Below are 212,003 nucleotides of genomic sequence, written 5' to 3'. Positions count from 1 at the left end.
TGACCCCATCCCTGCTGCCTCGTCCCATCATCTCAGCTGGGTGGATTAAATCGCCCCTCGACAGCCACCCAAAGGCCCTTTGAGCCTGTTGAACACCCATTCCAGATTTAATCTACCCCCGAGATCCATCTTTATCACTTTTTACTGTGGTATTATTTCTCTAGTCAAGCCTTCGCAAAGACAATCACTTTGATTTGTTCCTTTCAGGACAGGTCCTTGAGTTGGATTTCAAAGAAGGATTCTCTCCTTTATTCCTTGTGTTTTTTGTTCTTTTGACTCCCAGTCCTCTGACTCCGTCCATGTCACTTTCTCTCGGCCCACCATCACATGCTCACATAGCTCATGGCTCGTCCGCAGAGGGTGCCTGATATTAGCAACAGATGATCTTTATCATGATAAAACTTTTAGGGTGTTGACACACAGGGCAATTTTCGAGGGCAACATAGATGTGAAACAGTCACGTAACAATAATCTGTTCAAAGGAATTCAGTTCAGTTGCCCAAAAAGTTGCTCTTTGTATCACGGCCTCTTTGACGCCTCTCTGCTGACACAGAGTCTGGGAATGTAGCAATGTTCCACCTGATATGCTTTAGCAACCTAATTAAAAGTCAAGATGCCGCACACATGAAACTCCTGCCACTAATCCCCTCCTCCCCTAATGAAGAGACTCTTCATTTCTTCTAAAACTCATCATTAACACCAGTCCTGTGTCCAGGTCCACATTCAAACAAGCACAGTGATAGATGAGTAATTCTGAATTTGGAGTGAGGCCCATTACAAGCGAGTCATTTTAAATGATAGCTTTTGCACGATGCATGTAAGATTTACAGCAATTTATTTAAAAAACACCATACTTGCAAGAATTTGGCAAGCTTAAAAGATTTGTTTAAAGCAAAATTTCACCCAAAAATGAAAATTTGGTACATGCACCCCCATGTATATAGAGTAAGTCGGTTGAAGTTTTGTTGTCCACAAATCATTTCTGAAGCTTCACAGCAAAACAGTGTTGCAGCATTCTCCTAAACAACTGAATTAGATGGGGACTTGTTTGATAATGTAAAAAATAAAACTGAAAAAATAATAAAATGGCTCCTTACAGCTTGTCCGGTGTAATCCAAGTCTCTGGAAGCCAGAGATCCCAAGTTGATTTGAAAAGGCTTTATTTACACTTCAGACGCTAACGCCTTTAGCCTAGCTACAGTGAAGATAAAGTCTTTTCAAATCAATTTGGGATCTTGGGGCTTGAGTTGTACGGTCTCCAGAAGCCTCAAGATCCCAGATTGATTTGAAAAGAGATTTTTTACACCCCTTTTTTAAAAAACTATATTTTCATTGTAGCTAAGCTAAAGGCATTAGCATGCACCCTATCTGAAGTGGGTGCACGAGCACAACTGTGCATCAAGGGTGTAGATAAAGCCTTTTCAAATGAATTCTCTGGGCTTCAAAAGACTTGGATTATGCCGGATGAACTGTATAGAGCCATTTTATGTTTTATTTCTGTTTTACTTTTTAAAACAAGTCCCCATATAATTTAGTTGTTTAAGAGAATGCTGCAACAGCGTTTTGCTGTGAAGCTCCAGAAATGTTTTGTGGACTTCAAAACTTCAACCGGCCTTCAATCTACATCGGAGTGAGTAGATAGTAACCAAGTTATGGGTGAACTTTTCCTTTAAACACATCTTTACTGAACTGATCAGTTCTTTCTCGGACTGAATTTCCAAATCCTGCTAACAAACAAACAAACAAACATATGGGAACATTCACAACATAATCTCTTTGGTGGAGGTAATAAATAATAAGTATTTGCATAAATACCCATAATCACCTCATTGCTTGTTTCTGTAATTTATCAGCAAGGGTACTTTTAAACACACATCCCCAATTAAAGCTGGACTGTCACCCAAAAAAAACAGACTATTGTAGTCCTGGGCATCCATCTCCTTCCTAACTAATCTGCTAAAGCGATATCGTTTACGAACCAACTTTTGGTTTTATGGTTTTCTCAGTAAGCAGCTCTCACCATTAGCAGTATGGCTGCTCCCTCGCATACTGCTGCATTCAACACTTCCTGAGCAAAATGGCCATCACTTACTAAAACAAATCTTTGTTTTCTATGCTGTTTTTTTTTTTGTCTGAACCTAAACATGTACTATAATTGAGTGGCGTTGGAGATCAATGCCACAGAGTTGTGTTTCTGGGGCAAAAAGGCCCACGAAGCTGTGTGTTTGGGGAACAGCAGAGAAGCAGGCGAAGCCAGTCCGATGTTGACCTCCGTGACCCACACTTAACCCCACACGACCCCTGACACCTACAACCCCCACCATCATAACGACCCAACTCGAGATGGGCTTGCCTCTTTCTCTTCTGGTTTTACCTTGACTTACCTCCACTTCCTGTTCTGAGCCCTCATGGGATCAAGTTTAGTTTGACTGTAGGTGAATGTCTTTGAGGTAAAGCAGCTAATCAAACCAGACTGGAGGAAACATGCAGCTTTGCAACAGAAACAAACCAATGTAGCTCAAAAAACTGTTGATGATGTTGAACAGGTGTGTGGAGTAAATCAAATGGGTTGTTTGCCCCTGGATCATTGAGGATTAAGATGACACTAATCCATCTTTAAAAAGTGGTAATGAAGAAACAAACAGTTGCCAAAAACTGGCAAAAAGTTTGCTTTACTCCAGTCTAACACCTTTCAAGTTTTACAATGTCTGAAATGTGTCTTCAGCTGTCACAGTAGTTCATCCCTGGGTTACTTATCAGGGTTACTAGGTTTCACATTTTCATTCACATTTATGGTAGGTGATAACGTAAACTCTGTTTTGGGATTTCATCACATGTAGAGAAGATCTGTGTTTGCCTTTTTTGCTTAATTTTTTGCTTTTTCTAGCAGTATTTTTCAGCTTTCCTCATACCCTTTAATTAATGTCCCACACTGTCATGTGTACATCTTTTTTAACAACACCTGATTGGCTGAGTTATGTAGACAGGTCTGATGACGCAGGATTTCTGCTAAAAGCACCCACCGCTTTAAGCGTACAGATTCATGACAGTTGTGAGGTGCCATCGCTGATCTGTGTGTTTCTATATTATTCAGCTGCATGTGATTTAACACAGCTTTATGAGTTTGTATCAGGCTGTATGTTTGTAGAGTGAAGGATTTAAAGAGTAATGGTCAGAGGTAGAAGAAGTTTTAGACACAATTATAATTTTAGACGAAAAGGAATAAAATTAAAAGTTTTCACATGTGATGTTTTTCAGCCTGTCCAGTAAATCCTGCACAAGTCATACTCGTAGGAGGATTTTCCTACTTTGACATCAGAAGAAAGAGTACATGTTTTTCTACAGGCTGACAAAATTAAAAAACAATGTCTCAAACTCACTAAAGTAATGCAGTTTAAGAAAATTTTAAAATATTGATATTTTAGAGATTTTTACCATGAGAAACTTTTATATGAGCAAGTTGGGACTGCAGCCGTAAGATAAATATAGTAAAAGTCCAAAGTATCCTTCTAAAAGTAAGTGCATGATAGAAAAACATTCAGATTGGAAATTGGGGGTGCCATCTCCATTTTTAGCAAAAAGACCAAACTGCATCCCCCTTGTTAACCTAGTCTTCCTGACTCATTGATCCTTTATCTGACAAAGGTTTTTGCAAGTTTTTGCGAGTCTATGGCCTCCAACATGGCTCTGAAATAATCGTAGCCTCACTCTGTCTATAGTACTAACAAACAGATTTGTAATTGTCTCTTTCTGTCTCTCAGTATTGCCCTTCTGTTAGTTTCGTCTTGGATCCATAGTATTCTCGAAACCAGTGGTTCCCAAACTTTATCTGCAGGGCCGTCCTTTTGTAGATAACAATGTTTTCAAAAAACTAAATAAGGAAAAAAAATACCTTTATAGTGGAGCATTAAACATTTGCAAAAGTTCATACTGAAGCTAAGACTTTGAGACACACAGCACACTGTGGTCTCTCTTCTTTACCCACCGTTGTACTGGTGAAGTCGAGGGCGAGCTATGGCCCGTCATATTTTCTTGTCTTTGTTTTGATAGTTGTCATGTTTGGTGTAGAGTCATTGTCAGCTTTACCTGGATGTCCTGTCATAAACTTGTCAATGCTTTCCTAGCAGTGCAGAACCATGCCTTTTTCATTTGGCCTCACTGCAACCCCCGTTATAACTCCGGGGCACTCCTAGGTGGCGCGCCACCCACTTTTGGAGTTCTATACAACATTGTAGCTCTATAGTGTAGTGTTACCTTCATGATCATAGAGACACACTGCTGCCTGTAATATTCTTAGAATATTCCTAAAATATTTCAGTGATCATTCATTTAGAAAATACAACCTTAGATGAAGCCGTCTCTGTCACAAAATATTTTAGGGGAAACATTCTTACAGATATAGTTTTTACTATTGGGTTAGGGTAAGTATTATGTTGAGTTAGGGCTGAGCAAATACTCAGTTACCTGACACCTTTAGAATACGTTTTTCAAACTCTTTGACACATGATCCATTTGAACCTGCTGGCTAATTGATTATGATTTCAACACTTTGGGTTGCTTGGTGTTTCTAGCTTTACTTTCATCATTATGTGAGTTAGCCCTCATCTACAGTAGGCATTCATAGCAAGAGCTGAAAACACATTTTTCACCTGTTTCTCTCCAAACGTGCAGATCTAACACTGTGTATGTGTGTGTTTGTGTGTGTGTGTTTTATTCATGTGCGTGTCTCCAGGATCGACCAACATCTTCACCCCCACCACCCTGCTGGAGCAGCTCAAGGCCATGAACAAACCAGACGAGGAAGTGACAAGCTAAAATCCTCCAATCACGTCTCTCTCCTCTTTACCTTAACCCCTGCCTCCATCCGTCTTTCCTGCCCTCCCTACCTCCATATCCTCCCCCCACAAATCCTACATTAATTGTGTATGCATCTTGCTTGAGAAGAAAAAAAAGACATCTTAGATGATAAAAAAAAATATATGTTGTATCAAAGAATAAAGTTGTTGCAAGTATTCTCATGTTTTACAATGGATGCAACTAAATGAGCTTATTTAAAAAGGTTTAAATATCAGAACAGAAGGCCATTTAAAACTGAAAGTACCAAAATGTAATATTGTATGCTATGAAACCTGCTAGAATGTGTAAAAGGTAGACATTTTCTCTCGTTTGATCCTTTGGGTTTCCTCCTTGGTGTGAGTTTTATTGGATGCGGGGGGAGGAGGGATGTGCAGTGTGAGAGGTTGATGTTGTAAAATATATCATATCAGTCAACATGCAATATATATAAATAAATCTATTCATCAGAGAGGAGTCCCCCCTGCCCATTTGAGATGTTCGTATTCAGTAGCATGCTTGGACTGTTAATGTGTTTGTATAACCAGTGTGGATGTTCTGGGAGCAGCAGAGTTAGCATTTCGCTTTTTCTGAACATGTTGAGCTTGAATACTCCACTGAAAACATTTGTTTTGAGTGTCAAATAGTACTGTGAAACTCCTCAAAGGTTCATCTGTAAACTCAGTGGCCAGTTTATTAGGTACACCTTGCATAAACTATCACAAGTGACAATGACCATTAAGTACTTGATACTCAAAACATAAATTTTCAGTGAGGTATTGGTTTAAAAACGCCTGGTTTAGTGGACGTTCGAAAGAGAAAGAGCTCTGTAAAAAAGTCAGAACCATCCCTCCTCCGGCTGCCGAGACTGTAAAGTATTTACTTGCCACAAACTTTTCCTTTCTCCGGAGAAACTTCACGTTTTAATGTCAAAAAGGCCGTTGCTTGCTGATATTTAATGAATAATCTTAAAAAGGGCCAGTTGTATTTCAGTATTGTATCCTGTCAGAATAAGTCTTATCTTTGGTTAGTAATGATGTTTAATTGGGCCATGCACTGAGTAGTGTTGTGTATCTGCCATATGTTGCTGTTTTAGCGTCTCACTGTTGACTGGTGAATATTTCTGACTGTGAAGTAGTGATACTTTTCCTTTCTAAATGCCAATGTGAAGCCGCCGTGTTCGTGATGTTTAGCTGTAGCTGTTAGTCGTCAACCGGGAAAAAGAACCAATATATATTTTCTTTGTCTGTTTCCTCCTCTGGTGCAATGTAAAACCCTTCAATGGTGAATGGCTTTGCAACAAAATCCCTTAACCTCCCCTTTTCACTTTTATTTCGTCCCTCCCTTCCCTCTTTCCTGGCCAAACAAGTTGTATATTGCACTATAATGCGTTTTCTGTGATGCAAACGCTTGACTTTGTGTTTATTTTTTTTCTATTATAATTTGCTGTTGTATAGGGTTTACTCTGTCAAATGAATTGATTTATATCAAAATTATTTATCAGAGAAAAAATAATGATGATACATTAGTCTGTCCTCAAACTGTTTAACTTATTGGGATTGTATGTTTGCGAGTGTTGAAGCACAAACAATACTTCCATGTGTACCTAATATGTACTAAGGCTGTCTAATAAATTGGCTTCCATTATGTTAAAGGCTCAACTCTTCTGTTTTGAATAATATCTTTTTCTTTTTGTAGTTTCATTAAAAAAAAAAAACTAGAAAATTCATCAATTGTTAATTTCCATCTTTATTTGGATTCTTAGGGACAACTGAAAAGATTCCCTGCAAAATATTTAAGACCTACAGTTTGACAAACAGTGGTACAAAAGTAAAAAATGATTAGAGGTTAACAAAAACAGAATTCACGTAAAAACATCCACAGGTCTATGGTCTAGGGGATTTCTACTAAACATGATGCATAATTCCATCTGTAAAAATAGTCTTATTCCTCTGTATGTGTTGGCTGTTCTGTCTTTATATATATGTAGATACAGACCTACTGAAGGCCTTTGGTGTATGAATATTGGCTCCACATAAAGCTGCTCAGTTACAGTAGACTTAGTTGTCCAGCTCATACGGTTACACTTACAAGCTTATGATAAAATACTGTACAAAACTTCATTAAAAAACTCCACAGTTAAAAATGCGTAGTGTATACATACAAAGTAGACAACACAGAAGCGGACTAATCTTGAGGGTATCCAGCATCTCAGATCCTTGATGAGCACACATCATTATATTTTAGAGATAAATTATGATGTTGACCATTTATAAAATAGATCCATGGTGGTCTCTTAAATGACCATCCAAAACGTACTCAGTCACAGCAGGTGCAATGAGTGAGTGCATTTGATTTACAGTGCAGCATGCAACTGTAACAACAGGAAAAAATAGTTCATACTAATGAAACTAAAATAACACTGAAATCCTGAACGTACCTTGAGACTTACACACTAGAAAAGATTTAGAGAAAAAATCTGCATGATCACTAACCACAGTCACATGATCAATAAATAGCTCACGATAACGCAATATAGCTGCCGTATTACGACAGCTGTAACTTCATATGTCCAGTGAAGAAGAAACTAATTTCTATACTCCATGGGTTTGAAAATCAATATGATCAACATTCTTATCAAACGGATCTACAGTACTACAACATTTTAGAAAGTATGTCATTTCAACGTATGCCAGCACGTCTTTTGAAACAATATTATGCCTGTTAAAGAAACAAAATCATGTTTGGCCACCTGAGACGTAAGTATTGCCACGAAATTATGAAAAAGGCAGCAGAAGAAGATTCAGCGACAGTTTTTTCTGAAGTTGAAAAGAAGAGATTTAGATTTTGTATTCACTCGGTCTGGCACTCACTCCTTTCGGCTCCTGATGACGTCTACAGCCTCATTCTGCTGGCGTTCAAGTTAATAATGAAGCCTGTGGAGTGAGTTCAGGCTAGTAGCTGCAGGACTGAGTGAGCAGCTCCTGGTAGTGCAGTCCAGCCGCCAGAGAGCGAGCCATGTGCCCAGAGGTGTGCTTCATGTGCCGAGCTGCTCTGATGGCTCTGTTCAGAGAGGTGTCCGTGGAGTGCTGCTTGTCCACGGACAGGGAGCGTCTTGTCCTCCCCCTCGCCTCCTCGCGACCTCTGACACCTGACGATGTGCCAGTGTTGTTGCTAGGAGATATGTAGAGGGGCGTTGAGTACAACCTGAAGAGAGGGTAAAGTTAATGACAAAAAATGTACTGTGAAAGTTCAGGTGAGACTATGACTGAGAAACAGAACGTACAACTTATCACAATGTTTGTCAACATTAACTTCCAGGTAAAAAAAAACCTGCATCACGTAGCTGACATACAATTATATTTCCTTTTTTCAAGATGTTATTTCAAAGTGTATTCTCCTCATTCATATGAAATGGATTTTTGAGGAAATGGGACACTAAACAACACTGAGTGAGAAATAACATTAGGTTTAGAGACCACTGGAGGAAATCAACCACAGGAGGCGAGATGGCACGTTACTTACAGGAGTGGTGGTGAACACGCTGGCATGTACTGCAGCAGTGTAGCTGGAGCTGGAGCTGCAGCTGCAAAGTGTCTGCTCCTCGCCGCTCCGTCAGGGGACGTGGCTGGTTGGCGGCTGGTGTGTGGGGGGGAGTCTGAGACTCTGCGACAGTCTGTGAATCAGAGAGCAGGTCAGGAGCTCCATTAACACTTCTGATAATTAAACTCATTTCATTTACTGCAGACTGAACTGAGTCATGTGCTGAGCACAGTGACTCTGCAGAACTTTGTGCTGCTGATGCTGGGCAGCAAACTCATAGATTACATCATCAACATCACAAAGAGCAAAGGCCTGGAGTATAAAGAGATAACTGCCCACACTTCTTTACTGTATTAGTAAGCATTCATGCTCTGTAGTGTGTCTGTCTTTCTAACCTGGCTCAATGATTGTGTACGGTTCAGGGCGTCCACAGACAGGACAATGAAGACAGCAAGAGGAGTGAGTTGGCTCTTTGTTGCCACCAAGTGGCCCTGATAGCAAAAAACAAATACAAGTAGGCTTTAAGAAGGCTGAACAACAACTTAAGCTGGACAAAACTGCAACACTGGTTTCTAATCAATTAAAACAAGTGGATTTGAGCATCTCTGCCTGAGCACAAAGAAAGTCAAGTAAGAAGAAACACAAAGAAGGAAAGAATACATTTTGTGCTCAGGATGTAAGGAGCCTCGTTACCTCCAGCTCGGCCCCGTTGACGTGACAAACACTGAGGACAAAGAGGAGCTTGTTGACTTCTGCTGTCAGGTTCATCTGCTGTCTCGCACACTTGTATAGACACACCAGGCTGCTGCCCTGCAACACAAACACAAATACACTCTCCAGCGTTGTGGACACAATCTGTTCTGGAAGATTTCACCATGCATATAGCCACGTCATTCCAAGCAATTACAGAAGGACAAAATACTACATTACAATGAAATAAAGTGAGTCAGATAACTGCTTGCTTTTCCTGTAGTTCATTTATTGCTCAATCACACATATTGGGGGTCTTCCTGGGACGGATGATCTTACTGGGGTGTGTTCTGCGGCGGACACTATGTGTGTGTGAACAGGAGCTGTCTGGTGCTGCAGCGGATGTTTGAGTACATCTGGACACCAGAGGCAGAGGCTGAGGTGGAGAGGGCTCTGCAGCTGTCACTGAAAACAAAAACATTACATGTATCAAATGATATGCTATTGTTAAAAACAAATGCTTTCTTAGCATCTGATACTTGATTATTCACGTTGTCCTTCAATAGAGGAAATAATCTAAACATATGCTTGTGGTATGGACTGGGTTTCGGATTACACAAGATCTTTCAAGCAAAGTTCTGAGTTAAGGGTCAAGAGTAACTCAGATGAACTCACAAATTTCAGGCTTTGGTCTGTAAACAGAAGATGGTCTCTTACTGGCTGTTCTTCTTAGTGTAGACTCATCAACCTCATCAACCGTTTGTCTGACTCTTCTTCCCCTGCTGACGTCACCACGTCTATCCCCAGACCTAAGCAATGGTAGAAAGACCAAATAAAGTACAAGCTAAAGTAAAAAAGCAGATCACTAGTCAGCTCTATCCTGTAGCTTCACACCCTGAAGATAAAAACCAACCTGACACGAGGTGTAGAGGTGTTCTGCAGCACTGAAGGAGCTGCTCTCACAGTGCTCGGAGGCTTCATATTACTTCGACAGCTTTCTAGTCTCTCTCTCAGTATGGTCATCTCGGCCTGCAGTGTCTGGATTGCCTCACTACAAAACACACAAACACAAAAGCGTTTAAATAGGCACAAAACAATCCAGTTGGAAGTCACGTTTGCATGTTGTACATATATTTTGTTTTTTCACCACCACGCACACACCAAGGTCAAACAATTGTATAATCCTGTAAATGTGACCATTAAAATGCTGCACTGTGAAAATAATCAGGTGACCAAATTGCCATGAGTGCAGGTGTCAGTCCAAACAACCATACACACACTCTTTGCAAGGGTCATGCAACACCACACCATGCAGGAAACAATACCTCCTAATATGCAACCACATTCAATAGCAGCCGACTCTGTAATAAAATACACGATGACAAACATTAAGGATGGTTCAGCATCTCATGAGATGTTTGACTTGATGCTGTGAGATAAATTAACAGGAGTTAATCATTTAAAAAATATTTATATTTCCATCCGGGAGTCTCTGCAGGAGACATAAAGCTGGCCCTGTTTGCACAGCTATCAGCACTGCAGCTGCTGCTACACACTCACTTGCGATTGGCCACCTGACTGGAGCTCAGTGCATGGAGAGAATCGCCATGGTGACGCCGCTCATCGGGGGAGGAGCGTTGGCTGGAGCTGTGGAGGGGACTGATAGAGTCTATGTATCGGTCATTCTGTCCGTCTTCAGACAGAGAGTGACCTGCACGGACAGAAAGGTTTAATGAATTAGAATGTTTTAAGAGTTACTTAAAAACTGTCTCAATTGATGGACAGAACTTGGAGACTCACTGCTGTCACTCTCCAGCCCAAACTGACTGGTCTCACTGTCGGCCCTGCTACGTTCTGTTTGACTGACCCAGCGCTGTGGAGAGCAGGAGAAGGTGCGTACCCTCCGCCCCTGTCTGCTTCTCCTTAGCTGCTCAGGGGCCTTAGCTGTGCGACTGTGTGTCGGTGAAGAGGCACGAGATGGTGCTGAGACAAGGCCTGTCTGAGGCCTCCCAGGTTTCCCATCCTGACACACCGCAACACTGTCACAAGATGGAAGAAAATTCAGACGTACAATGGCAGATTAGGAATGGTCTGTGTGTGTGTGTGTGTGTGTTTGTAACATCGGTGGGGGATGGCACACAGGGTAAAATTTATGGTGCAGTAAATCTGTGTGGAGGCACAGAAGCAGAGTTGGACTTGCTCACCTCTCTGACGCCCTCTGGTGGAGAGGACTGTGAGCTGCTGCAGGAGTCAGACGGCTGCTCTCTGAACCAACAAACCCACTGTCCGTCTCCGGGGAGATGATCCCATCCTGGTCGACACAACACAGAACAAACTTTATGCAACATTTACCTTTACACTCTATGTAGATACAGCGTTGTTTTTAATACTAGACAGCTTTTGTGGAATTAATAAATCACGTCTTTAAATGCAAAAAGTAGCTGTAGATTTTGAGTCTTACAAAAGCATTCAGTAAAACCTTCTGAGGCCTAGATTCTACACACCACAGACCCTGTTGTTAAGCTAATGCTAATGCTAATCATGCCACACTCGTGAATTAAATTAATTTAAAATTAATGACAGACTGTTATTTTACAAAAACAAGCTGACCTGAGAAAGCACTCTGCTGCTCCCAGTTAGGAGTTTGGAGTTTCTCCTCTGCGATGCGTTGATGTCTCCCAGACTGCTCAGGCTGCTGCTGTGGGACTTTCCCACCTCTAACCTTCTGCTGCTGGTAGGATCAATGGGGAATGTGGTGGACTGGCTGGAGGCCCTGCGTGAAGGAGGACTGGTCCTGCTGGTTTGCTGTTTGCTTGTGCAAGGAGGAGAGTCCACATGGTCTGATTTCCTGTCAACAGAGAAGTACTGTACTGAGACTGTATGACAGAGGAAGAAGATATAAGCGTCCTCTCAAAAAATTACAGTGTAATTATTTATTTCTTATTTCATCAAGAAGATGGCTGAGGTAGCAGCATTATTTTACCTTTCAGAATTAAAATAATTATACTTAGACATTAAAGTAAATATAATATAATATTATATCATTAATATAATTAACACTGACGCTGTAGAGCTACAACAAAAAACAAAGCATTACATTTAACTAAAGCTTATCTTGTTTGCTTCTCTGAGGACTAACCTCTGCGGAAGACTCTTCTGCACATCCATGCTTCCAATTCCTTGACTCTGTCTCTCCTTCTCCTTATGCAAGGGCTGAATGTTGGTTCTTACAGCAGCAGGAAGGGGAGCTCCTTCTCTCTGGCTGTGGTCTATACGTTTGGGAAGTTCCTTGAAGCTTTGGTTGCTAAAGAGAAGGAGGAAAAACATTCAGGATGAAATAATTAAAGTCTTGACTGCACGATGAGGATGTTCTGTGACAGTGAGCGAAAGTATCAAAGCATTTTGGGCAATATCTCCTGACATTAATAAAACTCCCTACACAGCAAAAATACTGATAGACGTTCATTCTTCACGTTTTTCGTTCAAAATGAATAATTTAAAACACAAAAATCTCCACTTACTGATCTGCAAAGTCTTGTTCCATCCACCTGTGTTCATTCAGAGGACTGAGGTCTAGAGAATTCAGAGTTTCTTCATCACTCTCTTCACTGACTGAGCTCACCTCCACCGCTGCTGCCTGTCCTGGATCAACCATCGAAGGCTCAGGTGGGTACTAGGAAGTAGAAGTTAGATCATTGTATCAGATCTGATGTGGCAGCATTTGCATCCTGTCATTTCATATCAGGAGTACCAATTGGATGATAGCTGTACAGTTATGTTTGTAAATGTTACTGAATGTAATTAGCCTGTTTTAAGACTTGGTAATATGTTGGAATCACCACGCAATGGAAAAAATGGAGAGCATAACACTATTATCTTTATCTTTACTGATCAGACAACAACAACAACAAAAGATGATTACTGGCCTACACTTCCATATGAATAAAGATAGAAAGAAGAAAGAAAGATAGCATTTTAACTCATTAAAGCATACAAAAATTTAGTAATTACTGTTGATTTAGCATCTCATTATTTGGTTCACAAATTATTATAAAATAGTTAAATACACCCCTACGATTTCCAAGGTAATGTCAAATGATTCAAATTTCCCACTAACAAAAACAAAAACCCCAAGATATTCAATTTACAATGATACAAAACAGAGAAAAGCAGATAATCCTCTCATTTAACAAGCCGGAACCAGCACATGTTTGGCATTTTTACTTTATGGATGATTAAATCATTAATTTTATAACAAAAAGAGGGAAAAGAGGTAATTTGCTATACATAAATAAAACAGTTTTAGTTTTAATTTTCAATTCAAGGCAATTTTATAACAGAGAATAATGAATTACTAGAGAACAGACTTCCCCTTCACGATTGCTAAAAGGGTAAGTAATGGTGAGGTAATAATGAGGTAATGAGGGACCACATAATAACTACTTAGTACATTCTATCACTTTATTTGAGGAGCACAAAAAGGGTAACTAATGATTAGGTAATTAGTAATGAATGAGTTTTTACTAGTTTGTGCAACTCAGCTGGTTAAGAGTTAATCACGAACAACTCATGAAGAAAGTAGTTGTTGTTTTGATTCACAGAGACTCAGTGTATTGTAAAGTATGACCCAAAAAGCAGTACATAGTATTGTTTTCCAAAGGTTGGTCTCTGTGGGTGTATACAACATTTACAAATATAATGTATATCTCCTGTTATATTTCTGTTCAAACAGTCTACAGAGTTTCACAATAAATTCACACATACAAATGTTAAATTTATTTTATGTATTAGTTTAGTTTAGTTTATTAAGATCCCCATCAGCTTTTGCAGCAGCTATGTACAGTTCAAGAACAGAGTGCATTAATAGACGGAGCTGTTGCTGGTACCTGTGGTTGTCTCAGGATTTCTCCCCCATCAGAGGGGACAGATGGAGAGATGGGGAGAGGAGTTGAAGGGGAAGGAGTTTTACAGGTGGGCTGCTCCTGTTGCATCTGTTCCACCTGCTCCTTCAGCTCTTCCATACGCAGCCCACACTGGAAGATCAGCCCCTCCAGCTCCCTGATACAAACACAAACATACAGACAGAAACAATAAAAAGAGCAGAAACAAATGAGTGCCCAAAAGCACTTACTAAAAAATGCAAATTATACCATATTTGGACAGCATTCTCACCGTTCAGGGTCAAAGTGGCTGATTTCTGCTCCTTGTTGCTGCAGGATTTTGTGCTCATCCCTCGCTAACAGGTAGCCCCTTTCTAAAGAGTCGAGCCCCTCAGCGAGCTGTGAGACACCCTGAAGAGGAGTGATGGTTCAATGGAGGTAATTCTTCTGAGGAATTACAATTTTAAACCGTGAGTTGGTGTTCTTACCTTCACCTCTTCTAAAGGTTTGAGTTTCTTGCACTTCAGAAGATCCTCAAAAGTCTGCAGCTGAATGAAGAAAGCAGAAACCTTTATCTCTGAAATTTATATCAGTCACATCATCCAGTAGATCTGTGAGGATTTTCATCCCTGTTAATAGTTTTAATAGCTGCTGCTTTACCTGCTGGAGGAACTTGTCAGCCTGAATGTAGAGAATCATGGCCAGCTGCTGCCCCACCTGAGGTACTGGGCTTCTTGCTGAAGCACCGGCTGATGAAGTTCCTGTTCATTAGACAGACAGGCGCAGAAGAAGAATCAGTTATTTGATGCAAATTGTACAGAATGATGCAACCTTAGTGATTTGTTTGGATGGGCATGTCAATACAAATTTTCAGAGACAATATCAAATCATCAATCATTAAATCATAAATCAGGAGAGCAGTGTGACTCAGACAGTTAAGGGAAAGCTGATTCATTGATTAGATGATGTATGAAACATTGACTTTGACAACAAAGAGGTAAATATTGAATAGGAAGAATGTACTCTGAGGAGTGCTGTGTCCATTTGGATGAAGACAGGCAGAGTTGGTCTCTGCTCTCTGAGCCTGAGGAAAATCCAGCATCATGATCCTTGAGGCCCTCTGGTTCAGTCCTGACTGCACAGAGTGGCCGGGCTTCGGAGGGTCAGAGTACAGCTTCACCTGGTGGAGAGATTAAGGATAAGCACACACACGAACATGTCATGATCCATCCATTAGGGCAGCACAATTAATCAAGTGCAATATCCAAATTGCAGAAGCTGCAATTTAGTGATGAAGGTTAAATGTATCACACAACAGCATTATAATGAAGTACTGTGGTGCTGCAGAGATGCCCTGGCCTACAAATCTTTTTCTCCAGATGTAAGAAACATGTTTGTTAGGTACAGACTCTAACAAATGTCACATCTTCATGATTGTAATAGTTTTTTCAGTGAAAAAATGGTGATGCAATAATGATTATGCCTGATAATCATGAATTATATCACTTTCATAATCTGTCACAATACTCAGAATCTGATTTTTTCAGCTCTAACATCATCCATTATTATTGACTCACCTGCTTGCATTAGAACTTATACATTTATAAGTCTGTTGATATATTAGCACAACTTTTTTCCCATCCACAAGAATTCGTTTTTTGGTTGGCTCTTTATTGTTTATAAAACAACACATTGTGATGCCACAACATCAGGTAGGTTGTATCAATGCAGTAAAGACTAAGTGAAGTTGAACTGGACTGTGTGATAAAGGCGTTAAACACATACTGGCTGTTTGCCCTTCCCTTCTCTGTCAACATACACAGAGAATTAATGAAAATGAGAACGAATGGACGCCCCTCTTTAATAAGCCCTCTGAGCAGTAAATCATATCGACCTTAAACTGACCTCAACAGCCCCTTTAAAATTACACACGCACACACACAAGCACACGCGCGCGCACACACACACACACACACACACACACACACGAGGGAACAGCTCAGGGCTTTTTTTCACCTAATGAGACACTGACTGTAGGGTACTTTATTTTTATGTCTACTATTACTTTGAGGTTGATTCACATTTATTGTACAGTTAAGAGTCAAAATACTAAAAGGTGGGACAGAAAGATGAAAGGAACAAAACTAAGATCATGAATCAGACTAGAACCCATCACGTCACTGATTAAAATAATGTACGTTGAGCCTGTTATGTAAAAATGATGGCATTCCTTGATTCAACCGTCCAAAGATAAGAAATAATATGACATTACATTTCAGTGTAAAGCCACTCCTCCCACCCCGCCTGTGTGATGTAACATGTGCAGAGGGACGGGGAGACAGATGGTGCCTCAGTATTGTGGTGGAGGAGATGGAGGAGAGGCGGAGAGCTCTGTAAGCTGATTTTAATTGGTGCTGATTGTGGAGCACTGTTGCTCCAACAGAAGTGGGCCAATAATTCTTACAAGGAGCTACTTCACGACACTCCTGTCTCTCCTCCTCCTTTCCTCTCCCGCTTTCCTGAGATTGCTTATCATTTGTTCTGATGTACTGTAGCGCTCTGCCTGTACTGTGCTGACAATGTCTGGGCTGGTGGATCACAAACAGGAAATAAATATTTGAATATAAATCTGAAATGAAGTAATTATCATCTGTAGCTTTTTTTTTTTTACAAATGTCCCTTTTCAAACAAGCTTTCATTAGATCCTTCTTTGAAATGTAATCATGTAATAATTCTATTGTTGTGTATTTGATCTCTTTTTGGCTTCTATTGCACAGCTTGATATATTTATAAACAGACATATCACTATCATTATTAATTTATTAATATATTACATTATTTTATTTATATCTTGATACTAGAATCCCTTTAATAAGACATATCTTGGTCAAGGTATCTTGACACTACACATAGTGCGGCAGGAATGAGTCGTAAAACCTGGAAATAAGTCAGCAGTTCGCACTTCCGGTTCTCTCATCTTAAAGTCCAAGGGTTTGTTCAATGCCTTTTTGTTTAGATGAATGAAATGAGGTCTTCGTTTAACAAAAGCTCAAGAGATTTTCACATTTTGTTCTACATAAAATACTATGGTAAATACTCCACAAGTGTGTTTAGTATGGTGTGGTGCGACAATTAGTGGTGGTGACGTTGAAGTCATGAGACCCTGATGTAGTTCATTTATAGCCTAGCATTAGCTTTTTACTTCTGCAGATTTCATTTACACTTATCACAAAAGTGGTGTAAGTATCGTAAACTTGTGTTTGCTACAGAGCTTCCTTCTGCAATAATCCAAAATCCAATTCAAAAATCTGATTGTTTTTTTGTCGAGGGAACCGGGGCAATGCTAACTTCCAGGTTAGCCTAGAAAAATACAGCATCCCTGCAGTACTCCACAGTCTGTCTGTTCAATCAGTGGTTCATGTTTGAGCTACAAACTTAGAGCAGCATAACAGATGATTGTGACTGAATGCTAAAAGTATTACCCATCACATGCAGAAAAACACACACAAAAGGGACAACTGAGATCAGCTGGAAGAGTTTGGTCACAAGAGGATCTTCTTTATGGTTGACTGTTTGTGGCCTGAGGCCTTGGTGGATTTTATATACAGGACTCTCTGTGCCACCCTGGATTTTATTCTGGTCCCGATTCTGTGTATTGTATAGTACAGGGTGTGCAGAGATGCTCTGAGTGCCTTTGACTAAAAGGTTATAAAAGAGCTCCAAATAGCATCTCTAACTTTATGTGCAGCCTGTGTTTGCACACACAACAGTAGCTGTGTATGATGCCTCTCACAGAGATCAAATGGCTGATCAGCCTCACATTTCAAACACTTTTGGTTGACATGACTCATGAAATAATAGTGTGTTCACTGCTGTTCCTTCTTTAATAAAAGCCACATCTTTGCAGAAGTGCGTCTGGTATTTCTGCTTAACATTCATATTGTCTGTCTCATGAAATTAACAAAATAATGTATTGACAATGTTTGAGAGAATAAACTGTCCATCATTTTGAAGCTTTCTCTTAACATGGAGGTGTTATAGTCCCTTAAAACTGAGCCAATAATAAATCTGTATGCCACCAATGTGTACTATTTTTTAGAACCCTGGACTATTGCCGACCATTAGATAGAGACAAATTATAGCTGGATTTCTAGATTTATTACCTTGGCTTCCAGACGCAGACGATCAATGGTGTTCTCTGCTTCAGCGTACTTAGTCAGCAGTGTCTTGTAGTCCTCCTGCAGCGAGAGGAGAGCGAGAGGAAATAAGAAGTAAGATGAAGGACAGAGAGTAAAAAGAGTGCAAAATGAGAGCATGAGGTAAGAAAAGAAGGGAGGAATGAAAAAAGGGACGAGAGCAAAGTCGGACAGAAAAAAGAATAAGAGGGCTGTGAGAATGGAGAGGGAGTCAGGAATTATTCCATCTAATTCATAAATCTGTCACAAATAAACACAATAGATCAAAAATATCTGCACACCCCGGGGCTGTTTATTGTTTGGGCCCCTAGTTCCAATTCAGTCAAATCTTAATGCCACAGCAAATAAAGAAATTTCAGACAATCGTGTGCTCAGTTACACAGTTTGTGTAAGTAAGTCTGCACTGAGCCAAAGACACAATTTACTAGTATACTATGATTACTTTATTACTACTTGACTATGATTACTTAATCATCAAATTCAAGGACTTTGCCGGCCAAATTCCCTCAAAATCAAAGACCCAAAACGATATTGTTTGAGACACGGATCAAGGTTAATTATTGTTACAAAACTGAGAAAGGGGCTTGGATATGCTGTGTTACAGTGATGGCAGAAACAGCGTGAGACACACATGCAGACAGAGGAACATAGCCTATTTACTAATGATAAGTACAAAAAAATATCAAAAGAACTGCTACTTTTATTGTTGCACAAAACATATACATTTTAGTACTATCAAAGGCCAATGTCTATTTATGTTTATTTTCAAATACTTTCAAGGCCTTGATTTTTTCCCCTCAAAAACACCAACAAAGATTTCAAGGACCTTTACCCTAGAAAATAAAGAAAAAGGTTGGGAACATGTGAAAAAGCCGTTCAAAGTTCTACACAGCATCATTCAAGTCTTGCAGGTTGTATCACTATCATGTTTGCTTCATGGCATCCTGCAAGACATTTTCAACTTTTCAATGCCAAAAAAGCCTAAGCCTACTAGACCAATCCATTGCTTTTCAGAGTACATCTGAATTAAGCTGTTTTTTTCAGCACTCTGGGTTGAGCTGCAAAAGAAGTTGGTGTCGTAAAACCTTGTGCATCTGACGGAAAAAAGCATTTTAAACCTCATTTGGGGGCAAAGTCACAAAACTTTTGAGGCTGTTTTTTATCAGATTGGACTGGTGATTCCACACATGCAGTTATTTATGACAACTGAAAGTGAAGTTTTGGCGCTCTCTACATTCATTTAGAAAGGGGCCTGGTGTTGTAGACCTGAAATAACTGCCCAGGGGTGTTGCCAATGTGGTTGCTAAGTGGTGAGGACTTTGTCTCAGTCTCTACTTGTACCTGCAGTTGTTCGAGCAGTGTGGTGGCGTGCCGGGGGGATCTGAACTCCTGAGGCACCGTGAAGTCGGGGGCACTGGCTGGTAGTGTGTAAGCGTCTTGTGGGGCAGGAGAGCCATCAGGGATGTTGAGTAGGACTTCTTTCACAATGTCAGCAGGGGATTTAAATACTAAGGGGGGCTCAAGTGACAGGGAGTCCCTTTTGAAAGAGCGTCTGCTCTTGGGGGGCTTGTAACCACCTTTGGGAAAACGGACCTTGGGCTCCACGTTGGAGAAGTCTGGTGTGCGGTAACTCAAAGGTCCTTTACTGGAAATACAATACAATTCAAAGTTAGTGTTGTTTATAAAACTGATGTATATATCTTTTTAAATCAAGGAATGTATTAGAGGGCGACAACATAATTGGCTCACCCGGGTTCATCCGCTTCAGCAGCATTACTCCTGGCTCTGGGTGTCCTCAGCTCTCTGTCAGGACTTGAGGTCTGATGTTTGCATTTTAAGGAGCCTGCCCTGACTGTGCTGAGGGAATCAGATGAATATGCAGCTTTGGGGGACTGCTGCCTCATCTTCCTTGGTGATGGAGTGGGCCGTTTGTCATGCTTATCTGACTTAAATGATCCCGTTGAAGGCCCATTATTTATCCCACTGTAATGATGTGATGTGACTTCAACAGAAATTGTGGATGCTGGCCGATTAGAGGCCCTGAGTTTTATTTCGGGACGAGGACTGGGGTTGAGGCTTATGTTGCTCCTGTGTGAATCTGGAAGACTTTCTGTGAAGCTGATCTCTGGAAAAGTTTCAGCTTCAATCCCCAGGCAAGCAGCCATCTCCTCAGCAGTGAAGTGGAGGTGGTGTAAAGTGGGGGCTGTACCAGGTGAGGCAGGATGGGATGTTTGGCAGTGATGATTGGAGACTCCAGCAGGTTCCATGGCTCGCAGGTGAGCACTATAAGATGGTGAAGAGCTTTCGGCCAAGCCGTTCGTAGTTCTAAGCTTTCTTAAAGTGCTACTGTGTTCATTTTTCTTTCTCTTCCGGTCATTCCTCTTCCCTGCTTCCTCTCCATCTTTTTCCATCGCTGTCATGTCCAAGTATTTGTCCCTCTCAAGAAGGCACCCGATACCCTGCTCGTCCTCATCCACTGCCTGTGCTGTTAAGCTGCCAATCAAGTCACCATCTGCCAAAAACATGTAGAGATCGGGAAATTTGAAGAAAGGGGACACAGAATAATATATGTGAGGACACAGAGTAGTACTACAGGACAGAGTAGGAAACATCTTGCATTTAGCATTAAATTGAAATGAATAAGGGAGAAGAATAATTTAAAGATTTTTTTTTGTCAAATAGAAGCCACAAATCAGTACTCTAAGCAGACTATTTGTATGTCTTAGCCATGTGTGGAGGACGTCTCAAAGGGGAAATAAATTATAGTATGTATAGTACTTTACAGATAGACAATTTGAGATTTTTCCATGTATTTCCCTACTACTATTACCCCTAATATTTTTTGAGCAAAGACAACAAAATGACACATATTCTGCTCTTCCAGCTTCTCAATTGTCAGGATTGCTATAGCTGTTTTTCTTTGTCTGATGTGATAATAAATTATATATCTTTAGATTGTGGAGCAGTAGTCAGACAATATAAGCAATTTGTTGTGTGCAGTAACCCTAACCCTAACCCTAGAACTGATGTGGGCTGGACCTGTAGAAAAAAACTAAAGGTAACTGAACTAATATGACATAATTTAATGGTTTGTAAAATGGCTGTGATGTAGAGTATGAGAAAGTTGTAGTTCATGAGCACATATATGCAAAACAAGGGGTATGATACATTAACAGCATTAGTACAGCAACTAGACCATTATTGCTAAGAAATACTTGAGTCAAGGTTAAATACATAATACATAATCAAAGACTCACATGGTGACAGTATTTGTACATCCTCTCCTGGTGATTTAGAGTGGGACAGATGTTCACTCAGGTTGTAACTAAGCTCCTCAGGTGGTGTATCCACCTCATGCCTATAAAGATCAGGCTCCTCTGAGTTGAGCCGTCTGGGGTAAAAGTTTGGATCACATTCTGCATCTTCCTCCAACTCCACACGCTCCAGTGCTTCCGACAGTCCAATGATGCCATTCTCGTCCATTTGGCTGACAAAGTCAGCAATCTTACCTGCCTGTTCATCATCGTCATCCTCCCACAAATCCTCAGATATTACAGAGCTGCTGGCTGAGGTGCGGGCCGGCGCAGGGGTCCAGAAAAGAACCCCTGCTGTGGTGCTTTTTCTTGTCTCCATTCACCCTTTCAGCCAATTGTTGTCTCCTCAGTTACTGTCTCAGCCAGGCACATGAACCTCCTGCATCTTTTCTTGTTGATTGGGCTCTGCAGTGAGGTGCACTTTCAAAGACATGGCTATAGACGTTTACAGATCGCAGATCATGTCAGTAAGCTGCTAACAGCCAAGAGGTGCAGCTAAGGAGGACTCGTCGGTCGGTCTTCAGTTGAGGAAGAGGAGATCTCTTTGGATGAAGTTCCTGAAACAGGAAAAATCAGCAGCTGTTTAGTATTTAATCACAAAAAAGAAAAATATTAATGTTTCCAGGTTTTTAAATGTGAATTACTTTGCTTTTTTGTCTTGTAGGAGAGTAAATTGAATGTCTTTGGGTTTTGGACTGGTGGTCAGACAAAAAAATTTGAAGAATGAGCTCTAGAAAACTGTGATGCACAGTTTTCACTACAAATAATTCATCAGAATTGACGCAGCAACTTTTTAAGTCAGAAATGACAGCAGTGCAGTAGTTCAGACCTTGCTGTTCATAAACTAATGGAATGATTTAAGGGTCGAGGAAGTCATTGCCCTGTCCTTTTGACTCACATACAGCTGTTCTTCTCTGATCTCCACTCAGTTCTTAACTATGTGTCCCACTGCACACACTACATTTCCCATAAATACTGTGTGTATCATTCTGCAACAGGAAGAACTGCTGCTGAGTCCTAAGGGGGCAATAAATGGATTAAATGCTCATCATAAGAAAAGACAATCATTTCAAACAAAAAGTCGATGCCATGCACGGTAATCAAAGAACAAAATATCAACTTAGTCATTTCGTAGTCATAAAAACCAAAATAAATCACAGATAAACACGTTAGTGCTTGAATTTATGAAGACGGGTTGAAGCCTGGCTTATTAAACACACAGCTGATTTTCATTCAGTCAGCCTTACCCTTCAACTTTTTGGCTTCCATCCCATTTAGATGCATCTCAGCATTTCTAGGTGAATTTGGTGGTCATATCCTGATACAGATACTGTAAATTCAGCACAAACCACCCTCAAACTGCTTAAACTTGACACGGTATACTGGGAATGGTTTTACATGTGCAGTTAAATGATTTATTATAGATGACAGACTGCTGTTACAAAACACAAACCAGCTACCAGCTAAAGGTTGATATTCAAAAAACAATTAGGTTACTGATTCATTAGAAGCTTTAAGTTGTGTAATGTTTTATATTTCTTTCACTGCAGTAATGTGCAGTTGTTTTCAGCAGTGTCTTTTTGGTAGTGTCTGGTAGGGTCAAAATAAATGTAGTTTAGATGATTAGTGTTGGTTTTTGATTTATGTTTGCAAGTTTTGTTAATAATAATGTAGTACTGTAATTCTGATTATATTAGTCAATAAATGTATAAGTCAGTTGCAAATATGTCAACCTGGGCTCTGTGAAATTGTGAAAATCAGTCTTTTAAACAATTATCTGAAATTTTATAAATAAAGATTAGTTTAAAAAAGTAATAAACAATTAAATTGATGAATGCATATGCTTTAGTTAAAGCCCTAAAATTACAACAAACTGTAACATACGTACGTACATCATACCTCTAAAAAATATGTTCTACAAAAGCCAACTAATGTATTTTAATGCCTCTTCCTATGTTACTTAATGTGGGCTATTTGAGTCATCATGCACTTGAATGTGGTAATTGTGTTGATGTTACATTTTGTGTGAGGTGCAGCACTTAACAACTTGTTTCCAAGGTGACACAAACTCTGTGTTAATCTACACAACAGATAAGCATTCATTTTATCGCCCCCTGCTCAAATCCTGGGCTATCAGGTTGCACCACTCAGCAATTATATTCTTTATCATATCATACATGTAACAGAGCTCGGATGAGACTGCTAGTTCAAGTCCCCCACGTATCTGCCTTGAGCTGCAACGCTCACTATGGCAACTCCACAACACGAACAAGAGCTGTGCTTTTTAGCGTCTGCAATAAAACATCTCTGACAAGTCTTTACACTCTGTGTCACAGCTACACTGCCAGTGCCTCAGCCCTGTTACAACATAATTCATGAATTTATACATAACCTTTTAAAAACAACAAATTCTCAAATGTATTAAAAGACATCAAGTCTATCGCGATAAACTTTTTAGCAGGCTTCTGCAATAATGTCCCATAACGTGATTATCATTTTGAAGTTTTTAATCACAGTGGAATTTTCCTGAATGCAGGTACACTTTTCTGATGCAACATCACTGTGATGGTGGTTGACAAAGCGTGTGTCTCAGGGATCACACATGAATAAGCTATTTGGTAAGGTTTGCATTTACACTCTGCATTACACTGTTCTGGTTTTTGAAGCAGTATATGCAGCCGGCAGTTTAAAAAAAAGACCTTAATAAGTAGGGATGCAACAATATTCAATATTTTATCGAACCGTTCAATACGCCCTGTTAGGTTCAATACACAAAGGCAAACGATACAATACAATACAGTACAATACAATACTACAATAATGTTTGCTGTTTAACTTGATTGGATACTGCATATGTTTTTTATGGAAGGCAATTAAGATAAGTGTTACATTTTTATAATAAGGTTTGTGGTTTGACTATATCTGCTTTTAATTATTTTTACATGCAATATTGCCTTTGCTAGTGTGAGTAGTTTTATATTAAGATATCGAAACCGTACCATTACCGTGGCCCAAAAACTGTGATGCATACTGAACTGTGGGAAAACTCTGCCGTTGCATCCCTATTAATAAGTGTCTTCAACAGAGAAACTTGCTTTTAACTTAATGCAGTTAAATTAGCATTTAAAATAAGCAGAAAGTTGAGTGCATTCTGTACAGTAGCACTCAGACTCTCATTAAGAAAAGTGGTCACTGTGCGTGTTCGCTTCTTTCATCAACATCCCAGATTGCTGCAAGAAGATTATCAGTCCGCTGCTTTAACAGTGGCTCTCTTCCAACACACAAACCTCTAACACACACATCAGGACAGTATGTTTTTTGCTCACAAATCCACACACACGTCTGTGCCTTCACAGACACTTGTTTTGACTATTAGAAACAAACATGGGGCTCATTGTGTAGGACTAACAGACTCACATCATGCTCTCTCTACAACCCTTTCATACACAAATGAGCAGTGAGTCTGTGCGCTGGCCGACATGGTAATCTCATCATGCATTTAAAGTAGACCACAAGGACTGAGCACACAGCTCCGTGAATAAACAACAGAAGACGTACGGTACGTTGAGAAAAACAATACCTTCAGAATAGAAGGAGTTAGAGCTCATGGTATAATTATGACATTATTTATTCATTTCCCGTTTCCTCCTCTAACACACAGGAATCTCCAGGGACTCAAGACGAGGAGTAAACTGCGTTTGATTAAAACTTTTATCCAGTGGTGAAAAGTAACTAGATACATTAGCATTCAATACTTCAGTACAATTTTACTTTACTTGAACGTCTCGATTTCACGCAACTATACATGTACTCCCTTACATTTTAGTATTTTAGGAAGTATTTTGCTTTGTTTTTTGCAATAGTTACCTGTTAACTATAGTTGCAGGTTATGGTATTCAACTTCTATTTAAAGGGGCTCTGTGGAACTTCTGTGCTGTGCTTGAAGCCCATCATTAGCTTATGTTAGTGGACTCCTGTTAGCATCCACAGGTATTACCGTTGGTGTTGCTGTCACGAAGACAACCGGATCGGACTGGTGATCCAGTCAGCCTTCATTTTCCTGGGAAATTTTGTGCCTGGTGGCAGACAAGGTTGTATCGTGATACTGAGGTTTATAGGGAATCAATCTAAATGCCTACAGTGTCATTATTCTATCTACAGCCATTACATTGTACAGTCAACATTTCCTTCATAATGAATAGTTAAAACAAAAAACCTGTTTGTTGCCAGTTTAAGTAAAGGTTCCGAATGCTTCTTCTATTTCTGCATATAACCAGAAGTACCAGCTCTGCCAACTTTTACAAAACTATGTCAGTTTTGGGTGGTGCTGTGTTTCTCTCGCACACACAGAGACATGTTGGGCATTTACAGTGTGTGGACAGCAGTCACTAGATTTAGAACAAATGCAGAAGAGAAGCATAAAGCAACAACAACAACAACAAACTTCCAGTGAAATCTAAGCCATTTCCAAATTTAGAAACTCTCAATGTTTTCCATATTTGTTGAGCTTCTCTTTGGTGAGAATAACGCAAAGAAACAACTCACCTGTCGCTCGGCTCATGCTCCCTGTTCAGTCCCGGGGGAACTGAGGATTTATCTCAGCTGCCAGATGGGGGGAATTAAGCTGATCTAAAGCCCTTACAGGGGGCTTCACACCGATTGTAAACAGACAATGATCATCAGCATACATCCAGGACAGGAGACTAGCTCAGCTCCTCACAGACAGAGAGACAGACAGACAGCAGCAGGGCTGTAATCACCTGACTGTCAGGTGAGCTAAGGCTGCATCCACGATGGACAGGTGGGGTGAAGGTGTAGCAGTAAGAGACAGAGACAGACAAAAGAGATGGAGGGAGAATCTCTGCCAGGCTCTACTGTCATTCTCAGTACCGCCAAACCTGTCAGACCCGCCAACAGGGACACTACATGGTGACACTGGCTGAATATTGAGCACAATGAACAGAAGTGTAGATGGAGCCCGAGCTACAGTGAGCTGTTCAGGACAGCCTAGTGACTAAGATATGACAGCTAATCTGCTTAGGAGGTAGAGACAGAGCTGAGGACACAGCAGACACTGTGCAGAGGGGGACTGGTGACTGAATATAGCTGTGCAATTGTTTAAAATACTCTTTAAATGGTTAGGTACATGATTGATTACTCGATAAAGAAAATGAATCAACAATGCTGACAATCAATTAATTAAGTCATTTAACAAGCAAAACTGTCTCTGCTTCCAGCTTCTCAAATGTGAGGATTTGTTGTTTTGTTCTGTTCTGTATCACTGTAAATTCAAAATCTGTGGGCTTTGGACTGTTGGTTGAACAAAATATGCAGCTTGAAATGGTGACCTTGGTCCTGGGATGTTGTGATGTGGACTTGCAATAATTTCTAACGTTTTATAGATTAAACAATGTATATTTTGTTGCAAAAAAACCCCAAACAAATCAACACATTAACCAATGATGATAAAGGCGTTAGTTGTGGCCTGGATTTTAAGAACGTTGACCTGCATTTTGTGTATGAAAGGCACTACATTATAAATAAAGTTTATTAGTAATTACAAGATTTCTCAACTCTTTTTCTAAATGTTTCAGGATTAAAATTTCCACTTCATAGCTACTGGAAAGTCCTTTTTTTGTCAACATCATACAGGTCAAACATAATTTTCTCACAGTTATAAAGCCTTGCTAAATATCTGTCAGGAAATAACTGCTATAAGTGCAGCAATAACAGAATCATTTTAGAAAACATTGATATGTGTCCTTAGTCCAGAGAATTAAAATAATCAGATCTTGTTCATTTACTCTTTGACCAGATATGTCCTGATTTAAAAAAACAATTTGGCAATTTTAGGCTGTGTCTTGTGCGACTATTTTGTGTTCAGACAAAATTAAACAGTGTGTTTGAGATGTCGGCATAATTTGTTAGATGGAAAGAGGGGGTTTGTAAGAAAAGAAAAGATTCTTATAGTCATCCTCAAATTGAGGTGATTGAAAAAAATATGATTTATGTTTACACTAAATCAGCTGTTTTGAAAAAAATGTTATTGAGACCCTTCTTGACTGATGCATAAGTAAAATATACATAAAACAGGCAAAATAGCACTGAATTAAGATGTTAGGGAAACACATGGAAGGGAATTCCAGCCACAGCAAGTTTACATACAGTGTATCCATCACAGGTCACATTGTCTGTACAGACTGGTGCAGCCAGTTGGTTTTTCTGAGCTGCTACATCCAGTTTCCTGCACAGACCATGTGAAAACATCGTCTCTTTCTGATCCACAGTTTCAAGCAAGTGAGCATTAGAGGAGAAGTATAGGGCCCATATAGGCTGTACACAGGCTGTTTGAACACATGCCAGAAGCTCCAGTAAATTCAACTCAAGATAACCTCAACACAGACTTGCTCAACAACATCCAAAAAAACATCTGTAAACCAAGTCCAACCAGTCAGGCTGGTGGGCTGAGGAACACAGGCAGAGCAAAAGCATTTCTGTTGCACACATACATTTGACTGATGTGATGGGAAGGTAACTTTGATAACACTTGCATAAACAACACTGCATTGCAAACTTACCTGCTATAATAGATACATTTACTTCGTCGTCTCAGCAGACAGAGTTTTCAACAGACTAACGCATATAGGCTAGATTCCTCTGAGGGGTCGGTTGCCATGAAAACCGCAAAACTTGCCAGAGAAGACCCACCCCTGTGTCACCATGGCACACACCACAACAAACCACCGACTGTGAACAGGGTATCACACTGAGGTTTCCTCAGACACTTTAAAGACTACACAGTCCTTCAGCAACGACATTCAGCAACTTATTCGTCTTTTATGAAGTGCGGAGTGTGTTAACGTTTGACAAACGGCTGTAACTGTAACGTTAAGCTAGCTAACGTTACTAAGTCAGTGCCAGTCTCTGGAGCTGCTCATCGTTACCTTCACTTTGACCCACTTTGGACATCTAAACACACACAAACAGCCCACATTGAGGTTAATTTCAGCTACGGAGTGTTGGTACCTTAATTCCGAACGAGTTACATGAGTTATTTCCCCAAAGGAAGCCGAAGTTTCTGATATTTATGAGGCTAATTATCAGTCTCGTGGAGTGTGGCACTGATTTTGGCTGGCAGAGTAACTATCTACCCGAAGCAAAACATAATGGGAAATTCTGAGACCTGAGTTTGATATTTCAGGCATTTGTTACCTTCTAACAGACCGGCTGCAACTCTTTCCTTTTCTCAAACAGTGGCCCTGACCCTAACGGTAACCTTTACTAATCTTAAGGCAAATATAATCATTTGATTTGTGGAGTATGGTATGGTGGTGTTACCTGACAGACGAAGCACAGGACAAAAAAGTACCCATATACTCCTTGAAGCAAAAATATGGAGTGGTGATTGGTCATTAGGCCGCTCAGGGGCGGGACTAAGCGATTGATATTTTTGGGAATACAACAGGGGGCGGTAGCGGTTCAATGAAAGACCACAAGAGGGCGCCATTTCCCAATGTATCCCTCTCGTCCCACTGGAAGACAGCTCATCTTTTTCTCCCTGTATATTGGTCTAAGGGAGCAAAATTCCATTTTATCTTTATTAATGTTCGATATACATACACATGTACAGTAAAAGAGATACAAATGGTACAAAAAAGTTTTAGATGAAGTTTAGAAAAAGTAGAGATAAACAAATTAATTAATTGAACAACAAAATTGTTAAGAGATTGTGCAAAGGAAATAAAAATAGTACATTTTTTGAAATGTTCAAATAGTTTTCAAACTTTTTAATTCTTTATCAAAAGTTTTAAATATATTGTGAAAAAAAAATCATAATTGAAACAACTGAATAACTTTTATAAACTCAGCTTCCTTTCCCTCTGGGCAGCACCTTTAAATTATGCAACAGCAAAAAACAAAATTTGTTCTTTCCTTTTTGAACATGACAGTGCCAACAATGCGGTGTTAAAGAACTTTGAAGAAAACGGTAGGCTGTTAAACTGTAGAAGCAGATTAATGCCAGTGGTTTACGAATTACAGGTTCAGCAATTACACACGACTGTAATGTTTAGATGCCGGTAAAGATGTTCTAATTAGGCTACACTGTAGTGATGCACATTACACAGAACATCATTCTCTGTATTTAAATGTTATTTAAATGTACTGCAAAACTTCAATCTTTTGGTTTCAGAACATATAATGCACTATTAGGTACAGTTAGGCCTTTAATAATAATAGTAAAAAAGGTCATCCTGAATAGTAAAGCCTATCCGTCCTGGCAGACTACTTCATACATTATTGCTCTATTACAGTACAAATGAGAACAAAGTAATTTATGTCACCTAGAGGTCAATGATATGCAGATATTGTTACCCCTCCACAACACCCCATGTCAAGCTTTGTAATGGCTCAGTGCTCAAAGTAATTAAGAACAAAGCAACAAGCTTACATGTGGATGAAATAATAAGGGGTGCACATATCACAATAACACAGGATGTGTTCTAGAGATTTCATCATCATTTTTCATAGTTTCATGATCAGTTTTTAGCAATTACTTTCATTAGCATATTTTTTTATATTACACTTAATGTAGTCTTTATCCTGGTTTGGTAAAATACATTTAAATCACATGTCAAATTGTAGAGGAAGTGGTTGAAACTGAACAAATAGAAACAGAGAGGGAGGTGACATCAATCAGCCCTTTCTTATCTCAGAACATTCCTGCAATGATCTCAAACTCTACCTTCACAAAGGGAAAACAGCAGATTGCTATTTGGCAGAGTATTATATGATCACTGGCACTGACCCAGAACCTGGTCTGCATGTCTCAGAGATCACTGCCTGAGGGGCTGAATCAGCCAGTCGTAGGCAGATCTGGTTGGCAGAGGCCTGTGTGTTCACATCTAACAGTTTTATACACAAACAGAGCCAAAGATGCTGCTACACCAGGAAAAATACATGTCAAAGCTGTTTTCTGATGACTAACAAAATGATATTTACCAAACAAATTCAACAATAAGTTAGCACTCTACAGAATAATCATCTCAGCGCAGTGCAGCCATCAGAAAAACAAGTTGGTGACGTGCAAATTTTTTTAATCATGAAATGTTTTAGAAGCAGCCTAGAGGCCCAGTTGGAAGCCATACAGGTTAAGTCGATTTTAAATTAAGGCTGCAACCAATTAATGTTTTCATTATCTATGAATCTGTGGAACCTGTACGGCCATTTTAATTTCCCAGAGCCCAAATGAACATCTTCACATTGCTGTCTAAAACCCAAATATATTAAAATTACAAGGATCTAAAAAAAGAGAATCGTCACATTTGAGAAGCTGGAATCATAAGATGTTTGGCAAATTTGCTCAATAAATGAATAAAGTCGAGTCAGTTTTATTTGTACAGCCCCAAATCATAAATAACAATTAGCCTCAAAGGGCTTTGCCATGCTCTAAACACAGAGTAAACACAACGCAATCACAAAGATTGAAAAAGTAACACCAAATCATTCACTGTTGCCACTGTTGTTGTCAGTTGCCTGAAAACTCATAAGTCCCATCACATGCCTCTGGATGGGATGCTGTCCTGTCCAACACCCCCTGCTTCTCACACACTGTTCACCACAGCTCCAGTGCGACCCTGAACAAGATAAGCGGTTTAGAAAATGGAACAATTCAGTTCAGTATTTTCCACTTACAATATGAAAGCTATGCTTTTGTTGAAGTCTCGGTGAGTGCATTTTGCTGATGCTGCTGTATCTTTACTTTGCAAAAGAAACAGCGATAACAAATCATGCTGAACTTAAATTAATCTATATGGAAAGGACAGGAGAAAATTGAATAGAAATGGAATAATGTGTAAGCAAAAGCGCAGGGTCGTCTCTGCCACATATAGCAGGAAACTGTTTGATTATGTTGTGCCTTAAATTTTGGCAAAAGGTATGCGGACATTTGAACATTACACCAGTGTTATGATGATGTCATAACAGCCTCCGCTCCACTGGGAAGACTTTCCACATCATTTTGGAACCTGGCTGCAGAGATTTGCTCCCATAAAGTCACAAAAGCATTAGTGAGTCCATGACTGATGTTGGGTGATGAGGTCACAGTCGACGTTCTCTTTCATCATACAGATGTTGGATGGGGTTGAGGTCAGGGATATGTTCAGGTCAGTGAAGTTCTTCCACATCACTCTGAGTAACTGTCATCATAAAGTTAGAGGCACACTGTCATCATAAAATGCAGCTTTAGAGATTCCCTCCACACATTTATTAAGGCACACACAAAAAAAACCTCTAATGTGTCTGTTAGGTTTTTACAGAAAAAAGTATTACTACGTGGAAAAAAAAAAAAAAGGCCCCTATTCATTCTCCCTCATTAAACATTCCAGAATATATGCAAATAAGTTTAATTTCATACAAGTTTAAGTGCTGGACACAAGATGTCTCCTACTTCACTAGCTGCGTTTACATGAACCCCTATATTTCACAAATAATCAGAATAATAGCCCAAAGAGAATAAAAATATAATCTGAAAAAGAGAGTAGAGAGTATACAGATTCATCCTGATCTGAATGAATTTTCAATCAGATCGAGAGGAGCGGTGTAAACCTTTGATAACCTGTTCAATAGGAAAATATTCATGCATGTTAACACCCAATCTGGTTGTTTCTCTCTGGTTGGGATGGATAGATCCTTTGTGCACATGTTTGCCTCACGTGAGGGTAACATCAGGTGACGTTGCTTCTTAGAGGGACAGAAACATGGCAGTGGCAACACAGAACTAATACAACTGTTTTGTTGGAGATCTTGAAAGATTTAAGGATTGCTGAACGCATCGGTGGTTGAAAGGCTCAAAACAACAAGATATTCAAAGTGTTTGAAAAGATGAAGAAAGCTGGAATCCACTGAACTGGAAACACAAATATTGTTCTCAAGACACAATGAGGGTCCAGATTCAAAACTGCATTAACGGGTGGAGCGAATGAATGAATGAATGAAGTGACTTTTCTCAATAAAGTCGAAAAAGAAAAACTTGTGTTATATTTCTGGCAGATTAGACCCTTCACAGCGGGCGTAGCCACGTTGTACATGTCAAAAAAGTTATATTCTGATTTGGGGCATGTAAACACATCTTATCTAGCATCCTCTAGCAAGTCCATTCATGTGTGTACTGGAGGCTTCAAGTTTCCACATCACACTTGCTGAATATTGGACCAGGATTGGCTTCCAAACAAGTTGCGATGTCACAAATCATGCTCATAGGCCCCGCCTCTTAAAGTTTTTGGACTTTCTTTGACCCACAGAGAAATTTACACTCTGAGCAACTTAATGTGAAAACAGTCTTCTTGTGTCTAAATCTGCACATACATCATTCTACACAGTGAAGCTCGAACATTCAACTGTAGGAACAAGAAGATAATAAGACATTTTTGACTGGAGGGGGGCTTTGATTTGGAACATGACATTGGAACAAAAGGGCTGAACACCATGAGAAACATCCTCACACCAACATGATGTGACCACCCCTCTACAATGCCATGTTTCCCACTTAAAAAAAAAAAGCAGACAGCTTTCTAGTTTTTGTGCAGTTATCTTTATTGAAAAATTAAACACACTTTCTGTATAAATAGCATGTCATTGTACAACACTCCTTGTTAAAATGTGCAGGAAGCAGGCAAAAAGACAGATGGACTGACTGACTGAAAAGAAAGCAAAAGGAGGCAGCTGAAGAGCATTGCAGGGTGGGAAAATGGACAACTAAATTGACTTGTGCAGCTAATAAAGCAGGAGGCACACTCAGTGAAACAAATAAACATTACCAATAGAGTCAACAGGTGGTGGTGGGTGCTTTATGAGGCTGACCTTTGTGGGTAAGCAGTGGTTTGGGGGTGCGGGTGAGTGTGGGGGGCAAACTGTTGCACCTTGCTACAGTGCGAGCAACAAGTCAATGTCTTAGCTGTCGTGTCTCATGTCAGAGCCAAGGCCAGCACCTCTCTGTCTCTGCGTCTGATTAATGAGACTGTCAGCAGCTTCCATCGCTGCCCTCCATCATCCCTCCCTCCCGGATGGCCCTTTAATATCAGGTCAAAGAGAAGGCTGAGCCGCTATCGACATGTGTCCACAAGACGGGGTTGTTATAAAGTGAACTCACGAAAAGTTGATGTGATGAGGAGGGACGACTCCACATGTATAATAAGGTTTATAAACGTGTCAATAAATAAATGAAGGGTTGATACAATAATGGCTGTTTCTTTTCCTGTAGAGCTTTGTTCATAAGCGTTCACATTTGACTGTCTCTGAGACATGTTTGCATTTATCTACATTTCACCTGAGCACGGTACAGCCAGCAGCAGGGTGGGGTTCAGTGTCTTGCTCAAGGGAACTTTGGCATTAATGGACAGATGCAGCTGTTGCAGTGATTGAAGGTGTGACTCTCAGGTGAGTGGAAAATGTTTACCTCAGTTGAACTTCAATAAAATGATTTGAAAAAAAAAAAAAAAAAGTAAAATTGCAGTTGTAGCTTGTCCTTGATTCTTGCGACATTTTGTTGCAGTTCTGTGAAAACCATGTATCTCCAAAATCTTAATTTCTCATACACTGGAAACAGGCTTTATTTGAAGATATAGAAGGGCTCCGTATAGAGGCTTAATACTTTACTTGTACTAATATGAAGGGATAAAACTAGTCAGAATAACTCTCCAGTTATTCTTTGATGAGACACTTTGGAAAATAATTCAGAATTCTTCAACTTCAGACTTTATTTTTAGGCAAAGTTCTTGTGTAGCTGCTTACGTTTAACATTTGTAATGTTTGTCTTCTTTTGTCAAAGATTAAGGCTATATTTTTATAATCAATAAGTCCCATGGAAAGACAAAAACCAACAATAAACTGATTTTACTAACAAGAATGGTCTATGTATTCAAAGCCTGATCTTATTCCTCTGTGCCCCAAAGCTCCATTGTTGTCTAACTATCAAAAACACACCAGTGAGCCGCACTGTTGCACTGGGTAACATGTTCCTTCATTAATTGAACACACACTGTAGTTTAGTTTTGACTCAATTACACATACACTGTACTGAAGCTGGAATACTCACTAGAGCACAATGTGTGTATATATATATATATATATATATATATATATATATATATATATATATATATACATATAGAGAGAGAGAGAGATATATATGTATATATAGGTACCAGGTACCAATGTGGTGCTTGGGGCTGAGACCAAAGAAAGGGTAGAGAAGTAGCACTGAAAGACTGAATCACCAACACGTTCTCACTCCCATCTCGTCAAATACAGCAACGGCCTTACCCTTTGTCCACATGGGCTGCTTGTTTAGTGTATGGCGGCTGCATCGCTGAGCTGCTATGAATCACTGGCGTGTGTGTCCTGTTAATAAATGATGACATGATTTTCCTTTACCCCCATTGAAAAAGTAAGAATGCAGGAGGGGGAAAGACAAAGAGGGAGAAAAAGAAAAGAGAGTGCACTCCCCTTCACCTGCTGTGCATATTCTCTTCATGTCTGTGACATATTCTACAGATACAGACATTAAAACTGTAGTGAAGTACTGGCATGATGTTGATATGACTGTCTACAGGCCGTTCTATAGGTCTATTTTTGCAGAGAAACTGCTGTGTTGCCTCACATTTCCTGTGTCTCCGCCAGAAAAGACGCAAAATCTGCAAACATACAAACCACAGGGCCATAGACACTCACTGACAACCCAGACACTGGCTGACGGGCCCTTATACTACTACCCAAGAGGGAAGCTGGAGGAACTACAACACTGGAGGGTTAACAACAGCATTTAACTTAGAAGCGTAGGGCAACTGAGCAGGCTGCTGTATTTGACACGTTGGGAGTAAGAAAGGCCTGGAATAACACATTGTTGGTCTTTTCAAGGGATTTGTTGACAATAAGGAAAATATATTTGTCTTATCTCTTAAATGAAAAAAGGCTTTTGTAAAAAACATCCTCTATATTTCTCATACTGTAACTATTCTTTTGGTATCGCAAAATCTGTTATACAGTTTGCATTTTTGAGTTGATCCAAAGGGCTTTAAAAGGGTTTTAATAGCCTTCGAAGTGGGAGAGCTCCCTGAACACATGAAATAAAAAAAGTTTTCGTTAAGATTATTTGAATGACCTGAAAGTGAATCTAAATCAAATGTAAAGATATTCTATGCACTTCTCACTGGAAAGATTAAACCTTTTATATAATTTTGCATCAAAAGGTTGGCCACCTCATCTCCTCTCTCCTCCCAGAAGAGAGGTGTCATGCGAGACTTGAATTCTCATCTCAGAAAAGAAAATTCTTCCTCTATGTGGCGACGATTGCTTCCAGATTAGATTGTTTAACGGAGAGTTATTCCACAGAGAGGACGCACACCAGCTCTCATCTGTCTGGATGTCTCTCTCTCTCTGTATTCTTATCTACCTCCTTATGTCTTTCACACATACACACTCATGTACACACACACGCACGCTGATGCATCCTGAATTTTAAGTCTGTCGGTGGCTGTAGCCAATACGTTATTTTCCGGATATTGTTTGATCATGCCCTGAATATGCAACCATTTAACATGTCTCCAAATCAAATTAACGGATGCACTCAAAAGCCTCACTTATCTTAGAGACAGATAATTTTTGTATAAATGAGAGCATCTCCACTTTCCCTCAGATACAGACTGGCTCAAGAGTTTAATACAGCAGCTTTTAATCAATTCTCTTGACTTATAAATTGACAGAATCACCTATAAAATGTCATATAGATCCTGCAACAGGACCAGAGTTACTGTTAAAGCCTTAACTGCTGAAATTTTACAGGATTTACAGGAGCAGGCTGTCTTTTAATAATCTGCAAAACACCAGTCACACAGAGGATTTATCTCCTCTTCATTCACTTCTTCAGTTGTATCATGTCACTGCTTTTATGTTGACTGTCTTTTAACTTCTTGTTCTGTGAGCCAGAGGGGACTTTAAACATTCATGAAACTCTAGTTTTGAAGGCAGCCACAAAAATATGCTTTTGTCCAGTGTTGTGGTCCTTTAAAATACAGACACTATATGCATTTGTCTCCTGACTCTGTGTCCAAAACACTTTTGAAATTTACGGTCCCTGAAAAGGGGAGAATGTCAGATGGAAAAGTTAACATAAAAAGGGTTTTTTGATAGATAAGATATCTTAGATGCAGGCAGGAATTCTGTCTGTTGTTAGAAAAAGGTTTTTAGTTTGTTCTAGTTTGTTTTTTGTTCGGGATGCACTAAACCTCTCTTTAAAACTGCATGAATGAATGTTTTTAATCTTAACAAAGAATAAAATGACTCTGTGTAATGTGACACAGGAACACAGAGAAATATCGCCAACTCTGCAGCTCTACTGAGTTGTTTTAGCCTGTTTTTGCTTATTGTTTTGGTTTAAAAGCACATTTATCGTATTGTCCACTGTGTGTTCAGACAGAAAGCCAAGCAAATTTTTCAGGCAAGTTTGACTGCTTGACCTCCAAACAGCCAATGTACCCATGTATGTTAGCAAGCAACCTGGTACAATGGTACACACCATGGGTACCTGTGCATTTGTGTTTAGCTCAGCCTCTGACTCCACTCAGAACTCACCAGAAACTCTGGTTCTTTCTGTTATTTCCATCCAGTCTCTCTCCTTTGTCCTTTCATCTTTGTATGTTTACAAAGCAGATTCATAATTATACGCATGTATTCAAACATTTTCAACTGCACAGATATGTCTTTGCATCAGTTCACACCACCCAGGCAAATTTGCATGTACGTAACTGTATCTTTCCATTTACATCTTACGCAATTGTATTGCCTCTATATTTCACTTTTCTTTCTGTCTGTACACTAAATCGGGTAGCAGTATTCAGTAAACAAGGTCTGATTAAACAACTGTATGCTACCTTCCCAGCACCAAACAACAGATGGAAAAAAATTGCAATTCACTGGTAAAAAAGTTATCGCAGCGTAACCAGATATTTTTCGCACAAGCTGGTGGGGACCAAACCAGAGCTAAAAGAAGGGTGAATAATGAACCATCAGGTTGGCAGAAACAACTCAAAATGAAACAAGAATGAATGAACAACTTAATCAGATAAAAATATGTGAAAACTGTGTACATACCAGCTTCTTGTGGAGTTTTGTTTAACTGTCTAGTGACCAAAATCCATTTAGGCAGCAAAATCAGCAACACAACTGGGAAAGAAAAATTCTTTGGACGTGAAGCAGTGTATGAGTATGCGTTGTCATGGCTGGGGCCTCAGGGACCTTTACACTTGGCATACTTTGTTTGAGGAGGCTCAGGCTGTCTGGTAGAGAAACTGAAGACATTAGAAATGCTTCACCTTCATTATATACATTGTTGACAATGTGTCAACACCTCCCTTATGGCGTGATTTCTTCAAGGCTTCGTTTTCATCTGTGATAGATCCTTTCGAAAAATATATAATCTTAGGATCATTTTTGGGCATTACGGGTGAAAACATACTTGAAATGGGCATGACCTTTAAAAACCCTACGAGTGCATCCCTAACATTTGTTTTTTCATTCATTAAAAGGTTGACATTTTGAAGATAGAAGGCTGGGATATGATGTAAAAACAAAGCATGTTCTCTCAGTTGTCACCAGAATGATTAAGGAGTGTTTGATAGCAATTTCTCACACAGCTGCTCATTCTTCAAAAAGCCCAGTCCACTTCCTCGTGTGTCTCGTACAGCAGCTCCCTTCATGAAATTTACATTTGTCTTTATTTGCCGTCTCCTTGTTTTGAGCATATTTTTTTCTCTTTTCATCCATTAACTGCAGACAGCCACACACTTCTCACATTAAACACACACATAACGTGCATCCACGCACACAACACTCAGATTAATTACTCCAATTACTTCCTATTTCTACCTGCAGCCTAATGTGCTTCTCTGGAGTGACACATGGAGGATGTTTGCTGTACATCCTCCCCATGCTCGCACTCTTCCTGAGAGGAAGCAAATCATTCCCACAACAACAATCACGTCTCGCTCGTTATTTTAGTCACTCTCTCATTCTCATTCTTCCTCTCTCTCGTTCCATCTCTCACTCTACCTGATTGCTTATCTCCTAATTGCTTTTCTATAAATGGATAAAACAAGCGCGTGCATGCGCACACACGTTCCATGTGTGAGCGTATGTGGAGGAGTGTTTCTAAAGTCTTTGGCTGTGTCGTCCTCTAAATGTCTCATTACTCCCCTCTTGGGCGTAATTGCTGCACTGAGCAAGGATTTCAGAAAGACCCCCAGGGTGAAAATAATTAAAACTATGAAATTACAAAATAAAATCATCAACTGTTATTCAGGGGGGGGAGTAGGAGCAGGACAAAGCTGAGCTGAGTGGGAAAAACTGAGGGACTTTATCCCCTCTGAGAGTACCTCCACTAAACTGGCAAAATCTGAAAACATATCTGCGATCCAGCTTTTTTTTTAACACATTAAAACTGAGCTTTTCAAATCTGCTCTCTTGAGTGAATGAAACTGAAGACAACAGCCTTGTGTTTTAGTGTGTAGTAGAAATCTTGCCTCCAAAGTGTCTTAATATTTTAATCCTTGAGACTTTCATAGAATCAAACATGTTTTTTTAATTATTTATGGCTGCCATTTTTAATCCGTAACCCTAAATTTTCACTGTATAGTAAGTAAATACTAATATGAATGGTGCTCACACCCCTGGCTTGTTCAATGACCAAGTTGATTCATGTATTTGAAACACAAGAACATCTTTTACTTTAAACTGTTGTTTACTATTTATTTTCCTGTAATTACCTTCTTGTAGATTAGTGTTAATCATTAGTGGTGGGGTCCGCCTTTCCCGCACTGGATTCAGATTGCCTCTACGCGCATGAGGGAATAAGAGGAAACGATGCAGCATGGTGTTTTCACACGTAAAGAGCATTTTCAAATGTAGCTTGCTAAGTGTGGACATAGACTCAAACAATATACACATGGAGACGTGAAAAAGGAAACAGGAAATGATGCACATTTGTGTAGTAGCCATATGAAGATTTTCTTCTTTCACATGTACTTGTGTCTTTTTTGATGTCTGAAACAAAGAAGAGCATGTAATGTAAATTTTTGCAATTCTGACATGTTTTGATCCAGTTCTTTTTTGTGAAAGGGTGTTAATACACAGACAGGCCGGTAGCATCGCTGTAAAATCTGTAGAATCCTGTATCGCCAGGATGGCCTGAATTTTCATCATCTTTGAAATATATATATATATACTATATGTTGATGATGCAACAGAGGTTACGGGTTTTATAATTCATATAGGAATATCTTAATGTATACAGTATATATGCATCTGTATCTACATTTGTTCATTTTTACATATACAAATCCAAGCTTGTAAAGTCGAGCATGAATCAGTCTCAGATGTGCAGTTGTCTCTCAGACAGAAGCAACAAATACATAAAATAAACTGACCGTGGGACGTGGGAGTGCTACGAGACGTTCCAGTGGGTTTTTAACACTGAGAGAACAAACAAAACATATAGGTTTCACTACTTTCCGTTTTAGTGCATAAGGTCTCACAGTGGGGAGGTAACACGTTGAGGAGAATCCTGAAGGAAGTCCACAGCAGAAGTAATACCTTGTAAATTTGAGCATCACGTGTCCAGACTCAAAGTTGGGGTTAATGGGAAAGGAGAAGGGCTCAGAGATCAGTTGGTAGTTCGTTAATGTCTATCTAAAAGAGTTGTGCCATTTGAATAAATAGACCCTTGAATTCCGTCCCCTCACGTTGTCCTCGGACTCTTCTTCTCTTGGTGCTGCCCTCGTCATCATACTCTCTCCTCCTCCACTCAGCTATAGCGCCACATTGAACTCGGTCACCAGGAAGTCCACGTGGTCCCTCTCTTTGGTCTTGAAGGCCTCAGCGATGAGGCGTGCGGCATCCCTGTGCTCACGGCCCCTCAGAGAAACTCCATTCACCTCCAGGATCACCTGACCCACCTTCAGCTGGCCACAGTTATGAGCTGATCCACCCCTCTGAGAGAGAGAGACACACAAATACAGAGAAAATGTGAAATTAAGAGAACTTAAAGCAGACATATTATGCTCATTGTCAGGTTCATGATTTTATTTTGGATTACTACTGGAATATGTTTAGATGCTTTGATGCTCAAAAACACATCAGTTTTCTCATTCTGTCCAGTGCTGCAGCACTGTGTCCCCCCTCTGCCTGAAATGCAATGTCTTAGCTCCTGTCTCTTTAAGAACCCCCTCCCACATACCCACGCCTGAGCCAGTGCCGCTAACAACAACAGAGCAGCTGTGCTAAATTTACTCTTATGTGCCAAACTACCCGCTAGGCATTAAATTACGCGAATGTGTGACATGGTGATGTAGTGTGATGTCACAAAGTCACAGAATTAAAGGCAGTTTCAGACAGTTCAGGAGCATTGTTTTGTGTGGGAGAGAAGAGTTTCTGTAGGTGTGGACAAGATCTGTTACACGCATAAGAACCTGAATAAAACATTGAAGGAAAGGGAAAAAAGGAAAAAGGATGATAGGTCTTTGTTTTAAATTCGGAGTAAGAATCGGTAAGTTCAGGTCAAACAGATTGGTTAGGTAGCTGCAGATACCACTGATTTATGTGTTGGATTCAGCAACTTTCTCAAATTTAGAAACTTCACTTGGGCACAAACAAGATTCACAGCTGCTTCAGCCCTGAACAAATAATATAGAGTTAGTCTGCCTGTCTCCAAAGTGTGAAAGGAATCAGAATGCCTTAATCTGAATACATTTGGGTACATTTTGAGTTCATGAGCACTCTCACACCTGGAGTTTGGTTCATCTGGTCCAGACCAAGGGAAGAAAAGTTACACTGATGCTTTCTTTTTAGTTCACGTCTGGTTTGTGTCCACACTGACTTATTACAAACAAACCCAGAGCTGAAAACATGAGGTCTTATGGACTGACAGGTGGCAATGTCATTCTACATCACCAGTTACATTTTTAATGTGTTTATTTATCTTCTCTGGTGTCCCAAAGAGCTTGTAAAGAAAGACTGCAAATGGAACTCATGTATCAAAAATAGTGATGAACAACCATAAGCTGGACAAAAAGACTTATTTTATGCTGTTATAATGTGATAAAGTTACTGAGTTTCCCTCTTTTTCATACACTTGTACTGCCCAAATACATAAAGCATAACATAAGCTCAACACACCTCTGTATTTGGTCTGTTTAATTTCACATCACAAACGAACCGCACCAGCATCCACTATGAAGTGTTTCATCTTTCTTTTCAGGCACTCTCAATCTAGTTGTTTTGTCTGCACCACAGTTCGATTTAACCATATCACGCTGGTTAGATGTGAAACCACCATAAATTTGACATATTTGCGTTTGCTGATTTTTAACAGCAGGACTTCTACAGTGCAAAGTTCCTGTTTCTTTTACTCTTGGGTGATATTTTTTTGTTAATGTGACTTACCCACAAAGAAAGCAGAACAGGCAGCCTTATAAAGCATGTGGGGGCGTATATATTAATGATCACATCTCCCAAATGTGAATCTACAGTACTCATGAACAGGTGGTCTTTCATCAAATTAGCCATTTGCTAAATCTGACTTGGTAAAAGAAAGACTGACGGAGTACAAGTTTAGGATGAGAATAAAAATGACCCACGAGATCTTCTGTAACTACTATTGATTCAAAGCCAAATGTCATGCTCAATATGAAAATGCCCCACACTCCTTTCTCATAAAATACGTGATGAACAACAAAAACACACACATCTTCTTTCCTTGTACAACAATGAGGGAAATACAAACACAATTGGAAGGAAAAACTAAAGTCTAATTCATAAAGTTCTATATCAGAACTGAGCAGGGACATGTCATTTCTGGTTGCTATCTTTGCAGCAGACACATTTTTCAAGTCTTTGATTGGTCAGAAATTGTATTTAGAAAAGCAAAAGAAAAGTTTGGTTTGCAATTATCTCTGAAAAAAGGTCATCTTTGTCAGTGATTGTCAGTGAAGCATCATGGCAAAAATCTCAAAAGTAGAAATGAAGTTTGTATCAAAACTGCAGTCCAGGTCCAAGGCTGTCCTGCCAAACAGACTGCTGTTACTTTTGGTCTATCAAACCCAAATAAACAAGGTTTCTTTCAGTGCCCAAGTTCAAATTTAAATATCCTCTATAGATGTGACAGGTACTTCATTAGAATACAGAAAGAGTCACCCTGTCAAAGAGAAACACAGTCACAGCCACACGGACACATAAATAGACCCACATACACCCCTGCAGTCTGGCCCCTCAGAGCACACAGTGAAGGCTCAGCAGTAAATGTATGCAGCCACATGTCTCTCCAAAGATGTGTGGTCAACAAAAATTAAGGCTTTCCCGGCAACCTTATGCAGCTATATCCTCACACATTTCATATGTGATTAAAAAACTGCCGTCTGTTACTGACACCCTGAGGATACAGGACTCATGATCTCTCATTTCTTGGGTAAGTTTCTGCTCGCTGGCAGCGAAATCAGAAGACTGGGAAAGAACCAGCAGATCCCGGCCCAACAAGTCCCACCAGTATCAGTAAAACTTTGGAAGGCCGTCAGTTTCAGTATCCTTGCCCACGGTCTGAACTGCTGAACAGAGGCGGTTAGCTTCTGTTTGAAGTAAGCATCTAAGACCTCCCTCTGCTCTAGAGATCTCACTCAATGAAGCAGATCTCCACAATACTTGATGCCAGTATGTCTGGAACAAAACTGAACAAAAAGTCACATTTGTTCATCTTATCTGCTTCTCCTCTAAGGTTACATAACCAAAGGACAGAAACAGGTGATGAAGTCATGGCTGCTGTTCTCTCCCTCTCTCCAGTCTGAAGTGGAAATCATCAGCAGCCTCCACATTTTTAATCACATGCTCAGAACAGCTTTTGTCTAAATTACTTTCATAATACATTCAATTTGGACAACTCTGCTCTGGATGATTGACATCCATTACCAGCATTAAGTGGTTGTGCAAGAAATAGTGAGTTCTTCATGTTGAGAGACAAAATGTAATGGCCTTTGTATGCATTCTACGACGCACTCTTGCACCACTGTACCGCAAACATCTGGAAATATGTCAGTGCAGCTTGGGCATCTGGGTTTCAAAATTTGAAACATCACAGTTTGCTGGTGACACAACTGAGTGCGGCTTGCCTACTTCCAAAATACATCCTCCATATTTGCAAGATAAAACAATTAGGAAGGTTCAGCTGTTTCCCTGTCGACTAACTGGTGTGCCTCAACCCAACCTGGTACTGCAGCTGAGAAATCTGGTGTGCACTAGCTGCTACAGTCGACCCCTAGTCAACTAAATTTTTTAAAGTTTTCATTACTCCATCAGTCGCAGAAAAAAACTCAATGTTAGTAGGAAAGTATGAGGAGGAAGGTTGAAACACAGCCCTTTACTCTTGTAACATGAAGGTCGTTGGAACTGATTGGTCAGTGGACAGCTAACAAATATGTATAATAAATCACAGTCCCCATGCTGTTTTGTCCCTTTTCTCCGCCTGTCCTCTCTTGCTCTGCCATGGTTAACTACAACTTAATTGCTTAATGAGGTGCACCTGGCGTGGAAGAGGTGCTTAGAAGCTCCTGTGACAGCATCAGAGAGGGAGAGGCTTCCAGAGTGGGGACTGCTGAGCTTAAAGCTTCTCAGCCTAGGATTTTGTGATTTTTGTTTGAGTTAGTGTCTTTTTGTTCATCTTAATTTAGCGTCTTGGTTGTTCTTATTTTGTGGTTGATTTGGGTCAATTAATGTGAATTTATCTTTGTGGATTTATTTCAAAAGGTCTCCTGAAAGACACCGCAGTTCAAGGCTGGATTACGAAGCTTCTGACAGGGATATGATCGCATCAGAGCCCATACTGGAACAGCACGTTGGTTAGCTTCTGAGAATAAAAACGGTATGTCTCTCTCAAGCAGCGCTGCAGAGATATTTACCTGTCTGCCTGCCTGTCTGTCCAGTATGTTTCTGATAAATCCTGTTCTATGTTTGGTAGGGACACAGACTCAAACGCTTATTTTTCACTTGCCCTGGAAAATACTTCATTGTAGTATTGTAGTATTTGTTCTTGTGAAGTTGAAAGTTTTTTAGACCCAGGATTTGAACGAGACTTGTGTGTTGCTATGCTATGTTGAAATACATTAACAAAATTTATTAGCATTGTGTAAGTGGCTCATCAAAAATATATATTTTCTTAATTAAATTAATGTCATACATTTGCAACAGCTAGTGGACTAATGGTTTGAACTAAGGACTTCTAGTTGACTCAAAAAATCTTTTGTCAGGGGCAGCCCAACCAAACAGCAGACAGACCACAGATAAAAGGACAATTAATATTGGACCTCATCAGGTGAACACAAACTCACTCCACATAAATAATAATGCTGTTTAGTGTCTATTGGATGTTTTTATTGCTAGCATGTTAGCAATAGCAACTTTATAAGGTAGGGATGATCGGATTGTGAAACGTTAATGTAAATTAACAATGTGGCCGACAGTCGATAGAGATGTTTTTGTGGTTGATTTTTAGTCTCTGTTGTTGGTTATTCACCCGTATGTGACAGAGAATCAAAGAAATCCTCATTATAGAAAATAAAAACTGTTTTACAGTCATTCAGCCCTTCATTACACTATCTTTGAAAGAGCACAAATTCAATCATACAAGTTTATGAACCAATCAAGACTGCTACAAAACTACCTACTCAATGAGGAGAATTTTTCAGTAGCCTTACAAACTGATGGCAGGAACATCACGAGCCAGTAGCCAATGAGTTCGCTCGCATAAAATTAGTGTGACACACCAGATAAACATCAGCCACCACCATTGGTAAATTACATCTTATTTTCTGATAGGCTGATAGCAGTCCACAAGGTGAACATACAGATACAACTAGAGCAGTTTGTCTCTCAGTTTGTTGTGGACTTCTTCTGCCACCAAGTAGCCATGAAAACACACTAATGCTGCTTTAAACTTCATTTAAACCTCAAATCATCAAGTAAGACTCAGAGCCATGTTTTCCTTTGTATCAGTTCCATGTTTTACCTCCATGTTCTGACAGCTGACCTCATTACGTGCAACTTGGATGGCTTAAAACACCAGCAGCACCGTCCAGACAGGATGGCATCATCACATCTCTTATTTACTGAGCCTACAGCAATTACCTTGAGCTAGTGGAGTGTCCTGATGGGAAGATGGCAGATATAAGGGGCCGTCGCTTCAGGAGAGGCGATACCGACAGATAACGACCACTCATCTGTATTTCATCCTCAGCAGGCATGATTGAGGCGACCTGAGGTGAGAGCCCTTGTGCCCAGAGAGATAGGTAATACAGAAGCCAGAGGGTTCTGCTGTGTTACTTCCACCACTGCAGAGAGACGGTATATTGTACAGGGCACTGGCTTTGATGTGATGCCATCATGTCCTCCGGATAGAACTGATGCCCATCAGAAAGCCAGAAACAAAGTTAAAGAATTTTTTTCAAAGCAGATTTATCATCCTGATGCCTGCTCCTGACTCGGGGAAGTGCTGAGGTTGTGTGCCTTGCTCAAGGGCCTAATAACATTGAGTTAGCTTTCCCCGCTGACGGAGCAAAGTTTTTACTGCTCACTTTTTCACCTTGAAACTTGAACGTGCAGATAGTCTCCCTCCATATCTGTAACAAGTGACCTCGAGGCTGCCATGTTATTAATGTCTCTTAATAACCGTGAAACTACACAGTGTTATTGTTCAGGGATGTAGCAGCGGTGTCGTGTAACTCGTGGCTTTGTCTCGCTTGCATCCCATAGAGTTTGAAGTTGATGGATGACATTTATGCATTCTGTTGAGAGCAAGCAACAGTTTTAATCTAATCAACTGTTTTGAATTAACTTTAACTCTGTTAAACTGAGCTCATGAAATTAATTTTAACTTTGTTTCAGACCTCTTCACGTCTTTGTCCCTAAAAGCTAATGCCACAGGGAAAAAGCAACAATTTCCTCTGCAATTATCCATTACAATCAGCTTCCTTTACATTTTTATTATACCATTTTTGCACCAAAACTAGCATGAATATGTTTTTTTTTTTTAAAAACGCAGATAAACCCACTTGAAATAACCAATTGTTTTTTTTTTCTCATTGCAAGTAAACGAGTTTCACCTTCTATTTGTTCCCTGGCATCATATTCAACATTACAAATGTGCCGGAAAACAGGAAACAGTAGAAAGCAGCAGATCATATACCTCATCAGACTACACCCAGATGACATTAAACTTATTTGAAAAATAATTTACATTTTTTTCCAGAGATCAAGTAGCTAAGGAGTGAGACATCTTGCTTCTTTCTCATCTCTGTTCAGAGATCCACATGTGCAGTACTGATCAGACAGCTGGCAAGGAATGGTTATTGACACAGACAACACGGAGGCAAACAACAATGTTACTGGTCACTTTTTAAAAAAAATCAAAACTGACTCAGCAGTCAGCAACACTGACTGACCGATGTCGGAGTGCTGCTTTAACGGAGACGAGTGGAAAGTATTCACTTGCCAGCATTGTGCTGGAAAAGGGAAGAAAAATTAGTGTGTCCATCCAGGTGTTTTTCTCACAGTCAATCAGAGCTGGAACATATAATTACATGTGACTACTGCAGAGTCATTCGACCTGGAAATGAATGCTGATTGTACGTTTTCCTAATGAAGACAAAAGCCAGAAGTTAGAAGTTAGAAGTGGGCGTTAATGGATTTTTTGTTCAGCGTGAAAGGGGTAATAGTCTCTCAGTCAAATGTCTGTGAGCTGGAGAGGTATTGATGGGGATCGAGCCGACTCAGTGGCTTCATTTCTTAGGTGTAACTTTCTTGTTTTGTGTGCTTACATCCTGACTTACATAACAGTGTGGCAATTGCATGAATGTATACAAAGCTGCAGTGCTGGCCTTCCTTCTTCTTAATTTGAAAGCTGATGCTTTTTTGATCTCTGAGTGAATGGAGCAAAGGAACAGTTATGGAACATACAATCATTTAACGAAGAAGCAGCTCAGAAATAAAATTAGGCAAGCTGTCTTCTTTCTTCAGGAGACAAAATCAGAAACGCATGCATCAGATAAAATAGTTTCACAGGGGGAAAACCTGACATCCCATCTTCCTATCTTTGTTTGGGAATTTGTATCACAAGCGCAAATGGGAGCAACTGAGTTTGGGAATAAAAACACATTTGTTTACTTGGGCCTAATGCATCCTTCCAACAATGACCTTCCAACCAAACAGCCAAATACGGCATACAACCACTTCCTCATCTGTACAAATCCTCTTCCCCTTATTCACACCGCTCTCCCTTCTTTTGCATCCTTCACTCACACTTTCTTCCAGTGCACTCTTTGATTTTGAATGTGCTGATTTCTGATCCTTTTATCCCTCCCCTCGCAATCAGCAACCCTTTTTTATTTCAATCACCACCTCTGTGGAGTGGGAGGTTAAGAGAGGGCTTTGGACGGGGTGTGGACTGAAGTCTGTGGCTGCTCACTGCTCTGATCTTTAGATTGTAACTCCCTGCTTCTCCATGGTTAAGTCATGATTAGTGCAAAAGATAGTGCTGAGCTAATACAAGGCTTTGTTGACTTGCAAAATTACCATGGCAGACAGATATATGCACACCCAGTCACAGTAAAAGCTTTCTTCAGGTGACTAACCTGTCATTTCTAGCTAAGCTGTCAATATTTGGATTTCACTGTGCATGGCCAAGAGATCTGAATATTCAGTGCTTTGGCCGGACTGCACCAAAGCACGGCCAGGTCTGTTAACACTAACGTCTGTCCCCGACTTACTGAATGAGTGAGTGATGTAGTTACACCACTGGTCGGTGCTCTTTCAAAATTAATAGACACAAACAGTCCTCAATTACATCCTCAGGGAGGCTTTACAGCTGTTCCACTCATTGATTGCTGCTCATTTCAGATCTATTGCTGGCTGGTTTTGGATACTACTGTCTGAAGACTGAAGGCTTCTGCTTCATTAAAGTCTCTTTCAAACAAAAACATCTAAGATATGAGTGGAGTACTTGCGTTTAATACATTTCATTTTTGACATATTTGACTCAAATGTGGCTTAACCATGTCATCTGATGTGCCACTTCAGTACACTTTAGTGAGACCACTGCAGAAAATTCCAGATAGTTTTGGGTCAGTGGATGATCAACGACAGCCATGGACGACTGAACCTCTACCATCATTGTGATTTCACAGTGATTTAAGAGCCACCTACCAAGCGCCAAATGCGGATAGATTTTCTGTTTTGTGAGTAAAATGTATTTCTGTAGTGTGGTAGGTAGGTAGTGTGTCCCCTCAGGGTTGCAATACGGCAGAAGTTGTAGGCAAAGTTCTGTTTTTAACATGTGAAAATAAAATAAAAGAAAGAAAATAAAAAGCGCGGTTGACGCTGGTCATTGCACGAAAGTTACATATCCAAGTCCTATATTATTGGTGCTTATCATGCTTTCTAGCAGCAACCTCTGTGAGACCAGACAGTCCAGACAATATATTGGTGTTATGCCACTCTTCATAAGCACACACATACAATGATCATCTAGTCTCTAGTCTCAAGGGTTTGCTACCACCAAATCATCCATGGAGAATACAGCTGTCATGAAGGCACAAATCAGCCTCGACCTATTTGGAGAAGATGAGCACACTGAGTGTGTGTGTGTGTGTGTGTGTGTGTGTGCGTGCGTGCGTGCGTGTGTGTATGAGTGGGAGAAAGAGAGAATGTCAGTATCTTCCTTAAGAGTTCAAATATTTGCCTTAAATAATAGCCTATTACTCGAATATTGTAGATCTTTTTTCATTATTTTGCAGCTGAAAATAGGAAAGTGGCTGGTAGATTTTGGAATGTACCAGCCACAGTGGCAGGTGGACGAAAAGGTTTGTTTCCAACACTAGTAATTAAACTTTACAGATGTCTAGTTGAGATCGAAATGAAAGCAAAGTTTGAAGATGGATGAAGAGAACTATTTTTTTTAAAATGTATTTGTTTAGTTGACAGGGACAACAAATAGCTTCTTAGCTGTATCAGACTTAGTAATACGCTAATTTACATTTACAATTTACTGTAGTCCCTGGGCAAGAGACAGAGGCAACAGCTCTGTAGTTCAGAAAGACACAGACACTTTTATCGCCATCACGTTGATGTATGTATGTCAGAAGCTAGCCCGGCAGGTATGTGAGAGTTGATTTTCCTGCAAAGTTCTCTCGGCTAGGTGAGACACCTTGAGGTTGCTATCATATTGACAGCATCCTCTAACCTCGGTGAGCTGGTGATGATTCACCCTATTCACTTGAGCAAGGTTGAGCAGTTTCCTGCTATGGAACATCCTTCCTGATATAGTAAAAAATATAACACAATAACTAGTACCTAACAACAACAATGAGGAGTTGGATACAGAACGACATAATAAACACAGGACAATCTGTTACTACTGTACATTATTGTTGTGAATGAGCTAGAAATCATGCCCCTCCAAAAAAATATCATCTTCCATCGTGATGTTCCATGCCAATTCAGTAGACATCGCTCAACCCTTATGGCAGATGAACACTTAATATCCAAGAATTCACACTATAGATACTACCACTATCTTTGTAGCAGTCTGGCCTGTATAGCACACTGAACATACCCTGTCCAGCCATATACTAGGTTTCAATGTAGTCTTGCTAAATGCAGACATGCTGCCACTGCTGACGTGACTCTGTTCAGCCTCATCATTTAATTCAACATTAACATACCTGACCAGAGCCAAATTTGAGCATTTATATAAAATGTGCTATATAGTGTAATCTCCCATGTATATTGCTGCTGATCCTGCCTTAAGTCCTTAACATCAACATTAAACAGACTCCCTCATACTTAGAAAGTGTTGCTGTTAATATCCACGGCAGTCAACCCTTTTCATGAAGGCCACTAATGTTGCAATCGTCTTTGTGAGAGTCCCAAATTAGCAGGAAATCTCAGTGTGAATCCATATAAAATTTTAAAGGATGTCAAATCCCACCTGGAAGGTAGGCCTGTGGTGCCATCACAGAGAATCAACAAGGCACCCAGGATATGATAAACACAGCTGAGAATATGAGGAGAATACTCAGCAAAATGGAGCTGACTGCATGTTAAAAAGGAGAAGGGGTAAAGTAGAGGTGAGTCTAGTGGAGGTACTATTTTAAACATTATCCTGACTCACCTGTATTGTGACAATCCGTGGCAGTGGCTGCCGAGTGTTGGCTCCACCTTCGATGGCAATACCCAGGGTGCTGGCACTCTTTGCCACCCTCACTAGCGTAGACGTGGGCTCCAACAGCCCCGGCTACAGTGATGGGGGAGAAGAGCACAAGTTATAACATAACAACATTATCTATGCATACTTATAAACCTGAGTATATTCCTAACATTACACATTCTCCCTGTGTCTGCTTCCCCTCTGTGCCTACATATATATTTTTTTCTGTCTTTGTTTATCCAAGAAGAGCTTTTTCTCTGTGCAGACACACTCAAGAGTCTCCCCAGTGGATCAACACATTGATAAAGGCCACCACTCCATATTAACATGTACATATTGAATCTTTGAGCAATTATTTAGAACAGCCTCACAAGTCAGAGGTCAAAATAAATAACCATTTGAAGAACTCCTTTACTCACTTTTAACAAGGAATATGCTGATTTGCTGATTATTTTGTTAGTATTTAGTATAAATGACATGCTACTAAAGCCTCATGTAAACAACATTTACGGATGCACAATATTGGATTTTTACGAATAAAGAAATGCTGATATTTTCCAACTCATTCTGGCTGATTGTGATACCAATATACAGTATGTACACATCTTTTCCACCTAATTGCAGGAAACTTCAAGTCTCTCCTGTTCTAAAATTAGAATATTATAATCTGCCCACTGGCAGATGCAGACATACAGTGATTTTCAAAAACTACACATTTTACTAATAAGTCCAATAGCAGGCACCAATTAATCTTAGAATATGGACAAGAAACCCCATAAGACTTGTTTAAGCTTCTCAAATAAGGCGAAAAAATCAAACCCCTCCATAAGAAATGTAAGCTAATGGAACAGAGGAACATAGTTGGTCGCTCACACTCAAGTTTTCTCTTAAACATAGTGTGTGGCTTGCAAAGTTTTCTTCAGTAACTTGTCCACAACTGCCCACAATCCTGCACCAGTTAGCCTGTTGTGAGATTTGACTGACATGAGAAAACTGACATTGAGAAAACTATTTCAAGGCCCTTGAAGAAATGTCTTAAAGCAACATTATGCCACTTTTTTCACCTTAAAATATCAGCTTCAAATTCATTTTGATGGCCCCCCATCACTTGTTTTTGCATTATGTAACTTCAGTGAGAGGGTAGGATCACAGTGTTAGATACATGTTTACTTCAACATACAAGTTTTCAACACATAACATTGTTGTGACGTAGTAAGTTTTGTTTGTAGTTAGCACCTACATTACATCTGACAAACTGTTACAGACCTGGGATTTGTATTTACAACAGTGGTGTTGCACTATGAAACTGTGGGAGGCGTCAAATCTCACAAAATGCCAAGTTCTACATAATGTTGCTTTAAGTTTATTTAGGTAAGTTTTTATGAGTACATTTTTTCTTCTCTTCTCAGCATACACTTGCTTGAAACAAAACAGGTCAAATGCATTATTCCTTCACATTAAAATGCAAATTGATTCAGCCTCTGCATTTCCAGCCTAATAATTTCAATCTAAAACAGGCATTGAATGTAGCGGCCCTCTCATCATAAACAATCAGACCTCTCCCATCCTTACTTGTTATTCCTCCCATCAATCAATAAGAACCAGAGAGCGATTTCAGAGTATCATTACGCTACACTGCAGTGACTGATGAAACAAATGATGGAGCATGTGAGCGAATGAATGACATGAGTGACAAATAAACAAATGAGTGAAACAAAGGAAACAGTCTGTGTGAGCAAACAGAGGGAGGAGAGAAGAGATCATGTTAGGATTGAGAACAGATTCTGGAGGAGAATTAGCAATAAAGAACATTGATTTATCAACTGGTTAGAGTTTTTCAGCTGACGTGAGCACACACGTATGCACATCTATACTTGTGAGGACCCACAGTGATATAATAATGCATTCTCCACCTCCAAACTAGCATTAACTTGAAACTTATTCTAACCTTAACCCTTTAACTGGGTATTAACCTAAGTATCTACTTTTTTTCAGAAAATGTACTTACTGTAATGTACTACTTTCTCACTTTCCAGATATTTCTTTACTTTCAAAAAGGTTGTCCAACAATGTCTTAATTTTTCAAAATATGTCCTCACTTTCAAAATGTGTCCTGGATTCCGAAAATCTCACTCAAATAGGTCCTCACAAAGATAGAAATACAGACACCTACATAACTGAATTCGTTTGTCATTCCTCTGAGTTTAACTATAAATCCACTCATCCCTCCATGTTTGGCTCACAGTTGTTCTGAATCACCCCCTCACCGGTTTGGAGGGGTTGTCCCCCCCGCCCCCCTGCGTGTCTCGGGGGTGGCGTGTGCGTGAGGGATGGGAGCTGCTGTCTTTGCTGATGTGTCCTGACTCAGCTATGTCCACCCCGCTGTCCTCGCTGAGGGTCTGGCCACTGTCTGACAGCTGAGACAGGGCGCCTCCTGAGAGCAAACAGGCACACACGACATGGTGATGAGAATCTCAATCTTATTGTACAAAAGCTATCCATTTTTATTGGTTGTGAGTCTTAAGTTTAGCAAAAATTAATAAAAAAACAGAAAAACCTCACTGCGAAAATAAAAAATAATGAAATAATTAAAATGATGATCTGATTTTAAGATTTAATACAAGATTAACAGCTTATTATGATTAGTGAAGCATGCAGTGGCAATTATACACAGTGTTTGGGTAATTGCTCATTTAAGCACATTAAGCCCAAGTAAATGCATATTTGGAAAGATTACACATGATATTCATACACATCTTCTTTATAAGTAAAGCTGCATATTTTCACATTTTTATTGCAGACAGTGAAAATTTGCAAAACCTCAGAATTTGGACACTATCAGTAAATGATGAATCCCAACTGCAGTATCTGACCTGAATGTTTCATAATCACGACAAATACTTAAATGAAAAGTTTGTTGAGAAATACTTTTTTAAAGCGTCTATGTGTATACATACGGTCACATTTAACATATATGCAGCTCCAATGCAGTAATAACAAATTAGTTTGCCTTTTTTTTATCTGGTCTGTTTGGCTATCAGCAGCCCTTTTTCATACAAAGACTCCACGTTATCGCCGCAGCGGAGATTCGCCAATTCTCCGCCTTTGTTTGTTCACACAGAACCAAGCAGCTCCGGCGTAAAGCCAGTAAGTATGTCAATTCATACAGCAAGCCAGCGTTGCAGATCCAAAAGAGGTGTGACGGTACACGTCATGATGATGACATCTGTGTGTTTTTTTAAACGTGTTTCCCCTGGTGCCCTCCTGCTAATCTGTACCTGCTGACTGTTTATAATCATATGGATGCTGTTATAATGTGCTGTTGTGATTGAGATCCTGACCCACCATGCATCCTGGAAAGTGACAAAGTTAAATTTTTCATTCTAAATTACATAATTACATAATTGGTATCAGTAAACAGTCTGTCTGACTCTCACTCGCGGGGAGGGGTGCTGTTTTCTGGGGGAAAGTTCACTGAAGTCTCGGTCGGGAGGGCTGACCGTCACGGTGATTTTTTTCAAGACAGTAACTACAACAACACAATAGTGGAAGGAGACAAACACTCTGTGAGTTAAAGTTTTTTGCCGGGGACAGACGCTGTTTTTCGGGCAGAAATGTGACGAAGAGTCGGTAGGACAGACAGGATGACAGACACTTCTCCACGTATAACTGCGGTATTTTTTTCCTCATGTAAGTTGCCAAAGACACTACTAGTTACTATGTTACTGTTGTTTGGTCATGTAACGTTGCTTTGTGGGTCATTTCTCTTTTATTTGATGAGTGAAGGATCTGTTTAGCTGTCAGACTGTGAACACCATCAGATCGACATGCCCCTGCTCCGCGCCTCTGGCTTTTCCATTCACACAGGTACAGTTCGCCTCTTATGCGCCTCTGATATTACCTCCGGAGGCGTATCAGAGCCGCAGGGAAATCTCACCCCTCGCCGCATCTGAAACTTTCACACAGAGGAGGATGCAGGATCCCCGCACTCAAAGGGCAATGTGAATTACTTGAAATTTAAATCAATTAAAATACTGTTACAATACACTTATTTGGTAAGCGACGGTAATCTTGCATTACAGTATAAATACAGGTATCAGGTGTAAAATTATATAGTATATGATAAATTATAGAGTATATTATAAAATGCACAGTATGTAATTTCTGCGGCTAGAGGTCCGTCAAAACAAAAAGAAAAGATGTGAATAGAGTGGGATCATGGGAATTGTTGTCTTCATTGTTAAACAACCACCAAAGATGGCACCATTTGGACTTTTCAAAGCAGGAAAAGCCTGGGTGGAATTTATAACATTAATCCTGGCTGCATTCTATTTATGTGAGCTAGTTCCATAGCTCTGCTATTATGCATGGTCACTCACTGACATGGCTGGGCTTGGGACACTTAATAGAATAGAGTCATTGTTAAAGTTGTTGGTCACACTTGTGCTTTACCTGCTTTGATGAGTCAAAATGTCTGCAGTGAAAAGTGTCTATTTGCTGACGAAAATCTATCTGACGTGGCTCAGGTGGAAATTTTTATGGATGAGGTAATGTTTACTAAACATTACGTTTAGTGTCATTCATCACCTCCCTCCCTCACTCCCTGACTCTTCCCTGTCTTATAGAGACAAGTGACCAAATGAAACACAGCATCACCAGCGTTGATTTCTCTGGTTTCAAACAATGTTTGAAAAATTTAGGATAATGCAAGTACACATCTCAACAAAATATTTAACTAAAATATCTACTCATTTCCATTACTGCATTTGTTACATATTATATCTTTAATTTTAAGGAATATGATAATGACTGAAACGTGACCCTTTATGAATGTCAGAGCTCTACATTCCTCACCTCGAGCTTGGGGCAGCGGGCGCACCTCGTTGACGTCGGGCTCTGCGTTAGGCCTGTGAACCTCCACTGTAACAAACTGCTGTTTAGAGCCAGGAGAGGAGGCGGCCGATGCTTTGGACATGGACACTGGCTTAAGGGGCAGCGAAGGGGGTGGAGGAGGAGCTGGGAGTGGAGGTGGAGGTGGAGGTGAAGGGGATGGGGCGGCAGGTTTGGTGCCTCTGCTGGGGGACTGGACCCTGGGGAAAGGGCCGATGTTGTGTTGTGTGACCATAGACAACTGAGCAGCTGTTATTTGTTCTTTCTTGGAAGGTACCAAGGGGTCTCTCTTCCTGACAGCTGCGTAGTCCCGAGACGGGTCCCTGGGATGTTTGTGGTGCAGTGAGGGCGAGGCGGTGGTGTGTCCTGGCTCCCTGCTGTGGTTGTGTGAGGTGGGGGCTGTGAAGTACAGGCCTGAATGGGATGATTCAGATGAGGGGCATTTGTTGAGCTGTTCCCGTCTACTTGGGTGCCTCTGCACCCCTGGTGGGGGCGGAGGCTTGAAGGTGGGGGGAGATTCGGCTGGGTTGGACTGTACATCATCCTGGGGTGAGAGGATATATTCATCAATGATTAGGGGTGTAAAAATGTGATATATACAGCGATGTACTGTGTGCATTACGGAGCCCTGTTGTGAAAAGTTTAATTAACAGAAACACAACATGATGTTAGGCTGCAATGGCCAATCACATAAGCTGTTGATCAGAGCAGCTGGTCGATATTGTTTCCACTAAATTTAGAAAATCACACCATGTAGCCTATAACTATAATACATATAATAGAAGATTTGTATGTTTTCTTATAAGGGTGAAATAGATACTGTCATATAGGCCAAAATTAGACATTCAGAGGTTTGTTGAATTGCTTCGAGTTTCTATTATTGCCCTGTGCCTCAAAGTACATCACACTGCCATGACACTGCACCAGCAGGTGAGGACAAATACTACAAATACTCACTGATCCAAAGATGACACTCCTGCCACACCTCCATATAACCTTGCGCTGATTGCCTCGACGCCTTAAACTGAATAATCCACATAATAATCCACACTGTAAAGAGTTTTCACTCTAATTTCTACAGAAGAGAAACAGTGAAAACTGTTGACAGAGAGGTTTGTGGTTTTCCCAGAAAAACAGTGACGCTTATTTTGGAAACATTTGATAATATTAATTTTTTTTAAATGTAATGTATCAAAGTTGTGAGCTCCACAAACAGAATACTATTAGAGGTAAATGACAAAATATGTTTTTTGGTAATAGACGAGGTAATAGACGAGGGTGAGACGACCCTTGAAAGGTGCAAAATGTAAGAATTTTGGTTTAAAACATAAATTTTTACTAAAATTATCAACAGAATGTGAAGAAATAACCGTTTTGAAATTACGTCAAAGACATCTGTGTGTTTTGTTGCAGAGATATTTACTGCAAAAGTTAAGTTAGCATGCTAACCAGCTAGCCCAAGCCTGTCCTGTTTTGTAATACCACCTCAGGTCCCAGTCTGGACCACTAACTGAGCTAACTATCTAACAGCAGCTACAGTTAGCAGTTACTCTGATGATATGCTGCCCCCTATTCGTTTGGAGTGACTTTGCGTTGACAGGTGGCTGATTCTTAGATACTGCACCTTTAAGAAATAGTAAAAAAAAATTGTAGATTTTATATCTAAAGGGAAATAAATAGGGAGATAGTACAGTCCCAGTTTTTGTTCAACTGCCAACTTTGAACCATTTATCGTGTATCATACTGAAAAAAGAGCTGACTGTATGATTAAACCCAGGAGGCAGTTTGTTTATTTTTAACAGGGGGGGTGGACCCTGTTCGTTTTATTCACACCAACTCTTTTGGCTCTTTAGTTGTCAGAACCATGGTCGGGGCCATAGATTCTAGCTGGCACAAACCTGAGTCAGATAAATGATTGTTAGTCAGACAGATTCAACCCCTCTGTCCCTGAACTCTTTCTGCTATGAGGGGATAAACAGGGGGGATGGCAGGTTAACAAGAGGGATGGCATCCCCCTCATATCACCTACTTCACACCCCAACTTTGTCACATGCAGAGGATATACATTTAAAAGCTAAGTTTAAACCCACTGTTTTATTCTTTCCTCACAATTCTCACCCATCTTCACTTACACAACTGTATTTAACAGCTGTTTAACCACTCCACAGGTTTTAGCGACAAAAACAGCAGACTTGTAGACGTTTAATGCATCCAAACCAGGCTGAACACGTCGTTGCTCGTTGGTTTCATTCCGCCAGTCTCCTGTGTTTCAAGGTAAGAGTGCTCAAACACAAACTGAACAGTGAAATGAACAACACTGATACATGAGTGGCTCACTGGTGTATGGAAAGAAACGTAAAATGAGCAGAAAAGACACATAACAAAAGAAAAGTAAGGTATGATTTGAGTTGCAGGCAGCCGTGGATGACGACAGACTAAAAGCTTTCTCTGTGACCTTCTGCTCCTATCCTGCTGTTAAGAGTAAACATACGAGACCTCCTGATATCTCTTTTTGCTTTGGAAACTTGAACATTTCTTTTAACTCAAAGGTGCAGAGATGGAGAGGCGGGAGGAGAATTGGACATGCCAGGTCTCACAGTGATCAACAACGAAAAGATAAAGAAAGGCTAGACTGGCACTTACTTTCCCAAAGCTCTCCTCTTTCTTTCTCATTTAGTGGAAACACTTGTGTCACTCCACCTCGGTCTAGAATGCAAAGCCTGCGGGTCAGCCACATCTTTGTCTCTACCTCTTCTCCTCTCCTCTCTGCATTTTTCTCTCTCTTTTTTTCCCATTTTCTTCCCACCCTCCTCTCTTCCCCTGTGTCACATCCATCTTTATCAGGCAAAAGCAGGGTTTGCACCGGCCTGCCTGCCTGCCAGGCTCACCAGAGAGATGTCGGTCAGCAGCGTATTCAGACTCTCCGGAGGAACATCCTGGTTACTCTCCACCACGCTGTCGTTCTGAGAGGTAAGAGGGAAATGAGGTGGGTGGAGGGGAGGGTGACGAAAGAGAGGCAGAGAAACAGAGAGGGAGGAGGAAGAAGAGAGTGATTAAAACAGAGAGAAAGCTTGTGAGCAGATGTTAAACACAGATGTGTGTTTGTCCCAAAACAAATGCCAAATTAGATTTGGTGGATGATCCACGTCTCCTAGAAAAAAAGAAAAGACGTCAATATGTGCTTGCATTTGCTCACCAGTCTCAAAGATTAAAAGGAAGGTGAGCAAATAAAGCACGCACACATAGACACACTCACACACAGCTATCATCTCTTCCACAGGCTAAACACACATGCTGTGAAATCGATAAAGAACCATCAGCTCAGTTCAAAGCAGGATTTGGCAGCTCAATCTCACCGCCATGGTGAAGGGGGGTTATTTGCGACAGATCTGCGATGTGATTTCAGAGCAGAGGAGCAGAGTTCAGAGAGACGTTGCCCTTCATTTAAGTCTGCCACTAAACCAAAACAAAAGCCTCATCAATTCAGCTTAATTACCCCTCGCTGCTGCACGCGGAGCACTTACAGACAATTTATTTATCACAAGAGTCAATCGACTTTCTACATGCCGAGATGCTGCTCTGCACTGTAAGCACTCAGAGCATGCTGTGTCTGCATGTGTGTGTGATTGTGTTCATCACCAGTTACCATCCACACAGTGTGTGTGTGTGTGTGTGTGTGTGTGTGTGTGTGTGTGTGTGTGTGTGTGTGTGTATCTCAGTCTACCCAGAAATCATATTAGGCAATTCTGCAGAACATGATTTACATCCAGTGACAGCGTTCAATGCAGGAAGTAGTGTGATGTGTTGTGTTGTGAAAGCAGAATGGAGGTGGCTGTGATATGTTTGACTGCAGGGATCAGATAAAACAATTTCAGCTCAATAATTCCCAGATTTGATGGATGTGGTGCAACTCGTAAATGAAAATCTGCCCTGTGTAGGTTTGTTATTGTGGAAAACAACCAATTCTGCGTCTGTGATGCCTCAGGATGAAAAGACAAGCATGTAACAATTCCCGCACCTTCTCTTACAATGTTTGACAACGTCTATGACATGCTCTGTGACATTTGTGATGCCACGGTCGTTGACACTGGTCGTTGTCCCCGTCTGCCCCTGTCATCCCTGCTGTCATCCCTGCTGTCACGCTGCAAGCTATACCTGGTTCTACATGTAGTCTGACATGTCTTTCAGCTAAGTCACAGCAAGAATTTAAGGTGCCATAATCACCTAAACTGACATGGTGACCAACTTTAAAGACAAATGTTGTGAAATCTAGACCAAACACTCCTAGCTTGTCTGCACTTGCAGCTCTGATTCACTTTCTGTGATGACTGCAGGGGAGCCTGACAGGATCACAGACGTTAGACTGCAGGAACAGTGAAAGCAATTGTGAGTACAAAGACTATTGATCTGCCCACAGATGGTTGATTGTGGAAGGTGTTTTGTGGCACCTGGTGGCCTTGCAGTGTTTGGTCTGGGCAAGGATGTATTTAGCCGTGAAACTGTGTAAAAAAAAAACAAAAAAACAAAAACGCATTGTGCTGCACGTGTTAGTATTTAGCTGCAGGTGTCTGCACAGAGGTTTGTTAACGATGAGACAGAAATATTCTGAAATAACTGTTAAATCCTCTTATTCTAGGAAACCCAGGTGTTAGAAATACTTTTATCCAGATTTTACTAACATTTTTCTTGTAAATATTTTTCTGTGACAGAAATGATATCTGTCCTTACCAGTGGATGTTATGGGTCAAAGGATGTATTCTGCCTATTTGGTTCCCCCCATTTTTGCATGTTTTATTTAAAAGTATGAAATAATTTACACTTGAATGGTTGACAAACATTTATTTATTTATTTTTTACCTTTCTGGTGTTCTGACAGTAAAAGAATTAAAGAAGACCTATTGTGTTTTTTTGGGTTTTTTTTCCCTTTCCTTCAGTGTTTTAAATTTACAGATCATTGTGCATGTGAAAAGTCTTGAAAGTCAAAAAGGTCAAAGTCCACACCTACAGGAGCTCCTCTCTCCCACAGAAAACACTGCTCATGAAGGGTCTGAAACGCCTCATCATGGTCCCGCTTTTAATATGTGACTTTGTGACATCACATTAAGTCACCATGTCAAACATTTGCATGATGTATGCCTAGCGGCTAGTTTGGCACGTAAGAATTGACTTAGCACAGCTGCTCTGTTGTTGTTAGCGTTGTCTTAGGCATGTGTGAGCTGACCAATCAGAGGAGACTGGGTATTTGGGAGGCGGAGCCTTAAAGAGACAGGAGCTAAAACAGAGTGTTTCAGACAGAGGAAGAATACAGTACTGCAGCAGTGGACATCATAAGGGAAACGGACATGTTTTTTGAGCAATAAAGCATGAAAACCTGTTCTAGTAGTTACCCAAAATAAAATTATGAACCTGATAATGAGTGTAATATGTCTCCTTTAACAGTTATTCCCGAATCACTTTTTATACCCTTGACATATAGTGTCGACTGTGGTGGAAATTTACATAATTCCTTCAACATATATTGAAAAAAATGTTGGCTGTGTGTATGTGTGTCAATCTCCATGATATGTGCATGCTGTGTGTGTTTGTTTACAATTTGTGCATGTGTACATGCATTGGTATGCAGTTGACTACATACCTGGTTGTGAGTGTGGTTCAGAAATCCAGTGTTGTTATCCTCCCAAAAGCCACCCAGCTCTCTAATCTGCTTAACACAGCAGTGGTAGCAGTCACCCATGGGTCCAAAACAGCACAAATAGACACACATACACGCAAGAAGAATACAGACCGAAACACACACACGCAAATGTTGCCTCTCTGAGGGGGGAGCAGAAAGGCAGAGAAAACCCTTCTGAATATGAACGACTGTTTGGTGCAAAAATCTGCAGACAGTCAACAGCTTATCTCCGCTGTCAGCTTAGACACTATGTGTGTGTGTGTGTGTGTGTGTGTGTGTGCATGTGCGTGCATGTGCGCGTGTGTGTGTGTGCGTGGACATCTGTGTAATCAGCTGTCTTCATCCACAACCAAACATTCTCCTGCTGACACATTTACTACATACGAAGACATTTGGTTTTGAATTGTTGGCACCTGTGTAAACTGAACCGAACAAAAGGCTGCTCAGTAAACAACCGATATGATTAGACACAAACAGAGCAGATGGGGAGGTGGGGCTGGGGCGGTTATCTCCCAATTTGAAATAAATGTAATAATGACTTGAATGAAAATGTTTTCTCTCAAGGTGAAAGTGCTCTGCTGTGGTACCAGAGGCTTTGGAGTGCATGACTGGAGCAATAATTTCACTATGAAGAGTGCCTACAGTATGTTAAGACATTACTGTAGGCTCATTGGGTAAGTCTGACAAATGTGTATGTTAAAGGGGCTCTAGTAAACAATTAACATGTATTAATCACTTTTTTTAGTGGCCATATGTGAGCAGATTGTATCGTGACATGAAAAATGAGACCTTCCTCTCCTCTCTTGGTTGCCTTTACAAGCCTGTGGACGATTTGTTTAAGTTGTTTAATGCTGCTGGACTGTGGATTTCTTTGTGAAGGACTTGGGTCGGATTTTCTGTTACAGTCCAAAGGATGTGACTTTATTCACATTCTCTCCGCTCTGTAACAGTAGCCAATGTTACTTTAGAAATAGAGTTCAAAAACATCTGCCAATGACCGGCTTCCATTCCAGCATTGAAGTTCCACTAAAACTAAAACTCCAAGATGCTAAACGAGATCGGGAAAAGCGACAGCATAAAACAAGAATAAACATTGGTTTTGCATTTCCAAGATGGAAATCTCTGATGAAAGAGAAATGTTTGTAGACTGATGCGATGTGTCCTGCTTTCTGCTGGACAGGTAAGAATAACATTAAAGATTACAACCGACCCTAATATATACACCCCCCCCCCAATGCTCCATCATTTCTTTGTATGATCCTAATTATTATTCTTTTTTAGTTATAACCTATAGTTTTATAGACTAAATACCCAAATACCTCTTCACCTCATCACTTGAATTAATAGAAATGCTCAACGCTGTTGTGGACGAATCCATATTTAGAAAATATATTCTTGTCGGTGACGGTCACCGTAGCTTCTGGTGCTTCTCCAAAGTCTTTGGAAAGGGAGTGGTGAGCGAGGGAGTGTTGCAATCTAGAACCTCATCACTAGATGTTGCTAAATACTCCACATATTACACACTGATACCTTTAAAGGAAACCAAACTGCCCTGACGTATCACAGTAACCATGCTCAATTATTTGGCTGCCATCTAGTAACATATTATATTTCAATAACAGGAAATTGATTCCTGTTTTGTTTTCTGTTTTTGTTTTTTTAGGGGGTGGGGGTCCACACTTTGTGTAACATTTTAACAAATATAATATAAAATAATAATCTTTATGGTTTTATGATTTTCACATAAAAAATATGCTGATATTTTTGAAGTAACAATTTCAGGATTTTAGCTTTTCAATTAAATTTCCCCTTCTTTGTATGCCTCCCACACAACAAATGTTTTCTTCTACAATTAGAAACTGATTCCAGAAGTGGAAAACAAACAGCCTCCTCTTGTGAATGTTTTCAGTAATAAAATTGTGGAGAGGGTTTAATTGTTTTCTGGGCAAAATATACTAAATGCCTGGTGTTATTTACTAACCAGGCATGCACATTCATTTTCTGACAAAAGATTTTTGTTAAACACATTCAACATAAACATTTATGCTGAATGAAACTCTTTCGGATGAAACACCAGCTGTTCTTTTTGTGATCTTTGCTCCCCCTCATAAAAAGAGCGAGATAATTCCTGTACAGTCACACTGTTATCGCTGTTTATCATCAGGACTGTGGAGAGAAACAAATCACTTTCCTTAAAAGCACTACGGATCAAAATAGAGAAAGAAAAATCAAACAAGAAGCAAACACTGCAAACGAATTCACTGCAAAACCACAAACCAAGGTGAGAGTCTGAGTGTATGTTCATGTGTCTGGTACACATCTGCCCACAGGGCACAACCCCTTGTTTGGTGTGTAACCTGAATGTGTGGGTTTGTGTTGGAAAGCATACATCACTCACAGCAGTGATCCCTACCTCCATCATATCTATCAGCCACAGCAGCCTCTCCTACAGGGGGTGGGGGGTTGGGTCATCGAGGTGGAAGAAAAACACAACCTATCAAATATCGTCCGAAAGACTTTTCAATCTCTACAGGAAGCCACTGAAACGTGTTATTGCTCAGCCTGACAGAGTCCACACCAGGGCAGGATCTTTCTACAGCAGAATCTGTTAAAATCCATGGAAATATATCACAATTTGCTCTCTGCCTGTTTCTCCAACTATCTTTCTCTCTCGCTCACACACACACAACCAGAAGAAAGTAAGAGTGGGCAGATAGTCAAACAGAGAGGGAACCAATTGCAATCCAAACAGACAGTGGGGCAGACTACAAAAATAGCCAAACTCAGGTGCTTCCATCAAAATGTGTTGTACTAGAATGCAATCTCAAAAAAACGCTGCGCATGAAATATTAATTTTAAACAGAGAGAGCTAAAGAGAGCAACCATCCCAAAATATCCACATATGGACACTTGTCTTGTTTCCACACAGCCCATAATTCTGAAATAAAAAGAAAAAAGAAAAACTGCTCTCCCCATCTAACCCAGGAATAAACATTTTAGGACAAGCTCTTTCTAAATTCTCTCAATTAAGAATAGTCAGATAATGTCGGAACTACTGAACCCAGCCTACCCGTGCAGAGCTGAGTGTGGTGTTGGTCATGAAGCTGGCCGAGGACGAGGTCAGGGTATCTGGGTATGACACCATGGACAGGGAGTCTTGTTGGAGTGCCGTGGCTCCAGCAGTCCCCTGTCGCGCCTTTAGAGCCTGAATTTCACGACGCAGCACCAACCCGTCAAAATGCTCCAGGTCCTGTGGGGTGACCAGGCCTCGCACCTCTGACAGCAGAGAGAACTGAGGGGAGGAAGGTACAGAGGGGGAGAAACAAGAGGGGAGGCAAAGGTATGATGTGACAGACATGGGTGGGCTGCACCAACTACAATAAACCTAATTTTAGACTGAACAGGTTTTTTAAGGGATAGTTCACCCGGAAATCAAAAATACATATTTTTCTACTCTTACCTGTAGTGCTATTTATCCCTCTACCTTGTTTTGGTGTGCGTTGCAGAGTTTGGGAGATATCTGTCAAGGAGATGTCTGCTGTCTCTTGAATATAATGGAACAAGATGGCACACTTGTGGTGCTTAAAGCGCATAAAAAATACACTTGAAAGATTCAACAGAGTTTCCAGAAATCATGAGCCTGACAGACCTTGTTGTGAGCAGTTTCATGTAGGAGCTATTTTCTTTCTACTGAACAACACTCAACAGCCGCACAATAGCGCAAAAGGACACTGCGTCTACTTATGGATGAGACGCTTGTGGTGTGACAGCATCGGATGTAAACATTAATGTCCTTAGTTGAGCTGTAATGTTAGCTAGCTTAGTTAATTAGCCTCTTGTAGAGGTAAGAAAAAAAAAAAAATAGCTCCGACATGAAACTGCTTTCAACAAGGTCTGTGGATTATTTTGAGGGTCACAATTTCTGGAGATGGAGACATGTCATTTAGTTTTTATTTTTATTTTTGTACCATCAAGTTTCAATATATTGGAGAGAAGGCAGACATCTCTATAGCCGATATCGCCCAAACTCTTTTTTTTTTTTTGTTTTAGTTATATGAATGTTTTAGTCCTTCAAATGATTAATTTTGACTTTATTTTGCTCTTATTTTAGATGAATTCCTTTTGTAATTTTGTACAAAAACAATCAATTCAGTAAGAAAGTTGTGCAGTAGCTCTAAATACTCTACAAGGTTGCTGGGAAAGGTTTTTACTGGTGTATGATACAGCAGTGTACTTGAGAAATTGGAAATAAAATGCCTTTGATTTATTGTGTTCTTCTACAAGGTGAACTACTGCAGACTGTGAGAAAATCAAGAGTCTTTTAAGAGCTGGGAGGAAGGAAAAACAAAACAGAACTGTGGGCATCGGCAAAAAGCCTGGGCATAAATCTGAGAGGGGCTCAGAAAACTTAAATTCAAAGCTCACAGCAATCACAAACGCAGACTGAACAGGAGAACACAGTCCTGCATCAGGAAAGTGATTCTTTGATCTGTTTCTTTCCTTTCTCAAACATGCCTCATCAGCCTTCACCTTTGCATGTGTGTTGAGCAGCTCAAACAGCGCCACAACTAGCTGCTCCACCCCGATGTGTCCGTCCCGGTACTCCTCCACGTAGTAGCCCATGGTCTGCCGCTCCGCTTCCGTCAGCAAGTGGCGTGCCTGCTCCTCCAGCATGGCCCTCGACTGGTTCACCAAGCTGGATAGGGTCACCTGAGAGCCAGCCACACCTTTGTAGAACCCAGGCTGGTGTAGGTGGAGGGAAGGAAAAGAAAAAGACAAGAGATGGAGAGGACAATTTAATTTTTTTTTTCATTTATTTATTGTAAGCTTATAATAACTGATTTTTAATTTCATTTCATGGGTGATAGAGTGAGAGGAAAAAATGATGAGGAAGAATATCGAAGAGGCGAGGAGTAGGTTAGCAGCTGTGATATAAGTTTTATAGGAAAATGAAGAGATGGGGAGGATGAAAGAGTAGAAAAGGATGAGGGTGGAGAGGAGGGGTGAAAAATGAGAAAAGAGTGAGGACAACAAGGGAGGAAGAGGACATGCACATGTTTAGCTTGGCAGGAGGGGAGAACTGTAAGGACGAAGATGGCTGAGGAAGGCGGAGGAGAACACAGGACGTGTAGGAGAAGGAGGTGATAGATTGGAAGGAAAGAGGGGGAGATAACCACGAAGACCCAGAGGTGACGGGGGAGCAGGAGGAGGGTTAGAGAGAAGACGATGTCAGGAACCCGATCAGGGCGGACAGAAAAAAATAAGAACATAAATTACACCCACATACAATGAACCACCCATCAGTCTTCTCATCCCAAAAGTATAAATTATCATGCTACTTCCTTCTTCCTGCTGTCCCTCCGTCATCCATTATCATAATGCTATGTGGCAGACTGTGCTGTTCACACATGTGGGTGGCAGCTTTCAGATCTGTGCTGTGTGTCAGCTGGCTTCTCTGCCAATCAGGAGAAACGACACTCTGGCACTTCACCGAGCTGTCAATATCACTTCCCCGCTCCATATCTGCTCCTTTTTCTCCCTTTTCTTTTCTCAGTTATCTGCTTGGTAGCATGCAGCCTTTTTTTTTAATTAACTCCTTATTAAAGACAGCACTTCAAAGTCACAGCTTCGGGGTCTGTGTGTGTCTGCGTTTGTACGAGACGGAAACAGGAGAAAGACACAGGCCCGGGTGGCGCCGCCTTCCCCTCCTCCTCCTCCTCCTCCTCCTCCTCCTCCTCCTCCTCCTCCTCCTCCTCCTCCTCCTCCTCCTCCTCCTCCTTCGCTCTCTGCCTCCATCTAATCTTCAACTCTCGATCGCACTCGTCCATCTGTATCATCGACAGTAGCTGTCCCAGAGTCCCGGCCTCAGCAGAGCCAACTACTGTTTAATGCCCAAGGTGAACTCTGCCGCTACCCTGCCTGAATCTTAATCACCTCGATGCTTACCACAAAAAATTTCTTTAGAGCGTCCGTGTCCCGGTTACTTAGCTCAAGGGCGCCATGGAGTGAACCGACGGGGACCACACGAGGCCTGTGAGCAGTCAGTCTGTCTCTGGCAGTCGTATTAGAGGGCAGATTGGCACTTGAGGGAGCTAATGAAATCGGTCGTCACTCAACTGGAGTGGAACACCTGCAGTCTCCTGCTAATGAGGTCTGCACGAGAAGGCAATGGATGAGGACAAAAAGAGGCCGTTTTGACTGTAAAAGCACGATTTTACAGTTAATGGACGTCCGGTAAAGCTGGTGCATGTGCTGGAACCGTTCCATCTCTGAGGTCATGTTTTGGCTGGGTTTGTTAAATGCCATGATAAGCTGATTGGCACTTTTATCGCTGTGACCAACAGCAACAACGACCACCATCGACATCCAGTTGATAAAGAGGAAATCAGATGAAGCCGGATCAAAAGCTGGCGGAGTTAAGACTCGGAAATGTCACACGACTTATCTCTGCTATAGCGGGACTCCTTTTTAACAATACAAAGAGTAGAACAAAGTTGAGATGAAGTACAAAAAGGTATTTTTCCAACAGATATGAGACTATTCTCCCCTGTGTTTTGTTGAATCACAACTCCATTAGTCTAAACATTAATGTCTGGGACACAAAAACCACTCTCCCTGCACTCTGCTGCTGTCAGGGTCATGCTGTACAGCAAACTGCACTTCACTGCACCTTACTTATCTGTAAACATAGCTCAGACTATCTCATCCAGTGACTTTTATGCAAAAGCTTCCAGAAAAACGAGTAAATGGCTGGCTGAGCTGCTGGACTGAAGAGGCTCACATGGTCGTCAGAAACCTCTTTGTACCAACAACCAGAAAACAAATGGGATGACTAACGCTGTTGGATTCAAGCTGGTTTCTAAAAATTACATGAAGCACAAGAGTGACTCTGCTGGGTAAAAAAGAGCTGCTCTGCCGTTTTAGAAAAAGATCTGTGGCATTTCAGAGAAACAAACGAGCAAGTGACTGTGAGATCTGCAAACAGCCTGAGCAGTATAATTCTGTATTGTGACTGTTTTCTATACAGGCCTAGAAAGTATAGTTATCTATGTATACTGATTTTCACAATTAGGTTGTGCTGACAACCACAATTACTGCCTGGATCATACTTACATCTTTTAGGTGGTAGGGTTGGTTCACACACAATGTTTTCTTATTATGTTGAGAAAAAGTGGAATCTGAGCGGCACTACTGTCAAAATGTATTTGTTGTAGATTAGTTGTGTATAAATGTAATTTCTGTGTTGCTTCAACTTTGTAAAGACAGATTAATTAAAAGTTTTTCTGCTATTGCCACTGAGAATTCTGATTCTGATTGGCTGGAAGGTGTGGATTAACACCTATGACGCAGGTTTTTGATTAAAGTTCTGAATCAGTGCAGGAATTTCAAATTGTAGGTGAAGACAACAGCACTGAGGCTTATCTGAGTGTTAATTACCACCAACAAAAACTGTGTCGTACTGACATTCATGCACATTTAATTTCAAGCGTGTTTGACATTTATGTGAATCTTGACACCCAAATCAACCAACTGCAGGAGGAGGAAAGAGGACTTTACTGATGTTAAAATAAGATACAGTTAGGTAGGTTAGCCTGCAGCGCTCAGGTACATCTTCAGGGGGAAGGACAGAGGACAGGAGAGGTCACAGAAATAAAACTGCATAGAAATAAAGAGTTGAAAAGTGGTTGGTAGGAGAGGGAGGGAAAGAGTGACATTTCTCCCCACAGAAAGTCAGCCTGCATATGTGAGAGAGATCCAAATGTAATATTATCTCAGCTGGAGAGCATAACATTGTTGAGCAGAATGCAGCAATATGCTCTATTCTTCAGATCAGTAAAATGTTTCTATCTGCTTCGATTTAAAAACTTCATCGTCAGGATTTTAGAGCTCCGAGCTCAGCCTTGTGAAGCTCTTCGTGTTGAGATAAATGTAGCATGTGTGTCATCTAGCAACTCAAACGGCAGACAGGAACTCCGTTGATCATGATGTTGATCTGGCTACCGCAATTGGATAGCACCTATTTAATTTCAGAGGAGAGCAGATAATATGATAATCGACTTAGACAGTCAGACTTAATTCAACAAATAAATGAATAAATAAGCAGTTAAGCAGATTCACATCTGACACTAGGGACCATATTTGAACTAAGACAGGGGTTATAATCTCTCATTCCACTCAGACACTGCACAACTACCCGTTGTTATGTGACCAACAGCCCAAACTCAGGTCAAGTGAAGCAAACTTAGCCCACTGCACGTCAGTGAAAGATGGTTCGAAGCTCATGTAAAACCTTGTGTAAGAGTATTTGGTTAAAAGAAAGCAGTTATATGTCCAAATATAATTTGATTTACCAAAAACCACGACTGGCATTAACATGAGCACCACCCTCAGTCATGGAAATGTTTTAGTCACAGAAAACAACAATGAAGAAAACAACAATGAACTGTTAAAGCGGCAGACAGCGATTAACTTCAGTTTCTTGATCACACTGCAGCAACATATAAGAAAGGTCAGAGCAGACTCCATCTGCTGAGGAAGCTCAGGTCCTTTGGAGTGCAGAGGGCACTCCTGACAACCATCTATGACTCTGTGGTGGCATCAGCCATTTTCTATGGTGCAGTCTGCTGGAGCAGCAGCATCTCGGCAGCAGGTAGGAGGAGACTTGATAAAGTTATCAAGAAGGCCAGCTCCATCCTGGGATGCCCTCTTGACATAGTGCAGGTGGTGGGAGAGAGCAGGATGATGGATAAGCTGTCATCGCTGCTGGTGAGGGGGTCCCACCCCCTGCAGGTCACTATCACCGCACTGGTCAGCTCCTTCAACGATAGACTGATACACCCCAAGTGTGTGAAGGAGAGGTATCGCAGGTCCTTCCTTCCTGCTGCTGTTAGACTGTACAACCAGCACTGCTCCCAGTAGACCTCACATGTACACTATGCCATAAAAACTCTACACATATCCCATATACATTTTGGTTTGCACTAACTGGACAATTTTTAATACCAATATTTATTATTTGTAAATAAAAATACACTGCCCACACTGTTTATAATTACACTGTTCATATTGTAAATATTACTACAGTGTTCATATTGTAAATATTATGTATATACGAGTCAATTGTATTTCTTATCTTCTTAATATATTGCTTATTTTTTTAATTTTTATTATGGTTTATTGTAATTACTGTCCTTTGGCTGCTTTGACAAAGAAATTTCCCCATTTGCAGGACAAATAAAGGAATTCTGATTCTGATTAACTTTTAATCACAGAGTTGTTTTACTCTGTGAATCGGCCAAGAGAAACCAAGACAATACACTGTCAATTAAGAGTTGTGTATGTGTTTTTCAGCTCCTTTGCCATAAATACAGTCAAAAAACTAAGTACTTACTCTTACAAAAGATTTTCTTGGTTTCTCACATCCCTGTGTTTGTTAACAAAATTAAGACATTATTCTCTCGCAGGGAGTGTAAGCCCTTTTCTCCGAGAAAAAAAACAGGACGGGGAAAATATCTGGAAAGAAAGAAGAGAAAAGATTGCCATGCCAACACTATAAAAATCGATTGAACATGATGGTGGCACAGATTGTGTCTGACCTGTTGGGGCAGATCCTGGTATTTAAACCTGAGGTCTATATATAACCTTTATTTAACTAGGAAGTCGCACTGAGATTAAAATCTCTTTTACGAGTGAGACCTAGCCAGGACAGGGTCACAATAACAGCGGCAAGGACACGACAAGACTCCATTAAATCAAATCAAATCAAATTAAATAACAAAAACGGCTGCAAGTACAAAAATACATTAATACAGTACGTACACAAGCTGATATTTAGACGATGAAGCACCTGCAACTGGCACTGAATACTGCCGTTTTTCTGCATTTAAATATATTTAAGAATACGTGGGCTGAAGTTTAAACTTGGCCTGCAGATCATTCCAGGACCAAGGACCGCAGTAGAAAAGGCTTGATTTGAGGCCTTTGATATGACAGAGGGCTCTTTGAACTGAAGCAGAAGACAGAAGAAATTTGGTTAAATTAATATTGTAGATGTATCAGTGCTGTAGCCTGTGCTAAGAGAGGGATGACCAGCTCAACATGCTGTAAGGTACAGTGACGATGTTAGTCACATACCTCGGGTTTGAGTGATATAGGGTTAAGTTGAGTTTGGACAAGGTGGACGGTGAGACAAATTCTAAAAAGCATCACCAAAATCAATTTGAGGCAGAAAAAGACCGGCAACTAAGAGTTTTCTTGATGCCAAGTGTGAATTTTAATTTCTTTGCGAGGTGGTCTATATGATATTGGAAATTTAAACTCTTGTCCAACCAAACTCCCAGGCATTTACAGTCATCAATGGACTGAATAGTAACACCCTCCAAAGTGTTGATGGAAAGGGTTGGAACCTTAGTTTCTGATTAGTCATATCAGATTAATCACCAGCTTTAAGTAGAGGTGTATCAAAAGCTTCCAAGCAACTACAGACAGAACAAGTGTACTGTACCTCTGCCATGTTGTAACATTACTGTCTTAGACAGACCCAATAAATTTAATTTCTCAATTCCACCAGCGACCCCCAGCTGACAGAACCTTAAGGTCTATATGAAAACTTTACGAGGGTCTCTACACAGCCAGGAAGTGATGATAACAGACATATTTATTACATCTCTGGACCACTCCACAATGAAGCTGACATATACCTATATTCCCTCAGGGTGACTGTGTTCTGATTTAATCACATTATGAGCTGTAATGTTCCTCCATCAGATGGAGAAGTAAGTGTCCATCATTGATAACAGTAACTATAAAAGAAATGTGTTCAAGTCATGGAGTCAGAGCTAGTCTGCTGCTCGATGCCCAGGCTCGAAGCAGCCTTTATCTCTTCACATCGCCAAGAAGTGAAATCAGACCTGCTTTTATCACAATAGGACAATCACTATCAACTTTATCAAGGGGAGAAATAGTGCTCGCTTATCACTGCAACAGTTTCTCCCAACCAACCTCCGTGCTTTAACTGTGTGTGTGTGTGTGTGTGTGTGTGTGTGTGTGTGTGTGTGTGTGTGTGTGTGTGTGTGTGTGTGTGTGTTATTTTGCTCAGAGAGAGGCCACATCTGCAAAATTCTTTCATGCATCAGGAATTATTATTAGAAACAGAATCAATACCTGTGACCAGTTCAGAATTTAATGTTTAAGGCAATTACCTGCTGCTCTTAGAGGACTGGCTGATTTACAGTGTGCAGCCAGAAAACATGAACTTACGGTTACAGGACTGCATGTTAAAGCACAATGTATCTCTTTATGGTAATGGTCGGTGATATTTATTACACATTTGACTCATAAACACTGACACAAACAGATAATTTGGCATCATTATCGACAGATTATTGTTTCATTTTTATGTCATTTACAGTCAAGTGGTTTTATGCTATTTATTTTTAATTAGTCAAATTACTTAAATTGTCTTTTTTTACGATAGTGTTGCACTCAGAAACTGTGGGGGGCGCCAATCGCACAAAATGCACATTTTTACATAATGTTGCTCTATAAATAATACATAATACAGCTGCAGATATCAGATTTTCATACACTGTGTGGGAGACAGTCCTGATAGCTTCATAGGAAAGCTCAGGGAGGCAACAGTGCAAGCTTTAAACAGAGGTGGGGCAGCTAACCAGAATTTGATTCTTGTCAATTTTTCTAGCATAGCATCTTCACCGCATTGTTGTCTGTTGCTGTAATTAGCTGTAAGAGGATCATTGCTACCCCGTGAGGCCAGGAAACACCCACTGGTGCTTGACAGTTGCTGAATACTGCTTTGTTACTGGGTTTTTTTCTTTGTACCCCAAAGGCCATAAGGCAAAACAATTAGCCCATTCCACAACAATGGTGGGATTTATACCGTATTGAAAGTGTTTTTTTCCATCTCCAGAGCCACACTGCTGGCATTGTTAGAAACTATTAACTGAACTGCATTAATAACATGACTTGATACCATTCAAGGACATGTACGAGACCGTGTGTAATGAATGTTGTGATCTCACACAGGTGGCAGAGCACACAACATTTACATTTAGGGCATTTAACAGACGCTTTTGTCCAAAGTAATTCATACATACATTCATACTCTAATGACAACTTTAAGATACGAACTTCAGATTCAGACAGCTCAATTGAAAAAATACGAGAAGCTTGTCTTGTTATAGTCACAAACCTGCTGCTTGGGGACGTTAAGAGATGGCGCCCCTTAGAACAAATGTCTCTTAGGAAAGACTTATTACAGCTGAACCTGCCCTGTTCCTCGCCTTCACAAAATCAAAACCTGAAAGGTTCAGAGTGAACAAGCCCTATGATCTGACCAGTTATCTCAAATAATCACCCATTAATAGTAAATTAAATTACAAATGTAAGCATCTATATGCTCATAGGCTTGTCAGCTAGCCAATCAGGAATAATCAAAAGAGAAACCTAACTGTGTGGGAAATGGAGCAGGTCGTTATGGAGGTCGATCCCAGATGGGCCCCCCTGTCTGGTTTGATTATCTCAATTTGCAAGTGATCAGTAAGCAAAAATGAGTTAAGTGACAGAATGTAACAAGAGCAAGAACGCTGCCACATTAGAGACACTGCTTGTGTAAAGAGAATGCAGTTACACACCTCATAGGCAGCTTTTTAGATAGCAAAAAATCACAACAAAACTAGAGAAAATAAACAATGTCAGGGCCTTAGTGAGAACTATAATTATTACAAGCATAACCCAGAACCACCTCTGACTTAGCTGCCTAATCTTATCTTGACTCACACATCTGGATACTGTTTGCACTGTTCATTTTTGTTGTCCAAACTTAAATTTAAATTATTTGCAGCCCTGAGGTACAGTAAATACTAATACTAAATTTTGTGAGCTGGATTTGAATTTCTGTGGCACAATTTTGACCCAGTCCGGGAGTGTTTATCATTTCACTCAGGCCAGTGGATTTCATTCAGCCATTATTCACAGATTGTCTATTTCCGTTCATTTCAGTCTCAACCTTGCTTTTCTTTTTATGTGTAGAGAACTCCATTTCTGTTGCATGTGAAATACAATGAATCCATCAGGACTTGTGTATTTGGATTGTCCAAAAGTACCTTGCTACTGCAAAACAGAGGCAGTCTTAGAATTACATTTGTCCTTAGCGTTGGAGGGATCAGTTTTCGAAGACGGATTTATTGTTGACAAAAGCAGAACATCTTAAAGGGGAATACTGGTGTTTTTAAATCTGGGCTTATATTTATACATTTACTACTACTACCTACTTGGAAAAAAGTTTTGGAATTGGTCCAGTAGATCGCCTCAGCTGGCAGGCTGCTGCAATGTCGGCCACATAATCCTTTGGGGCAACTCCAACTGTCAGGATTACATCTATAAAAGTGCTTGTTTTTTCTCGCTCTGTGCTTTTTGGTTTCTTATTATTTAACAAAATGTTAAACTACAAAATAACAAACTTTAGACATAACTTTGACTGTCGTAGTTGCCCCAAGAGATTGCATTGCAGCCATGTCACGGCTGCCAGCTGAGGCGATCTGCTGGAGTCCATACATTTTGGCAAGTATGAATCATTTACACACCCAAACATGTAAATATAGGGCCAAGGTTTAAAAATACCCATTTTAGGTTCAGCTCTGCAACTTTTAGATTTGAGTAACAGCAGTGTTAATCTTTGAGTACCTTCAGGTTGCAGCAAGAACTTTGCAAGCTTTTATTTATGTCTGGTCACTGTATGTGCACTCCTGCTTATGTCAGTACATCTATGATCAGTTTACTGACCGTTGTGCAACCTCAACCTCAAATCCCAGTGTACCTTTAACTTCAAGCAATCACAGTCAATCAACAAGCAAATTAGGTTTGACTGACAAAAGCAATATTTACCCTTGTTATTTGCTGCAATACATTTTGTTGTCTCTCAAACAACATTAATTCGCTCTAGACCAGCGCCCAAATGGGGTCAGAGCAGAATTAATGATTGAGAATTGCTTTGTGACCTATCCTTAATTAATTAGCTTATCGGTCTGGCTTGGCCTTTGGGCTGCAATTACACGATGGAGGGGGAGAGGGGGGAGAGAGCAGAGGGTATTTGGAAAGACAGAGGATGTGACCACTGGGATGAGCTGAATCTACAGGCATTATTCGAGGGAGAGACAATGAGAAGATGAAGAACATTATAAGAACAAAAATCACTTGGTTTGTTTAAGCAGCATAATCACCAGCAGATCATTTAAAGAGATTAATATCCATGCTGAGGACGTGCTGTCATAGTGTGAGGTTAACAATGGGGGTCGACTGTAACAGAGGCTCTCTGACTCACACAGAGGAGCAGCAGGGCTGTGAGTTATCACCTCCTTTCTTGGTGCTGAGCCCTTAAGCCCTGCTGCTACATATCTTTCCCTTTTAATGCCCTTTCTTTGCCTCTGTGTGTGTGTGTGTGTTTGTGTGTGTGTGTGTGTGTGTGTGTGTTTCTTTCTCAAACACACACACACACACTATCATACAAGCACATTTGACACAAGTACAGAGCAGCAGCCAGTCCACCTACGTGCACTTTAGTTGTCTTGGCTTATTCTGAGCTTTTACACTTTGACTCTCATAATAAAACTGTGGTTTTCATCATTATTTTCCTGCACTTTTATGCCTTCAGAGAGCACTTGCTGTTCTTACAAGATTCTTAGAGATTTCTAGAGCTTCCGGTAGAGCTGTGTACTTTTTCATCAAGGCACCTGAAAAACACTGTCAAAAGTGTGAGGACACCTGAACATCACACCTTTGGGTGATTGCTGTGAACATCTGAAATAAACATGGGCAGTGTTTGCAATCACCTTTGGTGTTTCAGGTCATTACAAAGGTGTTAGATGGTATAGGTCATGGCCCTGTGCACCCAATCAAGTTCTACACCAAACTGTGAGAACCATTTTTTTATGGACGTGGCTTTGCGTAAGGGGGGCATTGCCAGGTTGAAACAGGAAAGGGTCAAACACAAACAGTTGCCACAAAGTTAAAACCACTGAATTCTCTGCTCTAGGTAGGTTGCACATACGAGGTGAAAATTTAGCTCACTAGCTAACATGAGCTGTGTTAATTTTTAATGTGTAACGTCAATCTTTAATGTTATGATAATGACGTTAACCTCCTGTAGCAGTGGTTGGGCTTTTAAATTGATGTGCTTTTGAAAGTAGTTAACCTAATATAATACCATGCCATAAACGTAACTCTCATAATGCAAATAATTAAACATTTCAGATATCGGATACTGAGCATAGATTTTTAGTACTCTACCGACCACTGACAAAAACTTAGCTACTGTGCTTCAGGACTATGTGGTTGTGGTTTGATCAGATTTGGTTGACAGCAGCATCTTCCTGGCAACTGATCAAATAGTCCAACAACCAACATCAGGTTCTGATATTTTGTTAAATTCTCATGTGAAAAAACCAATATGTTTTTAGGTTTGTCAGATAATAGTATATTCATGTTGTATCTAATTGCTCGGTCAGAAGCTGATTAGGGAAATAGAAGCTATAAAATACAACTGCAACATGTGAAGACAAAGCAAAAAGGCATCAATAAGAAACCTACAACAACCCAGCAATAGACACATTCACTTACACACACATACATAAAAAACACGTACGCATAGCCACTAACTCACAGGCACATGGAAATGCATGCAAATATACACTATACATTTATGCATTAAGATGTACACACACATAAACGCACACGCACGCACACGCACAGGCACGCACACGCACGCACACACACACACACACACACACACACTCATGCCCCTTCCCACCGCTTACGATTGTTTCATCTGGGAGATATACAGACCCCATCAGCCAACATGTATTTCATGAAGGTCAGTCTATAGGACGGGGTTTGAAATGGAAACACAGCATGGTTCAAACAGCATGATACAAGACCAACAATTTCACCCTGTTGACACCTTGTAATAACAGTCATAGCAAAATCACTTCAATGACCATGAGGCGTTTGTGTACTGCAGAGAGATTGTAGAGGACAGAGGCGAAGGTAAAACTGCTGCTTTAAAGATATTGACACTGCTAGACAAGGAGAGAAGAGGACCTGCCACTACTGTGCTGACAGTGTTACTTCTAGTGGATATAGTAATTAACATGGTGGCAGAGGAGGAAGTTTGGTGAGGTGGAATAAAGAGCAACAAAGCCCGCATGGGGAGGTGGATGGTCGAGTTAAACAAGCACATGACTTCCATTCAGGAAGTCAGTTTAATAATTCAATAATTAGTTTAATATTATCTCTTGTGGTTGTATGAGTCACAGAAAAAACAAGACAGTGATCTTTTGTTTTTAGGATTGTGTCTTCAGTTTTTTGACAGCACAGCACTGTGAAAACTTCGACTTTCCACCAAAATTGTGTGATTGGTTAACATCTACAGACTACAGCAAGCTAGATAAAGTTACTAAGCCACAACCAGCTACTAGTTAAATGCTGAGGTGCAGTGTAAGTGTAAGTGTAAGAAGTACTTCAATCCCACTGCTGCATCAGACACAGGTCAAAGCAATGAAATATTTCACTGCAGCAATAAACCAGTATGGGGGATTACATATGGCAGACAAAGCTGTCCTCAAACCGATACTTTAAAGACTTGCCTCAGGGCATGATAACCTTTCTGGCCTGACTATAAATATCTCTTGAAGGGAAAAAGTTGAATTAGTGCTATTTGTGAAGCCCAGGGTCACAGCATATATTGTTACCATGAATTGTCAGGCTGAACATGTCCATTTTATTAACGGTGCCAACTGCCCTGATCTGCTGTACATAAAGAAAATAAGGGCTAAACTGTCGAATAAATTTAATTAGGTAACCAATATTATTGTCATTGCTACAGTGGAAAAGAGAAGAGAGAATCAAAGAAACATGAAGCTTGAAAGCAATGATAATGATTTCCTTTGAATCTCAGGGTGAGCTTGGTCTCTGCTCTCCCCTCATTCAGGCATGTCTAAGTGAACTGTCAGTGTAATGTCTCACATTTGATGAGACTTTTATATGACGGGTGCTTTAAAACCTGAGTGGATTGCACACCGTCTTATAAAGGTTGCTGATCCCCAACATCACCTTAGCTGGGAAATCAGGATGGGCTAAAAACACATCAGCATGCATGTGTTGTCATTTTACATTAGAATAATGGAAGGATGGGTGAGGTTATTTTGCATTATCATGAATCAGAAATGTTATGATATGTCTGCAACTATAGTCGTGGTCAAAAGTTCACATACATTTGTAAAGAACATGCATATTATGGCAGTCTTGAGCTCATATGAGTTCTACAACTCAACTTTCTGTGATGGAATGAGTGGAACACATAGTACTAGACAAAAATATACGACCAGCAACTTGAAAGATCAATACTGGTGATCATAGAAGGCTGTGTCAATCAAATTTTCTTTGTAGCATGGCCTCTTAACTTCTTCTGAGTAATTATCATTGATTTTCTGGGCCGATTTTAATAGGGCCTGTTTGATATAGCCATTAGACTCAGCCACAAACACTACAAAGGGAAAGTCTAAGGCGCTCAGCATTGATCTGAAAGAGTGCATTATTGATTTGAACAAGTCAGGAAAGTCACTTGGATCCATTACAAAGCAGTTACAGAAGAAACACGGCTTCCACAAATTTAACCGAGTGTCTTGGGTTGCCTAACTGAGCTGGTTTTATAAGAAAATAATAAATGGGACATGTAGACTTTATGTTAGTACACTGAGCAGCAACATACTTCTTTTCATTTCCTCTCCCCACATATCACAATCATGCTGTTACGATGGTCAGGGATTAGTAGTTGATGGCTGAAAGCACCAGGCTAGAATTGAGGTTTTGGAATGGTCTTCCCTAAAGTCCTGACTTGAACCTCATTGAGAACATGTGGACTGTGCTGAAGAAACAAGTCTGTGCCAGGAAGCCAACAAATTTAGTTGAACTCACCGGTTCTGTCAAGAGGAGTGGTTAAAAATTCAGCTAGAGGCCTGCCAGAAACTTGTGGATGGGTATCAAAAGCACCTAATTGAGGTGAAAATGGCCGAGAGACATTTAACCAAATATTAGAATTCTAAATTAATTTGGTCATATTATCAGAAGACTATTGAACCAAAATTCATGAATGTTTCTTGTGACAAAGTAGTGCATGTTCCACTCATTCCATCACAGAAAAATGAGAGTTGTAGAAATCATTGGAACTCAAGACTGCCATGATATACTTAAGGGAATGTAGAGAAATATCAGGACTGTGAGAGGGCGAGGGTAAAACTTCTGAAACAAGACACCAGTCAGACAGTACAGTACAACTGCAACATCAGAGGCTCGAACTGAACTTGGGACCTTTGTTACCTTGATTTCACTTTGAACTGTGAAATAAAGAAGAAATGCTCTAAGATTAAAGTAATCTTAAAAGTATAAAAGGGCAAGGAACATACAGTAAACTAGTATTTCTGACCCTCTCGTCATCTAGCCCAGGTTACAGTCCCACCTTAATAGTTGCAGTGTGGCTCCTCTCACAGCTGGGGCAGTTTTTCATCAGAAGAGTTATTTCTCTGCAACACACTGGATAAGAGACTGGATAGGAAGGCAAGTGTCCTGTAAATTCTTGAAGAGGATGAAAGCAACCAAGTGGTCATGAATTTTCCTGGCTGACTAGAGGAGGCTGTTGAAGAGCTTTCTCACACCAGACCATCACAGAGTGTAATGCTGCTGGTATTCCAGGCATGAAATCCTCACATCAGATTATTCACATGCCATTGTAGCTGCAGGGCTTTGACTGACACCGATAACATGCTGTCATAGTATGAGTATAATCTAAATGTTAACAGAGACATTGGTGCAGAAAAAATACAGCATTGGTTACTAGTTCAAATGCTTTTAAATAACCTGTACGTTTTCCTTTAGCAGTGCAATAAATGACTGTCCTTTCTCATTCACCAAACTGAAGAAGCACAAGGCTGTTACATGACCACAACATTTTTCAGTTCAGTGCTGGCATGGTTTAATGCAAAGTAGTGTATATTTTGTTTACGTAAATTAAATATTAGATAAATATGTTCGTCAACAACAACCAAGACAAGACGGCACCAACATCATCAGGATACAATGTATCATAAAAATAAAGTTTAAAATATAAAAACTTAACCAAAAAATATTTTCTTTGACAAAAAGAGAAGATGAAATATTATAGGCTGTGTTTTTCTTTTCCTTTTCTAAATAGAGCAGTTCCAAATCTGCAGCAGGGCAAGTATGTTCTGCATGGGAGACGTTCAGCCTCAGCAGAAGCAGTAGGAGCTTTAGTTCAAAACAAGTAGCGAGCTAAAAAAAATAAATAAATAAACTTGCAACCATAAACACTAGCCTAGTATGCATCTAACACCTGAGCAGCTAAATGATTAACTGGTTATTTTTGGTATGTCTCTGGTGAGATAAAAATGGTGTGTTTATTTGTCCTTCACATTACCATGAAAAATAAATTGGATATGATTTGGCACAAAAATGACTTGCTTTCTGTCCGACTAAGACTCAATTCTAAAAATGGCTGAAAATCAACTCTTACATCAAGTCAATGGAAGGACACAAGTGGAGTGATTTTTTGTGGATGCAGCCTGAGTTGAAGTGAAGCTAAGGTAAATGGCAATGTTCACAATGATCTCTAATTGCTTATTAGTTTTAGAACTGAACCATAGAGTTTGTAGGGGTGGTCTATTTAGTTGGTTGGGCGTATGAAGGTTTGTTGGTTTGGTGAGTAGATGTATTTTGCAGCCTGCATATAGTGGAAATACTACAGCATCAACTGAATATCCAACAGATTGTTTAAACTCTCACATCACAGAGCTCCTGGTCAGTTAGCCGTGCACCTTGTACTATCCATCTTAGTTTCTTTGTCAAAGGGCACTTTTGACAAAATGGGCCGGTAATCACAGCTACTGCTGTGCACAACAGTGGTGCGTTGTAAGGCAACAGGTCAAAACAAAGTCTATAAATGACTTTTAAACCTTCTTTGGACACAAGTATGGAGGATATGTGTTCCTCTTCCTCTCAGAATACCTCCAACATCCATCCTCTCTCTCTCTCTCTCTCTCTCTCTCTCTCCGTATATCGCTTCCACCCTCCGTCAGGAGTGGACTGTCCATCTGAGCTTCCGTAATGAAAAGCGAGCTCTCCCACTCACCTTCCTCCCCTTCCTCTCACCCTCTTTCTTTCTGTGCTGTCAGCTGCTGTCTCTTCCAACTTTCCTCTCTTTCCTCTCCTCTTATTTCTCTATTGCAACACACACTCTCTTACTTTACAAAGTCACAGAGAAGTCAACAGTAAAAACAGAAGAAGTGCACTGTATGGTGAGTGAATTAAGGACAGCATGGTATCGAGTTATAATAAAATTTGGTCAGCTTTAATGTACTTGATTTTAGATTTTTTTTCTCTGTAGCCAAGACTTTATACTACTTTTGTCACATATGCAATAGTACTCCTCAAGCCCTGTAAACACACTTTAATGTGTAAAATTGGTGGAGTTACCCTTAAATAAAAGGAGGGAAAAATGCTCATGTTTTAGAAAAAAATAAAATAAAATCGATGAACTTTTCTCAGCTGAGACGTTGTGATCCAACATAAAAGGTGAGACTTGACAGGTACAGCACATTCATTCCCAATCAATGACAGCAGACTGACAGAAGAGTGATCTGTGACACCACTGACCCCTCGTCACTCTTCAATAACATTTTCCAGGCCAGTGGTGGAGTTAACAGACGGTCTGACAGATAGACAGATAGATGATCATGTCCCAAGAGAAACGCTGAACACACACACACACAGATAATCCTGTATTTAGTGTGCACACATACAATGACTTGTTGTTAATCTCACCTTTCCTGCTGCAGAGGCTCCTTTGTCCACCGAGAAGCTGCAGAGAAACAAATTAGGAAGACAAATTAATCAATGAGGCACAGTTTAGTCCTTGTTGGTACGTAAACACACACACACGCACAAATTCCCCTGTAATACACTGCGCGCACACATTTGAAATCACATGGATTATATTCATTGACTGCTCATAAATTCAGACTTTGTAAATAAAAAATTCCAAATAACACAAAATGCCATTTTCTACATAATGTTGCTTTAATAATATGGCAAGTGTGTGGACTACAATGTTAAAATGAATACTCACTCTCTTTCTCTCTCTCTCTCTCTCTCTCTCTCACACACACACACACACACACACACACACACACACACAATGTTAAAACCTAACATGCACACAAGAGATGAGCTTTAACTGCATTCATGGAGCAGTCAACTGTGATAGTGATTTAACAGTTAATAGTGAACAGCTTATTTCACCGGTTTTCTCACTGAAACTGTCTCACTGTCCTCTCTCTCTCTCTCTCTAACACACACACACACACGCACACACACAAACAGACACACACACATACGCTTTGGAGGCAGGAATTGAAAAGAGGATTTGAACTATCTTGACTGACAGCTTTTTATCTTTTTGAATATATTCATCACAGGCTGATGAATGCACAGCACCACAGATTTTTAAATCTTCTACATGGCTTTCATGTTCTTGTGCGATGTGGTTGAATCTGCAGCACATAAGGCATTCTTTACAGGAAACATGAAGTGGGCATGTCTTCCAGTCAGGCTCCTCAATAAACTTAAAGCGCACACATCAAAATGCATGTCACAAACACACACCAACACTCTCTCATCTGCAAACATAAAAGCAAGTGTTTTGAAACGTTTGTCATTTTTTCCAGATCCATATTCCTGCTCAAGAGAAGTGATTCAAGTCGATGTCTTTACATCCTCAAGTGCCCACCAAGTAATAGGCTTTAAATTCACAAGTAAACGCGACAACTCACAGTGCTGCCTTCAGGGCCAGAAATAATGAAAAAATATATAATTCAGAGAAATACTGCAGTCCAGCCTGCAATGGCACATTAAGCTCAGTGTGGAGACCTGTTTCAGGATTCAAATTCAATTAGTCCTGTTGACTTTTGAGACCAACTCAGCCGTTTATTCTCTCTTCATTGTGATTTCTGAAATGTCTTCTCCCTGGCTGCTCCCTTTGTACTGTCAGATAATTGGCAGTCTTCAAGGAAGAGATACTAAATTAAATGCTGCGTGCAGCACTATAATCTCACTGATTAAAAAATATGCAATGTGGTAATGACATAGGCAGAAAACTTTTTTTCCCCCCCCCCGAGATAGAACATTACTCCAAATTTCAGTTACTGGTGTATTTTTTTCATTTATTTAAATGTAATGGGGATCTATTAATGGTATTCATTTAAATTTATGTATGAAACATGCTAAAGACACAAGTTGGTTCATGAAACATTATTATAACAATTCAACTCTTAACATTTTAACTTTTTCCCCTGCATTTGAGATTAAAATGCAATATTGTGTGTAAAACATTTAAATGTATTCATGACATTTATGATTGATAAATTTATTTGAGTCCTAAAATTAAACAATACCAGAGCGACACAAATGTATACATACAGAGAACAACTATCTGTCTCTACTGTTCAGCTGTGTTATCAGAACATACCAGCTGAGGTACAGAGATTCATTGTGGATGTAAATGTTAAATAGCTCCATTGTTTTGAAGAGTCAGGGAGGAATTAGAGGTTCTGAGTTGTCGGGCTGATGGGTGGTGCCTTATTGTGTTGATGAGAACATTAGTCTGGCATTTACATCAGACTTTAATTTGGTTGTTGGGGATCACAGTTATTCCAGGTCATGAGCTGCATGTGACTTGCTCAGGTGTGGCATTTTGAGAAGAGCTCTGGCATTTTTCCAACAGAGCTGCATATTGCATTTTTTTGTTTTGTTTTGCAAAAATGGAGAGTGTGAGTTCTGCCATCTGAGAGACGGACGTCTGATCACATTAGGCGGTTTAGTGTAAGAAGGAAAGGATGTTTTTTTTCTTGGTGCTCTCTTTATTATCTCTGGCAAGTCTTCTTTCTGCTGCACTGCTCCCAAGACTCTTTCTTATGCCAGTTTCATTTACTTTAAATCTAGTCAAAAAGGTGCAAATTAAAGAGTGAAGGATACAATCTTCTGTGATTTCATCAACGTGCTCAGTGATTGTTGTGGTTAAACAAGTCAGATTAAATTACTGTAGCCCACAGGCAATGTAAAAATAACATGTGAAACTCATTCTATTGTGTAAATAAGTTAATAATAATAGTCATTCACTTGTTGGTGATGCGTGCATTTGAATGTCTGTAACCTGCAACAATGTAATCTAGGTGCATATCAGATTTGAAATTAGACTTGATGAAAATTATCAATGCTGAAAAACCCAACTAACAGTCGCGTTAATAGTATTTAGTTGAATAACAACGTAGTAAACTCTTCACACACCTTATATTCAATCAGGAAACTTTACAAAGGCTAACAATATCACAAATGTATCCCTCCTGTACTCTTAACGTAGGCCTTCTTCTCTTCTTAAGCAATGATTCACAGCCCAAACTAAACTGTGCCTGACTAGACTTGACTTAAAGAAATAATTCAACAGAGAAATAAGTTTAATTTTCTTTGAGAATTAAAGATCAATACCTCTCTCTCATGTCTGTAAGTGTATTTGTCATCACAGAATCACAGCAGGTCGTGACATAGTGATAAAAATCTAACTTACAGGAGAATGGATATTCAGGTACATGTACACAATCCTAACAATTACATTTCATCAGTATTTCACAAACTGATTTTTGCCAATATATAACCAAAATGACAAATTCAGTCCTACAGCTTATTTTTTGTGACTGTTTCACAAACTAAAATGATCTTTTCCCGTCCTTAACCAAAGTGCTTTAGCTGCTTAAACCTGACCAGACTGGATGCCAATCCTGGATTCTGCTGTGATGGAGACAATGTTTAATTAATGTTAATGCTATGATTTCTCAAAATTATACTTTGTCGTGGATATCTTGGTGATTGTGAACTGTTTAATAACTTATTACACAGAAATAATGTTAGCACTGGCAAGTCGAAGTAGCCTTTATGATCTGGCTTGGACCAAATAATCAAAACTCACCCTGCCACGCTGCTGTTGGCAGAGCTCTCAGCGATCTGCGAGCTGGCGATCCACTTGGTCTCGCCCACCACTGTCCTGGCGTGCGGCAGGCGGCCCACGTCTTTAACTGTCATCATCAGGTGCCGCGATGACTTCAGGACCCTGACGGCTTCGTCGTGCGGGATACCCAGAAAGCTGCGGCCGTTCACCTCCAAGATCTGGTCGCCGACCTGCGGGGAAGGGAGGGCACACAGAGGCGTGGCGGAGGGGACTGAGCAAGGCGGCAAGGATGGAACAGTCTGAGACTGTAACATGCATGGTAGGTCAAAGGTCAGAAAGAGGCAACGTAACAGACGGAGGTGGTGGAGGTGTGTGAAATGTTTAATGGATCAGAGCGGGATAATTAGGTTGTAGGTTTCTTGTTAAGAGCTGTGACTTTCTCAGGTTGGGCAGCGAACAAAAATAATTACACAAAGATTAAAGTGTTCTCTGCTTAGTGACAGGTTCAGGACCAGAACTGTTAAATATGTAACTGAAAAGGCTTTCACATGAAATTTCACATTCTATCAAACGGCTGGGCCTGGAGGCAGCAGCAGGAGGAGTATAATGGTGTCCATACTAAACACCAACTTGGACTGTACCTCCTGTCTCCTATAATGAGATCGTGGATTGTGGCTTTAACATTGAGGTCAGCCCTCTGAGCTGCATCAGGGACCACCATCTGTGTATGAAGCTAAAACACCTGAAACACCTTTCAACCTCAAACAGCGCTTTTCCTACATACTGGATCCTTACGTTGTTGATGTTGGCTATCCCTGGTATTGGTCGTGGCATACAAAGCGCTACTGTTCTGCACGTCTGCACATATTAGGGCTGAAAGATGAAAACAATCATATTGTGTTAGTTTTGCCAATGTGATTTGTGTATTGATTTTGTTGGGAATGGTAATTTTTGCAATTAATTTTCACTGACAAAAATACAATAATCATTACGATATTTTTACTGGGGTCTGTAGTGAATGTCTTGTTCCCTCATGGAGAATATAACTGAATATTATTTGTAGGTCAAATGCTTCATTTATAATGGTATGTTGTTTAACCTTTATCCAAAAATTGCAGCCAGGGCTGGACTGGTAATCCGTCACACCTGGCATTCTCCCAGTGGGCTAAAGCACCTTGGGGCTGATATCATTTTAATCTAAAACTTTGGAACAGCAGTCAGTTAGGTGGTGTCCTCTTCAAGTTTAATGTCAGCAAATAACAGTAACGTTAAGTTCATGTGCCAGCTTGCACTTGGATGAATGATGTGCGCAGTGGTTAGAAGTAATGGTACAGTACGCATATTTAAGTGGGAATTAAGGACGTATCAGTGAGTGGTGTTTGACTGATTGTGGGGGGCAGTTCTGAGCCAAAAATGCCAGGGCGGATTTTTTATACCTGTCCAGCCCTGACTGCAGGCTCTGTGATCTGGATATTGCACCTGGTGATTCGGGATCTGCATTGGAAAAGCCTCTGTTACCGCTTAAAATGCTGAAATTGGTATTGGTTAGTACACAAGTCTATGCATCGATCCCATACCACATTATTTATTAATTTCAACCCTGGGACCATAATCAGCAAGCAACTTGTTTAACATCATGCACATCGATAACAAAACATCCATGGTAGTCTGATGTTTGGAGTATATAATATTTCTGAACAATCAGCCATCATATTTCATTACTACTGACCAACTTAATAAACCGTCAGTACACTGCAACAGAGGTGCACCTAAGTCTTTAATGTTAACCTCTTATAGTACAAGTGATCAATAGTGTGGATGCTGTGGTAACAAATAGTTATTTGTCCTGCTCTGCATCTAAAGTAAATAACATCAGGTAGTTTGGTCATCTAACTGCCTCACACTGACTCCATTAACTTTATCTGTCACTATAACTGTGTCATAAATTAGTCACAAAGGACAGGCTCACCACTCCCCTTTACATACAAGCACAGAGCCACTGGTCTTGTAAATTACTTTGCTTGGCATTTAGACTTAATGTAGTGTTTAGCATTTTAAAAAAAAGTCACTTTCTGTCTCTTTGTTTTATTCCCATCTTACTCTGGTCAGCCAAGCAAACCTCACAATAATTTCAATGTTCTCTCAGAGCAGCGGCCAACGCATGCTCGGGATTAAAGACATTTAGAATCTCATACGTCTCAGTTCACTTGGGTGTTTTCCAACAACCCGAGGTGACCCAGCACCACATCTGTCACTGCTAATGCACTGCAGCACCTACGCTGTACAGCACATCTGAGGCAGCTGAGGACATTCTCCACATAAACCTCTACCTTTATCAGCTTCTGCAATGGCACAATTTGTAATCATACATTGTAAGGCCATTTGATTGCAAATGCGAAGAGACACATAATCAAATTGTATTAACAAATGTGATCAATCAGTCAGCGCTAACAAGGACCACTGCAGTGAGAACACACAGTGCTGCCAAAGCAAACACTTCTTATGAACACTTATTCGAGCCATCAGGCTGAGCAGAGGCCTAAGGGATGAGAGACAGATTTTAAGACCGACTACAAGCTGTTTGTTCCAGCTGTTTGCATTACAAAAAGGCAAAAAAGAGTAAATAATCTGCTTCTTATGAAGTTTTTACAGTGTTTGACAACCCTGGAGCTCAGTTTATTATGAGCTCAGCTCAGTTTTTCTCTCTTGGATATGGCACAGCTTGAGTATGGCAACGAAACATGCACAAGAGAAGTAGACACATGAACACACCATTATTTTCCTTCTGTTAGTTTGATGAGAAGTACTATTTTGATGTCAGAGTCATTAAAAACATCGTGTTATCATGTAATATATTTTTTTACTTTTTTAAATACAGATTAGAGACAAACAACCATTCACAAAACCACTGAAACCTATGGGCAATTAAGAGTCAGTTAATCTTATCTGCATGTCTTTGGACTGGTTGGAGGGAACCCACTCAAACATCCAACCTCCACAGAGTAAGGCCCTTCCCCAGCCAGTAATGATATATTTATATAAAATTTAGTAATAAGCAAAATGTCATTTTTAAAAATGAGTCTCCAGAGCTTGATAGGTCTCGTTGAGTTGTCACAGCAGTAAAAGCGCAGGTGTTACTAACAACATTAACGACAGCTCTGTACAATTAAAGCATCCCAGTCCCCCATGATGGTTTGAAAGTGAGCCAGCATCCACAATGCCAGGGTACGGTCTGAAATCACTCACCATTTACTATGTAGTGAATAATATTTACCCCCAGCCATTTTATTTCAGTGTCCCAATTCCAGACTAAGAACTGACTTTAGCCATAAAAAAGTATTTTTTCCTCTGTCTCTTATTCTCATACTGTTCTAAATATAACACTTTTTGAACGTCAGCTTAATGAGTGTGACTTAATATAATGACTGTATAGCGTAATCCACTGAGTGTCTTTTATATAAGGAGTAGTGAATGAATGAACAAGGGAGTGGACAGACTAGGACCCTGAAACTGAAGCAGCAAACTGTGCAAAACGGCCTCTGGTGAGTTGGGCGACCAAGAACTACGTGACCACTGTAGCAGAGATTCAGAGGTCACTTTACTGCAGGGCAGCCTTTAAAATGAGAAAAAAAAACAACACTTAGGCCACATCATGATATAACCATATAACAAAGAAAACAAATAAGAAAATTTAACAATAGGCAATATAGTCTCATAACACGATAACTATAACATATAAAAATCCACAAATACCCGCTAGTTTTCATGTAAAATGTCAATATCCTCAAAAGGCCCTATCAAAGTCTGGACTTGAAGCTGCCAGAGGAGCAGTACTGACTGAAGCCTCTTTATACTGACGCAAATTTCAGTTTTTGATTAATACCCTCATATATCAGGGTAATTCCTTGCTGATGACAGAGGACGTGTTGACATGTCACATTAGGAACAAAGCACAGGTGTAAATAATGAAATTTATGATTTGGTTTCAGGGTCCTGGTATTGTTTATGCTGCCTCACTGTCATGATTTAAAGGGACAGAGCCATCGTGAATGTTATTAGTTACAGCTGTGCCTTTCCTACTATGTCAAGTCAAAAATGCCTGCCGTGAAAAAGACCTATTAGTTGCTATGGTGACAGGGAGTGTGGGGTGATGCGCAACAAAATCTGTGTTGAGAATCAAACCAGGGACGTTGCAGTTAAATAAAACTGGTACACTCACTGTTTTTAGTCTTTATTTTTGGGCTTTCAGGTAGAGTTAAGGGGCGATTTGTACCTGTTGTGTTTGCCAAATGAATGGAACTTGTTTCTGACTCTAATTACACACAGCTGATTAGGTTTTATGACCCAGTGAGGATCATTCAATACCACAATGTTTATTACAAAGGAACCAATTAGAGAATATCCATATACTGTGTTAATCTTAGTAAGAATTTCTTTATTATCTTAATGGTTCTGGACAGATTAATCAATATTTAGATATTTGTGGTGTTCTTTTTGATCATTTTAGGGACCAGCTAGACACAAAACACTTACAACCCCACTGTGTATGTATGCCCATCAGATATCTGCACGCACACATGCAGCCTTATAAAGTCACCCGACTGTGCTGCTGCATCTCCTGGGATCATCAAGTTGCCACTAGCATCTTTCCCCCTCTCTCTCTCCTCTCATTACTCTGCTCCTCCATGCTCTCCTCCTCTCTCTCATTATACTTCTATTTGAGAGTAGATGGGCCCTGTCCTGAGTCACAAGCACTTCATTTTTTGTGATCAGTTTCTGCATCACACCAGTGGCGCCGCCGGAGCGCTGCATTCTGGGCAATTAAACAACAACCAGCGGCAATGATGTTTACGATTAAATGCTGTAATCAATGCTGCTGTTTAATGAGAATGCATTCTTGATACAGGCAGGGACAACTCAGGCGGCTGAGTGAAATTCAATTGACCACAGGTGCCACACACACTGAGAACACAAGTGAAAGTCCCAATTATAGAACCCCTACCTGTCCAGAATGATTCTCCCTGCAGCTGTGAACACACACCTGCATGTGACTGAGGATTCACAAGGACCAGGAGGGATGAGGGAGAAGTGTGCAGAGAAAAGTTTCTGAGGTTTCACTATGACTTTATGGACTTTTCCATGGGAGCAAGAGGGAGTAAACCAACTCGCATTACTGAGGTGGCATTTCATTTGTCATATATGAAGGGTTTGAAAGCTTTCATACAGCTTTTGCCTGAAATATGACCAGTAGAGACTGATACATGATGAAATATGGCCGTGGAAATGCTACTTAAAGGACAGGGATGGGGGTAATCTGTACTTTTTCTCATTTGTTAGCAAACCAGAAAAAAAGAGCTCCATTCATAAAAACACATGAATGGGGCACACATTCCTTCATTAACATCAACACATACTGTAGTTTATTTTCTCTCAATCACACCTACTCCATATTGTTGCTGTAAATACCCACACCAAACATGTTTTACTCAACAGCTGAACATAGTGCCACACAAATGTATACTTACAGGAATAAATATACATTTCTTGGGCACTTGTTGGCTTAAGTGGAAACAGACAACCCCCCACCCGCTAGCGACGCCATGTGGTATTATTGTTGGTGGCAACAGAGTACCAACTACAAACAGCCAACAAGACTAAATGTGAGTTTATTGATTCATTTAGTCTATAATAGAGATGTGAAAGCAGACAGAAATGCTGCTAGGCTGCCAGTCTGACTGGATCACTGGTCAGCTTTATTTCCCAGGAGATTTTGTGCCCGGTGGCAGACAGAATAGCAGTGAAAGTGAGGTTTGAAGGGAACCAATCTAAATGCCGATGGAATGCTGATGGTGTCGTTGTTCTATAACCATTGCATTGTGAATTGTGCAACATTTACTTCATAATGACACTTTAAAGCCATAAACTACCAGTTTAAGAAATGTGAGCTGAAAATGACGGTGCCCAGCTATTCTAGTAAATTAAGGAGGCTTTTCAAGTAAGGAAACATTATTAGTGTCACATCTTTAGGATGTTCTTCTACAGTGGGAGCAGTTTCCATGTGCAGCACCACTGTCGTAAATACAAATCCAGAGTCTAACAATTTGTCAGACGTAATGTAGGTGCTAACTACCAACACTCATTACATCACAACAATGTTATGTCTTGAAAACGTGTACCTTGAAGTACACACACCTATGTAACACTGTGATCCGACCCTCTCACATAGAGCAGAAACGAGTAATAGGGTGACAAAGTGGATGATTTTGAAGCTGTTATTTTAAGGTAATGATGTTCTAATTGTCATGAAGTTCTTTTCATGTATCTCAATAAAAATGCTTTGACTGACTGGAGACAAATGCATTTAAATACCTTTAAAACTTTTAATTCAGGATTTTCTTTAATTAAATAGCAAGAAATCATTGACTGCAAGTTTGTTGATTATCATATGGCTGCAATATACAGCACTTTCACATCCATTCTGTTAATGTTGGCCAAAGAGTGGTAACAAAGTTTCTCAAGGCTACTTTCATTCATCAGAGGTGACAATTACTGAGCAAGATCAATTCAGCCATCTACTTTGTAAAGTCGGTAAATATCTCTGACTATTTCCCTGCAGTATTAACAGCATCACTAGAGTGCAACACATTAATCAAATGGCAGATTAGTCTAAAGGCTCTGCAACATTATCTCCAATAATAACTCTGATAAACATGTAAACTCTGCAGTATAGGTTATAGGTTACAGAGTGAATAACAAACAGGCATCCACAAGACTAAGCCAAAAACAATACAGAAGCACTTCCAATCATTCTCTCTCTCCACTATGCTGCCTCACAAATAATGCTTAAAAGAAGAAGATTATCTCCATTTGTAGACAGATTTAAATGCAAATTTAAGTGCATCGCTTGGCAAGTGGTGGGCTAAGTGATGAATTACATCCCCTGTCTTCTTCTGCTCACACTAATTGCTCCCCGAGAATCTTTTCTGGCTCCTTCCTCAGCTCTCTTTTCTTTCTGCTTTTTTACAAGATGACTTTGTGATCAAACGTATCAAACCCCTTACATGTTGTATGGTTGATAATTTAACCACTGCTCTACATAAGTGCATAAAGTGTATTTAACTAGTCACAGCAAGCATACAGTAGCAATGCTGATGATTCAAAGTATGTTTAATTAACTCCCAAGGGCAGATCTACTCTAACCAAGCAATAATTAGACTACAAACAAGCTTATATTAAACAAGTCTGACAAGACCATCATTAGATGCTTCAAATAAAACATACGGCAGCAAGTTTCTGCAGGTAAAAATAAACAACAAACTTCCACACATACGTCTACCTGCATGGAAACATGTTGAATATGTTTCAGTAGTTGGAGCACCTCAATCAGCCAGCAAAATAGATTTTTGTGAATTAATTATACAACGTACTAATCGCTCTAAGAAAGTGGATTAGCATCCTGTCACCATGGAAAACGCCAGTTCAGGTTAAGTGACAGGACGTGCTGGAAGTCAAGTCAGTTTTATACGTATAGTGCCACAAAAGTAATCTGATTGTCATGGTTTGGGTTCTTGGTTTTGAGATTTCCTGATTCATTTTGGTCTATCTATCCTCATGTGTCATGTTTTACTTTCCACTTTCTGTCTGTGTGTTTCTTCCTGCCTTTTATGATTGCCCTTTTAGTTTCACCTGTGTCTTATTAGTCTTCCCTCCCTCATCTGTTTAAGTCTGTCTTTCCTTGTTTCCCCATGTCCGTTCTTCGTCTCTGTGTTCTCTGTTCTCCGGTCCAGTTTTGCACCTTGTGTTCCCAGCGCTTCATTGGTTTGTATTTTGTTTCGTTTTTTTCATTTTTTGTACTTATTTGATTCTCACATTTGCCCCTGCCTGCCTCTTCTGTTTATGTTGCATTTTGTTGCCAGCTTTTTTGTTGACTGCCTTTTGTAACCTGCTGTTTGGATTTTGCATTTAGCTATCAGCTTTGTTAATAAAGCTCACCATTTGTTCTTTGCCTGCCTCTGACTGTCTTGCGCTTGGGCCCCTTTTTGACAAACTTTTAACGCTCCTGACACTTTTTAATTAGAGCACGTCTAGACCATAGTCTTTAAGTAAGGTTTAAAAATTCAAACATACTCTGAAACGAGCCAATTCCAGCACATTGGTTTTGTTTTTACCAGAAAAAAACAAAGGTGGCCCAAAAGGCTGACCAACACTTCTATCTATTTCTAAATAATGGAGTATGGAAAGTGACTCACGCTGACAAATAAGCAGATGAAATACTCTAGAAAGATCCTTTGTGTTTAAGCATCTGCGTCAGTGTTGGATGAATCCCATTGTGAGTTGGACAGAAGAAATGTGGAGCCTGACCTCTGTTTGAAACACTGCTGCAGAACAGTGATGGAAGACAGACTATTACCCTCCCTTTGAATTGCCCTACTCAAGCCTTTTGATCAGGACCATTGTCAAAGATTCTTGTGACATTATCAGAGCTCAGTGATGAACAGTCTGGGTCAGACAGCTCAGGGCTGAATGGTTGTGGACACACGGAGGACAGATAGAGGGATAAAGTGGCAGCTCCGGACCACTGATCTCTAAAGCTACACTAAGAAGAGTGAAGCTGTTTTATCTGCTGCTTCTTTCACTTAAATGCTTCCTTTTCTCCAACTCTCTGTCAGCTGTGTATGTGTGGGCGGGTGTGTGTGTCCTGTTGGTCAGACTTATCCTGCTGTATCCAGATATATCCTGATTCCATCTGGCTGAGAGACAACTGCAGCTCATACTCAGATTATGTCTCATATTAATCTTGACTGACTGCAAGTAAAGAGATTTGGCTTTTTCACTTTCTTAACAATTATCTGTTGAACCAGTGTGTAAAGTTGGGTCAGTTTAACACTTTCTTACTACAGTATCCTAAACAAATCTCCTGATAGTTTAATCCTTAAAGTCTGATTTGCCTAAAAAGGTGCAATCTGTAAGAAATGGCCATAAAATTCATATCCCAACAAACTGGGGGCAGCATATCACCAGAGTAACTGCTAACTGCTGCTAATTTTATTCTGTTTCTACATCCATGACTAGCTTTTGTTAGCTTGTTAGCTTTGTTAGGTTCTCAGGCCCGGGGCTAGCTGGATAGCATGCAAAATTCAGTAGATTTTTCTGTTTCATAGCTGTTTTTGACTTTGTATTAGAGTTCATGTTGTCCTGCCAACGTGAAACAATCTGTTTATTTCTGATTAACGTTGCATTTCTCCAACTTTTGTTTTTTGTTTTCTGTTCCCTCAAGCTGCAAGCTATGTCACTCTCTCTCTGTCCTCTCTCTATAGCTTCCTCCTCCTCTCTCTTCATTCAGGCTCCTTTCTGTTGGACCACGGGCCCTGAGGAACAGCTCTCCTGGCTCCTGCTGCCTCACATATTGACGGATCTGGATCGTCATACCCTGGGGGTCGATGGATCATTGCTCTCTATTGTTTCTCCTTATATCTGTAAAATCTGATGCCTCTTCATTTTGATGTTTTCTTTTTTATTGCTAATTATCTTTTGTGGCCTGGCCTCTTCCAGGTCACCACGGTGGAGAGGAGGCAATGTGACTCATGCACCACTTAGCAATGCCTCGGCCTGCTCAGGCATCCTCCTGGATGCACACACTTCACATATATGATGTCATTACTTGTATCAGATATTCTATCAATGCAATTTGTAAACTGTGATTTTGTTATTCTTTTCTGTACAGGCGGCATCTATTGCATGTCTGGCCGTCCTGGGAGAGGGATCCCTCCTCTGTGGCTCTTCCTGAGGTTTCTTCCATCTTTTTTTCCCTGTTAAAAGGTTTTTTTTCCCTCAACATGGCAAGTTTTTACTCACTCGAATCGAGGGTCTAAGGACAGAGGGTGTCGTTAACTGTACAGATTGTAAAGCCCACTGAGGCAATGTTAATTAAAATAAAATTGATTTGCTAACTTCACAATTGTCCATCACATTCTGTTGATAATGTTTTAGATTTAAAATTCTTACATATTGTCTCTTTAAAGAAAGGTGCAGTTTTCAATGTATTATCAACAAATATATATACATATATATATATATATACACACATATATATATATATACATATATATACATACATATATATGTACATATATATATGTACATATATATATATACATACACACACACACACACATATATATATATATATATATACATGCATATATATATATATATTCACATACATATATATATACATACACATATACACATACATATATATATACATACACATATACACATACATATATATATGCGCACACATGATATCTGACATGCAACGTCTGTCTGGAGTTTTCTTTGCTGAGTAAAACCCAGACTGATGTTGACTGATGTAATAAGACCTTTTCTGGGTTTTACTCAGCAAAGGTTTTTAAAAAGCAGAGTTAATCTGCTTTCTGTCCAACTTCTGAAGTGCTTGTTAGATTGAAGCCAGAGTCTACTATGAGATACCTGTCCCGGGAATGAAAACTTAGACCATTGATAAAGAGAAAGGCTATTTACATAAAGGATATTACTCAACATGAGGAAACAGAGAGAGAGAGAGACTTTCCAGTACATATTGATGATGATTTACAGGTCAAAAGATGTCTAGGTTAACACTGGGCTCAATTTAGTTGAAAACTGAACATTATATAGTCGTCTAGGTTACAACACAACTGTTAGCTTGACGTGAATAAAGTCCCTTCATTTAAAAGCTATTTAACGTCAATTATGTGTAACCTATACGACAAAAAATCGAGATGTATAGGTGTCTTTTGACCTGCAAACCATACATCAGTGCTTGCTGGATGGCTTAAAGAACAGGCTGTGTTTGGGAGCTTATTAGAAAGGTGACTAAAAGCTTCATCACAGTCAGAGACGTTCACAAAATACCAAATATGGGGTGACTTGTGTCACTAACCAGCTCTTAATGTGGCTCGAGTGATTATATCTAATCACACCTGCATTTAGAGCTGCTCAATCATCCAAGACACCTTTTTTTCTAGAAAAAGTGAGAAACGCTGCGTGGGCGGCCTGTCTCTAATACTGCAGCTCTCCTGATATTTTTGTCATAGCTTCTTTCTCTTGGCAGAAGAACAGTGGAGAGATTAGATATCGACTGCAGAAGACTGCTTATTCCTTTGTCTTCTTAAATGTGCAGCACTTGTAATAGAGTGAAGTTTGAAGTTGAGCCGTAGCTTCTTCCAAAATGAAAATGTGACTGACACATGGAGTGTGCCAAACTGCAAACATCACATTCATCCTCAGTTTGAGACTTTCACTCGAAATGATTAAACTTTAATTAGAGCCCTCGAGTCCCTTACCTGTCTTTATATCGCTCATTTCAGCTTTTAACAAGCCTTCCGGTTTCTTTTATTATTTCAGCAGTCCTCCTTTCATTATGAATAATTTTCTCTGCTTTCTGTTTAATTTCTCTCTTCTAACCTCTTACCTCCTCTTCTGTCCCTTATGCCATCCCTCGTCTTCCCCTGCTCTTCACCTGCGATATCTTTCCCACACTCTTTCCTTTTCACCAACCTTTGTTCTCTCTAATTAGATTTCTACTTTGTCTGTTCCCTCCCAAATTCAAAACTCCACTGCAGTCACCCACCATCAGGGATTCCCCTCAGCTATTTCCAACTTCAGGAACATTTCTCCTGCAACTCCTGAACACTGATCATGTTGCATTTTGTGAAACATCCGAGTGAAACAGTTATGAAAGAGAGTGAAAAAGTTCACAAGTCGCACAGGTAAAGTCCATCCTCATACAGCAGAGTGTCTGGACTGATATTGATTGGTTTACTTTGCGGACTGATTCACAGCCACGATCTTCAGGCTAGCATGCCTTATCAAAAAGGTCACCACATTTTTCAAACTGACAAACACTCCAAGGAGCAGATAATTGCAACCAAGTGTAGTCCTCTGTCATCACTGCTAACAATAAAATCTGATTCTTACTCACCGTTCATGATCCACAGGAAAATATAAATCGATTTCATTTTAAAGGTTAAGCCATTATACTAGGTAGAAACAGAGCTGTTAACTCTGGTGCTCTTGTGTCATACAATGGAGTTACAATATAGCACATTAAATTTCATATCCTATTGTAGTTTAGGGATAATTTTAATTATTGTTTGATCAAGAACAAAGAACTGGAACAATGCCCAACATTCAAAATGCAAAATCTTATCAGAGCTGAATTTGTTCTGAACATTTTCTGAAAACCAATCATAAGTGGACAAGTCTTTAAAAAGGGCTGTTGATAAATGAATTCGGTGAACTACATGTGCAGATTATGTTTCCCTACATGGAGTCCCTTAAGTCCCATAAACTATCATGTAAATAGTTATTCTTGCTGGTTTTACATCTGCTCTACTGGTTTTGCACATGTACACAAAAAATATGGATGTTTCAATGTTTTATGCTCCCCATCTCCTTTCATGTGTGCAGAAGAAAAATAATTTGAATTGTTATTCATGGCCATCGTTTAAAAGATGTAATAATATAGTACACAGTATTAGTATAAGCTCATATTGAAAATCATTCATAACCTGGCATTATGGGACATGCCAGGTTGAATAAGGCAAAAAATGAAAAGGTTACACAATCTTTAAAAGGTGCCATATCTAAAATATGGCCACCTGTTGAAGGTAGGTCGAAAAATATAGGGGGCAGCATAACCGCTAATTGTTGCTCACTATACTCTTTGCTGTTGCTTTCGTTGGCTGCAACAACTAGCTGCCCATGGCAATTAGCTCAGTTAGCCATGGAGCTCAGTGGCCCTATTGGCTGACTGGGGTCTGCCTCGACCGCAACCTCAGTCAACACAGGCAACGAGGCTAAGCTTAACCGGGCTCAGCATCCTACTAGTGAACACAGCTGGACACCACACTGGGACCAGACACAGCCTCAGAGACAGAGGCGATCAGTTTGAAGATAGTGATAGAGTATTGAGGTGATTAACAGTGGAACGGACCAGGACCACAATTCCGGCTCAAAAAGGAAAGAGGTGTATCGGCATTATCCTTTTTCTTTCAAGGTAGAAGATTATGGAGATTTGTTTCATAAACTACAACCACTACTTGGTTGTATTGTGGTCCTATTCACCTGTGTATTATATTTGGACACACTGGGAAATTAGATCTCCACACTACATGTTTATATCGAGTGAAACTTTGCAATGCTGCTCCTCTTTGGAAACAACTTGATCTGGAGCAGGAGGAACATCTTAATGATGCAACTGTGACAGCAGTGAAGCACAGCGCAGCGCAGCGAGACACGTTGAGTGAAATCGGAGCGTATAAGCCCAACTGTCTGATCCTGCCTGAGCATACTAATGACCCAACACACACTCAGACTGCATCGAATAATCCCTCCACCACACAGTGATGTGTTAGTGGCCCAAAGCTCAGATCAGTGTGAAGAGAGTCAGACCATGTGTATCAGACCAGCAGGGACTCTTACTGCTGCTTGCCATCCAGTTTAAACAATGAATTCATGCTGGCATGGAGACGGATCAAAACAAGTCCATTATAAGAGGCAGGGTCTTGGACAGCATAATGGATACTCAGAGATGTTTGGATAACATCTGCTCATAAACAGTGCAGCACTAGTGAGCCACTGATATCGCTGAAAGGTGTGCTGCAACTGACAGTTATTCCATCATGGATCAGGTGATGATCAATTTCTTATTTAGTCCAAAGGTATTCAATTTCTAATGATTTTACACAGAAGCACAGAAAACCCTCACATTTCAGAAACTGGAAAACATTTTTGCTTGATGAATGACTCAAATGATTAATTGGCGTTTTTTCATTACCGGTTATGTCTTTTATGTTTTACCTAGTGAATTAACCTTCAATGTTGAATGGTTTTGTTTCCCAGAAATGCACTCATTCACCAGCAGTCAGGACACATTATGAGGCACAGAATCTCCATGTGAGGTGCTCTAGATTCTTGCCCCTGGTGATACATATACTTAATGATGTTTCCACTGTCAGAACTGTTCCTAGTGACCAAATATGCTCAGCTTTATACAGGTTTTCTTATTGGTGTGGGTTCACTATGTGTCTGGACACTCAAGGGAAGGCAAGTGTTCTGATATGCACTGCTGTACTTTTGGCTATGCTAGCGGCATGGCTCTAGGGATGGTACTGTCTGTCTGTGTATCAGTTCAACACTTTAGTCCAGACTGAAATGTCTCAACAACTACAGGATGAATTGCCTACAGCGACCATGACGTTTTTTTCATAACTGCCCTGGAACCGTCCCCAAAACTAATTTTAACCATCCTGAAGTGAATTTAAACCTTAGAATCCAAATGTTGTTTCCTTATGTTATCATCTCAAGTTAATAGAAAGTACTGGCATTCAGTGTACTTTTACCTCTAAACTTTACTCAACTGAAGTACTTTAGGACATTTATTTAGTGTTCTTGTGTTGGCACATTAAACTGCAGTTTACTGAGATGACTATAGTAACAGTATGAGAGGAAGAGCTCTGTTGTAGTCGTCAGTATTTGTTAAGTGACAGCTTCACAAACTCGCACATATATAAATCCCTTTCGTCCTTGGGAAGAGCTCTGTCCCAAACATTTACTATCGTCGCTGGGACAAAAGGACACCATTAGTCTCAAGCCTTGACGACAACCATTTGACTGATTGCCAACAGTTTGTTCATGCCCAAGTACCCAGAAAACTATTAGTATTCCTGCTAAAAATCAGCATGCACTTTGTCAAGTGCCAAGCCCCCAGGAAGAGTTCCAGGCTTTGAAGCTAACTTTCGTAGTGGTCAAATCATGAAATTACAACGTCACACCAAGCTTACATTGTGAAGGAAGCTGCTGTAAAACAGTGGAAAAAAATGTATGAGCATCACAACCTCCATGAAATGACACATTTCACCATCAGAATTTGAGCCATTCAGTCCGACAACATTTGGAAAGTTTAGAAGAGCAGCACAATTAAATCATTTTATTCCCATTGAAGTTAGCTGGCAGAAGTCTCTAGTGTGCATGCTCTAGGGGCTGCACAATGTAATGTGGAAGATCATATACCTGGGAATATCCATAACTTATTATTAGATCCATGCTTAGGACCACCTCACAGAGGTTCTAGCGTGGCTGTAGACTTTTAATCTTGTTATAATAAACCCATATCTATTATAGGCTTTGATTTCTAACCATTTGACTGTCTACAACTGATCTTTTGTGCAAAACTCTACCCATGGAACAATATTTTGTTTAAATCAAAATAGTTGACAAATTACTTTCTGTGGATCAGCTAGTTGCTAACCAGCTGACCACCACAGAACCATCATTTCAGCAACAGATAGCTTTTCTTGTCAAAATATCTAAACTTTTGGTTTAGTTTAAATTAGAGTGTCTGGAAAGTAATGCCAATGTTGTCATCAAAAGAATATAGCAACTGTAAGCAACTGCCAATGCTGACATATTTTAAGATAGTGTGCATGATTTTGAAGGTCTCACAGTAAGGTCAGTCCTTTACCACCACTAAACTTGCTTAATCCGCATTTAAGACATAATGTTAGGCTGCAATACTCAAGACCAAATAAGATTTTTTAAATCAGAAAACACTGATTCTGATATATTTTATAAAACATGCAGACACACAGCGATATAGAGCCTGTATGTAGTTCATGAATCTTTCCTCTTTACATTGTTCTTGGAGACCTGTCAGGCTGCTCTCCCAAAAGTTTCCTGAAATGAGCACGATCCCTTAGAGGAATACACCTTCTCATCACAAAGGAGTACAGAGAGGAGACAGGCCTGGAGAGAGTGGTTTGGCATTAATATAGAGCAGTGAGTGAGGAGGTCGCAGCCTCAGTTCTGACAACTCAGGTTCAACTCCCGACTTGTTCCTACAAGTTCATGACTGTGAATAAAGTCTGATTTTTAGGCTAAGACCTTACAAAGCCTTCAACCAAATTCTTAATGAGAGTTTTAGCAGTTAAGACCTCACCTCATAACATCACAGACGAGTATGCTGATCACCTACTTTGACTTGTAATCCTGTTAAACGTTTCAGGGGATTCATTGTTTGGATCATTTAAAGCTGTGGTGAAGAAAGTCATAAAAAATTTAATTTCTGTGTGTTGTTTTCCTGTCACTGGCTACTGAAACTGGAAAGCTTTAGAAAAAAAACAAACCTTCCCAAGATCAAAAAGAATAAAAGCAGCCGATGGAACATTTTCCCCAAATATAATTTCAGGGTATCTGGTGAAAAAGCAACAAAATACACACAACAGAACATTAAGGAAACAGCACCAATGTGACATTATTTAGGGACAGAAAAGGTAATGGTAAAGATTTTATACAGAATAAGTTAAACATGCAGTTAAACCCAGCAGCAAACTTACATCATTTGTTCACAATCAACCCTACACTGTTCTATATAGTGGTTTTAACAAAAGTCCTGTGTGTGTCACAAAGGTCCTTTACAATCTGTTGAGCTCAGTGCTGCTGAAAGCTCAGTTCAGTCACACCCGCTGCTCCATCTGACAAACGATTGAACTGAGAACATTTCAAGGTTTATCTCTGTGAGAGAGAGTCACAACACAGTGGAGCGATAGAAACTCGTGCTATAAATGTGGGTCAATTATACCCAGTTTAAATATATATATATAATCAGTTTAATCTCATTCAGTGAGAAATATGAGCTTTCTGGAGACATCTGTTGAGGTTAATTTAGGCCCTGAAAATCAATTTTCTTAAGCAGCTCCTCAGGATGAGTGATGGAGTTCCACATGAATGCACTGCTTTCTGTCAAAGGTCTGGTTATTCTGAGATTTCGGTGTTCTTTGTCCGTGCTCTTCTGACTGGATTGAAATGAGCATGGGCTTTGTCAGGTATATTCATAAACCAATCAGAATGTAACAATATCACAATCAGCAGCAGAATCAGATGACAGGTTGTAAGGATTTTTGCTTGTGTTATCAGGGAGATGCCACAGTCAATCGAATCTAAATCTGCACAGTCATGATGAAGCAGATAAGCATCATCATGAGGTTTTAAGGGTTGAACCCTTCTCAATTTATAACTATGAGGGATTTTCTTTTCCTTTTGGTTTATTAAGTTAGAAATAGTTGATGTGCTTTATAAAAATACAGAAATAAAATAAGGCAAGCACCACTGCACCAATAACAAACTACTGAAACCAAGCTGGCAGCATTTTATTGAGGAAAGTACTAGCACTGGTTTAATTCTCATGAATCCTGATTTATGCTGTCTTTATTTTAAAACTATTATCTATTTGTCGTGTTGCCTAGCTTGGCATTGCAAGACTAATTTTCAAATGCCCATTAGTCTGGACCCTATCGGTTCATTCTGATTTCGAAGGGGTGTTATTAACGAGTGCAGACTCTTAAAGCAACTGGAGTGTTTCCCACACGTAGACTTTACTTGGGCGGGCCACCCAGGTATATTAACAGGCACTCAAGTATATTTGGCGACCAGTTATAGCACGTTTTACAAGTTAGGAAGGTGTTTGGTCCATTTTCAGGCAGGAAAAAATGGCAACAAATGTTGTCAAATTACAGTTAAATGATAGACTAAAATGTGTTTCCAAAAACATTTGAGACAATCCAGTAACAGAATCATAATTTATATCTGATCAGGACAGTTTGATCACAGTTTCAAACTGGACTGGACGTAGCTGGATTGACCTACAGCCAATCAGAGCAGCGGAACATGTGATGTGTGACTATTCAAAGTGACGCTCCTGTCAGTCATCGCATCAAACCTGCCCCAAATTAAAACAGTTGTGGATGGAGGAAATTCTTTTGAATGAGACAGCAGTCAGATGTATCTGCCAGACCAAAGGAAACATGAGCTGGGAGATTCATCTGGTTACCTGCAGAAGTGTCCTATATGTGTATGGAACGTGGGATTTACAGGTGAACTTCATCTCCCATCCTGTTACTAGAATGGCACTCACAGTCCCATTTAATTCAATCGAGCTTAGTCCAATATCAAATAAAAACATATTTAAATCCACTAGATCAGGATTTTTATTTGGATCCCCATCAAGCTTTCTTGAATCATCAAATACTTGTACTGGACCATCCTGTTCACAACCATCTTTTGTCCAGATTTGAATTTTTGGCCTCCTCAAACCTTAGCATTGTGGCATGAGTGTGGCGATCTCGCTGTAATGTATTAGTTTGTTTTAAGAAAAATATGCATACAAACAAAATCACTTAATTGGATCAAAAAAATATGCACATTGCGTTAGATGCATTGAATATCCAAAAATACCCAAAACTGCCACAAAGGAGAGATCAAGTAAGCGCTTTTTCCATCTGTGTTTTTGGATATTGCCGTGTGAGATGTTTGTGTACTGTGTATTGCTGCTCTGTTGGCTGACTATCAGAGCACAGTTACTGACAGTCACTTGCACAGAAAATGTGCAGTTTGTATTTATAAAATGCACCTCCTCAAAATCCACTGAGCGTTTTCCATTTGTCCCTTTTGCCATTTGTAAGACCGAGCAGTCGCTGTGACTTTGTAGTCTGTGCCAACAGATGCAACACAATTACCAGTATTTGGCTCAGTGGGGCAACTGATAATGTGGAGAGGGCTCTGCAGGAGCCACATCACAGGGAAACAGATGGGCAATATTCCTGCTCACTCCTTTAGCCTGCCTCCAAATGCGACAGAACATCTGAGTGTGTATTCATGTGTGTGTGTGTGTGTGTGTGTGTGTGTGTGTGTGTCTGTGTGTCTGTGTGTGTGTCTGTGCATGTGTGGTTGAGAGGATATAAAGAAACAAAGTGTTTTGTCAAAAACTCCCAGATTATGTATTTTTTATCAACATAATAAGTAAAATAACATTGTTGATGTCAGATTACGTATTGTCTGACGAAAACAGCCATTCTTTTTATTGCACTTTACTTCAAAATATTTTTCTTTTAGTTTTTGTTTCTTTTAAAGTTTAAAAAAATATGCAGTACATTTTGTTAAATCATCTTTAAAAGAGGCTGTCTCGCTGATTGGAATGTACTTCTCAAAAATGTTGCTGAATGCAGTCAAGAACGAAACAAAAAAATAATAAAAAAAACCTTAAACAGTAACTGAGAGAAGAAGGGTGAAATAGCAGAGTGGGCAAACTGGCATGGTTTTTATGTGAAGAGCAACAGTTGTTACTTACTCCTCAATGGTCCCTGGTGATTCCTGAAAATGAGGAAGTCCAGGTGCCTGTCAACAAGCCAGACTTTGATCAATGAGCCTCTGGGTAGCAATCACACTTTTCTGTTGTCTGTGTGGTCCACAGTTGGTGCATTCAAATTTGAATCTCATGTTTATTAAAGCCGGAAACAGGCAACTGCCTTCTCCTTTCTTCCAGCACGGTGGGTTTTTTCTACCGGCGTGGGCACACAGTCATAGATCTATAATAAGTTCAAATAAATGGCTTGCTTTCCAGCTGCGCAGCCAGAAATAGTCTAATGTGGAGCCCATTTCCACTTCACGCAGCAGACACATGGCAGCAGAGTTTGTATTGTATGCATACCTGCAGCCTTGATACGGGCCATTGATATTTATTATATGTACCATGGGCGTCAGCATTTTATGGTGTGAATCAGTTTTTGAGTTGTTTATTTTTCAAGGACAGACGCAAACACAAGGACAAATTCCTGTTTTAAACATCATTAGCTAATCATAGCTCGATGCTAATGAACATACACTTGCCTGCATGATTATCTGACTTTCACAATATGTCGTACTATTATAATGTTATTGTACAAAATGTTCTTTGAATTGTATTTGCATATACTTTCATGTATGTTTCTTGTCTTCCTCTGTATAGTATGTGTCCTGGATCTGCATGCACCTACATGGTGTCCGCTTGGCTGAACACTACAAAGTAAAGCTCACACTTGAATTATTTGGGTTTCCAAAGTTTCTCACATCAGAAATCAAAATCAAATTTTATTTCATTTATTTATTTTTATTTTTGTGCTGCAGAAGATTTTACATTTACTATCTTAATATATTAAGTTTGTCTGTTGTTTTAGTCGTTTCTTTTCTAAGCCTGATTTTATGGACATTCTTCATGGCATGTAAGCGTAACTCTCCGGGTAATACTTCAACGGTGAATGTTTACGCTGTCTGTCTGTTGTACACTGATGCTGCTGTTTGTTCTTCTGGATCTTTAATATTTCAGTGTTTTTGTTAAATCCTCTTTTTGATGTTTCCTTCAACAGCAGCAGCACCTGGTGAAGAAAAGTTCCCCTCAAGGGACAATAAATCTCTTTTCTTCTTCTACTTTAGCACTCTTACATTAGTCTAAATTGTCCCTATCAGCAGCATTTGATGTGTAATTTGAAACAAATCCTGTTATATTTTTTTTTCTTTCAGCACTTTCTTTCTTTCTTTCTTCTTCTGCTTCTTTACTGTAAAAACACATTAGAGAATCACATAGAGAATTTCCAACTGCAACAAATTGTGAATCTGCGAGGGTCACTGCTCCAGGGACTGATGTATTTTAGACCAATGATTAATAACTAGTTAAAGTAACTATCTGACATGTGGTGAACTAACACTCAGTGTGGTTGTATGCAACTGTTGTCAGAATTACAGTACACACTGGGATGGAGACGGAGCTGAACAAAATGTCACAAATATTTATGTTACAGAGCACAAACAGAACTATGTGTACCTCTGAGAAACTGCCTCCTTTTTTGTGCTGGAGGAGATGACCCCCTTTGGTACAAAGCCTACAGTCAGCTGTTAGCACAGTCTTTGCCACAGTTTCTACATCAGTTTTAACCTCCTATAATCAAATAATCCACTGCACACACACAAAACAAGGAGCTGCTGAGGTAAATGTGGTGAGATGGTGGCCTGTTGGCCCATATGGCAAAACAGAAACGCAGCACAGGTTATGTAATTTTAATTGCAGACTTCCATACAACCTAAATTTTATAATATACACTACATATAATTTAGTAGGGCTCATCTTCAGTAGTTCATGAGTTTTGCATGTTTGTGGCACTATCCCAACTTAAAGGTGCAAATTGTAAGAAAGCTGATTCCAACTCGTTACGTATTGACACTATGGGATTGAAGGTCAGGGCGACCACCATCCTAAATTGTCAGTATTTAATGAGTTGGGAATGAGACTAAAAAAATTAACTTTCTTACTATTTGACCTTTGAGGATCTGAGAAGTCACTCTGAAGTCACAAGGTCAGAGAAAAACAGTCATTTGAAAACTTAAACCTCCAGTCGTCTGACTTTACAAGTGATCGAACCATGTCTTTCGGTTTCCTTTTATTCTGTCAAACAATAAACACACACACACCCTACACACTAACCCTTGATATGTGAACAAGCTGAATCTGCAGCTCCCCTCGGATTTACAGAGCTTTATAGTTTCAGCTCATTGTTTAGCTGTCTGGCCAACTTTACTGTTTTGGTTCACTGCTCTCAGAGTATATTTGGGCCACAGAAAGAATGTCTTTTTTTGCTGAAAAACCTATAAAAACCCACAATACACTACATGCTCAGCCCCAAACAGCAGACAGACACAATTAGGGACTAGCTTGGGAACATTGTGGAACATGTAGCAGCTAAAGAGTCTGACATTACCATCAGAGGTTGGTAGGGACCAAAAAAAGAGCTAAAAGAGAAAGAATGCTGAACATTCAACAGATTAAAGACACACAACCTGCTCTGTATCTGCTGCATGCTTAAATAAGCAACTGTTTTGCAACAAGCTGGCCATCAACTTTATGTCAATAGTGGGTTCATATCTAGTGTTCAATGCCCAGAAGTGGTCACATGATTAGTTATTGCAGGTGTAAGGATTAGAGGCCTCAAACACATTTTTTCAATCTGTTAGTAATGAAAACAGTGTCAGGATGAGAGGAGCACAAAGTCTTAAAAACTTCCAGACAACTCATATAAAAAAGAAAATTGCTAAATATTGAATACAGTTATACATGGGAGAGGATGGTGGGAAAATACCCATACTAGAGTTGCTCCCTGGTAGTTACTTTTCCATTTAATCTGTAATGTAATTTTTTAGATTGGAGTACCAACCACCTTTGGTGGAGCTCAGAGAATTCAGCTCTGGTATATCTCCTTACTGAAAAGAGTGTGTAGATGCCTCAGTCATGCCCCACGAGAAAAGATCTGTGGAGGCGTCATGTCCCAGACACTCAATGCCATTCATGAAGAAATGCTCTTTTAAAGATTACTTTTATGGCATTTCTGCTTTATTAGACTGCTTACACTGAATAGAGGTGGAGAAGATGGACGAGAGGAAATGTAACAAAGCAACAAAAGGGTCCAGGTGAATCTCAAACCTGTAATGGCAGAGCCACCGGGACATTCAAGAGGCTCAATTTTAGATTCTATTTTATACCCTTTTATCTTTTCAGTGAACTGGAAGTAAAGTGAGTCAAACTGAATTTTCTCCTGACCCTTTCAGTGGCTTAACACACTGGCTGAGTTTGGGTATGCTTTTAGACTTGAAGGGGAAAAAAGTGAACATGTCTCTTTAACATCAAAGGCTGGTCAGCATCAAACATGATGAAATATACTGTACATCTTCAGTCTCTGACATCTTTTTATGGACTGAAAGAGTCCAAAGTTTGTTTTGAATCAACAAGTACTATTTTTTTCAAACATCAAACACATAATATAATCAAACATTTCTCAACAATGGCTTGGTTGCATTTTGGGGGGTCGGTATATTGTGTCAGTGAAGTAGTGGAGACAAATGTATGCATAATAAGGCCAAAAGAATAATAAATAGATAAAAAGATGGGACCTAAAATCACATCCTGAGGAACTCCAAGCATTATGTCTTCTCAGTGTGAGTATTAAATTTGAATGGAGTTTTGTTTTATTTTTAAAAAGTAGATGGCAAGATGATTCAGTTACATCTCAATATCCTGACTACTGTGCCAAAATTCAGACAATCAGTGGAATCAAAAGCCACACAAAGAATGAACTGTTACACAGTCAGCAAACATTGTTAAATTCATTAGGTTGCAATAAAGCTTCTTCCTTGTGTAGACAGCCAGAACAAAATTGTTTCAGCTATGTATTCTGGCTACAGAGAAAAAAACACACACACACAGACACGCACACACAAACACACACCTGTACCGTGTTGCCCGCCAAGTACTGATTTGTTTTGTGCTCTTTCAGCAGGATTGCTCTATCATCAGAGAGGATGGAAAATCACCTCTGTGCAAATTGAAAATATTTGGCCTTAATCCATCTACGTGTTTGGCTCTCTCTATTCAGTTAGACATGGCCCGTGTGTATACACAGTTTATATGTGAGTGTTTGAATTGAATAAAAGATAAAAATGGAAAGAGTGAGGCTGAATGAATTTATTGAAAAGGTGCAGACTTCAGCGAAATCTCACTATTATTAGTTTGCTGAACGCTTGACGAACCGAAAAGAAAGTAAAAAGAAATTGTTAAATACATCCAAGAGAATTTGAGGAGTGTCCAATGTCCTCTCTGGCTACCTTCATGTGTTGACATCACAGTAGGCATGACCTTTTTCCCTTGGCTTTAATTAAATTAAACCAAATCAGGCAGATGTCAACAGAAGGGCACTGGGCTGGGCTGACCTTTCTCCTCCTTCAGATTGCAGTGACTGTGGCTCAGATGCAATACGGAGTTTAGTGACTACACAAGTCATCCAAACATGCACATATATATTTAAGTGTATTTACACACACAGTTACATGTGAACCTTACTTTTGTCAGATTTTGCAATTGTCTCTTCTCACTGCAAAGCCACATTAATGCTACACACACACACACACACACACACACACACACACACATACAGTGCATACACACAAGAATTTAACAACAAAGGTTTTTACAAGACTTCCCATCAATCCAGGAGGTGGCAGGAGAGCAAAACGATGTGGTAACATTTACACAGCCGCTCTTTCATTTTCTCTAAGACTGAAAGGCGAGGGAGTGACATCTTGGTGCTGTGATGATTATAGAACCCTGGAAGCGTTTTAAGCCATCCATCATAGTCATACGAGCCAGATGAAACCTGCGTATACACACAAACAGTGAAGACAGCCTGCTGCAGGGTAAGGAGCTGGGCTTTAGCATCGCCGTTATGGACGGTGATGAGGAACAATCTTCTTTCTCCTGCTGAGTGCTGAATGAAAGCTTTATGTCTTATATTTTTAGTTTATATGTGTCTGTGCCCTGAGGATGTTGGGCACTTTTTAGGATGCAGAAAGGATCCCTCTGAGTTATCACTTAAGAAACGGGCTCTTAAATTCAGAGTCAGGCTGTTTTTGTGATCAGAAAAAAAAAGAAGTAATAATAATATTAAAGCTGTGGGTCACCTTGATCCTGATGAGTTACTCAACCATCTTTTTATATGAAAATAAAGCCTTATTCCAGTTTTTATTTTAATTTTTTATTATTTAATGGCTTGTTGTTATCTACAAGCCTTTATACCCAGTTATAAATGGTGCCAAAAGTTGATTAGCTGAGTCTCAAACATGACAAAGGTTGGGCCATAAAGAAAAATAACAGGATAAGAAGAAACATCCAAAACATGATGACAAAAATGAAGCAGGCAGAAACACTACAACAGACCTACTGCCAAGACTTTCCCATTCCTTGAATAAAAATAGTCACAGTATAAAAATTAAATCATGAAAACCAGAAACACCAGCTCACAGTATATCTGGACATTATCTTAATGTAAATCCTGTTTATATTACTTAAAAATCCTATTATATCTCTGTCTGAATTTTAAAAATATATGGTTCAGTTTATGTACTTACTATGAGCTGTTTGCAGTCAAAAACCAACCACACTAGTCTTACTTTTTTCACTTTTGCAAATACAGAGAGACACACAGAAAAATATATTTCTTCCTTGCCTAGCTGTCAGTTTCTGCAAGATGTCTGGTTCAACTCAAAGAAAATAAATTATTCAGTAAACTCCAAACAACAAACTAAACACAAGTTTTCTAGTTTTAGATGTCCACCCTTCTCTCTAACCTGCCAATCACTCTGAAAACATTTGAAGAACACATGACAAGGTTTTCAAAAATGAAAAGCTTCTCTGCCTGCTGTGCACCAGATTTTTTTTCTTCCATTTTTGCAGCAGCATAGAACCCTGTAGACTGTAACATAGTGGGAACGACTATCCCTAAAGGAAAAAAAATCCTGCCGGCAGGCTAACTCATTAACAGGACTCAGATCTACGTCAGATATATTCTGCATCCTCTATAACTTACTCATGATATCAAACTACATTAATTATCACATGTAGCTGTTTTTCAAAAAAAAGTTAAAACAAATTAATTTTTAAAAGACTACAAACCACTAACACAGAAAGGGTAAATGAAGGTCAAGGGGCCCCTTCAACCAGGCGCCAGACTGACAACACAATAGGAACTTCACAATGCCATCTGCAGATGTATAGCTGTGTAACTGCATGACATGAAAACAATTTTTTTAAGTATTTTCAGCCTTACAGAATACAAATGCAGGCCAACCGGTTTTGCAAAAAAAATAAAAAATACTGTAAAATTACATTTCTGGTAGTAACAAACTGAAAATAAGGGGTGATCTTATTTGCAAAATGATATAAAAACAATTATAAAAGACACAAATCCTCACATTTGAGAAGCTGAAGTCAGTTTCCCCCATGTTTGGAATTATTGCTTGATAAATGTTGAATGAATGATTAATTGATCAGTACTGTTGCCGATTCATTTTTAATTTGTTTTCTGCACCTCACTCGAAAAGTAATTACTCACTTTGCCAGAATTAAGAATTACGGTCTAATTTGGATGAGGAGGACTTTTTTCGTTTGGAAAGTAAAGTATGTACTCTCTTATTCAACACCCAGGACAAGACAACTGTCTGGTTAGAGTGCAGGCTCCACCACGCTCTGGTGCTGCAGCATTAAGTTGACACTGAGGAAGTTGTTAGAAATCTTTAAAAAGGCATGAACCTTCTGTGCACCAGTGGTACAGTTTAAGATGATCAAACACTGGATCTCCCCATTACACACGAACTGAAGTCCTTTTAGGGGAGGATGTGTCTAATCTGAGAGCAGTGCAGCTCTCCTCCCTGCTGTGAGATGAACTCTGGTCTCTGGAGACAGCAGGAGGCTCCGCATCCAAATGTTAAGAGCGTTGCCATTTGACAGCACAAATATAGAAACACTGACAACACGGCATGAATAAATCAACATTAACATCAATTTAATGTTTTTATACATTTTCTTAAGAGTTTTTATATTATAATACAGCTGAGTAAACGGATGTTTCCACTCTCCAGATTCCTCATTAACTATTTCAGTTACAAACAGCTTAATTTCAAGACTGAATCTTCATTGCATTTAGCTCAAGTCTTTTTTTGAGTCTAAACAACCTAGTAGCACAAAGAGTACATCACATCAGTGTCCCTTGATATAAATGATATAGAAGTGAACTGTTTTATCAGTGTTTTTTGTTTTTATTCAACCCTCAAAGATGCTGAAAAAATAAGTGACATTTTTATGGTTTTTTTTAATTTTCAGCGTTCATGTTTTGATTAAATGAGGGTCTTTTCATACAAAATCCAAAATGTGCACACCATATTAAAGCGGAAATAGACCACTTTTCAACTTTCCCCCTTTCCCTGTGGTGTTACTGTCAGAGCCACTGTCGCAAACACAGCGTTAGCAACATGGCTACCACTAGTAGCCTGACCAATGTCCAACAAACAACAGTGAGAATCCCAATTTGACCTAGAAACCCTGCATTCAGTGCTATGAAAAGGCAGAGCAAAACACCCAGTTATATCAATAAGTGGGCAGCTTTTTTTACTGACTGGTCCAGTAGAAAGAATGGTGGTTTTGAAATGTCTCAAGTCCCAGTGGTTAGGGTGAACAAATATCAGCAGGGGAACAGACTTTGACACAACATTGGCGCTCTCCATTGAGTGACTGCCCGTCTGTTCACTCTTATTTTACTTTGGTTTTTATCACTCTCCATCTTCACCTTTTTTGCCTCCTACATCAGCGGGGTTCATTTTCTTTTGCAGTGAAGAGATCCACAGTTATTTCAGTTGTTCCACTGTTACCTGGGGATAGCGACCAGGGAAAACAATGCCTCTTCCTGTTTTGGTTGCCCAATGACAGAAGCAATTCCTTTGTGCCATAATGCGACCTTAATTTTTGTGGAAAAATCCAGCCCGGTGGCAGGCTGAATAGATTAGTGGAAGAATTTACATAACTGCTGTCACGTCACGAATCCATAACAAACAAGGTTGCCAGGCAGCAATGGACTTGTCGTCCTAACAAATCATATATTTAGGCTTGATTAAATCTTGGATACTTAGTTTCACACCCACTGAATACCAATTCTTGTATATTTTCGAAATATTATGAGGAACACTTTTTACAGTGCACATATTTTAATAACCTTGCCTTTGGCGCTAACAATCCCAGAAATACAATGACTGTGATTCTAATGTCAACGGTGATGGTTATATAGAATAATTATCTCCTTGGAGATATGATATGCTCTACAGGTAGGTCCCTGAGCAGGTTTAATGACCGGCTCAGAATTTTAAACACTATGACCTGATATCTGTATGTCTCACCTACAATATTTCCTGCCCACCTGAGTGAGCAAGTGCACACACAATGCAAGCAGTGTCTGTGCCTGACTGTGGGAGGTTGTCTATGGCTGTGCGCTCTGTCCTTCTTCCTTTCTTGCTCCACTTCCCCCTCACTATGTCGAGTCGGCACCTGGCCCTGCAGGTAAAGCCAGGTGTCTGCTGTAGCATGACTCCAAATCAACAAAAGGTGAAACACATTGTGCCAGACAGGTTAATGTGTTCTTTTTAGATCTTCGTTTCTCACACTGGACCCTGGACTCGAGTATGAATGTGCTCGCTTAAATAGGAAGCTCGGCTGCCTAGTGTGCATTTCAGTATTTCAAAATCCAAGGACTAAGCTGACAGGCACCAAAAACACAGAAAAGGGAGGGAAATGGGGCAAAAATATACAATCTTAGCTCTGAAAACTAAGGATTGATAGTTTCCAAAACACATTCTTCAAAATGCACATCACAGCACAGCTCCTGAAGCAGTGTTAAGTAGTTAATACATATGAAATAAATAAATGAGCTTGAGGGGGAAAAAGCAGGAACATAAAAAAGCAAGCGGAGCACACGTCATATCACAGGATATTAAAGCCTTTTCTACCTCCCGTCTTTTCTTCCCACTCTTTAATAAGAAGCCTTTCTACTTGCGAACAACACTTCACATCAAGATGCTTTGCTGAGTGTGTGCGCCTGTGTGGGCCCTCTAATAGGTGTCTGTGTAATTGGCTGTTTGACAGGCTGATCACTAACAGCCATGAGATGAAGGGCTCAGGGGAGGAGACGTCCATCCTCGCTCTCCTTCTGTTGCCATGTCACCGTGACAAACAGGCATCTGTAAGCAAACCAACTAAACCTGCGCACTTGAAGGCTGACTACTCTCCTACCTGAGAATGAAAAGATCACTGTGTTCGCAGTTTATATCTGTATGGCACACCTGTCCTGCATTTTGAAACAAGCAACTATACATCAGATATGTTCATGGATGCTGGAAGAAGGGCTGTAGCACCCCACAAAGAAACAGAAAAATACTTTCCACATCTATTTCATGAGCCAGGTGTGTAAGAGGGGGAAGAGTTGCAAGCAAACTCCTGCACACTAACTTCAAAAAATACATTCAGTAGCAAAGTTTTAGTACTAGACCTTTATCAATCAAAATGAGGATGAAGAACCTTTTTGCCTGGTGAGAGTTTGTACAGAAACTTGGCAAATAAATGTATTTTAGCAAGTTAGCCAGTGTGTGGCTTTTAGCGTCTTCACTATAGTCCTTCATCATTCCTTCATTCATTCGTTCATTCATTCATTACTTCCCCAAGTGCCTTCCCTAACAGAGGAGAAGAGCAGTATTCAGAGATGTTTAATTGGTAAAAAATACATTTTAAGTTTCAGCTGTTTTCATATAAAATCCAGACAATGTCCTGAAAATCAGTTTGAGACATTGTTGCCCTTTCACACAGGCACACAACCAGGGGAATGTCCAAGTTCAATTTATGGCAAGGGGTGAAGCCTGGGTAGAGCATACAGGAGGCAGGAGGTGTTGCAAAAAGTAAGGTGTGGTAATCACAGTGTTTTATTTACAGCACACTAGGATGGGCAATATGACCTAAAATTTTATCACATTCATAATTTTTTGGGTTTTTTTGTATTTTGCAGTGATGGTATCATATCACAATATTACAAAAATAAACTCCAACGTGATTCTTCCTCTTTTCACTCTATTGGCAATGTTAGGGGACATGCCTTAAGAGAGAGAAAGGCAAAGGCAAACATGTTTATTCCCAGTGAGCAAAAAGTGGTCTAGATCACGTCTTTTAGACGTCATTTATGGACATCCAAGACATCTAAAAAATGTCCTCTGGGGAGCCAGAATGAAAGTTTTTTATACATCTTTTCTGGACGTTGTATAGACGTTTATATGTCGTTTGTTGACTAATTCTGGTTGTCTGTGGACATCCAGATCATAGCCAGTATGAACGTCTATTCTCAACTAATTCTGGATGTCAGTGGATGTCTAGATTATGGCCTGACTGGACGTCTTTTCTCAATGTCATTTATCGACTAATTCTGGCTGTCAATGGACGTCCAGATCATGGCCTGGCCCGACGGACATGATATCAACCTGTTTTGGACGTCCACAGACGTTGCCTGCTCAGTGGGTTGGCTTCAAGTAGAAATAAGAAAGATTGTTTTGGGAGAAGCAGCCTGCTCTGATAATGTAGTTTATTAGTAAACATAATGTGATTCATTCTCAGAGTTAGACAAGGGGTAGGATTAGGAATCTCAAAAGCATTTATTTGTACTATTTGAACTATTTATGGAAGTACAATAGTCAGTGTACCACAAGGCTTGTTTATCAAGTACATTTACATAAAGCAGCCACACTACCTAGTGAGGATCACAGAGCACAGAGAGCTTTGGTGTAACATTAACAACAGAGCCACCTGAGCTGCGTTGCAGTATTAAGTTCCACAATGAGCAGTGTGAAAATGTGTCCCACATCTAACCTACTACTGTAGGTAATTAAAAAAATTGACTTCAAACAAGGCTTAAAGTTCACACAGTTTCCCTTGGCTGTCCCTGTATATGAAATACTCCAATTTTGTTCCAGCCTGCTACAATAGATGGGAAATGACAAAAAGGTTCCGTGGTGAAGTTAGTTTTAAGTTGGATGCACTGCTGTATACTGGTGAATGGCTAAACATTAATGGATGAAGCTACCAACTCATTCAAAAAGATAACAGGTTTTGCTTTGAACCGGTAACATTAATTAGACATATTTGTAGTGTCGGTAAAAGAGTGGAGAGCCATATACAGACAAGATGATTGTATCCTTCTAGTTTTGTGCCAGTCACATTGTAAACATCATCAACATGCTCATTCGTTCGCTGTGAATACTCCTGACAGTAACCTGCTCTATTCACACACGGGCTCAACATCATCTGGACGACATTTGTACGAGGGTGCTGGTGTAAGGTCAGTTTAGTGTCCACACCAACTGACTCAGACATTTGCGCTCTCACAAACAGCTCCTCAAGGTAATGTCTTGATAAATTCAGGGTTGCATGGTGTGTGTGAAAGACGCTTTAGTTATTTCACTGCAATATTGTTTACTTTTCAGGACTTGATGCCCAGTTTAATGGGAGTCAAAGCACAATTTATCTAACAAATACCATATGTTATTGTACTTTCTAATGTGTTCAAACACCTTAAAGCATGCATTTTGATAGCCCATATGGTGAAGAAGATTAAAAGGAAATATGGTAGCAGTTCCTGTTTTGTTTTGTCACTGTGACAGAATCACTGAAGAAAACATTTTCAAAATCAACACTGGTCAGAGATGCCTGCATACTAGACAGAGTGAGTGTTAGATGTGAAGAGCGAATCTCATCCAACCAAGAATCCGGGCCGTCCCACCAGTTAGAGAGATTTCATCATGGACTAGACCAGTGCTGATATGTTCTGATCCCTAAAGGCTGTTCTGCACTTTTAACGTACCACTACATTCAATCCCACCAGCTGCTCTGTACCTGTTCTCTGACCTGCTTGTAAATTCCCTCTCAGGAATCAATGCTTTATGGACATTTTCTAAGCAATATATTATTTTTAAAGAACAGACTATAGCTTCTGTTCGCGTTCCAAAAATGAATATTTGCTGTTTTTTATAGTCCTCTGCTAAATTTCTTGAAATTGTGGTCAGCCAAAACAATACATTTGAAGACATCACCTTGGACATCTTTAAGTATTTTTCTGACATTCTTAGACCAAAGGTTTAATGGATTAATCTAAAAATAATGTGCAGATTAATCAATAATGAAAATACTTGTTTTTTTGCCGGCATATAACTGAGTTGCTAGGATGTTGCTATGTGGTTGCTGTGGTCATACCAGTTGATTTCTAGAGCATTAATGAGTGGTAGTCAAGGATCTTGTGATGGCTGCTATGTTGAAGTTTTTCGAAACTGGATTTCATAGGCGGATGCTCAGTGGTTTCTTGGATGTTTCAGGTGGTTGCTAAGTGGTTGCCACAGGAAAAAATTCCAGCACAAACAGTGTCTCTGGACTTGACTGTATGTATCCTGGACTGCACAAAGTTTCCATGTTACCTTAAAGGCAAAATAATATAAGACATTTTTTAAGATAACAATAATACACCATTTTTTCTCATGCAGTGCCTCACTTGTGAGCAAACAAAAGAGTGGCTGAACCAAGCAGGAGATGCTCCAAATGCTGGTCCTGCATGTTTATTCTATGCAGGCCACAGCAGGTCAATGGGGTATTAGTACAAAGTGATATAGTGTATATAGTGTCTAAAGTGTGTATAGTGTATAAAGTTTTTGAATAAAGTGGTTGACATTTTTTGTGTCTGTAGGTTAAGCAAAAGTGATTACTGTAGATGGCATGCAACCTAAGGACTTATATTTTGACATACCAACATGCGTATGAGTCAAACCAAAACTGCAGTAGTGTGCTGAAAAGCTCTTAGGAAATGGAAGAACAACAGGCTTAGCATGGTTAAGAGCTATTGTGAGCAACATCACCAACTAAGTGCAAAGCATGCAAACAACTAAATTCTTAAAGTATCACAGATTTAATTTGTTTGATTCATTGAGACAGTGTGTGTGAGGTGAAAGATAGACTGAAGTGATACCTTGAGTCCTCCACACTCGGCTGCTGATCCCTGGTCCACTCCTGTGATGTAAATACCCAAAGCATATTCTGCTCCCCCTCGTATCATTAGACCCAGAGACCGGCCATCATCCAAAACCAAGTTGACCTATTTAAGACAGACAGAGATATAAATAAGGAAGGCAGAAGCAGGGGTTAAATATCCAAAACACTGTGTGAACCAGACACTTCTTAAATATCAACATTTTAAATGACATTCTGCCATCCGCATTGTGTTGCTTGACAGGCTGCCAGATTTGTCCGTGGTGTCGGGCTGTTCAGGCTGAAATGAATATGTGAAACACAATGCGCGGCAGAAATGACAGACCTGCTCTGAGCCAGGATTTGCCAGCAGAAAATAAAGAGCTTCAGGAGCTACTTAGACTTGGTGACTCAGAGCCATTAGTGAGGCGGCTGAATCAGTTCTGATTGGAGGAATGCCTGTTTAAATTGGTCAATCAGTTTGTTTACCAGACTCATCCGTGTCACGCCCCCTGGTAAGCAGAGCGAACAATATATGACACGGTTTGAATTCAAATAATCCATCAACCGGAAATATTGGACGACTACAGAATATCTCTGCTATAGCATCCAATTAAACATCCCGCTGCAGGGAGTTAATGAGTTAATTTACCAAAACATTCCTGTTCCTACATTCGTAAAAAGATTTATTTAACAAGGTAATAAATCTTGTACTATATTTTGTCGGTCACATCAGAGACCCTGCATAAAAGAGTGAATTTTTATTATAATAAATGATGTGGATACAGGTAGACAACTAATTACACCAAGTTGTCTGAATCAGCTAAAAAGTCAACTTAAGTTTTTGCATCTGAAAAGTTAAATCTCTTATTTATTGTAAATGTTTGTGTTACAGCTGAAACCATCACAGCAACTTGATTAACTAAATCAATTTCTCAAGATCCTCTGGCTAATGAAGCAACTTATATTCCGAACGAAAGCTGGAGGACCAGAGTACAAACTAAAATATTTAACTGGTTCAACATAAGTTATAATAGAATCCATCCAGCAGGGTCCCCTATACATTTACATCCAAAATGTTTGCCATCTCTAGAAGACACACAGCTTTGGACTGAATATACAAAGGCTGCACTTCTGAAGATGGTGAGAGACCCTTTCATACACAATTTATAAAACGTGCACCTGAAAAAGAAGTCACTGATCAGGAAAAAGCAATTAGCTGATAATCCATCTATTAGATTTAGACCCATACAGATTGATGTCCACTCCAACTTTTCTGCGCGCTGCACAAATCAGTAATATCTTTTCAAAGTAAAATGAGATGCATTTCACAGTGGAGTGGACATCTCATTTAGAGTGAGTCTGACTAGAAGAAGACCTGGACTAAGACTTGATTAAAACTTACTTTAATTATAATCCACAATCAATTTATAGCACCAGCTGTATCTATAGCTGCACTAAGTACAGTACAGATACATATAAACGCATCTCTGAAACCACTGGCTATTGTCTGATGATGATTTAGCATCGGCATTAGTAATGGCCAATGTTTCGGGGCTTCCAGTGAAGCAAGGAGATATCCTGATAATGGATTTGTGGACTAAGACTTGGTCTTCCGTGCAGTCATTGTTTACAGTTCAATAAGCAACTTGAGATGTGAGAACATATGCCAAACAACATGTTGCCTAAAGTCTATGTACATATATCTGCATGTTACTGCAGACTGATTCCAGAAAAGCTAATAAAAAGCTACTGTAACTGATTAGACAATACCCGATGGGCTCAGAGACTGCATTTCAGCCAATGTGTCTCACCTCTTTTGCTGTTCACATCGACTGTTTACCTGCATGCAACCAAAATCTGCTCAAATGTGATTGATCAAAACTACCGCAAATGGACTACAAATGGATACCACATGATCTGCTCCTTTTTGTTTGGTACCTTTGGGTCATTTCACCAAGGGTGTCCCTTCATACTGCAGCTATTTGCTGTGGTGCTTTGGCCTTACATTCACTTAATTACATATTCTTCTGAAGTCCAAGCCAACATTACATTACATGCTTTTTGGCTTCCTCTTTCACTTTTGATTGGATGATTTCAATCCAGCATTTTCAAAATATGTACATTTGGAAAGCAAAGAGACCACATTTAAGTCTACACAGTCCACTGGGAGAGGCTCAGCAGTGACTGTGCCAAACTTTAAAATACACATTCTTCTTCATCATAATCCTCTTCATCACAATGAGGCCCTTGATTACTTGGTTTGATTCTGATGCAGCCGTTGGCCAGGATTATAAAGGGAAATCAGCTGCACGCTGGTGACTACAAGATGACACATATGCAAATATCTCTATTAAACAATGTCAGTTTCATCCCTTTTATTTCCTCTGTTGGTGTGGGTTTAGCATCTGGCAAAGACCTCTAACTTTCATTCTGTGCATATGGTGCTGCATCTCCTCTTTTTTAATAACACTGTCTGCTTATTGGAGGTGAGCCAGCAACCTTTGCTCAGTGGGAATATAGAGGTATTCATGTTCCCTGTGACATTTATGCAGGACATGGAGAATAGTTTTAATTACCAGACTCATCCTTCTTTTATTGGCAGCACATCGCAGGTCTTAGGGCTCATACTGTTCTCTGGCATCAGATGTTATCCTGGAATCACTTCAATATGCTCCTCTCTAAAAAGAGTCCCAGTGGTCTGGTGTTTCTGTTTTGTAAATAATGGAACCTGAGGCGGCGTTCATCGAGCTGTTGTTTGGGATGGACACGTGCATTTGATCACAACAGGGATTCATGAATTACATTAAGCACACTTTATTATAATCAGTGAAATTTGCACTGTGTGTAGGAAGAGTGAGAATGCTTCAATCTCTCTTGCGTCACAAAAGCCAATCGCAACACTGTAACCATAGTGACAGGGTTTCTAGTAATCACACCAAAGGCATTCAAGACTGTTACTAATTGACACAACAGGAATACTTTTGTTGGTGAAATACTTTTTAATGTGACTCATCCACAAATGTGTAATTCAAAAACCAGTTTGTTTTGGGCAGACTGCAGATTCTTGCAAAGGGGAGCAGTTAGGTTATTGCCATACGAGTTCCACACATGCTAACCATTTACTGTACACTTTAGGCCTATCTATAGAAGTGGATGTGGCTGCCGGGTCTAAAAAGTTAAGCCAATCCAGAAATAACTGCTCTCTTTTTACTAGCCAGCAGAGGGCTACTCCACTGGTTACAAAAGGTAAAATCATATGTGAGCTTATGAGAATATGACCCTATTTCTCACTGGATTTATTACCTCAGTAAACAGTTTCCTAATGTGTTTCTGGTCTCAATCATTAGTTTAAAGTCCACTTTAATAAAGCATGATGTTCATTTTGTGAATTATGGTCCCCTTTAGAGTAAAATAGACAATACAGCTGGGTATGCTTTAGAGCATGGTTACCCTGTGATAGTCACTATTATGGTGACCGTCAATCAGGATTGGGAGTGTCCTGATGTCCACTCTAAATCAAAAATTGTTCAAAATGAGCTTTCAATTTTGATCATCGAAATCAAAAGCAGTATCAGCGATTCTCCCAGTATTTTTCTTTCTCTCCATCCAATTGCCACTACTTGAGAGCGTCCTTTAAAAAAAAAGAAAGAAAAAACTCTTCAAATTCAAAATAACTAGATTTTCATTATCCTGTGTGAACAAAGGCAATTACTTGACTGATGCCGGAAATAACAGTGTCTGAGATGATATGTTTATTTTCTTTTTCAGAGATCCTTTATTGATTTGTTTGGGAAGAGGATTACGCGGGACGGATTTGAGAAACTGAACTGAATTTCTGTCTTTTGTTGTTTATTGTTGAATCAGCAAAGGGTGATGTTATATTTTTGGAATCTTTATTGTTGGTGAATATTATTTGTACTTCACTAACCCTAAGCTATAAAAACCCACCAGTATAAAGTCAAACTTGAAAGTCAAAATTTGAAAATGTAAATAACAGTTGTCTGGGCATTGAACCAATGATCTGTTGACATGATGACAATGATGTTCCCCCAACACACATAGACATTAGTGTTGGGGGGGAAAAAAACAATTGTGACACCTCTTATCAGGAAAGAGGAATAGCACTACTTTTTAAAGGCACTACCATCTGCATTCAAATATGGGCACTTCTGTGATGACCACGGCCAAAATACCAAACTCGAGGCTTCAAAAGGGTAATTAATAAAGCAGCAGTTGACATCTTGGTGGCTAAGTCCATGTCTTTTCAATCTATTATGCCAGCGTTCATCAACTTTAGGATGGGTAGAGTAATAGCAGCTGCAGTTTTGACCTTCTGGTGCTAAGTATCAAAGACACTGTGTTCTATTTTTTTTAAATGCAGAGCTTTTTAATCGTCCCTAGACTACAAAGCTGGAGGCAATAGAAAGTGGATTGAAAATGCTCAGATGACACTGATTTTTTTCTCAGAAACAGTGACCACCTGAAAATTTCAGGTAGTTCCCAACCCCCAAACCATCAAATATGTTTTGATTCTAAAGGACACCATAATACCAAAAAAGGATATTAATTTCTTTTTCAAAGAGCAAAGAAGCTTAAACAGCCAAACTATCGACTACAAAGTGGATTGATATTTTCTAAACGTTATCTGCGTGGCACTAACTACAGCCTGTATTAATAGAGCTGAAGCAGTTAAGATTAATGTATGGCTCTCAGCAGCTGAAAAATGAAAGTTCGAGTGTAATAAATCTTTTAAACAGCTTTGACAGCTTCTACCCTGCAGGTCATGAGGCAGTGACAGGGTGGAGTTTTGCGAGACTGAAGGTCCAATTACTATTATTGTTTCAGTAGTTTTACTTCTTTTACAGTGTCCATCATCTTTTGCCCATCACTTATAGTCTTATTGTGATTTACTTTGAATCTTGAGATGATGATGTGATCTGGTGACCATACAAACTAAAACTCCCCACCTGCTTCTGAAACTGGGCAGTGTAACTATGACTCAAGCATGATTCCACAAATTGTTTCTGTTTTGATTTGTTGTCTCACATAAATTCAAACTCTGGTTTTATTAGTAGTTTAGTTTGAAATTTGATGCCTCCAGAGCAACCACCATGTTTTCCAGATGAAAGAAGTCTAAAAGAAACGACTGATAATAGCCTAGTGTCTGGTGTATTTATTTAGTTGTATTTATTCAAAGCCAGGTCAGACCCCTATGACTGAAGCAAAAGTTGTGTGATGCCTTTGCCTGCCTTTGACGTTTATATAATGAAACATTATCGAGTCATTGACCAAAACATCCGTCTGCAATTACAGAGTTTTGTTGGTGCATTTAGAGGAAGTTGGATATGGTTTTTAGCACATTTGTTACAGTATTTATGATTTGTGGATCAAAGACTTTTGATTTTGTTTAGTAGCTTAATTTAGCTTTCCTTTTTACATTCTTCATAAATATTTGATTTATATTTTTTAAAATATTTTGTCAGAATTTAAGACATTTTTCTGGTACATTTGTTTTGCAAACAGAAACCATTGAGAGTGTGTACAATGAATGTCAGGGGCAACAAATGTTTTAAATTATGTCAAGACTGCCCATAATTTTTTTTTTTTTTTCTAAATAAATCATCATACATGTCTGGGGTCATGTTATTCAAAATTTTAATATTTTACTTTTCCCTATGATTTTATTATTCCTTTGAAGGCAAAACTGAGATTTGGGTAAAAAAAACAAAAGAAAAATGTCCATTATTCCAGTACGCCAGTGTTTTGCTTCCCATGTATAGCCTCACCTTCTTCTCGTCTCCCTCCTGCAGTAACTGCATGTTGCTGCGTCGCTGGCTGTCAGTTTTTCTCAGGGTGGCGCTCCGATGCTCAGGCAGGTCAGGAGGAGGGGACACGCTCCGACCCTGAGGATCAACCCAGGTATAAACATGGTTGGTGACATAGCCACCTGGAATCCGCCCGACGGAACGCACAGAGAGACAAAGCTTTTTACTGCCCTTCAGCACCTGAGGAGAGGAGAGGAGAGGAGAGGAGAGGAGAGGAGAGGAGAGGAGAGGAGAGGAGAGGAGAGGAGAGGAGAGGAGAGGAGAGGAGAGGAGAGGAGAGACACAAGTCAGATTTTTTATTTCTCATAACATAAATGAGTGCAAGTTCAAAGAGCAAAGACTACCCACAAGTCAACACTTCAATCAATTTAATTTGTTTTGTAACACCATAGCACACAGCCACATGAATACATACAAACACAGAGTGAAGTTGCAGCAGTGAATATTAAAGTGAGACACACCACTAAATTTAGGACAAAATTAAAGATTACAGAGAAATAATTAAAAAAAATGTTTGTTATTCTGTTCCATCACCTAAACACCCCATATGACTAAACCCCTACCCAGCCCAACACACACACAACAAACACATTTCTAACACATTTCTACTGAAGATTGCTGTTGGCTGTGCCTCATTGCCTTCTGATAGCTTGCAGTGCGTGCAGTCCCTCTGCAGATCAATGAATTCCCATGTGCCCAGTGGTCTGGAGAAATCAGACCAAACAGGGTTGAAGCTCTTAATGACCAAACAGTCCTTGTGTAGCACAAACACAAACAGAACCTCTCCTTTCATTACAGACTCAAAATGACAATTAACATCAGTAACATTGACAATTGTAAAACTGATATTACTTTACAATAGTGTTCTCACTTCGGGAGTGTAAATTCTCAAACTTTCCAGTTTATGATTTTTGAACAAAACAGAATGGTTTCACACATTTTGCTGTCATCAGTTTGTTTAAAGGACTACAAGCTTATCAAATCATTAATTCATTTGGGTCGTAGTTACAACAGGGCGAGTATGACAGACATCTTTTAACTCAGTAACTTCCAACTATTATTGGGCGTTGTTCAATTGATCGCTGGCTCTGTCCCAGAGCCCCTTTACTTCCCAAATCACCTCCAAAGACAGATAACAAGGGCTGTCGTTAAAGGTTCTTGAACCACATCTGTTAGCTCAGTATGAAGGTTGAATTGCTGAGCCACACACACATAACCTTTTATGACTAAGGCCAGTTTGCACTTTTATCAGCTTCGTTCAGTCATTGTCAAAACTTTGTGGTTACTGCTGGGGACAGAACCAATACTAGGTGGGATTTTTAAAGATTCAGAGCTCTCTTTTCACCTCCCATAACTGCAACCAAAGGCTCCTTTCATGCAAACTACTGCAGTGTACATCACAGTCCAATTGAACAAGAAGGAGAACATCATCAGCATATAGGGGACATGTCACCCAAAACCGGCACTCTCCAGGTCAGACCTGTGCTTTGTTATCCTGAACATTAGTAACAAGCAAACAAGATGAGTGACTAGGTGCACCCTTATTGAAAAATGTCAACTGTGAACATGCGCAAACACCAGAGTGGAAGTAGAGCTCTCAAAGTCTACATTCTGGGAATTCTCATCTTTCAGTGATCTGTCATTGCTTTGCAAGCTGTGTAATGCCCCCTTTAAAATGTTGTTTCACACACCTAAATCGATAATATAGGCCCACTTCCTCATCCTGTTCAAGAGCCGTAATCCCATTTCATGTCAGTATGTAATGTTAATACCTTTATGTTATTTAAAGTTCTGTTTTTTAAGACTTTCAAAGAAAGAAAATGCATCTAAGAAGCACAATGTCATGTCAATCTTCCTTCATCTATCTTATAATACTTTCAAAGAACCACTACTACTCTGTTGAAATTCCTATTTACATACGGTATGCTCCAAGCAACAACTCAAATTATTAGTTGTCAGACTGCTGTGGATTGCAGAGGAGAACCATTTCCTCGAGCACAACAATCAAGCTGAATCAATTTCACAATCCTGAATTTGTGCTGAGAGATAACAACTTCAATTCTGAGGCAACAAAGCCCTGACTGGACCAAAATGCCTGTCATCACTCCCTCCCTCTTCCACCTACTCTTTATAAGCCACATCAATGCAGGTGTAGATAAAAGAATATGACAGTTAAGTTCAGCAACACATGAGAAGGCAAACTGCTAGCCCTTTACTCAGAGAAAGAGAGAAAGAAGATCAAACTAAAAGAAGGCGAAATACCTGCATGGAGAAAGGAAAAAAAACAAAAAAACAGCAGGAAGTCAAACAGGGAAATTAACTGTCTTCATGATTTTATTATTGTGTCAAAATTTGATAGTGCTGATGACAAAGGCTATCTTCTTGATTTGAACAATGCACATCAGCAGCACATGATGTGCCACATGTCTCTGAGCCATCAGACATCACCAGGTGGTCCTGAGAATCGAAATGCAATCAGGATTGCACCATCTGGAGGCTGAACATGCTGCATATGTGGCAAAAAGGAAACTGGTGTGAAAATTACTGGGGGAAAAAGTGAAAATTTCAAGGAAGATCTCAAAAAGTAAAGTATTAAACAGAATATTTCAGTGAGTAGTGGCGTTCCAAGTTCACAGTTTGACTGATGTAGTATTTTGATTTTGATTATACATTAACCCTATGTAGTCAAGTACTATGCAATAAATATTGTGGACAAATATTATGGAACTAGAACACAGTTAGTAATTATGTCGAGATTAGATGTTTAAGAGGATGGAAATTTAATGGGATGCTGATGACAACACTGCGGAACAACCTTTAAATTCAAAAGGCTCTAAATGCACCGCACCAACCATAATCATCAGCAAGTATTTAACTCCAACTCACATTGGATTCTCTCTTAGAAACTTCACCAACCAGCTACAGAGCATCACTTTGATTTATAGTAATAAACAGGCTTTATCATGGTGTATGCTGGTCTGAGAAATGTAACTGCATTTAGAGGAAATGGAGGAAGGAGGAGGAAAATGAGCAGTGTTTGGATGCAATGAGAAGCTGGAGTACACACAAGGGGAAAAAAGATGGAGGGGAATTCAGGTGATGGAGGGAGGGCAGTGGGTTTACCAGTCTGCACCATCCTGTGAATAAGAAACAGTGGTAATCGACTAAGCAGATGTGGTACAGTGGTCGTAATGCGTCGTCCCTGGAGGAAAGTGCTGATTGTGACACTGGGCTGATGCAGCTCAGCGCTGCTTGCAAGCAGAACAAACAGCACAGGGAAAATAATGGAATATAGTATGGCAAAGCATAATGGAAAACGGCAACGGCAGGTAAACTGCTTTGAGACGCTGCTTCGGAAAAAAACAATACGCTCTCATGAGAGTCCAGACAATCCATTTATTACACAAAAGCTGACTGCACAAAGCCCGGCTGAAGAGGCCATCCAATTTCATCACTTAGAAATGCATGGTCATATACTGTAGGAGTTTTAAGGGCACCTGGTGTCAGGGAAATTACAGAGTAAGAAATGGCTTGAGAGACATGAGGGATTAAACTATGAACTCTGGTTAGGTAAAGTGTCTGTTTTAAATGGCCCCAATGGTGCTGCAAACTCTTGTTAATTGGAGTGTCTCCAAAAGAAAGAAATGTTGGCAATGAAAATTTCTGCAAACCACACGTTAAAACTTTACATTTCTTTATGTCGCAACTTTACGTTTATTTAGGTTCAATTTTAATTTTTATGTTCAGCACTGTGCCTATGGCCTGTCAGGTTTAGGCACAAAAAACATCAGTCGTTTGTTGCCACAAACACTGCAACAATAGTAACAAGGTCTCCTTAAGACTATCCAGTGCCTTCACACAAAGTGTTGAAACAGTCTTGAACTGTTGTCACTGGTTTGGCAGCTCTCTTGCCTGTCACCCCTCCACCTCTTGATATGACAGTAAGGTCATAAAAATTTAATGTGTGTGTGAATTGACATGTTTTGTTGAAATGTCAATATGGTACATAGTGTATGACACACACAAAAGTGAACTCCACTGACTGTTATTCTACTGCGCAATGCGATTGAGATCCGAACTGTAGCACCTGCCTAGTCAGGAAAACAGCCTCTGACAGGTCAACAGACTCAACCAGCTGCATCATGGGATTACCAGTGCACTCTTAGCAACAATGCTAACAGGAACAATAACTGTTTCCAAAACTGAAGGGCATTCAGTGTTGAACTCAATATGGATTGATTTTTTCCAAGAAGACACTTAAGTTCAAGGCTGTATTACAAAGGTTCTGAAAGGGATTTGATTGGACTGGAGCATGGAACATGGAACATGAACAGCACAGTGATGCTGTTAGCCTGTTCTACTCAGCCTCTAGAACTGACTTCATTCTTCCAGGAGTTGGGAAATAGCAGAGGAGACTTTTGCTGGTCTTGAGAAACTGCAGTGTTTATTATCTGACACACTGTAGCCTATACTGTATACTGACTGCCAGATCGACAACTTAATGTTCAACTTTTCCTATGCCCCGCACGCATTCACCACTCACTGTCTTTCATTCACTTAATCACACATTTACTTCACACCACACTGTCCTATCTACCCCATTCATAACGATATTACAATACAAGCTTGTAATTATTTCTAATTTCAAAATGAGGAGTATTTGAGACTTCGAGACTCAGGGAAAGTAGTCGATATATGCCACACGACTGTCTAGAATGATTAATGATGCGGTTTAATAAGAAAACAATTTAAAGTCAGCACATATTGGGAACAATGGCCAAGTTGGCAACACTGGTCCGTTAATGGAGTCCCAACTGCTCTACCTGCTGATCAATACACAAGCACAAAGTCTCTGTATTCATGAGGGTTTGGACAGGTGCTTTTATGATGCTAAAACAGTGCACAAGTTATCTGCTGAGGTTATTGTCTACAAAAGGGGAAAATTGTATTGAAACTGGGGCATTGCTGCTCAAAATCATAACATCATAAAATCACACTTCGTACTTCCAACGTCACAATTTATTTTTTTGTGCTTCCACATTATTTTGCTGCAGAGTTGAGTCCACTCGACGCTAATTGTTCCTGCTAATTGCACACACTTGATAAGTTGTCGTAAACACACATAACGTACAAGTAAACACAAGTTCATCAAATCGTGCATTGTCAATACACAGTCACACACACCAAACTGCAAGCACACAGATCAGATGTGTGAAAGTGATGCAGACACACAAAGTGAGAGGAACCAAAAAGCAGCAAGGCAAATTGCCTTTCACCCTGTTTATTCGCTGCTGTCAGAAAAGATCTGTCAAGCACAGGGGATGTGTTTTACACATACACACATATTTGCTGGTAATATTTGTAAGAAAAATCTACTGTCATGAATCCACTGCAAGCACAATTTTTACCTAAATTCTATATTTAAAATATGTATGTTACACTTTACACATCACAAACTATGTCAATAAAACTGGATCATATTTTACAGAGAAAATGTTTTCTGGCTTTCCCTCTGATGTCTCCAGCTTCTCTGCCTCAACTCTTTTCTGTGATTCACAGACCCAAGCTCAGCAGCCTCCACAGACACTGATGACAGGGGCAAAGAGAAAGAATGGGATGTGGACAGAGGAGGCAAAGAAAGAAGAAGAGAGAGTGACAGAGCAAGAGGCCAGAGTAAATCTCAGACAGGGTTTTAGTCATTGGCGAGAGCTTTGCATGACAGACTCCGAGCAGGACCTTTTGCTGTTGGACGTGTAATTAATATTAGCTAGCTTGCTTAGTCTGTGTTATTGCACTTGTTTGATGTTTAACTATGTCAGCAAAGTTGTTGACTTGCTAGTGTTTGATCATACGTAATCTTGCATAATCTTGATTCAAAGATACTCTTTCCTATTTCCTACACATTCTACTGGAAGAATAATTGCTATGATGCATATTTTTAGGTTCTTATATCAAACCTTGTAAGTAAAGTGGAGGAAAGGTCAAAAAATCCAATCACTTACCATACAAAGAAGACCACAAGCAGGGTGACAATTTGTTCACAGATCATCCTACTTAATGGAAGACTTAAACATGTACGGTATGAAATTACATAAGCTTAATCTTAACTTTTGTTGTAACCTTAAACCTAATTATCTTCACTAAAATTATCAATTAAGGATCCAACATGGCGGCGAGCAAGTAGGACGTGTTAGAAGGAGCTCTCTCAGCAAACAGTCCAAATCCTGTATTTAACTCCGCAAACTCATACGCAACTTGCATAAACAATATACAGAGCCGAAAGACGGTGTGAATGGAGAGAAGAAAAATAAATACCCGTTCAACAACGACGGAAAAACTGCCTGATAATCAAGAAGAAGAGTCTGGAGAAGCTAACGTGTTGCAGCCGATGGCAGCCACAGCAAATGCTAATGCTGAAGACCGAGGAGATGAGGTGATTAAAGCTATTTCAGACTTGAAAAGTATGTTCACGTCGAAATTCGACGGAGTTTTGTCCGCTATCCATGACATCAAGAGGGACTTCCACGAGTTTGGGGGTAGGCTATCGGAAGCTGAGCAACGCATAAGCATGACAGAGGATAACGTGGATGCGCTGCAAAATACAGTGCAAACACACGTGAACCAAATAGAGTTGCTCAGCTCCAGAATAGACGACCTGGAAAACCGCCACAGGAGAAACAATCTACGACTGGTTAACCTGCCTGAAAGAGCAGAAGGGGCAGATGCGGTGAGATTTTTGGAAAAGTGGCTACGTGAGGTGTTTGGAGCATCGCTGCCGAGCCCAGTGGTAATTGAACGGGCGCACCGCATCGGCAGACCCCCGGCGGCGGAGCAGAGATACCCCCGTGTGATGATCATGAAGTTCCTGAACTTTTGTGACCGGCAAAGGGTAATGGAGGCGGCCAGAAAGATGAAGGCAGTGACATACCAACAACACAAAGTGATGTTTTTCCCGGACTTCTCCATGGATGTGCGCAAGCAGCGGAGACAGTTCGACGGAGTGAAGAAACGTTTACAGGCGCTGAACATTGACTACAGGCTCAGATACCCAGCTAAGCTGACTGTCATACTTGAGGGCCAGACGAAGACCTGTGATTCTCCCAAGGATGTGGAGAAACTACTTTCATCCATCGAGTCAAACGGATAAAACGGTGACATGATAATACAGTAGTAGGATTTAACTAAAGAATTCTCATGAGAATCCCTGTAAATTAACGGAAAATAATTTAAGAGCAGCAATTATATTTTAAGTTAATCAGGAAATGTTTTGGCTTTAACATAACACTGACAGACCTCTCCTGAAAAGCTTTATGTTTTGCTATATATGCTCAGGTTTAGCTGGAATACCTTACAATGTTGTGTGTAAGAAAATCACTGAGGGAATTAGTCCAACTTTTATTTTGAAGGGCTGTGATGCGAGGAGAGCGCAGTTAGGTTAGTTGGCGCACTCGCAAGGGACATGCTCCTCTCGGTAGGATCAGTCGAGCCCATGGTTGGGATCTTTACGTTAAAGGGAAGGGGAGTTAATCGCCGGTTTGTTCGGGTTAACGGCGTCCAAGAGCCTCAGTACGAAAGAACGTTTTTAATCGAAACTATATTTTTGGTTAAGTGTGTTTGGTATGGTCTTACATTTGAGGAAATGCACCTTAATATTACAAGATGAATGAGTCTCAAATAACATTCATATCATGGAATGTAAGGGGGTTAGGTAAATTATCAAAACTGAAACAGGTTATGCATAGAATTAAGCAACTTAAATCATCTATTGTGTTTCTACAAGAAACCCACCTATTGAATAATGACCTATTGAAAATTCGTAGAAGATGGCCAGGTCAAGTTTATGCCTCATCATATGCATCTAACGCAAGAGGGGTGCTAATATTAATTCACAAATCTGTCCCATTCAAAGTTTCAAAGGTTACACCTGATAAGGCAGGCAGATATTTAATACTTCAAGGAGCGCTTTTTGATATAAATATAAATCTTGTAAACTTGTATGGACCAAACTCTGATAACCCCAAATTCTTTGAGGAGCTATTTTTACTTCTAGCTCAGATGTCGGGCCATCTTCTTATTGGAGGGGACTTCAACACAACCCTGGCGACAAATCTCGACAGACTTAAAGGTACTGATAATACTCATGCACAAAGCAGGAAAATATTACACAATTTCATGCAAGACCTGGACTTATGTGATCCGTGGAGGAGAAAATACCCAGATAAATCAGAATTTTCATGCTTTTCCTCATCAACAAATTCTTATTCACGAATAGATTACTTTTTAATTTCAAATCATTTATTCTCACAGATACATAATGTTACTTACGAATCCATTGTAATTTCAGATCACGGCCCAGTTAAATTAATATATAAAATGTCCAAATTCATTAGAGGTCCTCATAGATGGAGGCTACACCCAAAATGGCTGCACGACACAAAATTCATGAAGTTTGTTGGAAACAGCATTGATGAATTTTTTATAACAAACACAAATGAAACGACGGCATCTATAAGATGGGAGGCCTTTAAAGCCTATTTAAGAGGACAAATGATTAGCTATACAAGCTCTATTACTAACAAAGTCAATTTAGAACTACAGTCTCTCAACGACAGAATTAGAAAAATGGAGGAGGAAATGTATGAAAATAAAACGAACATAGAACTCTATCAACAGGAGTTGCTTCTGCTAAGAGCACAATATAATAAACTTTCACTTGCAAAAGCAGAGAATAGCTTAATTCGTCTAAAACAAACATTTTATGAACAAGGGGAAAAATCGGGCAAGTTGTTGGCTTGGCAAATCAAGAAACTTCAATCTAGTAAGGCCATTAATAACATTTTAACAACCTCAGGGACTCTAACATCAGACCCATCAGAAATTAACGTAACTTTTGCCAATTTCTATCACTCTCTATACAAAGCAGAATCTGCTGGGATAAATAGTCAGCAAACGATATTCCTAGATGGCCTCCAGATTCCTAACTTCTCTAATGAAGCCAAACAACACCTAGATTCCCCATTTTCTATTGAAGAATTATTGAAAGCTATTGATACAATGAAAAATGGGAAAACAGCTGGACCTGATGGTCTCCCCATAGATATATTTAAAGCCTTCAAAGAAAAAATAGTACATCCCCTTATAAATATGTATGAGGAATCCCTGGAATCTGGTATCCTCCCCCCATCACTAAGAAAGGCGCTGATAACACTAATACCTAAACCAGGCAAACCACATGATAAATGTGAGTCATATAGACCAGTATCTTTAATTAACACAGATGCTAAAATCTTGGCAAAAGTACTGGCATTAAGATTAGAAACTCACCTACCATTGATTATTCATAATGACCAAAATGGATTTGTGAAGAATAGACAGGCGTTTCATAATATCAGGCGTGTACTAAACATTATCCATGAAAAAAAAGATGCTAAAGACACTTGTGTACTGTCACTAGATGCCGAAAAGGCATTCGACAGAGTCGAGTGGCCTTACTTATTTGATGTACTCTGTCGATTTGGATGCGGTCCTAAATTTTGTCAGTGGATTAGAATACTCTATTGTGAACCATCAGCTGAAGTGATTACAAATAATTTAATCTCAAAATCCTTTGGTCTGTCGAGAGGCACTCGTCAGGGTTGCCCGCTCTCCCCTTTGCTGTTTGTGATGACTCTTGAACCCCTGGCAATAGCAATCAGAGATCACCCAGGGATAAAGGGAATCCATATTTCAGAAATAGAACACCAGATCTCTTTATTTGCAGATGATATATTATTATATCTTTCAGACCTGAAAAACACAATACCTGTCTTGCTTAATCTAATTGATCAATTCGGATCATTCTCAGGCTATAAAGTCAATCAGGCAAAATCATCAATACTTTTTCTCAACAGGCAAGATAGGATTTATCCAACATTTCAACATCCATTCACAATAGCTAGAGATGGGTTCAAATATTTAGGAATAATCATCACACCTCAAGTTAAAAATATGATCCCATGTAATTACGACCCTATTGTTGCTCAGGTGAATGATAGCTTAGATAGATGGATGAACCTTCCCCTTACAATAATTGGCAGAATCAATATTATTAAAATGAATATTCTCCCTAAATTCTTATATTTATTCCAATCGATCCCCCTTACACCCCCACCAACATTTTTTTCCAATATGAAGAAAGTGTTTACAAAATTCATTTGGAACAAAAGACGATCAAGACTTCGCTTAACACTACTATATCTTCCATATGAAAGAGGAGGGCTCCAGCTACCCAATCTTTTATGGTATTTTAGGGCAGCTCAGCTTAGATCAGCCCTTTTTTGGTTTTCTAATGCTCCCAACTTACCGTGGATCCAAATAGAAGAAAAGTGTGCCAGGGGTCTAACATTAGATAGTTATCTTTATTCTGACTCTCTCAAAAGACTTAAGCAAAACACAACTAACCCATTTGTTAAATCCACTATCATAGCCTGGCATGAATCACAGAAAATGTTCAAAATGCCATCAGGATTATCACCATTTGCGCCTATCTGGGGCAATTCATTATTTACACCAGGTAAATCGGATCGTGGATTCAGACTCTGGGCACAGTTGGGTCTAAAGAAGATCATAAATCTTTATTCAGATAACACCCTCATGTCCTTCGACAATCTTAAAGAAAAATTTGGGATCCCTCAAACTCATATGTTTAAATACTTTCAAATACGGAGTTTTATTCGCTCAAGGTGGCAATCATATCAATGTCCTCCCCTAAGTATTATTGAAAAGTTGATAACATCAGACCCATATGCTAAAGGTAAGATCTCAACTCTATACAAGACATTATCAGAAACTTCTTTGGAATCTTCAGATCACAAAAGAAGGGCATGGATAGAGGATCTTCAAAGAGATATCACTGAAGACGATTGGGAAAAAGCTTGTTATCAAGCGCAAACACTATCTATTAATAGCAGATTGAAATTGATCCAATACAATTGGCTTATGAGAACATATATAACTCCTGAAAAACTAAATAAATTTAATTCTAATATCCCTGATAATTGTATAAAATGCAGAACAGAGAAGGGAACCCTATTTCACTGTATTTGGAAGTGCAAACACTTACAAGAATTTTGGGAAAAAATAACTGACACAATCTCCATTATAATACATAAAAAAATCCCTGCGTGCCCGGAGATCTGTATCCTCGGCCTGAGACCCAAAACACTGGCCCTGAAAACACACGAGTATAAGCTGATAAATCTTTGTTTATTACATGCGAAACGTCTTATAGCCAGACACTGGAAAAGTGTTCATTGTCCTTCTCTGAATATGTGGATTAATGAACTTTCTTCTTGCTTAGCGATGGAAAGACTTACATATATAATCAAACAAAAAAGCCACATTTTTCATGACATATGGAACTCATTTATCATATTTTTGGAATCAAGACCTGACTTACTAAATCCTTAAATAAGACGATACCCTTTTAATTTTTATTTTATTTTATTTATGTCGGTTTTGTATCATTATACGCTTTTGTTGTCTTTTTAATGTTACATACAGAAATACTATCCTTTTCCTTAAAACAAACAAACAAAAAAAACAAAACATGAATAGATATATTTTGAATATACTGCATGTATGTTTCTCTCTATTTTTATTTTTATTTATTTATGTATTTTATTTTATTTTATTATTATTATTATTTTTTTTTTAATTTTTCCATCTCTTTCTCTCACTTGTGCCTATTTATTTCAATTGATTATGTAAAAAATTTAACTAGAAGACAGGCAGATGTACGGTATATTGTTTTTGTATTTTTGTTTTTAATTTTTCAAAGGAATTGTCATTTTTCATGCTGTTTAACTGTTGGCTCCAGTTCAGGGTTGGGGGGAGGAAGGGGAATTGTGTAAAGACTGAAAAATCAATAAAGATATGTGTTAAAAAAAAAAAAAATTATCAATTAAACAGCGAGAAACCGGGAGAGTGACTTATTTCTGAATTAATTCATTCCAGCACACACACACACACACACACACACACACACACACACACACACACACACACAGCCATAGAGATACCCCAAGCAGCAGTTATCATGGCCGAATGCTGGAGCCAACAGCAGAAGTGAAGGAAAACACATCTTCTCTAATGCTCTGTTCACACGTACACACTCAAACACCGGAGACGCGACAGGATGCCATTCATTGTGAATTCAACCTTAAAGACATGCTGGTGCCGCCAAGCACAACTCGAAGACTCAAAAGGCCCCCAGCAGCGCAACAAGAGAAAGGTTCCACTTGATGTACAGCAAATATCCTCTGACGCGGGAGAGCAACAACATGGACACAACTTATCCAGCTTGTTTTGATTCCACTGTGAAATAGAAAGTTGTTTTCTATTCCTCAACACCGCAAAAGAACTAATGGAGGAAAAGCTCATAGTCACGGTCAACAGCCTCCCAATTTTATACTATACAGCTTTTAACAAGCTATTGAGACTTGAATAAGAAAAACAATGGTGGAAAAGTGGAAAATGAACCACTTCATCATCCCCTGCTGTTGTGGCAATGTGCAAAAAACACCTCCCAAATTAAATTCAATTAGGTGCTCAATACAAAATGCAAGCTATTTAAAACTTTAACTTAAAATCCATATGTGTGAATGAGGTACAACAAGCATGAGATGCAGCTGACAGGAATATTAAACAAAGAAGACTATAGAGAAGTGTCTTTAATCATATAAAATTAGCATTTTTCCATAAATAGTTAATGTTTCTATGAGCAATTTTGCTTCTAATGCATGCGTCAGTGGCAGTATTGAAAATTGCTGCTGCATTAACACGATGCTAAGGCTTACAGATGTGATGTAATTGGCTTATAGGTTGTCCATGGACGTGTTATTAGATCTGGATAGACCTGGAAAGATGGCACTCATTCAGTCTAATGAGAATTGCTTGATTGGTGCATATATGATCGTTTCTAGCCACTGAGTTTACTTCCTGGTTATGCGGCCAGCTGAATATGGGCAGTAGTGTTACCAATAGACCCTACATTGTGATGATGTCACAGATATTTAAATCACTTTCCTTGGAACAAGGAAAGTTTTACAAATCTAAACCTCCTTGGATAAAAATGAATGATAGAAATAGTCATAGTTCACTTTGATTGCAGTTCAAGGTGTCCTGTAGCCACAGAGCAACATTGAAAGCAAGGCTGAGAGGCATCGCCGTATTCTGCTCATAATAATTCCATTCAAGTTATCACACTCAGTTGAGGGGCTTGCCTTTTGCTCTCTGTTGCCTGATGTGACCCTTTTTGCACCAAATTTTCCACCTCTTACAGCAATGGTATCAAACAGTACAATCAAACTCAGAATGGTTAAGAAACCAACCCATAAGGGTAATGTCACTTTGAAGCAGTGATTAATTTGTACATCAAAAGGTCCCGGAACTCAGAGTGGGTGCTGCTCTGGCGGTTCATTGGGAGAGAAAAAGTCAGGGTTGACTAATCCACAGTGCCTGGAGCACATTAGGTGACATCTGGGTGCTGGCTCTTAAAACTACACAAAACTAAACATTTCTTTACAAATACAGTATTATTTATTTACATTTATTAATCAGAGAATTACAAATAATATCACTCAAAATAGGCAGGGGGAGGCACATAGGACCAGCTGTTTATGGTTTGCAGTCCTGTCTCCATAGATTGGTATATTCGGGGGAATATAATTAGGGCCGAAAGTTTTATTCACTATGAAAAGCAAACCAAACAAAGTTATCTGTTCTGTCTGTCTAACGATCGTTCTCCTCCGCTCCCTCTTTAATATGATGGACAGTGCCACACCTACATACAGTACGTACACCTGATTTAGCCATTCACTCATTTCACTATTTCACAGCACCAACGACCACTTGCTCGTAGGGCTTACAGTAATCATATGCAAAAATATTTAGACACCAAAAACCATTAAACAACATGTCAGCATTGCTCGCATGAGCTGCAAAAATGATTTGATAGAGACAGAGGTGCAAGTTCTAATGAAATGGGTGATGGTCCCAATCTGGAGGACAAATTCAGCCCTGCTTTGAAGAGACCCACTCATATAACCTTACTGGTAATACAAAGTACCAAACAAAAACGCAAGCAATTTTTTATTTATATTAGCCTAAAAAGGGTTAGGAGATTAAAGGGACTCATTACTCTTTGTTGACACTGCAGCAATATGGGTTCACCGTGTGTTTGTCCAATTACAGCAGCCAGCAGTGACGACAGGCCTGCTGTGCTGTAGAGAACAAACGAGCTGAGGCAAACTGGAATGAGTTTATTTGATGGCTTGTTGGAAATCCGAGTGCGGCTTCGAGGCAGGCGGATCTGTCAGCGGTGTGAATGGATCATAGCGCTGTGTAGCATTGGCACAATTTTCAAAGTCCGATCCATCTACCAGCCGTATGTGTTTGCGCCTTTGGGGGAAAGGCGAAGCGTGTAACCGGCAGCGGGCGTGCCTTTGAGACCAACGATGAAGTGTTTCCCTGACACTGAGCGAGAGCACAGAATAAACACAAGAATCACATGAGCTCGTTTTCACACCAGTTTAGTTTGCATGTGTCATTCTGACAGGCAGAGCCACCATGTGCAGCATACATTACAAGAATATGTTTTTATTTTTTCGGGCTCCAGGAATCAGACAGTTGTTGTGAGGTTTTCAGTTTGTTTTTTTATTGTTTTCTGTACTTAGCTGACCTCGAAGACTGAAATGAATATTACAATTCCAGTCACAATTCATAGTGCTGACATTTTAGCCACAGGTGTTTGCATACAATTTAGTGAACAGTTTGGGAGTCAGAGACCCATGCTCTCTCCTGCAGTCTTAAATCCAAGAAACCAAATTACATTACTTGGAAGAGTAGCCCCCAGAAACAAACAGGATATGAAGGTGACTGCAGTACAGCATGGCAGAACATCAGCAGAGATAATAACAATTGTCTGAGGCTGATTTTGGGTCAGAGATGTGAAGAAGGTAAAGGATTAAGTCACACATTAAATATGATGATTTTTTTCAATATCAATGATTCCAGTCACTTTTTGATCCCCAGATTTGCAGGGTTAGGCCAGGATCACAACACAGGAGTTTCGGGTCGATTTAAGCCTGATTCACGCCTCCCGGCAATATGAGTTGAGATCTGTTCTGGGAGCCTGGTCCTTACCAACGTTCAGCCCAGATTATATGGTAATGTGAGGGGTGTACAGATCCAGTCTTAAACCTCCCGAACTGCTCGCAGACTCATCGAGGCAGGCCCGATAAATATCAAACATGTTCGATATCTAGGATTTAAATTACGTCAGTACTCACCGAGCAGGACCGCAATAGCCAGTGAGAGAGGCATGGTGGAGCAGCTGACGGTGCTGGCAAGCAATAGCAAACTTTATAGCCCTTGTGGCTAATGTAAGCTAGCTTACTACTGTTGACAGATCTGTGAAGATTGTCCTTCTGTGCATCATGCAACTTGATTTCAAACTCGGTGAGGATTTAACACTACTGCAGAGTCACCCCCGTGTTATGTACACAGACTGTTAAACTGTTAATTTAAACACATTTATGTTCAAGAGACAAAGTGGGTTTTTTCCACAACCAACTTTATCATACTATACAGTAAACCTAGATAAAAACTGAAATACATGTAACCGTTTTTTGTTTTTTTTACTTAAATGTGTTCAAGAAACTTTTTACTGGTTATGAAACAGTCTCAATTTAATACTGATGCTTCTGTATGACCTACATAAACAAATGAGTGAGAAGATAAGCTGTTTCTGGTTCATATTGTTATTCTTGATGCCTGTCACTTGGTTGGATTCTGACCAGGTTGAAAAGCTCATAAAATTAAAACTATTTTTTGAGTGCTGAGGATGTATTTTGGGGTCTCACAGGCTGAGGAAAGCAGCTGCTCTGTAGTCTAAAGTTTACTTTGTTTCACCATCATCATACAACAGTTATTACCTCATCCCTATGTATCTTGCACATAGCTGTGGTTGAAAAAGAAAAATACAAAATATATAACTTATGTTGAGTCTTTCTTTTACTTCCTTCTAAAATCAATGCACTTGCTAGCCAGATCCAGATCTTCAGAGACAAGGGGATGGTGCTCATACTGCTTTTGTCCAGTGGCGCCGCCAAAATCAACACAAAATGACAGTTCCTTGTAGCTTTAAAAGCTAGCGGGTGTTCACCAACTTCTAACATTTTAACTACTTCCTTTCTTCCTTAGCACACAAGCTAAACTGAAAGTAAGCCACAGCCTTACAGCAACATAAAAAAACTCGAATGTGTACTTGAATATGTCTAATATTTAATTTAATCTGCAGCTGGAAAAGCAGGCAGATCTGCTATACTGTGCAACTGTTCCAACAGCTATAAGGACTACTTTCTCTGTTTACTTTCAGTCAGACTCTCTGTTACACTGAAGTGCATTGGAAAGCTCTTAGAGGCTCGTGTTCCTTGCCCAGATCAATGTTGTTCTAGTCAGGATCTGTGTTTCACAAAACTCTTCAACAAATGGATTGAGTCAATGACTAACAGCCATTATGGACGGTTTCATTCCAAATCCAATGGAGACAGAAACTCTCTGACTACTTTCCCCCATGTGTTTCTGTGTGTACCGTTTTGCCACGTGTGTGAGCATGCACATGCATTTTACTCTGTTGGACATAGAGAAGCCGTTCAGGTCCCGAATGAAGTAAACACTTAGAAGGATTAATGAGTAATTGACAAGGCCGCCAACACAGAGACTTAATGGAGCCAAGTCATCAATCACAGGGATTAGCCAGAGGAAAACATCCACAATGCTCTGCCCAAGCCATCTTCGCTAATCCTCACATTCCCCAATCCATCTCTCACTCTCTGCTTCGCTCTTTAATTTGAATAAATGCTATAGACCACCTGCACACACACACACACACACATACCATTGCAGGACACATAGAAAATACAAATGAGACAATGTGACAGTATATGTGCAGATAAAAAATGTAGTGATTAATAGATCGGTATAAACACTATAACTACCTTGAAGTTCCTCTGTCTCTTTCTTTTCAGTATTTTCTGCTGTAGAGCCCATCCCTCTATCACACTTTGGGAAGTCACTCCGTGAGATTCATATCATAATGGCTACAAGGCCCCAGTATTGCTTTACTATTGTCATTTATCATTTTAAGGTGAGCACTGAGAAAGATTTATGCTGGCTTTCTAAAAATGTCAGGGCGGGTACAAAAAATATTACAGCTGTTATCACTGTGAAAGAGAGGAGGCACAAAGCTAAATCTACTGTGGAAGACTTCAAAACAGACCTGTCAACATACAATCAACAGTTGCATTTTTAAGCCTAGTGGAGTGGAGACCAACATGTAAACACACTGATGAACGCCTCATTGAGTTAAGAAAGAGTCTGTAAGGATGGGACATTAAGGATGTGTTTTTGGCACTGGGATGTTACAGGGATAAGTGACGAGTTGATTAACCGACAGATGATTAGTCAACAAATTTTATGGTCCATTAATCCTTTAAGTCACTTTTCAAGATATTATGCCAAACATTATCTGATTTCAGCTTCTCAAATATAAAATATGTGCTGCTTTTCTCTGGTTTTTCATCACTGTGTATGAAATATGAGTGTTGGACTGACAAAACTCAAAGATGTCACCTTGGGCTCTGGGGACTGTGAGTAAGGATGTCCCGAGCCGATCTGCGGGATCGGGATCGGGGCCGATATGGGCATTGTTTCACTGATCGGGATCGGCAATTTTGAACGCGGACCCAAGCCCGATTATTTTTACGTCAGCTGTAAACGGAGCACAATTTGTGGAAGAACGCAGACGCGCGCGTAACGTTAGTCTGGCAACCCTGTGGATAAAATGTCTGCAGTGTGGAAATATTTTAAATTAGAAAGCGAAAGCAGTCCAACGGCAACACGTAACATCTGCAATACGACCGTTTCGAGAGCTGGTAACAAAAGAGCTGCATTTAATACTACACATTTGATACGGCGCATAAAAAACAAACACTCAAAGGGAATACAATGAGTTCACTCAAGCAATACAGGCAAAGGCACCGAAGCAACAAACACTCGCGGATACTTTCAAAAGGAAAGAGAAATATCCTCGAGACAGCGACATGGCCAAAAATATTACAGAGAAGGTAACTGAATTCATCGCTCTGGATAATGAGCTCATCTCCGTGATAGAGGATCAGGGTTTAGTAACTGACTTTGTTTACTTGGTTGTTTTTGTTAAAAAACAAAAAACAAATGAAAACCAATGTTGCAATAGCGTATGCAGAATAAAAAAATAGCCATATGAAAGTATTTACTTTGTTTCAACAAAATAAAAAAACCTATTAAGGAACAGCTTGGATGCAGGTAATTTTTTCTTAATGCAGCTGTATTATCTAGGAAAATATTAGTTAGGGCTAAGTATCGGATCGGGACTCGGTATCGGCAGATACTAAATATTAAATGACTCGGATTGGGATCGGGGTAAAAAAAACTTGATCGGGACATCCCTAACTGTGAGTATTTTCTGACATTTTGTAACTCTAGAATTGTTATTTCATAAGAAATGCTAAAAGATGATTTCTACTTTGCAATTACTGCCTCTGCACATGAACAGAAAGCCTTTTGTTTCCAACACATATTAAGCTTCAGTGAATTCGATAATGAAGTTCTTTCTTTTCTTCTTCTGCCTTTATTCATCTATGAGTGAATTTCTGCTGTTCCTTCCCATTCTAACTGTCCAACATTTCTGCTTTTCTACTCTATTAAAGCCCCCACATTCATCATGCTGACCTCATCAAATTTAGCCAATCACTTATCTGATTCCTCGAGGCAATCTGCCCCTGGATGTCTGCCTTTAAATATAATTGACGTGCTTTCATTCTGTCTTTTAGACCTGCAAATGGTTTGAGTTGAGGCATACAATCATCTTTGTATGTGACATCCACCTGAGTTATCATGATGGTTTTTTTTATAATTTACTGTTGTGTGACTTTAATGTTTGTATTTATGTTGGGACAGGAGATGTTCAGAGGTGGAAAGGAAAAATAAAAGGCGAGACAGCAGAAAAGGCAAGACAGTGATCAAGAAGTATTTGCCTGTTTGTTGGAGTTTCACCTTTGAAGTCCCTTTCTGGATTGGTATATTGATACTAGACATATTGCAGTCTACAACTGATTATGGCTGCAACTAATGATTCATCTGATGTTTTTTTTTTTTTTTTCACAATTTATCGATTAAATGTGCAGTACACAGAGGCCCAATCCTGATACACGCCTTAGCTCTACCCCTCCATTTTGCGTGCTTACGTCTAGGGGTAGGGTGTCCCAATTGTTGCGACAGATTGGTACGGCGACGTGTTAGGGCTACCTGGCCCTCCTTACAGAGGTTTTTCAGATGCACACTTCAAACCGAGGGTTATGAGAAGTCTCTGCCGTTTGAATGTATTGTGGTCCTTTTCTTCATAACAACCACAAAACAAGCGCTACTAGTTTGCTGATGTCTCGGTAGCAACGTTACATGGCTGATAATTGTGATAATCATGAACTGTGTGTAGTATTTTTCCTGTGTTTTTGCCTGTGTGTGGTTGAGGTGTTTTTTCAGAGGCTGGACGTGGCTTCCCTGGTGGCTGGAGCTCTTGTTCCACCAGTCTTCTCAAGGCATACACTGATCCACCTGCGTCTCCACCCTCCAGTGCCTCAACCTCAGCCTCCACCGCCCAGTACCATGAGCCCCAACTGCACCGCCAGCCTTGCCACTCACCTGAGCATGAACCACCAGCAACCTTTTCTCCTGAGCTATAATCAATAAATTTCCCGTCTCAGTGTCCGCTTTTGGGTCCTATATCAACCTCCAAAAACGTAACAAAAAATACCTGAAACGATTATCAAAAAATTTGCAATGAATTTTCTTTTGATTGACTTATTAATTAATCTACCAATCATTGCAGCTCTTTAACTGATTATTGCTTTTTGTATTGTACTTAGAGTTAAAAATGTTCCATTAATCTTCTGTAATTGCCTTTTTTGCAGCCACAGCTCATACTGCACATCAGGCCATCTGAAGAGAGGTTGCTCTCTCTGAACTAGTTTTTGTCAATGTTTTCCATTTGTTTGTTTTATACTTGCAGTCCACTGACTTCCTTTCCTGAGGACTATTTCTCCCTCTTTAGTTCAGACTTGGTTGTAAACCTGTGCAGTTTTGAGCCTCGGAGATATATAATAGGTTATGGAAATAAACTTGACTTGAGATACTCAACTTCCTGGAGAAGTCAAAAAGTGTTTTAATAATTTATTGACAATAACATACAGTACAGTACATACAGTATCTGCTGGTGTGGGAAAAACTCTGAATAAAAGAAACCACACAGACTCTCCTCACTGTAAGACAACACCAAATTGTAGGAAAGGATACATGGATAGCTGTTATGTCCTAATCACACAGTGCTCAACAAAGACACTGAGGAGCTTGAATTGCTTAAAAAGAAAAAGAGTGTCAGTATTTCTGGCGGGGCCATGGATCAATCTACCCCCTGCTCGTTCTTCCACACGAGCCCATTAATCAAACTCGCCTCCTATATCTCTTCTCCTCCCTCGCATTTCTCCTGTATTGAACGCCATATCTCTCAGCGCCTGTTATTTACTATGCCTCCTCCCGGACACAGATGCCCGACATCTTTCACTGATATTTACTGAGAGAGGGCAAGAGACACAGAGACGACAGATGATGAGAGCAGTGAACGACGATTCATTGCTCATTCCCTGTATAAGTAAGTCACATGATGCTTCTTTGCATATGAATATGAAGAAATGTCTCAGTGTTCAATGTTGTTACACTGGGAACAGCTGCACTCATCATCAGCTGTGATGGGTCTGTTCCAATATTTGACAGAGTGAAGAATAAAAGAATCAACTGGTGCTAATCTTTGCCACAACAGAACAATGAACACAATCAAACAGGCCATATTCAGAATCCTAGTTTTTGCTTTGACATCTGAGCGGTCCTCATCAAACTCACCATTACATTAATGGTCCGTCTCTTGTAATAAACTATACAAAAGCTGATTTTGTGCCTGCAGGTGACTGCAGCTGTTGAATCAATTAAACTGCATTGATGAAACCTCTGCGTTCAAACTAGAGCTCCGCCTGGAGCCATCGGAAAAGTGTCTGAAATATCAAATGGGATGGTTTCAAGTAATTATCACTGCTCCAGTATAGGAGCTTCGCTTAAGGATATGCCTGGACAGACTGAGTTACAGCACTTACAACAGTAAATTCAAAGAGAAGTAAAGATAGGTGCTTAACTTAGAGTGAAAATGTAAATTAGGCCAAACACACTGCTTTATTAATCATAGTGGAGCCAGACTGCCTGCCTAGTTCGCTTATTTTAGGGTTCCTGGCTGAAGAGTACGTTATATAAAGCTGTATTAAAAGTGTGAAAACTGTTAACATGTCACCATTTATAAAGCATTTTAGATTATTTCTCATAACTATTAATAATGACACAAAGAAGCAAAAATACTCTTTTACAATGAATCCCTCTTTCATGATAGATATATTATAACAACCCCACTCATTTGTGCCTCAACAAACTGCCTGGTATTTTTAGTTTTTGCAAACAGATTTTATACCTACTTCTCTTCTCTGTTGACTTCTCTTTTGACTCTGTATATCAGACCATTTAATTTGATTTGATGTCTTTCATTTCTTGCAGGTGCAGCCTTTGTAATATAAGCTGCTACAATGATTAAACGCCAAAAATAAAATTGTGAAGGGTAACGTGATTCACATCAAATCTAAACGACGCTAGAATATTGAATCTGAACATCCATAAATGAGTTTGACTTGTAGTTCAGCCTAGATTTGGTCCTAGAAGAGCCTGATGTTCCAGGACAGGATTTAAGTATGTGTTATTTTTGTGATGAGAGCTGCAACTAAGGCCTATATTAATTGCCAAAATTAATCCATTATATGTTTGGTCTATAAGATGTCTACAAATTTTGACCAGAAGTCCAAGATGACATCCTCATAAGTCTTGTTTTGTCCACAACTCAAATATATTTAGTTTACCGTCATAGAGAAGGAAAGAAACCAGAAAATATTCACATTTAATAAGATGGAATCAGAGAATTTAGATTTTTTTTTCCTGTAAAAATTACAATATTCAATTAATCAGTTAATAGTTGACACATTGATTAATCGTTGCAGCTCTACTTGTGGCATACATTGTTATAAGATAGTTAATTGTTGCTTTGCTGAGAATCAAGAAGTACACAGGTTTGATACCTTTAACTGCTGTGACCAGTTCAACATACAACAGCTGAAGAAGAGGGTACAGTTTGTCCACTGTACAGAACACATACATTTAAGGCTGTAGATACACACACATTAGGGGTCAAACAGGTGTCTTCTCTGTCAGTGGGCGGCTGTTCAAACCAGCAGACCAACTCACTGCCCACAAATGTTCCAACAGATTCTCCATCTGAGGGCTACAGATTCATCTGGCCTCATTTCCTTATGAGACTCAACTGCAGGCGAGGGACATGAATTATGGAAAACAGGAACTACAGCACCTAGGCAGGAGCTAGTGCATGTCTGAATAGTGTCTCATTACGCACCGCTAGACTGTGAGTATGTGCACAATGTGAGTGAGTATTTATGTCTGTGTGTGTTTTTTTCTGTGTCTGCATCCAAGTGTGTGTTTACCTTTGTTTTCAGGCAACTGTTTGTGTGTGGGAAGATCAAAAGACACTGGCGGAAGTAAAGTTTTGACTGTGGTACCTGGATAAGAACTTTTTTCATGCCTGAAGTGCTGCCGCACGACTAATGAGTGTACATAGTCACATTATGCATCACTATACATGAATGCAGTGTGTGAGAGAGTGAGGATCTTCCCACTGAAATTAAAATGCAATATTCTTTTCTGTTACAAAATATAAATCTAGAGCAGGCAGTCGAAAGGCCTCTATGCTAATGACTTATAATGATATGAGTGGGGTGTCATTAGGTACCATGTTTCTCATTAGTGTCAAGTCAATAAGGTAATAAGCGCGCTGGGTGCAAGATGTGGTCGAGTGTGCTATGCAAAAGAAGAAGAGGAAGAAGATAATCCAGACTAATGAATGGCCGCCTACCTTATGCAAAATAAAAAACAAGGCTCAGAGTGGGGACACAGCTTTTCATCAGCAAAATGGATAAAGGAGGTTGGCCAAGAGGTCAAAAGTGTGGCTCCAGGTATGCACAGAGCAACATGCACTTATTTTAACTGTTAATGATCTCCTGCAGACATGTTTAAAACATATCAAAATCCTCCTCCTCCCTCATAAAGAAATCCTGAATATATAAATACATAAATATTTTTCATTTCAAAGGTTTAACTAGAAGACAAAAGAAGTCTTCTACTTCAATGTAAGGTCAATTCTCAGTGTTTGTGCACTAGAGGTTCAGATTTCCACATCAAACGTGTGTAGGATGCATACTGGACCACGAGTGGCTCACCTGTGATGTCGCCGTTTCATCACATCTGAGTGTCAAAGTCAGATTTAAGGTGATCACAGAGAAAGTTTTCTCCTTCAGCAAATGACCGTGAAAACAGAACTCTGCACATCATTCTGCACTGTGGACGACAACGTTACTGGGCTTGTTGGTGGGAATCTTTACAGCTCTCAAGATTTGATTTGATTACAATTCACCAATCAACAAATGCACAACGATTCTTGATGCGTCTTGATGCATCTCTATATCACACCACATTTGTATAATACTGCACACTGCTATTTTTCCACCAATTATTCCAAGTAGTGAGATAAATCTCACCTCCCTTTTCATTTATTCAAGTCCTTTCAAAAATCAAAGCAGCATCTTTTTTAACCACACTACATAAACGTTAAAAAGCAAAACATGAATCCATCTGCAGTGCGTTGCATGAATGCTCTGATCTACAACCTATTGTTTCACATAGTGGTTTTAAGACAGGGCATATTGTGAATGAAGCAGACATCACAAACATGACTCCGCTGCACACTCTTTCTGTCAGAGCTTGGCGGCAAAGTTGACAGCGCCTCCTTAATTCTTGGCCACTTAGCTGGGCTCACTTTATTCTTTATGGCTGCAGATGCTACCTAAGGGCCAAAATGGCTAATGTGGTTCGTAATCATTGTGTGAGGCAGATTTTACACACAGCAAGTGGAGTTTGTGCTTCCCAGTAAATTAAAAAAATCTGAAATGTGCCCAGATGCATGCTCTGAAAATACTAAGTTTGTTTTTTTGGCACTCTGTTGACACTTATTTTAATAAAAATATATATATATATAACTTACAGCAGCTTTAAGCAAATCTAAAAAGAACAATATAATCGTTTTAAATTTCACATGTTTGATATCTACAGCTGCCTTTATCCAACAGAGCAGAGAGAATATACAGGGCTTCAGGCTTCTCATCAACATGCCTGTCAAACAGCAAGCTGAGTCCACAGGAGGTCCCTGGGGTCTGACATCACAGGGGAGAATGGCATATACCACACACACACACACACACACACACACACTTCAGGTACACAAGCGCACACTAACATAAAAGATTTGTTATGCAAGCAGACACACACACACACACACACACACACACACGTACACCACTACACATGCATATTGTATGCAGCATTTGTCCTAGGTCACCTTTGATGTGCACAGCAGTGTTGCCATGTGATATTGAAAACAAATAACATGAGAGAAAATTACTAAAACACAATAATGCAAGCCAGTGAACAATGAAATAAGCAAAGAGTCCTGTGTATGATGTGATATTATGTGCATATTTATAAAGCAGGTTGGCTCAGAGTGGTTTTGTTTTATAAAATGTAATGAGCCTAAATTTTCAAAGGAACAATCACTGTCATTTTTGAAAATGACAACCCTGATCTGCCTCCTTTCCACAAGGGTCTACAGCTAAGCTTCCACTAAACACTAACATCAGCATGTTAACCAGGTTCAAGCTGATTTATTCATCATTATATAACACAGTGTGGCATAATAAACAGAAAATTTGTAAAGTCCTTCATGCCACAAAAATGTAGAACATATATCAAGTTATGTATGTACTTATAAACACAATTATGTGCAATTTTTAATTTGCACCGGGGTAAGTGTTAATGTCAGCAACAACATGGTGATTATAATGTCATCGGCATCTTAACATGTATATTTAAAGTTCGACATCAGGTAATTTGTACTCTGTCAGCTTGGAACACAATCATGCTGTCGCGTGCAACAGCTTGATCTGAGATGTTGGGGTGGAGACTGGTCTCTGTGAAGTGTCTTGTCCCATTTGTCCATTTCCCTTTCAAGTCCAGGATGGATTTTGACTCATCACGACTCTCGTCTCTCCTCCCTTGGCTGTTGGTACTGCTGTCTCAAAGTCTGCTGGTCTCAATACAAAACTTGCACTTTCTTCTCCCATGCTCATGAATGTATTTCTGCCATAGGTTATACCAAAAATATCAGTAAAAAAAAAAAAAAAAATGTAGCTAATTTTGAAGGAGCTATCAGTTGCTACATCTGCATGCGCCACTGTTGCCATAGCGTGCTCGCAATTAAGAGTTTGACAGGCTGATGTTTAGCAAGTATAATGTTTTATATACCTTAGTGGCATGCTAACATTTGTTGCATAGCAGTAAACACCAAGTACATGTAGGAGTAGGTGAGGTGGATTAGCCATGATGGCTAGCAGCAGGCCTAGCAGGCAGTTTATTTGCATTCTCTCCCCATTTCTCTCTTCATTTTCTATTACATGAAGTATATTCTGAGCTCTGCTCATCACAAGAGAATTCTGTTTACTGTAGCAGCAGAAAGAAAGACAAATGTTGGATGCATGGGTGAATCCACTCCTTTTAAAAAGAATCTGGTTTATTTATAAAAAATAAAAAACAATGAACCTCCATTTAGTGACAGTCTGTATCTATGCTTTAAATAACATAAAACGACTGGATTCCCTATCACACTGAACAAATACAATTTCATATAGTACACAAAAGCATACTACAATATAAGGGTATGTCAACCTCTGTAGCTTCAACAGTATTTGATTTACTGTGTGTTTGATTTAGGTTTATACAGCAGAGAGGAGCGAGGGAACACAAAAGATGAGATCAGATGCAAATTAATACAAGGTAGGAAGAGAGGAGACAGATCCCTTTTCAACTCCCCTGAAGTCTAACATTTCTTTTGTTACAGAAGAAAGATAAGGCACATGGAGGAGTAAACTGTAACCTTCTGCATTATCCTGCATTAACACTGCATATTTGCCAAATGCGTGCTGTTAGAGGGAGAAAAAGCATGCAGCAGCAATGCTGTCGAGCATGTATAAGCTGCTACACCACACCAACAGCATCAGTCAGTCATAAATAGATTACATATTTGTTTTTCGATGGGATATTGAGTTAATCTCTTAAATAAAATTGTGCTCGTGTGGCATCCATTTTCCCAGCACATATGATATTTACTGAAATAGATCTGAATCCTAATCTGCCATGCTGGAAAGTAATCAATACTGATGACTGACAGGAAACCCAGAGCCTCTGCTAAAACCCACATATTCAACACCAGTTGGTTTATTTTTCATCTTTTTCCTCTTTTTCCCCTCTGGTCTTCCTTCTTGACAGCGACAGTAACAACATACAGAGAGAATGCTGGTGCCATTCCAGAGGAATCACGTGAGGCTTTCAGGTCTCACGTGGATAAAGAGGATAAAGAGAAGCAGGGACAGCCAAACATTACATTCAGGTAATAACCAAGCCTGATCATCCTCTGCCAAGAATGCAAGACTTTTGTTGCTGAACAATCCCAACAGGGAACCATGAGGAGCTGGTGAGGGTAAAGCTGCAATGCCACAACAAAAAGACGAGAACAAGAACGAGCGCCTTTTCTAAGAACTCCCTAAAATACAACTTCTTTATGAGCTCCGTATTCCCAGCATGCCTGGCAAGATAAAAGCCATTTAGCGCTTTTATTTAACATGAGTTTATGTACATGCTGAAGCTTTTTATGGGGCTTGTAGTCGGCTGGGTGAGCAGTCAGAATCCTGGAGTCAGCACCAATAAATAACCACTGCTCAGACCATGTAGGAGTTAGTGCCACGAGGTCCATGGAGGACGCTTAAGGGTCGCAGCCAATTAAAATATAAAGCTGAGTGGGACAGGTGGTCATGAATAATGCTTTGCAAAGCAGTGCATTTCTTAGCTTCTTTACATAGGTTTTCCACCTGTGTCATCAAGCTGCTGCATTAGGCTCAAATAAATGAGAAATGTCTGTAACATTATTGCAGTGTAGATGTTAATCTTGTTAAGGTCTGGACAAATGAAAGCAGGGAAATCAGTTAGAAAAGGGACATTGAATGCTCACTCTTGCTTACACTATAACACTTTCTAAAGAGAAAGTGATACCAATGTTAATTTAATGAAGATAAGACTGCCCTCACCAGTGAAGCATAGCAGGTCTTCAAATGTTTAAAATGACTTATGTTAAAGTTTTTCTGACAAGCAGCATCTGCTGTTGTTGTACGAAGATTGGCAGAAGAAGTGAGACGTTACATTGCTGCCAAATCTTCAGTGGGAGGCTTCGGTTGGATGTTTGGGAGTGTAGAGTGTCCGGCTTTGACACCAGAGACTCCAGTTGGCATGCCGTCTCCTACCGACGAATGACACGAATGTAGCAATCTGCTTCAGAGACAACAAAAAAAACAAGCTAATGTATAATTAGATGGCCATTTTTTATTGTAACTATCTTTGCAGAAAACAATACAGATCTATATAAGATTTCTTGAGATTCTGTCTCCATCTTCTTTGAACTCAACTATTAATAAGAAGCAATTAGCTTCTGTGCCCTCCTATTAGGAATTTAAGCATTCAGTAAATTTAAAATCTCAAATGATCTGTTCCTTTTAGACTGCAAGTCTTCTATCTTTCAGCTAATCAAGCAACACTGAAAGAGTAATGCTCCCTGCCACTAGCACAGGCTCTCAAATCAGACATGTTTTATTATCTTCTGTGTCTCATTTCCTGTTTCATTTCTGGGACCGGTTTTATCAACTGAAGTCAAAGTCGACAGAAATAAACATCTCAGTGCTCTGACAGGGACAAGAGCCTCTTTGTAATTCTGCTTCTATACATGTTCCTGTTTCTGTTTCTGTTCAGATTCATTAGGAAGGCTGCACTGCTTTCCATATGAACTCGTCACAGTAGGAACAGCACAGGTGTTACTAATAACATTAACGATGGCTCTGTTCTATTTCAGCGTCCCAGTAAGTCAGGACAGTATGGCAGCGGGCCAGCATGCAAAATACTACAACCCTGAAACTGAAGCGGAAGTTAAATTCAGTCATTTTTAATATTTGTTTTTTTCTACTGTCAAAATGTCTTCTGTGAGGAAAGTCAATTGCAACATTTTCACATTATAGAAGGGTTGTTTTTTTCCTTTGCTATTTTTTCCAGGTTGAGAAAAAGTGGGCCAGATATCTCACTGTGTGCTGCCAGTCACACCAAGTCATGTCATTAAACACCCGCGCTAAAGGGGAATGTATTGTATGGAAGCCTTCTGTGATCAGCTCTGTAATGCACTGCTCACTGCTGCCATTTCATAAGCTCCCTGCATCCACCTGTAGGCTTTGAGACTAACTTACTCTGGAAGAGACGTTATTGTCAAACCCCAATCTCTGCTGTGCTGAGCCCAGTGTTTTCTTGAAGGGAGTGACAAGGTCAGAGCGTGGATGCCAAATATCAACTCTATTCTGCAAACACAAAACAATCAGTTGACTGGCAGGAATACACTTGACACAGCTTTTTTTTTACTTGATAATAGCAAAAATAGCACTGTCCTATGGTGCTACGCTGTGAGCTATTTATTTTGTGTATTATACACTGTATTTAAATGTACTTAAAGAAACATGTAACTGGATATGAAACAGTCTCAGTTTTATACTGATCCCGCAACATAAGCAATCAAGACCATCAGTGACAAGGTTGGCTATTTCTTTATAGTTATTCTTAATGTCTGCCACTGGGTTGGATTCCAAAGCTAAAACATTTTTTTCAGGCAGAGGGCTCAGGATGCATTGAAGAGTCTCACAGCCTAATGAAAGAAGCTGCTCTGTAGTCTGGTGGTACAGCAGCAGATACCTCTGTATTAACAGATGGCAGCAGAACAACTGGATTATAAGACAACATTGTATTTCATTGTTGCTACACTAAACTATATCTTTCTATTGGCTATTTTTATAAAGACATAACATTACAAGCAAATGTTGAAAACTTTAGCTTTAGCTCAACACGATTAAGATTACCAACAGTGCTCAAACTAAGTTTACTTTGTTCTGTAGTGTTACAGTTATTAATCTCACAAAGCCACAAATAGATACATTACGTCATCGCTATGCATCCTGCAAACAGCTGTGTTTAATATTTAATATTTATAAATATATGATATATATGATATAAATATATAATATAAATATGTATGTGTAAACATATGTGAAAAGATCTTTACGACAGGATGCATTGTTGCTCAAACCGTTCTTGCCCAGGGGGGCCGCCAGAATCAACATAAAATGAAAGTTCCTCTTGTGTCATTAGGTGGGAGCACAGTGTTACGGGTGGATTACCAACTCTGTAATGCATGACAACAAAGTTTAAACTACTGTAGAACTCTGACTCACTAATCTGCATGTATCTCATATTATTTTGCTTTATTGGTACAATGAAATCCTTTGCCATAGGTGCAGTGTAACCTCCATCGGACATCAGGACATGCATTAATCTGTCAAACCATGACAGATGACCCTGTATGACATGTACCTCCACACATTCCAGGACACTGTCCTGGGAATTCAAAGCCTCTGAGGCAACTGCACTGCAGTAACCTCCTCAGGGCATCCACATCCTGTCAAACAACCCTTCCAGCATCCTGCAGTGCTGCTCTGTCTTACAGGCACACCGCAATACACAGCTGTTTTTCATGCTTTCAGTGCTCAGCTATGCAGAAAATTAACTCCAGCGGCTACAGCACATCCACACAGGCCAATCTAAACACCACCTCCATCCCTTTCTCTCTCTTTCTCTCCTGGTCACAATCAAGATAACGTTCCCTGGTCACCCTCTCCCCATCAAACATCCATCTACACCTCCAGATCAGCAGCAGTCAATCAACTAGACACTATTTCATTTGCAGGCATGCATTAACCACTTTGCACCTCTTCACATATCTAGTCTCTCAAGTCTATTCACCTGGTCTGGTCCCTAAAAGACGTATATCTGTATTATCAGTTGAGGTTAAACTTAAGACCACTAGCACATGAAATCTGATTCAACTTGGAAAAATGCCATTTGTGGCACGGCCCCAGTATCCACTCCCCTGCTAAACATCATCTCTCAAACATTTTGCCTCAGCGGTGAGAGCAATGCCAGGCAGGTCCTCGCTGATAGAGTGGGCACATACGCACATACGCACGCACGCACGCACGCACGCACGCACGCACGCACGCACGCACGCACGCACACACAGGTTTTCATTCCGTTGTCAGCTGTCTCTGTCACTGTGAGCTCCTTTCCTCCTCCTGAACGCATACTCGTGGCAGTGGCAGGTCTAAAAAGTCGTGGGAGGACAGGGGATGTAGAAACAGATGGGTGCTGGCACCAGCTGAAAACCCAGAGTCTGACACTAATGGGCCTGAAGAGAGACAGAGAGAGACGGCCCCATCTGGGCCCGATACCACTCAACCAGCCAGCAGCAAAAACACAGATTTAGAAACAGACAATAAAATGTCCTGTCGCCGAAACAAAGTCAGGCTGCCGGAACTGTTTTACACCTCCGAGCTGATTTACAGAAAAGTCTTGGCCTCAGATTTGATTTATGTGTGTGTGAGTTTATAAATCTGGAGCTTGTTGAGAGAATCTTTCTACCTCTGATGTAGGTAGGCACACTTCCTGCACTTGGCTGCATTAAAGGACCATATCAAGACCTTTGATATAAATCCCATGTATACATTACATCTGACCATTTTCCAAAGAGAAGTTTACATGTTTTTTTGCACGTGCTTTACAGACTGCCACTGCTTAACTCGTAAATACTACTTATTCAATAATTGTATCGAAATCCTTTAGAATCGATACTTTGGTATAGGTATCAACCTTTTTCAAGTAACAGAAGTTATGAGATTTAAGAACTAAAACTCAAAGAACAGACATATGATTCATTTCATTTATTTTAAGTCTCAAACAAGTCCCATATCATTTTATCTTAGGCAAGTCAAGTCAAGGCCTTATCCAGTCATTATCATGAGAAAACACAAGGCGCCAATACCTAATAATGTCTTATATTGTCTAACCTGTGTAAATTAGTATAGAAGACGTTGAAAATTGTGAAACAGTACATGAATTTGAACACAGCCATAGAATTTGGCAAGACCCCAATTACGTTTTCAAATGAATCTTTCTGAGAGAATCCTTGACATGAATTGGGTAGAATTCTGAATTCTGGATGAGTTGGCATGGAATGACCTGGAGATCATCATCAGCACAGATCCAGAACCAATGTTTCTCCTGTTTAATTGTCCTTCATTAAATTGAATTTGAATTGCATTGAATGCATTGAATGCAAACATGGAGAAGGATCTCTACTGCTGATTACAGACCAAAGTATATTTGTAGATATTACTGTGATGCCAGATGTTCCCTTCATTTCTCAATCAGTCCATTTCCACTCATTCTCCACAAAAATAGGCTAATCAACTGCCTCAAGGACTGTGTACTGGGACCAATACTTGGTACAAAATGTTTTCAATGCATACAAATTTGTTTTCCAGCTAAATAGCAACAATAACATTACATTTACATTTCTTGTTGGTTTCCACTGTGCTCATTGTAGTAGAAACACAAGAAAAGTCTGTGATGCTGAAAAAGCATTGACACATTAAAGTCAAGCAAAAACTTTTGGTAGACAAACCACACAAAAACTACAAAATATACTTGTTGTCATTACATATCTAAACAAGTATGAGGAGCAACCTTGCAATTGCTTCATTAGCTCAAAGGATGTAATCCAGTCCAGTGAAGAGACCTAATTAACCAACACACAATTAAAAGCGCTATTGAAGCACATTATTGCATAGATTGCTTTGCCAAAAGCTATTTTCCTCACAAGTTGCATGTGTGTGCAAGTGTAGGAGAGAGAAAGACGGGGGGGGGGGGTAAACCCTGATATGAAATGCATTTGAAAAGTGATATAAAAGCAACGATCTCTTGATAACTTTCCTCATTAACAGACAAAGAAAAATGCTGCTCTCCAGAGTTTACTATGATTAAACAGGATAATGTGAACACCACGCTCTCAGGCGTTTGATCATAATAAGTCTGACTGTGGTTCATAATTAAGACACTTGTGATTTTTGTAATATCAACCAGCGACCCCACACTGTGGAGGAGAGTTCGTTAGCTGAGAGTTAATTGGGCCAATCGTTTGTATCTAGACAACCTTACACAACATAAATCATGTGATCAATGATTTAGAAGAAATCATTAATCTTCTTTCAAAATCTGCCTCATCACGAAGCAGAGCAGATGGAGAAAGTGATTAGACAGTCGGTCAGACACTTGCATTTCCACTATGTCAGGTGATTTCATCATGGTAAAGATGTCATCACTCATCAAACTTAAAATCTTTATTTTTAACAGTTTCATGTATAAGGTCTTAGTTAAACCTCTGTTTGACTTTCAACAATGTAAAAGGTGAAGATGTATTTACAAAAAATTAGAAACTCTATTTAGGCCAGTCGCCACGGGCTCAGCTCAGCTCAGTTCAAGCGTAGTTCATTTAAATAATACAGCACCATACTGCAAAACAGTTAAACAGTGGTTGAGCTCCTTGTTTTCACAGAAGACGGCACAGGAGGAAAATCACAAGTGTTAACAATAAAACTAATGATGGTTGAATTCCATTCAGCTGCTTCAGTGTCAGGGTTCTGGTATTGTTCACGCTGGTTCACTGTCACACTGTCGTTAGTCATGAGACACTCCAATAGATCAAAGTCATTGTTAACGTTATTAGTAACACCTATGCTGTTCCTACTGTGAAAGGTCAGAATGTCTGCTGGGAAAAAGGCCTCTTTCCTCCACCAAATCAAACATGTTAGCCCTTTAACATAAACGTGTCACCTCTATGACATCACAACTGTAATTACTGAGCTTGATCTTGGAGGGTTTTCTTGATGATTACCAAGAAAAAAAGCACTGAGCCCAGGAGTCAAACCAAAGATTTTATTGTCGAAGAAGCATAATGGTAAATCTAAAAATAGTCTCAGTTTTCTATCTCAAGACAGTGTCCTCTTATCCTTGTACTATCCTATAGGTCGAACTATACCCCTTTTTTAATCATATGTATATAATGAAGATGAAGAAAAGAAAAATACTACTATAAAGAACAACCTTCTGCATCAAATTTCAGTCAAATTTAATGTCATCACTCTTTCAGATGTGAAAATAATACTGTGACATACAAATACAAACAGTGAAATAACATTCAAATAGCATTTAGCAGCACAGTCAACAGGATATAACGTTAGCAGTTTATGTTTCTGCAAACCAATGTGGCATATCACGTCCACATTATTAGCCACCTTTCAGGGGATGGTGGTGGCGTTATTACAAGCCAACAAGGCTGCCAAACAGCTGACCGCAGTTCGAGTCACAGCACTAGATATTTTTAAGGAAGCCTGGGATATTTCCAGTCGTTTTTGTGGCAACCAAAATCAGCTATTTTTCACAACAAGTTGGACCATCTCCATCCACGATCGTTGCGACCAAAACAGGTATTTCAAGCCCAACCATGATGTTTTCCTAACATTAACCAAGTGGTGTTTTTGCCTTAACCTAACCAGAGCATAAGCATAGCATTGTGACAAAAGAGAGATTCAGCCTAAACAAACGAGAAGTTGCAACATAAAGAAACATTTAGTCTGAAATAATCTGTCATTTTGCAGAAACTGAATTAGCTAACATTTATTCTAGTGATTGGGTTGCATTTAGACTTACAGTATATCACAAAAACTGTTTGACTTGTGCCTTGTGGAATATGTTAAATTAGTAATTAGAATAGAAGTTTTATGCTGTCTTGTCTCAGAAGATATGATTTTTCATATGGTATAAATTTTATGTTTTTTATATTATTTAAACAGTCTGTACAGTATGAGCAACAGTCAGCGATAGGACAGGTAAAAATAGTCAAGTCTGAAGATGTAATGTGGAGGTGATGTCTTCAGCCATAAATCAGACTTAATCAGAAATTTAATAGACTGGTCCTTAAACAAATATTAATCAAAATAGTGCCCTCCTCTGATTATTGGTCATAATTACACTAATGCATACTTGCACATGTAGCCATGCAAAATGCTTGCTGTAGAATCAATAAAGGTCTTCAGCTTTTGAAATTTACAGTGTATTTATAATCTCAGTGAAATCTGCTCTGCACAGGCTTTGAAGATGGATATTTTTGGAGATAGAAAGCGTAGTATTTTTGAACAATTTGGGAAACAGCTCAGCAGAGCCACCAGAGACACTATAACTTTATCATCATAAGTGTGCAATCGTCAGTGGTGGCCTTTCGAAATCCGGTTATAGTCTGAGTACAGAGATGTGACTCAACAGGACAGGACACATGTCATCCAGTGTGACTCATTGCAGGCTGACCACAGCCAATCAAATAACTCACAGCTATCTCTGCAAAACCTAATCTGCTAAAAATAAATCACAGTACATTAACCCGTCATTCTGTATGGTGAAAACACGCACTGAGTGACATTAACACAAATATTGTCAACTTTATGTCACTGCAACAAAGAAACAAGCAGATATGCAACAAGTCGTCCAACCTCAACAACAAAACAGGTTATGTGTCTGTGCCTTCCAAACCTGTTACAAGAATGATGCACAAGAGCATTTTCTGCCACCTATAGTTCATGTTTGGTTAAATTCAGGAAACTAAAACTACACCAAAATAGCAAAATTGTTGTGGTCCAGATCTGGCCAACACCAGACATGTTCATCCGGCCCACACACTGGGTGGAATGATGGCACTTGGGTGGCCACATGTCAGCCAAGAGCAAAGCGAATAAACCAGAACTGGCCCAAGTGGGCAATAACCCACATGTCAAATCTTAAGATTAATTTGGATAAACTGTATTGCAGATGGTGCCACATCATCTATCACCACACATTTAATATTTTCTTTTTGATTCATCAGATAATTTCCATTTTAATCTATCACTGGAAAGATACAGAGGTGGGCTACAGTTGTTCTAATCTGGAGTGACTCTATGGAAACTGTGACGTTTCATACAAAGCAAGAAAATGATTTTATAGTGAAAAACAAAAGGTTATCTAAACCATTCAAAATATCAAATGTCTTTAAATCCATTTGGCCGACAGCAGAATCTTCAACTACCTATTAAAAACCAAGTATAAATACAGAACACAAAGAAGACACATTCAGTTCAAAGCTGCTTTTTAAGCCCTGTGGGAGTCCTGAATGTCTCTTTCAGACATTTCAATTTAATTCAAGACATCTCCTGAAAATGCTTTTTCCAGCATTAGATTACTGGAGGGAGAAAAATGGGCATCCTCACGCCTGCAAAGCACTGTGATGTTGTGGAAAATCGATGTGTGAATATGTCACTTTGATTTCCAGTTATGAGAATATTAGATCGTGCACTGTGAACATTTGAAATAATTGGCCCAAAGATCTCAACAGTGTTTTTAATGAGAGACCTGTGCGAGTCTTCCTTTAAAGGCAAATTAGAGCCACACTGCTTCACTTTACAGCTAACTAGGCGATGCAGAATCCTGTGTGCGAGTCCAGAACAAATCGGTTTTATTTGAAACGTTGCCTGAAATTGGCCACAGATTCGCCTGCCTGCCTGCCTCAAACTGCCTTAATGTTTAATTATTTAATTCTCGGCCTTCTGACTTGCAACATATTTAAAAAGCCAGCAGAAAGATTGGTATGAGCATAAAGCAAGCCAAATCAAGTGGGTTTACACTGAAATAAGGGGCTGGGCAGTATGGTAAATCTGTCCATCTCTATGTATAATTTTATTTTAAAGTTTCCTCATCGAAGTAAGTGCCATGAATATTAACACACAGACATATGCCAAAAACCTTAAAATAATCACCAACAATAAGCACCAACAGCAGAAAAGCCAATAGCACAAACTTTAACCTCACAGCCAATGATGCTGTGAGGTCCAAATCAATAAACATCCAGGGCATTCATTGGTCATGTGGTTTTGTATTATTTATATTACAAATGGGGTCATGTTGTAGCCTGACTTGAGCCCGACAGGTTCTGCACACAACTATGACCTTCTGACCCACCGCTGAACCGTTGTCTTGCATCACCAGTCTGCCAGTTGCTCTCAAAGCTGCAGTACATCATCCACCTCATTCCCCTCAGCTGCAGCGGGTGAAGTCTGGGCATTTTATTCTATATTGATTTGAAAAGCATAAATCCCTTTTGATTGATCTAATGAGTCGCACTATGCTTGTGATAGGTTATTGCTCATTTCTTGATTATCTATCGTTTGTTACTCACTGATAATCGATTGAATGCTGCTCATTTGTCATTTCTACAAAAATTTAAGAATGCTATAAAAATGGACATCATATGCCATTTACAGTAAATGTAAATAAGATCTTGCATCCTTATAATACAGTATAATAAAAAAAAGAATATTCTTGTATTTTTATTCCATTTTTTACCAATACCAATCATATTTCAGAAGCTTTTTTATCATTTTGTTGTCAATATGTACAGTCCCCTCCAAAACTATTGGAACAGCAAGGCCAATTCCTTTATTTTGGCTGTACACTAAAAACATTTGGGTTTGACATCAGAAGATGAATATGAGACAAGAGATCAGCATTTCAGCTTTCATTTCCAGGTAATTACATCTAGATCTGTTACAAAACTTAACGAAACACCACATTTTTAGATGAGCAAAAGTACAGGAGCAGGTAGACTTAAAATAGATTAGAGTGAAAAATACTTAATATTTAGTTGCAAATCCTTTGCTTGCAATAACTGCATCAAGCCTGCGACCCACTGACATCACCAAACCTTTGCATTCTTCTTTTGTGATGCTTTTCTAGGCTTTCACCACAGCCTCTTTAAGATGTTGTTTGTTTCGGCGGGTTTCTCCCTTCAGTCTTCTCTTTAGCAGGTAAAATGCATGCTCAATAGGGTTTAAGTCTGGAGACTGACTTGGCCAGTCTAAAACTTTACACTTCTTTCCCCTGATGAACTCCTTGGTTGTTTTGGTAGTGTGTTTTCGGTCGTTGTCTTGCTGCATGATGAAGGATCTTCCGATCAGTCTGGTTCCATCTCTGTTTAAATTGGCAAAACAAAATGTTTCTGTAGACTTCTGAGTTGATTTTGCTGTGCCATCATGTGTTACATCAGCAATGAAGATCAATGAGCCCGTCCCAGAAGAAGCCATGCAAGCCCAAGCCATGATATTACCTCCACCTTGTTTCACAGATGAGATTGTGTGTTTGGGATCATGAGCAGACCCTTTCTTTCTCCACACATTAGCCTTTCCATCACTTTGGTAAAGGTTAATCTTTGTCTCATAAAACTCTGGTCTTCATGTTGGTTACACCTTTTTAACTATAAATGCAGTCTGCAAAGGCAAAAACAAAGCTGAAACTGAGAGTAGACATTCAGCTCTATTTATTGCTTGAATAATCAATGTATTAGGACACACCTGGGCATTAAAAAATACCTGTCAGTCACATGTTCCAATAATTTTGCTCAATTGAAAAATGGGTGGGTTCAAACAAAAGGTGCTATCTAAGTTTTTCATCTTCAACAATCTTCATCTTTTAGTATCAAACCCAAATGTTTTCAGTGTTCAGCAAAAAATAAAGGAATTGGCCTTGCTGTTCCAATAGTTTTGGAGGGGACTGTATGTATACTTAAATATTTTCATATTTTATCTATTAATAAAGTCTGATCTCATTAGCACTTCTTTAATTATTTTTAGTTTATTCTATTTGATTTTTAATTCTGTACTGAGGTCACTTGTAAATGAGATTTGAATCTCAATGTGACTGCCTGATTAAATAAAATGTACTGCACTCTGTAATGTAGGAACAACATGAAATGACTCCAGGCTGTGAATTTAACTGCTTGACCATTTGAATTGGATCTGATTAAAACGGCTGATTGAAAAATCAGTGAACATTTAAAGTCAGAGACCGAGCAAGAGTGCCTGCAAGCAGTCAGTCGCCATCAGCCATTACATAACTTTCGAAAGAACCCTTCCTGTTTTAACAACGATGTTTAATGTGACACCATTTGGGAAATGCACTTTTCATTTGCCTTATTTCACAGGGAGGTCAGAGTGTGAGAACAACCAGAACAGTATTCCTGGAGGACACTTCAGCTGCTTTACCTTTAGACACCTTCTGTACTGACATAGAAGCTTGGAATAAGGTTTACTAATTCTGTGGCCTGGACCCCCAAAGGGAAAAAAAGAAATCAGATTAATGGGTTACAAGGAAGAGGAGAAAAACGTATTTCTGCAACACTAAATTATGTTTTTCTGCCTTTACCAGGCTGAATAAAGCCGTACCCTGGCCTCTGAAGTCAGTGTGTGTTGTTAACAGGCACCAACACCTGAACAGGATACTCCAAAAAGTCATCATCTGACACCATCAATCAGAAAGAAAGGAACCAGCAGATACTCTGTGTCCTCTGCATCATTATGTTGGAACAACTCACATGAATGCTGTGGATCATTTATCCCACCAGGAAACTGTTGGTCAGCTACACTAACGTCTGTCACGCTGTGTGATAAATGTCTTGATGTGCTGCTGTTGTTGCAGATTCTGTGTGTGCATGCGCGGGTGTGTGTGCATGCGTGCATGCGTGCGTGTTGATATCTGTGTGTATGTTGGTTAACACGTCCATCCATCTATTTGAAAGGCAGATAATTAAGATTACATATTACATAAGAGAGCAGAGGTACAACACAAACACACACACACACACTTCAGAGGGCTGTCTGATAACCCGCTGGGAATGTCAAGATGTTTCCTGCCTTTCAGCAGTTTGATGTGGAGAGGAAATAAAATGTCTCATTTTACATTCAAACATTAACCTTGTTTAATATTCAAAGATGCTAGGATTTTGAAGTCTGTGGGTGTGTAAAGTCCAAGTTGTAATAATCATCTTTTTTTAAAAAGGCACAAAAATGTACATTTAACAACAATTAACATTTCAATTTATTTTATTTTAGAGATGCAACTATCAATTTTTTTCAAGTTCCAATCTAATTCTGATACCTGATAGCTGCTAATAACAATACTGATACCAACACAAGAGATCTTTTTCATTGTTAATTGCAATTGGAAATAATAATATATCAATAAATTAATCAGACTATGGAAGCTGGATCAGTACGTTGATAGGTGACATCAGTCTGATATCAGGTAAGTGAATTGTGTCAGTATTGGAACCTTATACAATATTGGATGGGATTGGCCCCAGCACTATATTAAATATGATTTCAGGAGCACACAAGAGACAAAATCAAACTTCACCCCCAGAGTCTCTTCTTTTTATATTTTCTCTGCTCGGCTGTTGAATCTTGTCTACCAGCGTTACAGAAGAGAAAACAGGGAAAGCCCTTTCATCCTCTTCAGTCAAAAACATACTCTAAAGATATTTCCTTTAAGAAAATGTTTTTTTTTAGTTGTTTCAGCACACTGACATTGTATTTTGTGTTATTTGATATACCTGCTGTGTGTGATATCAGTAATATTTTTTCTGATGCGTAAATTTGAGGTATAAGCTTTGTTGAATTGAAAGATAACAAGTATCACTGCAGTAGGTCTGAGTTGCAGATCAAAATGCTGCCGTGTAGTTTGGAGCGATTCTAAGGCGTCTCTGTAGCTGAGTGCCACACTTTTTTCTGCAGGCAGATGGGAGCAGGTACAGAATAATGGAACAGCGGAGAGGAAACCTGTGGTTTACAACAAACCAAATTATCATTGTGTGTTTGACAGCCAAAAAAGCGGAAGCTTAACCAAAAAAGTATTCACGACCTCAAATGTATTGAAAGACAAACATTTCTGTAAATGAGACTAAAAATCTGACCAAGCATTTGATGAAAACTTTCAATTGATATTTTTAGGATTTTTCCCACATAAATAAATCATTACAACAGAATTACAATGGAGTAAATAACCACAGAACGAAAGGAAAACAGTCAGGCTGAGCCTGAGTGAAATACAACACATGGATGACTGTGGTGATTATTACACTCTGGATCATTTTTCAAATGCTGCTCTCCACCTATCAATACTTGAAAGTTTTCAGTGACTGCGACAAACACACTTCAGTCATTACTCAGAAAGTTTTGACATTTGATGTCACGCCGCAAGGGTGATTTGATTTGCTGTTTGAGACTGTAATAATTTGGGTCTTTGCCATGCATCCTCTTACACATTAAATAAAACCTCACTGATCAGCATAAAGAAGAGGCCGATCAGCCAGATGGCTACTCATAGTAAACACGTAGTGAGTTATTATAAAGGGCATTAGGCTTCTTTTGCGCTTTAGCCCATACACTCTGTAAAGTAGCTGTAGCTATTATATGGAAAATGCAGCACTTTTAGTGGACTTTCTAATGCTTACTGTGCAATCATTAAATTGCTGCCACAGCCGTTTCCAAAGTAGCCTGTCTAATGAGAACAGTCCTTGTCTATGCAATCAATTTAACCCTTTATGTGTGCTGTCATTAATTATTTTGCTAGTGTACACCATCAAACTCATTCACATGGAGCATGTGGGGGCGGGACTGATAACTTTTTCTGTCGTCAGGGTTGCATTATTTTGAAACGCCGACTAGGGACCGTAAAATGTACTGTACATGCCAGGGCTGAGCAATATATTGAAATTGTATCATTATGATGATATGTTATTATTTATCATTTTAGATTTTGGATATTATTATATTGTAATAAGGTATAAGTGTATAAGTTGTTTCCTGGTTTTAAAGGCTGTTTTACAGTAAAGTAATGTCATTTTGTGAACTTACTAGACTTATACTTTACTACTTTACCCACTGCATCCACTTGGTCATCATATCCACATTACTGATGAAGATTTATCAAAAGTTTCATTGTGTTAATATTTTGTGAAAGTACCACAAGTCATCCCTACAATATTATCCTGAAATGGATTTAGTGTTCCCCACACGTAGACTTTACCTGGGCAGATCTCCCAGGTATATTAACGGCCACCCAAGTATATTTGTCAATTTTTATTTTTTTATCTTTCTGGGAAAATAACTTGGCTATCTGCACTTGCTGTACACCTCCTGTGTACTGACATTCACACATGCTCTACAGAGAGACACTCTCTGGTGTTACATCACTCCTATTAATGCACTTTATGATGCGACCTCTCTTCTTTAATGTCAGCCTACTCATGCCATTGTTTCGTTAGAGCTTGTAAGTTTTCCTGGTTGTTGCAATGCCAGTGCCACGCTGGTTTGGAAAGTTTTGATAGGTTTCATAATTAAGAACAAGCTTCCTCCACACACGGCTCACCTGCTGTTGTGAAAATGGGATCAAAGGTGAAAACATCCAAAATTGGAGGTGTGTTTTTTCGCCGACTTTATAGAAAAATTGCTGATGAAGAAAGTCAACAGAGCAGATATACCATATGGAAGAAAAACAGAAAGGCGAGGCAAGACAGAGTGTGTATTAAGGTGGACAATTAAAGCACCACTGTAAGGAAACTTTGAAAGCAATTCTAAGAAAAAGTTTTTTGAGTCTCATTCTCAGGTTGTTAAATACCAACGCCAATACCAATTTCTTTCATCCTTGTTATCTGGTAGTTATCAGTGTTTTATCACTTCATTAAGGGAAAGAGTCTACCTCTCATTTTAGCTTAGTGTTTGACACATTGATTCTTTCAGTTAAAACGGAGGAATGTTTCCTGACCTCCGAGCTTGGCCCATCTCCTGCCACGCAGGAAAATGTGGAGTGGGATCAAGAGGGGAAAGGCAGAACTAGTCCAGCAGACTGAGAGAGAAAAAAGCATGAAACAACAACAGAAAAAACATCCAAACCGCTTTCCTACAACACACCTGAGGCCAGATTTTACACTGGGATCATCTCTGTCAGATAATTATGAAGACAGAGAGAAAACAATTGAGACACTGAATGAGAAACACAGGTTTTCAGAGTAGTATCTTATCGTACTCGAGTCAAGTACTGACACTCTTGCAATCATGGACTGTCACTTCAAATCCAAACGAAAACATTTACAAGAGTGAGAGTGAAATCTCAAGGAACAGGATTCTATTTACTCATGCATAAATCATACAAATTTCAGTGCTTGCAGCCTTTTATTGATTCACAGAAAAATGAATCCTACCAGACTTAGTGGAAAATGGTTATTTTATTATATTTTTTGTCCATCATAGATGCATGCAATTAAGCTGAAATGAGAACTGAATAACTGAATCAACAGAATTTTAACATTTATTAACCACAATTTTAAGTCCTTTTATTAAACAAAAACACCAAACATTCTCTGCTTACAATTTCTCAAATGTGAGGATTTGGACTATTTGGACATAAAAGGAAATTTAAATAAATTACTTGGGTTATGGGAATGTATTAAATCAAATGAATAATGATATTATTCACACTTAAAAACAATCACTGGTTACAGCCCTACATACAACATATGTAACCAACCTTGCATGACAATGTCCCACAGATCTGATCTGATTAATGTGGACCATTGATCGCTGCTGCCCTCCCTTTCATTGTGCTCGGTAACAGTGATTATTTAAAGCTAATTAGGCTTTGACCACACTCCACTGACTGACACTACTACACAGCCCATATAACACCTTGTTGCTCCCCTGCACAAAATTAAAAAGCTTCAGACGGAGTAATTTATGGACTGTGAGAGAGTATAATGCATGTGAGTTTATGTATGCAGACGTGCCCTTTCCGTGCTGTGTGCTCTGTGCGCATGTGAGCGGGTTTTTTTTCTGTATTGACAAGCGGCTCCTGCTGCGGTGAGGTGAGGATGATTTTATGGCCCACATTGCCGCAGCCTAATCCATTTCTCACCGTGCTGGTGGATCCTAATGGCCCGACACAGGCTAGTTGGTGCAGAGGGGATGTTCTGCCCTGGCACAGATATCGACTTCATCGACAAACAGTGGCCTGAGAGCCTGGCCTACTTCTCCTGGGTGCATTTAGAGAGACACCACACAACTCAGAGGGCAAGCCGATAAAAAACTATCAAAGCATGTGGCTGATTCTGCTAACCGAGCAGGCCCGTGACATATCCATACACACATGCATGCATCTGCATACGGATTTGCAATTTGCATGACAGGGCAAGTGTACACAGACATATTTTCTGTCTTTGTATTCAGTGGAGAATATTTTTTTCTGCACATGTAAGCAAATGGTAGACAAAAAAGTATATTCTTTTCTGTTCTAGTCTACTCAACATTACATTCAATTTACAGTTCTTTAAATGAGCTGAGCACCCAGAAGTTAAACTATTTCAGCTGTTTTCAGATGATAATCACTATAACACACACAAAAAGTACATTTTCCAGAATATATTCCAAACCCATCTCATTTTAAAACAAAGGAATGTAGTTTTTGATTGAGCTGCTTTAAATAGCTCCACTTCCTGTTTGCCACCATATGTTACCCCTATATTCATGACAATGCTTTATTTATTCAACAGAGACACACTGAGTCACTGCTACTCTCAGGAGAAAACTGCAGCACTTTTAGGCGATATCATATTTGTCCGACAGAGACACTGAAGTGACATGGCCCAGGACTGTGTGTGTGTGTGTGTGTGTGTGTGTGTGTGTGTGTGTGTGTGTGTGTGTGTGTGTGTGTGTGTGTGTGTGTGTGTGTGTGTGTGTGTGTGTGTGTGTGTGTGAAATGAATAAAGTGGGACCCTGATGAAAGTCAGTAGGGAAAGTTCAGCAGTACAAAGAAGACAGATGCAACAAAATTGCAGCTGCTACAGCTGTCAAATTCCTGTGTTCAGCTCCTTGTGAGGGCTGTCAAGACACTGTACAAGACACAGTTGACAACTTTACTATTACACAAAAGATATAATATTTAATGCCAACAGTGGCACAAATTAAGTTTAAATGCAAGGCATTAGCACTTGTACTTTAAAGGGATACACAAGACTGACCAGAAACATTATATTAAGCAAAAGTGAGCAAAATTGACCCAAAAAAATAATGTCATTTTTAAAGATAATGACAACGCACAATGAGACATTTAGCCAGAAAATGAGTCAGGGTGATGAACTATCCACATATCTACTATTTACAAAACTGTTGCCAGAAGGAACATTCATATGATAGACGTTTCTTCAAACCCTGCCTTGTGTGTGTAAACTGAACTGAGTGCCAAATTTAAATTTCAATTGTATGTTTTCCAGAAATCTGTGCATGGCAACTATGGTTTACTTAAGATTAGGGAATGATTGTGGGTGTAAAAAAAAAAAAGTAAATGCAGTCTTCAGTCCAACACATGAAAGTTGCCCATCCACGACCACAACCTTCCCTACTTTATTTTCTATGTCACAACTCACCACCTAACGCACTGGTACTGAACGTTGTAAATGGACATGAAACCAGACCAGTAGAATAATATGAATGTTAATACATAGAAGACTGGACTGATTATTTAATAACAATGACCATGATTTGTATCTAAACTAAATCAGGTCAGAGCCTCATAATACTTCAAACCTGTAAAAAAAAAAAAAAAAAACATTTGTTGGCCACTTGGGTGCACCAAGTGGCCAACAAATGTTTTTTTTTTTTTGTTTTTTTTCAGAAAGAAAGTGTAAAAACAACACCGACACTGATGTGGATATGGCAAACTTGTTAGACGACTGTTCCTTTTGACACACACATCAAATACGGAGCAACATAAGCCTTTATTTGGAGACTTGTTCCTGGCAACCTGATGAATCTAATCAGGAAGTCCATTATTCACTCTACTTTTAAGTCCAGGGGAATATTGGTGCTTTAGTTGCTAAATGCTCCACTATTTTCACCAGCTAGTCATTAAATCATTAAGTCTGCTGTTGCTGCTGGGCAGGCAGCATACAGTGGGGTTTTAAGATACTTTTCTGCTACAAATCAGTCTGCTGAGTCAGAAAATGAGGTTGATGAGGGAATGTTTTGAGCCAGGAAGCCAAACAATGAGGTGGAAATTACTAGAAAGTTTTGTAAAGCTGGAGCTTCAGAGTTGGCTTGAATAAAAGACTGGAATGGTTTTCAATGGGACCGGTCACTTTCCCCAGGTACTGGTGGAATAACTGGAATAACTGTGGAAACTCTACACTGCACAAGAAAAAGAACCTCCCTGATGGAGGAGGTGGAGAAGGTGAAGAGGGGGAGTGATAGAAAGCGAGGTCTTTGCGACAGCAGCTCCAACATTCACACCACAGAGAAATGCTAGGGGGGAGAAGAATCACCTGAAAAACTTTTAGCAGTGGATGTTTGTTGCAGGTTCCATAATGTTTATTACATAGCTGCATATGCATAATTTGTAGAAAGATATGCTTAAAAGCCACATGAAATTGTACCTTTATGTGATGTGATGCAATTCCTGAACAAAAAGCACAGTGAGGAGTCATTACAAACTGTACACCAACAAGAATACGACTATTTGATTTGAAACAAGAGACAGATTGGCAGGATTTCAATTCATCAAATTGTGATGGTTTTACTGGTCTTACTTTTATGTCTTGTGCAGAATTACATCAGCATTAAAGATTTACCGTTTTCCCAGAAGTGGCCGTTTTCCAGGAATTCTTCATTTCATGAGGTCTTAAAAATGTGTATTAGCCAATGCATGTGTTTGAAGCAGGAAGGGTTTAAAACTCATCTTCTTAATCCCTCTCTCCATATGCTTACATACTGCAGTAGACCAAAACTATCAGCCTTAAGAAAAGGAACTATAAACTATAAAGTTGCCAACGTCAGACTTATAATCCTTACAAGAGGAAAGAAATCATTGTAAGTGGAAATCTCTATTATCAACCACTGATATCACTCTGCATCATTATAAACTGTTCCAGACAAAGCTCCAGCCAGTTTTTCAAGAGTTAAGCTGATTAGCTGCCGGCTGTTACTGATGTACGTCTGTGTCGTCTGTGTGTGTGTGTCTGTGTGTGAGTGGATGTTAAAGTTGATTAGTATCCCCTCATGTAGTTCTGAAAAGCCATTATTATCAACACTGAAGTCTCAACCTCAAACCATACAGTCAAAATTTGGTGCACTTTGTTATAATAAAATATAATTACAGATTACAAATCAAAAGAGAAAAGAGATGAAGAAACTAATCTGGAGGAGGAACAGCGCCGTTTAGAAGTAAGGATTTATCAGCATCCAGCAGCTTGAGGAACTGCGACGTACCGTAATATAAAATGTAGAAGAAGTAGACAGAGCAAATGAGATGTGAGATAGGTGCGTGACTGACAGAAAAGGTAGAAATAGAGAAATAAAGCGGCAGCCAGTTCACTGGTTTGTTCCTAATCCTGTTTAATTAACCTAAAATCCTCCAACATTTCATCACAGCAGACAGATGTGTGGGCTGTCATTTCCAAAAACACTCCATTCCTCTCTGCTTCTACCCAACAACAACATGTACATCTCTTCACCACCGCTGACACTCGTAAGTCCCTATTCTCTCTGTCTGCCTTTCAGAGACAGCATGCTAGGAGAGCACCAGTGTGTGTGTGTGTGTGTGTGTGTGTGTGTGTGAGAGAGTGAGAGAGAGAGAGAGAGACAGAGAGAGAGAGAGAGTGAGAGAGAGAGAGATAAGAGAGAGCAGGTCAGAGACAGGCAGGTCTTGATCAGACCTGACCAGGTCCTTCATACTGCAGCAATTAACTTTGAGTGGCTCTTAAACCACAAGCTGAAAGCGCACGCACACACACACACACGCACACACACACGCACACACACACACACACACACACACACACACACACACACACTGGACTGTATATAGAGCCCTTGGGCAACATTGTCATCATTAAATCATGCATTTCATTCTACTTGTTCCAGTTTAACAACTTTTACTGAAAGCCAAAGTGATGTATGGGAACTTTTTCTGAATGTTTCCCTTTGCTGCAACAACTTCCATCCATCCATCAAGTGAGATGTATGGTTGTTTTCTCATAAGCTTACACACAATCAGACTTCTTTTTGAAACCAGTGGAGTCACCCCCTGCTGGTCATTGGAAAGATTGCAGGTTTAAGGCACAGTAGTCAGCAAGGCTATCAGTTTGTGTTGAAAAGTGGTGGGGATAAGGGTTCAACTGAAATTTTTTTTTTTTAAAAACGGTCTTCAACATGCCATTTTAGGCAGCGTAATGGGGGATTATACAAGGTCACTGTAGATAATTACGGAAGGAAAAGAAATTGCATAATGGAACGTTAAAATTCATTAATTCAAAGTTGTTAATTTTTCTAAGTCATTATGCTTTTAAAATGTCTCCAATGTAAATGACACCTATGGCTGTCAGGTGATGTGTTGAGCAGCACTCAAGCTTTTACCTTGAAATCCCTCACTTTCTTCCGTGACAGAGATACACCCACAACTTCCAGTCTCATGACTCACATGAGCACTGAGTGAAAGCTAAATGGCAATGCTGTACATGGTAGCAGGGAAAAAGACTGACACCATGAGTCACAATTGGGAGTGGGTGACGATGGTGCCGAGTGCCAACAAGGAGCTTTTATGATATAATAAACCTGACGACTGCATCACTTTGCATTCATTATACGCCTCACAGGTACATACCAGCATCTGTGTAGTACTGCAGATCTGTGCAGGGTTTATGATTTAACAGGAATGTCTGCATTCAAAATGCCATAACACTTAACAGCCTCCATATCTTATGTCCAAGCTTTTCCAGTTACAAGTGGGCTACATTTGGTGGAAAAGTCAAATTTTAGATGTCCAGTTTAACTTTTGAAACTTTTTCAAGAGCATTTAAATTACTATATTTTAACATGTAGCTAGGACCAAAAATACTGTTGAAACAAAGATAAATTCGATGATTTCAACTCAAATGTATCCAAGATTGAACTTGTTACGTTATGTCCAAACATGTTTTAACGTGCAAATTACCAGAATTAGTGGGTAGCTCTACATTTATTTTCCTTCTCATCTTTTTGACGAATGCCTATCTTCTATCAGTGATCTTTGATTCTAGTTTTCAGATTAATCTCCTTTAACAGATACATTAGTATGGAAGTTGTTATCTTAGTTCCTTTTTGCGTTCCTGTTCTTGTTTCCAGAGATGTTGAACATTTTAGTATCAGTGAGATCAGATTAAACATCCAATCATACAACCATCTTACCAAGAATGATGACCACAATGGAAAAAAAGGTCAATAACAACATCAAAAACAAGTCAGACAAGTGATTTAATATAACAAGTGTCATAAAATACATCAGATAATAACGTCTACAAATGGAAAGAAGTGTGTACTGTTGCCTACATATGGGATATTCACAGTTGAGAAATTTTGGATTAAGGCATGTTGTTGCAAGATGTGAGTGAGACAAGAGATGTGAGAGTTTGCAAATGTTGGCAATAGAGCTATAAAAATAAAATAGAAAATACATGAGATTTTCTTCCATTCTTATCTAAAAGGAAGTCTATGTAACATTACAATATAGAGAGCAATGATGTGTATGAAATTGTGTGTGAAAATTTCTTCCCGTCCTTCTCTCACTCTTTCATTGTATTCATCCTGTCTTTTCCCTTCTACTCTCTCTCTCTATCTCTCTCCCTTTGAAGCCCTTATCTGTTAAGCAGTTGACAGTTGTTCCCATTTGTCTGCCTTATAACGCGAGGTGTGTGTGTGATGTGTGTGTGTGTGTGTGATGTGCGTGTGTGGGAGATGTGTGTGTGTGAGAGAGAGAGAGAGAGAGAGAGAGAGAGAGAGAGAGAGATTGTAATCAGGGTCAGACAACAGGTATAAGTCAAGGAAAGCCACCCAGAGCTACTAGAGAGAAACTGACTAAATGCTTCCTCATCTCTCCCAGAGGTGCTCTCTACAAATGCCTCGCGGCTGTTGCAGGCCTCTGTGTGTCTGTGTGTGTGTGTGTGTGTGTGTGTTTGCTGCCTGCCAGCAACATCCCATGGATATGCACAAACAGAGAAGTTCGCAGCCGTCTCCTCTCCCTCAGGTCCTCTGTGACAAGAGGCATCCAGCCAAAAAGAAAGCCACAACGACAGTGCAAAAGGTTAGCTGCATCAATCCAAGCTACACATGAATCCAGAGCCTGTAGTACAGCAGTATAAACACCAATCAGCCACAACATGAAAAGGATTTGCAGTGAATAACACTGATCATCTCGTTACAATGCAAAGTTCTGCAGGAAAACCTTCAGTTCCCTTGACACACACCACCAACCCAAACACCAAATCTGACCCGTGGTGGGATACCATATCATACTCCCATTTCTCTCTCTCAGCATTTATAATTTTGCTTTTTAAATAACAGCAAAAGGCACAAAAAATACCTTAACCCTGCAGAAAGAGCAGGAGGGATGGATACAAAGAATTTGTCCTCAATTGGTGCTAATCAAAATACTATGCTGCTGGGTTGAACAACATTCACTTTCATGGTCTCTAGTTATAATGGATGCTCAGAAGTGTGTCTCACATTAGTAAAATGAATTAAAAGTGAGCTAATACGAGCACCTCGACTCGTGCTTCTCTCATAACTGTGGCCCAAAGCCTCTTTTAAGGCTCCAGGTTTGTGGTTATTGGGCTATCAATTGGTGTACTGCTGCCGTATTGCACACACTGAAGGAGTAAAGTAAAATACAAACAGGCCGCATCCCGTCATGTGACATTTATCAACTAATGGTGCCACAGCACACACTGGATGAACCATACAGACAGAGGAAGCAGTCAAGATACAAAAACACCAATCTGGAGATCATATGAGATAAAAATGACCAATGCCTTTCTAGAGCGTTAACACACATGGATACCGGGCTCACAAGGAAAACAACAGATGCCAGTGTTTGAATGTACATCATTTACTGGTAGTGTGTGTGCCCACCTTGGTTTTTTAAACAAAGCAGCTGCAGTGCCTCTGTCAGGCTAAAGTACATTGGCAAGCACCTCCAGTTCCCAAAATAAAGTGACTGTGTTGACCTCAAGTCATTAGGGGAGAAACAACTCTGCAGTTATTAACTTTACAAAGCATCACTGCCAGCATCAGTTTAAACACAGCAAGTGATTTGTTGACATTGGACAATGTTCAACCATTTTTTTTATAAATAATGCAGGAGAGACATTCATTTACATTAGTTTGTCTTTTTTGTCTTTGTCACTAAACTCTCTTCCACCTGTATGATTGGGTCATTGATTACTTTTTCTACTTTACTTTTTAATGTTGACATTCCCTGTAATGCACTTTGTAGCTTGGCCTTTTAAAGGAGGTCCACAATTATTACACAATTTATAACCACCATCATCATTTTTATTAATGGTAGTAGTAGTACATGTACAGGGACAGCAACGAAACTTCTATATTTATCTTTATTTCTGTTAAAAGAAGAAATAATTTCTCTAAGTCCCTCCTCTGTTTACAAGACTATGCAGACTACTTAGTAAGAGTATTGATAAGCAGTATCAAATTGATAATGTCATAGATAAAATCCCAGTAGTACCAATTCTGTGTTTAACTCTCATCTAATCATGCAGATAAGTGAATGGGTATAGAAAATCTGATTTGGCTGTTCGATATGAAGATACAACTATTCATTCCATTTTTTCGTAAAGACTATGTAGCAATCAGAAAAGAAAGAAAGAAAAATCAGTGATGATTTCAACCACATTACCAGAGTCATGGGAGCATGTTTTTGAGTGTGTGAAAATACAGACAGCTGTACATGATGCCAGATTTGAATTGTGACCTATTTAAATTTGCGATACAGTGTAATGTCAGGCTACCATATGCATTTGTCAGAGTGAGACATGTAGTACATATGTATTTCTGTTTGAACCCAGCTGTTATAGCACATTTATTCCACTTAAAATGTTTAAATAATATGTTAATGAATAAAGAAACTGACTGCTAAATCAGCCTACATGAGTCTCATGTTTTACCTGTAAGACACTTTTCTTTGTCATCTATGAAAACATCAACTTTCCACACAGTCAGAGAAAGTAAAAGTGTGTGTACTGCCATAGTTCAGTTATTTGTATGATCATTTTATACCATTCTGCGCTGACAGAGCCCAGGATGAGGAGAGGTGGACTCTGAGTTTATATCATTGATGCTTGGTGCTCAAATGCAGGCAAAGTTGATGGACAGTGTTTACCTGACAAAATCAACATCACCATCTCGCTGCCGCTGTTTCAAATTTACTTAGATGAAAATTTTTAAAATGCACAATAGAATTATTTCTTGGGTGTATTTGTTCGGGTGTATGTTTGGGTGTATGAAGAAGTTACAAATTTTCATTCCGTCATGTAACCTTGTGCTGCGTAATGAAAAATAAATTATCTCAAACCTGAAAATCCCAGCGTACCAAGGAGTGTCTCTCCTGTCGAGCTGCTGTCAGCTGAAGAGTCAGTCACAGTGGACGGCAGTAGAGGAGGTTATATAACACTGTCTGGTTTGCAAGTGGTTTAGCCGTGTTCACAGACAGTCATCACTGGAGAAGAGAGTGTCGGAGTACCCAACAGGCTGGAGTCGCGTGCCCTCCGCTTCACCCTTTCTCACAGTTAGCTTTGTGGATTGTGGCCTGCCATGCTGTTGCTCCAGCATTGCTCTGTGTGTAACGACGCAGATAAAAAACAAGTTCAAGTGGACTTGGTGTCTTCTCAAATCATGACTCGAAATCTTGATGTGTGGGGGGCAGGAACATGAGGACCAATAGCAAAATAGCACATACTGGTTTTTGGCTAATCTAAATGTGATTGGACGAGCTTTCTCTCAGTATGTATGTTAGCAGAAATCTGCATGGACGATCATATGTGTGTTTATGCCTGCAATTTATACTGGGCCAGGAAAGAAAGGGTGTAATTGGCAGCCAATAGTGTAATTGCTCCACTGGGGGAGCTGATGATCGGAGGCCCACTGAGCTATTATCAGAGCCTCGGCTAGAGCAATTGCTCACATGAAACCTCCTCTCCTGCTCATACAGAGAACAAGAGCTGACAGAAGGCCCCGGCCTCTCACAGTGTGATGGGCTCTCCAGACAAGCAGGCACTAATGGCAGACAGCGGAGGTCAAAGCAGAATATCATGCGCTGATGTATTAAATATGCAGGCGAAGGAGACATCAAGCTGCTTTCATAATGCTCCGGTTGAGCGCGTGAGACGCAAATGACAAAGAACATCCCGCAGAGACAACGCAAGCAGAATGACCAGTTATGGAGATTTTTGTGGGCTGTCTGCAGAAGTGTGGTGTTTTACATCACTGTGTGAGTGTCTTGTAAGTGCAGGGCCTTTTATGTGTGTGTCTATGCATGTGTGTGCTCGGCTGGGTAAGGTGTAATAACTGTGGGGGGGAGCTGATGGCCTTGGGCTTGCAGAGTGAAGGTAATAAAGCATGAGAGTACTCAGGCGCATCTGACAGAGGCACCACAGAGACGGTTACATCTCCCCAACACCTGACCTGTCCTGAACCTGAACTTGACTCTGCCTCCGTGCACACGCACACGCACACACACTCTTACAGTACAAAATCTGTGCACAGCTTCAGGACTAAAAGGTAAAGTCCAGCTTGCTGACTAAACTTAAAAGCAGACACACACACACACACTCAACCTCAGACTCACACTCAGTTGGGGTTAATGGGGTGACGAGCTGAGGGCGAGGCCTGCATTATAACCTGGGCTCCCAGCCATGTTAGCCTGGCACGCACACACACACGCGCCTTCTTTTTATCCTGTATGAAAGGACAAAAGGCAGAGACAGTTGGTGCTTCCTCCAAAATAGAAGCACTGCGAGCCAAGGATTTTGGAAAAGAACAAAGTGTGATATTTATACATTTGCTCAACCTGGTGGGAACAATGAGAGCTGCATCTTTATCGTTCACTGTTTTGCAAAACAATACATGGATTTTTAATGGATATAGTAATAATGGTTTTCGCCTGGCTTTGATGTCCCATAAAGAGGTTGTTCCCTTTTTTTGGTTTAAAATGCAGTAAAACAGGTCCTCCTCTCGTATTAGAACATGAGAAAATTTAGGAGACAAGGCAACTAAACCGTTGGTCATCTGCCAAAGCACTGCAGTCAAAAAATTAGCCAGCTGGCTAACACAGGCACATTTGCAAAAATGTTGATTAATGTGCAATATTTTTTTGTAAGTTTTCCCCCAGATTTTATAAGTCATTAAAATAGAAACTGATTAATTCTCATTTTATTGTAAAAAAAAAAAAAAAAACCCTAATCATATCTCATTCAGAAAATTAGCTGTTACACACACTAATCTTACTGAACCATTCATTCTGCCTGTTGACATCAGTTCAGCATCAGTTCTGTTTGTTTCTTTCATTTGATGAAATGAGCAGTGCAGCAGAGTTCTCATGGACTAAAAAAGGAAATAACGATTAATGTTACTTAGATTCAAGGCTCCAAGACTCCAACTAATCTTAGAGGATCAAGCTTTTCTTTTTGCAGTCGTCACATTGATTGGCTCTCGATGTGTTTTAAAAAACAGCTGCCTGCAAAATTACCAGATTTTCAAAAGGTATAAGCAATATCACATTTTGAGATATCAGCAGTCTTATTGTGCTTCAGTAAAATATCTGCTGATCTGCAGACACTACAGCTCTCTTGTGTTTAAACTCCATCCTACATGTCTTTTAAAAAGACATGTTTGAGAGATCAACAGGGACCTAGTGTTGGGGCTATAGCTGAACGTGTGTTAGTTGATAAAATGACATGTATACTCAAAGGTCAATTGAATTTTGTGAAAAGTTGGGGTCCTCTCATGAAAACATGTTGACTTGGGAAATGATCTGATACAAGGAGACCAATTAGATGGTTTATGACAAATTTTGAGTCTGTGAAATACCCTTGGAGTTATGACACTTTCTGTTCACTTTATTATATATTTTGTTAAGTATATGTATATTTTACCTGATGCATATTTTTTTTATTTATCTTTTCTTCTTTTCTGCTATGTACTTTGTTATAATCAAAGAGGTTGGGAGGGGTAATGAAGTGAGGGTTTGAGGAACAGTTTAATGCTGCTGGTGACATTGTGCATTTATTGTATTCATTTAATATGAAAATAAAATAAAAAACATAAAAATGATGAATAGGGTATGCCAACTGTTTCCAATTGATACGATGGTGCATCCATTAAAAATATGCCATCTTGGTTGGGAGTATTTTATAAACCAAATGAATTGACAGAATTCCTGATTATCATAACAAACTGTTAGCTGTTATACCAAAAGGAAAACTTTATGGAATTTAAGAGGAAAAAACAAGTATGCAAGTTTAATGATTGTAAAACTTGAAAGGTGTATTGACATCTCAGTGTTGCATGCTCAGTAACACACTGCTGTGTGACTGCTGCCTTTCCCCTGTTCTCTCTTTCCCTTAATTCTCTCCTCTTCAGAGATCACATGGATCACATTAGAAGAGGACACACAGAGGACTGAACAGGACACTAGTGATAATTGTGTATTGAATTCTGACAAAACACACCAGCTGTGGACGGATGAAACGGTCCAGCTCGATCTCCTGCTGTCTCCCCTCTCTCCCTGCCTTTCCTCCCCCTCCTCCTCATCTCTCTGGTTTCACTTTTTCCACTCGTCTGCTCAATCCGCTAATACAAACGTATCAAACAATCCGGAGACGAAATAATCATCTCCCCTCAACGTGAAGTCAATTATCCGTCCCAGGCTGGTTTTAAGTCTTTAAACATGCCACCTTGTCAAGATTGGTAATATGTGCCCATGACCATAGCAGCTTAGTTTGACCCTGGGAATATCAGAGGGGAATTAATGCTCCTCGTATTCCTGCCGCCACCGTGAACCAATCGGGACAGAGCTTTGATGTTTGATGGTCTGATAGGGGAGATATTAGAGATATTAGATGAGGCTTCACCCCAGATGGTGTTACAGCATAAGGGCGAATTATGTGCTGCCACCTGTACTGCCCTTCAGTCTTCAATCTTCCTAAGACCTGCAGTCATCCTCTTCTCTTCTCAGGGTAATTGCCTCTGTATCACAGAGATCAGCCTCGACTATCATGCTTTAAAAGGGAGGAAAAGATATGAATTTTGGATGAATAACTGAAATAGAAGTTGAACCAACTTTAATTTATTCAAAATCCAATTAAATAAAAGGTGGGTTGAAGGAATGTTGGTGCTGTGTCTATACTGCTGTACGTAAATAATAATAATAAATAAAACAAGGAGGCCGGGGTTTATATTCAGAAATTCTGTTTCTATTAACCTTCATTTTAAATGTCTCCTCTTTATCAATATGCCAGATATTCCACCTGAGGCAAGCAAAGAAAATGTTCTGAAACATTCAGGTGTTTTTATGAATTTCTGTCATTTCTATTTTTATGCTTATAAAATTGGGGTGCAGGATAAGCAAAAAAAAAGATCATATTGCAATTATTTTGACAGATATTTTGATTGCAATGAGTCAGTATTTTACAGAGAATGGAGAGTTTTTTATATCGTATTCAGTGAAAAAGAATCTAAAAAGGATGGGGTAAATTTTGCTGGGGTCTACTCTGAACCAAGCGAGCACGTTCTCTTAAGTCTAGGTTGGGTTCTCTCTGTAGCACTGCAATGCTTCATTTATAATGGTCTGTTGTGACACATTTTACCTTTATCAAAAAATTGCATCTCCAACAATTTGGATATTGTACTTGGCCATATTTCAGTTTTGATAATATTTTGATTTATTGTTCAGTAGCACAAGGCTGTAAAAAGAATCTAAAGTGTACTGCAGTGCTCTTCAGTTCAGTTGCTGCAGGTCCACTGCCCGTCATGTTGTAGATGTTTCTCCGGCCCAACACACCTGATTCAAATGAACGGCTCATTATCAGGATTCAGCAGAGCTTGACGATGTGCTGATCATTTTAATCAGGTGTGCTGGAGCAGGGAAACACCTAAAACATGTAGGAGAGGGGGCCTCAGGAGGAATATTGAAAAATAGTGGTGTACCCTATTGTGTGTCATGGTTGTGCAATTTTATGGACCTTCATGGTTTTTCAGGCACACTGGCAATCATTTTATAGTCACAGGGTTTCCCACAGCTACGGACAACAGGGCTGCCAAATGCATGACCGCAGCTGGAGTCTGCGTTGCAGCATTTGTACACGAGACAGCACCGGCCATTTTTAAGTCGAGCTGGGGAACTTTCCAGCTGTGTTTGTGGTGACCAAAACTGGATATTTTTCACAGAGCGTCAGGCTCTCCTGCCATGTTTGTCATGACAGAAGCGGGTGTTTTGAAAGATACTTTGGGACATTTCCAGCCATTTTTGTTGGGACCAAAAGAGGTATTTTAAGCTAAACCATGTTTTCCAAACCATAAATTAGTGGGGTTTTTTTTGTCTAAACCAAACCAGAGCAAAAGCACAGCGTTGGACAAGAGAGGTAAATGCAAATGTACAACTGAAAGGTATAGCTTGAACTTATCTGTGGTTTTGCAGAAACGTACATAGTTACATTTATTCTGGCAATTGGGTTGCTGCAGGATACAGCCTGACCAATAGATTTTGAGGCAGATGCCAATTCCAATATTAGAGTAAAAAATTTGATATACACACTTTTTGTTGCAATGATCTATAAAATGTTGTTATCAAAGACATGACATTAAAGACATTTAAAAATCACATTAATGCACTGAAACAGTAAACTTCACTGGTAATTGAATAATTATTAACTAACCCAAAAAAAAAAAAAAAACATAAATATAGGCCAATACCAATATACCTGTGATAGGCCAATATCTGATCAGCAACTGATCAGGCTCTACTATATAAATATTTGGCACTAAAGCAGTCTACATACAACAAGGCTGAGGTCTGCATCCTCACTGCTACAACATCCAAACGCATTTGAATTAGTTTCTCTCAGCAAAACAGATTTTTACTGCATAGTGTTGTCAAGTACAGATTTATGGTTTAGATCGAGACCCATCATACTCAGACAAAATGAGTTGCTGTTACTGGTGGACACATTCGAGATGGTTCATGTCACAAACAATGGATCCGACCACAAAGCCTTCATACTTTCAGGCACAGATTTTGTTCAGGCTGCCTTGGAACACTTAGCCGTAACTCAGCTCCAGCTGTGCTGATATCCTCAATACAGCCACAGTTAGAGCAAAATCATCTTAACCAACCATCAACCCACACACTAATGGATCTCAACTATAGTATATTACAATACATCAGCTCTTAACACATCACAAGACTGCACATCCAGTCTGCAGTATGTGTATTCCACAGAGCTGTTTGATATGCACACACTGCATGCTTTATGTCTTATACGTCAGAGTGTGTATGTGCATCTTTCATTGATGTGCGTCTGTGTGCAAGACAGCAGAACATGTAGTATCCCTCTGTTTGTATTCTGTAGGTTTACATGTTTAGATCACTGGCAGTGACTGACAGAGAGAGAGACAGACAGAAAATGAAACAGAACTGAAGCCAGAGAGGGAAAAAGAGAGCAGTTTGTTAAATGGCTGCAGAGACTGGATTGAGAATGAGAAGTGGAAACAATGAAATAAAGTGCAGTCAGCGTAGAGAAGAGCCTGCCTTTCTTTCTTTTCATTCCTTTAAACGTTTCATATGACTCTAGAGTTAATGGATTTCTGCCCTCTGAGGCTTTAAGGTTTGACAATGTAATTAAAAATAAAAAACATTTCAGGAGTAGTGTCACAATGTCTGAAGTACTTGGTATCACCACTCTAAAATCCCATCAATTTGAACTGTTCTTGAAATAAAAGGGATTTTTCAGTGTACAACAATTGTGTTCATTCTACTGCTCTGAAAAAGAAACCAGTTAAAGGTGTGTAACGAACGCAGGGCTGTAGCGAACAAAACCCTCAGCTGTTGCAATTTGGAACAAAACATTGTACCATACTCACATGTTAACTGTTTTATCAGATTTCTTTAAGATTACCTTTAGATTTCACTCAATGTGTGCAGCTCAAACATGATTTTTAAACTTTTTTACAGTGGTTATTAAAAAATTGCATATTTGCATGAGTCATAGTCAACTTTTCTCAGCAAGTCATTACATATAAAGGCTTGGACCTTAGACTCTAATAAAAAAAAGCAGATGTTGTCTAACACAGCAGCTCATCTTTTATGATTCAACAAGGAGAGTTTCATGTTCATCTAAGTGCTCAAACTGTCAGTCACTTAAAGATGATGGGGCATAGACCATGTCCTGAAATCAAAATAACTGCTAAAAATGGCTGCACCAATGTAAGATAGACATGGTCGTGGTCAGGTGGAATTCAGTGCCAGTCAACATTATTCGGGAGAATACTAAAGATTAGTTCAAAATTTAGTTAATTTATTTAGGTAAATATTTGTGAAAAATAATTAAATGGTGTGTGTATGTAAATTACACTAAAGGTGTAGGCTGAGTGTAAATCTGGGTGTAGATATTACCCTTGGCAGTGAATGTGAAATGTATTTCAATACTGTTAGGGTATGTTGTTCCTGGGGTCAAATATGTGAAAGCACGGGATGGTTAACTAATAATTTAAGGAGGCCAATCACACAAAGAGTTATATGATAAAGGATTATTATATTTTACTAAGAATTATCATATTTATTTGTATGAATGTAAAGTCTGCTATAAATTATTGAGGAATTTTGATTGATTTATAATTTTACGTTTATTAAATGGATGACAATGTTCTTTATCTTCCATATGTACTTGAATTTGATAAGATCAGCTGTTTTAATTGTTGTGTTTATGTGGCTGTGGTTTGAATGACTGTATATGGAGTTGACCCCAAGAAGAATAACCAGTGCTTATGCTGGTGCTCATGAAGATCTAAATAAAAAGAAAGAAAAGAAACGTTAGGTCTGGGGAACAAAATGAACACTGAAAGATTCTGATTGAAAGGCTACTTAAACCATGGAGAAGCATGTATCCTTGACTGCATTGTCATGATAAATGCCTCTGACTCATATCTGTCATGAGGCCCCAGACTTTAACTTCTATAGTCTCAGACCCACAAAAAAGCCTAACTTCCGCTTTACAACTCTACTAGGAGGTCAAACGTGTGCAGCTCTTTTTATAGCCGCTGCATTGAGTGATACACGATTCAAGGCTTGAGAGTGAAAACTGAACCAATAAAACAGACATCCATCGACTGTTCCCACAACAAGGTGCGCTCTCTCCTCTTAAATTATTCAAACTCAGGAACCCTTGTAAGGCTCTGCTGCCGATCACGTACTTGTGGCAGATAAAACTACATGTTAAATGTCCATTAAGTGCTTCACTTGTGCTTGGAATCAACACCCTATCAAATAATTACATGCATCGCTTAAAATGTGCAACCCACCGCGACAGAGACTCTTAGCATTTTCTTCACACCTCCTCCCACATTCTCAACTCCTTTCTTCCCATTATTCCTCAGGTTGATGCATGTCTTTCAGGGTGTTGAAAGAGTGGCAGACAGCAGATGGTATGGTGGAAGGAGGTGTGTGTGTGTGTGTGTGTGTGTGTGTGTGTGTGTGTGTGTGTGTGTGTATGTGTATGTGTATGTGTATGTGTATGTGTGTGTGCGTGCGCGTGTGTGTGTCCGCAGGACATAGGTAAGGCAGCTCCACAGTATCAGATGACCGGCAGGGCTCCTCTCCAGTTGTCCCAAACATAAAAGAGACATCTGGGCTGGCTAACAGATTGCCGTCACCGTCCCTCATTGTGTGTGTTGTGACGGACATAATATAATCTGACAGACAGACAAAAGAGGATTTAGTTTACCGTTGGTGGTCACTATCTCAATATGTTAGTGATTAAAACTAGGCAATTATATGGATCTTTACTACACGATGTGATTTACACAAGCCACTCGCTCTCCTCTGATGAGTCCCTCTTCCTCCTCCTGCTCTGATCATCCACACAACGGAGGACTTCACAACCTCCCAGGAAGTCCTTTTCTCGTGAGGAGATTATTTAAATCGCCCCCTCTTGTGCTTACGTAACTCTATTAAATCCCTCTTCTCTCTCCTCCTCCAGTAGAGCAATCATTGAATGGCTGCTTGCATCACCCAGTGAAGGAGAATTTGCTTGAATATGTGTGTAATTCTGAGTGTGTACGTCTTTACTACAGCAGCAGGACTTACAAACCGCAGAGGAAACCACAGAGCTTCAATCACAGGGAAGCAAAGTTTCCGGCAGGTCCTACAATAACAAAGCCTGTTAAGATAATAAATAACCATGTTATTAAAATGCTGGATGGGAAGCAGATTTCATCACACCATTCACCCATTTTGATGATTTTGTTTAATTTTTCCAAAACTAAACTTATTCTGTGATAACAGGATCAGGATCACTGCTAGAGTCATTTTAAAGGTCGAGACAGCTTTTAAATAGGGATCGTTAAAGTGATTGCATCAGAAAAATGATCCCACTAATACCAAATCTAAAATTAAGGGAATATGAGAATATCACAGTGCAAAGGCCGTATATTAAAGTAATGAGTCTGTCATTTACTCTGTCATTTAGTCACTAAATTGATAATGAGATGAGATGTGTCAGAATCTGTTTGAATCAGCTCAGAGGGTGACAATGATTGATCATCACATATCTAAGAAAAAGGGGAGAAAAAGCAGAGGATACAGCTGAATCACTCACAATCAGGTGCCAGAAAATTCATTTTAAAAACAAAAGTAAAAACTGATACCAAATATTTTGCATCTCTCTTCTTTGGACTTGTTTTTACATGTTGTATTTGTCCTTGAAGTAGGGTTGATCTTTTATTTTTAGCCTAATTACTGAAGAACTATTTTAGAATACACCTGACCTACAATTATGAGAAATAAATTATCCACAGTCTACATTCACAGGATATTCCAGCACACCTGCAGAGCTCACTCGCCAACACGTCAAAATCCAAAAGGCTTGCATGTTTTTGATCATCTTCATCTAAAGAAGAATAAAAAGAACAAGAACAATAAGGAGGAGGAGAAGAGAAAGAGGAGAAAAAAGTAGTTGAGCTGACTTCACTGACATTAAGCACCAGAACTGAGAGCGTCCGGGCAAACAGAAAAGACTCTCCATTTTCATCACTCTTCTCTATTTCCATCACACTTAGTGTTGCAGTAAGGTCACTTTGAGGGAAGACTCTGTTTGTAAACATCATAGCCTGCAGTGCTGTTATCCTGTGTTGCTCTGTGTAAAATTATACAGCAAAAGAAAGCCAATGTCAAGATCAGTTTGACTGACAAAATGATGCTTGAACTGGGGACTCCTCAACAATTCTAACAATCAGAAGTTCAGGGGGCAGCCAAATTCTGAAGTGTGAAAAGCTCAACAGCACTGAGGCGAAGAAAATAAATATAACTGTGTGCCACTGTAAATACTAGGTTCCTTTAGGTGCTACTGCCAGCTTCACACCAACCATTCATCCTCTGCAATGTCAGAATGCAAGTGTTAGTACAGTAAGTGAGGTGGGTCAAGTTTTCCTCCTCTTCAACGAGCACATCCCAATGAAAGCAGCAGCAAAGAAGCAGTTGAGATTAGGGACGATGCCATCGTCCATCGCTGATGGCTGACAGCCATCAACTACTAATCCCTGTCCATCGTAACATCGTGATTTAAAAAGCTCCCCACCAGAGAGCACAATTAAGTGGTGTGTCCCCTCAGAGCTGCCGTACGGCAAGAGTTGTTGTGGTCTGTGATATGTGGGGAGAGGAAACGAAAAGAAGTATGTTGCTGCCAAGTGCAATAACATTATGTCTCCATGTCCCGTTTATTATTTTCTTATTAAACCAGCTCAGTTAGGAGAACCCAAGACCCTTGGTTAAACTTGTGGCAGCAATGTTTCTTTTCCCGCGGGCCGCTGTTTCTCTCAGTCATGCCAATTTTATATACAGTTTTCTTAGCTTAGCTTTTTATGCATATGAAGCTGAACAAAGCTAAGTTACGGACATGTGGTGCGGAGACAAGGACGCTTTTAAACCTGGCACAGGGATGTATTTCAGTGGTAACGGGAATTTGTTTCCTCTGCAGGGTGAGACAGTTGGAGATTCATGTCAGAAAAATGGTGGGGAAAAAACAGAGCAGCTAATACACAACTGCTGCCTTACGACAACACTGAGGGGACACGCTGCCTCAAATTCATAGACATTGTCATATGCCAATTTGGCAGACATCACCCAACATTAGTTGAGACAACAGGGTTACATTGGACTATTCAATTTTATTTATCTGTTTGATCACTTGATAATAAAGCAGGAACTTCCTTTAACATCTGTGACTCCAGAAGGCTCTCTGTATCTCTCAAACAACTCCTCTCTTTCACCCACTGAGCACGACAACAATCACCACTGAGCTTGTGTGTGTGTATGTGGTAGCTATATACATGTCTCCCTGGGCCTAGCTCATAATTATACCTGCCACTGAACAACAGACAAATCCAAAGTAACAATGGACCTTCTGAATCTTCACTGATATTTAAAGCAGACCTCCTGTAGTCTCATGACTCCCACAGTGTGGGAGAAAAATATCTAACAAAGTAAGCAGCCTACACTGTAAAAAAAAAAAAAAATGAGAGAGAGAGAGACTGGAGGGCAACACTGAGATGCTTCCATCAATCATCACCCTCTGACATAACTCCACTTAAAGACTATACAATGCCTCACAGTCTCAACAATGTCATGTTTTGATTCCCTCAATTTAAACAATTTTACACATTTTTCATTTTCCATTCTGTACTGCAAATACATATTCAAACGTTTGTCTCAGGTCAATTTTATTAAGTTTACCATATCAAGGCTTATTAGATGCCTGCATGTATAGCATGGGCAATGTTACAACTGACCACTACACAGTATAACAAATATTAGAAGTAAGGATGTCCTGAGCAGCATCTGGATCCTGCCCGATCTGGGGTTTTTCGATGAATCAGTAATGGCACTGGGCTTTTTTATAAATCTAAACCAATTTCTAACCCTTGTTTATTAGCTGTAAAAATGACTGCAGAATATAAATCAGTCAGCCTTCCATAAACCAGAGTCCAGGAGGGGGTATTACACCAGGCAGGATTGCTCAATTAGCCAGGTAACTTCTTTCAAAGGGGATTCAATTACAGTTGGTTTAAGCCACCCTCCACTCAATGTTTCCTCCTGTAAAACAGTCAACATAATAGTCATTAATGACATTCCCATTATTGGTAACCCATTACCATCGCAACCATACTGCCATTCTAGCAAGATAAACATCCCTAGCATGGGTTATCGAAAGCATCTACATTAGCATGGATAAGCAATAGCATGAATATTAGCAGGGACAATAGCAGGGATAGTGATAGCTGTCACTCAAGCATTAGGTCTTCTTGGGTATTGAGGAGCTGCGGAGTTCATTCATGATCAAAATGTAACCTGAACTGTACATTCACCTTTTCCACTGCTCTGATCATTAACACCAGTCTGCTCTGACCCGAGACACCTTCGCTCTCTATCTTGCTCTTGCTCAACCACTCACACACTACCAATGCCCTCTTCTTAAAAGGAGCCACGCTTCTCCTATAACCCATATAAGCTAAGTGTGGAGGATGACGCATACATGTCCCAGATTCTACTATAGACATACATCACTGTTCAATTTTAGTGTTAGAGTTATTTGGCAAAAAATATTTGGCAAGCCACCAGCTCATCAACATTGTCAGGAAAGGACAAAGGAAATATAAAATATCATAAAAATACCAAAAATGGCAGCAGTGTCATTAGTTAACACCACAAAAATGGGGAGAAAAGCAGTTAAACTACTCATCACTATGCAGATGGAAATGCAGTTGAACTACAACCAAGCTACTGCAAAATTAAGTTAATTTAGTTTCATTACCTGTAGTTTATTATACCCCAGCACTAAAAATCCTAATATAATAAACAATAATTATCAGATCAAATTCAACAAGATGGCCAGTATTCACAGGTCTTGATTGGGGAACATGGGACATCCTGACTCACATGATCTTTTTCATAATTTTCACATCAGTTGCCGACACATATATGTATATATGTGTATATATGTATATAGCTAAAACGAATGCAGCCTAATACAACAGTCCTACATCAATAAGAGAAAACTAGGTCACATTAACAGCAACCCAAAATACAGGCTCCAAAATGACCATAAAGTTAAATCAGCTCTTCTCTACAAGCTCCACAGCTTTATGGTTGGCACCAAGGTGGCTTTTTAGCTAGGAACGCTAATAACTGATACCTGAGTATATATCCATAGGGAAGTCAGTATTCCTAGTACTACAAATGTAAACAACTGTATTTTCACATGAGATGTGAGAATGGTGTGGTTCACCACAGGCCTCGAATAATACAATTTAATCACTGTAAAACTCAGAGCAGCCCAGGGACTAATAGAATAAGTCATTTCCTGCCTGTAGACAGAAGTGACCAGAAATGGAGGGATTCAGCTCATTGACCGGATATTAATGGCTGCTTCCGGTGATTTAGTGCTGTAGGGACCAGGTGATGGATTGGGGACACCTTCACTGTGAACTGAAGCATTTGGCGGCTCCATTGTAAAGCAATTAGACCGTTACAATAGAGTCACTTTGGCTGCAAACCTTTCTAAGAGACCCCAGGTGGGTCGCCCAGAGGAGAATAAAAAAGCTACCTTAAGATGGATATAACGATGAGATATTTGACACCAAAGGAGGGAAAAGAGGAGAGATAATCCTGATTGAGTGCTAGGAATGGCTCACAGTGATAGAACTGTATGTATGTTTGTATGTGCACATGTGTGAGCTTGCACTAATATAAGTAAGCATGTAAAAAGATGGGGGCATGGCCAATCAAAAAGTGAGTGAGATGTATAAGCTATCATCTTCTGTCTGGACAACTGAAGGTCAGTGGGTGGGTCTTCAGAAAAAAAGGTATTCTAGAGGCATAAAGGAGGCAGATAGAGAACAGCTTGATAAAATATCAACAAGTGTAAAAGATTTCAGCTTAAAATCTGCTCCCCTGACTACATATAAATCACCATAACAGGCTGGCCAGCATGGCTCCTGCCTGCCCTATCTGTTTACATGGAGTTTGACTTTGATAATTATCAATAAATATGATGACGTGATATTCCTTACCCCTATTGAAAGAGCGAGAAAGCAGGAGGGGGAAGAGAAGGAGGGAGGGAGAGAAAGACAAAGAAAAGGAACAGAGCAAGGAAAGGAAAAGGAAAGGAAAAATGGCCCTTCACCTGTTGTGTGTATTCTCTTCATGTCAGTGACATATTCTACAGATACAGATATTAAAACTGTAGTGAAGCGCTGGTATGATGTTGATATGACTGTCAACAGGTCATTTTTTAGGTCTATTTTTGCTGAGAACCGTGGACGTGTCGCAGTAAAAATAGGCAAGACTCCCAATCTCTAGATGAAGAACTGCTGCAGCCTCGCTTGACATGCGCATGACAAGCAAGACTCTGGCAGCCGGTGTGGCTGCTCTAACCAATTAACATGGACGCCAAAATGAATTGCAAGAGGTAACACCAGGCACCAGTGCTGCTCTCGCATCCAGTGTGGCCAGCCTGTAAGAATTCCTCTCAGTCTGTTTCCATCATCTCCCACTCAGTCTTCACATCAACCCTCCAAAGCCAGTAAACACTTCAATATGCCACAACACAAAGACAGTCGGAATTGGTCTCTGCCCATTAATTAAGCAATTTATAAATATTTCATATGATTATTATAGAGAGGAAAATACAACACAACACAAGGTACTACACTAGGTTATGAGGTACTGTGATTGGGTTGGACAATATGGCTGAAATCAATTATAATATAAATAATATTTCATTAATATCGATATTTATCACAATATGGTCAAATGCCTTAAAAAATAATATTTTATGGCAATATCACGACACACAATATATATCTCGATATTTTGAAATCTCCTCAAAAGCACTAAATGCTCGGGCTGGGAAACAAAATCAAATATCACAATATTCTGGACCAAATACCCTGATAGTGTTATTGCGACAATAAGATGGGGATGACTTTTGATACTTTCACAAAATATGAGTACAATCAGATTTTTGATAAATAATACCCTGATTATATAATGTCCTGACATAGAATGGTCTGACATCACTTTTCTGTAATGTAGCCTTTAAAAGGAAAAGACAACACTGAATGCCATATCACAATATAATGATATCCAAAATCTAAAACAATACACTCTCATAACACGATATTGATATAATATCAATATATTGCCCACTACCACTATCCACTGTTGTGCATTATACATTAAAGACAAAACATTACTAAACCATCTATCCTCTCCCTGCTTCCACTCCCTCCATTTTGTTTTGCCTCTGCCAACTCCTTATACTGCGGCCAAAGCATCTAACAGGCGCTCAATCACTTCTACCCTCCCTCCTGATTAAAAGCTCGAGAGACTTGCATTCCTCCACTCCTCACTAATTACCTCAACTAAACAAAACACTTCACTTTTATTATTTTTGGTGAAAAAAAACAAAAAAGAATGGTTTCTAATGTAGAAAGAAGGGCAGACAGAATACATACCTATGTCCAGGTTTTGATTTAAAAAAGTGACCTATGGGTCAGGGAGTTAAACACTATGCAGTATGCAAACATTTATCTCTGTGGGTTGAATATTGAAGGAAAGCTTCCAGCTGAGTAGTGTGAATTTAGTAGTTCTGGGATGGTTCAACTTTTTTTTGAATGAAAGGAAGAAAAACATAGAAAATAAGGCAATGGTTTAGAGTTAAAGGAAATTTAAAGTTTTCTTTTTTTAAACTTTCGAGAGCTGTTGAAGTTCAGTGTCTCACACCACAGGACTGGTTCAGTGCCGCTGATGGAAATTTTTTTCTGTCCTTGAGGCAGAAAATTTAAGCTGCCAAAAACTTTAAAAGAATAAGTGCTGAGCCTCCAAACTTCTGCCATGACTTTCTTCATACTCATACAGCCACACACAGTCACAACTGGAAGCAAGCCAGTATAAGCCTGTGGCCAAATAAGTGTTGGCCAGTGGAGTAGAAAGGTGCTAAGTGTCTTGCTCAAGGGCACCGCAAGGGTAGATTTTCAAGTAGCACCCATTCACTTTGTATAATCAGAGTTCTTCAGCTGGTCCAAAAATTCCATCTGCTTTGCACCCTTATAGGCTGTTGTTGTCCAAATAGGATAATCAGCATTTTAACAGTCCCATCTTACAGTTCACTAAGATGCAGGGTTTGATTTTGTTATAGTGCCAAAGCAGCACTAGTCAATAACAGAGGTTAATGGGGAGGAGATGTTTGGTGGGGTTTAATAATTAAATTAGACTTTTAATAAGACTTTTCCAAAAAAAAACACTTCACGTTACAGTCACTGACTTCAGCCATATAAACCATACAGAACAAACAAATATTGAAATATACTGAAAAATATAGTGCAAAATATTAAAAATACATTTTCATACAGGGAAGAAGTCCACATATATTTGACATGCATGCCAATATATTGGCATTTTGCTTCAAGAATTACAAAATTACAAAATATAAGTGATAGACATCAGCAATACATACTGATATTGTATGTATTTTTAAATCTATTGGTTCACAGAGTACAGCTTTTGCACACCTGAGGATCGACAGGTTCGTAGGAGAAGATGGGCCGACAAAATCGTGATAACAGGTTATCCAACCTGATGAAAGTCTGAGTACTGAAATGTTCTTGTCATTAAAACTTATTTGCAAGTTTAAGTGGACAGTGTGCGGGAGTTTTTTTCCTAAATCTATTGGTTACAATGTATTACTAGATTATATATATACAGACTATATCATGATATTGTATATTCAACAGGGCTCCAGACTAACTTTTCACAGTGGTTGTATTGATGCACCCTACTTCTTCATTTAGGTGCACCAGCCCATAATTTAGGTGCACCTAAGAATACATTTTAATACAATTTCTTAACACATTATGCAAATGTTTGTAAACAGGAAAAGATGCATGTGTCTTTTTTTATTTAAATAACAGCAAATGCACAAAGAAATTGCAATATTCTCAATTGTTTAAAAAATAAAATAAATGAATGACCAAACTTAAGGTGCACCAGTGTTGCACATGTGCAACCAAAGTGCAACCAAAATAGTTACACCCTGGAGCCATGTTCAATAATACATTGCAAGTACATTATTGAATATATATATATGTCAATACATACAACATGTTGTGTTAGAAAAATGTGATCTACAATAATGGAAAATATATTTTTCGTTGAATATAAGTGGAAGAACATTGTGGCCTCAGCTGTGCACTGGAGAGCTCCAAACACTGACTGACAGGTGTAAAATGTTATATATCAGCATTTGTCCAGGGGACAAATGTTGAGTGTCATTCAGAACAAACAGGAAGGAATTTGCAGTGACAACAAAAATCTAACCTTACATTCGTAGTGTCACTGAGAAAACTGTAGTAACTCTAAAGTCAGCCTTTGTGCCTGTTTAGATGGTGGTCCTGTTCTAAGAGCATTTATATTCTGAGAAAAAATACATTAGAAGAGCTAACCAGAGAAAACCAATTCATGAAAAATAAATAATATGGGAACTAATTAACAGATGAAGCTAATAAAAATTCCAACTGACTATGTACTGCACTGAAATTAAATGAACTTAACAGATGAATACAATGCAAAGTCCTCAAATTATCCAGCCAAATACAATGAATAGCTGGCACTGGAAACTGAAAACTTTGTTGTTGCTGAGGTAATTATTTTACAAACTGACACTCTGAGGCAAAAACTGATTCATGTTTGAAGCATTCGCAGCACTGAAAATCGTTTGTCATTAATACTGCCAGTGTTTAAAAAACCTAAATATAATAAATAAACTCTGTGTGGCTGAAGCAACAAATGCTAGGATTAACAAAAAAAAGGTTAGTTACATAACTCCACAAATCGTTTCAACGAGAAACACTTGAGAGCCAAAGGTCCCTTCATTTCATCATGAATGCAGACTGTTCCTGCAGCTTATACACTTCAATGAAATGTACTGCTACACAGAGGTGACATTCTCTATCTACGGTAGTTTCATATAAATCAGAGCAAAGCAAGCACACCATGACTTGTATACACATAAATTATTTCTATGAGCATATTCACCAATAAATGAGCATCTTGTGATATAAATTGCCATCTGAAACCCCCAGGAAGTGTTTATGTAACCAATGGGCTTTCAGAGATAAATAAATAAATAAGTGTAATAAATAAAGCCATGGAAGAAAGAGGCCAAAAAACAAGTTATCAACTTTTTTTGTCTGTTCAGAAAGCTTTTTTTTTTTTTTTTTTTTAATCATCAGGGTTTGTAAAGCAAAATTTGACTTTCTTCACAATCGGTGACATAACAGTAGGACACTGGCCAGAAGACGGCAAATCCTCCACTCTTTGCCACTTCTCAAGGGTTAAGTGTTGTGCTCGAGGGCATGTCAGCAGTAGTTGTACAGAGTTGGGAATAAGAAGAAGAGAAATAATTCACCTTAGTTTTAAATTCACCAGCATGACATTTGTGCTGCTCCCTGTATGCGGAGTTGTCGAACCTCCAGGGCGGCTTTAGGCAACAATCAGCCCCAGGTTTACACAGAGATGCACTCCGAACCTCTTTGGTGACTTGGTAGACGAATCTGCTGCTCAGTATTATTAGATACAGCAACACAAGTATGCATACACAAGCCCAGAGGCCAGGCCTAAAGGCACTGAACCTCATTTATTCCAGGGCGCTGTCCGCAGTGCTAAATCAGCTAACCAGTAAGTGTGTCTTCACACTACCAAGACACTCCACATGCTGAGGCAACCACACAGCAAGTGGTCTGAGATGTAACCACTGCTGGGCTGACAGAAGCAGAGCCAGTTCAACATCATACCATTTAAATTTCAAATTTTATTTATTTGACATTTTTCAGTAGACTACCATGCTGGCCCGAATATAAGACAACCCTGAATTTAAGACTTTTTAATGAGCAATTGACTATGATGATATTTTAAATATGTATGCAAATCCATCTTCTTTAAAAATGTTACATTCAGTTGGCCGCGCTGCACTGTGATTTGGGTGTTCGCACACATCAGTTCAGCTTGTATGAGAAAGATAATCTGTCTTCCTTTTACAAGTGCAGAATGGAACATTGATACATTTTTCTTTATAAGGCCATTTTGCACAAACTGCCTCCTGATTTGCGTTCTCCACTGACTCCCAAACCTGTGAGCATCTGCAAGCGTCGGTCATGTGGACAAATTATGTACGTCATTCCTGGAACCCACACTGTCTTTGGTGAAAGTGCTTTGCAACCTGTGTGTGAGACACAGAGACACCTATACTTGATTATTTGATTTATTAAGTGTGGAAGATTATAAAAATAGAGTGAAGGACTATTTTACCACTGAATGCACATGTCCTGTTACTGAACACTGGTAAATTCATTGCCTTGATGTAATTTGCCATTTGTTCTTTTTTATGTGAAACTTTGTGAAATGCTGCTGTCTTGGCCAGGACGCCCCTGTAAACAAGATTTTGAATGTCAATGGGAGTATTCATGGTAACAATAAGGTTAAACAAAATAAAATAAGAATATGTGCTTTTGCAAAAAGACTTTTTGGACCAGTTTCAAACTAGTCCAACTGGGAAAATTTCCAAAAGATAATAAAAGAGAGAAGAGAAGCCTTTTCTCTTGTCAAAGTGAAACATGAAATACTTCCATTAAGGCAAGATTTAAAACCCACATTTATTTATGCGCTTATCTGGCACATACAGTACTCAGGCTTTCTCCTGTCAGGCTCTGGAATGATTTTCTCTGACTGTTTGCATTTTTCAGCTTTCTTCCTCATCATGACATTCTGTGAGATGAGGAATTCTTGGCAGCTTGACAGATGACTCAGTCCCCGCTCCGTCTGGAGACGCTCTTAACTCTTTTTCACTCATCTGGAATTTATTTCCTCGGTGGTAGCCACGTTACACGAGCCGTCACAGGCTCCCACAGGTTAAACTAGACTAACTCTAACACTTTGTCGAAAACAATATGACCCTGACTTTTTCAAACTGAATTTTCTCTGCACTCACAGTGAAAATGGCATCAAACAGGGGTAGAACACACATTGTTACGCATTAAAGGGATAGTCCAGATAGTTCACCTACAGTAGATAGAAAAGCAGACAAGAATATCATCAGAATGTTCAATGTACTGCTGTAGACAGGGGTCAGCAGCAAAAGGTTTTGTAGCAAACCTAAAAGAAGGCCCATCTAAAAACATTTAGCATCAAAGTATATTCTGCCATCAGACAGCCCTTTCCTTTGTCACTATACAGTATTTTTCAACCACAAACAACACTCCACGGGCTGATCCAGACCTTGCTGAAGATCAATGCGGCACCCAACCACCATGTAAGATAGCGCTTACTAGCTACAAATAAATGAATTGACTTACCCAACATCCACTAAATAAATCAAATTTCCTCCTCTCTCCAAAAGTTTTTCCTCTCTATACTCTGGTTCATAAAGGAATCCTCTTGTCTCATCTTTTTGTCATCATCACTCATTTTTATTTAATTGTTTTAGTTGTCTTTTTCATAAACTGCTGTCTGACCCAAACAGCTGATCTGCATTGCAAGGCATGCATAAGAAAACAGAAAGTATATGGTTCCGAAAATGGAGTGCCAAAGGAAAAGGCTGTCTGACGGTCAGGTAGAGTGCTGAAACTATTCAAAACACAGCGCTCATATTGATTGTTTTATATGGGCCTTCTTCTAAGTAGCTGAAATAAATGTTGGTGCTGACCCCGTCTACAGCAGTGCATCTCTTTGCTTCCATGCCAGAACTACTTTCTGCTTCTCCAAACTGGGGCCGACTATCATCTACTGGAGATAATGTAACCCCACTCCAAAAAACATCTATCCCTTTAACTTCTTGGAACCGTAAATAGTGAATCTGAAGTGGTGCCCTCTTTTCATCCAACCTCAGACAACCTCTGGTTCTGTGAATAACAACTCTGTCTGAAGCAAAGGCAGAAGTCTCAAGACCTTGTCATAGTGCCACAAGACCTTTTAAAGAGGAGTTGGAGTGGGTTGTTATACTGACTTTAACACCAAAGACGGCTGTTACCAAGAGCAGCTCCTCCTTTGTGGCCCTACCATCAAAATCAAATAAACTCTTTATCTGATCATCTATTGGTTTACAGCTGAGAATGATTGAGCTGTGTGTTCATGAGAAAGTGAGGATTCCGTTGCATAGGGTCCTATACTTCAAATAAATGTGGGCAAATAATGCACAGTGATAAGTGGGGATGCAAAATATGGATTTTTTTCAGCCGATATCGGTCACCAATAATTACCTGCTTCTCATGGCCGAAACTGATAAATTTCACATTTTTTAATTTTTAAAAGAAACTCCTAACCTGTGGTTTATGCACACCTGAAGGTGAGAAAGGCTGATGTAGTGAGCAAAGATGGATGATTTAATATTCCATATTGCTAATAAGACTTATTGTGTCAAAACGTTTTCCCTCCTCTCTGAAATCGAACATGTACTACATGCTGTCCATAAGTAAATGTATAAGGTATGAGAACCATCAATTTCCATACCACTGTATGCCATGAAACCAGTATACTGCTGCAACCCTACTACAAACTCTCAACAGCGAGCTCTCCGGTGCTGGTCTGAGTGTTGACATCATCGAGCAAGAAGAACTTGTGTCACAGGCACAGAATCAGCTCCAAGCTATGAATCAATTAATAGCGTCCTCAAGTTTAACGAGATTTCTATCTGCCTCCTACCATCTAATCAACACACCAACCATTAGCAGTCTGCAGTGCTGCTCCAGGCCTCTCAGCTCCCATTTCTCTGACTTGTGGCCAAGTCTTTGCATGTCAATGTGCCTGGCAGTGGCCCAGGTGTCGACCCAGTGAATTTAGACCGCCCAAGTAGTCTTCTTTTTTATGCCCTCTCTCTCCGGTGCCTTTGCAGGCCAGTCATAGCATAAACTAGACCAAGGTTTTTCTTGAAATGACTGTAGACAGGGTTCAAAACAAAATAAGACGGTAAAACATGTCAACCCACAAGGTCGGCCCCAGATATCTTGTCTTATGTCCTCCTCTTTTTCTCTCTAGGTGTCTCCCTTTGTTTCTCCTCACAGCCTCCTTGGACTTGAGACCAATCAAAGTGAAGAGTCAGAGAGACAGCCTGTCTGTGGCTGACATCGGTACAAGACTGCTTGTCTTAAAGTTGTTGTGGGTCTGGCTCCAAAACAAAACGATTTATGTCTCTAATCCTACACTGTCCCATCTCCAGACTGTCCAACATACCACAGAGAAGATGATAAAGAAAAGTCTAAACGCTGACTGGGGAACTAACCTTGGCAGTGACTCTAGGGACTGGGGCCAAGGCAGGCTCTTAGGATGAGGAGAGAGTCAGAGTCAGAAAGAAATACAGCTGTAAGCCCTTGACGCGTCCCCTGGGCCAAACAACAATCTACTGCTTTCAGAGACCATCCCTGAACTCATCAGGCAACACAGGTTTGCTAAAGTGGAGCGGATTAAGCCTAAGTAGAGGTATACAGCCAGGAGAAAACAGTGTGAATGAGTAATGTGCTGGAAACAAAATAAGCTGCAAAGACTTATTTAAAGCCAACCTTGTTGTTTGTGTGGAATTACTGATTTGTTATTTGTAAAAGTAACATTGTGGCTGAGCAAATGAGCAATACTGTAACTGACATGAAATATTGGTGGGTTTTATAGTTTGCTCTTTAAAAGCTGCATTAATCCGTCTTTTGGGTAATAAAGTCCAAAAATAGCTGAAGACACACAGCTCTGATAAATTATGATCACATGAAGACTTTATAGCTGGCTTATTTGCTAAAAAAAATTGCCTATTTACACATCCAGCTGTGACGGATAAAGATTATAAATCATTTGGAGTCACGTTTCTGTCCATGATTCCATCCAGATGTTCCATTTTCTTCCAAATCTAGTCTCTAACTTTGTCTGTCATTTGGTGCTGCGAGGTACGGTACAATGGGTTTATCAGAGCTTGTTTGCTGAAAACAGCTGCCTGCTGCTGCTGGAAACACGGTTGATGAGAGCAGTGAGACCGATCCAATCAAAGCAGCAGAGTCGGGTGATCTCTCTTTGGGTTCATCACTACGACCACTTTCACGGTACACACAGTCATTTGATTCAACGTTTATGTAAAATACTGATGAGTGGAGCCTCGAATTTAGATACACTGTGGGAGCAGAGTTCAGCTTGGGGTGAGGAGGCTGGATCAGATGTGATTGCTGTCACAAGTGGATTCATCAAGAGCGTCCAGACAGCAGCTTATTCATAGGTGACATTTCATCCATCAAATGTGCCAGAGGCTGAAATGCACTGAGCTGTTTTCAGACTTGGCTGGTAGCTTATGATAGAGGTCATCCGATAGTGGGTTTTTAATAACGAATGTAATAAGGAAAGTTTGGAGCAGGAAAAAGCCAAAATCTGGTTAATCAGCTGATATCACTTGATCAGAAACTGGATAACTGCTGAACTGCCAACATAAAGTAACTAGCTAAATAAATAAATAAATAAATCACCAAACATCAAACTCAAAGTAATTCAATCAAACCATGCTTGCTAGTAAAAACAGACACAGCATGCTTTCAGCAGAGCAGTTATATTTAGTCTTATGCATTAATAATACCATTATATAACCAAAAACTTTATCATACTCATCATTTACAAATAAAGCTGTCTTATTTTAAAGGTATGGAAGGCAATTCTGGAGAAAGATAGTTGATTGTTGAGTCTCATTCCCAGGTCGTCAAATACTGGCACTTTGGGTCAGAATTTTGGGCCAAAAACAGACCCAAGCTTACATATTTGAAGACCTGGGAATGACAATCAACATTCATCTATCTTTCTCCAGAACTGCCTTCCCTACCTTTTAGTTAACTTTCAAATTCAGTATAAATTATCTCAGGTACACAGTGACATTAACTTGACTTAGTGTAGCCATATTATCATATTATTGGCAAGTATTGGCCTATCACAGATATATTATTATCAGAGTATATGTTGTCCGATATGTGCCAATATGAAAACTTTTTTCATAAGAAAATGATTCTTGGGGTAATTCATAATTATTAAATTCCCACTGAAGTTGACTGGTGTTTTAGTGCACTGGTGCAATTTAAAGTTCATTGTTACTGTTAGTGTGTTTAACCACATTTAAAGGATCATTGCAAAAAATATGTAGTTATATTCTGTGCATGTAAAATTATCGGCCAATTTTTATTTATACCCCAATATCAGTATCCACATCGGCCTAAAAATTACAATATCGGTTGGGCTCTAGTATTTCCCTGTGTGACCGCTGGAGAGTGCACAGCCATTGGCCACTATTGGAGCTAAATTCTGCCAAAACTGATAGTTTGTGAAACTTTGTATCTGCGCTGATAATCTGCCAACACAGATTATTCGATCAACCTCCAAGTGATAATATGGCTGTTGAACTGTGATAGGATGACTTTACTAAAAAAGGTATAATGAATTAAGTTTAAAGAATTAAAGTTACTGAAGAAATTAAACACACTCACAATCTACATACTCATCAGTTAACCATTGAGAAGTATATGTTTTTTCACTGTGTTGTTATTTGTTGTCTAAGGACTAATTAATAGTGGGTCAGTCATTGATTAAATTCAGTATTTAGGCCATTCAAACAAGGAGTAAGTGCTTTTAGAATCAACCAGCAGTATGTCTAAAACTCCCTTAAGGGAAAAGGGTTGCATAACACTGTGGAAATCGAATATCTGTAAACCTCTTCCTTAAATGTAGCCAAACTTCTCGCACTATAGACAGTATCACATATTCTGTTTTTCTCTGAGGGTATATGATGCTCAGATTGATTACTGAACACTCAAGGCCAAGATGCAGTGATGTCATGTGGTATCTTCACCAGAATATTAAACACAATCTCTAGGGTTCGTACAATGTTTGGTTGCACAACAAGAGCATCATTTCAGGATGAACTCAGTAGTTGGAGGAGTTTAAAAGGTTAAAATGATTACAGTTCTAAAAGCCTGTAATAACATTTAGCCTAAACCGAGAAGGCATAAAAATAACTGAACTCAAGCATTAATGACCTCCAGGGGGATTTTATCTGAGACAAGGCTTCTCTCGTGTTGGCTGGGTGCCTGCCCTGTCAGCCTAATAACAGCCGAGCAGCAGAGGCAGCAGCACAACTAGTAGTAGTCATAGCATAGTATCATACCATAGTCATTATGGATGGCTTCATAGTACAATGAGTAGCAGAACTGTCATGACAAAAGAATTCACTGACAATGACAAAAATAGAGGAATACTACCAACAGATTCACATCCTTGGATTTATTCCCTCTTAGTCTCAAAACCGACACAACTACTCCCACAAGAAATGGCCTGTGCTCTCTGAGAAGGAACCTCGATAGCAAAACTCTCCAACAGTTCATACAGTAACAACGATCAATAGTGTTCACTCTTCAGATGAGAGACATCTTTAAATATGGAGAGAATTGATTGGAAAAACATGGTTAATGCTGTCATTAGTATTCTATCCGCCGCAGTTTGAGATCACGTTCAATATGAGCTGCAGAGACATTCTGCTGCAGACTTTTGGAAGAATTCAGGCTGAGGAGCAGATTTACAGGAACTATTAACACAACAATTAGGCCAATGGTCTCATTATTCTAACATGCAGAGCTGCAACAATTAATCGATCAATCATTTAGCTGTCAACCATTAAATTAATCTGCAACTATTTTGATAATCGATTAATCTCTGATTCAAACTTCTTAAATGTGAGTATTTTCCTTACACTATGACAGTAAACTGAATATCTCTTGGTTGTGGCCAAAACAAGAGGACGTCATCTTGGGAAACATTGATTGACATTTTTCACCATTTTCTGGCATTTTAAAGACCAAACAACTAATCAATTAATTGAAAAATTAATCTGAGATTATGTCACTTCCTCAGAGACACTTTGGAAATAAGAATAGTCTTTGAACCCACAAAATATAACAGAATAAATCGAGAAAATGACTATAAAATTATGAAAATGCATTTATCTAAAAGATGAAATCGACTTTGGGCCTGAACCATAAAGGTAAACCAGAGGATCTGTGTTACGGGACAGGAGATCATATGTATTTTAGCTACCTATAAATGTATCAGGGACCTAAAATGTAGTCAAAAACATATAGGCAAAATCAGGGATAACATGTTCTCATATCCTCGCATTATCTAAAAGCCTGTAGGTGCAGCATTTTGGATTAAGTGAATGTTGGGGGCTTGCATTGTGGCTGAGTCCTACATAAAGTGAATTACTAAAGTCCACACAAGATGAGATAAAAGCCCGGACGACTTTTTCTAGTTCAGTGAAGGTTAGAAAGGACTTAATTTGAGCTCTAATCCGTGGCTGTCATGTTGGAGGGAACAAACTGGTGACCTTTCAAACTACAGACATACAATCACTATTTTAAAAAAGCAGCTTATAGATATCTGCTACTTTCTTTAGGGCTATTTCTCTTACAGGCAGAGTACTGTTCCCTTTTTTTACTGATAACTCTTCTATCAGTGTAAGTGCAGGATAGTGCTGCCTGTAGATGGAAATCAAAGTAGTGAACACTCTTTTACCTTTATTTGTCAAATCGAAAGTCTCATTGAGATTAAACTCAGATGTTCAAGAGAGACCTGGCAAGAGGGTATCATAACACTGCTAGAAGAATAAATACACTAATACAATAATATCCAATTAGATGTTTTAATACATGAGTTTCTAAAACAGCTAAAATAAACCTAAATTAATTTTAAAAAAAGGGGTAAAACCATCAAACATGATTTTTTCAGATGCTTTAAAACTGATTTGAACCCTGTTAAAGAGCTATGAATCACTGTTATCAGTAAACAGCGTGGGCAAATAGGTGTGAATGAGTGCAATCACAAAATCAATCAGAAACAAGAGGCGTTAAAAAGGGACAGAAGCTGTTCAGTGAAAGAGAGGGAAACACTATGGTGAAGTTTCAGCACCATGGACAGCTCATTAGGCTCATAAAACCAAGGACCTCACATCTCATCCTCCTAAATCAATCCACCTTGAACACAAATCAGACATGCTCTTTTATCACCTCATTTGCTAATACGCTTACTTTACCCTTGGTGGCATTAACAATGATGCACAGGACTAAAGTAGGCCCAGTCTGTATTCTTAGTTTATAGCTTCAGAGCACAGGGGCCCACCTCCAGCTCCTCCACACAAACACACACACACCACTCTATGGTTACCAGCTGCTGTGAAGGTGTCTTGTTACAGGCATGCTTCCTAGAAGTAGTAGTCAGTGTTTCAGTGTACATTATACTGCTGCTGCAACACGCTGCTTGCTGATAGGACAATTAGACAAAACTGCTTCCAGCAAAAACCTAAATTCATTCCTATCAATAAATGGGGCTTGTTCGCTTCAAGAGGTCAAATTTTGGACACAGAGGCCAGAGACATAATTCACATGAGGCAGGAGCTTATTATACACAGTGGGTGCAGGTTTATAGGACGAGGCCAGAGCTATTAGTTCCCATGACTGTGACATCCAAGTCCACTGAACTCTTTATTCATAGCCTCAAAGGGTGAATGTGCACTCTGATAAAGCCGTGTGTGTGCAGGTTTGGCGTAGTAAATAAAAAAGACAAACGTACCTTCACTGCTTCAGCATGAGTGACTTTGTCGAACACTTTGTCGTTCACTTTCATGATCTGGTCACCGATCCGGAGACCCTGTTTCTCCGCCAGACTCCCCGGCTCCACCAGGGACACGTAGATGCCGACCCCGTGCTCCGAGCCGCCGCGGATGCTGAAGCCCAGGCCCTCGTTGCTCTTGTGCCGCTTCATGGTGACCTGCCGCATCTCGCCCGGAGGCTCGTGGACGAAGTTTGCCCCGAGCAGCGGCACCAGGGAAGCTGTCCCGTCGCTGCTGGTGCTGAAGCTGTCCGGCGAGCCCCGCAAAGCCACCTGGAAGTCGGGCTTGTTGTCGGACGAGAAGTGCCCGGCGGGGGTCGGGCTGGCGCTGGGGGGTTCTGCGTTGCCGTTGCTTGCAACTAAATCCGACTTTAAGTAGAGGCCCTCCGAGGTGTACTGCTCGAAGAGCAGCTGGTCAGAGCGCGGGATGACCAGTCGCAGCATGGGCAGAAGTTGGCGCTTGCTGGGCGCGTTGAGGATGACGTTGAGGGTCTGCACCAGGTCGTACACGTTGCGTTTGGAGTGGTACACGTTGAGGCAGTGGATGAACTGCTCCCTCTCGAAGTCGTTGAGCAGGAGGTTGAGCGCGTTGTGCAGCTTCCTCACGTTGGCCGACAGCGTCCGTGCGCTGGAGGCCACCGAGTTGGCCGATGAGCTGAGCGACATGCGCTCCAGGTCGGTGCTGCTCATCCTGGCGGTGTGACCGGGACACGGCGCCACACTGGTGCGGGTTAGAGAGCTGGCATGACAGGCTGGGGGCACGGGATGAGACCGGCGCGCGGCATCACGACCGCTGGAGGACGTGCACCCCGGTTATATCCATGCTGTCTGTCTGACAGATGATCCACTTATTGCTCGCAGTTTGCCGGATAGAGCGATGAAAGGGGCAACTTCAACAGGCAATTAAGCCCAACTAATTCAATTTCACAGCTGACACAAATTAATTAGCACTTACCATAATTTCAATATCAGTAATTGGATTCTGCAAACTTCACGTGCGAAACGGTGCGTCAGGACTGGACGTGCAACAGCCTCGCGGAGAGCTCGTCCCGCTCCGCCAGAGAGCTTATTAGCTAAGGACCTCAGCCTGCGTGTCATTAGCTGCGGTCTTATTTTCCAGGAGGTCAGGTGGCTGCCGAGCCTCCGCTTCTCTGGTGTCCGCCTCACCGCCAAAACAGCTCCAGAGGGCGGAAAGAAACAACGCAGGAACTTAAAGCGACTTAGTCCAGTGTTGAGCAGGCACCTCAGAAAGAAACGTTATTTCCTCAACGAAGAAAAAGAAAATAAAAAGTTGTTTTCGTGCTCCTGCTCAGCGTCCCGGTGAGTTCACTCTATCCCGCTCCGGGGCTCGGTTTCACTTCCAAACGACGTCAAGTTCAAAGAATAATTATCCAGCAGTGTAACACGGACCGAGCGACGTGTAGTCCAGCCGTGTGTTTGTTCTTGTTCTCCTCCTCCGTCCGGTTTCAGTGTTGAGGTGACCCGCTGCTCGGTGTCTCCGCTTTCCAGACGTTACTACAGCGACAGAGTGGAGACTGGCGGCTCTCTCGCCTCCGACCGTCCTCCGTCAGAATATGACGCAGCGGCGGGCAGCCAATGCGCTGCTTCGGACCCCCCCTCCCCCAGAGCCCGCGGTTTCCCCGAGCTCAGGGCACTTCCGCCACCAGGACTTCAATTAGAGTAGCTGTCACCTGCTGCTGGCTGAGCAGCTTCGACTTTGTTTTCGGTTGTTTAATGTCTTTAAATGAGTACATTAAAGCCCAAACATGTTCTGTAAAAGCAAAAGATGACAAGTGTTTTTCTTTTTCTTGCCCTAAAAATACCTTGTTTAATCATTTTTAATAATTTTCCACTACTGCCATTCAGTGTTAACAAATGTCTCGAAACTGTTTTGTTTTGTGACACTTTACAGAGAATATTTTTGGAGGGTTTTTCTCCACATTGGCTGTTAGAGTGCACACTTTTATTCTGTGGAATAAAAGTGTGCACTCTATCAGAGAAAATGTACACAGAATCACTGCCAATTGACCTCTGTGGCAGCAGACATTTTGATTTATCATAACAGGAAAAGCACAGCTGTTACAAATGACGTCAACAATGGCTCTATTGTGTTCCTGTAGGTCATGACCTCAATACCAGAACCCTGAAACTGAAGTAGAAAAAGTGAATTCACCCATTATCATATTTACACCTGAGACTTTCTGTCAAAACAACTTCAGTGAAAAAGGCTTGTTTTCCCCCAAAAGACCAAAGTGTTTAAATTTAATACAATAGACCATTTTCACGGCTGACATTTTTGACTTGTCAAGGCTTAGAAACGCACAGGTGCGCCCAATGACGTGAACAGTGGCTCCATTCTATTAAGTGTCCCAGTAAGCCATGTCACTGAGTGAGCACACAATACCAGGGCCTTGAACGAGATCACCTTGATAGAGTGCAGCCATTATTAATGTTCTAAATCCCACCTGTGCTTTTCCTGCTTTGACAAGTCAAAATGTCTGCCATGAAAAGGGTCTATGTAGTCTATGAAGATGCAAAACAGATCATTCCCGTCAGAACAACTTTCAAAGCTTATCTGTTTGTGTTGGGTGGGAAGGCTGGTAAATGTGTTTAAATGTGTATATATACATCATTTTGACAATGAAACGGATCTCTGATTAAAATTTAGATCAGAGATTGTGCTGGTTACTCACTGGGACAGCTTATTAACAGCCAACAACACAAGTGGCACTGCTGAGTTACAGTACTATATATTACAAACCATTTTATTATGATAATAGCTTTCAAGGACATCCAGTCTTCCTTTAGCAGGCATAATGTGTGTGGGCCTTACAGTCATCTGATGGTCACAGTTAACCTCTCCAAGTAGAAGAATAAATGTTGGCATTGTATGTTTGTGCAAATCATGGATTTGTTGCAACTTTAAGTTTCTTTGCATTTCAATTTTCAGTTGCTGTCACAACGCTGTGCTTATGGTCTGGTTAGGTTTTGAAACTGGTTAGGTTAGGAGAAGATCATGTTCTCCCTCAAAATGTGGTTGCCGCAAACATGGTAGGAAAATGTCCTGATGTCTCCTTAAAAATACCTTGTTTTGTTTCAGCTAGATGCTCAAGAATGTCCTGGTTTTGTGGGTTGAAACAGGAGAAGTTGGTCAAAGTGGGCTCGAAAAGTTGTCTCCCGTTTGGCAACCATCTTACCTCCATCGTCTCATTCTTCTCCTGATAAGAAAGTCAGCTCATATACATGAATCTGAAGGTAATATGATACAATAATATGAATCCTTTTTGGTGATAAATTATTTCATGGCTATTCTTGCAATCTTAAATCCCACAAAATTAAAAGTGCAGCATTAAATGCCATATTTAATTCAGTACATCTGTCCCTGATGTTTTATATTACCCTGATAATTCTTTTCTTTCTCTAACAGATATTGATCTCTGTCTGCTGGAATCCCTGATCCATGAGTTGACCTGTAACTAAAAGGAGCAAAGTTGAGTTGAACTCAGTTGATCGAGCACAAGTGCAAAATGGTAACAGTACCAACTGCAAATGAAGCCCGTGTTGACCAGTGGCACTGTGCAGTTTTGGCCGAGTTTCCTTGCAGAGCCTTCTTTAAAATCTGCAGCTGATGAGAGCCAAATATTACTTCTGCTTTATTAACCACTAACTGAAGCGTTTGAAAAGCTGACCTGGGCAAACTGAGGACTGTCTCAGAAAAGGAATCATTGTGCCATTTTAATTTGAAATTGTGACCAAGTGTGCGCTGGCTGATAGAATTACTAACGTGAAAGTAATTAGCGAGGTTGAAAATGGGCCGATTGACTTGGAAAATTAAAATGGTCGTTGAAAATGAATCAATAAGACGGAGAATGCACTGAATATCAGAGGAGCAAATGAGGTTGAAGTAGAGCTGACTGAAATCACAGATGAAGTCAGCACTATGCTTCTGAGTGACACAGCAGAACTGACAGCAAAGCAACGACCCCGGCTACCAAGATAAAAGCAAGAGCATCTGATAGTGTATGCATGGTTTCGCAGGACGAGGTTTATCAGTTAATTATTTCCTTCGTCAAGTCTTTATTTTCAATCTTCATCCTCTAAACCAGCTCTGCGATTTCAGTTAATGGGAAAAAGGTTTGATATCAAAGTTTGTGGCAGCAACTACTCATTGGATGGATCACTTTGGCTGTAAAATATCATTAAGATTTTGGAAAAATGCACAGAAGTTAACATAGCCAAATTGCTTGTCTTGTCCAACCAAAAGTTCAATTCAATATTCATTTTAAAATGATATGAATCAAAGAAAAGCAGCAAATGCTCAAATTTGAGAGGCTAGGACTGATTAGCAAAGTTCTGGATTTGTTAATTGATTTTTTTGACGATTGACTAATCAACAAATGGTGGTAAGACTAACAAATATACACTCCCTGATTTCGTACAGGCTCCAATAGCACCCAAAAATCTCCCAAAAGTTCTCCCTGCCAACAGTCAATATTTTAATCTCTCCTGTGAACTGTGCTTCCAACTTCGTGTCAACAGTTTGTGTTTGTCCCTTTCTAGCTTTAACATAACCGCATCTCCATGCACAAAGCCAGGTCCATAAAGTAATGGACTTGACTGTCCAGCCCAGAATAGTGACCTCAGCATCATCCAACAAGTTTTGCAAAAAAATGACAAAGAGCTGTTTCTTAACTGAATAAGGACTAAGATGAAGAAGATCAATTAGCCACAACAACAATAGCAAAGAGTGCACTCTATGTGGAGATTGTGGGAGCAGCAGCAATTTATGGGCACTGAATGCCCCATGATTACCATAATTTGTGTCCAGGAGAGTCCAAAGAGCAAATCAAAACAAATATACTGACATCAAATTTGCTATCTCACAAAACACAGCTTTGTTCAACTTGATAATGATAGGGAAACTACACACAAGGCATGACAACCGGGGGTCATGTAATCTATAGGAAGGTGGAGGAAAAATAGTTTTGAGTCTCAGTGTTAAAAATAAATGCCTCATCTGATACCACAAACCAGAACAAATCCATGACAGAGGTTGGCGGTGGAGGGCCAGCAGGGTCAGCCAGGCTGAAATTACCTGCCTGGCTGAAAAGTGTTTTTGGCCAGTAATACTGTCTAGTTGAAATGACATGCGGTGGCCAATAATAACATGTTTTGAATTACAATTTTTAGAGTGACAAACAGTAAAAAGTGAATATGAAGCTGGTTTTCACAGTGCAATTAAGATGACACTGAACATCTGGAAAATTTTAGGGTGTGTGACAAAAATGACATCAGTTTGTCTGCGTTCAGTTTAGTCTTAATTTGTTCCAATGGCTCTTTTTACAGCTGTTGGTATCGACGGTCGATATGTGGTGAGAGTTAAAGCCCATCACGGTTCACGGTTAATGACAATTTAATGCATTTAACACTGTATTTAAAGGACTAGTGTGTAGGATTTAGTGGCATCTCGCAGTGAGGCTACAAAGCGCAACCAACTGAATACCCCTCACCCCTCTCTTTCCAAGCCTGGCAGAGAAACTACAGTTGCTTTTAGGTAACATAAAAACATGAAAGGCCCTCTCCAGAGTCAGTGTTTGGTTTGTCCATTCTGGGCTACTGTAGAAATATGGCGGTACAACATGGTGTATTGGTTGACATACGACTGTCTGATGATGATGGTGCTGCCAATGACCTTCACTATAAACAGGCATGTGTACAAGGAAAGGAGGGAATGCAGGGGAGGAAGAAGAAGAAGAAGTAGAAGAAGAAGAAGAAGATATCTTTATTGAGCACTGAGGTTGCGTTCAGCTCCACCAGTGAATGAAAATGTTGATAAAGCAAATATTTAGGTTTTTTTTTATCTGTGTGACTGAGTTGGGTTAAAAAGAGACTGTGTGTATGTGTGTGCATTTGGTTGAATGTGTGTGTTTGAAGTTGATCGATGACAGTAATTAGAGGGGTTCACCAGTGGGAAACATTGAGAAGCCAAACAGTATTATCATGGACAGAGACGCTGCACAACAAGCGTGTTGTCAGAGCAGCGGAGAAGAGGAAGTCACTGTGTGAGAAAGAAAGTGGAAAGTGGAAAGGAGGAAAGGAGAGGCAATGAACACATTGACTTCTTCAAGAACACCCGCAGAGCTAATGATTTTAGCTATTATCATGGTTTTCAATTTTGACTGCAAAGGCTCTTAGCTGAACAGCCAGCGCCACAATCCTGATGCCGGGATCTCTCATGGTGATGGAACAATTGATGTGTTAATGAAGAGATGACTGCTGTGAGAAGAACTACTGCCTTATGATAACAGCTCTGTGTGTGACTGTGTGCATGTACAGACTGAAATGCAGCTGTGCTGTAAGCCTATGACTCTTCATGTTAGCTGATCAGTATGACCAGGGCACTTTGCCTCAGGAGAAGATTTCCCAAACAAAAAGGCTACCTACTCACAATTAAATTACCACATTTCATGGTTAACTGTAATCAGTTTGAGGGCTTAACAAGGCTTAAATATTTCACTTAATAGGCTTAACTCCGTATGACTAAAAGCTTAACAGAATCATCAGTTTTCATCAAATGGAAGATAAATGTGATTGAAACAGGTGGCCGTTTAAACAAAAGCCAACTGTGCTTAAAGTTGCATTGATCTAGATTTTGTGACATATAGTATATTAAGATGGACGATGCGTCTACAGTTCCTCTTACTTTCAAAAAGTGAAGCCAGAATATGCCAGATACAAACCCTGCCGTTTTGATCTGCTGACATCATCTGGACTCAATGTCAGTGCAGTAGGGATCGGGTGGTGGAGCTGAGTTATGCTGCCCATACACCTACCCGTTCAATCACAAGTGGGGCTAAGCTGTCAATCATGATGCTACACCCAATTATATAGCATCAAATAATAAGTAAACCAAATTTATCATAAAAATAATAATTCAAACACACACCAGCGACCCTGAACTGACAGAAATCGTCAAGGCGGCCTACGGTCAGTGGTCTCACCACTATCATTAACCTCATTTCAGGATTTGGTGTACACAAAATAAATAAATAAATTGGTTTAGAGCATTAAATATCCAGCAATTCAAATGATATTTCTAATTCATCATAATGTGTTTTTTTCGGATGCATCGAAGAACACCAGACTTAAACACCCCGTGGAGTTTTCTTGTAAACAAATAACAGTCATGTTTACATTCAGTGTTACTCCCAAAACTTGTTTGTATCCTTGAGGGCTAAAGATTGGGCTAAAGATTTTCATAAAACATTTGTAAAGACGATTCTACTTAAGTTTGAATCCTGCAGTGTTTCTAACTATGTTCACTTGCTAACAGTCTTATTCTTCACTGCCTGTTCTTCACTCCCGTTGATGTGTATCTTGGGGCATTAGTGCTCCCAATTGGCCATCCCCCAGATGATTAACTGCCCATGAGACAAACAGGGACCCACTCATAAGAAAACAGCACAGTGGGTGTTCCACACAGTTTTGAAAAGCAAAAATACACCCTTACCTGTATCTGTAACTTATGTTGCTAGGTAACAGCTCAGGTCCAAGTTCAAATCCTGTCAGGGGTTGACATGAGAATCACCCCTAGAATTATAAATGATTCTTTTCAATTTCCTTTTAATCCTCCAAATGCAACAGCAAGAAATAAACCGTATATATTTCTTCACAATCAGCACACTTCTCAGCTTGTTTAATCTCACCTAAATGTGTGAGAGGATCTGAGGTCAGCTGAAAAGTTTATACGAGCAGACAGCCTGCAAGGAAGTGGAACTGAGTGTCTCAAAACATTAACACTCAGACTGCACTCGCACCTTAATGAGTCATGCAACATTAAGCTTTATCCTGTGATTAACTTTAAAATACAACCCTGACCGTTCAGCTGGAAGGCAGAGTGTTTTATGTGGTCTTGAGTAGCGCTCCAGTGTGACATTTAACTGATGAGGACATGAGCAGAACTCCTATCACATAGATGTTTAAATTTGCATGAAATTATGCATAGTTTGATGTCTCGAAAGATACTGTGTAGAAAACTGGTTCAAGCTGTCGAAAGGTAGCTCTGTCCTTCAACCTTTTCCCAGCAGTCTCCGTGTAAAAAAACAACTAATCATGAGACTTTGATGTTGGTACGGATCAAATTAAGAGCACAGGCCTTCATAAACCACTTCTTAAAAAGGTCTACAAGAATTACGCTTGTACTAAGTAAGAAAGATAATGGTACTGAATGTAGTGACCAAGCAAGATCGTACCACTTAACAGCTTCAGATGTCTTAAACCTGAGATATTACAGCTATGCCAGCAGTTCTGTGAGGCTCTAGTAAGGCACAGTGGAGCTTTGAGCTCAATGGGTAACACTAACAAGTTACATGTTTGAAATATCTTTTAAATTACCCCCCTATTACCACAATAATTACCTCAAACCGATTACCCCAATATGATTTAGTAATATTCTGCTATTTTCCAATAATAATGTAATAAATAGCTGGTCAATTCTTTAATACATTTTCCTGAATTTCTACTGATCATTTTATTTTAATTTCTTTCCTTCAGCATTAAATTGAAGTGAATTGTTACAGCTTCTCTCCTCCTCCTTACCCTCACTGATGCAGAGAGTCATCCAAGAACTTCTGCAGGTAGCAGGACCTGAAGTTCTGCCTGAAGTCTGAAGTGTAGAGAGTGAAAAGAAAGAGTGACAGGACTGGTGCCTGTGATGCTCCCATGTTGTGCAACACAGAGAGAGACATGCAGCCCTGCACACTGAAGGAGGTCCAGTGATGCTTTAAACAGGTGCCATAGGGAGCCAGCCTCTCCAGGTAGTTGGTCAGCTGGCAGCACCACCTGTTTGTAGTTGTTGGATATGCTAGGGCATGCCTTCTTTGGTACAGTACCCAGACAGGATGTCACAGGGACCTTGTGCCTGTGATACTTCGCTCCACACATCCTTCACATTGTTCTGCTGGAGCTTTTTGTACCAGCATTCTTCAGAAGGTGGGTAAGGTTTTGATCTGATCTTCTGAGGGGAGGGAGACCCTCAGAGCTGTATGCCTTCTTAAAAAAATGGCATACAGCAGGTCTTATGTCTTAAATTGCCTGCTTGGACAGTGCACAAACTGCTTGAATGTGGGCAGAGCCGCAGTGACATGGTTGAAATCCGCAGATACAGCAATGAAGGCGTTTGGGTGCTGCGTCTGCAGTCTTTAACACTGTATAAAATCGAGAAAGGCAGTTATTTGTTGCGGGGCTGCTGTATTGATTGCATTGGACTGTTACTTTCATTATGTCTCCCTCATTTAACAGTAGAGAAAAGCTTGGCATCAATATGATGGCCCCAACCCCTGACTGCTAACTCCATATATATATATATATATATATATATATACATACCAGTT

The 212,003-nt window shown here is 39.7% G+C and overlaps 2 protein-coding genes across 2 annotated transcripts; both read right to left on the bottom strand.

Moving 5' to 3' along the window:
• Positions 1-6,586: 6,586 nt before the first annotated feature.
• Positions 6,587-28,498, bottom strand: akna (AT-hook transcription factor). Its single transcript, XM_073477393.1, has 23 exons — positions 28,483-28,498; positions 21,400-22,013; positions 19,892-20,654; positions 19,484-19,787; positions 18,110-18,184; positions 14,970-15,126; positions 14,607-14,707; positions 14,435-14,494; positions 14,239-14,357; positions 13,953-14,124; positions 12,588-12,739; positions 12,206-12,370; positions 11,677-11,914; positions 11,271-11,377; positions 10,867-11,105; positions 10,627-10,777; positions 9,980-10,117; positions 9,742-9,875; positions 9,406-9,531; positions 9,070-9,186; positions 8,772-8,867; positions 8,359-8,509; positions 6,587-8,040 (listed from the first exon to the last, which is right to left on the bottom strand). Exons 2-23 carry the CDS (start codon positions 21,773-21,775, stop codon positions 7,788-7,790), a joined length of 4,194 nt encoding a protein of 1,397 aa, XP_073333494.1. The 5' UTR covers positions 21,776-22,013; positions 28,483-28,498; the 3' UTR covers positions 6,587-7,787.
• Positions 28,499-39,241: 10,743 nt separating this feature from the next.
• On the bottom strand, positions 39,242-204,115 carry whrna (whirlin a). The gene is made up of 12 exons (XM_073478688.1): positions 202,573-204,115; positions 123,472-123,690; positions 117,684-117,809; positions 85,417-85,625; positions 82,221-82,257; positions 65,841-66,053; positions 64,381-64,602; positions 58,525-58,599; positions 55,601-56,180; positions 53,014-53,180; positions 50,711-50,833; positions 39,242-40,496 (listed from the first exon to the last, which is right to left on the bottom strand). Exons 1-12 carry the CDS (start codon positions 203,299-203,301, stop codon positions 40,314-40,316), a joined length of 2,883 nt encoding a protein of 960 aa, XP_073334789.1. The 5' UTR covers positions 203,302-204,115; the 3' UTR covers positions 39,242-40,313.
• Positions 204,116-212,003: the final 7,888 nt, after the last annotated feature.

The sequence above is a fragment of the Pagrus major genome, chromosome 12 (genome assembly GCF_040436345.1).
Source record: "Pagrus major chromosome 12, Pma_NU_1.0".
In the NCBI taxonomy this organism is placed as follows: Eukaryota; Metazoa; Chordata; class Actinopteri; order Spariformes; family Sparidae; genus Pagrus; species Pagrus major.
This window is presented reverse-complemented; position numbering and strand designations above follow the sequence as displayed.

Bases quoted from the DNA above. Each gene is read 5' to 3' on its own strand.
- whrna (XM_073478688.1), bottom strand. From the start codon at position 203,301: ATGAGCAGCACCGACCTGGAGCGCATGTCGCTCAGCTCATCGGCCAAC. The intron at 85,626-117,683 runs GTATCACTTCAG...CCTTCCCCGCAG, and splicing joins CCGAGTGTGGAGGACTCAAG to GTCGGCGACCAGATCTTGGA. The intron at 50,834-53,013 runs GTGAGGGGGTGA...CCATCACTGTAG, and splicing joins GGGACAACCCCTCCAAACCG to CCGGGGCTGTTGGAGCCCAC.
- akna (XM_073477393.1), bottom strand. From the start codon at position 21,775: ATGGAGACAAGAAAAAGCACCACAGCAGGGGTTCTTTTCTGGACCCCT. The intron at 11,378-11,676 runs GTCAGCTTGTTT...TGTGTCGACCAG, and splicing joins GCAGCAGAGTGCTTTCTCAG to GATGGGATCATCTCCCCGGA. The intron at 8,041-8,358 runs GTAAGTAACGTG...CCCTCTCTTCAG, and splicing joins GCGTGTTCACCACCACTCCT to GTTGTACTCAACGCCCCTCT.